Source organism: Pyxicephalus adspersus, chromosome 2 (assembly GCF_032062135.1).
Source record: "Pyxicephalus adspersus chromosome 2, UCB_Pads_2.0, whole genome shotgun sequence".
NCBI lineage: Eukaryota > Metazoa > Chordata > Amphibia > Anura > Pyxicephalidae > Pyxicephalus > Pyxicephalus adspersus.
The window spans coordinates 29,739,753-29,966,144 of record NC_092859.1 but is presented as its reverse complement, the minus strand read 5'-3'; the positions used below and the strand labels follow the sequence as shown (position 1 = coordinate 29,966,144).

Below are 226,392 nucleotides of genomic sequence, written 5' to 3'. Positions count from 1 at the left end.
CCACTTTATATAGTGGGCAGGACGAGGACGGTGACCTTTGCAGCGCTAGGTCCCAGGTTCGATACCCAGCCAGGATATTATCTGCATGGAGTTTGCAGGTTCTTCCCGTGTCTGCGTGAGTTTCCTCCAGGTACTCCGGTTTCCTCCCACATCCCAAAAACATGCAATGAGGTTGATTGGCTCCCCCCTAAAAATTGACCTTAGGCTACAATAATGACATATGACTATGATAGGGACATTAGATTGTGAGCTCCTTTGAGGGACAAAGTATGGACTTTGTACAGCGCTGTGTAATATGATGGCTCTATATAAATACTGTATAATAATATTATAGTTGGAGAATAGGAGAAGGGCCACTTTTTATGGGTAGACAGTAAGATAAGGGCCACTTTATTTAGGGGGTAGTATGAGAAGGGACAGGTTATATGGGTAGACAGTAGGATAAGAGCCACTTCATATAGGGGAACAGTAGAAGAAGGGACACTTTATATGGGTGGACAGTAGGAGAAAGACCACTTTATATAGGGGGGTAGTATGAGGAGGGACACTTTATATAGGGGGGGGGGGGATAGTATGAGAGGGGACACTTTATATAGGTGGACAATAGAAGGGCCATTGCTCCCCTTACAGACAGCTAAAGACATAATTGGTATCAATGATAACATATCTGGGAATCAGAAATTGCTGATTATTTAAGGAACCCCTGACAAACTCTTGAGGAACTTTAGGTTGCCACAGGATAAGAAAGGCTTCTCTATAACTTAGGCATAGCCTCAATGAAGGTATTGGAATTTAAAGCTTCCACTCCTAGTTTATAATGACTGTCATTTGACTTTGATCAACCGAAAACTAAAATATTGCTGTTGCACAAAAGTTATGGTCAGAGGGAAATAGTACTGTGCACTGTGTCTAATCAATTTGCAGCCACATAAAGAAAAATACAGTATCAGCTAAAACTTGATCCATAGCTCCTCAGTCACAAAGGCATATAGTACCCCTTGGTTATAACGGGGTTAATTTGAGGGGTACATATTGGTTATGGTCCATACAGGGCACACGCTGCACTCCCCTCCTTCTCTGTGCCCTTGTTAGGTAAGGGACACAGTGCCCCAGGACAGACCCCCCTCCTTCTCCAGCTGGTCTGTGGTTAATGATAACCTAAAGAATGCAGCACCTCCCATCCCACCCCCTGCCATGTGCCTTCCACCCACCAAGACTAAATTGGTAAGAAGTAAAACCTCGTGTGTGTCTCCATTCAGAGGTAAGACTAATACCAATATGACACATGATCATTATGAGCCCTCCATACCATTTATCCCAAACTTACAGAGAAGTTTTTTTTCAGCCATCTGCGGCAAAAAAAAAGAAAACACAGCTTAGTAAAGTTTACTGTGGGTTCAAAGGTCAGCTGACTATAACTGGGAAGTTGAGGATGCTAAGTAAGTGGATCTTTGTCACGCACATATCCAAAATAAGACAAAAAAAGTACAAAAATAAAGATAATATAAGTATATATGCAATGAGGTTCAAAAATTGACCTTAGACTGTAATAAAGACATATGACTATGATAGGGACATTAGATTGTGACCCCCTTTGAGGGACAGCTAGTCACATGACTATGGACTTTGTACAGCGCTGCGTAATATGATGGCGCTATGTAAACTGTGTAATAAACTATATATACAGGTAGTTGTCGTAATCTATTTTATGTCAGTTGTGGAAAGTGATCACCAGGACAAAACCAATTCCTATGCTTATGATACAGGTAATTCCTGCCAGACAGATGGGCCAGATAACAGATTTGGAAAATCTAGGCTAATTATGTGAAGCTCCTCCCGTCCAGGACATATTTAGCATTCTCTGTATATATTAAAAATAGGAAATTCATCTGTTGAGAAACTTTGTACATGCAAATAGATTCATTGTAAACACTGATTACATTTAACTGTCTTTATGCTTTATGCCCTCAGGTGAGAGACTATGCTGGCATCTGCCCTGAGAAGATGTTCTGCAGGAGTGTCCAGTGCTGTGGTCCGGGGAGGGGTTCCGGTGACTTCAGCACCGATGCATCGTCATAGTAAGAAAGTCCAATCAAATCTTAACTTTCAATAAACTAATTGTGATTGGCATAAGTATGCAGCTTGTATGTGGTCTTACTTGTAAAATATAATATGAAGGAGAGAGTAATACCCTATTATTCCCCTTGAGCACAGCAAAAGGTTCTGGGAATGGCCATGCAGCCTGGATCATTAAACATTAGTTGTGTTTTCACACACGACTCCTTAATATAAACATAGAACGGTTTTCATATTCTGAACAAGCTGATCTAGCTGATATTATTATGAAGTTACTGATTCCCAAAGATCATCTGATTACAACACAAACTCCATAGTCAGTTTCTAACAGCTTAAAAACACAGACTGGGAAGGCTGGCGGCCTGCCACTATCTGTTGCCATAGAAAAAGAAGCTAACAATTTTTAATGACTGTGTTGTGAATGTTGAACATTTATTTCTCCACAGTGTTTATAGATAGAGAGATAAATGATGACTTGGTATAGTCTTGTTCTGAATATATAAATTCTTTATCTTGTGCAATGATCGACCCTTCTAGATAGAGACTGGTTAAGGCAATATGGTGCCCCAAGCAAAGTAACAGCTTAAGTCGCTTCCATCTTTATAAATAACATTAATAAGAAATAAGAAACTAGCCCATCAGCATTGCCTGTACTGGTATAGCCCATTCTAAGTAAATACCAACTGCCTACAAGTTCATCAATACCTGTAAAGTGACAGGCAGCCGCACAACCTAAATCAACTCCATCTTATTTGCTGCAGGAGTATGACAAATATAGCTGGGCCCCTAAAAATACAAAAGTCCCTAAGTATCTGAGTTGCCTTGTAGATGATCCTGCTCTGACTTTTAGGAATAAGACATAAATGCTGTGATATTTCTGCATTTTCCCCACACATTCCACCAGTAAGATGTTAATGAACAAACCTTTCCTTTAATCTTCCTGTTTCTCTGTATGTCAACTAACCATTGGACTTTATCTCCGTATTTTGTCCTTGTCTGATGATAAACTAGTGAGAATGTGACGCTATACAAATAGATCTTCCCATGTTCTGTCAGTTATAAAACTGTTGGATTTCCACTAAGTTCTGTCTTGGAAATCTAACATTTTATGTTTATCATGAAAACTTTAATACAAGATCTTCCTGTAGTGATTTGTGACAAATGACTAGAACTGGGATTTCCACCCCTACTTTTTGCAGCTCCAGGACAGAAAGTGAGGGTAAATCTCCCCAGGGGAGCACAGAAAGAGAAAAATTTATTGACAAGGGTTTAAATTTACTCTATCCCAATTAAAAAAGAAATAGTATCATTTAGAATTATTATTTATGATTACAATTAGTAATATTTAAAGGAAATAATATGTTTTATTAGTAACAATATTGTGTACATGCAGGTTCTACATACAAAATACACCCCAGTGTGGAAGAAGCACTGGCAGAAGGAAGGCCTGTGGTAGCATTGGAGAGCACCATTATTACTCATGGAATGCCCTATCCACAAAATACCAGGTATTTCTTATAAATTGTACTTTAAAGTCAGGGCTGTACGCATGTACACTTTAAGCATTTTATATTGTTGGATGTGGCTTCTAATTCATGAAACAAAATGTGAAAATTATGAAGAATTAAAGTCAATGCTAAACTTGACCCAGGCTCTCTCCCAATACACCTTACAGAATGGCCAATGAAGTAGAAGAAATAGTTCGATCAAATGGATCAGTACCAGCGACAGTGGGTATTATAGAGGGTAAAGTCCATATCGGGCTCCATGAAGAAGAAATTCAGTTCTTGGCGACCAGTAAAGGCTGTGTGAAAGTGTCACGGAGAGACCTGCCATATGTCCTCAGCCAGGTACTGCAAAGTCACAACTTCACTGGGGGCTTCACAAATTCTGCTTTTTATTGGTTTGTTTTTTTAGTTCTAATTGATAAAAGAATGTGATAATCCTTTAAAAATTAATAATGTTACAAATTGAACTTATATACGTACATACTCATCCATTTAGGACATATAATAAGAGATAACATCTGTGCAAAGCCCACCCTCTGACTACTTTTTACCCTTTTCTACAGCGTTCCCTGGTGTTAGAGGATGCAGAGCCACCATATTTATCCTGCACCTGTTATTGCAGTACCACATTTCACCTGAGGGTAGTGCTGCAGGAAAACTTTTAAATCACCACTTCTGTGAGCAGCAGCTTGAGGGCAATTGTGAAGATTTGCTCTAGCAACTTATTTAAATATACTACTGAAACAAACATACACTTTAAAGGAGAATTGTACACTAATACACATACAGATTTCTCCTATCTTTTCTGTGCTATATGGCTGCAGCTGTCCTGCATCCTAATTACAATTTTTTATTACTATTCCCCCCAAGCCTTCAACTTTAAAGCAGACTTTTCAGCTTTCTAATGTAATCTGACATATTTTTATATAAATATATTTCAAACAGAGAATTATTTTTACTACAAATTTTTCAATAGGAACATCAGTAAGTAGTATGATTTGTTATATCTGTTTTCTTTTTATTAGGGTATATAAAGATACATTCTAGATAGTTAATGCTTGACTGTTCATCATTTCTTTTACCAGGGTCTATCAGGGGGAAGCACAGTATCTGGGACGATGATAGCGGCCCATCGTGCAGGAATCTCCGTGTTTGTGACTGGCGGGATAGGAGGAGTACACCATGATGGAGAAAACAGTAAATATTGTTTTTTCTATTTATGTCTATGTAAGGTTTCATACACATGGCCACCAAATACTGTGAGCCTAAAGGGTGTATTGAGGTAAATGGCCCAATAAGCATAGTTGATCAAAAACAATTATGTTATGAATCTAGACAACAAACTTTCTCAATGTGTGTGCATACTGTAAATGTGTGTTGTCTGGCTACTTTTCATATTTTTATAAATTACAGCGACACCTCAAGCTTTCATTTTCATCTTTTATAAGCTGCAAAATACATTAGGTCACTCTAAACTAATGTCAGTTCAATGTAAACTGAGTAAACTAATAAACTCATTTTCATCTGATGTCAGAGGACGTAATCACACCATCTCTTCCGTTATGTGACAGTGTGACAGTACCAGATTCCACCAGAGGGCAGTGCTGCAGGAAAACCCTTAAATCACCACTGCCTGATTGTTTGATGCAGTGTTATAAACTTGTTCAGCACTCCTAAAATACTGGAAGTCAAAAGGGTGTTCTGAGTTATTGGCCCAATACAAATGATTGTTCAAAAACAATTGCTTTGCTTTATGTCATGAATCTGGACAACAAACTCATCTCATCATTCTGTGTGCAGACAGCTGGGTTTACACCTTTATCCCCGACCCAGAGATCTAACTGCCAGCATAAACTATCTTGATTAGTTTTCTATAGACAGGGCAGCTCCAGATGTCACTTGGAGAGCAGCTCTTCCTATATGAATAAATGAGCCACACATGCATATGCAATATAAAGGGGATCTAGTCAGGGTTATGTCTACATTAATAAAGCTGAAAGTAAATATGAGCTTAGACTACCCAAAGCTGACGTTGTCCCTTAAGGGAGAATGGAAACAACATAATAATCTATTATTCCGCTCATTGCTTCAGCTTGTTTTGTCAGCATAATTATATTACAAATTATAACAGATTCATACATTTAAAATGTCTTGATTTGACATTACATATATTTACAGTATACTCATGTACTTTTTAGTATAAGTATTGTAATGTATTAAAATAATTCCCTTATGTTTTTAGCCATGGATATTAGTGCAGACTTGACTGAACTTGGGAGGACACCAGTAGCTGTGATATCTGCTGGAGTGAAATCTATACTGGACATAGGTCGCACCCTGGAATATCTGGTAAGTGAATGTCTGAAGTTTGCGTTACATTTTTAGATTTCTAGTTAAGGAAAAGGAATTTAGAGAATCATGATTATGTTTTGGTGGTGAGTGATTTTATGAGAATGGGGCTGCTGCTTCAAGTGTCCCGCAGAATATTATAAAATAGGTAGATAGAGCTATGTGCCTTGGCAGAACAAAGTGCCTTGTAACAGAAAAAAGATGATTTTAGAAATGAGAGATAAAAAAAGAGATAAAAAACTATTGCTCTTCCCTAAAATCCCATGTATTGTAAATTCTTATGCACTGCACTGTAATATCAAACAGTCCTATCATCCTTCCCAGTTATCTTCTGCAAACTTCTTGAAACCTCCTCTATATGTAAATCAAAACAAAGTACAACATTTTAATATTTTATTTTGGCTCCTTTTAAAATTAATTGCAGGAAACAGAGGGGGTCTGCGTTTCCACTTTTGGAGATTCCAGAGACTTTCCAGCTTTTTTCACCCCACGCAGCGGCTACCAGGCTCCCTGTAATGTTCACAATGAGGAAGAAGCTGCAAAACTTATTGGTAAGTCTAAACATTTACACTCATAGAAGTTTACGTTTTATCTGTTGAATGAGCAGATGTTTCTCCTGTCACCAGGTCATGATGAGATTGTGACATATCTAACAGTAATAGGAGACAATTCTGTTTCCCATCACTGTGTCTCACAGCAGTCACCAAATACAATATTAGGGTTTAAATAATTCTGGATGAATTTTCTGCAGCTAATGGTGTGATGGATTTTAAAAGGACAAAATGTGAATATTTTAGGAAACCAAACCAGCCACTTTGCTGAGGTCAGGGACTGTTATCTTGTTCCTTTAAGAAAACTGTAGTCAAAAGAAGTCACCAGTATTACCTGCATTTGGCACGTTTCCCTTTTACTAACCAATCATGTCTTGTGCTGCATTCTGTCTCTGTGTGGAGGTGACCATCTTAGCAGGGATGCAGGGCTTTGCTTCTTTATGTCAGAAAAGCCTTTTAATGGCTAATGGTGTAATGACTGCTGGAAGAACAATCAAGAAGTAGTGGAAGAACAGATCCAGATAATAAATGAAGCAAAAGCAGGGAAATGCTTCCATTGCCGATCCAGAGATACAGCTTCCTTTTCAGCAAACCAACGAAGCAGAGAAGCAGTAAGCAGCACATCATAAAATCTAATGAGAGGCAGCACTCTGCAGATATAAAACTGTAATACTACTGAATAGTACAAAAAGTTTCATACAAAAAGGTCCATATTTCTGTGTACTGCTTAACATTCCTGGATGTTCCAAACAAAGCTTCACTTTTAACTTTCAGGTTAATTTGTTTTGCTTTCTAGATCAAAACAATAGATGATTGTGAGATATTCATCCTTTTTTTTATTTTACAAGTTAAGCCATCTAAAAGATATAATTGAGAAAATGTTGTTGTTATTGTTAGCTTTAGATAGAGAGAAGAAAAAGACCACCTATTTTATCCTCTGCTGCAGGGAAAATCTCCCCTGTAAGGACAGAGGCTGAAATAAATATTGGGTAGGGGTTTGACCAAATATTTGGCATATGTTACCAGAGCATTTATACATACCATACATTATAACTCCATACCTTGTACTCACAGCTCGTTCCCTGGAGCTCAGACTGGGCAGCGGCATTCTCATCGCAGTTCCCATCCCTCCAGAACATGCTGCCTCTGGAGAGATAATAGAGGAAGCCATTCAGCAAGCATTGAATGAAGCCAGGTTTGTGTCGTGCTTTTTATTATTATTATTAATAAACATTATTTATATAGCACCAACATGTTTTGCAGCGCTGTACAATAAATAAGGGTTGCAAATGACAGACAGATACAAATAATGAAACAGGAGGAGAGGACCCTGCTCAGAAGAGCTTACACTCTAAGAGGGGGAAGTAGCACATATAGTAGATAAAATGTTACTACATCTAAAATAATAATGTGTTCACAGACTAATACTGATGAGTAAAATAGCCACTGGTGTGACTTCAAATCAGATATATTCACCCGAGTCGCTGACCCCATAGTTTTTTCGGTCTCACTCATCTTGCTAAATTTACTGTAAAATAAATGAGTTAATAATAAGAATGGGGCTACCCCTAACACTGGTGGCTGGAGCTGGGAACTTATGTACAGAGGTGTTGCTTTAGGAGGGATTCAGTCATTATTGACATAATTTCTGCATTATCTGTTAGGGATGTCTTTTTAAAAGTATTTTACCAGAACAAAAGTTAAAGTTTTGGATAGAGGAAGTAAATGTTCAGTAAGTATCTGTCAAATTGTTATTGCTGTCTATGCTTCCACTAGATAGATTCATCCCTTTTTTTGCGTTGGTGACCCAGAGAGTGATGGGAAATCTAAATCTTGACTATTCTCAGGAACAAGGGATTTGGGGAACTCTTCTATCGGTGACACTTGTTCCAGTAATGGTTTACTCGGAGGGCATTCCCTCTCACTTTCTTTTGTATCTCCAATAAATAGAAATCTACCCAACATGACAAAATGTTTTGGCTAGAGAAATGCTACAAATGTTTTTTTTTCTCTTATTTTAATATTTATATTATTATTATTAGACTGCAAGGCATCAGAGGAAAGGATGTGACACCTTTTATCCTTCAGAGAGTGAATGAGCTGACGAGTGGAAGATCTCTGGAATCAAGTATCCTTTGCTGGCTTAGAAAATTTACATTGGTCTAATAATCATTTTATATAATTTACATTAATATCATTGTGCTGATATTATGATTGTGGCTTCTTTATGAGTTGTATAGGTGCTCTCTCTATTAGCTATCTTGACATCTTTCAAACTTCTGAAGAAAAAACACTCACAGAACAGGATGTTGTATTGTGTTGTAGATAGGATGGGACCTGAAATGAAAGTGAGTAGCTGTGCTGAGATTGGAGAAGTGCATCTATAGCTTTTAGCACATAGTTCTTGACTCCTTAATTCATTCCTAATTTAAACCTCACAGTGTAACTCTGAACCTTACACAAACCATCTGTGATTTAAAGTCCCATGAACTTTCAATTTAAATCAGTTATTACATTACAGGTGATCCTAAACAAAATGCTTCATAATTTTCTGTCTTTAGAAAGCAGTCTCAGATTGAGCAGAAAAGCTGCATACTATAAAGTATTTTTTTCAGTGTGAAAGCAGTGGACTCTCTGCAGAGATCTGCCTTGTCCCCTGCTAAATCCATTTTGGAGCTCTCCATAATGCAGGAAGCATAGAACATGACTGCAGATCTATATATAGAGTAATGACATCTAGTGGTAGAATGGAAATACTACAAGAGCCAGTGCTGGAGAGCAGCCCCATGCACCCCGTCCATCAGCCATGATCACAGAGACCAACTGGGAACATCAGTAAAAAAAAATGTGTTATACAAACAGAAAGGTATTATTTTGAAAGCTGTTGTTGGAAGGGTTGCAACCAAGGAAGGCAAACCAGAACAAATTTGTTCTAAAACATATTAATATTATTATTATTAGTCCTACACAGTATTTATATAGCGCCGACATATTACACAGCACTGTACAAAGTCCATAGTCATATCACCATCTTTCCCTCAAAGGGGCTCACAATGTAATGTCCCTACCATAGTCATAGATTAATGTCTTTATGTATGTTAATCTTTATCACACTCTAAGCTCAATTTTGGGGGGAAGCCAATTAACCTAATTGCATTTTTTTGGTATGTGGGAGGAAACCCATGCAAACACGAGGAGAACCTGCACACTCCATGCAAATAGACTAATAAAATATATTTCCTTATCCCATATAAAGATATTGCTCTTGTAAAGAATAATGCCAAGGTTGGAAGTCGCATTGCTGCAGCCCTCAGCCAGATTCACAAACCTAAGGGGGGTCTAAGTAAAGAATCCGTCCAGCTGAAGAGACATGAGGATGGGAACCAGGATTCCAGGCCGGTAAGTCGTTATCAATGTACCTTCATTAAAGTATGTTGTGATATTATATGATTATATGACATCCTTACACTGAGGGTTGGAAGAACCACAGCAACAAAAGCTTTTCACTTTGGAAACTGTAATAAAAAAACTTCAGCTCTGTCCAGACCTGCAATAGAAAGAGCCAGCGTTTATTTCTTCTAACGGAATACTCTGCAGAGCCAGGCGACTGGGAAGGATTTGTGGCTACATCGCTGCCTGTCACAGACTATACAGGCTTCTGCAGAGGCTTAAACAGACGTTTGTGGGTGTTTTTAAAGGCTCGCTTTTTTAGAGCTTTATTTAAACTGGAAGTAGAGGTGGTGACAGTACAGTGAATGATATTACTGCTCTTTACTTCCTCTACTCATTCCCAGGGTGTTGGTGGGCAGACATCTTGGGACCCAATTATTAAAGGGGGATTCCAAATATCAAATAAGCCCCTCACAACCAGCTGCTAGTTACACACTTGCTAAGCGCAAGTGGAGGAAATCTGGCCTCAGCGCTGACTTCATGGACTACAAAGCTTTAACACTGAGTTCACCATCACCAAGCAAAATTATTTCTCTGCTGGCATTTCTTTTCAAGCTTACAACCCAAGCGACCGCTTCTCAACAATTGACTCCCTCCTAAACCCCACACCTGCTCCCCTCACAATATCCTTCTCTGCCCAAGACATTGTCACCTAATTTAGAGATAAAATAGACAAAATCAGACATGATGTCTCTGCCCACCGAGCCACTCCAACCATACCCACCCCTACCACCTGTAAATCATCACTGGCCTCCCTCAGCCCTGTTACTGTGGCTGAAGTCTTAACTCTTCTCTCATCTCCATCTTTTCTCTCATCTTCTCTTTTCTCTGTACATCTCCTCTCTCGGTAGTCTCATATCCTCCTTTGGCTTACAGTACCATCTGTATGCTGATGACACTCAGATTCCTGAAACTCAACCTGGATAAAACAGAACTCATCATCATCCCCCCCTCAAATTCCAAATCCCCCCTGACATATTCCTAATTGTTAACAACACTGTTATTCGGCCCTCCCCTCAGGCACGTTGTCTTGGTGTCACCTTTGACTCGGCCCTCTCATTTAACCCCCATATTCAGAACATTTCCAGGTCCTGTCACTTTCACCTACGCAACATCTCTAAAATCCGCCCCTACCTAATTAGCTTAGACAGAACTAACACTTATTTTCCTACTCCAATACACTAATATTGACATTTCTGATGACCAGCTATGCTATAATGTACCCCATATTCAGAACATTTCCATGTCCTGTCACTTTCACCTACGCAACATCTCCAAAATCCACCCCTACCTGTCCCCAGAGACCACCAAACTCCTTGTACAGGCTCTTATCATATCTCGTCTGGACTACTGTAACCTCCTCCTCTCTGGTATTCCACTAACCCGACTCTCTCCTCTACAATCTATTATGAATGCTGCAGCCAGACTCATCCATCCTTCCCTCCGCTCCTTTTCTGCATCATCTCTTTGGAGTTCTCTCCATTGGCTTCCATTTCACCTTAGAATCAAATTTAAGCTCCTGTGCTTTGCCTTCAAATCCCTACACAGCTCTTGTCCACTTACATTTCTGACTTGGTAAAAAAATACTCCCCCTGCCGCTCTCTTTGCTCCCCCAATGACCTACTAATGACTTCCTCACTTATAACCTCATCACACGCACGGATACAAGACTTCACTAGAGCTGCCCCATCTCTCTGGAATTGTCTCGCTTGTCCTATTCGGCTTGCTTCTACTTTCTGCTCATTTAAAAGAGCACTCAAAACCCATCTTTTCAAACTTGCCTACCCATCTTCTTCTGTCTCTTAAAACCATCATTACTTCCCACACTACATATCTCCCATCCTATTGTGTGTAAATTCCCCCACCTACTAGATTGTAAGCTCTTCGGGGCAGGGTCCTCTCCACCTGTGTCACTGTCTGTACTTGTCTGTCATTTGCAACCCCTATTTATTGTACAGCGCTGCGTAATATGTTGGCGCTATATAAATCCTGTTCCTAATCTGGGACCGCATCATATAAATTAACCAAATATGCTTTAAGGACCTGTAGATTGTTAAAAGGTTTCCTCAACCAAGTGTCAAGAAGAAGCCTTAGGTTTGAATTTTCACAGACCAAACTGTAAAAAGAAGCTACAGATTTTGTAACTAAGAAAGCAAGTTCTTGAAACGAGAAACACAGTGGAAAAGTGGAAAATGGCACTGGCATTTCTAACCACATCTGTGCTACCAATGTACCTGGCTGCCCTTTGCTCCACATCTGGCTTACCAATCACCTGGCTGCTCTTTGCCCCTCGTCCAGCCTACCAATGCACCTGGCTGGTCTTTTGTCCTCATTCCTCTTACCTTGCACCTGGCTGCTCTTTTGTCCTCATCTGGACTACCAATGCACCTGGCTACCTTTTTAACCTCATCTGGGTTAGCAATACACCTGGCTGCCCTTTGCTCTTCATCCAGTCTACCAATGCATCTGGCTGCTCTTTTGTCCACATTAGGCTTACCATGCACCTGGCTGCCCTTTGTCCATCATCTATACTTTCAATGACACTGGCTGTCTTTCTAACCACATTTTGGTATGACCAAATCAAAATGATCTACCAACAATAAAAACGTGTGCTTAAAGTGCGCGGTAGAGTTTATTTTTGAAAGTCAGGGCTCCGTGATTTACTTTGCTTTGCAATCTACCGGTAGAGCGGGATCCACCTCTGATTTTATCACAGGTCTAAACAAGCCCTGAAAAGCACAGCATAGAGAATATAAAATATTGTAACATTTCACAAAGCATTGAACCATTTTGTATAGTTGATATAATAATATTGTTTCAATTATTTCCAGGTGGTAATTGGTGGCATCAATGTCGACTTTATTGCGAAGGCAGCACAGGACAAAATGGAGGTTTGGATATGTTACTGTATATTCTATAACAAAGTTACAAGATTATGGGACAGCAGGAGTAAAACCATGTTCCAACAATTTTATAATTTAATGTGGATTTTATTGGTAATTATTATAGAGTCAGTTCACTCAAAGCTGAATTTTCTTACATATAGATGCAGGTCACCAGAATCACCCACCAGCTTTCTTTTTTGTTTTGCTTAAATTGATTAAGTATTTACAGTTATTACAATAAAAAACAAACACAGACACAAACCTATGGAGCGTTACATCAAGTTATACAATGTAACAAAACAAACAAACAAAATGAAATAAAAGAACATCAGTTAGAGATAAAAGATCCACAATTAAAACACTAATTTATGTAACCACTTGGTAGATGAACCCCTTTGTATATAGCACTAACTTTTGTATGTATAAACCATCTACTTTGTAGGTATTGAATGTCAAAGTATCTTTAAATAAGCCTCATATTCACAATTCTACAACCTATATTTGAGTGCAGCTTATTTAATAGGGACGTCTTTTGCGGTACCCCACTTCGGAAACATAAAATAAAAAGAGAAGAATGGGGAGAGAAGGAGATAAATGGAGAAGAACAAGATAGAGGATAAGAAGGATGAATAGGATGATGAGGGGGAGGGGGGGGGGGCAGGAGTTTACTTATCAATGACCCTTAGTGCAAAAAGAGTGCACATACACATATTGACCACCTTTATTGTATAGTACCCGCAGATACTGCTTGATCCCAAGGGGGCCATATCTCCTCAGATATCTCAAGGCAATTATAGAATCTTACAGATAATTGTTCCATCAGCCACACATGCTCTCAGTTCACCTACTACCTTTCTAAAGTGAATCTGTGATTTGCCTTTTCATTAAAAGGTAATGGTTCACTTACTCCTCACCCCACTCACCCCTCCACCCCACTACTGCTCACACACGCTAACCTTGGTCCTTCTCACCACCATATTCACCTGCCAAATACCCAAGAAAAGGGGCTACCAAAGTGATCAATATCTATCTATATCTATCTATCTATGGATAATAAGCTATCCAGAGCTACATTGTAGAATAAGGTTTTCGATGGTGGAAGAAGTAAATGATAAGTAAGGATCAGACTTTATTGCTGTGTGGGTTTTAACTGTTTTGGGAGTGCAGATGATTAAGTCAGCTTATAATTTTACACTGAATTGATGTTTCATTTAATTAGGGACATTGGCAGAGAGATGGTAATATGAGTATGCAAATCCACATGCCTGCAGTACACAATATCTACCATCTATGCACTTTATTTTGATTTAAAGCATACCTAAACTCACAATTTTCACCTTACCTAAAGGGGTAGACAACCCTTTTATATAAAGTAAAAATTTTGTTTGTTTGTTTTTTTAAGTTCAACACCCTTTTTTTTAAAAAAAAGGGTGCAGCACCGCCCCCTAATTCTTAATCGCTCAAAGCCTCCCAGGAAACCTACGTCATGCATCCCGGGAGGCTCTTGGGTGCTCCTTCTGTGCATGTCCGAACATCTCGCGCATGAGCAGAAGTAGCTTTTTTGTTAAAAGGAAAAAAATTTGCTGACCCCATGCATGCGCAGTGAGATTGGCAAGTTTTTTCCCATCCACATCACCCAATCTCGCACCTGGGCTGGGTGACATAGGAAGAAGAACCAGGAAGAAGAGGCAAAGATGCCGGCGGCCAGAGCGCCGGCACCAAGATGGATGTCGGGGCGACGCAGAACCGGATGGAAGAGACCCCCGGACTGATCAACTGCACTGCTGGATTAAAGGTAAGCAAATTTTTTTTTTGTTTTGGGGGACTTTTGAGTTTAGTTCCTCTTTATTTAAAAAAAAAACAGTAGGAGAATTGAGACTATAAGGTGAGGGCACAGTGGAGAACCTTAAGAGGGAATGGGTTACCAGAGTGCAAAAATATGGGGGAACTGAATAATACAAGAAGTCTTAATCTGCCAATACTTGGTGATGATCACAGTAGATTTCCTGCCAGCAACCTAATGCCAAAAATACAAAAATAAAATTTTATGTTCAGATGTTCTCAGGAAAACAACTAAAAAAACTAAATTCCCATACTCTTTAATGTAAAAATAGGACACTTAATAATGATGAGAAACATAAGAGAGAAGTCTAGAGGAAATGTAGTTTTTAGACAAAAACAGAGACTGCTTGCTTTATATAAACTCTTACAAATATCAATTCATAAAGTCATGTCATGATGAGAAGATAAAATGTGAATAATATCCTCTGGGATACTTTGTAACCTCATTATGAGAACCTGTGTTGCATTCAGGAATATGCAATGCTTTTCAAGGGTTGCTTCCAAGGAGCACACATCTTTTTCATCCCTTTCCTCCTCTCTGTATTATATAAATCCACATCCACAAGCCATGTGAACCCCCTAAATATACATTCATTTTACATATTTGTTCATTTTACATAATTGTACTGTGCTTGTGCATTTACTGCTTCCCTTTATCAGTGAAAGTCTTTGGGTCACCGTTGTATAAAAACAAAGTTTCTGTTGCTTTTGTTCTTTATTTAAGGCAAATATTTTTAGGCTAGGCTTCAAATTTAGCCATTATCATAAATAAGTATGGTTATTTATTGTGCCTACCCTTCCCTATGTCCAGCATTGCAGCACATTGTTTGCTATGGGATGTTTTTTTGTTCTAGTATCACTCATTATCTTAGGAATTTATTCTTGCAGTTTGGAGGACAAACTAATCCTGGACAAGTTCACCAGTCATTTGGTGGCGTAGGCAGAAACCTAGCAGGTGAGCAAACAGAGGAGGAAAACTGATCCATAGTAGTTATTTTAAGAAAATATATAGTTTTAAGATATAGGTGTATCAAAAGTGAAAACGTTTCTTACAAGGTACATCATTTGTAAAGCCACTGTTTTTTTATTGTTTTTTTAACTTTGTCCTATTGTTCTTAAATATCTTTACTTTCTATCCTTTGGACACAACAGGATTTGAGGGTAAATCTCTCCAAAAGAAGGGAATCCCACTCTTAGTCCCTGCTTAAAGATTTCCCATCTGTTCCTATTCAGTAATAATTTAACATTTTGGATTTTCTCTTTTTGAGCACCAGCGGCCATGGTGAATAAAGAGTGTGAACCTGACATTGACTGTAACCATTCCTCACTCTATTTACAACTAAAAACAGTTTTAGAATTGTGATATTCTTTAAGTTAAAATGATTCTCCCTGCCTGGCTTATAAAAGTAATAGGAGATAGCAGAAAGGCATTAAAAATAGGACAAGTCATATACTCTATGACAGGTGACTTTACCTACCTGGTTGTCTGCAGGATGCTGACTAGACTATGAGTTGCCATTAATGGACCAATGGAGTAAGCGTTGCTATCTGTATCCATGGCCTGTTTATATACAGTATTTATATTGTATATGGGAAAAACAATTTAATTTTTTTTCTTTGCCTTTCTAATGCCAGCCTCGATATTTCTTAAAAAAAAATCAATGCTAAACAGAAAACCTGATCACAACATATAGTAGGACTATTGTGTTCATTTTTGCAGCTTTGGCAAATTTTAGTGTAATATTTTAGGGATCTGATTTTGACATAGTAGATTCTGCAGTGGATTCCATACAAATATAAATGAATGAGTGAAGTAAAAGCCCAAGTAGCCCATTCATTTTGCCCCCTTTTATACTTTATATACATCTTTTTGTTTGGGTATAGACCTGTGTTTGTCCTCTACTTATTTAAATCAATTTACCTTTCACTGGCTCACTACCACTGCTAAAAGTCTGTTTGAAGTACTCCTTTGGTAAAAGAAAACTTTCTAAGGATTCTCTTCTCTGCAGATTGCCTGAGTCGGCTGGGGGTGAGACCTCTGTTCATCTCTGCTCTGGGACAAGACGACCTGTCTCGCTCTGTTCTTCAGTATTGTTGTCACATGGTGAGTTGGTACTGCAATATATTGTGTATAAAGATTAATCAACAGTAAGTATCCTTTGGTCAGCAAAGAACATAATCTGCTTCCATGCATCTTATAGTTGTATGTCAAGATGACAAAAAGGGGAAGAGATATGGATGCTTGTTAGACCCTGTATTACTGTTCATTTAAAGGGACTACAACAATCCTCCTTCTTTTGCAGGACATGCAAGGTGTGGCACACCTGAAAGGTCACAATACTGCCACCTACTGTGCAGTGATTACTGGCAGTGGAGAACTAAGCCTTGGAGTGGGTGACATGGAAATCCACCAGCAGATTACAGAGAAACACGTGAGCATTTTGAGACACTTTACATTTTTATGAATGTTTATATAAACAAGAAAACCAGGAATTATTTATTTATTTATTTTTTGCTTTTATTGGGTAAATATTTTCAATCCTGGACTAGATATATTCCAGGTTTGCTTGATCACCCAGGTTCTTCCATAATAGTTTTCTCCAGTCTTGGAGAGCCTTAAAAAATCAGGCCCATTGTGTCTAAGAAGTAATAGGAACTTTGCAACTGCCAAGTTTTTTATTTTCCCGTGAAATTTTGTCTTAACTCAAAGCGGAACATATGGAACATCTGGCCTATGATGTCCAAGTTTTGGATGTCACTTCTATGTCTTTTTTCCACAGCTTTATTTTAGGCTACTTCCCTGCTACTGTTTGGTCTTTCTACTCCTAATACGCTTAATGACAGTTAAAGCTCAACTCAAACCAAAATAAGTTTATTAAAACAAATCATTAAGTGTATTTCTAATGCAGCTAGTATAAATATCTGAATTCATCTTCAGTGTTTGTATAGACATGGCCCAAAGTTATTCCCAAATCTCATATTGACATTATCACCAGGCTTGTAAATGTTTTGTAGGATCAGCTCTTGGAAGCTTCATTCCTAATGACATTGGCATATAATGAGAAGAGTGGTGGGGAAATGTGCAGTTCTGTAGTTCAGCAGGCCAACATTATTTCTTGGGATTTCTGAGCAAAAATGACACTTGTGCCATGACAGTTGTGGAATGTGTTAGCTTCAAAAGTTATTAGCACACTAGATATACCAGGGGGTGCTGAGAAGTTCCTGGCTTTGCCCCCTTCCAGGTGAAATAGAAAAAGGAGTGTGGGGGCATATGACAGCCTACTATCTTAGTATGTAACTGTGCAACTATCAGGTCTTTGTGATTATTAAAACTGTTTTTTCTTTTAGTGAGAAGCTGTGATGGCAGAGGCACAAGCAAGTTTCAGGTTGTTGGAGTTACGGGCCGTCATGAGGTTTTTGTTTCTCCATGGAAAGGAAGGACTCTTCTCCCCCAGTGTTTGTGACATCTCAGTGTGAATGTCTTTTGCTGGAGAAACAAAAACTTCATGACGACCCATAACTCCAACGACGTGAAACTTGCTTGTGCCTCTTCCATCACAGCTTCTCACTAAAATAAAAAACAATCGCAAAGACCTGATATTTGCACAGTTACATACTAAGATATTAGGCTGTCATATGCCCTGCACTCATTTTTCTATTTCATCTGGAAGGGGGCAAAGCCAGGAACTTCTCAGGACCCCCTCGTAGTGCAGATTACCAGGTATTTTATTGCTCTGGATTCAGTTAGTGTACAATGCTGTCACGTATTGTTAGAGGAAGATTAAAACAGAACCTCAATAAATCTGGAAAGATTAAGCCATTTGTGGGTTCCAGAGAATGCAGACATCTCCACCCCCTACATGACACATGTTACTAAGACTTCGCTGAGCCCATTGATGACAGGGAGATTGGAGGGGATTGTAAGTGAGACAGAGAACATGGAAAGAGTGAGGTGAGAGATCACAGCAGGTCAGGAGATCAGAGAAGATCAAATCCTGGATTAAGATATTTTGTAAGGCAGGCTGATGTTCCTCTGTCACTCAGGCATGGATGACATTGTGCATTTTCTGGAATGTTAACATGAGCCCAGACACTGATATGCTATATGGAAACGGCCCGATACTGCTACTAACTCTCTACATTCGGAAGATATAAAAGACAAGCATTACTGCAGCTCCATAGCTTTGTGTCTTTTATATAGGGTGATGGAGTTTTGGCAGAGTTTGCTTTTAATTAAAATATTGCTTGGAATTTATTATCTTTTTAAATGATAAATCCTTCTCTCGTTTCCTAGGTATCTCAGTTTGTGGATAGTTTACGCCAGTCATGTCTGGTGTGCCTGGACGGGAATGTACCGGTATCTACTATACAGTATGTGTGTGAGATTGCGCGACAGAACAGAGTGCCAGGTCAGTGTACCAACAAAGTGTTTTAGCCTAATGCTGCAAGTCATGATGGACTATGCAAATATGAAGCTGTGTGGGTTGCATTGAGCCACATTATTTTCTTCATGAACTTATACTTTTCCAACACAAGGCTAAGCAACACCAATATCCCCCTCCCCACCATCCTTTCATTGCCTACCAAAACATTCATCTGCAAGTAGCAAGTAAAAAGAACTTTGTGTAAGATCAAGGCAACTGTACCATTGGAGCTCACATACGGCTGCCTGTCCCCGCACCATCATGTGGCAGCTATGGGCCATTCACTAAGCACTAGCCCTATGGACCACATTCTTTTTCATACCAAGAAGTTCTTCAATCCCACCAGCTGAATGCAGCAAATGTGTAATGCATGTTGAGAATAGGACACAAGCCTAGCTCCAGGCACATCAAAAACAATTACAATTGCCCTTACACTGATATGGAATGTATTGCTCATTTTTCTTCAAAGGGAATGGGTTAGCATACAGCAACACTTACCTTAAGGTTCTGGAGCTATTCAAATCCTAGGACTGGATATATGTACCTATACTATGTATATGGCTGTTTGCCTTGAGTTTCAATTTAATTGTTTCAGTGTGAATAAAACACAATTTTCTTGTTTACCTTATTATTTTTTTTTCTTTTGCAGTTTGCTATGAACCTACAGATATAGACAAGGCATCTAAACCTTTCACCTCTGACAGCTGGACGGCATTAACCTACATCTCACCAAACCTAAAGGAACTCATCTCCATCAACAGGACGTTGGGATACTCAGTGGACTTGGGTAAACGCATACATACTGTTGACACGTCAGGCTGATTCATCATAAAGGAAGCAGACAGAATTGCTCTTTATGAAGCTTTGCTGCCTTGTGCAATTCTGTAAATTAAATAATGAAAGTTTGCAGACAGGAGGAGAAAGAACAGTAATGACTTAATTGTGGTAATCCTTATCTCTTGTTCAGTTCAGTCATGCCTCCATTAGGAGTAATCAGAAAATGGTATGATAAAGTTTTGGTTGAAATGAATAGTCTGGTGACAGGTTCTCTTTAACGTATGAAACTTCCAATTACGAAATGTTTATGAGAGCGATGACTGTAATGAGGGGGAAAAGAGGCCATGCTGTCTCTTACTTTCCAGAGGATCTGTAATGTTATCATTGTGACCTTTTAGGTGATTGACACAATCCTATCTCTTTTCTCAGCATCTTTCAACACTTTACTATTCATAAAAGGATTCTCTATGAATAGACAGATGTAATGACATACAGCCCTCAATGTTTGTATCATCTTTGGATATTCTCAATAATACTTTGTCCTGGGTTGGTTTCCATTGCAGGTCAGCATTGAATACCTCTGTTGTTGTTTCCTTGTCTCAGATGTTCCAGGTGAATTGGATGATATCATAGACATGGCAATCACCCTGTCGTTGCCCCTTCTAGAGAACCTGCACTGCATCATTGTAACCCTGGGAGCTCACGGCGTCCTCCTGTGTGGCCACAGCTGTAATGGGGCATTGTCTCTACATCCTAAAGACAAGGTGGGTCCAAATCCAAGATAAGTCAACTAATATTTCCCACCTGTGTGGGCTATACTTAAAGGGTATGCAAACCATACATTTGTGTTATTTGCTCCTTTTTACCTCTTTGTATACCAATAAAAGTTTTCCAACAAAAGTAAATAGAATCATCTTGATTATGGCAGAAATACAGCAAGTTTGCAACTCCTTGATCATCCAAAGATTGATAGTAAAAACAGTTTTATTGTGCTTTGGGGTTTCCAAAAGGATAACACCAACATCTTACAATTAGAAGTTATATCCAGTTTTCTCATTTCATGAAGCTTTAACTAACTGGATAGGGATGCTTATAGTAATTTGACTGTAATTGCCCTGAGATCTCAGTCTGTTAAAAGTCCTAAATAGTATAAATGTGTTCTACTCTTCCTCACTGTTATAGTTGTGTAGTTTGGTTACAGTGAGCAACCTCCAGGTATTGTATACAAATAAATGGGTAGAGAAATAAGAAAGAGGTTTGAGGCTCAAGGGTTTTTCATGCAAAAGGTGAAGTGTATTGATTGGTTATTTCGTACATAAGCTATCAAATACACATGAACATAGAAAATTACTTCAGATTCTGTCCTGTTAATATTTCACAACACAGAATAATTGTACACACTATACATAGTGAATTTCATCAAGAAAATACAAAGGTAACTGTATAAACATTGAATAGACTGTACCGCGCAATGATCCGACGCGTTTCGCCAGGGCTTCCTCAGGGATAGATATTAATGCGTGCTTGACTGTATACTCATAGTTAGGAACATACCCCACAGGGGGAGTGTATATGTAGAATCACTATTGATGATAGTACTAGTATTTAGCGTTTTAGCAGGGTAAGGGTATGTTTACTAGGTAATATGGGAACTGATCCTTGCATCCATCAGCAAACGTTATTAGAAGTAGGTAGGATTGCAATAATATTCTTTAAGAATGTGTATTCAAAAGGTGAATTCCAGGGATTGGGATCGTTAGGTATGGATTGATATTCCTTTAACATGTGGGAATGCCAGGTCACTTGTTGATGTCACTGTGGGTAAGATAGGAAAAAGCCTTATCTTATGGATGTGGGTTGGTGAGTCACTTTTAAAAGTCCTACGCAATTCTTCTCTGTGAACTACAGAAGACTGAAAAGCAAGGAGAAGTGTTCCATAGTCCTAACACTTCCCATTAATTAAACTATTTGACCACTATATGACACCAAAGCTAGTTCTAATACGCTTTGTTCATGGAAGCTATACTTATCCAACATCTAAAACCCTTATTCTCCATATGCAAATTTCAGGTAGTTTTGATACATTGGACATCCACTGTGTCTGATCATGCTGCTATATTCAATGAGAATTTTGGCTGAATTCTTAATTTGCATATGCTGTCATTTGTACCCAGCACTACAAACTGTTAAAAGAATGCATGTGTACAGCCGGTGAATGCAGTCCAATCCTGACACATGAATGTACCCTAATTCATTCATTCTGTATAATTATAATTCTACATTTACATCTTGGTTTTCTTCCCTATCAGACATCACAGGGCGACCTGTGTGCCGTACATTATCCTGCAGCCCCCATCTCTGCTGAAGAAATTGTTAATGTGTCAGGAGCTGGAGACAGGTCTGTTGTACATTTTTTACTATTGTTTATTTATATAATGCTAACATATTCCTCAGAATGTTATAAGTTGAAGAAATTGCTTAAAAAAAATACATAGGCTATGGCAATTGTATCATATTGAGCAGCAGCATAGTGCCTTGGGGGTGGGAAAAGGGGGTTAAACCTAAAAAATAGTATTATATATTATTAGTGTTCCCTCCTCTGTCCTCCTTTGGACATTAGTGGCTAAGATTAACAAGAGAGCAGTAGTGGTGCATGGGATGTTGGGAAAAGTCAGTAGACTCTTTAAAGTTTAAAAACAATGAAGTAATTTCTTTGTTTTCTTCTTTGTTAGTCTATACAGTTTTGTGTGATTCAGTCATAATACTTTTTTTTTAATATTATTTATTTCTTTTCTTTCCTTTGTCCTGGCAGTCTTATGGCTGGTCTTCTCTCTGGAATCTTGGCAAAACTGGACACTGACACCTGCGTCCGAATGGGACTCCTGGCAGCTCGCCTGTCCCTCCGCTCCCGTGGGCCCATTTCTCAGGTAATTTCTCCCACAAGTGTCAGTGTGCGTCAAGTAGCAGAGGAGACGTGGCCTGAACCCCGAGTCTGGACCATCCCTCCATCCAATGGAAAGACCTTCCTCAGGACCAGCCATTAGGAGACATCAGAGAGGAGCCAGCCGTTGGACTAAATTCATTCTAACAGGGTAGATAATTTTATTGGCTTTACAGCACCGTGGTCCTTCCCACCAGAGACTATCGGTGTTTGTGTGGATTTCCTGTGGGTGCTTCTCCCTGTCATTTGTCATCTCAGTAGTCTGGAAAACGATTGTAGTTTAAAAAAAGGAATTAGAATGTTATATATCTAAAACAATACACAGCAACATTTTAATTACTTTTTAGAATGTGGTCAGACTCTATGACACTCACCTCAGTTTCCAAAAATGCTACCAAACAACAGGATCAAAATAAATAGCAAATTGAAAGAAAAAATAACAAAACCAGTCATCTTTAACCTAGAGATTTTCTCTGCTGTACTTTTTTTTCTGTCATTAGATGTCTGCAGTCTGATGGGCAGCATAATTACAAACACTACCTCTGAGCCCAGGTCATTATAGACATCTTTCTCTCCTAACAGTGAAAGGAGAAGCAGCACAGTGGTAACCCCTGCCAATCTACTTTCTTCTATCAGAATACTTCTTGGCAAAATATGAACTGATTCACTGCTGCTTCCTTTTTCACACTACAGCCCTGAAAAAAGTTGGTACCATGTCAAATTCAAGGAATGGCATTTAAATAATATACCTAATTATGTATTTACAGTTACAAATTAATTAGTTATGAGCTCAAATTTAAAGAATACCCATTTTTTATTGTAGATTTTTTATTGCTGTCTGTGACTTTTCCCTACTTTATCCAATACTTTAAAATATGTAAACTTTAAACCTGAAAAAATATGTAATTCTGGTTAAAAAAGGAAGCCATTCAGATAACAGAATGTATAATGTAGCAAGAACCTTTCTACCTTTAATAGAGCCAGCTGATGTTGTATCTCCCACCAGGTGGCGCTGCAACATACATTTCAGACTTGTTTGATGAGAGCATTTCAGTTCATAAAGACTTTCTATAACTACATGGAAAAAGTCTAATTTGTATTACAAATTGCAGAGTTTTCGCGAAAGGAGAGTTACAGTTTAAGAAATTCTTACATTGTTATAACAAAGTATATTTTTCCTCAAATGATGCAAATGCTGTCTATCAACATTTTATTCAATGTATTTGTTAAGTGTTAATAAAAATATTTTGATACAATTTATCATTCATGTTTACTGTGGCTCCTCTCTTAAATGTTGCTAAAGAATTGAAAATATGTCATAGGGAAAAGGTGTGATGAGCAGCTGAATAAAATATCAGAATGTGTTTAAAAGCAGTAAATAGGGTGCCAGCTGTACCAATAGTACATTGTACTATATATTTATATATAGTACATGTGTATATATATGTGTGTGTATGTATATATATATATATATATATATTAATAGTACATGTATATATATTTATTATATATTTCATCATTTTTTCATGCACGCACAAAGCTATCCAGCAAAAGTGTCTTTTCCATAGGTGGGGACACACCATATTACACTGGTCACGGTGCTTAATTTATTTGTATTCAGATAAAAAACAACTCTGCTGCATGATTTTACTCCAGAACAAACAGCGTTGTCTCCCTGCTTGAAAACGAACAGATCCACTGGCAGAAGCAACAGATAATTAGTGTCCGGTTGGAAAGTTGACATGAATGTGCATGTGTTACTGGAATAGGAAGTGTGGGAAAATTGCTCCATGGACAATAGAAAAAATCTTATGGATTGACTCACCCCCATTCTATCTAACACTGGAGAGTAAAATATTTTTGCAAAAGTTCTAGTTTACATTTTTAGAACTCTAGGTAGGACAATTAATTTCTTTAAGCATAGCCTTGTCTTGTGTTGTTAGAACAATGAAGATTTGCTCCTCCAGCTTTAATTTTGGTTATGTAAATGAAAGAGCATATTCTTCCAAAAAGGACTATTTACTAGTTTGCCCACTATGGGCTGAAAACTGCTGATAGGGTGGAGTCATGACCAATCATCTTGTACAAGTAATTGAGCTGTATTGACTGGTCTTTATTGCAGGACATTTCTGCAGAGACATACTTTCATGTTGAGTTACTGCACAGATCTGGCAGAAATGCACAAAGCACACTGAGATTCAAGAAAGAATATATATTCCTCTTGTATATAGACAGCATTTGATTCTCTTACAGTATAGCTTAAAAAAAAAATGGGCGACTTAGCTTGCCATCTTTTCTCCAAGTCCAATACATATATTTGATTGATGACCCTTTAATAATGTGGTCACTTTGCAGGACCTTCTGACCCCATAATAGAACTGTAATAACCTGCTGACCCCAAAGAGCCTCAATCCTTTTGACATGGAGTCCTTGCCTGGCTGTAGACATAAATAAGCACCAGGCTACAGTATCCTGAACAAATAAGATTTTAATAGGGGATGATTGCCGCCATGCTGTCATCCATGCTTTATTTACAGAAGTTGCATTGATGCATTGTTATCAAATGACTCTGAGTATTCCCTCCTTTATCTCACGGGAGGTGACTAACACAAATTGGTGTCCGCAAGGGAGGATTAGACCTCACCTCCTCTCTTATAGAACGCTGGAAAAAAGGCAAGTTCAGGGATGTATACATTGTGCTTTTGGAAAGATGATGTCATGTGAGTTTCCATTTAAGGGACACGTCCACAGGTGCGTCAAAGGTAAGTCAGGAACCTATTTAAGGGTGAAGGGAGATTATGAAGACAGTAGACCCTCAGCAGTGACATTTTGGAGGCATTAAAGACAGAAGAAGAAGATGACTTTCTTGACATTCATGTGGATAGTTTTAGCCATGGACCTCACGCTCTGTGGAAATGCCAATGAGTTGTGGTGGAAAAGCAAGAGGACATCCAGCCAATCAGAAATTGAAGACTTAAGATCAGCCAAAAATTATTTAGCCAAGAGGTCAGCTTTGGAAAGAGAGGTTCAACACAGAGAAAGACGCCAATATTTCCAAAGACCTGTCAGTGACCAGGGCCTTCCATTGGATAGCCATCTGAGTGATCATGGGATCTTCAACCAGGACACGGTAAGGAAACAATTCCAGGTGGCCATAATCTTAATTTAATATTTGGTCATGATATGTGTGAAAATTCGAGGTTGTAGTGAAAATACGCAGAATTTATTAAGAAGGGAGGATAATGTGATCTCTGATCTTTGTCCACCTATCAAAGCACCAAGTATAATAAAATACTTATGCCTAGAGTAAGAAAAGACTGTCAGAAAAGTAATAAAAATCATGAGTGAACTGAGGAGAGAGGAATTGTACTACGCATGCACAAATTGTTATGCATGTGCCTAGGAGTTCAAAAACCTTGATTACATAGCTGGTGCTTGGAATATGGATTTCATTGGCAAATCTCAGATAAATGCCCAAATTAGGTAAAATCTGGCCCAGTGTTTTTTATTCTGTATTATTATTCATCAGGAAGTAAAATGTAGATTACAATGCTCCTATTTAATGTGCAGTGCTGCGTAATATGTTGGCGCTATAAAAAATCCTGTTTATTATTAATAATAAAAATAATAATAATAACTTGATTAAGTGTAACTCAAGTCACAATTATTTTAAATATAGAAGGGAATGGTTAAAACTCCTGGATATCTATAGAACCCATGTTAGGTATCTGTTGCTGTTGTTTCCTTTCCCTTTGATAATGTTACAGAAATTGAGCATAAATCTCCAAAATAAAACAAATGGCCAGAAATTCAGTTCATTCCGCTTTTATAATTATGATTTGTCTCTGTTAGAGAGATCTCCCCTCCTTGTCCTGTTTTTAGTGGAGGTGAATCTACCCTACAGTGATGTAGGCACCCATAAATTCTTTTTTTTTTTCAGGTGAACACACTACAATTTTCTTCACCTGAAAATTCTGCAGGTCACGGGCCCTTCTGATTAAAGTTTGACAACATTAGGCCACTGTTTCCCTATTTAGCAGCAACATTGCCAGTGGCAGGATCTACAAATAGTATATATTGCAATATAGTCACCAAAATGTTTTTTTCTTCCACTTTGTAATTTTAAAATGCTATCTATATGAAATTTTAATTTTTTTTTTTTAATCCATTCAGGTCCCTCTAATGCAAACACAAACAAAATAAATCTATTTAAGCTCCATGCTGCACCAATGTCTAAAAATGTGAGTGTGTGCAGCCAATGGTGATTCTGTAAAAAAATATGTAAAAGAAAAGTCACAACTCCTGAATGAGGTCAAGTGAGAGTGCAAAATTATGCAAATCCCGGCTGTTCATTACCTTAAGAAAGGGACCTCTGTGTTTGTAAAATGTCAATGGGATATGGTTCATCATTTTTTAATTGTTTTCCCCGTTGGACAGGCTTGCACCTAACTTTATTTTTAAACATGCAGACTCCTCGTCCTGAACTCATCATAAAGAGAACCAGGAATAAGAAAGCCAGTCAAGGGCACTGCACCTTTACCAAGTTTGCAATAGTAGTGGTCATATTATTTCTGATTTAATAAAGCTCTGCAAGGCTGGAGAGGATACACTTTTATCAGTGAAGCTTGGTGATCCAGCTGACCTGGAATGGATCTGGTCCAGGATTGAAAATATTTGCTTGAAAATTACTTTTAAGAAATCCATTCCAGGTTGGCTGGATGACCCAGCTTCACTGATGAAAGTGTTCTCTCTCTCTCTCCAGCCTTGGAGAGTTTTAATAAATGTAATAAAACATCCTGTAGTAACAAATATAACAAACAAGGAAATACCAACAAGGGAACATTTTTACCTCTTAAAGATTTGTAGGTGACCCATGTCCTTATGTTTTTCAGTCACTCTGTGATGAGATTTTATCACGATCATGTTGGAGCCCCTCAGACTGTGAAGGATGCCTAGGCCTATTCACATGTAACTTGTCCAAGGGAACGTGCTACTTCAAAGGTGTTTCCAGCAATACAGGTAAGAGACAGGATCCGGCCAGCAAACATATTGTGGATCTCACAGGTTTTAGGACTTGCTGATTGTTCCTACCAGAAGATATAGGACACAGATATAACAGGACCCCTTTTTATTCTGTTTTGTAGGTAATTTCCACCAAAGCCTACAAGGAGAGCAGGAATATGATGTGGCTTCAAGATAGGACAACAAAGACTTCTGGGAAGGGTATAGAGGCAGACTGGACCAAGACTCCTAGCAATATTATTTTCCCAAAACGCCAATTTCAAGCGTGGGAAATATGTATAATGTGCAATAGTGATTGTGTATAATTAAAGTATTTGTAAAGTTGAAGCTTTTTTTCAGTTTTGGATATATTATGAAAAGTTTATGACCCTTCTGAATGTCTGATTTGGAGGCAACGCAGCTCCTTCACACACACGGCTGGCTATGAATTAAAATTTGGCTCCATTACTAATGACATTTCAGATGAATTTACCTGGCATCAGATGCACTACTGTTCTGTGTTGATGTTACATAGAAATTAAGTTTTGTCATTTGGAATTAAATTGCTGCTGTTTTGCTTTTTTTCTGTATGTGTAGAGCCTTAGCTTCAATTAGGTTTATGAATACAGATCGCAGAGGACATTTTTGGAGAATTTGTGCACAATTTCCAATGAGTGCCATAAAGGTCCCCTTTGTTTGTAATTTTTTTTTGCTTCAATATGTTGTTTTATATCTTTTTAAAAAAAATAGTTTATTTAGACAATCTATGACACAAGAGAGTCCCCCTGTATTTGGCCAGTTTTTCTACACATACTACCCCCATGCATAAATCCATGTGCTGAACAAATATTGTAATATGGTTGGTGTATGGATAATGGGATCATTAGTTTGTGTTTGGAAATAGGGAGGTATCTAGACAAATAACACCATATAACAATACCCTATTTCATGAACACACAAAAAATAATGGGTAATCCGACAAGTATTTAATAATTTTTTTACAACTACATTGAATTTACAATACTAATGGAATAATTTAGTGACTGTCTAAAAATGTGTGTTAATAACTAAATAGTACATTTTATAGAGGTGTATACCCCCCAAAAACAGGGATTTCTGATAAGGAAAGAAGGATATTAGGTCTTGGGTCTGACAGAAGGATGATCTTTCTTAGTCTGGTGTGGGATTATTGCATTTTAGATGCAATCCATCTAAAATGCAATAATTGCATTCACCTTACAAACTATGCGATCCCCATGCTGCTATACAAACATTACATATATATTAACACAAACTGGAATAACAGTGGCTAAAATGTAGATGGAGAGCTAAACAACTGCAACACAAGTTTAAAAAACAATAAAAAAATTAACTGTAATGGAAATATGTTCTCTCTTTGTGCTGTGTATGTAAATATAATGATATAATTTGACATTTTTACTGCTGAATTTCATTTTTTGTTGTTATTGTTGCAAAGAAGAAATATATATGTTTCTCCTTTACAACAACAATATGATGTTACACATTGTGATATAATATATATATATATATATATATATATATATATATATATACACACACACACTGAAATAATAATTGCTAACACTTTCCTTGTAGTTACATAATAGGAAGTGTATGTGACAGAATATGATAGCACAGAAAGGAAATGGAAAATAGTAACATTTGATGTTTTCAAAGCACCCAATATCACCCCCACCCCCCAAACAGGAAAGTTAAAATGATTTTCAAACATGCAATCCGGGCACATTGGTTGCAATGTTGTGCTTCTGTCCCTGATCTCCCTGTCCCCAGAGACCAGGGTTGCTTGGAATTGATGCAGGCCTGCTTGTCACAACATCCCAGGAAGTCAAAACAAATTGGAGGATCTAAGGCTACTGAGAGGAATGCTCTGATATTTTTAGGAAACTTGATAGAATACAGAGAGCGGCTCCAATGATCAATGCCTCTGGAAATGATAGTTTCCTGGTTGTCATTGTGATCTTCTTGCTTCAACCCTTTCTATGAAACTCAATTAATTATTACCAAGTTATTATGAGGCTGCAGGCTGTTATTACCTATTGATGGTAACTTTAATTTAACTTTTAATTTTATCTGATAAAGTTATTGACAAGTAGCTGTACATACCTCGCACACTTTGAGACAGCAATGAGGGGCACAGCATAGACAGGCAAAGGACACATGAGAATAATTAAACTAAACTTGTCACCATTGCCTTTACTATTAGCTTTCATTACAAATTACACATACAAGCTTACATTTACAAATACAATCATTTAGAAATTGGGTGGAAGTTTTAGTGCAGTATGAGTTAAAATGTGCATTTTTGTTTGCATAGGAGTTTATATCACTGCAAAAATAAAGAAAAGAGGGACATACAGATTAATTTCTAAAAGCGGGCCAGTCTCTCTGACAGTTGGGGGCTATGACTATACTTTTGGCTTAAATCGTATGTATAGAGTGAGTGGAAAACTTAGAACCTGTGACCTCATGATATCCAACATGGGAGAAGAACAGGAAGGTATCAGCTTATATTTCTGGCAGGAACAACACGTTTTTTTTTCTACTCATCTAAAAGATATAATCCAACCATTTCAATTGTATATTAACCAGACCAAATGGAAGCAAATAAAAAGGAGTTCGTTGTTAGGTTTATAGCAGTGTTTCCCAATCAGGGTTCTGTGGTCCCCTAGGCTTCCTCCAGAAGTTGTTAGGGATTCCCTGAGCAAAGAGCATTTTGTGCATCTCAGTTCAGTTTAGGTGACACCGATGATTTTTTGGCTTTCTGTAATAGTGACATTCTTCCCACTGGCGAGTAATGTAAGAGATATTCTTCCCACTGACCACTTCTTTAATGTACTGTGAGCTGTGAATATAGTAATTATAGCAGGGTTCCCTAAGATATGAAAACATTTTAAAGGGTTTGCCCATGTTAGAAAAAGGCTAGTTTACATAAACTTGAAATTACAAGATCGAAAAGAAAACACTCAATAAATCAAATAATTAACATAAAATTTATTTCTACAATAGGTAAAAATCTTCCAAAAACCATACAACAATCTTTATATAAACCACAGGCTCAATTTTATTGGTATTTATATATAGAATTATATTATACTTTAAACACATGTGCACAGCGTGGCCCACAGAGGGCCCTGTCTAGCTTGGGTTTAGGCAGCCAGCAAATTCACATTCAGCAGCTGGTGAACTACAAGTCTCAGCATTCCCTGCAAGAATGTGCGGAGACCTGTTTCCCTGCAAGCTGGAGCTTCGCTGGTGACCCAGCCCTGGCCAAACTGATCACAGGATTTTCCATTAGTGGTTTTAGTATTCTGCCAACTCACTGAGACAGACATGCATAGACTACCAATATTCCCAATAAAGGGCTGACTTGGTGTCAGGGATTCAGAGTTGACTGAGAAGATCAGTATGATAGCCAAGCATTTAGTATTCTCAGTAGCGGCGGTCCAAGTGGTTCTCTCATAAGGGTTCCTTTTAAGTCCTCCCTTTTTGCATCTGGATAAATCCTTTTTTTTTTTTTTTAATTCCACTTCAAATCTTGAAAACAGACCTTTTCCATCTTTGGTATATTCTCAGAGCAGACACACTCATTACAAACAGACGAAGAAAAACGCAGGCGGGGATGAACTGCTTGCAGTGGGCTGGGACCGACATGAACTATCCACCCCCCAATATGTACAAGACACATTACCGCTCCATTATCAGACAAAAACTGCATTACACCACTCATATGGTTACAATAAATGACAGCAGGGCTGGCAGTATCATTACAGGAAATGCAGCTTGATAGTTACATCTCCAAAACAAATTTTCCATGGAAACAGACACGTTTAAAAATACAGAAAATAAATCAGTGTTCAGCAGTAGCCTGTAGCAACCAGAAGTCAGGTTAAAGCATAACTATGGTCATATTTAAAGTTTTCCAAAATATTAGCCTATTAAAAGTTATAATAATAAAAGCAGCTTTTGCTGCAATACTATAATTCACAGCTGTCTCCTGCAGTACTTCTTTTCTGCCACTGGATGTCCTCAGTCTTTCAGGTTCAAATGACAGCCAGCATCCTACAATACTTCCTCTGAGCTCCAGCTGTCATGGATATCCCCCCTGCCTGTGATTGGATAAGAGAAGCAGCAGACTGATGAGTTAAATCCTTGATTGATTTTTATATATTGGCCTGCTGTTTGGATTAAATAATAAGGGAACCAATAAAATTTGAATCCTAAATGGTTGATACAGAAAACTGGAGAACACTGCTCTGGTAGTTCTGTTATCAGAAGATAGGTCTTTGTGTAAAGTTCAAATAGGTGCTGACTACTCAGATAACACATTGTCACAGTTACATGACGGCAGGTTTCTGCTTTATGAATGATTGCTATCTTAGCAAATGAACAATATAAAGGTCAGAGGAAATGGGCAGAATTCACCTTGGGCAATGTAGACTGTGCTGGTCGTACATAACCAAGTTCTAAGTTTACTCCTAATTATATTTGTTTTCCACCTCTACTCATGGCGCAGGATCAACAAACCTCAAGGTGACTTCCACAAAACCAATGAATAAAAGGTACACATTTCAGGTAACCATCCTCTCTTCAGCCAGCAATGAAAGACCTAACTGGGAATGTCAGTACAATATTAAATATCTTTAGTTTGGTCATAGAAGTACATTTTAGCAGATAGATCAAGATGTAAATAAAAGAGCCCTCCCATCAAATTGATATTTCATATCATGAAATCTTCACACCTCAGCTCTATCCACCTGCTGAAAACATTACATTGCCTGGTTAGATGTCTACATCTTCTTATATTAGCTGGGGAATAATTTACTTCCCCAATTCCCAGGTTTAACTGAAATATAAATTTTTAGATGGACTAGCCCCTCTAATAACTACTGTGTATTAAACATGCTACAATGTACAATGTAAATTTAGAGCTTATCTTTTTATTTCTGTCTATAAACAATGATTTTATTCCAGGCAAACTCTGCACTACGTAGTTCTTGGCCTAAATGTGTATGGTTAGCTTAAAGTCAAATACCAGACAAAACTTTCTTTTCTAGTTTTCTGTATTACGTGGAAGGGTTAGAACTTTTGTTGTAGGTTGTAAATCTGAACTTTTAGATAGACAATATAGTCTGAGTAGAAGAAGCATGTAAATTAATACATGACCTTGGTGTATTACTTACAGATATGTGCAATCCAGCATGAAAACGTTGCTGGATTTTGCACAGGTCCCTTGTGTTCTCTAACCTTGGGCATGGTAACTGGTTTTGTATTCACTTTTCTGCAGGCATCCTGTAGTAGAGGACTTTGCTAGATCATTCTCACAGCTCTGCTATGCACAGTGAAGATATTGCTCTTTGTTTCTTGGTTACACTTCTACCCTCTAGTTCTGGTGTTATAGCAATGAAAACATGAACTTTTATCTTCATTTCTTGTTCTGCTGAAAACCCTAAAATTTGGATTTCCCTTCGCTTTATATTTTAATATCCCAACAGAGGGTCTACCCCCTCCAAGCATAATTTAAAAAAAATATTGCTTTACATACACTTTAAGTGCTCCTTTATTTGATTGTCCTCCATTACTGATCACAAATGTAATGATTCTGTTACATATTTTGAATGGCCTGTGAGTGATTACAGTTAAATTAATGCTATTCCTTCAGATACAACAGATTCATTTTTTTTATCAAGTTGCACACAGATTCTGTGAGCCTCCTTGTAATAATCAGTACCACAGACATTGCACACCACGAAACATGGAAAAGCATTCATAAACAATCAATGTTATCAATAATTGACAGCACACAAGAACAGTTCGAAGAATGAGTAGATGCTTTGTTTTCGACGCACGTTTCACATTTTTATGACTTACTGCCAATGGAGAGGTCAGAAAAGAATGTTAAATCGTCATGTGATCTAATAGTAGAAAGTGACATCCCAGGTAGGAGGTCCCATGATGAACTGCTGCAAGTACATTTTGAAAGAGCCCATGAACTACTCCTTGCCATGCAACAGTTCCCATGGCCTGCAAACAGTTCACCTAGCCCAATAAAAGTGGAAGTTGAAATAAGTGTGGAATGAGAGCTGGAAAATAACCCATGCTATTCTTCTTTACATTTTCCAGCTGCTACGAATTAGCAGCCAGGTACACACGGTGTCAGGTAACCAATTCCAGCATTTTTATTTGTTCCATTTTGTGAAAAACACCTAATATCGATCCTCAGACAAAGTTTGCCTGTGCCAATAGGAAGTGAAATCACACTAGGCACTACCACGTACCAAGTAGTAGTGGAGCTCCTTACACTAATGACCAAATCACAATATAGTCTTCAGCTTTACACTTTAATAAAGATCATGTTATATTCTCCAAATATCTCCTTCAGATATGTTAGGCTCCAAGTACACCGATTTAATGAAAAGTTAAATATCCCCAATCATTAGAGGTGATAAAATCAGTCCGACTTCTTGCAAAGATTGTTTTTATCCTAATATAAATAAAGTTCTGACACGAAGGTTAAAAAGATCCCTAAGAAACAAAGTTAGTGGCCATTAATGTGGTATGAATGGTGAGCTTATCAGGTCTGTCCAGTGCATGAAACAGCAGAGGGACCCCAAACAAGTTCTGTGAGAAGGGTCAAGGAGGACGGTGGCTCTCAAAGGAAAGAGAGGAGCCCTTTGCTTCCTTAGTCGTTATCCCTCACATTTTCTTGGAGTCTCCCAACAGTAAGAAATCCGGTTAAAGTGGAGACAGCTTGTTAATAATTTAAAGTCCTCATCTCCGTCTTCTATTTTCTCTTTTCTATTTCTTATGTCGAAACCACATTTTACTTCCTGTGGAAATAAGGAAAATATTACTCAGCAATAAAAAAAAAAACAATTAGATCAACATTTTAGGATATAGAATTCCTGTGCTAAGCAAGAGGAAAACATTGGTTCACTTTATTCTGCTGAATCAATGTCCTAAAATATGACCAGCATAACCCTAATTAAAGCACTGAACCCCAGGTCCTAAAACATATTCCTAACCCCTAACTTTACTCTACTACAGACATGATCCAAAATCTGATTTTATTTGTAAAGAGAACCATTCATTTATGGGCATTTGTAATCTACATTGTCACACAAGCTTTTTATTAGTTCAGGGATTTCTTCTCAAAGATTACTTTTAGTGTATTTGATATTTCAGTGATTGGGCTTACTGCTGCTTTGAAATGTTAATTTCATTATGAAAGTTATTTGAATATTTTTTTTATATTTGCAGCTTTTATAAAAAAAGTACATGATGATCCTGCAATAATGTTAGGCACATATAGAATGACAATGCTCTGCATGTGTCTCTTAAATTGTTCTCCTGTGTTGTCATTCTGTCACACAGGCATCTAGCAGAGACTAGAAACAGATGTTCCAGCACACATTATGAAGATTTATATGGTCCACTGTTGATACCACCAGTAATCTTGCTCTGGGGATTGGCATGCTATTGCATGTTGAAGTGGCTGCTTAAAGACTGCACAAGCTCAGCCCTGAGACATAACAAAGGGTTAAAAAAAGGCTCACACAGTATGTACTTTAGAAAACTAAATGTAATTGTTGATCATTTTACAACATTTTTATCTAGGATTTAAAATGTCAGGCTGTAAAACTATCCTACATACTATCTGAACTGGTAACAATCACTCTCAGACAGAACTGTCAAATAACAATGGTGCGCTGATTACATAAAAGAAAACTTAAGGCTTTGTCAGTGAGACATTATTTTATACTCCTTAAGTAAAAGACAAAGTGTCAGTTATCAACCCCAAGCTAAGACAGGAGACTGATCAGCCAATATGGCATCCTAGATAGCCAGACAGGGAGAGAATAAAGATAAATAACAGAGCAATCCCGCATACACACATACAGCCTATGTAAAATGTTCTAGGAGTGAAACATTAAATACTTAAACAAATATTAAACACAAATTCCTCTTTGCTTGTTCTGTAATGCCCACCCACCAAAAATCAATTATGCTATAATATATCAGATAGCTCCAAGAACACCAAGTCACAATGGGCCTGATTTATTAAAGCTCTCCAAGGCGGATCCTCCAAGAGAGGATACACTTTCATCAGTGAAGCTGGGTGATCCAGCAAACCTAGAATGGATCTGGTCTAGGATTCAAAACATTTGCCAGGAAATGACTTTGAAGAAATCAATTTCAATTTACCAACTTCACTGATTAAAGTGTATCCTCCCCAGCCTTGGAGAGCTTTAATAAATAATCCCCAATATGTTAAGCACTAACAAATATGTGGAGTTTATCTGATCTGCTAAGTGCAGGGTATGTGCCGTGCAGCAAGTACTATTTATTTATAGGGGGCAGTTAAAAGTTTAAATATTTAAAACATAATGCATTTTTCAGCTCACCTATGCGATTGAAAAACTTATTAACTCCGCTCTGCTCCCCTCCCGGCAGTGTTTCCAGATATTCCTGTGCTCTGACCTCAAAGAGACCTGTAAACACAAACAAATAGCGGGTGAGTCCAGCATCTTCCTTACACACCCAGAATCCTTTGTGCTTGCAGCTGTGTTATATCTGTGGGGGCTGCAAAGCAAGATCCCTGAGGCTGAAATTTTAAGTCAGGAAAAACAAGGAGGATAGAAAAAGAGGAACTGACAATACTTCTGTGCAATAATGGACCCTGACCCATTTTAGTGCTTTTCACAGATTATCATTAGGTCAGGGCAGATTGACCAACTTAATCTTAAAAGAAATAACAGAAAGCATGATTATTGCAAATCACCTAAATTTGGGCTCACTGACCTTTGGTTCCCTGTTTCCTCATCTCACGCTCTTGGGTAAAGCCTCCAAACATTTGTGTTTCCATGAAGACCTCCAGGAATCGCCGGACACTCTTGGAGGAGACCGATTTGCGAAAGGCATCACGAAGGAATGTTCTCTCGTCCTGCTCCCCAGAAACCATGAATAGAGAATAATGTCCAACTATTTCTACAAAGAAGCGGACAAAGGCCTCTGATACCAAGTCATTGAGAGCACTGGAATCTGAAAGAAAACAAATTTATATTTTTTATGGAAAATTAGCTTAGTCAGAACCAACACTGATTGTCCCACTCCAATACACTAATATTGACATTTCTGATGACCAGCTATGCTATAATGTACCCCATATTCAGAACATTTCCAGATCCTGTCAGTTTCATCTACACAACATCTCGAAAATCCGCTCCTACCTGTCCCCTGAGACCACCAAACTCCTTACATGCTCTTATCTCTTGTCTGGACTACTGTAACCTCCTCCTCCCTGGTATTCCACTAACCCGACTCTCTCCTCTACAATCTATTATGAATGCTGCAGCCAGCCTATTGTGTGTAAATTCCCCCACCTACTAGATTGTAAGCTCTTCGGGGCAGGGTTCTCTCCTCCTGTATCACTGTCTGTATTTGTCTGTCATTTGCAACCCCTTTTTAATGTACAGCGCTGCGTAATATGTTGGCGCTATATAAATCCTGTTCCTAATCTGGGACCGCATCATATAAATTAACCAAATATGCTTTAAGGACCTGTAGATTGTTAAAAGGTTTCCTCAACCAAGTGTCAAGAAGAAGCCTTAGGTTTGAATTTTCACAGACCAAACTGTAAAAAGAAGCTACAGATTTTGTAACTAAGAAAGCAAGTTCTTGAAAGGAGAAACACAGTGGAAAAGTGGAAAATGTGCCACTTACCTTGCTGGCCATTAGCAGAAGTTTCGGTTTCACTAGCCAACTCATTCCTTTGCTCCAGGATCTGTTCCAGAGCAGCTTGCAGTTTTCGGGGGAGGATGGAGTCTTCGTCATCTATCTAAAACACATAGATGAATACAAGAATAAATTATTGCAGCTTTAAGAATACCCATACACCAGACAGTTTTATTATTTACATGTTGGAAGAAGGAGGGTGCAAACATCACCAAACTGGATTATGGAGAAGAGGAGTGGGCAGATCGATAGTACTTACTGCCAGACTTAGCAATGCATTTGGAAGAGAATGTACGATTAGGTAAATACATGGGTAAATGCTAAACTCCAGGCAAACAACTACAGTTCAAATATAATATAATAATTTATTATATATTTTAAGAACAGGTATAAAACCTGCACAACCTAAAAATTAGGCACTTCCTGTTAGCTGACAATATATGATTAGGTGACTATATATGATAAGGTGAAGTAGACCATTGCATGCAAGGTTCTTTTTATACAGAAAGTCTCACTCACCTGCCTCAGGAAGCGATCATTACCAAGGTCAACCAGGAGAACCTGCAGAGGACAAAACAAAAGGTCTTTAATTTCCGGTTTCTTGAGGGGCTTTCCAGTCCCCGCTTTTCTGCCTAGCATATTTTCAGCAGTAGCAGGCCATTCCTGCAGTGTACACATCCTCAGCTGTGGTTTGAGGTTTCCCTACCACTGACCAGAAATGACAAATCCCTTTAACGTTCTGGAGCTGCTCCAATCACTGCCCAGCTTTCCACTTATACTCAGCAACTGCGTTGATTAAAGGATAACTTAAAAAGAATCTCTTTAAAAAAAGATCTGAGTTCAAAATTTAAATATCAGAGAAGCTTTAAGGAAACTCAGTCGCCACTTAACATGTAAAATTACTGTAAATTAAGTATTTGAACCTTGCAGTAATTTTTCTTTGCATAAGCGTTTCCTTATTTATCTGCAATATCCCCTTGAACTTGCTAAAGAATTAACACTTCACAAATGTGTTTCACTTTCCTAGCACTGCCCTCTTGTTCCTTGCATGTCATAGCCCTCTTATTGGAGTGACTGATTACGGTCTGTGCTGGCTCAGCTGCTCCTTGTGTAGTGACAGGGTTTCTTTAAATTGTCTGTGTTTTCTATGTTTTGACAGAATGGGAAAGGATTGGAAGAGTTGAACTGCAAATAGGACACTGACAGAAATAAACACTGATAGATGATCTAGCATTTTGTTTTCAGTCTGCATTCCTGTTGCAGACTTCCTCCCTATTTTTTTTCAGGTAAAATGAAGTCAGCAGGACAGAAAGTGAGAGTAAACCTCTCCCAGAGCTTCAGATGGCAGTAAACACCAGACAAGGGTTCTTATACTTCTCTAAGCTATCCAAAAGTAAGAGCCCTTGCCTGGTGTACAAATTAAAGCATAAAATATTCACTCCCAGTGACTCTTCCTCTCCTTTGGACCTTTCCAAGGAATGACAGCTTATCATTTACAGCCATACACTGATCAGTGTTGATTTTGGCATTCAAGCATTCTCTTTTGCCTCCGGAAGCCATTAGCTAATTACGGTAATTATTTCTCTCTTGTGAAAACTGGGCTATGGACAGAGTGCCAGAATCAGCACAATACAATGTGTTCATCTGTCAGCGATGTCCACAGCTGAGCTGGAATACTGAGAAGCATCCTGATGGAAAAACTATTCTCATTGGTTGATGGAAATAAAGACAGATATGATGCATTACATATATATGTATTATTTATACTGTATACAAAGCAATTACCGTGTTATACCTTAAAAATATTACCATTTCTTTGAAACCAACTGACCACCCTTGTAATTAAAATAGAAGTATGAGCAAAATAAAAAATAGCAAAATGAATCAGGGATGTCCAACCTATTTTGTGGGCCATATTACATATTCCAGGGGCCAGATTACATATTTTCCAACACCCGAAGGGCTAATAAAGGGCATAGAAATGCTGTACTTTTATAGCGTGAAGGTATTTGTTAGAATTGCTTGATTCATTTACACATGCTACAGTATTTGTGTCAAGAAATACTAAGGTGTATGTAAGGGTAAATGTGGGGGCCAAGAGTTAATCCAAAGTACAGCCCAGTATACATTGAAGGGGGGGGCGTGTAGTGTTTAATTTACATTGTGTAAAGGTCAGGAGTATAGGAAACAACTACTCCCTTATCATCCATAGCACAGCAGTCACATATCACTATATACACATTTTTGTGCAGTTTAATTGTGTTAAGTGTACAATATGCAAAGGCATCAGACTTTGCATACAGATCAATGACCTGAAGTTCCCACTAAAGTATTGCATGCAATGTGTTCACGTAATGCACTGCTGCATGCATTTTTGTCCATTCCTGTGGGATGTACCAATTAATGTGGTCAGCATCCCAAGTGACAGCAGTGCATTAGATAACAGATCTACATGTCTATTGGTAGTACAATTATATTGTAGGGGAGATTCCAAAAGAAGTAATGCTGTGTTTATGCTGGTGAAAGTCATTGGCCAGCAGGTCTAAGGCAAGAAAAAGTAACTTCTTTCTTTCATAGAACAGGACATTTGTCATTTTATTTTATTGTATTTATGTACAGGTTTCCTGAGACATGCAGTATCTCCCCCCAGGGAAAATTTATTACTGTGTTCTGTAGTAGTGATATGGAGAGGTAATGAGAGTAATCACTTTGAAGGAAGGTACCATGAACTTGATATTCCCAGAATTGTCTTGTTTCTGCATAGACTTATTTGTTCTTTTTTTCTATGGTGAAACAGGTTTGGTAGCATTGCACAAAGCTCTGCCACTTGAAATTAGTGAAATGGTTGCATTAAATTAGGTGGTAGGGGTTACAAATGCCCTGGCATGGATATTCTGCTAATGCCTGACCTGTATGTAAATCAGGAATTGTGATTTTGGGTCTCAAAATACTCTAAAATGGAAAATAAGAGTATAAGTGAGTTGCTGCCTTTTGTGACCAGGTACAGTGCAGTTTTATTATCCCCATGAATAAAAGATGAAACATTGCCAATATAAGCAAAAAGTTTGTTCCCCATTTCTCTTCCCCGTTTTTTTATCTGGAATTATAATTTATAAAACTTTTTTTACTGAAGAAAAAGAACTAGAATGAAGGCCAGATCAGCCCACATATTTCTCTTACTGCTTTAGGCCACCAAATATTTAAACCATTTGGCTCAGACACAGGATTTCTAGTACTTTGTTCCAGGCGACAATAAAGCACTGTATTAATCAATGAAACTAAATTATAACTGTGAATTATTAACTTCATTGTGCAGATGTGTATTAAAGACCTCTTTGTAGTCAGTACTTTCCCACATCACTGGTCTCACTAAACTGAAGCTTTATCAGTTTTTATCAAACATAACAAAACCGTTTATGTCAGACTTGAATGTTTGAATAAAAAAAAACAGCCTGTACTATCACCAATGCATGGAAAAGCTGACTGCATGCTTATATTTGTTTTTTAGTTATCCTTACATAAGATGTGGTCCTTTAGCTGCTTGCTTTTAGGTTCAGCGTCACTTCACAAATATCTAAACCCCAAAACTAGTATGTTGAAGCTTACTAGTTCTTAGATGCGATGGCTGCATTCATTTTTCTTTTCAGGCTTTTTTGTTCTTATTTTCACCTGGTGATTCCACCAGTAACACAAATTCTGTCCTAGGGAGACTACGCTCCCTGCCTCTATCTTACTCTAACTATGAAAGATCTGCATTGGTCATGCTATGCTGCTTACCTAATTTAGACAACAAATAGCTCACCCGCACCTCCTCCTAGCTCCATAACATAAAGGGAGTGTTTTGAAGTTCAACAGAACAGTACAATTTTTTTTGTTTAATTCTGAGTATTTCAAACTTCCATTTTTATGGCCTGTGTTCCTCACTCTCTGTTTATCTGGGTGACTATTGTCACCATGGCTAATATGAAAAATGCTAAATGTGAACAACATTGAACAACTAAACATTCTGACATTTAGTTTCTGTCTGCCATAAAGGGTGAATTTGAATAACAATCTAAAACTTACTTCCTCCACTGGTAGCTCTTTCAGACGAGGCAGAGAACTGGAAAGCAGACCAATCAGGAATGGTGTGGGTGAACAGACAATGTCAATCATGGATGGTGGAAGCACAGGAATGTAGGTGTGTTGCCAGGCAAAAGGATATATTAGCGCTACCATCGCATGGCAGCATTTGGACAAAGTGCTAAAGAAAAACAAAGAATTAAAACTGTTAAAGTTTTCCAGTATCAAGAGTAATCAGAAACATTAATTAATTGTTGAACTTTTGAATATATGGGATAGAAATTTTTACAATTTTATTAAATCATTAACTAATAGACATGGGCTGATACCATTATTCTGCCGCAGGCAAGATGCAGCAAACAGCTAGCTTATGATTACAATCTTCTGACAGCAATGACTGGACAAAGCACTTGTCAGGACGCCTCCGTCAATGATTGGTACACACAGCACTATTCTGACCTATTGAGAGGGGACAAGGGAGAAAGTTCTTTTTCCTTCACTTGTATTGTAATTGTTCACCGTCGGTCTTTCATGGATTGGTCAGGACAGACCCATGAACGACGCTGTGCAACCTCTGTACACAGATTCTCACCAGACAGTTCATATCGGGTGATAATTATCAGATGTGTGCCTTAATCTGCATGCTGTTAACAGGCTTGGTCCATGTAAATATTAAGTAATCTAAATCGTATTATACAGAGAATGTATAGCATGTACTTAGTCTGTTTCTCCTTTCACTGATTTCAGTGATGGAATACTATTTCTCTTCCAGCTGAGAAGCATGATGGAGCTCCATTCCTCTTTCCACTAAAACCAACGATGGGGCACTAGTCCTCTTCCCACTAAAATGATGAGGACTATATGTTCTCCCATTGAAAGCAAAATAAAGGCACAATTGCATTTAAATAAATAAGGGGCAATGTTTCTTCTCCTACTGAAACCAACAATGGGGCACTATTGCTTCTATTACGACCCATGGGCATTAGGTAGGTTTTTCACTTCTGCTATTCACCAATCCAAAAGCATTTTTAATTTTTTTTCTTCCATTGATTAAGACCAGGGCATTGCTCCCCTTATTTCAAAAGTTTAAAGACCCATGTATATCCCCAACACCAAGAAACAAACCCAAGGCAGAAGTAAAAGGAAGTTTACAGAAATTTTGCTGGAAAGTATTAGAACCAAAAAGTTCAAACTGTCCCTTTGTTATGCAATGGAAAATTTCATTTATTTTGCAAAAGCGATCTCTCTCATTTACAGGGCTTTGCTCTTAGTCTTTGGGAAAAGTTTATCAAATCTGGGCAGTTTGTTTCTATTCCTCATGAGATTAAATAAACAGGCAAAGCGGAGTTCTACATATAAGCGCTAGTTGCCTAGAACAGGGACATTCCTGGAAAAATGCCCAGAATCCCACTCTGCACACACAACACTTTATAATTAAATGCTGGGTGACATCAGAGTTGAACGCTGTAATATTTACTCCAGTATCCACGACAACACAACAAAAAGAGAGCAGGAAAATATGTATGGAAATTAACCCTGCAGAAACCAGGAAGTTCATGGAGGGCAAAATGAGTTCACATGTGGAAACAGACTTATCTTTCAAACAGGAAGTTTCATGTTTATTACTAGCTAGGTTTACTAAAGTAGGAACAGTGGACATATTTAAGGTCTGGCAGAGATACCATAGCATATACAGCAGCAGAGCAGGTGTCAGGATGAATATGACATTGTAATTGGCTGCATATTCCTAGTGCTTTCACATTTTCTAAAAATCTATCAGGCTAAAGCAGGTAACACACATACCACAAAACATACACTTTCAAACAAAGATGCATAGCATTTGATTGGTAAACACTATCATTTTTTTTCATTCTTTCTACGCCTTGCGTTTCCTTTCTTTTACTTTTACCTTCCTTCCCTCGCTTTTTACTTGTTTTTTTTCTTTCTTCTCTTCCAACCCTCCTTGCTTATTTTTATACCTTTCCTCCTCTTTTTTCGCCTTACCTCCCCTTCTTTGCTTACTTACTTTGTTTCTCTACTCCCTCCTGTTATTTCTTCTTTCCTCACCTTATTCCTTCTCCTTCCCTGACTTTTTTGCTTCCTTTCTTCCTCCTCTTCTTTTATGAATCCTTCTTATACCCTTCCTCTCCTTATTTCTCCTTTCCTCCCTTCCCCCCTTCTTTTTTTCTTCTTTCCCTGCCTTATTTTTCTTCCTTTCCATATTGACTGGTACTCTTTTTTTCTTTCTTCTCTTCACCTTGTTTATTTTCTCCTCATCCTTTCCTGCACTTTCACTTCTACTCTGTGCATCTCTTCTTTGCCATCATTTTTACATTCATACTAATTTTACTATAATTTCCCAATATTTTATGATTTTTTTCAAATGTTTGCATTATATGAATGTTTTGTACGTGTTTTTTTCATTATGCATTATGTAGGAGAAACATTCAGAACAAAGGTTCCCATAGTGCAGATCTGCTTAAAACATTTTTATAAAAAAAAAAATCAAACAACCCATTAAAAAAATGCACTTAAATACAGCACATATATGTAAACAAACATAGCAAACTGCCTATTTATTACTAAAAATGTATTGTTTTAAACATATGAGAAATATTTTTTTTGTTTCAACTCTACCTGAGGGTATCCGCCATAAAAATGACTCTTCTTTCCAAAAGGAGAGAGGCAAAGACTTGTATGAGGTGCCGTACACTTAGGGTGGAAAAAAGTGCTTCAAAATCTACATGTTCCAGCCTTGAATCCAGAGGACGGCACAGTTCAATCACCTAAGAGAAGAGCAGAGGTAAGGCACACTCCTAGAAAATACAGGAATATATCATGTCAAACTATGACATGTTTGGGGATGTCTGACACCACTCACAACTTGGGAGAAGCCCCCAACCACCATTGACAGCTTAAGAGAGTCTTCCCCACCAATCATCACCACTTGGGTAAGTCTATTCTTCGGCTAGTCATACCTTGGGGGAATTTTATGCCAACCATGACTTAAGATCACTTTTATGTCAGTCTGTACAGCTCGAGTAAATTCTCCTGCCAACCACAGGCTGGGTTTTTGTCGTGTCAATCCCATCTTGGACGAAATGTCTTGCCAATTATAACTTGAGAAAATTCCCTCAAAGTTCTGTCTTACATTACAAACAGATGCTAGATTTTTGTCACCCGAGATAAACATTTATGATCACCTCATGTGGAAATGTCGTTATAGCTGTTCCCCAATGTTGCTCAGTGATCCATCCTGCAGGACCAACAGGACCAACATGTCTGCTTTGTTTCCTGTGGAGGAGGATGGAACACAGTGCCTTCCACTCACCCTGCCCACTCCCCTTTAAAGTGAATGAACACTGCTGTCTGTGGATCATTTGTTCATCCCATTTGTTGCTGGGAAAGATAACTAGTGATTAAATCCAGTCACAGTAATCCCAGCCCAACCACAAACCAAAAACTCCTAGAATGTACAGGCTGATGGATAGCTCAGTCAATTACAGGTTGGGCACTAATCACATTTCCCTTGTGTACAGCTTTCCATTCAGTCCACTCCCATACCTCATTCCCTGACCCAGGCAAAAAGTTCTTCACTGTAATCTTCTTTCCTAGAGCTGGAAAAGGGGCTTCCATGATGGCTCTCATAAATGGCTGTACCAGAGCTGGGGAGATACCCCTCCTTTTCTCCACTTCATCCAAGATCTGTAAGAATTAGTTCCAATGACATTTAAAAAAGTAGAATTAAAAAAGCTTAAAGTGTATCTAATGTCAAAACAGTTGTTGGCAAAGTTTTTGATGAATTGAGGAAAGACTGAAACCCTTGGCATTATTAAGGTTTGTGTCTCTGCTAGGGATAATCATTCTTTGTGTACCCTTGTTACCATTGTTAATAAAAATGACATTTTTACAGTTTTCACCAGAACACACGAAAATCTTTTCAAAGAGTCACCATGATGATGAAGAAGTGAATCTCTTTATTTTTTGAGAGACTTCCTCACACAAAAAGGACGAAATGTGAAGAGAAAATCTTTTAAATGCGGTATCATTTGTAAGAAAAAAAAAATAACAGGGTTTAACCCCATCATTGTCTCTTTATACTAAAATGTCCTGGCTTTTGCTATGCCATAAAGAAGAACAAAGCTACATGTAGTCCTCTTATAAAGTAAGCAAATATTGGCATCTTGCAACCCATAAACTATTTTCCCCATTCCTTTCCACCCATAATGTCTATTCCCCCAAGCCACTACTATGGTTTATTTTTCCTCCTCTGTACCTTTGAGAAGAGATTGAAGCACCCCAATCGGCTGACAATACAGTAAACTTCAGGAAGTCTCTTCCCCTTCCCGCTGGGCTGTGGGAACAAAATGGGAGGTTAGAGGCAATTCATGCTGGAAAAATCTACACTACACACATGCAGATCCAGGTTTGTCTTTGATAAATACTGTTTTTTTTACTTTTTTTCTCTTGAACAGTAAGTAAAGTACATGATGTAATCTGTATGTTGTTACCTGTCAGGAACATTAGGGTTTAAAGAAGGTTCAAAGGGCTGGCAAACATTTTCTGTCACAGTGCACTAACCATGACTTCTGTTGATTCAACCCTACAAAGGAAACATTGCCTACACCAAACAAAGAATGTTGGCAGGATAATTCCAAGGGCAAAGTACAAAATACACAGCCAGCATGACATAACCACCAAAGCATAACTAAAAGTCCAATTGAACTTTCAGTTTAAATCAGTGAAATACATTCCAGGTCCATGAAAACAAAGTTAGGTAAAAAGTATGCAAACACAGCTACAGTCTGAGTAGAAAAGCCTCTCCCATGCCAGTGTACTTCAGAGGAGGACCCTTGCCCTTTTGTGTAAAAGCAGAGATCTCTCTGAAGTCCAGCACATTCTTTCTAAATTAAAGCCCTAACTATCAATCAGCATAGAGTCTGACTCAGTAGAGAGCATATTAAGGCCCTTGCAGAGAGAAGATTGCCTGCTAGTAAAGAACAAGGGTCATTCTCTGCAGCAAGCTGGCAAGCAAAAGTATTTAACACAGGCTGTTGCTTCTTTTTAAAGAAAGTTAAATTGGGCTTTACATAATAAAAAAACAGTCAGCACTGTGGGATGTTAACAAGTTGTGAATCACGAGGACTAAAATAGGAAAGGTATTTACACATGCATGTTTTGTGAGGGGAAATCTTAGATTTTGTGTGCATATTTGTAGTCTGTATTGTCATGATGTGAGTGGACCTATTACTCTATCCTCTGTCACCATACGCTGCTGCAATAAAAGAGCAGGAAACAACATATTAACTATAGAAAAGCAAGTTTAAAAAAAAATTCCAATCAAAATACGATGGATCAACGTTTAGAGTTTAACATGTGCAGCTGAGGATATATAAACATTTTTTAACAACTAAAGCATTTGGGCGACCAGTTGCTCACAGAGAAAGGAGCCTACAGGAGCTAGAGATAGGTAGATAAAAGTACCGGAACAAAAAAAAAGTTTTTAACTTTTGCAGTATGGGGGGGGATACAACAGCAAGGGTAGTTTTGTCTATCTCATGAGTTCAGCTCTAAAGGTGCGTACACACTTCCAATTTTTATCGTTCCAATCGAACGACGAACGATCGATTGGGCAAAAAATCGTTCGTAAAAAAGTAACCAACGACGCCGACGAACGAGGAAACTCGTTGGAAACGAACGACCGGACCGGCGGATCGAATTGGACGACGATCGTTGAACATCGTTCGTGTGTACGGTCGTTCGTTGATCGTCCATGTTCAGAGCATGCGTAATGAACGAACGTTCGTTCACTTTCCTGTCGTGCACATAGTTCCTCTATCGCTCAAACGATCGTATCTATTGTGTGTACAATATCTACAAACGATCGTGTCGTTATCTCTATGTGCAGGATCGGTGCTATACGATCGTTCGTAGATATCGTGCAGGATCGTTCGTCGTTCGTTTTCCAACGATAATAATTGGAAGTGTGTACGTAGCTTAATTGTTGAATGTTGAGTTCAGGAAATTTAAGATCCCCAGTGCAGAGTCTCCTCTCTATTTATCACTAAAAGGTTGTCAGTAGTGGTGGTGGTGGTGTGGGGGGGGGGTTATATGTCAAAAAGTGCTTTAGTATTCAGGGCACTTAGGAACACTCAGTTATTAAGATTTCCTGAATTAAATAAATAGGGTTTTATTACATAGTCTGAATAATTCCTGCTTACCAGTAGCCGCCTACAGTAACCAAATCTTCGACTTCCATCTTCCCCGGTCAGCACAAATGAGAAAGTCTCACTAGAGGGAAAAAAAAAAGTTTTGTAGTAATAAATTCTTTTAGCTTTCATGTATTTGTTTACTAGTTTTAGGTTTTTGGTTTTATGTACTGAAATAACCACACAGTCAAAATAAAATAGGCTGTGCAGATTTAGGACAGACAGTTATGAGTGTTCATAATAATACCGCATTTTAGGGGCATAACTTTGGGCATCAAAGCCCTAAACTATCAGGTTATCTGTATGTGTGTGAATAACTTTATTAAATTGCACTGTTGCAGCAAATACATTCTTTTGAACTAGTTACATGTATGTTCCATAACGGATGTGCACTTTACCTGTCGAACTGAGTCACTGGTGTCCAGTCCTTTGCATCTGGGAAACAGAATTGTGGAATGGCTTTAAACTGATCACCAGCTTCCCGCATGAACTTGAACGGTCGTTCCAGCTAAAGTACAAACATTACATTTTAAATCCCGCAATGTGGAAGCGGCCTGTTCATATGAACACACCCATCTTCGCTGTCCTATAATGAACACCTAACCCTGGTTTTGCTGGCTTGATGACAAAAGTCCGTTGGTTATGCAATAGATAAAAAATTACAAATATGTTGTAGCTGTAAAGTTTAAGGCATATTTTTCCATCCTGTTGCATTCAAATTAACTTTTGTAACAAGTGGAAGCCGTTATAGGAGCATCTCTAAGCTGTGACTGAAGGTAGTCCCCCTACTCAGAGGGAGCCCGTACAGCCAATAACAAGACAGGAAAATGAACATGGAATCCTATCAGCTAATTCGTTTGCTAGAAAAGATTTGCACTGGTTAGAAGAGATAACTTTTTCAGATGAAGGATGGACACGTGCTTTTTACTAAACATAAACCTGTAATTTATTTTAACTATAAATTAACTATCATAAATACCAATTAATAGAAAGAGAACTATCCTCACAGCACCCCTCCAATTAGGTTTTACTTACAGACCTCACTTAAAGGCTATGACCTGTCAAAGGCTATGTCCTTAAAATGAGAATGTTCTCCTTGGTGATTAGCTGGATGACTTGTGGTGAAGTCAGTGAAACTCAGGTATAAAATTAAACTAAATCAGGGGGAAGCTAAGAAGAGGCTTTCCTTGCTAAAAATAATAAAAGCTAAAATGTGCTCCTATACAGGTAGACAAATAGAGTACTTGCTTCATATTCTAAAGTTCACAAAAATTTTTTTTTAGAAATATTACCTTAAGTGGGAACTGTTGGGTGATCTCTGGAACATATACAGTTCCAGAAGGTTTCTTTTGAAGTGACACCACCACAAAGTACTCGAACAGCTGCCGCTCTTGATACTCCATGAGATCTCGCTCCAATGTTTGGTACCGTGGGGTGAGGCTCATTCTGGACTTTACATGTACTAGTCGCTGGCTGTGTGCTAAAGCACAGAGAAATACAATAAAAACATTTTATTTCTCTTTTTTAAAAGATTTGGGATAGACTGAAACTGCTATTGAAAGTGACAGTAGAATTGAAGTGCCAAATACAATGATTGACAATGTGAGCATATCTGGCCTGATTTTTCACAAGCTAAAGATAAGATAAACTATTAGGGGGGAACCTGGGGGATCTAGCAAACTTTGAATGGCTCCCGTCCAGGACTGAATACATTTGTCATATTGTGTTTTTTAAAAAATCAATTTCAGGTTTACTAGACCACCCAGGTTCATCTATATTAGTTTACCTTCCCCAGTCTTTGAGAGCTTTAATAGATCAGGCCCACTGAGAGATAACATCAAATCTGTTTAGAATCCTACCTTTCAATTTCTCCTCTGTGTCACTATCTGATTCACTATTGTCATCTGTAACTAGAAAAGAGAGAAGACAATATATTAGGTCAACAGAGAGAAACTGGGGAAAAACATATTTCTTATTCTTTAATATTGAACGCAAACTGAGATAGTCCAGGAGATGAGCGAGAGGAGCAGATAGGTTAAAAAACTTCATTTTCTATTATCGGTATTGCAAAGGGCTATTTTTCTAGAAGAATTAGTAACGATTCTGTTAGTCCCTGTTGTGGAGATTTCACTTTGATGTCCAGCTAATACATTTTACACCAAGTAGTATAAATCTTAGTGTAGCCACAGAAAGCATTTGAAACCTAAAGAAAGAGGTAAGAACAGGATTGTCACATTGAGATACTGAAGTCCAAAGACTAAGGTGTTTTGTGTATGTTTATATACATTTTGTGCCAATTTATGCTCTGATAAAGGAGAGCATCTTTAAACTAAATGTGATGGGTATTTATACAGCCACCCTTTTAGCATTTGAAACCTGAGAGATATTCTGACCCTTTCCCACTCCATCTAAAGGCAATATAAAAATAGTCTGGAGTTAGGCTTTAAAGAACAATTGTATCTTTGTTAAAAGTTGTCAGTTAAGGCATAGCACACCCCCTGAATGCAGCACACTTGATCCAGGGGTTTTCATACTGTACGCTTGTTTGGAACAGTATAGCCTGGGTTTAAATTTAACGTCTTGTGCATGCACACCTTGCTCTATTCAATTCTACCAAAAGAGTTGTAGGCAGAACCAATGTTTACCATAATTATAGCTCTCCAAAGAAGTGACTTAATATTTCTGCAATAATGTGCAACTGCAGTGTTTTGCAGCTCCTGGCAGGGCCACAAAATGATGGCAGCCTGAACTGGGACAGAGGCAACTATCAAATGGGCTGCCCTCATAGGGGTAACAATGAGTTTGATGCTCCCGATTTCAAGCCATGCAAATACTGGGAACTGTCTCTAGAGGATGAGAATAAGGTCCTCACTGAGGTATTTGGTATCACATAGGGATCATTTCGGTTTGTGAGAAGGTCAGGTCTTGATCCTTCACTGTGCTATGGAGAAGTGTGAAGCATCAGAAATAACATGACAAGATGTCTGTTGATAGTTCTATCTAGCATATAAAGAAAAACAAGTGAACTCCATGCTTTTTGGAAAGCCAAACAGGTATTTAATTACCTCTTCCAGAGTTATTGTCTGTAGACTGCAACAATCTCTTCACCCTTTTTTTCCCACGGCGTGCTTCATAAATGGAATTAATCCGCATCACCAGCTATATGAAAATAGCATAACAAAAATAAAGAAACAGTTTACTTAGAAAGAAAACACTAAATGAAAAGAAATACATTAAAATGTAATCATTCACAGAGTTAGCTGTTAAAAGTAAACCAGTAATTTGCTTCTCCAAAGAAACCGGTTCACCTAAAGCTTAAGTCCAGTCCATTTTTTTATTATTTCTTGGTATTAACTCTTACAAAAATGCAGCTCAGGCTCATACTTGCCCTAAATCTGGAGCTGTCCGCCAAAGTACATTTTTTTGCCAGTCAGGGTTGATTGAAGCTCAGGGTCACTCAACCCTGAAAACTAAGAGCAATGCAGGCAATTTACAGTATATTATTGCAGTGGTACTGAGGTCATCATGTTAGCACCCATCTCTGCATCAGTCCAACACAGTGAAAGGAATGAAGAAGATTCATCATCCATTAAAGTATGTTTCTATTCTAGCCTGGCTTTCCCAACAATGAACCTATATTATTTGCTTCTACTGGTGCTGGAGCTCTTCTGTGTATTCTCTGCTCTTGCTGCATGCTTTTCACTGTACCTGTTGCTCTATTTGAACATTCAATACAGTTCCTTGTAACAATAATAATTACACTGTATACCTTTGGGATTTTCCTCCTTCGTCTACCATTCTGTTGATCTCCAGTACTGAAGAAATTGTCATCCGGGCTGCTTGGAGATGAAGGAGGGCTGAGTTTACTGGGAGAGGCCCCGCCATCTCTCCCCAGCTTCCTTAGGTCCAACAGTTTGAAGCTGCGCCGTTCTGAGTTTTGCCTGAAGAAAGGGGCCTTTTGCTGCATTTGTTAAAAAAAAAGGGAGAGAAAGAGAGCTAGAGATAAGTTATAAGTCATTTTAAACTCAGAGCTGCCCCACATTTGCTAACAATTCTTAACTTCTAAAGTCTACCCTTTATTTCAGTAGTGGGCAGCTTAATTTATACATAATAAATATATTGCTACAGTTGATTATTTGTAATGCTATCAAGCAAATATAAACAAAGAAAAAGAAACATGCAGTTCGGTTTAGGAGGGGCAGAAGCAGCAGATAGTTGTGCTACAGTACCCATGTGTTATCAAGTAGCATGCTAATAGGAGGAGAGAACAGAGTGAAAGGTGAAACTTAGTTCACCAGTCTGCAGCTTCATACTGTCCAGTCAAAAGATACAGTTGGGACATGACCCAGAAGTGTTACTTAACTTTAGAAGGAAAAAATCAGCTCTCCCAACCTGCCAGATAAGGCTGTGTAACTCTCAGGACAGAAATAAAAATTCCTTGGCAGGTGAACAACTCTCATAAATGTATTTCATTTGTGTTTTTAATGGTTTGCGTGGAGCTTAGTTTTAAGAAACTAATCTGACCATCCTCATAGATTTATTGTCTTACTTTGGTTTTATGTATTATTAAAAAGCTTTGAATGTTATAAACATTACCATCACCAGCCTGAGAAAGGCTAAATCCTCAAGCCATTTTATTTACCTTGCTTAACGTTCCAGGAACAGAGGCCACTGGTCCCGGAACACACTTGTTTCCTAGACACCTACTATCTGTCTCGATGTCTTCATAAGGATTTTCCTTTGATGGGTGATCTACAATGACAGCAACACGTAAAATGTATCACATCCAGTAAAAAAAAAAAATCGTACAAAAATTGCATGCACTTCTTAAAATGGCAGAGATTCTAATTAGTACTTAGTGCCCAACACCCATAATTTTTATTTCTGTGCCAGCGCCCCTCATATTAGGCATTATAGCAGGCTGATAGAATATCACATCCTGATAACATTTTTAACATTGCTGAGGGTGAATGAGGGGGGAGGGGAGGTTTTTGTAGTTGAAATCTGGAAAGCAGTCTTGAGTCACAACATCTGTCCTTCATAGCTACAGTGCATAAGTGAGCGTTGTCACCCAGGAAATATGTCGCATGCAGGATCCTCAGGGTAACGTATAGGTCAAAAAAACTGTAACCTGCATTTATAGTTACATAGTTAGCCACGGTAAAAAAAGACACAAGTCTATGAGGTTCAACCACTAGGGAAATAAACCTGAGACCTGCGTATTCCTGATTCCATGAAGCAATCGGATGTTCCCTGGATGATCATTCTCTATTGTCATTACTTTAAAGCCTTAATACCCAATTATATTCTGTGCTTCTAGAAAAGCATCCAGCTTTTTCCTAAGAAATCTATAGTAGTTGCTGAAACTACTTCCTGAGGGAGTCGATTACACATTTTCACAGACCTTACAGTGAAGAATCCCTTCCTTATCTGGAGATTAAACTTCTTTTCCTCCAGCAACAAAAAGTGCCCTCTTGTTCTTTGTAACGATCCTAAAGTGAATATTGGGGAAGAGAGTTCTCTATATGAACCATTTATATATTTATACAGGGTGATCATATCCCCCTTAAACGTCTCTTCTCAAGGGAGAATAGATTCAGGTCAGCTAATCTCTCCTCATAGCTGAGCTCCTCCATTCTTTTTATTAGTTTAGTTGCCCTTCTCTGCACTCTATTCAATTCCAAAATGTCCTTTTTGTGAACTGGTGACCAAAACTGGACTGTATATTCCAGATGTAGTTTGCACAGGGTCAGGTTCTATGAAATAGTAGACTACAACATATTGCATTTTTGGTTTTGGAAAGTCATTAAACTGAATTGGATTTATGTGCTGAATATGTCACTGTTTTATCTGATATAACATATTACGCATACAGTATATCCTAAGTCTCAAAAACTTATTTGAATTAGAAGTGAGAAATGATTAAATTGCAGACAATATACTAACAAGTTTCTTCCTGATTACTGGAACTAGGAACTCGCTTTTAAAGCAATTCCTCCATAAAACACAATTTGGGTATACCGACATCTCCTTTAAAATGTTAGTTTCCTGGTTGTCATACTGATCCAAGGCTTTAACTGCAAGTATGCAGAGGTGTTGTGAATTGCATTGGTTTAATTTGCTTACATGTTTTAGGACAGTGACACAGAGGTTCTGATTCATCAGGCTATAAGGTCACTTAAGGTTTGGGTAAAAAAGGATTTAGGGAATGTTGATGGCATACAATAATACTTAACAAAGATAGCTTAGTATGCCCTAAAAACAGATGTAAACGTCAATAATTCTCTCATGTGTGCTCTCTTTTTGGTCCTAAATATGCCACGGGGTAAAAATTTACTTAAAAAAAACAAAAACAAAATCACCATCACCTATGCCCCACTCATAACCATGCTTATAAATCGTATAACAAGTATAGCAATCATATGTTTTTGAAATGTGATTGCTGCAACCCAGAATTTAAATTTAACTCCTCGCAGCTTCCTAAAAATTACATCAGCTCTTATACTTCATTCTCTGACCATCGATAGTAAAACTGCGTTGTTCACAGTCAGTCACATTTTTTTAATGTTAAATAGGACAAATTTTTTGTTTCGCTTTGACTCAAACTTTCCAGGCTGGTGACTTTGTGAACTTTCGTTTTCTGGTTAATTTGCTGCAAGGAGAGTGACAAGTAGGGGTCACAGACAGGAAAAGAAACTTTAGTGAGAGGATAGAGGTTAAGGGACAAAAAGGCTCAGCAAGAGACTATAATGGAATTATGTAGCACCCATTTGTCTAGATTTAGAGCTCACCTTTTTTTCTCGCCATTTGTACTTCATGCAGAAACTTGCTGATGTGTCACATGATCAGGAAATGCAAATACAGGTAGGCATGTATGCTGACTTTAGTTGGGAGGGGCAAGGGTTAAAACAATTAGTTAAAGAGGAAAGGGGCGGCCCTGAGCTGTGGCCTGCAACCTGTTTCAACAAGGTGAGGCAACCTGAGGATTCCCAGTGGCTGCTTAAAGGGCCAGTGCACATATAGGTCTCTAAAGGAAAGCTGTATAAGTAGAATGTCTTTGCTGAACAGTTCTTTGAAAGTGCTAAATGTCTGGCTGTGTCTGTGTGTATCCAAATTGAATCACTTTCGTCAAAATGAAAACAGATCTTCTTACCTCCAGATTGTGTAAGTTTAGCAAAGCAGCCACACTGACTATTTTCTGACACCAATGGCTGCATACTTGTTTGGTAACTGATAAAAAAAATATCGGACAGCCAGGCAACTAGCATTTTCATTGATCCTTTATCAATTTAAACTGTCTCACAGTTATAGCAGACCATAGTAAGATTTCTGTTCTTTTTGCAGTAGACATAACTGTGTTGCTAAGAACCCAAATACAGATTAGAATTTTCTTGTAATTTTGGTTATAGAGCGTTAGCAGAGCCTCTGTCAAATTTTATATCTGCCCGTGTCTATATTTGAGAGGATTCTCCCTTTATTTTCTCTCCCAATAACACCATAATGCAAATCAACACAGTGTCACTGGGGCAGAAGTAAGGAGAACTCTCCAACAAGGACACCAGCAGTTACTTTACCCCTAGGAAGAGGACAGGAAGGAAAAACTTCCTAAAATAGAGACGCAGAAAGCTATTAAAAAGAAAAATGACTGTGAGTTTGACAAGACAATGAACTGGAATTGGGTTTCATTCTTGGATTTTTTAATCTTCCAAAAATAACGCATGGAAGTTACTCTAAACTCAAGGAAAACGTAGCCCCTGCACTGGGTAAATGCTTGTTTCTGTCCAGAGGAATGTAAAAAGGACCTTTGCTTTCCTTGTCCCTAGCTGCCCAGCAGCTGGCATTTTCCTTATTCTATCCATGTCAACACTCTGGGGGGTCCTTGAGGATCCTCACATGCAGGGGGTTGAAGAGGATGACATCTGAGCCTAGGACCACAATACAGAGCACCTTAGATAAGAAGCTGGAGACCAGTCAGAGGAACATTTAACCCTTGCATTGCTAGGGAACCCCACTTACATTTTAGGTACAGATGGAGTTCAGCTTTAAGAACTCAGATTAAAGGAAGTGATTTGCACAACTATTTTCAGTTTGACGTTTGTAAGAGAAAGCACTCAGTGGGTAAATGAAGCAACAATAAAAGTGGGTTTGCATGAAATATAACTAATGAGTAAGCTTGAGCCCATGACCTCCAGATTGTGTAAATTTAACTCAGCGTCTAACACATTGCACTGCACGATAAGCTGTGTTTAGCAGAGCTTCACTTATGATGGAGCTTTGTCATAACTTTGTCATAAAAACTGTATATGATCTTAACATATTGATTTAAATACAACAGTTGTTTTTAGTATTCATGTGTTGCAGCTTCCAGTAAAACAATAGTGGTGACCCTGCAATGAAGCTCCTTGTACAAGATTTCTGTTAAAGGGTGACACATTGTCTCCCAGCTATGCTCTTGTGTAGTTATCCTGTCATTCCCTCAGTGGAGGCTACAAGTGGCCATGAGAGCGCACATTGCACTCTGAAGAATACTTCACTTCTGTACTGAAAAGGTTAAATGCTTGTTCGCAAGCACACACTGTGCAAGTCCTCTATGCATGGTTCCACAGCAGTGTTTGGAGGATAGGTTGTGGGTGATTTAGCCTATGAATAGAGGTGGAGGGAATGTGGGGCTGAAGAAAGAACACTGAAAGCTCATACAAAAAGCGACATTACAGTTCAGATAACCTGTCTGCAATTTTTTTTTTACATTTATTCTTCAAAGATAAAATTACTTTAACCTTATTATCTGTTTTTCTTTTTTAATACATTGTATCTACTGCTAATTTACTAATTCTTTTACAGTTTAAGATCCCATTCCAGCAAAATTGTATTTTCACTTTTGAAAGCAGTTAGAGGATTGAAACATAGAAAAAAAAGGTAAAAATTCAATATTTTCTAAACCTGAAGCCAGTGTGAATTTTGTATCAACTTCATAAAGTGCATTATGTATTACAGAACAGAAAGCTCCAGCCTAACTAGACAAGAGATAAAGGTGCTCAGGAAAATGTAATGAGGAAGCAACCAAAAAATACCTTTCTACAAAAAGTTTTTCTAACCTGACAAATAAAACACAAACTCAGTTTCAGTCACCCAAATCCAGTTACTTTGGTTCTAACTTACCATCATCCAAAATTTAGAAACAACTTTAGTTGTATCCTCTTGCGAGCTGTATGATTAGAAATTGCCTTTATTTGGGCTACAATACAAGCTGGCCTTTTTCTTTACCACTGACGTCATACAGAGCTGAAACTTTTGGCAAGCCTTAAAAAATAGGTTTAATTTGTGTGTAAAAAGTTACATAGTTTTATGTTTTTTTTGTGTTATTGACACAATTGTAGCATGCAAGTATCTTATACTGTGGTAATGGAAAATTTGAGTCAGCTGTAATTAGTGCAAAACAGGATGTAGGGACACCAGTGCAAGGAATCACAATCATTTGACCTACTCATGTAAAATAGGACTTCCAATCTGCAGCAGGGGGAACTACAGATCCCAGCATGTTTCCACGGCTAAACCATGAATAAGTCATACAGACTGGAGTAGTGCACAGACCATTTCTCTTCAGTCCCAGTGTTCATTGAACTTTCCACTCCAATACCCCCACCAAGTTAATCTAAACACACATGCCACAGCTAGTTTCAGTAAGGCCAATTACTTACCCACAAGTCTCATCTTCTTTTTGAAGAAGGTCATTTGCAGACATCTGCCCAAAAGCATTGTCAAAAAACTTGCTATTTGTATTGCAACAAATATGGGTTCTGGGAAAAAACTGACCCACCACAAAGATCTCCAGAACTTAACACCAAGGGTACTAACACAGTACTGCCTGCTAATTTATTACTTTCAAGGCTTGCAAGTTTTAAAAGTCATTTGTTCTGCATCACCAATCACATTTCTGGATGTTTGACATTGTTCAATCTCTAATTATTGTGTGAATGTGCAAGTAAGGACTTTCTTGCTCATGCTAGTGGATAGAAGGGATGAATGAGTAGAAGAAAAAGCACACACTTCTCACATTACTTATAACTTGGAGTTAACCCCTTGAATTCTGCAACACAATACTTAAGCTGGCCAACTGTGTCAAAGTGAATCCTCTCTGACCATTTCATACTATACTGTGCATGCCAATTATTTGCTTACCTATATAGTACATTATTGGACATATAGTAACAATATGGTTTCAATAGATGCAGTTAGAAGAGAGCTACAGCAAAACAAAACTGAAGCATGCCAAGGTTTCCCTCACTACTCACCCAAAGTCACTTTAATGGAATTAGGGGAGATCAGGCCTTACACTGAAAATTTTAACTAACCCCCTGCACAATGCTATACCCACACAGACAAAAACCGTGATTCTTGGATTGCATAAATTGCAACACATGTTTAAGCTGGCCAACTATTCATTGTTAACATGTTGCTACACTCCTTTGGCATCTGATGCGAAGTATATAAAAAGGAAGGCAGGTTGATCCATGCACACGTAGCAGTTACAGTTCTGGGTGCTGGCTAATCAGAGCAAGTAACAAGTATGGATAGCACATTCATCGGAATTCCATAGGAAAGATGTGGATTGTTCTGTATTAGATATATATATATATATATATATATATATATATATACAAATACATATATATCACAGTAGAGTAAGGATTGGACAGAGTGGGGTTACTTTGAGATGGCTGGCTAGCTTAAAACTGTATGCAACTTTATGCAAAAGTCAGATAGAAATATGTAAAGGTGTATAGAATTGTGCAGAGGGTTAACTTAAAATTTTTATTTTTTATTCTAAGTGTTTTTATCCTTTAAGGGCTAAAGTTGTGTACAGACTTGCAATTATATTTGCTTAAAACAATCTGCTTGTTTCATTGAGAGGGAAGAATGACTTTTTCTCTGCTGCAGTTCAGTAATACTTACAAGTCCTCCCCCTATGTCTGTGACTACACAGTAAAAAGAGAAGCTCCCTGTCACTCTGATCTCTCCTTTTGTCAGCATGTTAGTTATATTAAAGCACAACTCATTGACTTGTATTGTTTCTCCCACTTCCAGTCTCAGCTCTGCTCTAAGGGACTAAAGGAGGCTGATAGCAGGTCACAGCCAGGTACATACAGTGATTAGGTTTTACAAATACATTTATTGCTGTAATAATGAATACAGCAAAGTATTAATTTATGTGTTTTGTATCTGCCTGGAGATCAGCCAACCTAACTGAACATTATTTAAAACTGAAAAATCATTTGGCTGGAGCTTTGGTCATCTCTAAAATAATGTTGACATTTTTTGTGGATTTGTTGATTTTCCTCATTCCCAGAGAGATGAGGTACAACCAAACAGGTAAAGGAATGAAAGATAATTATCCAGGTCATAACAGAGCATTCCTGTCATTCTCAGAACACTGCCACAGGCTGCCAGACCTCCACAGGGGTGAGGGGTTGAATGTAAATCTGCTGTCGGTGCCTGCTATCAGTGCCTCTCATCTGTGTCATGTAAATGTGGATAAAAATAAAAATTGTGTAGTTTTTGACATAAGTTGGCTATAACAAAGCTCTCCTTCTCTGTAAGGCTGCGAACAAAATGATTTCAAAGAAATGCTGATTTTATACTGGAGGAGCTGGGAATCTATTACCATCCTATAGTGACTGATGGACCCCAGGCTGCTTTTACTTCTAGAGCCCCTGGTCAGTGTATTAGATCTTGTATATGAATTACCGAACACAGACATTTATATTTTGCTTCCCACTTGGGTTTGTTAAACATTGCAAATATTATTCAATAGAAGAATTAAACTTTTTAAAAGACTATTTTTATTTGAATCAGTATTATACTCTAAAATCTACCACCATATTGTTGCTGGATAATATTGTCCCATGGAGAGCTGGTGTACGTATGTTTTGTACATGATTTCTTATGATCTCTCTATCGCTAAACCAGTAAATCAGCACTAACAACAAATGCTATAGATATTTATGTGCACGCTAGATGATTGTTGCTCAAGAGGTCATGCATATCTCAGATGAAAATCAAGTATACATCAGTCCCTCGATCAGTCCCTAAAAGACTGAGTGGGAACAACTGCTTCTCGAAGAAGCTTGTCCATTCTGGCACTATTCTATCACTGGAAATGACTGCGAAAGATTGCTTACAGCTATAAGATTTTTTTATGTATCTGATGACTGTACGGGAATTAGGAAGTAGCATATTAATACGATTGGCACTTACTTTGCTCCCAACTCCAATTAGCACTCCAAAAAAAAAAAAAAAAAAAAATGATTGGCTTCTTATACTGCTTATTTTTTTAAAATAAGTTAAAGAAGTACTTACAATGCCTACGTCTAAAACAATACCTTTCATGTGGTTATACAGATATGTATTGTTTTGTGTTTTTCAGCTTTAAGCACTCCCCCAGGACAAATCATCCACATTGAACCAGGCACTATCCTTTATCTTGGATGCTTCTTCGTCGCCTACTAATATAACCCTTTCCCCCACACCATGGTCTTAATATAGGTAAATCTATTGATGCAAACTCAGTTTCCACACGTACACCCAAGGATCTATATGCCCACAGAGAGACAGGAAGAGTAAATGTTTTTTGAAGGCAGGAGATTTAACAAAAGTCAGCCAACTGCTGGATACAATATATTTCTGTTTAGACAATATCCCTGGAGGACCAAGGTTTGGGTTTGATTCTGTTTACTTTGGTTTTGGAGTTGTAATGGGATGCTGTCTTTCTCTTTCTGTTTAAATTTCTCAGTGTACAAGGAAAAAAAAATACATAGTTTTCTACTGAAATGTAAATTTCAGCTCCTCAGCTGCTCATAAATTACATAGTCCACACATTACATAACAAATCAATTTTAGAAGGAGATCTGCACCGGCACAAAATGGCAGAGTTTACTATGGGAATAAGTCTTGGTTTTATAGGTCTCTATTTATAAAACAGGGAATCTGACATTCCCTGGTGGGAATCTTCTGGGTCCAGGTGTCTCAATGGCAGTAATTAATTCCCACCAGGGGATGTTTGAGGGAATGTCAGATTCCCTGTTTTATAAATAGAGCACATAAATTAAATCAAACTTAATTACACTTTTTTCAGGCATAAGGAAGTGGACACCGTCCATAAATGTATTTATTACCATAGAACCTGCACAAACTTCTTCCTCTCATACTTCATTCTGAAAAGCATAGCCTACACCGGAAACGTGTCAGCAGGAGGAGTCCTTGCAGACTGTGCAGTGCTAATGTACAAATATTTATGAGTAGGTATAATTCTCCATTCTACCAATCTTTAATACTATCCATGTCCCCCAAATTATAAGGTCCTATAAGATACATCTAAAGCTACAAATGTATGTACCATTTTACATATCTCTTTGCTTAATGTCTTCCTGACAGCGATCATCAAGTCATGTAAAGGAATCTCTCCAGTAAAAACAAGATGGGGGTTGTACTACGCCTTACCTAATCTATATAAACTGCATTGTTCCTGCATTGTTCACTTTAATGGCAGGTAAACTGGCTGACATTTTTAACCTTTTGCCGTAATACCTGGTACTTTCAGAATTGGGGTAGCTGTGACTATTGCATGTGCAACTGACCGTCAAACACACACTACTGGCACACAAGAGATGGGAGACAGCACCCAGCCCTCTGTTATTCCAAGTCAGGCACTACACAGGACAGAGAACATTTTCTGTCTCCCCATTTACCAGCACCAGACATGTGCAATCCTTTAAAGGAGGCATTTACCTAGGGTTGGGGCAGAATGGTAAAGGAAAGTGCAGATATCTTACTACTAAGTCACAACTATATTTGTTTATCCTAAGTACAGGGAATTATTTCACACTGAAAAGAAAAAGGTACTATATCTTACCCAAAATTTCCTCGTAGACGTTCTCCTCTGATAAAGTGCGTGTGATGGCTAATTTAGTCTGTGCGTACCAATCTACCCGTCCGTTCTCTGAAGACTGCAGTAGATCTTCAAATTCATAGGACTTTCTGTCATGCAGAACAAAGTACAGGACAAGGAAACAAAATGTTAGAAGCTGATAGAGGAGAACAGACACTTAAAATGAAAACGGTTTAGGATTTCTTTAGAAAAAAAAAAACTTGTTCTTCAGGAAGCGATAATGACACATAGCTGTTCCATGACACAGCGGGACTGTAATATTATAAGATACACAAACTGTATGACAAAAGGGAAAACAAATATTTGTGTAAAACAGTATAAAGCTCAGGCAGTATCAAGTTTCTCACAGAGATATTCTGCTTTTTATATAGGTCACCTGAAACTCACTTTTGGGTGGATGGTACTGGGTGGAATTATCTTCAGGATCCTTATAAATCCCAGATTTTTAGCAGAGCTTTGCTCTCAGCTCCCATTCAAAGACCATGGAAGAACCATATCCAGAAATTCTCAGCCATTGCTGAACGCACGTTAAAGAATGCTAATTGCCTTTATGTAAAGCTGAGCTTTCAGTATCAGTAGCCTCAGTCACACACCTGAAACATGCAGATAACTGTGTGGCAATTAGCTGCATAAGCTGCATTTACTTTCTGGATCAGTGATACAAATGGTACTAATGCCCGAAGATCAGAGCACCAACTAGGCAAGCGGCTTTTTTTTTTAACCAGAACAGAAATGGTAGCTTGCATATTCTCTCATTAAAAGGTCCACTTAAAGGTTGTCAAGCTCCATTCCTCCTGAATTTACCATGGAAAGAGAAGGGAGGGATGAGAACTTCATAGATTGCACAAGGCTGTAATGGATAAAATGAAATGCACTCAAACAAGACATCAAGTACATGTAAATGTAAACTAAGTGCCATTTATTGAACTAAAGCACTACATACCTTAAATCACTGGGTTTTTTCTTTGTATAAAATACTTGTTTTCACATTGTTTTCATTCTTTGTTTTATCTCAGTACTGCTAATCGTGTGCAGCATCTTTGTAATACTTCCTATCTACATGCACTCCAGTGATAGCTGCATGATATATTTCTGTGTGGGTTTCCTGATGGTGTCAACAGTTGATCAGGTCTGAGTAATATATGGTAATGCAGTTACTTGTGATCTCTGTCTGAAACCTATATGACAAAGCAATAATGTAGGAATGAACTGTGACACTCTTAACAAGGTCCTTCATGGCAGGGTGTGTAATAATTAAAAATTACCAATTTGCAAAATGGAGAGATGACCTAAAAAGAACCTGTGCTCACAGCATATGTGGTAAAACAACAGGTTCACTTAAATGCCTAACCCTCTTCCTGCATATATTATTGTTACACAGTATTTATATATTGCTGACATACTACAGAGTGCTTTACAAAGTCCATAGCCATGTCACCAGTTGTCCCTCAAAGGGGCTCACAATCTAATGTCCCTACCATAGTCATATGTCTTTAACACAGTCTAATGCATGTATTTTGGAATGTGGGAGGAAACTGGAGTACCTAGAGGAAACCCACGCAAACATGGGGAGAACCTGCAAACTCCTTGAAGATGGTGACCGGGCCAAGATTGGAACCTGGGACCTAGCGCTGAAAAGGTCAGAGTGCTAACCTCTGAGCCACTATGCCTTCCTTTTAGTCCACCACAAACAGATCACAAAAACAAAATTCAAATGCCTCTGACATTTAAGCATATGTAAAAGCATGGAGTAAAAAGTGTGTGTCACCATTCTTTCTGCTAAACATTTTTTTAACTGAGAAGAAGCAAGTCGACAAATAGTTTCTAATACCCAAAAAGTGGCTTCTTAAATATTGTCATGAGACACAGTCTTCACTGACTCTGAATGAACTCAAAGCAATATAGGTATAGATAACAAATTATTCCAGATGTATTGTTTAACTGAGTCACTTTTTCATCATAAGGTGGCTCAGTGGTTAGCAGTCTCCCAGCACTAGGCCTTGGTTTGATCCTCAGGCAGGACACTGTCTGCATGGAGTCTGTATGTTCTCCGTGTGCGGGGTTCCTCCTAAATTTTTTGGATGTCCCCAAACCCTATCCAAGATCACTGGAAGAAATGTATGTGTTATGATTTTAAAATTATAAAGGTGCTCTGGTAAGGTAGGGGGGCAGGAAGGGTGCTCTGAATTGGGCTTGAGCTTCTATGTATATTAATAAAGGCTAAACTAGAGCTAGGCTTTAATACGAACTGGCATGCAAAATTACATAACTGTTGTGTAAGCTATTTTAATAATGCATTCACAGTTGTTAATATAATCACCTTGGCCTCTCTTACATAAATAATGAGTCACTAAATGATGTGTCAAATAAAACTACAGCATATGTAATACAGTTTAGGTAAATTCCCCCCATAAAATATACAACTAATACTGTAGATTTGCAGGATAGCTGCAGAATAAATTGCCGTATTAGGGGCTTAGTTAGCTTCCTGCTCCAGGCTGAAGAGTCATCTCTTTGTCTTGCTTGAAATGTGCTTGGTGTGTTACTGACCAGTATTATTGTTATGACCCAGTATCAGTGTCTGAAAACACAAGCATTATCACACTTCACATCTTACAGAACCAACAGTTAAAGAATGTTTGGAAGGAAGGAACAAAGAAGTCAGACTATACATCTATCAACTATTATAATTCTATCACCTGTAAATCTTCCATGATAATTTATTCTTCTTGGACACCTACATTTATGGTGTGGTTCTCCTTTCTTTGAGTAACCAAATCCAGGTTAAATCTGGTGCTTTGTACCCACACTTTTCAAGCACTCAACACCTTAGCACCATCCTGGATAATGGGAATTCAGGTAATCAAAACCTTATTTTGTTGCCACAAAGTATACTTTGTTGTTCAAACTATGCCTCCATCATACATCAATTCTAACAATCCGTATGTGAAGGCTTTAATTTATACAGGTCATTGTATATCTATTAGTAGTTAGTTACATTTAACTAAAAACTTTTGTAATGTTCTAAAAAACTATCCAATCACCATAGATCATATTCATAAGAATATGAACAAGAGGAGGAAATTGTGTGTCATTTGTCTACATACTTTGTGCTAAATAAAAGTCACTTATTTCAGAAAGGTAGGAGATATGTGTTTTGGGATTAGGATAAACTTTAAAATAGGAATATAGATTTTAAAACTAGTCTTTTAATCCCTAAAGTTTTGTAAATTTTCTTATGTAGAATGACCTTTTCTTCATATTCTACTCTCCATGACCCCTAGTTAAATCTGAGTTTGCTGTGACAGTTCCAGACTGAATAAAAAAACCTTTCTTGGTCACAATATCTGAAAAATTACCCCAAAGTATAACAAGCATGTAAAGAGTTAACCAGTTTGGAACATGATTTATACAGTAGTTACTCTGAGGATAATATTCCTGAAGATTTTTAGCTTCTTATAGACAGGGAAACAAAAATAAACCTACAGACTTCCTTCCTGACTGGTGAATTGGTAGCTCATTGCTTTTAGAGGAACATGAAGTTGCATCTTTCTATAAATAAGCATGCGTTCCCTCCAAAAATACAACAGCCAGAAAGGAAGGGTACATTTCTTAGGGTGACCTGAGGTACAGGTGCTAGTTTATTTATCATTATTACATGTGTGTTATTGTTTCACTTTAAAGCTGTTCCTCATTTGGAACTCATCCCTAATTGATCAACACCCGCTTCTATACTAAATTCTACTAGGTAGATTACTTTGCAAAAAATGCCTATTAAGTGTATCTAAAGTCCAAACATTTTTTAGTTAGAATATCTGTCAGATATTATTCCTTTCCTACTAAGGAGATTCACTCCTTAGTAGGAAAGAAAATATTTGTCTGGATAAATGTTAACATATTAAGTGTTCCCCAAAACAGAAACAAAAGGGGATACTGAATAATGTCTAGGGCAGCAGTCACCAACCGGTGGTCTGCGGCTCTGGCCAGTACGCCCCCCAGCGGAGTCAGGAGAAGGACCCTTGCTATGGGAGAGTGGGCAGGTTCTGGCATCATGACGTCACTCTTGGGGAAGTTTCTTTCCCTTTGAGTGACACACAGCTCCCCGCGCATGCGTGGACCGAAGCCCGTAAGTTTAGTGGTTTGTAGGTCCGAAAAGGTAGGCAACCACTGGTCTAGGGGTTTATTTATAAAGCAGTTTATTTATAAAGATCTATTTATAAATTTATAATCTGAAATTTCCTACTCTATCCAACTGTTTTGAATAACATTTTTGTTTTAAATATACTTAAAAAGACCAATACCCTAAAGATAGCTAAACTGCAGGCAAGTTTACGTGTATTCATCCTCATGTCTGTATTTTTGTAAAACCTCTTTGAATTCTAGGCCCAAGCTGTACATAGATGCATGGCTTCTACCCAGGTTGAGATGAACCCTTCCCTTCCAGTATAGGAAATAGATGTTCTTCAGGTGGCTGCCAAAGCCCATCATTTACGGGGAACCAGGAAACTTATATCCTAGACCCCATGAATTACCATAGTTAAATTGTTTTGCATACCATCCCAAGCCCTGAAGAAGTTCCAAAACATTCTTATGGAAATCTTTAGACTCATGGAACCATGTGATTTCCCCTAATCTACAACAGCTGCCTTACCAGAGCTAATTTAATTTTGAATTATACATAACTTAAAGCTACATGATTTAAATTCTGGTCCATGGTAATGGAGTGAAAAAGCACAGGACCCAGAATCTCATATCCCATACATTTTGTAGTGTTCTTGATTGCAAGGCTTTGTATATGGAAAGAAGAATACAAATGCATTGAAATCATACAAAAACAACACTGTGTGATGTTTACCTTTGTTTGTGTTATTGATAAACTTGAAGAATACCCACTTCAGAGATGGTATTTACAACCATCAACCACTAAATGTTAGGTTATTGAAGCTCAAAAAATCATAAACTTCAAACACGAAAGGGGATAAAAAAAACAAATAGATCTTAAAGTGTATTTATAGACAAAATGTGCTCATTAAGATTTCACAGGAGGCTTCCTGGCCATACCCAAAAAAAAAAACAAATGGAGTATAGATACCTTAAAGATAGGCTATGGTTTCTGCAAACATAGTAAGGTTTCTCTCTGTTTTGATACAAAATCACAAAATAACATTAACTTACCTGTGGTCTCCGTTGTTTCTGTGCTTGCTATTCCAAAGTCTCCTGCTTACAGCTGATGGAGGGGGTGATGTTGGGAGTGGAGGGGGAAGTATACAAGGAAGTGGAGGTAAGTCTCTTTTCCGTAAACCTGTTCTAACTGGACCCAGGTCCCCCTCATGCCGAAAAGTTCTCCTAGGTTTTGGTAAAGGGTTGATAGGTACTGACTTCTCAGGGGCCCCGGGCTCTGTATATACATTTTCAGCATTGCTTGTCCTTCTAGATATTCTACCCTCTCCAACTGTCCCAAATATAGGTTCTGCATTCTCAGAGTCTGATCCCCGTTTTAACTTTGACCCCACTTTGTTCTCCTGGTTTTCTGAGTCTAGTAAACACTGCGGTGAGTAATAGGTCCCAGGTAGTTGTGGTAGGCCATCTGCAGTACTGTCCTTTAATGAACGTTCAAACTTTTTCACCTGGTTCAGTACAGTTGTTAGGTCCTTGTTAGTGTCTGTAACTTGCTCCTGAAGTCTTTCTGTGGTTAAGCTGGGTTCTTTTTCTGTTTTCTTTTCAACCTTTTGAGACTCTCTCTGTTCAATGTCCTTGTTTTCCATTTCCCAACTAAACATCCTTTTGATATTAACCTTCTGACGATTCCTTCCATTATCAACAATTGTATCTCCAAAAGTGGTACCAAACGAGTCCTGTCTTTTTACAGATATTGGCTCTTTCCTGCCAAGGTTTGGGGACAGTGTCTCCTTCTTACCTTCCCACTCAGAAATCTTATCCTTGATGCTTGATGTTTTTTTAAGAGTAATCTTTTGTGGAGATGGGGAAGACTTGGTGTTCCCCAGCTGTTTCTTAATAATAAGTCCCGGATCCTTGACATTAATTTCCATCACTGGGTCATTGATAATCATTTTGTTGCTGAGCATGTTCTGTCCCAAACCTTGTAAGTCTTTTTCACTTGGCCAGTTATCCAGGCCTTTAAATGGAGTCTTCTCTTGGTCAACTTCTTGCTTGTATAATACTGGGGCCAATGCACTTATAGTTTCAGTTGTGAAACTTGAGTGAAACTGAACAAGTTCAATTTTTTTCCAGGTCCCAGAGTTCTCTTTACCTGTGGAGCTCACCCTAGGGAAAAGAAAAGAATTATTGGTACCTGTGGCTGGGATTCTAGCATAGTATACTTATTTCAAAAATGCAACTTGTGAGATATTAGAGAAAATTTGGCTACTGATTTTGCAAAAGAGAAAAATATTCATACCACTACCTTTTTAAACAATTTAAGTTGGAAATATAGGTAAGAGTCCCTTTTGGTTTACAAAGTAATTCATGTTGTTATTTTCCATTACAAATTAATCAACAAGTGACAGCTAAAAATCACAAGGCTCCAAAAGCGACTATTGGAAATTTTGCTTCTTTGCAATATTGTGAGCCTTTTTCCATGATAGGTTTGATGATTAAAAAAATGCCTTGCAATCCATTCTCCACAGTTGTATTTCCACTCCCCTCCCTCGATCAAGTTGTTCCTTACAAAGCTCCAACATCTATTCAAAATGGAATGGGTTGAGGCCTCTTACTCCAAAGATACTAAAACTTCACAGTTTTTTGACACATGGGAGAGTTTCATTGAAACTCTGAACATAACCACTAAAACGCAGCTCTATAAGTGTTTCAATCAAACTACCTGGTACTCCATCAGAACCCTAGAAGGTGACCCTCCATAATGCTCCACACCCAAGGGGTCACAAATTAAATTTTCCACCAACCTCTAGGCCACCAGAATAGGAGCAAAATCTGTCTCTCCCCCATAGGATTTCCTGGACCACTTATATCCAAGGAAACTGCGCAATACTGGTGAACATTAGAACAACTCTGACATCACAACACCAATTTATTCTAATTGTTCCTTTATTTTTTTTATTTTTCTTGCTTTTTTGTTAACTAACTGTAATAATATAATGGACAATTACTCATTCTGTCGACTCAAACACATTGTTGACTTGTTTGTTTCAATGTGTAACATATATTTCAACTTCTCTTATTATTGTAACTGCATTATTTGTCCTCAACATTGGTGTAACTCATAAAATAAATAAATAAAAATAAGTTTAAAAAAATGCCTTGGAGAAGTCTCTATTAATTTGAACCTATAGAATCTGTTTGAGTTGTTATAGACATCAAACATCTAGACAAACATCCTACTAGTACAAAACACTCACTCTGTGGAATCATCATGCTTCTCATCTGACCTGGCTTTTCAAGTGAAACTATACTGGGAGATAATGAAAACTGCCATTATTGAATTAATTTAAACAATGCTATTTGTCTTGATGTAAAGCTAATTTTTGGCTTCAGTAGTTTAAGTCACAAGCCTGAAACAAACTTGGGGCAACATAAATTGTGCCACAATTAGCTGAACCCCTTACCTGCTTACTTATTCTGGGCCAGAGATTTAGATAGTTCTGAGAAGAAGATCAGAGCGCTAACTAGATGAGCTGTATTTTTCAAAACCAGTACCAGTATAGATGCACCAAGAATAGTGTCTATGGCAAACATTTTAGGCATTTTAAGACATGTGCAGTTTAAATTATCTTCTGCAACCCTTGTTTTTATCCCTCCAAAATAACAATTTGCCATCATTTCCAGATTTTTACTGAAATTTCAGAGGAATGAAAACTCTTGATCTTTTTATAAAGCATGTAGTGTGGAAGATTTTGTAACAGCACATGCATGCACATGCACATGCATTTTTAAATTAAAATTGTCATGGGTAAAGTCTTTAAAGGCTTTAGCTGTCTTTATAATGTCAAAGTTCCTACCTGAAGAAGGGGGTGGATCTCTCAAAAGCATCTCCATATTTTTAATATGTATAAATCTATTTGTTCAAAATTTCTTTTTATTACTAAGACTCTACAGTCCTGGCAGTTACCTGCCCATCTCAGATATACAGATATTTTTCTAATTTTAACTTCTAGGGGATTGATTTAGGTGGAAAAGCTCAAGAATGGACATGGGCTGATTGATGCAAGATGACATGTTCTATGCTCCCTTCCCATCCCTATCTGAAAGCACTGGCTGCTTGAGCAGCCAATCAAAAAAAAAAACAGAAGAGATTTGAGTTACATGGGAAGTTACCAGGAAGTACTGTAAGGTCACTTGGCTGCTTTGTGCAAACAAAGTAGCATTGGTCTGATGGAAAATTATACATACACAGCTGGCATTGCTGCTTTGCCCTGTATGAGCACAGGTTTGTTTTAAACTGCATTAAAATACTTTTAATAAAGAGCCTAAATATTTTCCTGATTTCTGTTGTGCTGCTGCAAGTAATTCTGAAATAAACATCTAATTCTAGGGAGGTAGGGTGTAAGGATTCTTTTGGGATCTTTTCTAAAGTCAGGAAACCAAAAAAGAATTGAAAAACAATTGTAGTGTATTTGGAAACTGCAAAAACTCCTCAATTGCAGTCCATATACAGAATACAATTTAGACTGGGATTTTTCTTTAAATAAACACTATTGTGTCCACAGTTCTACTGCTCAGTGTGTGAGTCAGCAATCTGATGAACCCAAGAAGCCGCACTAAACTTTCCTTCTCCTGGCTCCACACTTAAAAAGCAAAGTGGAAAAAAAGGCAAAACCCTGACTCGGTGAGGTCCAGAAACCACAAGCCACAACTGTGGTGGAGGACAGAGGAAGCACAGAATGATCGCGGGCAGAGATACACTGCTGGAAATCCATAATTCACAAGCAAAGCTTGCGTGGGACACATGGCTGCCCTTGGCTTAAAACAGACTGTTGTATGAATAGTATGGCAATGCAAAATGAATGAAGATACATGGCATGCACCAATTAATCAGAAACTTTTTAAGACACAATGCATTTAATATATTAAGGCTGAACTATATATTTAGGTTAAGCCCAAAGCAGTGGTTTGAAGCAGTCACGTACATAGAATATGCATGGGCTGACAGCACTAAACTCAAAACTGTCCTTTTTTATTGGTTGTAGATTCAAAGGATTCAATATTGTTAGGGTTTACCATTGTCAGAGTAGCTTAACCCTAAGGTCCCCCCCTTTCAGACACCTTGTGGCATGTGGCATTTCATATTAAATTTCCTTGGATGTTCCAATTGGAAGATTTCCTCTCACCTCCTGTTCTGATAACAGCTGATATTTTTGGATTTCCTATTGCTTATGGAACAGAAGAAGTAGTTGTTTTTTTACATTTTTAAGCTTTTTGTCCTAAACAAAGGTTGTGGATTTCTGCTCCTTCCCACGATGCAAGTCAACAAGTCACGCGACTCCATTAAATCTATGTACTACTTGTGTGGCTGATATTTTATATCAAAGGCTTAAAAGTCTCTATTCAAATACACATCTCCTCTGGTGATATATCTACAATGCTCTATATTTATTACAATAAGAAAAACATGGAAAGAGGAACATGTAAAAAATGTGAAAGTCACATCAGAGAATGTATGTGTTTTCTATGCTTTATATAACCATGTAAAAAAATTGATATGCCTGTGTAGATGTGTTTTTAAAAACCTTTCTATGTAAAATTACATTTGCAGGCTCTTCTTCCCGATCTTCTGAACTAGACAATTGTTGTCCTATGCTGCTCCTTCCCACCACACATGTCTATCAATATGCTGACAATGGTAGGCAGAGAGACAGAGTCCTTATAGTAGCCTATCTATCTCCCATCTAGTGGCTAAAGTAATAAATATTTGCAATAAAAATATACAGTGGGGAGCAACACACGTGTAAAAATGTATAGGCCTATGTACACATGTCAGATAATCATTGCCATTGCCATGGCGAACAGTGCTCCTCTCGGGCAAGAATTTAGCATACTGTACGTACGAAAGTCACCTAACACCTGCCATGGATACCTTATGGTGGATCCATGAACAATGATGGAGAACGACCAATATGTAAGTCAATGGAGGAAAGCAGAGTGAGGTGCTGCTTGCTTGTTTTCTCTCCTCCCCTCTCCATACAATAGAACGGGTGCTGTGTCTACAGAACTTGTTCCTTCATCTGTCACTAGAAACAATCATGAAAGATTGTATCCAGCATATGAAATTTAACATGTGTTTGAAGCCTAAGATACAACAAATTCACTTTAAAGCACAAGTCCAATACATAGCCCATTGAAAAAAAAAGGAACAAAATCAACTTTCCTGTAATATTAATCTTATTCCAGAGAGTTTCTATCCAAGTACTTTGTTCGCAGCCGCTAGATGTTCTATGATGGCCAGAAACAGTTAACCTTCTTACTCTAACCCCAGCTCTTTCTGAAACTGCCCCAGCCCATGAATAGACAGTGAAAGAAAAAGCATTCTTTTTGTAACTCTGCCCTCTTTTCCTATTAGCACCTTATCAGCACATGAATTGAATGGATTGCTTCTTACCCTCACATTCTGGCTTGACACCAGGTTAGATTCCATCAGCTACACTGCTTGTATTTATCAAAAATAATTCATGATCTATCATTCCACAGCAGCTTTTATTTGTGTGTAGGGTTCAGTTTAAGAAAAAAAAGTCAAAATGTGCATTCACTAAAATTAACATTATTTTCATTTAATAGATGGTATTTTTTTCTTACCTGCAGCTTGACTGGTGCAGAGAGGGATCCTTATTTCTGGTCACCTCAGCCGCCCGTCTCACAGTCATCGTGTCAGCATGTATTATCACGCCCGCTCCCCTAAAACATAACAAAAACTATTTTTATTTCTCAACCCTGATTACATATTCATAATGTTTAATAGGTGACACAAAGCTGTTACCAAATCCAAGTATATTGGAAGTAAACAGTGTCCACAGCAGACAAGGGAGGAACTGGGAAATTCTATTAATTGTAAGGCTAATATTGAAAGTATGCTTTTAGGGTTTTTTCATTATTAACCAGCCCAGCTTTGGTTGCAAATAATAAAATAAAAAACTGCATTTCCATACCATTTAAATACTTACCTTTACCCTTGCTCTGGAGTTTTTTGTTTTTTTGATGTGCAGCCCGGTGGAACACAGCCATTGCATCCAAAATATCCTGGTGTTAATCCTCTGCCTAATGTGCATGTACGCTGAGGAGCCATTTATGCTTATAGATGGCCCGAAAGTAAGGTGTCTTCAGGTTTCAGTTGTTACCTGAAGAGAAATGATGTTCCCCTGACAAGCAGTACTGCTGCTCTGATGATTTAGATAATATATTCTTTTTTTTTAAGTTTCCTGTAGGTAGGTAAAGAGAAAGGGGTGAATCTCACTATCCTTAACAACAAGTTTCAAACCCTTTAATATTGGTTATACAAAAAAGAGTTCTTGTACTCAGTCCAGGATATTACTGAGTGAGTATACAAGGAAAAGATGGATTTTGTGGCAAAACAACATACATTTCTTCATACAAGGGGATACTAAAACACAGAGTTATCTTACCATAAATTATTCCCTTATATGAAAACGGTATCTTGTAAGTCCATAGGTTATACCAAATAGGTTCAAAATGAAAGGTCTCTGGTCCCGCCACATTTCGTCCATGTAGGGCTTCCTCAGGGGATATTAAATATGGAGACATGTCATACAGGGGAGTCGCATTGGTGGTTCTTGTGGATGTTCAAACTTACAGGGTTTTCTTAAAAATTGGAAACGGGTTCAACATAGGTTTTTGGAAGATGGTGTCTAGTAAATTCCTTGCATGGTGGTTTGTGTTATATAAAGCCATTCAGCCCATTTGGGCTAAAGAATAGGGTTGGTATAGTTTAAAAGCCTCATGTTGCACAGTGTTGTGGCTAGAGGCTGTAATATTGAGGCAAAGACAGGGATTGTAACATTGCTTGGCAGAAGTTTAGGACATACGAATAAATGTATGTTGTTTTTCACAAAAACCCTCCTTTCCTTGTATACTTACCCAGTAATATCCTGGACTGAGTACAAGAACCTTTTTTTAAATACTTTTACATATGGGTTTGTCCCTTGATTATGAATAGCAAGGAAAACTTTTTCAAACAATTTGAATTTTTACCTTGAGCCAATTTACTTATTGATGGTCTACTTTAATTACTTGTGTGTAGTAGGTCATAAAGGACAGCCTCAATGTTTATAAAATAATGGAATAAATGTAACATTAGCATTGCTCATTCTTCCTGTGTTAGCTGCTATCTTACTCAAATAGGATGGGGCATTTTTATGACTGCCATACAGATATACACCTATCTATCTCAAGCCAAGAAACTCCCACGCCTTAATACAAAAACAATACAATACAAAACTGATACAAGATGTTTAGTTATAAAGAAAGAAATCTTTAGAGCACAAAGTGCATGCTGTACACATGGGAAACAATGAAATACAGATGCATGAGTGATGCAGATACATGACTGAGTGGTATATCTGCCAGATTTATGTCTACACAGGAAATCCATCAACTATATCTGCATTGTACATTCAGCAACACAAACAGAATACCTTCCACTACAGCTTCTGTCTGGGGCAAAGAAAGCTTGGTTTAATAGACAATTAGAAGTATCAAGACCAAAAACATAACATTAAGAGAATTACAATCTAAGGACACTTAGATATAAGTAAAGATATAACTGTGTAATCTGAAGCATAATTAAACTTTACGTGTTTTCAGCTAAATACATTTCAGACACATCACAATAAAATATATTTTTTTTTATATTTTTTTGTCTGTCCCCTGCCAGCATGCTGCAAAGAAGGGCCTTTACTCTATCTGGGAAAGCAGTGATATCTCTGCTCATGTCCACCACACCTCATCCCCCAAATGGGTTATAATTGAGCTCTTCAATCAACTAGAACAGGGGTCGGCAAAGTTTTATGGCCACTAGGCCATTTATGGGGTGGGCAGGAGCACACTAGGCCTGCCCTAATGACCTGCCCACCACCATGGAACGCCCCCTGAAGTTAAATTCCTCTACTCCGTATGCATTGCGGAGGAGAGGGATTTACGTTCAGGGAGCTTTCTCTATTTACCGCGGCGGCGGAAGTATCAACACCGCGGTAAATAGGGGAGCAACTGCAAGGGGACGGCAACGGAGCTCCAGCGTCTCTACGGCTCCGGTAGTTCTCAACGCCTCCTGGCCGATCCGCCGGCAACCCGTGGCTCCGGAGCCGCGTGTTGCCGACCGGCATTAGGGGGCGTTAGGCCGTTACAAACTACCGGCTAGGCCGTATCTGGCTTAAAGGCCAGAGTTTGCCGACCCCTGAACTAGAAGAACCTTAATATTAAATCTAATTGTTCCCTACCCTTAACCCTAACCTAACATAGTATCCATAATATTGAAACTAATAGTATAGTTGTGTTACTTCAATTTTCCAATCATTAATAATCAATGGATTTCTCTTGCATATGCCTGGGTATTTAGAGAGAATGCAGATTTACCTTTTAGTTAGCAAAATATAACTTTTTTGCTTTGTGGATACACTAAACCAATCATTCTCAACTTTTTGAATATGGGGGAACCCTTGAAAAAACTTTTAGGCCTCAGGGGAACCCCTGCCAGTATTTATGATATGCCCAGTTCATGGAACATTATCGTTGTGGTCAATGGGATGAATGCCTCTTACATTGCTGGCTATTGGTACCAATGTCACCCCTACAGATCATTGGTGTCAGTTAAACTGACCTGAGAGTCACAAATTATTCATTGTTCAACTCCTAGCAACCTCTGAAGGAATCCTGGCTGAGAAACATTGCTCTAAAACCTTTACTAAATCAATCTCATTGTGTCCAAACTAGGATTAAAAAAAAGAAGAGCAGCTGCTATAACCCATTTCAAGCAGTCAGATTTCAGCTACTGAAGTCAGATCAATGAAAAGAAAAAATCAGATTGGTTCATGCAGTTTATAGGTGAATATTGTCTACATGGAAAAAACTTGCGTGTATTTTTATGTACAGCTCTGGCCCCAGTGACTCAATACTACTACACCTATAAATGCCAGTCTTGGATTTACACATGCCATTGCTTTGATAGAAACAAAAAGTAATTAAACATATAACCTCTAATTACAGCCTTGAAGACTCAGTATTCTTAGTTTCCAGCTGACATCACCTCCCTGCCAAAAATCTCTCTTTGCTCCAATGCATTCTTCTGCCCTATTAAGTGGCCAAGCTGTACAAATAACCTTGCAACACCCCTCTAAAACCATTGTGCCACTTCATTGCCTTCTCACAGCTTGTGCCTGTTATATAACTGGCTGGATCAGACAATTATTTACCTTTTCTGATATATTCTCATGTACTATGCAAACCCAAAATCACAGAATAAAGGGATTCTGTATAGTGCCAGTTGAAAGTGCACTATACTCTGTTTAAAAGAAGATATACCTGAATGACATTTAGGACTCTTTTTCAAAAACAGGGAATCTGATTTCTACCACGGAATGTTTAAGGGAAAGTCAGATTCCCTATTTTATAAATACAGTACTTACTTTGCTAAAACACATTCAATTCTTATTTTAAATCCTTGCTTGCATTTCTACACGCTGTCCTGTAGTCTTTCTGCAGTCATTTTCTATCTCCATGTACTCCAGAAATGACTACATGACAAATGTGTATAGAAAAACCCCCTTGAAATATCCATAGGAAGTCTATCTGATAGGGTGACAAGACAGAGCATAATTACCTCATTAAAGTACCTGCTCAAGAACCTTCATAGAAAGATCACCAAGTAGCAGTTTATTGAATGCTGTAGATGTCCCATGGGGGAGATTTATCTTAGTTTTACTTCTTGTTTCAGAAACACCCGGCCTAAATTAATAAAGCTCTCCAAGGCTGGAGAGGATACTTTCATCAATGAAGCTGGGTGATGCAGCAAACCTGGAATGAATCTGGTCCAGGATTGAAAACATTTGCTAACAAATAGTAAATTACTTTTAGGAAATACATTCCAGGTTTGCTAGGTCACCCAGCTTCACAGATGAAAGTGTATCCTCTCCAGCCTGGGAGAGCTTTAATACATCAGCCACACAGCAGGAACTATGTAGAGATTCTTTCTATAAAGTGATAAAAAATCCACTCCAGCTGTCACCAAAACAGATGTCCTTATTAGAAGAATAATCTTTACATCCTGTCCCTGTGACAGCTCATACATTTTCGGATTTCCAATCACTTTCTATACCAGAGATGATGGTCCAGGAGAGAGAGGATTCTATTATATATGTAAGTTTCAAAAGCAACCTAAATAGTTTTAAATATGGAGCCTGCAAAAATAATATTTGTATATCCAATCATGAGGGTCCTTCAAGACCGACACTTCCTGTCTTATGGTGACAACACTCTGCTCCAGTCCTCCAAATTATTCCCTTGAGCACTATTGTACACTCTCCCAATGGAGATCACAAGCAGTGATGTAGTTCCACCTTGTATTGCCCACTATTGTCATACAGAAGTACCATACAGCCATTACTAATTAATCCTTGTTAGACAGATAAATTCATGTTTTTATAGGTTCATCCTAAATATAAGTAGTAAGCTAGTAACCCATAGCAACTGCTGAAATTTACCTACGCTGGCCTAGGCCCTAAAGCCTACTGAAAGAAAGGTGTTATTTGTAGCAATCAATGTAAATTTGTTTTAAGTGAATTTAAAATAAATGAAAGGAATGATGTTTATTCGGTAAAGATAACACATACATGTTCCTCTTTCATTGAAAAAAGGCTTTTAGCTTTCAGCGCTGATATAAAAGGCAAAGACCCATTCTAGTCAGCCATCATTATGCTATAGATTTGTTTTTCCGGCCAATGCCCCTGAACAGCAGCTGACAAACACATTTTTCCTGGTCTGTTCAGAATAGGGATACACAACATTTCGGCAGAAAGCTCCACCAGATTTCCCAAGAGAAAAGGCTCAGTCATGTTCCATGACGGCACTGAGCCCCTATTAACCCTCTCTGTGTCAGATGTGTTATGTAAGGCTATTGGGCCCCGTGCTGCAAATAGTCCGAGAAAAGAATCCGTCTTTCTTCTTAGCAACAAATAGCTGAAGTGTAAATGGTAATATTTGCACCCAGTGCACAAATATGATGATAGCATCTTCTTGCTACCAGAAAATTTTTATCACATCCATGGCCAAAACATTTTTTATTTATTTTGCATTGAAAAGGAAACTTTTAAAATCCATTAGAAGGTTTCTCCTTTACTCTCTGTGCTGTACCCAGAGTTCGGTTGTAATGCGGACACCATTATGGCCAATGTTGCATTCATTTTGATCATTTAAAGCCCATTTAAAGTCCTTAGTACACAATATAAATGTTGTTGAATATATACAGTGGGGGAAATATGTACCGGTATTTATCGCGTAATGACAGCTTCAAGATGCCACTTGTATGAAGAAACTAGTCACATGCATTGTTCAGATGTGATTTTGACCCATTTTTTCACACATCTTGAAGGTTTGGGGAGCCTCTTTTCTGAACTTTCATCTTCAGTTTTTCCATGGATTTTTAAAAAGATTCAAGTCAGGTAAATGACTGGGCCATTCTAGCAGCTTTATTTTCTTTCTCTGAAACCTCTGTTTGGGATACTTGTCTTGTTGCTGTATATTATTTGTATATAAAATTGGTATTGATCGCACATTGCAGCATCATCTGTGATCTTCCTTGTTCTCTTTCCATTTCCTCTGTGCTTTACACAAGTATAACTAACTGAGGAAAACATAACAGAGTGTGCTATAAGGGGAAACAATGGGGACACAATAATAGGGGGCACGTTGAGTATGTTTTTCCCTTGCTCATGTGGAATGACTATGGTTGGACTGCAAAGCCTGGAGGGGAATTAAAAATAGTGTGGAGAGGGCAGACAGAATTTCCTGCTGATCTGGGAGAAGAGATCTTACCGGGGAGCTGATGTTTTACTGGGATAACGTACGGAATATCAATGGATCGAATAAAAGGAAATGTCGAGCAGAGCTGGCCTGGTACAAGTGTAACCAGCTGTGTGGGTACAGGACATCTTTCCTTTATTACATACTAACGCTTTCATCGCTGCATTTAAAAGATCAAACAATAAAATGAAATTATTTGATTAAATCAAATCTAGAAAATAACATGATCCATTGTGTTCGGATTGAGCATGGGTTTTACTATGCTTCTGGGAGGACTTCAGTCTCTTGCTGGTCATTCTGGTTTGTATAGACTCCTACCTTGAGAATTACTTCTGAAACTTTTACTACTTTCTACTATCTACTACACATGGGCAAAGCACAGGTTCACTTGAAAGCAGAACTCCAGATACTGATCAGCATCAGTCCCAACCCAAACCCAGCCTGTCACTGACCTTTCCCTCTAGGGTGGCGGAAGTATTTTTCAAATTTATGATTTTACTCATTCATGGTTTTCATTCTTTCATGGGCAATGCACAGGTTCAGTTTAGTGACAAATGTGCAGTTTGATGTAAATTTATACTTTTGTCATGTATTATGAGCGAATTTCACACTACAATGAGCAGGTCAAGATTATAACACTTTGCCAGAGCATAGACCCTGTAAAATAAATAAATAAATAAATATCCTACTACAAGATCAAGATGTTTTGTTAACACTTTGCTGCTTTTTATAGACAGCTGATTACGTCACGGAATCCACTTATTTCCAAGTCATTATCTGCTAAGAGCCAAATTAAATTTTCCACTTTTTTAAAACGCTATCCTTCTAACTTAACAGTCAGCAGTTGTCCAATTTCCTGTCTCTGCCTCTATATGTTTCATTTCAAATGTGTATGTTCAGCTCTACACGTAAGCGGAAATAGATTTTGTTTTGAGGGCAAAACCTCATCTTTGAAGGGCCATCTTTGCTGAGAGGAGAGGTCAGTATGGGACAGGACAAATTATTTGTATAGTGCTGTGCTTGCAACGAGATGTCTTGTATCTCTGTTAACTTCCACCCCACTTTCTAAAACTTTCTCATACTGTAAACTGATCTCCCACTTTTTAAAATTCCTTTCCATTAAAAAAAAATGACTTTCCAAAGAGCTTTGCAATTTTTACTTGCACAAATGCTAGTATGAAATCTCACTCTTGCTAAAAATAAAAAAATGCCATTTGAAAAAAAAATGAATAAATATCATCCAGACACTTAACAGTATTTTGTACAGCATATATCCAACTGAAAAGCAAACTGAAAGCCCAAATAAAGCCAAAAAAAGACAATACATATTTTCAAAGCAATAATGTACATGTCATATACAAATCACATTTGGAACTGAACATTTATTATTCAAAATCCCTATTGTGTAGTTGTGCTGGGCAGTAGCTGTACATCAACACAGACCTCTTATGCCTTTTAGTTTTCTGTTAACAGACTATAAAATTACAATTTCTCACCATCTACTTCCTGTGACAAGACCTGCCTCCTAATGTGGACACTTGTTTACTATTGTGATGGAATTATGCTGGGATAAATAGTCTGACATCTATTCTTCTTTTTACTTTGGGTGTCACATGGTCACACATCATACCAGCTGAATTAATTGATTAGAGGTAATGAGATGTGGTGCAATGTGCAAGCACTTGTTCTGTCCGCCACTTTGCTTCTATACACTATTCCCTTACAAATCTGATCGCTATAAGAATTTGCCTTAATGCAATACAAGCCCCCCCCCCACAAAAAAAAAATCTTAGTGGCAAGAACAGAAGAGATAATATCATCTCTAGGCATGGGTTGTGACCCTTCTGGTAACAAGAGGAGATGAAGACATAGATACATTGAGGCAAACATCCACATTTATCTATGAATACCACAAACTAGAAGATGCAATGGGCCTGATTTTTTAAAGTTCTCCAAGACTGGAGAAAATACATCTTCATGGGCAAGCGTGGGTGATCCAGCAAACATGTAATGGATTTCTATTTACTATTTGTTAGCAAATGTTTTCAATCCTGGACCAGATCCATTTTAGGTTTGCTGGGTCTTTAGTAAATCAGCTTTAAGAGCTTTAATAAATCAGGCCCACTCTATATATACCACGTTTTGTGGATAGCTCTCACAACTCCCATAAAGCCAAAAGTATGTGGACACATATAAGTTCAGGAGTCTCTAGTTAAGGAAGCTAATATTGCTACAGCTTCCAATGCCAGTTTAGGCGATTGTGTGCTTCCACCAATGTAGTAAAAGGTTAACATAAGCAACCTAAACAAAAGGAAAATGTATGGCGAAATTTTTCTCATCGAAGAAACCTGAAGAAGATGCTGAATTTACAGTCAGGTGCAGTCAGGTGTACAGATAGACTGAAATGGCAAAGGGGTAGACTTCCCCTTTATAACAGTGGTCCCCAAGCTTTTAGATGTCACAGACCACAAAATGTACTGACTCCTGACTGTGCATGCGCGGGCAGCCGTGTGTCACTCAAAGTTAAAGAAACTTTCCACATAGTGACCTCATGATGCCAGAACCCACCCTCTCTCACATTGCGGGTCTGAGTCTGAGCAGTGCCCAGAGACACAACTTGCCCACTGCTCTGAGCCTGCAATCTGTACGGAAGACTTGGTCTGTGGCTCTTGCCGGTGCACCCCCCCAAACGGGGTCTTTATCCTGAGCCCGCTGGGGGGCGCACCAGCTAGAGACACGGACCACCAAAATATGCTTGCGGACCACCGGTTGGGGACCGCTGCTTTAAAGTGTAGTTTTTCACAAACTACATTATAAATAATCTAACAATGTAATCTGTAAACTCTAACAATGTTCTTCTTCAACTGAGGACAGGTAAAACCCACAAAAACAAGTGATCCTAACAAAAGATGTCATGTGTTGCACCTGGGGCTTAAAATATGGTAATATGCAGACTTATATTGGCGGGAGCATAGCCATTTTGTTTATAGGAAATGCAGAAGGCTCGTTCATGCTGATACTTTTGGAACTCTAGCTTTATCAATGCAGCCGTTCCACAGCATCTGTAAGGTTAATGAGATACATATGTCACGTAGCACACGGCAGCAGCCGGTTCTCATCAGTCCAGAGATGTCATGGAATCCCTAGTTAGAATGATGCTGAGATGTGTTGCATAGCGTTCTGGGCTTCCATTTTTATAACACCCCTTCTTTTCCTCCTTCCAATTTCTGTACTGTATGACAACATGCTTCCCAGGCTGGACCACTGCCAGGATGTCTGTAAGGACACAAGCATCTCCCAGAGAGACCATTCCTCAGATCCTGAACATTATATAAACAATCAATGTCCGCCTTCGAAGAAGCCTGTGAGAATACCAGGGTCTGCAGCTGCTTCTGAGAATCCAATTCATATAAATCTAGGATTATTTAATAAACTAGTTTAAATTGAAAGAATTTGTGGCAACAAACGGCATAACAACTAGACTAAAGGAAAAGAGCTAAAAAAGGAAAAAGCTGCAGGGTTTTCTGATGTTAGGCCCACCAGCCTTTTATGTTTGCATGCTGTTTGCCTATGCCTGTGGCCAGTCCTGACGTGAGCCAGGTTAGGGAACTTGCACTTACAAAGGAACATCAGGGATGCTTTTTTTACTAGGATCTTGTTTGTAAAAAGGCATCCTTATGAAGACAATTGTATTGGTAATGTGAAAAGTAATATGTATTTTATTTCTGATTTCACTTGGAACACTACATGGCATTCTGCATGATGCATTGCAGTGTCTTTTATTTAGGATACAATGCAGTAGATCCAAAGAGCTTATTTTGTGTCTTTCTTTGATGTAGTTTGCAATTGTTACTTGGGTCTAACTATCTGTAATGTAATAGAAAAGTCCTGCCAGGTGACATTCTGCTGTCAAGGAGAGCACCTTAGTGGTTAGTAAGAGCATTGTATTGGAGAGAGAGGTGACGATTGGTGGAGCCCCAGTATAAAGGTAAAGTCGGGCCCCAGTATAAAGGTAAAGCTTAAACAGAGAGGGAAAAGGATGTACCTTATGGAACCTGCTTTAAGGTTTCATTGTTATTACTGTGTATAAATGAAATCAATGAAAATAAAGTCCCAGGAAACTACTTTGTAATTTGGTTACTGTACTACATGCTTTAAATGACAGGGTCAAGGAAATTCTTATTTGGTTACAAACTACGGTATTATTTCAAACACTTGATCCAAGAAATACACATTGCTTACCCCACGTTACCCTAATTCTACACGAATTTACTAAACCACATTAGTAAACAGACTTGGGAGTACAACATTAAAACAGTTTTCCCTGCCTGGTCCTGGACCTCAGGGGTAATATTTGAAGCGATCAGTTCTAGGATTACCACATCAAAATCTCCAAAATACAAACCACCTGTGGAATTTCACAATCAGGGATAGGACCGAAATAAATGTACAACAGGACCTGAACAACTAAAGAGTTTAACTGTTTCTCACTTTTAGATTTTTTTTGATAAAAATGACCTGCATTAAAGATTCTTTTGATTAAAAAATGTCCCATAATTTGAAATCCAGTTTTTGTCAGTGGGTAAGGGTTACACAAATATTTTTTGTTTTTTTCACTTGCTTGGTGCCCTATTTGGGACATTTCTTACTTTTTGTCCTGGTAACCAGTGAGAAGGACCTGGTGAAAGAGATGGGAAGTCTAGCAAGACTTCAACTTCTAAGAATCTACAATCAAGCAGGTAACAATTGCAGAAAGGGACAGACAATACCCCTTCTGCAGTAATGCCTCCTACTTTCCTGATTGCAATTCGGCAAAAAGCTGAAATGCCTATGGATCCAAGGATCCCTGGCAATCCCCTGCACGTGCTGGGAATGAATGAGTTACATCATCATGGTCAGGCCAAAGATCATCTACAAGAAGAGAAGGAAGAAGAACCCTGCCAGGGAATGCAGAGAGAGGTAAGTATCCAATGTTTAGTTCCACTTTAACAATTGTCATCAGAACAGAAATAACTGTCACATCATCAAGAGAGGACTTCCTTTTGTCAGGGCATGTCCCCCACATAAGGACACAGATAACACTTTATCCAAATCTATATAAATAATATTTCTTGGAGTTAAAATTTAAAGCAAGAATAGAAAAAGATAGTAACACATTGGAATACTTTTATAACAGTCTTTCTTCATAACATGTTGTTGATTTTCTCATTTTTTAGGGGAGCATTTAAAAAAAAGAAATATGGCCATATTGCGACTATAACCCTTCTTTAAAAATCAACAACCCCCCCCCCCAGCCCACATTTATAATGTACAGTACATGTGTTTTACAAAGTGTTCATGCTATTAAAGGATAATTACACTTTCATACAGTGCAGTTATCCCATTTGGCCCATTATTTGCTTGCACCCAGAGCTGTCCTGGCCTCGCCTGCACATTACAGCACCACAGACTTACACGCTGTTGTGTCTTGAGATGAAACTATAGAATAGAAAACTTTTGGCAAAAAGGTGTTTAGCTTTGTATTTTCAAAAATAAAAAGTGTCCGACAAACAAACTAGCCAATGCTTTTGTTATCCAACAGCTTTTAATGTGAACCTCCAGTTATGGTCTGCAGAATCTTGCAAATAAATACATACTTTCTGGAGCAAATTCCATGCTTAATCCTTTACATTACGTTATTTGTAAGGATTTTTCCATATCCTACAATGACATCATCCCCCCTTCCCCCTGCTGGGACATTGCTACATCCAACTATAAGCATATACACAGCCGGTTTGATGCTCTGGCTCCTTGGCTGGGGTATACAGACAGATGGTCTCTCCCACATATACAGACACTGAACTTCAGTAAATACTCCTTGAATTTAAATTGGCCACAAAAATGGACCCCTATGTAATTTTAGAATAGCGAGAGACCGTTCTGTGAAGGACAACCAACAACATACTTATTAGATGTGGTCAACCAAAGCAATTGATCAGACTATCTTGCCCTGATTTGACCTCAGTGAAGCCTGGTTCTTATCGGTTACTAAACTTTGCACATTATTACAGTAATTTACACTGCTTTGGTAAATAAACAGAGGAATGTTTACAGGATAACTGGGAATCTAACAATCTTGTAAGCAAGAACTCTTAAGTAAAGCATTGCAGTGATGAAAACTGTGCTAGTACAAGTGCTCTGTGCTGGTCAGATTTTTGCTGAGTTCTGATGGCTGCAATTATTTACTTTGAACTAATTACTTTATTCCTAAAACTCTTTCCTGAAAAACCCTTATTATAACTTTTACGATTTTGGATAGTTAAAGAAGCCTAAGAGCCCCTGTCAGTTTTTTTGAGTGTCTTTGTCTGACTTGTTGGAAAAGTTTTGGAAATTACAAAATGTTTAATAGTCATTGGAACAGGAGGGGATATCTTCCAATGGTGATACCCATCGTCCAGTGACAAATGTCTAGGAAGGAGTTTTCCCTCGTTTAGGAAAGATATTTTTTCTGACTGTTGTGCCCCCAGGACAGGAAGACAAGGGAAGCTCCCAAAACAACAGCACAAATGCCTGAAAGGAAGTACTCTATATTTTCTACTGTAACAAAACTGTTAGCTGGAGAATCACTAGGTACTAGTCAATATAAAGAGAACCGTATTTCCAGAAACCTGAATCTGCACACATGTTATAGTCATGCAGCAACACTGCAAAGAAAAAAAAGCTATGTGTTGCTGTATTCTCTCCCTGCTGAAGCAGAACTGTGTCAGGAGGGTAATCTGTATTTTACCAGAACTCTAAGAAGTTTATTCAGCTGATATCCAGCTAAAAAAAATAATAAATGTGCCCCTTCGTGTCTTTAAAGTGTACGTAAACGCTAACTGGCCTAACAATATACATAACAATAAGTATCTATTTACAGCCTAACACTTCTTCTCTGACATGAAGAAAATACAAATTATACAAAGTAAAATAATAACTGTCAGGTAGTGAATTACCAAAATGATTCAACAGAGCTGTTTTAGATTACTGTGGTTGGACTGTAGGGATCAGTTCTCTGATAATATTTAAAACTATCTTTCCTCAAAGCAATGCAGCTCAGAAAACAAACAATTTCCATGAAAGCTTATGCAATAGCGAAGCATCATGGGAAACGCTGTGTAATAATTGTTCTCTGATGAGCTGGTTTACCAACTAATTGGTCCACTCAGTCATAAAAATCTCCAGCAGATGCCTCCTCCTCACCCGAGAAGCCATTCCTCACTTTTCCCAACAGAAAATACATCACTAACTCAAAACAGATGATTCACAAGACAGCTTGTGGTTGGTTGCTTGACCACACTTTGTGTCCTTGGTGTGCTTGATGTGTTGACACTAACCATACGGAAAGTTGAGGCTGGGAATTTTAAAAACGTGGTCAGTTCACCTGGATAGATACGATGACCTGACTATTCCCTGGTCTGCATTTAAAGTGCAACTCTGGGCCAAACGTTTTATGTTTTAGAGCAGATGTTAGAGTGAGGGGCATATTGAAAATATTTGAATTGGAAAACATTTCAGTCTCTATTCAAGTCAAGTTAAACATTGTTGTGCACTCCTGACTTCCACTAATGTTCATTAATCCTCTGACTACTTGCATAGTTGGTTAGGTTGAAAAAAGACCATCAAGTTCAACCACTAGGGAAATAAACATACTTCAAACCAGCATATCCTAGATAAAACCCTTTAGACATAATTAATTCAGTGGAAAGTAAAAAAAAAAAAAAACATAAACGTATATAGCATTTACCGCAAACAATATTACAGCACAAGTTCTACCTGATGTCCCTTTATTATATAATAAGCCGGTCATCCAATCATGGTATAAATTCATTAGAGCTGAATAATCAAATCAATATTTATTTCTGGAATATTTACAGTTAGTGATGTGTGCAGGAAAAGGTATTTAGGTTGATTATTTTTCTCTTTCAAAAGGCATATAGCCATATCTAATTACTCCTGGATCTAGCATTAATGATTCCCAGTGCGTGAACCACATCCTATAAATTGTGGAAGTGTCACCTGCTGTCTGATCTTGTCTCCTAATAGTTCACTAAGTGGTGTCCACAAGGATCATTACCTTTATTTGCTTGTGTTTAGTGGTGAGTTGCTAGTCTACCTCTTTATCATGCATTTCATGTCAGGTTCAGATCATTCTAAAGAATAACTCTACCTTGCAGAAAAAGACTAATCACCCGAAGAGCCACAACCGGCACATGAATTATTAACTGTCACCATTCAGCATGGTTTTTCTGGGTTTTAAATTTACATTTTAACAAGTTGTGCTGACAGAAGCAAGAATGAATTTTTGAGGCATCCTTGTACCTTTCCACTAAGGGCCATCTCTCAAAAGTGAACCTTGGACTGCCAAATTGTTTCAGTACAGTCACATTTGTTAGTCTCTCTTACTCCCTTACTCTTACTTTCAGAAGTAAAAACCTATTTTTATTTTCCAAAAAGCCCCTTCTTTTGCTTCTACATGTTGTAAAGTTAATCTGGGGCTGGCATCTGACGTTTAGTTTGAACTTTATTAGAGTATCTGAGCTTTAGTAATCCCTCTAATTGCTTCCTTGACATCCAGGAGTGAGGAAACATCATCAATGTTTTAGGCCAGCAAACAAATCTACATAGGTAAGTGGAAAGCTCTTCTGATGATTCTATTATTGGAAATGGGTTGCCAGCAGCAGACTTGCCCATTTGACATGACCCTGTACCTTATACCTTTCTCCTTACAAGTTTGGTTAGGGGGTTTATTCATATACATTGGAACAGTATTGTTACAACGTATCTTGTGTAGGGTTTATATGTAAAACAAAGACTTGACCTGTCTATCCAAAAGTGCTACAATGGAATAAAGTGGAGTCTAGTTAAGGATCCTTGAAATAATTCCCATCTACCTTTGGGTGTTCCACATCCTCCTGTTACATTCTCAATATAAAACAAATATAGATTCCAAAAAAACACATAAACGTGGGTTGAGTGACCCTTTAATTGATTCAAGTTGATGAAATGTAGGTATCATCTTTCAGGACAATGTTGGTTTTATTATCAATTTATATAAATTCTATAATACTACATGAAAAGTTCCTCCAGAGACAGTTTTGCCAGTAATAGTTATGATTCATAAAATATGGCATCTGTTATTTTGAACAAAAATATTAGTAACTACCTGTTTTCCTCATATAATTTTGTTTTGAATTTCTTGGATTCTGAAGTCCGGGTCCCCAGAATGCTCACTCAGCTCATAGCTTCATATTACAACCTTCCACCCGCAAAAAAAAAAAGACATATATTTTGGGTTTAATTTACGGTCCTCTCCTCTTTCTCTCCATTCCTGGAAAAGATTTGGCCGTTGTTGGCTTTTTCACTTGGGATTCTGATTCTTGGAAAACCTGCAAATCTTCAATCAGCCCTCCAAACAAATCCAGATTTTTCACCGGAGAAGGAGCGGGGGTGGGCAGGGTCTTTAACCACTTGAAAACCAGTATAATCGATCTAAACCGTCTGTTCTGCAGAACATTTATTCTTTGCATTTAATGCAAACTTGTGCTTGTGCTCGTTTAAGGCAAAGCAACAAGTTTTATTTAATCCATCCATCCCCAGAACTAATTCATTCTTCAGTGCCCCTCCAATCCATTCACCAACCGAGCACTTCTGGAATTGGAGAAGCATGTAACTAACTCCGTGTTAATATGCTGAACCTGTGTAAACTCTGACTCCGGTGATTTGTAGCTTACAAGAAGATTTGTTTCTAAAACCTATATGGAGTGTCAGGGGAGTATAGAAAGGTAAGTATATGTGTCTGTAGAAGCCTAAATAACCTTGCATGTTGTAAAGGAGGACCCCTGCTCTCTGTATGGAAGCAGAGGAACAAAATACGTCAGACCTATAATTCTGCAATTGGCACGGCTCATGCCAACTTCTTAGTTTTGACTTAAAAGGAAGCAAATGGCCCCTGCAATTAGACCACTGGTTCCACAAACAGAGCAAGGATCCTTTTCTACAGAATTCAGGCTGCAGACAAGATTTTCTAATTAGACTGTGGCAATTATCTAAAGAAAGTTAACTAAAAGGTTTTATGCAGACATCAGACTCTAAATACTTCATAATCATGAAACTATTTCTTCTTTTGTTTAGAGCTTTATACAAATATAAAACTGGCAAGCCAATGGTTGAAAATAGAAGGAAACCCAGGTCAGGATGGCACCTGCCATCCATGGGCAGTGCTATGAAGAAGAGTGCAGGTAAGTCTGACACATATGCATTTTGGATTTAGTTGAAAATCTAATAAAAAAGCTGACACTTTTTTTTCATAACAATAGACATTAAAGTCTTTCCTATGTCAAACATATTTCTACAGGCCTTGAAGAACCTTTTCTAATAGAGTAAACTGAACTGTGCATGTGCAGCCCAGCGTACAGCAGTTTTGTTTTTACAACCAGAGTTCCTCCAGAGGTTTGCCAGGGGTTCTGTGAGAAATAAGCAATGTGTGCCTCTTAGGTCAGTTTACCTGACACCAATGATCTTTTTGGCTATCTGTAAGGGTGACATTCTTCTCACTGACCAGGCATTTTTCCTACTGACCAACCAACACGATATTATACTGAGAGCTGTGAATTTAGTAAATATAGCATTATAGTAAATATAGTGGGCAGCATGGTGGCTCAGTGATTAGCTGCAGGTTATTCCTTTGTTTGTGTGAGTTTCCTCCAGTTACTCTGGTTTTCCTCTCACATTCCAAAACTGTGCAGTTAGGGTAATTGGCTTCCCCCTAAAAATTGACCTTAGACTGTGTTAAAGACATAGAACTATGGTAGGTAAATTAGATTGTGAGCCCCTTTGAGGGACAGCTAGTTATATAACTATGGACTTTTGTACAGCGCTGCATAATTTGTTGGCGCTATATAAATACTGTGTAGTGTATAGTAGTAGTATAGCAGGGTTTTTTTGTACAGTCTTGGCACGATTTTGTGCCAGGACAAACTAACTACTGTGCACATGGGCAGGAGTTACATCATGCCAGACACTAAACCAGGAAGATTTTAGGGTGACAGAGGATTTCTTGACCAAAGCAGTGCTGAAGAGGGATGCTTTCACAGCTATATCTTTTACATTTGGTTTAAAAATCAAGAAAAATGCTAGGAACAAGAAAAACACTCTACAAGCAAATCTTCACACTCGGGAATGGCTCTGGAGAAATACATAATTTTGCATAATACATAATTAAAGCATGACTCCCAAACCAATTAACAACATCTCTGAAAACTGCCCATACCTTCATATTCTTTACTGAATTAGGTCATCATTTGTTTTTTTTAAGAACAAGTTCACAGGGCAAGTGGCATAAAAGAAGTAACTGTGGGATCCTCTGCTCAATTATCCCTTCTGAGGCCAGTTTATATGTTTTTGTCATGATCGTTTCCTTCAAAATGTCCCTTCTTCCTGATCTCTTCCTGTCCTGATTGGGTTGAGAGTGCTTATCTCTCATCCAAACCATTTCCACAGCACATTTTACTGACTCCTGAAATTTATTTAACTGTTGCACATGAAAATGGGTGTAAAAATAGAAACAACATAACATATTCATTTTTTTTACTGTCAAGTGATGAGTTCTGTCTCTAAATAAAGGTAATTGCGTTTCTATTCTAATTGAAAGTTAGCAATACAATTTAGTTATTCCATATGGTTAAAGCAGCCAGACTTGGTTTACAGGGTGTGGATGTAAACAAATTGTTTCTGATATCAAATACTGATTTCATAGTTTGTGTCCACTATGGGCACACCATGCTGGGCACTGTGACAAGGTGGCAAGGCGAGCATAATCGAGAGACAGTTGTCGCTTCATATAACAGGAAGCACTTAGACATGGCAGAAAAACATGATCTTAAAGGATCAAAAGCTACTTTAAAATTAACAATAACATTTTAAAAATAGCTTTAAACCTGTGTACATTTCGGAACATATCTGTCTATTATTCCCAATCAGGATAAAAGGGACAGATTTCTTTTGACAATACTGAGGTCAAAAAGGCACAGAATACCCCTATCTACAAAAGCTTTGTTCACACTGGACATGAGGTTGTGGTGCACTTACTGCTTCCTCATGTGGTGTACTTTTGGGGAGACACTACATGCAGCTTTCCCCAGCAGCAGCCCCATACAGGATGAATTGGGGCAGCAGTGACCAGTACCAGCACTGCATCTTGAGTGACCGAGCATAGTGCCAGGCGCTGGGAGCCATGCAGTATCCCAAAGCAGATCTGAATCTGCCTTATACAAGGTTTTATAGTAGATGTTCCAGTAACTTTACTGATGATGTCCAAACAAAGATGAAGCCAACCTTTTGCAGAGAAAATCAGATGAAGGCATTGTCTGATAGCGGTAATGATTTCTGTGAGGTAGTATTACACTTACACATCAAGAACAACCATGAACAAAACACTACAATTCAATATAATAATGTACAATGGATTTTCTTATGGTAAAGCCAAGCGGATATTTATGAAAGGCAAATTCAAGGCAAACACAACTTCACCTTGCGTGACTTATCAGCTGAGTTGAAATTCAAAAGCAGAATTCTTGTCAGCTCCAGGAAATCAATGTATTTACTGTTCTTTCTATTCCAGCTGGCCAATAGGAAGTCACCTTTATGAACCTAGTGAAGTCACTGCGTTGGGCAGCTATGTTTGATTTTAATTAGTACGGAAAGTTTAGTAACATGAAAATCGCCTGTTACGGGCAATCAGATGTAGTTCTGCTTTTTATTATATGATGTGCTTCATTGTGGAAAGTGATTATTCAGAGAGGCAGGCATGCAGAGGGGAAGGGAGGAATTTAAAATGTTTGCTTTCATAACCACATATTAAAGAGTACCTGTCAGTTCTCCAAATGAATTAAAAAGCTGGGTTCTGCGGGTGAATAGGTAGCATACTTAACTCTCCGTGGCATATGACTTTTAATTCCCCTGTTCCAGTGCACCAATTTTTATAGGTCTCATTGGTGCCAGGTAGTGCTGGATGTTACTTGTTAGCCCTTTCTTTACCCCCTACGGCTATGTACACATGACAGATGATTCAGAATGAACGGTCAGGCTCAACAGTTGCCCAACGTTGTTCATGGACCTGTCCTGACGGATTCATAAATGAATGAGGGTTACTGCATGCAATGCTTGTTCTCCCCTTTTTCCTCCCCATTCATCTGACACTCTGTGATCACTGGAAATGATCAGGAAAGATTGTTTTCAGTGGCAATAATTGAACATGCTGAGACATCTAACATTTTCAGGCTTGTGGCTCTGCATTATTTGGATGCCCATTATCCCCGTTTATCAGGGCATGTATATAGACTGTTAGTGACTGTACACTGTGCTGACTAGAATGATCTCCGGAGGTTTTGAAAAAAATTGCTGCATCTCTGCTGTGCTCCCTAATCTGGGCATTTTATACAGAAAACCTTCAGAGATCACTTTTGTCAACACTGTTGGCATATTGCATTGCATAAATCTGAGTGCCAGACCTGGGGCAAGTATGCAGCAAGTGAAGCCAGAACTTCTGGACTGCAATCAAGTTACAAAATATTGATTCAGAACATGGTAAAATTGTTAGATTAGCATGACAGTCAGGCAAATAGCAGTTTTCAGGAAAGACTGGCAGTTGTAGTCTTCTCATATATTTATCAGTATAGAATATAAAGTATATTATTATAAGAGCCTTAAACAAATCACTTAGAAGAGTAGAGAAGGGTTGGTGCCAATAATGCTTCTACTGGGAAAATTTTTCCTCACTCCTTTTCTGGACAGGAAGCAATGGAAAATCTCTTTAACATCTGTCAATGTTTTAAATGTGGTTTATGCCATTGTGTCCTGGTGACAACTAAACCCCCATAGGGGCAGCGATTGAAGGCAAATTGTAATAGGGACAGAAATTGAAGGAACATTTTCTCAGGGGCAATATGATCAGAAACAAAACCTCAGCAGTTCTACAAGCACATAGCACTATACTATAGGGGGGATCTATATTGTAATAAACATCCCAATCATATATTTCATGGATCATATGATAAATTGTTACCTCCTGGTCGCAGCTCATGACAAAGTGCTCTGATTTTAAGCATAGAAAAAAGATAAAACACTATGGCCTCATGAAATACATGTAGCTATTTATTAGAATATAAACATAAATAAAAATGTAAACATATAAAAGTACTCGCAGATGAACAAGGGTATGTCTGCATATAAACAGAACAAACACACCTAAGAGATTGCAATTGCTTGACTGGCTGGCACATTTCTGGGGCCCACCACTTTATCTCAGGTTCTGAGCAAATGTGTATAGAGAAATGTGTATCGGCCAGTTGAGAAGTCTGACAATGACTGACTTCATTATAGGCAGGGTCCTTCGACAGGTATCCATATTTCAACCTGTGTGACATGGACACTTTTCTATTGACTCTCCCTCGGCGGGGTCATCTCTGAACGTCTTCTGGTAATGAGCCAAGTGGACTGGAGTATCGGCAGCACCGGATCAGAAGTCCCAAGCATCACTGTCAAGGGACCTAAATGATGGATAGGTAGTTTTTTTTTTTTTGCCTAAAGATTGGCTTTACATCTTTTCTTTCCAAAAAAAGCAAATAAGTATTTTGAGTTTTTTTAAATTAAGTATGTGATACTGAAGGCGTTCTGATGGCTACAAATGGATGATCCATCAACCTAGCACCTTCTAAAAAGAAGAAGAACGCTTGATACCAGGACCACACACAGAAAAAATTGCCCATTTGCTAAAAGAATAAAACCACCTTGTCACATGAAAAAATATAGCTGAGTGACAAAACCTAACAAGATGACTAACAATACTATAAAACAGGACTTCCTGTACATTGTTTTCCTCCTGTCAAAAACAGGAAGTCAAGAGTGTGCAGGAAAAAGACATCCCCCATTAAAGAAGACCATCATTCTATTTTCAAAGCAGGAAATGTGTTTTGAAGTAATTGATGTTCTGAATAAATGACTAGATACATTAGTTCACACATCTTCCTCCTTATCTTGCTATAGAAGAATTGCCATTATTCAAAAAACAAACATGCTGCTTATGCCAAAACTTTCTGCACGGCAATGTAACTCATGCAAAAGTCAAACAGGAAAAGTTCTCTTTGCACGCCTGAGACCTTGATGGAGCTGTTCACCTTAATGAAGGTCAGACATGGCTATGATGTCTGGCAGGTGTTCCCGATCCATAAGACTAATTGGACAAAATTACAAATCTTCTAGCAGCAAATCAGTTATTGTAAAAAAATTGCATCCGTGCATTCATCTAAAAGATACTAATAACACTAATACCAGAAGTTTTCTTTAGAGCGTATATACAATAAAGTGTTTTAAACCTTTTTGATATATTAGGAAATGGTTAAGGATTTTGTCAGATTTTCTTTCCCTGTCTGTGCCCTGTTGGGAAGATTTCCTTTCACTATTCTGGAACAAAAAGAGGGAATCTCATCAAAGAGAGATGTTGTCAACAAACAGGTGTCCCCTTGGAAGATTTTCTTTCTGGTGACAACTGTAAAAGTTTGAGTTACTTATCACTTTCTGTCCTAGAGACAATGATGCCATAGGAGATAAATACAAAACTGTGTCTTAGCTTTCCCTATTTTATCAAAAACTAGACCAAAAGTCATTTTTTTAGATCTTGTTTTGGATGATTCTAGTTTTGACAAGCTCTGATATTTGACAAGTTATTTATATTTGTATAGGACGCATATATAACCCATAATTAGGAGGACATGATGTGACAAGGACAGAAGCTTAAGTAACACCAAGTAAGTAAGGCGAAGGTTACAATGTGAGCCAAGTATGATGTTCATTTGTGACACAGAGCAGGAAATATCACAGCTGAGACCACAAAACAACAAACATGGCAACACACAGAGTCTGTCTGCCTGTGGATTATGCACCAGTCTACAAAAGCATGCAATACTCAGCACAATACTCTACATCACTTGCTGATTAATACACTGTACATGCACTGCATTGAAACATATCTAAAGCCATAGATGTGATGTATTGCAGCTTACCAGTCCTTAGATGTAGGAGCTGCATTTATCTTTTTTCAGGCTAATTAAAATTTTACCAAGTACAGAAAATACCTGTAAATCTTGGCAGAAATAAATTGTCACTTCCAAAGCAAAAACATCTTTACTTTAATATTTTTATTATAATTATATTTTCGTTGTACCAATTTATACACAGCACTATGTAACCAATAGGTGCAGATAAACCTGCAAAGCTTTTTGTGTAAACTACCAGTTCTATCAATCTGCTAAACCTCCAAAGTTTAGGATGAGAAAAAGGACACCTTAGTAAAACGAAACCCATGGTCCATAGAATGTGTTGCTCTAAAAAGGCATACTGCTAAATTGCACTATAGTAAGTATTTGTAAAGAATAATGGTTGAAAGGAGTATAAGGCTACAAACTGTGTACACTGCACATATTTTCCAGTACCCAAAAATTTATGATCAATGTTGTTACTAAGAGTCTGTATACCATAAATTTAAATGATAAAAACATATATACCCGAACTACATAGCAATGAGTATTGGAAAAGAAACTTTTCCAGTAAAATAATAATATTATTTTATTATTAATATTATTATTATTATTATTATTATTATTATTAATATTATTATTATTATTAATATTAATATTATTATTATTATTAAACAGTATTTATATAGCCCTATTATATTACGCAGCGCTGTACATTAAATAGTAATATACAACATAACAGGGGTCAGGTCTATGAAACTTACTACACAGCACACGGAGTGTAGGACATGGATTGTAGGACAATGCAATGTACAAGATAGTGTACAGAATACAGCAGTGAGAAGTATATATTATAGGGTTCTTACATTGCTGATCAGTGGGATGAAAAATGCCCTAATGTCTGTTGTGGGGAAAAAAGACCTGTGATCACTTCATGTGGGGTTGGGGGATTGATGTTTTTAATTCAGTGGTTCCTGGGAAGAAAAAAAAAACCCAGTGTCCAAGTTTAGGGAAATTGGAAATGTTTGGTGCAGTGGGTGGAAAAACACCAGTGTCAGTGGTCAAGAAGAGGAAGAAAATTCCCATTGTCGGTGGCCAGTGGGAGGAAAAAAATGCCAGTTTTAGGCATTCTCATCCTCATGATAGTTGCAAAATGAAGATGGGAAAAACAATAATGCCCAGCATGGGTAGGGGGAATAATAGTGCCTGGGAAGGTGTTGGGGGAACAATGATGCCAAGAGAGGAGTGGGGGAATCCTGTAGTACCTGGCAAGGGGTAGGAGGAAGAACAATAGTGGCCAATGTTGTAGGGACAAAAAAGCCAGTTAGGGGCGAGGGGAACAGTAGTGCCCATCAGATGCGAGAAGAAACAAAAGTGCTCAATATGGGGGTTAAGGAGCACAGGGAAAGGACAATAGTTCAAAGCACAGGACAGGAGAGAACAACAGTGCCAAGCAGAGACTGTTAAGAAAAATAGTGCCCAGCAAGTGTTGTGAAGAAATATTTCCCATGGTGAAAGGGGAGGAAAAATAGTTGAGAAAGGATGAAGGTGCCCAGATGAAGGAAAACAAGTGTCCAGCTGAGGTTGGGCAGAGATCCATAATGCTCAGCTTGGGGTAGTGGGGAATAATAGTGCCCAGTGAAGAAAGAGGACAACAAAGTGCCCAAAGGGATGGAGAAAAACAATAACACCCATCAGTGGGTGGAGGAGAACAATAGTGCCAAGCATGGGGATGTGGTGGAATAATAGTGCCCAGCTGAGGGTCAGCAAGAATAAAAACTACAACAGAAAATGGGGGAGAACAACAGTACACAACAGAAGATGAGGGAGAACAATAGTGACTGATGAAGGGCAACAGTGCCCAGTAGCGTGGAGGGGAAAGAGCAGTGCCCTGCATGGAATGTGCAGAAGAATATTGACCAGAAAGGGCTGCTCTATCTCTCCGACTCTTCCTCCCAATATTGGGTGAACGTTGTAGGACTCCGAGGTGAAAACACTAGGTGGAATCTTATAATCTATATAAAAGGAGTTGTGGCATGGAGTGTGTTCTTGATCCACATGCTTTATGTTTATGCTACTCAATGTCCCTGTTTTATATCTCAGAGTTTTGGTCTATATGTAAAGGTTCAAAGTGAGGTTGGCCACTAGTAAAAAAAAAATAACAAAACAATGCCAAACTATACCAGGTGTACAGGAAACTTTATAGGTTTGCCCTCTGGACAGGCAAGCAGGTTAATATCTAGCATGTTCTTTTACAAGTAGTAGTAGTTTACAATTTGCTATACTAGTGACAGGGTCTCTTTAAAACATGCAAAACATATAAAAGTTCCCTTTTTATGCTGCAAAAAGCAGCATAAAAACATGCTTTATATAGTTCATTTAAAAAGCAACTTTATCAAACTGATATGTTTGTATTGCAGGTTTTGGCAAGCTGGTGTACACAAAGGCTTCATATAGTTCTGTCTCACTCCAATGCTGAGGCCCGCCCAGCAGTATTTCCAGCATTGCACAAATGGCATACAGTACCAGGTGATGGTGTCATTCTCCCAGGTTGAGTTCTCCAACTTAGAGAAAGAATGATCACACAAGGGAAAGTCTCTGCAACCAATAGACAATTGTTCTTTTTTCAATGGAGAAAAGTTAAAGAAATATATTCACCAAGCATTCACCTATTAGCTGAAATGAGGAGAAATTTTATGGTGGGTCTGGAAGAGCATGACATGTTTATGAATGGATAGATGTTTTTAGAATCATATTCTGTAAACAAGTAATGCATATTAATAGTCAACAAATATCTTGTGTTTTTAAAAGAAGAATAAAAACATTTGAGATTTCTTTAAATCTTTTTGAGGCTCTATTGTTGAGGTCTCTGATTTTATGGGTCTGTATACTTGTTGTGCCCAATAAAGGAGCTACCAGTCCACCTCCCTCTCTAATATTTGTTTTATATTATAGAAATATACCAATAGGCGCTGGAAATACGCAAAGGTGGGCAAGAACCTTGATAAATGAATAGAAGAGCAGACTTGAGAACGGTGGAGAGATTTTGCAGTTGGAGCATCCAGGTTACATAGGAAACCAGTCGTTGACTCCATTCAACACAAATAATAAAATCACCTTTGGGTGGACTGGTCCTTTAAGAATGCATGCAACTTAGTCATTCACCACAAATATTTTCGGTATAAGTTTGTCCTGTACATATAAGTATAAATGATCAAAGTTGCCAACTGTCCATAATTTTGAAGGAAAATCCCAGCTTTTGAAATGTGACTGTGGAAATTCATGCTGTAAAAATGTTCCTATCCCAAGATTGCCCAATTTCCATAAAATGTCTTTTCTACATATGAGGTTCAATATCTGCTAACTTGTCGATTCAGTTCACATTCCATTTAATTAAACATCATTTGATCTGTACAGCGGAGTGGTCTCCCAGGACAAAACTGAGGGAAATAGCCGTAGATACTGTGGCTCAAAAGATAAGTAAATGATTGTATGGGTAGATCTTTTTGAATTTGCAATTCAAAAGATAAATTCCAACAATACAATTATAAGAAAGAATAATATGAAAATAGAGCAAATGTACATCCAATAAGGACCATAGTAAGAAACACATAGGATATAAAACAATAATAATACAGGGAGGGGGAGCTAGGGGTGGGCATGTAAATGATTGTAAAATGAAACTCCAGATGATCAAACTATCTATCTATCTATCTATCTATCTATCTATCTATCTATCTGTCTATCTATCTATCTGTCTATCTATCTAGCTATCTTTCTATCTATCTATGTATCTATCTATCCATCCAGAGGGTATCAATATTTCCTGTACAGAGCCTTAGTATCAGCTGTCTGTATATACACTATATATAATATCAACATATGCAGATACCTATAATCAGAACCTTCAGTAAATTTCTTTTACTGTCCTGACTTCAGCAGAGTTGCAATAGGTTGCTAAGGGTTACTACACAAAATGTTATGAACCCTTCTTCACAAAAACCAAAAGCAGAAATAAAGAATAGCCTGATTTCTTTGCTTTAATGTACACTCACCTCTACCTTATTTTAAAAAAAAACTGAATTCTTTCCTAAAGTTCCTAAACTTTTTTGCTAATGGTCACTCATCAAAGTTTTTTCATTTCACTGCATCCAAACTACACATTCCATTCTTCCACAAGCCAGCACATAATAATACATTTGTTAATTGACAAATACATATAGATAGATAGAAATATACCTCTTTTAAAACCCAGGGAGCAGCTTCCTTCTCTTCCTCCCTCATCTTGTGTAACTTGAGAACAGCGAAGGGAGAGGAATAAGCAGCATCTGGATCCATGCCCCCCTCCCTCCTCCCCTCTTTTGTTAAACTTCCAAATCCTCTTTGAAAAAAAAGGGAAAAAAGTATCTGATGCCTTCTTCTTGCTGCACTGTTTTCTTCTTATACTTAAATGCAACAAGTTGGCAGATGCTGTCCTTGCAGAGCTGGCTCCCCTCCTCCATACATCCTGTATAGTTTATTTCCCTGTTGATAATGAGTATTTTTTTTGTTTTTGTCAGTGTGATTGCTGGAAATGATTTTGCTCTGTCTCTCTTTGGAGTTGTGCTGCTTCCTCCTCTCTCCTCCTCCTCCTCCCTATTCCCACCAGTGGAGGCCTGACCCATTCTGACTTCTTCATCTGCAGCTGGCTGGGCTAAGGTTCTATCTCCATGGCAACCCATAGCCCTGAATACAGGATGGGCCTTACAGTGGGGGGATAGGGGTTAGGACAAACTCCTTTTAACTCTTCTGGCTCCAAAAGGAGGGGGCCAGATACAATACAATCTGGGTCAAAATGATCCTGGAAGAGCTAATTGCAATTATTTTAACCTTTGTGGAAGATGGAAAAAAGATGCAATGGGATTTACCAAACCTCAATGCAATTGTTACATGGGCAAAGATACTTACACAAAGTTTTGCAGAATTGTTTTACTTCTATGAACTCTTTGAACTCTACAGAAGTTGAAGCAGATGTTTTGCTTTGTTTTTTGCTATTACATACATAATTGGAACACAAAAGAAAAACATTTTTGACTACATTTTTTATTTCCGAGAGGTTTTGAATTTTTGGAATACTTTTTGTGATTTTAAAACTCTGTTGCACTTATAAAGATTTTAGTGCAGTTATATTGCACTGACTTATCATGCAGAGCTTTGCAGGGTCTATAGTTATGTCACCAACTTCCCCTCAGAGGACCTCACATCTAATCCAGTGTTTCTTTCACCAAGGAACCCCAGGGTTCCTCTAGAGGTTGCTAGGGGTTCCCTGAGCAATTTAAGCCACTGAAGTCAAGCTTAACTGACACCAATGATCTTTGGGTATTTGTAAAGGTGACATTCTTCCCACTGACCATCTTGCTAATATACTGGCATGTGGATATACTAATTATATAGTAGGGGTTCTCTGAGGACCTGGAGGCTTTATCAATGCCCCCCCCCCATTGTATAAAGAAGAAACCCTGATCTAATGCCCCTACCATAGTCTAAGAACTTTTTTTGGTGGGAAGCCAATTAACCTACCAGTATGTATTTAGGATGTGGGAAAAAAAACCCATTCAAATGAAGGAAGAACAAACAAACTCATGCTGGCCAAGATTTAAAGGTAGAACTGGTGCTGCAAGGCAGGAATGCTAACCACTGATTCACTATGATACTCCTGCAATGTAAACATTTGAATCAGTTGTCTTGCATAAAAATAAACACCTTACTGTGTCTAACTTAAGTCAGAAAAGCCACCTTCATGCCCATTACAGTTTCACCTTGTTAATAGAATCTGACTTTGATTTATTTCCTTGGTAAGACTTGCAAACTGATATCCCTGCTGTGTAATGAGAATGTCCATACTGGCCATCGAGGCTCTCTGCTAGGACATTTGGCAGAATTTAGTCATCATGTTGTTCCAACAAAGAGAGTGACGTTTAATTAGAATCTTCTTTGTTTGCTCTGATGGATGATGTTTACTTTTACTAGTGCAAAATGAGATAAAGGTTCACTTTAAACAGAAACATAACAATACATTTTAATGCTTTGTGCTTTCTCCACATTTATTTTTAAAAAGTCAGGTCAAAAACTTTTATTTCTAGTTATAGAATGATTGGCAAACTTTATAACTTATGCCACAATTTGCTGCTGTCCTGACCTCTTTTTCAATTCAAATAAATATCTGCATTTACTAAACACACACCAAATGCCTTGAACTCCATTGGTCATTTAAAGTAGAGATAAGCTCAGTAAATAAGAAACTTCTATGTTGACAAAACCATAGTATTGTAATTAGTGTATATCCCTCTCATTGCACGTAGTGAAAAAAAAAAAAAGCCATTAGGACTGTGACCACAGAAAATCAGCTTTAAAAAAACAAACAAAAAAAACACCCACACTCACTTTATATTTTTACATAACATATTTATTAAATATCTGTTATTGATAATCTAAACACATTCACTAAAATCTCAAATAATCTATAACATGTTCATGTAATGTCATTTTTAATATTTTAGGCTTTCATTAAATTAGTACCCAGTGATCCTGCCATGAAGGTTCTTGCTTAGACACTTCCTTGTATTAGGATATAACTCTCACCTTGTTACACAGGCTACCCATGGCAACTACAGGTGGCTTTTTAACGCATAATACCTGGGCATTGTGCACTGTGGTCACCAACAATAATACTGCTTTGAGAAATGCTATGCAATTATTGTGATCTTTGTTGGGGACTAGCAACAAAGTATAAAAAGTGGTAAGTACCCTTTATGATTACTTGTTTATGATACATGATCTTTTAAATTTCATTTTGTTAGGGTTTTTATCTTTACTTGAGTCATCTAAAACTAAAATATTACTTATTAGATGATGCATGGTTGGGTTTGGATTAGAAAGTTAGATTTTAAATTAGTAGTTTATTGTCTCCTGGGGATCCCAGTGGAGAGATTTCTGCCCACCGGTTCCCAGCTCCACCCACCTGCTCTCTCCTCTATAAGGAGATAGATATTTATTTGTAGGTGGACTTTACACTACATCCCAACACATGAGCTATACAAAAAAACTAAATCATCCATAAAAACAAATTAATAACTTTAATTTATAATGATAATTCAATCAATAAAAAAACACAAGTGAGTAGATATAACAAGGACTCCAGAACTGTCTCAACAACCAAAAAGATTTAGACTTTCCTTTAGAAACTTCTGTTCCAATCAATCACTGAAGGGGGGGGGGGGGGGGACTAATTATCATGGCACCACATCCCTTGTTCATACTTTGAAATCCAATTATTTAAATTATGGTGATTTTTCAGGTGCCTTACTAAAATAAATACAGAAATTATTTTAAAAAAACAACTATCATTTATTATGTTGACTTGTGTCCTTGACACGCTCACGTTCATCCCAAAGACTTTTATCCACAGAGTAGTGACCTATCCCCATGCTTAGAAACCACTGCTGGGTTGATTGTGGTTGGCTTGGGTTGCAGAAGTATTTAATTGCCAAGTATTTAGATCTAACAAAACTGAACCAAACAATAATTGTATAATTCTGAATACAAAAAAAGATTTCTCTTAGGACTGAAGTGACATTTAGGTAAAATCCATCACAAAATAAAACTAATATTAATTAAAATATCGAACAAAGCACAGTACTCTACCATATTTTATAATTGACTGAAAATATTGATTGAAAATACAATCTGTCAGTTTATAAATAAAAAAGATCCATAAAATCAATCAATACGGCTGTACGAATTGTGATCTATAATAATTATTTTATTATTGGTATTATTATTATAATTATATATGTGAGTTGAACTTCAAGAAAATGTTGCTTTACTTATAGTACTAATCCTTTTCTGAAACATAAATTAAAGTAATTAAAAAAAAAAACAACTAATAATTTTCCAATCACTTAGCAATGAAAGTGATGCGCCAGCTCAACAGGATGTCAAAAAAGTTCTACTGTCATAGTAAGAAGGCAGCATATGTACAAAAAACGTATTATCGGAATACGTATTGGACTTTTGTGTGATGGTGTGTGAACAACTGCACACTTCTACAAAGAAATTTGCATGCACAGTACGCTACTTCTCATGGTACTCTTGCTACAAATAAGAGCTTATCTATGGGCATAGCGCAGCAGTTAGACTTAGTACTATATGATTTGCTTGTTTCCATGCAATTAATGCATCAACATAAAAATCAGGCCAACTTTTTCTTGGAGGTTTGCAGTGGGAGCTGTATTCATCTTTCTGCTGAACACAGCTCACACAACATACAAAGTGCCCAGTACAAACAGAACTGAGCTTACTCTGCAGTGGGACCACTCCATATTGTCTGTCATAACATTCCACCATGAGAAAAATATCTGTGCACTTTTTGAAGAAATCCAGTCTGACAGAAACAGCCAACCCATCATTCCTCATCCCTGCAGGCCAACCTGGCCAACCTGGAGCCAACCATCCTTACTTACAGACTACTCTACTGTCCTCTAGTGGCCATTCTTAGTAGCACTGGCACTTCAGCTGCAGGAATTGCAAAATTGTTATTATTTCTTCTTGTTGTTTGTGAAACCACATCAACCCCAATCTATTACCAATTCAACAACAATGTACTTAAGGGAAGCTGAAGTTGGAAAGTAGGAAGTAGGGAAGCATTACAATTCAACAAACAGTCCAGTGCCAGATGGCCTGGTGATGTTGTTGTCTAGATTTGGACCAAATAAAAAATTGGTCTGAAAATTAATCCCTTAATATAAATCACTGCCCACTGTGGGCAAGTAGGCTCATAATTTGTTATTTAAAAACAATAGGAGTGGGGGTGAACTAGTAAGAATGTGTAAGAATGGCAGTAGCTGCCCGCTGTGTACATTTCAAGGCTCCCAAAGGTTGCTTACTTTGCCAACCAAACACTGAGCATGGTAAACTAAGTTCGGCTTGGGCTGAATCTTTGCCTCCCTTAAACTAAACAGAGGCATATTCGAGCAATGCTATTATTATAAAAATAGATGTAGTGGTTGTGTTGGTTTTGGTTTTGCAGGTTAGGAACTTTTACAGCAAGTACAGAATTTATCTGTTGATTCTGCCAGAAAATTAGTGTCCTTGTCACTTCCTGTGGGTTAGCCTGAAAGCAATGTTGTCTTCCTTCTGCTGCCTTCCAGTACCTTCTCCACCATGCAATAGTGATAAGGAGGAAGACGTGTTTACAGGCCAGCCATGGCTACAACCATGGATAGGAATTGTGAAACATCTGCAGAAAACAAATGAAAAAATGAAACCCAATGAAACCCTGCTAGAATGTAAGCTCTTCTGGACAGGGTTCTCTCCTCCTCCTGTGTCCCTGTCTGTATCTGTCTGTCATTTGCAACCCCTATTTATTGTACAGCGCTGCCTAATGTGTTGGCACTATATAAATACTTTATTATGAATATTATTATTATTATTATTAATAATAATAATGCAGCCATGTCCTATAAGGAGTGGAGGGCTGCAATAAAAATACATTTAAGGTTTTTGGACAGTGTATAACTTAGAATATTCATCAATATTAGTGATATTTAAATTGTATGAAACTTTTTATTTTTGTTTTGTGGGTTTAAAGCGCCTGTCAGTTTATATTTTAATGTATGCATATTATTGATTTTCCTTTTTTTTCTAGAGATGAATCAGAAAGTTGGAGAAAAACTTCCAAAGAGAAGGGAAAGTCATCATATCCCAAGTGTGAAGATTTTCCTTTACCTCTTGTTCTGTAAAGCTTCAAAGTATTGGATTTTCCCTCACTTCTTTTTTTAATGATATGCTCATTCCCCAACATATCCACCACCCTACTTTCTTTCATTTTGTTTAATTGAAGAAAAAAACGCCTTTTTTGATACCCTTCTCCAGCAGCAGTGGTGTGAAGGGGTATACTATCTTTTCAGAACAGCGTGGTGCCCACATACATCATTAATTCAGCACCATTTAGTCCTAAAAGAAAGCAGACCCCCCTCCACACCTGATGGATAAGTGTATGAAAAGAGCTGTTTTTTCCTAAATTAGGAAGAAGGAGGAAGGAGTGGGGTCCTCTGGTGTTGGAGTACTGTATGCCCAGCCTGAGTAACATGGTGCCCGCTTGGGACTGGGCACATAGGGCACAGCAGAGGGACTGTTCTTCTGAAGAGATCCGCTAGTGCTGGATGCTGGAGAAAGATGATGTCTCTGACAAAACATGGGGAAGAATATGTTAAAAAAATAACAAATGATACTTAACACTTGACTAAGGGTTGCTTAGGGTTTCTAAAAACTGTGGTTGGTGAATCTCCTATTTGGTGGTGCCCGCATACCTCTGGGGCCAATTCTGTGCCATCTGACAGGGCCAACAGCAAAAAGCCAATGATAATTTCGTTTTTTAGAACATTATGACCACCACTATCAGGGGGCATTTTGACCAGTCTAGCAAGATGGCATTCTGAGCAGCACTGTAAAGGGGGGCATTTTTGAGCAGCATTGCCAGGGGTGCATTATGAGCAGTCTGAGGGGCATTCTGGCCAGAACTCTAAGGGGCATTCTGAGTAGCACTATTAGGGTGGGGCAGGGGATGTATTTTTGCCATTGCCCACCAATATTAGGGAATATTTTTCCCACTGTGTGCCAATGAATTTATATTTGAGGGGAATGTATTTCAGCAGGGGTTCTCTGGGACCTAACACTGTGTCAAGGGTTCTTCTGAGGCAAAAATTTTAATGAATGCTAGACTAAAATACTACATAAAATATACACTATAAAGGATGTTTACACTGGTATTTGATTATATGTCAGTTTCTATCAGTCAGATAATAAATACGACGTATCTATATCAATATTCCATGACGCGATTTGTTGCACTGATTCCCGTCACCTGACATTCCCGCCCTTTTTTGATACCTGACTCAGCCTCCTCCCAGTCTGGCGTTTTGTGGTCACGTGAGAGTTAATACAAGTATGTGTCGTCACTGAAGGGGCGTGCCCGCCGTGCTGTCATTCGGATACAGCCAGTGTTGATGTTGGTGCGGGGGTTGCCATCACGTGACTTCTTGGGAGCAGAGAGAAGGCCATTGCAGGTCGCCTTGGTCTGGCATTGGGCCTTCTGTTTGGGATATTTGGGTTCATACAATGATGGCTGACTAGGCAGCACGTACAGCTTCCACTCCCTGCTTGTGACTTCTGCAATGTCTCAGGCTTTGCATGTAAGAACTGGCTTCTTGTATTGCAGCAGGATATGGTGTGTGAGGAGCCCCAGGAGGGTATCCAGGTGGAAGGAAATTAAAGCTGGGTATCAGGGAAATATATTCAATCACAGCAGGATAAAAAGCTTATCGAAGATCTCATTGATTTGTCTGGGCATCAAATATGTGCCAACAGAGTGCCATAGACTGTACCAGGGGGAAGTATCGGCGGAGGCTGCCATGGCAACTTCATCTTCACGGGATCATCAGAAATCCAAAGACAGCGTCCTGAAAAAGACCTTCTTCCTCGTCCGATTGGTTGTACGCTCCTGCGTCCTTTTTCTAAAATTTGGGCCGCTGTTACTTACGTATCCATTGACATTCCTCTCAGACAGATTTCATACCATTTGGCTTCACCTTCTACTGAAAGCCACGGAGTCATCAGGACCAGCTTGTATTAAACTTGGCCAGTGGGCTAGCACTCGAAGGGATCTTTTCTCTGAAAGGTTCTGTGCCAAATTTTCCAAACTTCATGTTAAGGTGGCACCCCATCCGTGGGGTTACACGGAGATTTGCCTGAAAAAAGCTTTTGGAGATAACTATGGACACGTTTTAAAGTTTCCAAGTAGGGAGCCGTGGCTGAGCCTGACCGAGATTGTGGAGGAGTTTGAGAAACTCATGACTCGGCAAGTGAGTTAAACTGTTAGCAGGGTTGTATTTATTAATATCCTAAAGCTTTAGGGACACCTAAAAGATGATATCTCTTTCACGATCCTTTCTAAAGACAAAAGACTGAATGAATGCTGTACATACTCGCCGTTCTGCTCTATGGAGAGGGGACGCACCCCTCTGCGCTCTCTGCTCTTGACTTGTATTATGATCGTTCATTGTACCTAGATCTGCCAGAACTGATCCATGAACGATGTCGAACAAGCGCTGTACACACGCCAGATTATTGTCCTATACTAGCCCTGTGGCGATTATCGGATGACAATTATCTGACCTGTGTACTTAGTCTTACACTCAAAGCCAATCTCCAAGCATAGTTTATAACACTTCCATTCATTCCACCCAGACAGTTATGTGAACACCTAACCCTATTCTTCTGCAACAGAAAAGTCAAACTTGTATTTTTTTTCTTTGATCATATTGGGAAGATTTTTCCTTTCTTCCACATCTACAAAAAATGGCAGAAGAGGTTGTCACCAGAACAGAAAGGCACTATCGAGAATAAAACATTGCCACACATATCCCCACTATGCTCTAAAGTTTTTGTCTTTATTTCTTTTGGGAGGATTCTCCACCATTTCCACTCTTAATCCTAAGAGAAAGAAATTAGAATTATGGGCTCCAAAATTTCCCTGCGCTAAAACAAAATCTAAAACAAAATAAAAGATTTTTGGCTGGAGGTTGTAGCTGATAAATATCAGAACTGTCCATAAATGCAACAATATTTCATCTTCTTTCTGCAGATAGATCTCAGATATGAAGCCAGAAACCTGGAGATGTTTCATCAAAAATTTGAAAAAATGGATTTTATAAAGTTTCCCATCCCACTACGACCTTTTGTCACAAGGAACATCTTGGTGGAGACCTTTGAGGTCAGTAATATGACAAACTACTGAAACTGAGAACTTGTAAATGAAGACTACCATTGCTTTTAGAGAACTAGCTTTTTTAAGACAGTTCTTTTGACAGTAACCATTAAGCTTTTACTCAACTATCTATTCTTACAGGAAGGTGAACCTTTAACCCTCTACCTACAAGAAGCAGAGTCTAACCAGATTAAGCAAAGAATAGCAGCAATGGGTGTTGATATGTTGCTTAAGATGGTAAGTGCGTGTTTTTTAAAGCTCAAGCAGCAGGAAGCATGAGTTTTAATGACTGTAAAGAGTGTCTATACACTATAGGCACTATTTATAAAACAGGGAATCTGACATTCCTTCACACATTTCCTGGTGGGATACAGTTACTGCCATTGAAACACATAGACCCAGAATATTCTCACAAGGGAATGTTTGAGGGAATGTCTGATTTCCTGTTTTAAAAATAGAGCCCTATGTGATATTTTCACTGCTTTCCTCAAATCAATCAAAATGGCCATAACTATGATTGTGAATAGGCAAGACTTTTTTTGCTCTTATATATTATATAGTGATCGGTTAAATATAGCATGGAATTCAAAAACATTTTTTTGTGTCAATACTTTGAATACTTCAAGTGGATCGCAAGAATCCATTTAAATTGACAGTAATGATTATTGTAATAAAATCCAAAGTAGCATTGAGAGAAGATTGCATGGTGTATGCCTAGCGCAAGACTTCATTTAACCATTAACTTTTGTTTTAATGCATTGCAATGGCCCTGATAAAGCTCTCCAAGGCTGGAGAGGATACACTTTCATCAGTGAAGCTGGGTGAACCAGCAAACCTGGAATGGATTCTTCAAAGTCATTTGTTACCAAATGTTTTAAATCCTGGATGAGGTCCTTTCCAGGTTTACTGGATCACTCAGCTTCATTGCTGAAAGTGTATCCTCTGCAGCCTTGGAGAGCTTTATTAAATCAGGGCCAATACATTTAGCTGATTTTTATTACTGTATTTACTGCAGTGGTCCTGGGGCAGGTGAGGGAGAGGGTGAAAGGTTATTTATCATATGTGATATTTTTATGTTTAAATTTTAGTATTTGAGCAAAACAAGATATTTGGTTTAATCACATGCTGGTCATGTATATCTCATTTCCTCAATGGTACTTTGTGTCTCTGGCCCTCCTACAGGGCCATAATAAAGCTGTCCATCCCCCTCGCAGTCAGTTACATCCTAATGAAAGAAAATTTCCCTATTGGACAGTTAGTGACTCAATTAAAGGTCTTCCTTCTGTAAAATTTTTGTCCCCTAATTTTTTTTACCAGTAACAATGGTCATCAGCACAAATTGAGATAGTAAATCTCCCCAGTGGGGACAGCAGTGAAACCATGACAGAAAGTTCCATCCCTTCACCCTTCTCTCCGAAACTAAATAAAAGAAAAGAGTTTTGTCATAGGCATACATTATTTGTTTTTTATTTTTTTTTTATAAATTGCAGACTATCAGCCTGTTTATTTATAAATATGTCTAACTAGAGGGTGATTGTTCGTCCTCTAATTTGGGGTTAATGGGCACTGTCATAAACTTCATAAAGTAGAAGAATAGTCATAAAACCCCAGGCAAACAGTAAATTATATCATTTGCTCATCATAATCCTTCCTGTGTTTAGCCAGCCTTGTGATTCAAAAAGCCTTGTCAGACAGCAGATATGGGTTGGTGCTCTCAGTATGTATTACCACAGCTAAGCAATTGAGCTTGGTCACCTATCTGCCTCCAGCCTAGACAATGCATACATATAATACATATATAAAATACCATTATACTGATGAGGTCACACACAGACTATTGACTAAAGCTCTGTGCAAACACATAAAGTCTCTATTGGCTCAAAGGTTTGCCCTGCAGGTTGAGTAAATTTTCATGTTAGTTTTATGTGAAAATACTTTTTGTTGCCCCCATAAGTTGAATGCATTTAATTGTTTTTTTAATTTTTTTTAAAGTTTTGTTTTTTTAATTGCTTTGTATGTGGAATTCATGTTTTTGGTGTGTGCATGAAGGTAAAACTGGAGTTATATTTCCAAAATACATCTGTGGCCTGTGTATGCTTTTGCAGGGAGAAACAGTGGCAGAACTGATCCTGTACCACGCTAGAGCTAACCAGTGTATAGACGTGGAAGCTTTTAAGTCTCAAATGGCTGAGCTGGTGAATGAGGCACGTAGGAGTAAAGTGTCTCTGGGGAAGGTAAGATTGGCAATAATGAGATGGAGTTTTTTCACTTTTTAGGGGGAAAGCTAGAACACCAGTGTTCCCCATGTAAGAATTTTGTAATTGGAAGTAAGCTGAAGTAACCCTGGTGTCCACAGGTTGAAAATTCAAGGATATATTTTTTTCTATTTAAATGGAAATAAAAAAATGGATAGCGTTATACTGTAATGATGACATTTCTTATTAATTATACTCTATTGCAGTGGTATAAAGCAAAGTATTACAATACCTGTAGTTATCATGTACTAGTACAGCTTCAATAAAGTAATCTGGGAATGCTTGCTGACTTCACTATATATTGAATTGTCATGATTGGTAACAGTTTAATTGTCCTTCATCAAAATCATATCCTTTTATATGTACAGCTGGATGTTGTAGACCAGGGGTCCTCAAACTTTTTAAACAGGGGGCCGGTTCACGGTCCCTCAGACTGTCGGGGGGCCGTACTATAGTTTGAAAAAAAACAGGAGAACATTCTTATGCACACTGCACAAAACGTATTTACCGGATGCAGTACTTTTGATTTATGCTGTATTTGTTCTTGCTGGAGAGCTGGGATATCCGATAGTTAAATCTTATATACAAGATACTTGCTGATAAACCTGAACCATGCCTGAATTAAATACAATTGAGGGTGAAGCTGAGCTTTGAGAACAAAAAGTAAAACATAATTTTAAAAATTCTGTTTTCTACACAAATTTTGTAGGTTACTCTTAATGAGAAATCAGTATAAAGCCAATAATGTGAGGATTGTGTTATATGTTTCTTTGTTTGGTTGTATTTCTTTATTCTGAAAATATTATGAGGGAATTTCCTCAACCAGATATTACTTATAAGAATAATACATTTTAGGGGGTTCTTCTATTTAACAGGTTACTGTACCTATTACTAATATTCCAGTTCTCTGTAGGTACTGTTATATCCATTCACTAACCAGCTTATTTTTCAGGCAAATTAAAGAACTGTACATGTAGAATGACAATATTCTGACCTTGTCCCCTCATGGTGCTCCTGTGTTGTCTCATCAGTTTGTGAAGCTACAAGTGGCCATTTTAACACACATTGCACTTGCTGGGGGTAATTGTTCAGGATTACCATTCTTAGCCCTGGTGCTTGTAGAAGGATATTGCTGGCCATAGCACTTACTGAGGTATCGCTGGCCGTGGCATTTACTGAAGGGGGGGTATCACTGTTCATCGGAACATTTGCTGGGGATTATTGTGTATCAAATGTACTAAATATCTAAATATCAAAATAGGGAACTTTAAATCTTATGTAATTGTCTTATGTAACGTCTTCTGAAGTGAACAATAATGCTTTGGGGTCTATTTATAAAACAGTGAATCTTACAGTCACTGAAACATTTCCTGATGGAGAATCATCCAGGTCTATGTGTTTTAGCGGCGGTAATTGATTCTCCACCAGGGAATTTTTTAGTGAATATCAGATTTACTTTTTCATAAATAGACCCCTGCCTTATGCCTATCATCATCTTCATCTGTTTGGTATGGGGTTTCTGTGTGTCAGAATTTCAATTTTCTTCCAATTGTCCTTGTCTGTCAGTAAGAAAAAAACTGCTGGACCAATTTATCTGTGCAATCTGAATGCACAGATCCCCCAAGACTGATATTTGGACACTACTTTTGTCCTGAATGGCAAGCAGACTTTCTGGAGAGTCATGTATTGGTAAGCAATAAAAAGCTGTTTTATTTAGCCATCACAGGATTGGAATCTTCTCTCTCCTCGTACTGTGTGGACTCTCATGTACTTGTTGTTAAATTACTTCTGCTGTATACATTTCTCTGTATGATAAAGACCACAAAGTCAAGAGCTGGAGATCAAAACAAACCTTAATAAACCCAACACTATCCACACTGAAGGTCCTGGGGTATTACCTCACTGTCCTGAGGTCTGTATATGCGTGTCCTTTAAGATGAATGGTAACACCAAAGACATGAGGTAGAGATGGAGAAAAAATTTGAGACTGAGAAATGTTGTGCAGCAACTGAATCACCAAGAGAGAGAAGACTGAGAATAGTCCACAGCTGCTGATTATCAAGAACAATGTATATGGAAGTTAGTGAATCAAATAAAGCAACATCTTGACATAAAGAATAGCAGACAGTTGGGAACCCAAAGGGTCCTGAGTGGGACCCCTAGGCTGGAAGAGAAGCTTTTTCCTTCTTTATGTTTCCTCATGCTTTGTAACATAACTGATCCACTAGCTGGCTCTGTACAAAATAAAAAAAAGCACAAAATACTCTGCATCTATCAGGTGACACAGAAACTGCTTTTCTTCTTGTTAGAAAAGCAATTTCAGTGTTGTTTTATTGTATTAAGTTGGCTAGAGCCTATTAGGTTGCATTAGTTTTTTTTTTTTTGGAGAAAGCTGAGTCAGATAGAACAGTGGTCCCCAACCCGAGCCACAGACTGGTGTCGGTCCTTACACTGCTCTATAGCTAGTGACAGTGTGACAGCAGGAGTAACCAGCAGGAGCGCGGGTGACTGTCTTCACACTGCTTACACAGTAGCTGCTGAGAATGGCAGAGCAATGTATGTAGGGCTTACACTTCTCTGCCATTCCCAGCAGCTCTGCCACCTGACAGCACACCGACTCTCTTACACTACTCTGCTATTCTCAGCTAGTGTGCTGACAGGAGGCCGAGCTGCTGAGAATAGCAGACTAGTGCAAGCTGTACATATAGCGGGCCTAGGCAAAATTTTATGCTATGTTACCAGGCCCTGGTGTCAGAAAGGTTAAGGACCACAGAGATAGAGGGTTTGGGCTCTATCTATACAGTTAAGTGAGATTTGTGGATAACCACATGTAACACACCTATCCATATTTTATTGAGATCCAAACTGGTGGTCCTTGTAGACTCAGGCAATATTTAGGACAGAGGTCGGCAGACTCCGGCCTTTAGGCCAGACCTCTGATTTAGGACAATAATTGCATGTCTGGACAAAATCAATGTTATAACTATATATACACATTATGAGTTTGATGAAACTACCAGACAGGTAGAATGAGGTGCCATTCACCAATGAGCAGTTATTTTGTTGTGCCAAATATAAAGATATGTAAATGATAAGAGATTAATTATTTGTGTTCTTGCTTGCTCATGTCTTTTATTTTCTATTTGCTCTATAGAATTCAAAATGTCAAAAACTTACCTAAATGTAACCACTAGATGGCGGTGTGAGACCTAGCATTACCTGCCTAGGCTTTCCTACACCATGAATAATAAAACTATTTCAAGGTAAAGCTACGTACACACGTCAACTTTTTCTCGCCCGATATTCAGCATCGGCCAGATATCGGGTGAGAATCAGCCCAGGTCGATCAACCCAGGACGGATCCACGGATGATGAACGATGAGCGATCCTAATGCAAGGGAAGGGGGAGAGCACGCAGCAGGGTGCCGCTCCGTCGCTCTCCCCCTCCCCTCTCCATAGAGCAGAACGGTGCTGTATGTACAGCACTCGTTCATGCATCTTGCGGTTCTTATAGTTGGAAAGGATCGTGAAAGATCCTTTCCAACGACAAGAATTGCACGTGTGTATGCAGCTTAACTCAATTTCTGACTCTTAAAATAAAAGCTTTCACTCTGGAGAGTTTGATGAAGTAAAATCCTGTTTTCCTAAACATCAGCTTCAAAGGAGAACAGACAAAGCATTTGTATAAAAAAACTTTATTTATTAGTAAATATAATTAGCAGCAATGCAATCATTTGAATAAACATATCTGTCATACATGTGGACAATTCAAAACGAAAAACCCTAATAAAACTCATTTAAACATCTAAATCTGTAAAGGTTACCCTTAGTGAAAACCAGATGCTAAAATAATCACTGAATCCAGAGACAAATGCATCTAAACTTAAAACACAAATCTTGACTTTTTCTGAAATAGTCGCAGTTAGCCCAACTCACTTTTGCCTTCAAAATCCGCTTTTGGTCTTTTAACTTTATCTTTCTTGCAACCTCTATATTATTGTTTCTAGAAATAATGCCTAGGGTCCAAGATCTGTTAATATGCATTCTTCCCTTTGAGAATCAGCAGCTAACATGCCTGCTAGCTCTGATAAAGGGAAATAATTTGAACTAATTTATCCTGATCATGTGATTACTATGTCACCCATAATATTTAGCCCTTTAGCCATACAGCTGTATATTTACCCAACACATGCTGACTCTACTAAGTTTGGTCAGAGTATCTAAGCGTTTATGTCATCTGGTTATAAAAGGGTAATAATGTTTGAGGTGAGCTCATTGGCCAACAGGAAAGCTTACAAATAGGGAAAGGGTAAGGCTAAGCTTGACCTTTGCTGAATGTCAAGTCAAGTAGTTTTAGCTGCCTGTATATCTAAATATAATACTCTGACCTCCAGTTCTCACTTTATTTAACCTCTGATTATTGATTTTTATCATATGCTCTTTTTAAATTGCTGAGGTTTGTGTAAGTGCATCATTTTCACACACTAGTGGAGTCAATATGAATACTGGCAGGATGAGGAGTGGGCAGCTTGCAGTGACAAACTCACATAAAGGGCCTAATGTGCATGATTTTCTAATGAACACAAGTGGTCTGTGAAGTTTGCATAAGACTTCCTCTGGTTATATATTTTGCAGGCTATAAAGTAAAGGAAGCTCCCACTCTAACTATTAAAGTAGTAAATTAAAATGTTGTAGAATGTTGGTGTAATGTAATCTATACACATGATTTAAAGTAGATATAAAATTGGGAAAGAATTAGAGCAGAGGTGTACTTTAGTCTCACCATCCACATTAGACCTGATTTATTAAAGCTCTCCAATGCTGGAGAGGATTCACTTTCATCAGTGAAGCTGGGTGATCCAGCAAACCTGGAATGGATCTCCTAAAAGCCATTTTCTATTTGTTAGCAAATGTTTTCAACCCTGGACAAAATCGATTCTAGGTTTGTGCTTCACTGATGAAAGTGTGTCCTCTCCTGCCTTGGAGAGCTTTAATTAATCAGGTCCATTACAATCTATTTGTACTGTGTTTGCCTAATCTATGGGTTAATATATATATATATATATATATATATATATATATATATATATATATATATATAAAAACCTACCTAAACAATTCAAATAATTTGGCCCTTGATCTACATGATTTTTGGGAGATCCAAAGTAGGGTGTATGATCAGATTGTAATGTCAGGTGATCATAATGCACAAGCTTTAGTCTGATGCTCACAGAACCATAGCTGAGCGCAGCATCTGGAGATTGTGGTCCTTCAAGTACTGCTGAAGGTCCTTGTCTTTCTGACTCTGCTGCTCTGCCTGCCGATAGAACTGCTCCAGCTTGTTGGAAATGCTGCGTTTGGCTCCTGATTGCAGCTGTTGATGTTTGTGCCAGTCTCGGAGATCTGCCTCCTGCTGACTCTGCAGTGCTGCTATCTTGGTACGAGTCATTTCCTGGAATAGAGAACCATTTTCCAAATATTATGTGTTTAATAGCTTAGAACAATCCTCTTCACTACCATGACTGATAAAAGAGAGCAAAAAAAGGTTAAAGAGACCCTCTCACCAACTTAAAAATTACAGGTAAAAAGCATAAGGACTAGTAATATTGTATTAAATGCTTACATTTAAATAGCTTTTTTTCATTTTAAATAACAATTTCATTGGCATTGTGAAATTAGCAAATTATTATAAAACATTATTAAAAAAAATTACTCTAATGGTGTTAAATGGGGGCGGAATTTGCAGACATGGCACATTCTGAATATTAGGCTGTTATTTGGGAAGAGGGAGGGATGTAGTTACAACTCACGCGTAGCATATAATAAAACCTTTTTACATCTCTTTGTCTTTCTAATCCATCAAGTAAAATGCTATGTAAGATTGACATGAAAAATGGCACCCTGATGTACCTGGAGTTCTTTTTCTGAATTGGTGTGTAGGGGCATTTATTGGCATAATAATGTGATAAAAATATCTCACCTTCTGCTTCTCTTCCTGTTCATAGAGCTTCTGGATCTTTTCCACCTCTGCCATCTCTCTCTGCTGTCGGAGCCCTCTCCAGTTCTTCATTCTGTCCTCCTCTTTCTTCCATTCCCTTTCCATATCTTCATCTTTCTTCCTGCTCCTCTCCTCAGCAACTGCCCAGCGAACTTCTGCCTGTTGCGCCTCTAAGCCCTCTTTATTCTGTCTCCTCTCCAGATCAAGAAGAATTCTTTGCTCTGAACGTAACCTAAAAATATAAAATGATCTTTATAGCAAAACTCTGGGTAAAAAAAGGTAAATACACACTTAAAGTTTAACATTTCCTCCCCATTTCCCCACTAACACCAGCACAACCCCCACAAAAAAATAATAGCTGTTGTTACTTTTGGCTGTAAGCTAAAAATAAGAACAGACGATTAACTGGCAACAATTATTTTTACCATCTGCTGTCTTGCAGTGCAACTTCTCTCTCTTCCATCTCCTTGAATTTCTCTTCCCTCCTCTTCTGTCTCTCTTCTTCCTGTATCCTCCAAAGTTTGTCCTTTTCTGCTTCCTTCCTCTCTCTCAGCTCCTGGTTGCTGTGAGCTTTTGCTTCATAATTCTAAAAGAATCAAAGCTAATTACTGTACTTTAGAGATTTTAGAGCAAAAAATAAAAATAACTTAAGATGTACAAAGAAAAACTTTCACCATCCAAATTAACAAAACACTATATAGGGTGGCTAATAACAGGGCCAGATAACATATTAACCACATAGGCAGTGAACTGTTTTCCGTAAGCTGGCCAACTCTTAAGCTACGTACACACGTCCAGCGGTTCTCGCCCGATAAGTGGCTCAGGGCCAATATTGGGCGAGAATCTAGCGTGTGTACAGCGCCAGTCGTCCATCATCCGAATGACCATCCTGGGGATCCATGGACGATGGACAACTAACGATCCTAATGCAAAGGAAGGGGGAGAGCCCGCAGCAGGGTGCCCCCTCTGTCACTCCCCCCCCCCCTGCATAGAGCAGAAGGGTACTCTGTATGTACAGCACTCGTTCATGCATTGTGCAGTGCTAGTCGTTGGAAAGGATCATGAAAGCCGTGTATGTGGCTTTAAGCTACACACGTCAGATAAATGTTTGCAGACAAATGTTGAGACAATTGGTGAAGCTTATTTTGGTCAACAATCTAATGTACTGTGTGTACAGTGGTCCCCTAATGTTGTTCATCAATCCACCCTGGTGGATCCAAAGAAATGGCCAAAATAGTACATTCAATTTTTTTTTACCCTTTAGTAAATTAAGTCATATATGTATTTAGACAAAAATCACATTTGTGTTTTTAACTCACCAATTTGAGAGGAGCAGAGCGAGGTCGGCCCTCAAGTAAAGCAGATTCCATAGCCTTCCGGTCCTCTTTCATTGCCTGATTGATACGTTCCAAGGTGGCCTGAAGATGTGTCATGTTGTTCTGTCTTGATGTTGAAGTATTGTACGAGGAAAGCATTCTATCATCTAATAAAGAAATAACTCTAACTTTTTAAAGATCTGGTTAAGGTTGGATGAAATAGAGAATCAACATGTGTTCTATCCATGGCTGGACTTATACAAAGAGAAAGTAATGTGTAGCTCTATTTCTAGCTCCGCAGATGGTATTCAGGTTTCTGTGCCCTGCACCTGCCTACCAGGCTTTGGTTAAACTCAAGGAACAGGTGTCTCACTGTATACACTGTATCTTAACCTAAAGGACTTAAAGTGGTTAAAGGAGATGTAACCCCAAAACAAAAATGTAACATATTGCAAGTTACCAGGCTTTACATGTGATGACTGCTATTGTTTTCTTATTTAAAGCTAAGAACATCAGCAAATACAGAAATGCATTGTCATTGTCACATTCTGTAAGATAAAGCAAATAATTTCTTCTTGTGTAAACTATGAATGCTATCATACACTATGCAATGGAGAAAAACATAGGCATTCATGTTTGAAGTACAGTCTGGGTGACAGCCATAGCTCCCCATGAGAAGAGAGAGACACAGACTCACCCAACTATAGGAAGCATGTTATTGGAAGGATTACCATATTAAGGATCACACCATAGCTAAGGTTTGGTATGCTGCAATATATGATAATTTTATGTTTGGGTAAGCTGTAAGCAATTAAAACCATTCTTCATCCAGAACTACTTCTGCAATATTTTGAATATGTGTTCACTTTATATTATACTTTTACGATTACACAATTATATTAATCTATTTTTTTGGAAATTTTAGATACACATAATTACCATCTGTTGTTTTAATGTCATATTTGATTGGTCTGCCCTCTGGTCCCATCACTACTTCTGTCTGGGTGTCTCTGTTACAGATTACTTGTTCCTTCTGAAAAAAAAACAGAAACATTTCTGTCTGAAAAGGTTCATTTTTATCCAGATCGTGGTACAGGTAATATTAAGTTACACCTATCTAGTTTTTGTTTTGTAATGTTGAAGATGTTTAATTTTTTATCCACTTAGCATCTTTATTTCTGCAGGTGGTCTACAATTTACTTTAAGTCGAGATTCCCTTTATAAAGAGAATTTGAGTATATTTCCTCTGTAATAAATTTAACTGCTTACCTGCTTAGGTTGCTGACATCCTCCCCTCTCTATTATGACTTTTCTCTGAGGTTTAACCTTCTCTTTGCTGTTGATTGTCTTTGATGAATCATCTTGTTTAAGGTTCTTCTTCTTGTCTACTTTTTTGGCCAATTTCTCTTTAGTTAAAGTCATATTGTGGATGTGATTCAGGGAGTTTCTCAGGGCAGCCCAAAGCTCCTCTGGTACATGGCACTTCTGACAAACATCTGGGCCAGAATGGCAATACAAACAATTGTGGGAGGCAGATTTAGTTGTTGTTTCTTTGGCCTGACATTGGGGATGTTTATAGCTGGACCCCATGAAAGGGAACCCAGGGCAGGATTCCATCAGCTTCTTCCGGGCTTCCAGTGGGATGTGGAGCTCCAGAGTGATCCGGTCACTTAATTCCTGTGGAATCCAGATAGAGAGGCCAGCTGGAACTTGTTTGGTTTTTCCATTCCAGAATGTTACAAGAACTCCATTGCTATCAAAAGCTAGAGATTATAAAGGTGTTACTATTATTATTATCATCAACACAGAAATCTGACATTGGTAAAAAATTATCTAGATTACAAGGAACTGGAAATGACCACTAACCACACCTGTAACCAGAGTTCCATTTTGAAACAGCAAAGTACATTCTTCAGCCTGAACAAACAGACTGTACACTATTCTCTTGCATTTAAAATACAAACCAATACCTAAGCCTCTTTCACGGTTCTCAGCACCCCTTAGAATGGTTCCAGGGCCATATTGTTCCATAACGGTATCTAGTGGAGCCAACACGTGATCTCCAGAAACTAAAGGCCTCCATCTTGCATCTTCGTAATGGATGATATCACAGACAGGTGTCTCCTGCATGCGGAATTGCGCTTTTCCCTTTAAAGCACGACATTTCTCAAACTCCACAAGAAAACTCTCTGGAGAGCCCTATGGAGCAGAAAATATTTTATAGATTGAATAGTTTTGAGATAACCAGCAAGTCAGGTTTAGCCTGGTAATTGAACATAGCCTAGTAACTCACCTCCACTTCACAAGCAATGTGCCCCATGTAATACAGTCCATCCCTGTCTCTGCGTGCCAGGACTCGGGCCCCCCTCAGAAGACTCAGAGCTGCTGGTGCCCTGGTGATTTGGGTTGAATTTGATGGACTGCATGCTGGAGTTTCTCTACAGGTCACACTGCAGGTAAATGGTGGCCTAAAAAAAAGTTTGCTATTAGCATTAGATGTTTACAAGAGGAAGGGACATGCTAAAACAGAACTTTCCTTTTGGTATGCAGTATAAATATATATATATATATATATATATATATATATATATATAGGGACTGGTATAACTGAAAAGAAATGCAAATTCTTTGGCAGGTAAAAGATTTACACAGTACAGCCCCATCTGAAGCCCTAATTTGAATTTAAGTATTTAACATATAAAAGTTGTAGACAACCAACAGCACAGTGATGAGCTAATTTCTCTGTCATGATACCTTATCAGGTATTCATAGGTTTCCTGTGTGCTGATGAGCTGCTGAACTGCTGAACAATTAATTGTCTCTTTGTGTTGCTTTTCCTAAGTCTTAGTGGTTCTGTGCAAGGGACCTAAACAGCCCAAGTCAAATTCAAGTGCATACACCGCTTGCATTTAAAAATACATTTACTTGTGTATAAAGTGTGGGTTTTTTTACTGTACACCTGCCTGTTGTTTATCTGTAACAATATAAATATATAAAGGTAGACATACCTAAGCTCAGAAGAGAGAACTGTAGAGGCAGTGCAGGGTGATGGGGCCCGATAGCAGTGACTCATATTCTCAGCGCTCCTTATCTAAAACCAAAAACACATAACTGTCAAGCATATAACCAAAATGTTATGTAAGCCATATTTTTTTAAATTTAAAAGTTTTTATTTTTCTATATAATATTGCGTAGAGTTTAGAACCATTCCCAAGTTTTTACCACTGTCTGTATCCCCATTGGAAGATTAACTCTTAACTTCTATCTGTCCTAGTCACTAGTGTCAGAGAAAAATAGGGAAACTTGTACTAGTGACAGCTATCCAAGAGGGAAAATAAATTGGTTGCTGCTGTGTCTTTGTTAAAATAAAAAGGGAATCTCTCTAATGGGGCGCAAACAGCCAAAAAGAGTACTGGGGATGTTAAGACTTGAAACCATTCTGCTAGAGACACACTAAAAAACAAAAAAAAAAAACAAAAACAAATCACACAGCAGTAGCATACATATTCTCTGTTTTTGCAAGGAAATTGTAAAATAATTTGTATTATCTGCCTTACACACCCTTTTCTGCATCAAATTACAGAGCACAATAGGTGATGATGGTGCAATGGTGGTGTGATTTTATGGAAGACTGATTGCAATCTTACCTCAGGTGAAACTGTTCTCACTATAACACTAATCAGAGGTTCAAAAATTATTTTAGGGTCACCATATACTTTACAATCTGCCTGAACAATCAACTTTTGATTTACCAAAACTATGTAATATAGGGACCTATCTAACCTATCCAATTTATGTATTTCCAGTCAAGAGGGACCCTGCACTAATTAGTTGTAGGTAGATCTAAAGAAGATTGTACAAAAAGACTATAATGTGTGTGATATTCTTAATACCTAGTATAGCAGACACCCATGATAAGAGTTCATATTCTTCCTCACACTATCCCAAACACATAAAAAAGGTTTTGACTTGACATACACTTTATTTGCAGCAAATTTACCAAAATGTAACCAAAATGTTTTAACTTACCATACTGGAAGGTCCTAGAGGCTTGAGATTTATCTCACGGAAAGACCCCTCAGTCTGGCTGTCACGGGGCTCCTCTATTAGGTACACCACATTGACTGCACAGACATTCTCATTCTGGGCTAGGAAACTGTAGATATCTGTCAGCACACTGGGCGGCAGGGCATCTATCACCAAATATACAGCTTTACACATTGGATCCTCTAATGCCTCAGCCAAAGCTCTGGTAGGGCTGGCTCCTGACCCACAAATCAGACCTTGTGTCCAGGAAACGGCTTGTGCCACAGCCTCCGGTCTCCATGTCACAGAGCTATCGCACCACTTGCTAATCTAGTAAATGGAAAAAAATATGAAAGTGAAATTTCAATGAAAGACACAATGTTTATTTATAAGTAAAGTTAGATCCACATCAAGAGGCGTTGTCATTACACTGACCATGATGCCCTGTGCTTACTGTATCTCTTTAGTCTAACACTGTCATTCTCAACCAGGGTTCCTCCAGAGATTGCCTGGGGTCCACTGATCTTTGATTAATTGACCTCCTATATGATGAAGATCTCATTTGTGGCCGATGCCACTTGGCAGAGTCAGTAGCATGACACCAAATATCTTTTTAGCTATCTATAATAGAGGCATTATTCCCTATAACCATCAAAGTAAGCTAATCTTTTTCCATTGATCTCCTATGGTTTTAGCGGGGGTTTCCCAAAACCTGAAAATATTTTAAGGGTTCCTCTGGGGTAAAAAGTTTGAGAAATAATGGTCCAACAAGTGAATGATGCTGGGCTGGAAGACTGAGACCATCTTGTGATGGAGAAAAAGAACTGCAGGGGAAAGTAGTGGAGGGGAGATTTAGTATAATTATTAATATTACACAGTATTTATATAGCACCAACATATTATGCAGCGCTGAACAAAGTCCATGCTCGTGTCACCAGCTGTCCCTCAAAGGGGCTCACAATGTCCCTACCTGAATCATATGTCATTACCACAATCTAAGGTACAATTTGCATGTTTTTGGAATGTGGGAGGAAACACAGGCACACAGAGAGAACCTACAAACTCCATGCAGATAGTGTCCTGGCTGAGATTTGAACCTGGATCCTAATGGTGCAAAGGCCAGAGTGCTAACCTGTGAGCCACAGTGCGGTCCATTTTATAGTTGAATATTTTTTTTTTTATCTTTACTGGGCAACATTTACAAAAAAAATTCAGTCTGAGGTTGAACCCGAAGCAGTTAGAAAAGTCGCTGTAGTAAGTAATGTGTGTGGTCCCTAGTTACCAACTTACAAAATGCTCCATTCACTAATCATTTTCAATCAGATAGCATAAATATATGAAAGTCACACAAACAATTACTTTTCAGTAGATGAGTACTATTTTTGAAACTTATTTATTTTGCCAAAGCGCTGTGTATCATAAACAATTGTCTTGTTTTTTTAATAAATACGGGTATCGCTTTTTTGACTTATTGTTCTGTTTTAATGAAGCTGTTTTTTTTTTTTTTTGCAGCCACTTCCTGTCTTGCCCAGCAGCAGCTGAACATTATTGTTCTGGTCCAGCTTCCACATTGACAACGATGGACTATGCATGACCCTCTGATGTATGAATGAAGAGAGGTGGGAGCACTTACCACATGGGAGAAATATATAATATTGAATGAGGTTGCTCTGAAGCCATGGACGAGACTGTACAGCGATTTACACACATAATCCTTCAAGAGATTTAACTTCACAGGATCTCCGTCCAGAGCGCCCAGCACAAAGGTGACTCCACCTAAAAAGCTGTCATGACATGGGGACCAGCAGCAGCTTGAGTGGTGTGGAGCGGACATGACTCCTGATAAAGAGAACCACAATCCATTGGTATGACAGCATGGTAAATATTGTCACTATGAAGACACTGAAAACACAACACAATATACATATCCTGCACAAATCTCTTTACCAAACAATACTCAAAACCCAAATAACAGTGATGTAGTCCGAGACTGATAGAGATATTATCATATAAATTATCATTATATTGTGCTATTGTATTATTATTATTATTATTGTACATTATTTGCTATGCAATTGCAAGTATTTTCTATATGGAATGTACTTGTGCATTCAGCATTTTATTTTGCAGTGATTATCCTCATCAGTAACATCAGTAAGTCTTGTAAGCTCCACAAGATAGCATAATGTGTATGTAATATTCAGAACTAATGACAGAAATGTCAATCATCCTCCTAGTTCATTATAGGTATTGCCATCCCAAGTTTGATACATACAGAATAAAGAATTGGAGAGAAAACAGGGTTATTTTGTTTGGCAGTAAACAGTATATTGTGTTTCATACAACAAAAACTATCAGTAATATGTACAGACAATAGTTACGAGTGGTCATCCCCATGGGCTAAGAAGACCCTAAACACATTGGATCCCTAGATATAAAGTATATATATATATTTAAATATATATTTTAAAGTAATATGATCATATTGTCCCAGGGCGTTTCGCCTACAGGCTTCTGGATAGATATGTGAACTTTCTTTGAAGAATACCTCGATGGAGCATATAGGTCACATACACTGTAACACAGTGTTTTAGGACTATTGGCATCCTCTATACCGCTCCACTCCAGGGACCCATGTGGAACCAATTGAACTTATAGTTGTCCAGACGTGGCAGGACCAGGTTTTAGTGAGTGCCCGAGACTCCAGGACATGGGGATAACATGGGGATGCTGTAAAACATTTCATATTTCAGGGAATTTTGTTTGTTTAGAAAGAACAGAAGCTGTAGCAGCTTTAAATTCATCCATATGTAGTACGCCTGGGATTATTTCCCCCAGGTTGTCAGGATCTTTTACTGTCCCTCATTAGAAAGCCCCGAAGAAGTAGGCCTCTTAGAACCCCGGAGGGTGTTGGCCTTTTACTGAACATAATGAATATGACATATCTATCCATAAGCCAAATATATTGACCCTTGTGTACCCACAAATGTCTGACACAGATGAGTCCCTGACACAGCCCTATTACAAAGTTCCATTGTTGCAGTCTGATGAGTGGGGGGAAAGGAGATTTCCTTGCATGTTATGGGTTTCTCCCAAAGGCCTTTATTTATTAAACTTGTAAAGATCCTGGTAGTAATTCTCTCATGTCATGTCCACTTTAAGCCAGATCTCCCATCTCAGCTTACTATGTTCTGATGCATTGAATACACAACTAACACTAATGTAACAAATGTCAGTGTTTTATAGCACGTTTAGCCCCAGCACCATTTACCTCAGACTTTGTTTTCTGCAATAACTACAATTTGTTGGAGATCTGCTCACTCACCTGCCACTGGAAAGGTCGCACCCGGCGCTAGGACCCACGTGTTCTCTGTATTGGGCACTGTGTACATAGAAACCATGGCAACCGGCGCTACTATCCAAATTACAGGGGTGCCAGGTGTTTATACAGACTTCTAGTTCTTGCTATTATTATTTAACAAATACGTATCTGTTTTATACACTAGATGGTAAATTCTATCCTTAAACAGATAAACATAACTGCTGCATTTATATTGTCGGTTTTCTTAACTATAAATCCAAGCAGTGTTCTAATCTCTAAATAAAAACACGTCTTAATGATTTTGCTTTTATTTCTTCTTTTAAATTAGTTCTGTATATAATGGTAAAACTGCGATAGACTTACGTCCCAAAGAAAACAAAATACCCCCCTACTGTTTGATGTAGTACAATCCTCACATGTACGTCGTGTACGAGTGCCTAGAAACCATAGTAACGGACCTTACCACCCAAACTAGAGGGTGATCGATTGACTTTTAGCGGGTCCTTAATATAATATCTGCTCCTAAATGAATTCAGTCATCTTTTAATTCAATGTTTTATTTTTTAAAAATCACAGTACGGTCGTTTTATTGATTCAAATAGCTTTTTCGGACGAGTTTCTTTTTTGAATAGTGTGTAAATAAAACGACCAGTTATTAAATACGTTTTAACATTATTTTGTTTTGAAGAGATTCTATGGCGGTAATAGATGTTTTACTGCGGTTATTGTGCGGTGAAAATGACATATTGCCCCCCCTAATGTGACAATGGAATCGCCTTCACGGAAGAGTCGACCAATCAGCGTGCTCAGACGGAAGGTGACATTGATCCGGTGTCATGGCGTCGCTGGGTCGGCTCGGCGGAGCTCTGAGGGCCGGGGGCCGCCTGTTCGGGTCTACGGTGAAGAGGCAGCAAGGAGTCCGCCAGTGAGTGACTGGAACTCCTAGTGAAGGGAGTGGGGCGGTCGTATTGCGTGTTTTCTAGGTCTGGAGGTTCTGGAGCTGATATAAGGCTTCCCAGTGTGATGTGACAGGGCCCAGTGTCAGGATATCTCCATAATGACATTCTATAATATAATAATATCCCTTCACTTCACATACACAGGATATATGGGGAGCGACTGGGGAGCTGGGCCAGCACTGTGTGTAATTGGATGATAGCTAGGATATGCCTGGCAGAAGTTCAAAGGTACATTGCTATTGAAATAAGAATTATCTATATAAAGAGGAAGAACAAGCTTGTAAAATACATGAGATGTCGGTGTTTGAACCTGATGCTTGGTGACAGGTTCTCTTTAAGGAGAGATCAGAAATTGCATCAGTGGTAAAAGTAATGGGTGAGGGGCCAGGATAATTCCCCCTAACCCAGGAATCTGTATATTAATAATATTACAGGTAGTCCCCGAGTTAAGACCTTTTGGGACGACTCCTAGATACAATCAGGACTTCCCTGCTTGCTGTGTGCAGGACAGAGGCTTGATGTGGGGGAGGGGCAGTTTGCATGACTTGCAGAGGAAATCTTTTGCTAAACACAGCTGAGGTTGTGGGTGATCTTAGGGGGTGAGCTCTTTCTGCAGCCTCTTGTAACTGTTTAATGACCAAGACAAACTCTGCAGTTGTTTCTTTTTTGCATATCAAAGCACAGCTTGCTCTAGAAGTTATTGAATGTCTAGGCTCCATAAAGATTTTTCTTGCTTTGTTTGTGAATCACTCACAGTGAGGATTTTATACAGTAACTGACACCACACTGTCTAATAATAATATATTGAGACAAACATCTGTCCTAACTGCATTTATTAAAATAATGTACCTGTTCCGACTTACATACAAATTCAACCTAAGAACAAACCTACAGTCCCTATCTCGTATGTAACCCGGGGACTCCCTGTATGATGATGATGAAACTTTCTATTCCAGGGCTGGAGGTGGAGTCCACATAGAACCTCACTACCGGCAGAGGGTTAAGCTGACCAAGTCCCAGGTTATAAAGGCCGAGTTCCTCAGCGGCTTCATGTGGTTTTGGATCCTGTGGCATTTTTGGCATTCTCCATCTGAAGTCCTGGTAAGTTTTTATCACAGCAGTCAATAAACTCCGGTAATCCAAGGTTGTAACCCCTTCCCATCCTGGTTTGTATTTATTGGTCAGCTAACCTAAAAAACTTGTATTCCATTTTTTTGAAGATGCAGAATAATTCACCATCACCTGAGTTCTTATGGCATTGCTGCGCTGCAGAACGTCATTTATAGGAAAGCAAAGCTAGGAACTTTGTTGTTTTCACGCCCCTTCCGCTCTCCTCAACCAATCACAAACGGGCTTATTTTCTGAGCATACATTACAGAATATATTGTGCTGTGATTGGCTGGGAAGAGAGAAGAGGCGGTGCAAACACTACCACATTTTTTTTATTTCTGCTTTACCTAAAGACACTAAAACAAGGGCAGCAGCCCTGCAACGAAGACTACTTTGTGTCATTCTGTCCCTTTTATATATAAATGTGTCTACTGTTTAAAAAAATGTATCTGTATCTGGATTTCTTTTATAAGGGTTTCCTTCTGCTCCATATTCCAAAAAAGAGAGAGCTCTGCTTCAAAACATCACATTTACATATGGAGGGCTATGCACTCGTCGCTGCTGCCTGCACTTTAATAAAGATTTATATAGATTGAATATTCGGTCATGGAATGTTTTGTGGACAGTTTTTATAGAATATTATTACACAGTATATATCACCGACATATTGCGCAGCACTGTACAAAGTCCATAATCATGTCATAAAGCTGTCCCCTAAAGGAGCTCACAATCTAATGTCCCTACCATAGTTATATGTCATTAATACACTCTAGGGTTAATTTTTTTGGGGAAGCCAATTAATCTGTCCACATTTTTTTTGGAATGTAATAAAATGTAATGGTGTCCACACACTTCAATTTGTGATCCATCAAGGTACAAACAAATGTTTTTTCTTATTAAAATCTGAAAGAGTCTAACTCATGATATTTATTAAAATAAAACTATCCTATAATTAATCTGTATGACAACTATTTATTCACATGTGGTCACCTCAAGCCCTGATCAGCTGCAATATACATGACACTTTTTAGGTTTTGACATCTTTAAAGCGGATTTTAGGGCTATGTACACACCTGCAATTGTTCTTGTCTGATAATCGGCTCAGGGCCGATATTGGACGAGAATCTTGCGTGTGTACAGTGCTTGTCATCCATCATCGGAATGACCGCCCTGGCAGATCCATGGGCGATGGATGACAAACGATCGTAATGCAAGTGAAGAGAAGGAGCGCAGCGGGGTGCCCCTCCATCGTTCTCCCCCTCTCTTCCCCCTCTATAGAGCAGAATGGTGCTGACTTTAGAGAACACCGCTATTGGATGATTGAATCAGAGCTTTGAATGGGCTGTGATATGTTTTTGCTTTATTTATTATTTTTTTGTTTGTTTTAGGGTCACTTTCCTTATCCTGATCCTTCTAAGTGGACAGATGAAGAGCTGGGTCTGCCCTCAGAAGATGAATAGATCTCTGTATTAGCAGTAAGCATATTCTGCTTCTTTTTAATGTTTGGTCATTAAATGCTTTTATGATACAGGTTTCTGGCTGCATGAGGCACATTTCTTTCCATCTAGAATACTATAATAAAACATTGTGATTACGAGTTACCATTGGGGGGGGGGGGGGGGAGCCTGTTGTGAGAGAATGGGCTCTTTTCTTGGGGAAATCTGCTTGGAGACAGAATGTTTATGAAATATGCTCTGTATGTATTTCACCTTTAGAATTGCCAGTGCTGAAATGTAGTATTCAGATAAACACTTCTATCCTGAATACTTATATGAACCCTTTCAGGAGCAGTGATCATTGCACCTTGATAGTCACGCCAACTTAATTAGGGTTCTTTTTTTTTCTAGGTTTAACTTTTTTACATTCTTAAAGTGGAACTAAACCTGCAATATTAACCCGTTCCCATTTTGTCACAGAGTGCTGCCGTCTTCTTCTAAGCTTCCCATACGCAGCTCAGCTTCTTTGATGAGAGTGATCAGGCAGGAGGGGGGATATTGCAGAGGGCACATCGCCTGTTTCTGCAATAATGACCTGCCTGATCGTGTGGGGAAAAAATAGTGGAACTTTAGTTTGGCTTTGAACATGCTTTGTGTTACATTGAACTGTGACAGATTCCAGTTTGCTTGTTCAAGCGGTCACATTGCTGGTGTCATAACTGGAACAGTGAACTTTGCATAGCGATGAAGGAGGGTTTAGTCCCCCTTTAAATCAGCTAAACCCACTCCAGTTGTATTTAAATACAAAATATGGAAAAATTTTTACAGTTCATTTTTCATAGGAAGCAGCCAAAGTTTAAGTAGAAAAGCCTGTCCACTGTCAGCATGATGTATTAAAAGAGACCCTTGGTTTCCTAATTGAAACAATAGTCCTTGCAGATGTATTCCATTTGGCTGACAGGGAAAGGCCCTGACTATTTTTACACTGACGTTTAGTCACACAGCTTTTGTCCCAGCCTGTGATGGCACAGTGAAAAGAGAGGCTGCAGACTGATGAATTTGTCTTTCACCATGTTCCTTGTTTGCACACTGCAGCAACTGATTGGCTCCTTCTGCTGCTTCTCCATCTTCCTGTCTGAGCTCTGCAGTATAGGAACTGAAAGAGGCTTTTGGCACTTACTCCACTGGCTTTTACAAATACATTTATTAATGTACTAATGATTACAGATTACTATTTGTCTAATATTTCTTCCTGGAGTTTAAAAGGGCAGTTACATCAAGATGATGTTTTACTTCTGTTTGACAGAGGAAAGGTTCTGTTTAATGTCTCAATGGTACAATTGCTTCAAAATAATGGAATCTGTGTTCTTGCAGTTTGTACATTTGTTTTTTTTGCTTTTTGTGCGAACTTGTATAAAATATTTGCACATTTGTCCATTATCTAATTTTTATTATTTTTTACAGGTGTAATCCCTCTCTGATGCGCGTCTCATGATACTTATTGTAAATAAATATATAGTAACTCTTCCAATGTTTCTGTTTTTATTTTTAAATACCATTCTCTCATTTGTTCCTCCTATCAAAAGATAAATTGTTGAGCCTGATGTATATCCATTTATGAAAATGTTAGGGGTTTCCTAAGTTTAAGATATTTAGTAATGTGATTTGGGTTGGCTTGCTCTAAGAATCACTGGCACTGGTGATGAGTGTTTTCCTCTGAATATAAAGCCCAAGAAAACCTAAAATTGAACAAGGCAAATTCTAATGACAAGCAGGCTGATTAGTCAATACAACCAGTGTGTAAAATCAAAGTGGTGGACAGAATATCTGTTTATTGGAGAAGTGTGCTTGTACACTGCATTACTTCCCATGTCTGAATTCAGATTGGGGAGGGGGGACATGGGAAAGATGGAAGAACAATAAATGCCAGGTACATTTCCCAGCAAGAGAAATTCATAGTGGAAGTGATTGACGAAATGTAAATTGTGGTCAGATGCTTTCTCAATACCTGGTAATGGAAAAACTAAAAGGCAGAAGAGTTCAGGCTGGAAAAGATACGTTTTGGCGGTAAAGCTGGGTAAACCAGCAAATCTGGAATTGATCTGGTCCAGGATCAAAAACATTTGCTAGCAAATGACTGAAGAAATCCATTCCAGGTTTGCTGAATTACCCAGATTATTATTATTATTATTATTATTATTATTAAACATTCACTGATGACAGTGCTCCCTCTCTCCTCTCTGTCTTCTCTCTCTCTCACCAGCCTTGGAGTACTTTAGTAAATCGGGCCGATTGCATAAACTTTTTGGTTACAGCCAAGCTATCTTCAGAGAGAAGTCAATACCACTTCTCAAGAGAATCCCACCACCACCCCTACTATGAAGCAGTGAGGTAGAGCTGTAATTTAGGGGTGTGTATGCTGCTCTGACTGGGGATTTAGTCAACCTATTATCAGCACTTTATTACAAAATTTGGGAAGCAAATCCAAAGTCAGGTTGGAAGATTTCAAACTTGTAGTTCATATTGGACAACCAAAGAGTTTTCAGGACATGGAGTCTTTACCAAGAAAAGTGGCCAGTTTGACCCCATTTACAATCGTCACAAAAGACTGCAAGCTTTCCGTAGGCTGAACTGGGCAACACATAATATGAAGATATGCATTAGCAGGGCTCCAAACTTTTTGCAAAGAGGGCCAGATTTGGTGAGGTGAAAATGTGTGAGGGCGGACCATTCAGCCTGACACTGTTTCAACCATTAACATTAAATGCAAATTACCTGTTTAATATAAATCAGTATATGGTACGCAGTACGTCATATAAAACTGATCTGATTACAGGAATATATAATTAAATATATAAAATATATTACAGCAATCATCCAATACAATAAAATCATGAACAGGTGCAGTGAATAACATTTATTTTCTCATTACAGGGGCACTTGTCAAACTGGAATATATTAATTGGCACGTTAACAGGAGCGTCATAAAGATAATGGGGATGATGTATTAAAACTCTCCAAGGCTGGAGAGGATACACTGTCATCAGTGATCAGCAACCTGGAATGGATTTCTTAAAAGTCATATACCATTTGTTAGCAAATGTTTTGAATCCTGGACCAGATCCATTCCAGGTTTGCTGGATCACCCAACTTCTCTGATGAAAACATATCCTTTAATAAATCAGGCCCAATGTGTTTGAAGCAGGAAATTGGGGAAAGGCCAAGGATTTGAGTGCTATTGACAGATTGTGATGGTTAGACAACTAGGTCAGAGCATGGCTGCTGTATGCATTGCACTGGTTAGTAACTACCAAAGGTGGAACTAAGGGAAGCTGTTAAATACCCTACAGGGTTATGGGGTGCCCAAGGCATTTTGATTTGTGTGGAGGAAGAGGGGAATTGCCCATATGCTCCTGCTCCACAGATGAACTACTTTAGCACAAATCACAGAAAAACATATACCTGTCAAGACAACTTATCTGTAGCCAGCCGCAGTCCAGTCAAAATGTCCATACCATCCCTTGCAATGAACACAAGTGACCGAACAGTGAGATTTTAAGAGCAGTGTGTGTAATCCCCCAGGTTTGTAGTTGGTGTGTGCTGTGCAGGACCCGCTCGGACCACGTCCACTCTGATTCAAAGAAAGATCTCTGCATGGAGTCCACACTGACACCAGACTCCATGCAGAGAACTTTCTTTAAATCAGAGTGAATGTGGTTCGTGCGGGTCCCGCACAGCACACGCCAACTACAAACGTAGGAGATTCCCTTTGCACACACATGGGCCGCATATTATTCTTTTGATGACAGGCTGCGGGCCAGTGAAAACCTGAACGCGGGACGGACTTTGGACATGCCTGGCATAAGGGGTCCATAAATAGGTGTGGATTTACATGTTTTCTAATTGAATCCAGTCTGATAATGTGGGAAAATCTCAACCTTTATAAATTGACCCCTAGAAGTGTAATTGGAATTCCATTAAAAATAATGGGAATATATTGGTTCTTAAAATAATTTTATGGCTTTGCAAATAAATGATCACAACTGTAATAATGAATTTACTTTAAGGCCATTATGGTGTTGTTTAGCAGAATTAAGCTTAAACTTTAAAAACTGAGAGCAGGTAGGTCTTTTATTGTAAAAAGGACTTTTTAATGTTAGAGATTTTAGCAGGAAAGTGGATTAAAGATATATAAATGAATATTCCTTGCATTGTTTACCACAAGGGTTATATCACTAAACATAAGAAGAAACTGTTGCACCTCCAAGAGGCCGCAGGTTGTATTTGAACTTTGATGAAGGCTCTGGTTTTCTGTATATTTCCAGCAGTATTTTCTAGGTCTCATGCGCTTTTCTCACAGGAATGGAAGTTCCAACGTCTGTCCCTAAAAACACAACACATGATGGATTTGTGTTATACATACGTTTCTAGCTCTTAATGGAGTATATGAGATTTTGTGTGTGGCAAAAAAAATGCAAATTGTATTAAAAGAAAAAGTTTTTTTAGTTGTAAGTAACGTTTATGTTTTTTTCAGAATCATAATTTTGGTGTCATAAATGTAATATATAATAAGTGAGTGAAGGTGGCATTGGGTCAGCCATCTCTCAGCATAGGTCAACTTAGGCCAAGTAATTTCTACTAAATTATATTGGAAGTTGAACCACAAAGAGAATTTTACACGCAATGACTGACAGGAGGTCATCATGGTAAGAAATGTATATGACAAGAAACTGAATGAAATACATACTCTCTGTAGTTATCATGGTAGCTGTGCACACCGGTCAGGTACTCATTAGGAGGTGCATCCCATCTCAAGTAGGTATCAAAGTCATTGACATATCCACTCCATTTACAGTTATGGGTAGCGGGCACCTCTCCTTGGCAGCAAAGAAATTTCCACCTAAAAAATGAAAGATCTTGCTATTGTCTTAGGACATGTAGGAATAATTTAGTGGTAGAGCTGAAGTTCAAGAAAGATTGTCACAAGCTAATCATGCTGAGTCCAACTGTCTTGATGATTTTGCCTTTGCAATTGAGATCATCGTAGACAGCAGTTTAGTGTTCGTATAACATTACTCACCTCCTGTCTTCCTTGTTGTTATCATGGTAGCTCTCCATGCCACTAATGACAGAACCGAATGGGCAGATGAAAGTGAACTCTTGGTCAAAGTCATTGACGTATCCTGTCCAGGAACAAGATGCAGCACTGAAAGTGTTCTGACAACTGAAGTCCCAAACTCGGTCTTCACGCTTATTGTCATGTATGCTGAGAGATGAGATAGAAGGAGGTCAATAAGTGGTTCTAACATACAAACACTAGTTAGATAAAAATATGATAAGAACTCTTTATTTGGTCTTTCTAAGAACATTTGCACTCCCTTGGAAAAAAGTTATAAGAAGAGTTTTTAGATTTTTTTACCTGATGACCATACTGATGCTCTGGTGGCTCAGACATTGAAAATGGAGAAGTTGGTCATAGTCATTAACCCATCGTTCTGAAAGAAAGAACCAAAACCCTCAATTATATCATCAAGCAAAAATGTGGCTGTATGTGTATAAAATGACTTTGTAATCCTTTTCTGAAAAGCATAAATGATACATTTGTTTATGTTGCTAGAAGTAACATCTTTTTGAAGTTTGTGTTTTTAAAAAGGAGGAGCTTCTATATCAGAGCAGAAAATATATGACTGACCTACAAAAAGTCTGTGTGAAGATTACTGGGCATGGCACACGCAGAGGGAGGAGCAATGCACAAATCACTGCATTATCTGGTCTACGGGTACCTTAAAACCCTATATTTAGTCTCCAAAAAACAAGGGGTCTCTGGCAGACAGCAAAAATGAAGACATACAGTACATTTTAACAACAAATCATGGCTCTGGGTTGACATATAATGTTAAATATACTTTGCAGCTTCCAAACCGCTTCATAATTTCTACTAGTGCAGCAAATATACAGAAAATGTATATCCACACAGCACAAACACCTTCATCCAATCACCATGGCATTGCATACGCTGATTGTCCAAGAGTAATCTTATCCCTATTGTCAGGAAATCTGTATAGATGTTAGGCTACATACACACATGCAATAATTATCCTTGGAAACGAAAGACAAGCGACCGATCGTTTGATAACTGTTAACAAAAAAAGTGAATGACGCCAACGAACGAGGAATGTCGCTGGAAATGAACGACGGTCTCAGCGGATCTGATTGGGCAAAGATCGTTCAATATCTATTGTGTGTACGGTTGTTCAGTGATCGTGGATGTACACTTTCTCCTGCACACGTCACTTCCTGCATCGTTCAAATGATCGTATCCAGTGTGTGTACATTATTGGTGGATTATATTTAAATGATCATATCCTTACAGCATGTACAGAATTGTGCACAATATGATAGTTCAAAATAATCTTTGATCAGTCGTTAATCATTCGTTTGCTAAAGACAATTACTGCACTTGTGTACGTAGCCTTGGACCATTGAACTACCGGGCTGAAGGTGGGAATTGTTAGTGAAATATCAGTGTAGAGGGGTTAAATGGCATTATAAGGGAAGATAGGTGGTGTCTTTCACATATAATTACTCTTCTATTGTTACAGTATGTTTTTTAGATGGCTCCTAAATTGTAAAGCTATTCTACTCAAATCCTTTTACATATAAATTTTGTGTTTGAATGCATTCCCTGTGTGATTTATCTGATATAAGCAGTTAGGCAGAGGTGGTATAGCAGCAAATCTACTCTACAAAGACATGTTATAGCAGGAAAAGCTAGAGTAGCTACTATTATACTACTATTCCTATACTAGTATGGGAAACATGAAAATGTGAAAAATCTTGGAATAAGACCTAAACCCAATAACAAAAGTATAACATATCGCCATATCGTTTTCTCTTTTACAGACAAGTAAGCCTGCCAGAAATACATTGTCTTTAGCACTCTGAGCATAGAAACACAACATTGTCTTGCCTCTGTAAAAAACTTATATGTAATGTAGATGAACTAAGGCTTGTATAGTTCAATTCCCACCTGGAAGGCAACTATGGCTCCCTCCTTAGATACAGTAAGGGAGTTAATGGCCCTAAAACAGGAATATGTCTAATAAAGTCTGAAAAAGAAAACAAATCAAGCTACAACATCTAAGGACTGGAAAGCTACAATCTATTACTGTTTTTTAGATTTCTGTTTTATTGTTATTAATAATAATAATAATAATAATAATAAACAGTATTTATATAGTGCCAACATATTGCGCAGTGCTGTTTTTGTCTTTTTATTGGCTTTAAAGGAACCACTGCAATAAGTCATTAAATACACACTGGCTGGAAATACCTGTCTATCCCTGTAATGTTACCTTGAGGTGCAGCCACTGCCACAGTGACACTCAGCAGGAGAACCAGGACCACCTTCATGACTTTATTATTGGAGATGTCCTGATCCTGATGTTATGATGAGATGTTGAAAATTTGGAGTAGCTGGTATTTTCAGGTTCAGCGGCTTTATAAATTGAGATGTTTTCTTATACATTAACTACCTGTCCCTCAGATATCGCCTCTAATATCAGCATTGGGTTAGGAGTGAAGGTCACAAATAACATGATTGACAGTACAGCTCTCAGTTTATACATTACGAAGCGTGTCACCAAGCTATTGAAGGGTTGCTGAAATTCTCAAGGTTAATTCACCGCACCCAGTCCCCAACAATGTGTTAATGCAGCGTGCATTGAATAGCAGGTGTCAATGGACCCCCTCTGCATGTTGGGGTGTTATGGTGTACTGCATTAAAAATAGTATTGGTCTGGGTTTTGGTCAGATTGCAGATTGTTATGACAAATTCAGCATCTTGTAGGGGACAGGTAAGATTCTTACACTTGTTATGAGAACTGATCATGATTAAACCATCATGTAAGTAGGGCTTTTTGGTGTTGAAGAAAAGTGGTTGTGAAACCAGCAAGCAGTTGTTAGTAGCATAGGGGAGGTGACCCATAGAAAAGGAACCCAGAATGAACTCAGAGACTCTTGGGAAACTATCTAGGCTCGAGGTTATAGCTGTGTTCTTGATATTAATCTAAATAGCAGGACATCAGATTACATATATGCATCTGATCAAGTCAAGTTCTATAGAAGAGTCATTCCAGTCAGCAGGTACAACCAACAGAGATAGTGCTGGGCTCACTGATTTGGAAATCCCTGGATTCTTTACTCATAATGGCACATGAATGTACACTTAAATTTTTGTAAAATAACAATCATGAATTTCCTGAGTCACTGGGCTGATTTATTAAAACTCTCCAAGACTGGAGAAGATACATTTTATCGATGAACCTGGGTGATCCAGCACATCTGGTGTGGATCTGGTCCAGGATTAAAAACATTTGCTATCAAATAGCAAATTACTTTTAAGAAATCCATCCAGGTTTGCTGTTTCACCCAGGTTTATAGTCTATCTTCTCCAGTCTTGGAGAATTTTAATAAATCAGTCCCACCGTGTTAGGCTACGTACACACACCCAATGGTTCTCGTTCGATATTCGTCTCAGGGCCAATATCGGACAAGAAACTGGCGTGTGTACAGCACCCGTCGTCCATCGTCCGTGTATGGTTGTCCGGACGATGGACAAACGATCTTAATGAAAGTGAAGAGGGAGCGCGCACAGCAGGGTGCCACTCCGTTATTCTCTCGCTTCTCTCTCCATAGAGCAGAACGGTGCTGTATGTATAGCATTCATTCATGCTGCGTGCAGTTGTTGGAGTTAGACAAATATTGCATGTGTGTATGCAGCCTTAGTGTTAAAACCAGAGGCATAAATTACTATTTTCAGAATATACCCAATTATGGCATCCTTAGAAGGACATTCCACCATGCTAGCTATTCTGCTTTCTAAACCCAGTAACTGTAAAAGAGGCTTACAAACTCTTTTTACAGAAAAAGTGCTTTGGATAATCTCTTGTGCCCTTCATCTGACCAAATGTTGTAGCGGTGGTCACAAAGTCTCTAAGATTCTATTTTAGACAAAGCTGCTGCTTGGCTTCTTCTTGGTTTGGACAGATTTGATATTGAATACGTGGTGTCTCATCACTAGTATTTAAGATTCCTTTGTATACTCCTGAAGAAGTGGTATTAACCCTGAAACGTGTTGAGCTTATCTGGAGGTACATGTGATTTATGCTGGAAATTTTATGTTTTGTGATGTTATTAGGCCGATTTACATCCCTGATTGTTATAATATAGCTATGTTGTTGTAATCAGAATAAAGTCTGTTTTTAATAGAATTATATGTGTTTACCAATTAATGCCCCAAAAACATCCCCTTTTTTACCTTTTACCTCTATTATATTAAGATTTTAAAGTTGACAGATGCATTTTAAAAAGTGGTTTAATGGACAAAATGTAAACATTTATAAATATGGTTTTTAATATAATTGTTACACCACTCCTCTACATTACCCCTAAACATTTCCAACCTGAATGACCACTGGTAAGTCAGTGACTTGAAAGTATGTACAGCAACATATCATGGGGCAATCTGTGGGGCAATTCAAAGTGTGGACGTAACTTTGGATAAAAGACTTCCTTTAACAAGATTATTGGGTGATTCTAGGAAGCCAGAGGCCAATGCTGGGTGCTAAAGGCCAAGTTTAAAGTTTGCTTTTTTTATTGGATTCACAAAATGTAATAGTTGGTTTGATATATATTTTCTTTAGCAAGGTGTATAAATATTGTATTTGTATGTACAGTAAACTTTATTAAAACTTAGCATTCCCAGTTCTGTATAGCTTTGGTAGCCACATTAACCACTTTTTTTATTTTTACATGTAAAGATGTTATAATGTATGTAAACCCAAACATGACATATATAGCAGTTAAACAGTCTATAGATGGGGTGGTTGCATTGGTTCTCTAACTTAAGGCTTTATTCCTTAGATTTCACCCGGTGATCCTGCCAGGAACATGGTAGAATGACAAGTGTTCTTTATATAAAGAGGAGCAATGTTGTCACCCTAGACCGCCCTCCTGGCCTCCCTACATATCTAATCTCTAATACATAAGAGTGGGGAGTTCTCTAGTTCACAAAAGATAGCCGAAATCTCAACATACCAGCTAAGTACACAGAAACAAGGTCACTGGATTTCTGCAAAGATCAACAGGCATTTCTGTCATGCAGAAAACGTACATAACAGCAGCCTTAAACTATATTGTTCAGGCATAGCATTGTATGATGTATGTGTGTGTATATACATAAAGCTTTTTTTATTATTATTACTATTACACAGTATTTATATAGCGCCATCATTTTACGCAGCGCTGTACAAAGTCAATAGTCGTGTCACTAACTGTCCCTCAAAGGGGCTCACAATCTAATGTCCCTACTATAGTCATATGTCATTATTGTAGTCTAAGGTAAATTTAGGGGGAAGCCAATTAACCTAACTGCATGTTTTTAGGATGTGGGAGGAAACCGGAGTACCCGGAGGAAACCCACGCAGACACGGGGAGAACCTGCAAACTCCATGCAGATAGTGCCCTGGCTGGGATTCGAACCTAGGACCTAGCGCTGCAAAGGCTGGAGTGCTAGGGGATTATTTTTTCCTGTGCATGGACCACATGTCCTCTATTCCCCAGCAGTGGGTGATGGTACGGCTCGTTCTTCCTTGTGTGTGTGTGGCATGTGCTGACCATTGCTTACCTTTAATGCCCTCTTCTTGTTCTTCACCTGCCAAGTGAACTAGCTCATAGGTGATGATACAAACTAATTCTTTTTTTTTAAATAAAGCTTTATTGAAATAGCAAATAACAGTGTACAGTATGTTACATTTGTTTTTTTTAAATAAAGCTTTATTGAAATAGCAAATAACAGTGTACAGTATGTTACATTTGCAAGAAATACGTACATATTGTCAAATACAATTACAATGGATAAACATACATGTCTTTTCATATTTATAATATATTTTCATGTTTCAACAGGCGTAATCATGTAAAAAAACAAAATAAACATGTAAAAAAACTGCAAGAACAGCCACCTTATAAAGGGTAAACAACAATAGTAAATTGGTTAAGATGTTGCGCTTTTCCGTTTGCCCTTGTGGCTTTAGGATAGAGAAAGACAGAAAGAATGACAGAAAAAAGGAGGGGATATTGTGCAGAAGCAAATATTTGTATCTTTCAGCAGAATGGACTCTCTATGAAGTATCATTGTACATATTTCTATATTCTTGGGAGTCATGAAAGTTCCACCATAAGGCCCAAGTGGTATAATATTTTGTTATAGCATCCTGGAAAGCATGAATCATTTCCTCCATTTCTGATATATGATCAATTTGACCAAACCATTCACGTAAGGTTGGTCTAGACATCGATTTCCATAGTCTCGGAATCAACAATTTGGCGGCATTCAAAACAAAGAATAGAAGTGTTTTTTATATTGTTGTGGTGTTTTGTGAGTGTGGTGTAGCAGAATTTGCGCTGGGGTTGTAATATCATGTTACCCTGTAATTTTCGGTAACAAAATGATAACTTTATCCCAAAAAGGTTGAATATTTGGGCAGCTCCACCACGTGTAGAAAAGAGCCTTCAGCAGATTTACATCTCCAGCATTTTGAGTCATTTTGACGGTGAAGTCTAGAGGCACTCTGTACCATCTTGTGAGTGATTTATCTTGTATGTTCACATTTTGTGAACCTTTGCTCGTAATTATGTTGATATTTTCCCATTCGCAAACTCCATCCCCAGATCTAACTCCAACTGCAAACGAAAACGATCCGCCGGGGTGTCCAGGGGGACTGAAATTAGGTTGTATATCATATAGATATGTATATAGATTGTGATATTGTATGCCTTATTGGTCCAGTGGATTGGCACAGCTTTTCAAACATAGTTGTTTGTCTGCAGCATAATCTATTCTTGTCTAAAGAATGGAGGAAATGTCTTAATTGGAAATAGGACCACCACGGTAATATTTTGCCTTCATTCTCGGCTTGCAGTGCTTGTTTGTCTTTGAACCTGCCCCCGATAAAAAAAATGGCCCGCCAGTAGTTTTCGATCCTCTCGCTATGATTTAGGAAACTCATTTGAGAGACCTGGTGGGAATGCAGGGCTGGACAACATTGGGGTGAGAGGACTTGGAGAAGACAATATATTATTAAATCTACGAGTCATCAGCATAAACACCCTTAACAAAGCTCCAATAAAAGGATGGGGCAAGAGCTCTGGGTCTAAATTCTTTCTCTGAATCCATGGGATAGAGTTCAGTGGTATTGTGGAGTATATCAGTTCTAAATTAACCCAGTTCTGAGATTGCAAACTAATTCTCACTAATCTGATGTGGGACAGGACCTGGAGAACAGGTAGGTAATGGGTCTCTGTATCTTTTGTCCATAACTAGAAGGTGTAGGCTGTCACTTGCGAGGTTTTTTTGCCAAGAAGAATGGGCATCTTTATTGCATGAAGAGAAATGACAATCACAAACAACTGCTATTCATTATTGATACTGAATATGAATGATATGAAGAACTTATAATATGCAAACTTTAAAGATGTCCATTTTATTCTTTTATTGCCTCACTTTGCTTTATATTTGTATATGAGCCAATTGTATGTGTAAATGGCAAGGCAAAGGTGTGAAATCTTTTTTTTTCCCTTCCTTGTACAAAAAAAAGAGGTAGAAGTACACCTCCGGTCTACTACTGGTTAACTCTTAGACAAACTTGCATTGCATAAACGAATGTACAGCCCAGAATTTTCATATTCTTTATAAGACATTTTAAAGGCATGAATGTGGGTTCAAGAAGTGTAAATTAGTAATCATCTTTCAAAACTTAGATTACATTTTACAAAACACTAGAATTACATCACAAAATACAAGAAGAAACTGTTACACCTCCACGAGGCTGGAGGAGGTATTTCATTTGTGATAAAGGCTCCAGTTTTGCCAGAATATTAGAGCAGGATTTCCTTTGCTCATGCCCTCTTCTCACAGGAGTGGAAGTTCCAGCGTCTGTCCCTAAAAACACAACGCATGAAGAATTTGTATGAAATGATAAAGAAACAACAAATGCAAACATTTTACATCTTGGTGCAGTATATGAGGAACCAGCACCTACTATGTACACAATTTACAGCGTTTGCATAATGGAACCCGTAAAAAAGGTATTTCCATTAATTCTTTTGTATTTTTTTAAACTTTTGGGGCAATGCAGTGTGGTAATAAAAAATTCAGTTCACAAACTACACATGAAACGACGCTGATAGCAGGGCTAATGCTGTATTTAGGCCAAGATGATATCCCATGTTGTCTTCAAAGTCCCATTTATATATTTTTTAATTAAATTATTACAGCATAGTTTGGGATTTGCAGATTTTCCCAGCAGGATTCCATAAGCCCCAAATGAACCAAACCAGGGCAGATTCACTCATAAATACTCAGGATTTCCAACCATAAGGCGGTAAATTGACTTTCTCAACCTTTTTACCTGCAAATAATTCTTGAAAATATTTTCAGGTATCAGGGAACCTCTGCAAAAATCTATCATGAAACTGTTCATGGAACATAGCATTGGTGATTGGTACGTGATTGGTATGCATGGAGTATGACACCCAGAACTGAGCAGTGTATAATACTTCTGTGATCTATATGGTACAAATTCATGACATTAAAAAAATATTAACTAGAAAAGGAACACAGACTGTGAAAATCTTAGGGTATTCCTACACCAGCTAACACAATGAACACTTACAATGCATGTTGGTGAGAAGTTCCTCTCTATCCTTTCCTCCCTCATGAAGGGGGGAAGGAAGGATAGACCCCTTAGCTTAAGGGACCCCTAGCTACTTCTAAAGATACCCTTTGGTTCCATAGAACCATTACTGAGAAAGTGGTGGTGGCTGTTCTCATAATGACTCTCTCTCTAACAAACAATTCTTATTGATAAGAAATGTATATGACTGGAAGAGTAAAATACATACTCTTTATAATTATCATGGTAGCTTTGCACACCGGTCAGGTACTTGTTAGGAGCTGCATCCCATCTCAAGTAGGCATCAAAGTCATTGACATATCCACTCCATTTGCAGTTACGGGTAGCGGGCACCTCTCCTTGGCAGCAAAGAAACTTCCACCTGTAAAAATTAAGATGTTACCAATGTCCTAGGTTCTGTAAGAAAAATTTTGTTTTGTTTAAAATGATCCAGCCTTTGCTAGTGAAATCATTACTGATATCTGTTCAGTGTTTTCATTACATTACTCACCTCCTGTCTTCCGTCTTGTCATCATGATAGCTCTCCATGCCACTAATGACAGAACCGAATGGGCAGATGAAAGTGAACTTTTGGTCAAAGTCATTGACGTATCCTGTCCAGGAACAAGATGCAGCACTGAAAGTGTTCTGACAGCTAAAGTCCCAAACTCGGTCTTCATACTTATTATCATGCATGCTAATAGATTATAAAGGAAAGAGGTCAATGAATAATTCTTCTATTTACACAAACACTAATAAATAAAAGAGTATAGAGAAGGTTAGGTAAGTGCCAGTTTTAGGGGAGTTACATTAGAAATGTTCACTGAAAGCAGCAGAAAATGATTCTTATCATCAAAAATTGGCACTCACATGGGGTATAATGAACCAAACTAATCTTAACCTCCATGACAATTCTTGCAAGTTGCAAAAAGGAATTTTACCTGATGACCATACTGATGCTCTGGTGGCTCGGACATTGATAATGGAGATATTGGTCATAGCCATTAATCCATCGGTCTGAGGGAAAGAACCAAAATCCTCAATTATTATCATGATCAAGCAAAGATGTGGCTGCACATGTATAAAATGCCATTGTATTGAACTTTTGAAGCACATGTATGAGATAAATAATTTTATTGTATGAAATAATTGTTGGGAATAGTAACATCTTGGTAAAATGGTCCTTTTAGAAAGTTGGAGTTTTTGTATCCAATGTATAAAAATGTATCTAATATAAAGTGGCGCTATAATAATACAAAGATTGTCCAACGCTTCTAACAGAATTCTCAATGTTCCAAAATAAACAAAAAATAAATCCAGAATCCAACATCCGATGATCTGTATATGTAGATGTATATCCTTCCTCGCTTCACTTTTTCAAATTTCAAAAAAACTTAATCAAATGAGCTTTTACACTCACCGACTCAGCAACAACGAGCTAATACCATCTCATCTCCTGGCCCAGAAACAACGTACACAGTTGGGTCAGGATCTCTTGTGCCTCTGTCACTTCTAAAGTTCTCATCACAAACAAATATAAAAAATAGATGTGCTCTTCCAAAAAAGGAGCCCCATGTCAGGAAACCTTCAGCTCCCTATGTCACCTGCTGGTGTCACTGGGGTTTAGCACACCTTGCAACTAGCAGGCGGCTTGCTGCAGTCACCTCCTGGTTTGGCAACACCCCTGGCTTTTTATTAGTAGAGCTATATATTTTGGCTTCACTAACTTCTCATTGCCTTAGCATTGCACCTGAAGATTTGTACTTGAAACCTTGCTGGTGCTCTGACCACTTGCTCTTTGAAATCCTCACCTTGCTCTGTTCTGTTTATTTCTTGCCTGATGCATATGTGATGTGTTATCACTATTGATTGCTATATCTTGTATGCATGCACTTTGAAATAAACACATTTAACGTATCTCTGTTTTCGTGGCTATTTAGTGTATGCTGCCAATGTTTGTCTCCCTTCAGTTCCTGCTGGATGAAGTCCTGACCCCCAAAAATGGTGCAGACTGTTAGTTATTTCAATAAAATACTAAAAATAATTAAAAAAAAACAAATGTCTGAACACAAAAAAACTATCTATGATAGCCGACATCAACATGTGCTACACATCAAATGAATACTGTGCTCTATTTTTGTCACGTCAATGCATTAAGCTCTTCACTACGCATTTCACCATAAGTGGCATTTTCAGGGGGTATTCCCTTCTTTTGGAGAGAGACACCTTTTTTTTTATTTCTATGCAGTGAGAACTTTGGAAGTGATTGGATTGAAACACAAGCACAGGAGATCCTGACCGAGCTGTGTGCAGGTGAATTATTTCCTGTTCTTGAGATGAGATGGTATTAGTTTGTTGTTTCTGGAATGAATGCAACTTTGACTGTTACTTACCTCTGATGATGCATGTAATTCAGTGAGTGTATATAGTAGATGTTACACAGCTAAGCAGTGTTCATCCTACCAACAAATCCTGATTCTAGACTGGCCAGTATCCTGTAATGTGCAAATAGGTCTTTATGGGTCCTAATACATGAAAATGCATTGTGTGCTGGAGGATTGCAAAACATCTATGCTATGTAACAAAACTCTGTATCTGTACAAAACCAGAACCATATTGTCAAACCCAACTACCATTCTTTATTTATATTCAGAACAATGCTGCCAGAACACGGACGGCTACCATCAGATGTTTTTTTCATAAGCACATACAAGTAATGTGTCATTTACAGCTCTGGGGAGGATGTTGCAAAATTTTTTCAGACATCATCCAACATTACCTTTTATTTTACTTCCTGAACTGTGTTGGTGGCTCAGTGGTGACTAGAATTAAGTTTCTATGTGTTCATTAAATCTTTGTTTCTGCTGCAAGAATTTTAACAAAAAAAGCTTTGGGGTTTTGTTTCAAGGAGTGGGAATTTGGCGTTTTCATTTGATTGCAGTGGGTTTCTTGCCTTTTATGATAGGGTTTTTTTGTTATACCCAGGTATAACACTTGTAACTTACCATTTTTTCTTTTGGTAATTTGTTTGCAGCAGCATACAGTATATTACATCATTTTACACTGCCTGGACAAAAAGTGACAATGTAATATTTATTAGGGAATGCATTCACTGTGGTACCTTTTCCATAAGCTTATGCAAAGTCACATTTATTTCCTTGTTCCTAGTTTTTCCCAAAGATCTTGTATTGATGATAGGAGAGTTGGACTGCCGTGTAAAGTCTTCTCCAGTACATCCTAAAGATTCTTAGTGGGGTTAAGGTCTGGATTGTGGTGGCCAATCCACATGTAAAAATGACGCCACTCTTTCACAATTTGACCCTAATGAATCCTGGCATTGTGATCTTGAAATATGCTCATACCACAGAGAAGTAAAATTCCATTGATATAAGAAACTGGGCATTCAGTATTTTAAGGTAGTCACAGTCATGTTAATGTTTAGGCACCTAATGTTGCTGAAGCAGATTTTAAAACTGCCCCCACATCTATGGTCAAAATAAATACCCCCCGTCTGTTCTGTTTCCCCCTAGTACATTTCAGGCAGGTATTGCTTCTGCTACTGGCCAATTTTATGCTTCTGTATCATCTTTATTCTCTCTTAATTTTTAATGAGCTTTTGAAAAAAACAAAATCAAACTTATTGTTTGTTTTTGTTTTATTGCCACGGCAGTAAAGACTGAATAGGAGTGCAGAGCCTCATGGGATACATATGTCACGTATCCACAGAGACTTCAGGCTGCTCCTTCTGCATATGTCCAAACTCAGGCATGTGCAAAAGGGGCTTTCTCCTGCTATGGGAAAAAGTGCCGATCTCATACATACGCAGTGATCCCATTTTCCTATTAATACTGGGTTACGTCACCTGACCTCGCAACCCCACACAGTTTAGCTTTGCTTTACCAGACTTCTGACCAATTTCCATCTGCCACTGTATCTGCTCAAACTACTTGATTTATATGTCAAGCTAATTGTAAAAAAAACTTTCATTCCACAGTCAAGCATGCCCTGCTAGAGTACATTGTTGCAGAAACAATCTATGATAACAGTAACACCGCGTCATTTAAAGGAAAGGTATATGTTATAAGTATAATATATTATGTAAGAGTTTAGCCTAATGTGAAAACTTTTAGCAATATGTGTGGAGGAAAATATTTTCATATTTGTGATTATTTGTACATGGGAACAGCTTTTTTTTTTTACTAATTATATACTCAGAATCTGCTTTCTGCTCTCCATTACCACACAATCGTTCTTCTTATCACACAATGGTTGTTCTTTACTGCTACTTCTTAGACCGCATACACACGCGCAATTTTTTTCGTTGGAAATGATCCTTCACAATCCTTTCCAACAACTAAGCACTGTATGATGCATGAACGAAGAAGTGAGTGGCCTGAGGACAGGGATTATGACATTTGCAGGATTTCCAGGTGGAAAAAAGTGAAAAAGTCTGAAAATGAAAACTATTGAAGCTACATCACACTGGTTAAATACAACTGTACTGTTACCTTGAGGTGCAGCCACTGCCACAGTGACACTCAGCAGAAGAACCAGGACCACCTTCATGACTTTAATATTGGAGATGGAGTTGAGATGTTGGAAATTCGGTGATTCTGGTGTTTCCAAGCTCGGCTGGTTTATAAACTGAGGTTTTTTTACACATTAACCACCTGTTTCTCAGATATCATCCTTAATGGCAGCATTAGGCCCGGAGTCAAGGTCACAAATGACTTGATTACCAGTACAGCCCTCTGTTCACACATTAAAAATGATGTATTTGGGCATTTGTGGGGTGGGGGTGGGGGGCTTGTGGAGGGACGGGGGTTGCCAAAACTTTTTGGCCAGCTCATACTACCCAGTCCGTTGTGATGTGTATTCGTTAGCACGTTGTACTGTACTAAAAAGGCATATTGGAGTGCCCCTTCATAATAAATGAATCCGTGCAGGAGTTATTACAGGTCACTGATGTGAATGGGTCCGTACATAGCACTTTCACCTGGGTCCACAGCCTTATGATTGTGGTAACACATGGTAGAACATCCAGTAATGCACACCACCAACCAATACAAGAAATGCCAATGGACTGCCACTGTGTTGTAGTGCAATGTATTAAAAATGTTATAGGTCTAGTTTTTGGTCAGATTATTCATAAATATTGTGCTGTAAAGACTGAAACACCATTTCTAGCTATAGGCAGTGTGGGGAAATGCATAATTAAATCTCACAACAGAGGAACAAACAGCTCCTCTTACCTTCTGTGGAGAACAGAAACTTAGCATCCTGCCAGCCATCCAATGTAAACAAACAGCAGGGCTTTAGCGCTTACTATGAGACAGTTGCTGCTTGTTTAGAACATGTAAATAGTTTCATGTCAATGGTCTAGGCTTAGGTGTCCTTGAAATAGGTTATACACAGGTTAAATGGAACTGCACACAGTCGATTACTCCATGACAAGGCCGAAAGGTATGTGAAAGGTATGTATGTTTTATACTTTTGTACATGCAGTTGAATAGGTCAAGTGATTGACTCTCCTAAAAGAGTCATTTTCAATCTGCAGTACAACCAACTGAGATAGTGCTGGTGCTGCTTTCTTGTTGGTAACCCCAGCATTCTCTTCTCACAATGGGTAATGTAAAAAACAAATGTTTGTAAAATACCAATTCTGAGTTTCCTGGGTCACTGAGGATCAGCAATAAATAACATTTTTGGAATAAGGTCTGTGATGCCATCTACAATAACAGGTTTTCCTTAAAAAGTACCTGTAATCTGAGCACAAAGGTGCACGATACCTTAATAAACCCAGCTAGAGTTCAAGAAAGAACTAGTGACATAAATAAACAGAACTGAATTCTACTTTCTACATATTCATCCTTCAGAAAAGGTGCTTTGGGTAATGGTTGGCTCAGTGATTAACACTTTGCCTTTGAGGCACCAGGGTCCCAGGTTCCAATCTGGGCCAGAACACTATGTGTATGGGGTATGGGTTTTCTTGCATGCTGTTTTTTTCCTACATCCCAAAAACAAAGCAGCAGTTAGGTTAATTGATTTCCATTGGCCTCAGACTGTGTTAATGACATAGGACTATGGTAGGGACAACAGATTATGAGCACATTTGAGGGACAGTTAGTGACATGACTATAAAAAGCGCTGCCTTTGTAACTACCTGATGTGTGTGACTTTGTAAATAGCTGCATAATATATTGGTGCTATATAACACAAGTAGATAATAACGATAATAACCTCTCGTGCTGCTTATGTGACCACATTTTCAAGTGGTGGTTACAAGGTCTCCACCCAAGCGTAAGATTCTAATTTGGGCAAAGTTGCTGATTGGTTTGCTCTTCCTGAAAGTCAGTCCCCCATACTCTTCCAGTATTTTGGAATGTGCTCACATAGCCAGCCCAAGGAGCCCCTATGTAGGAAGAAAAATTTTCAGCACCTACAGTCTTTTAATATATTAGAAAACAGACAAGAGAGGGGAACTGGAACAATGATGTCAGCCATAGGCCCAGCCTAAAAACAAACAAAACCATTTCTGACTGGTCCGATACTTCATGGCAGCTTCCATTCCTCTTAACTATATTATGATTCTGCTGATTCTGTTGAGCATAGTCTGGCTGGCGTTACAAAGCAAGTAAACCAAAATAGAGGGCAAATCCTTTACAATTAAAACATTTTCCGAATTCAAAGATTTTTGCAAGTCCTGTTGTGATCTTTTCCGTCACATTACAATGAAAGAGAAAAAAGTTACAGTAGAAAACAATTTTAACCAAAAAGAGGAATCATTTCTAAAACAAACATTATATTAAGAAAGATTTTAAAATTGACAGATGCATTTTAAAAGGTGGTTTAATGGACACAATGTAAACATTTATAAATATGGTCTTTATTATAATTTTTACACCACTTTTATACATTACCCCCAAACATTTCCAACCTGAATGATCACTGGTAAGTCAGTGACTTGAAAGTATGTACAGCAACATATCATGGGGCAATCTGTGAGCATTATTTAAAGTGTGGATGTACCTTCGGATAAAAGACTCGGTGCCGGAGACTTGTTAAACACAGGCAATAACAACAACTTTAAAAAAAGAATATTGGGTGATTCTAGGAAGCCACTGTGACCAATGCTGGGTAATAAAGGCTAGGTTTGCTTTTATTGGATTCACAAAATCAAAATGTTAGTTTGATGTATAGTTTTTTTAAAATAAAGTATATTAAAGAAGGTTTGAATTGTAAGCACGATAACGTGGGATAAAACTAAGTATTCCTAGCTCTGTATGGTGATTGTGGTCACATAATCCTATGTAATATTATATGATGTAAAGAAGTTAAAGTGTCATCAAAGCCACAAATGGAATGAATAGCAGTTTAACAGTCTATTGATGGGGTGGTCACATCGGTTCTCTATTATTCTTTTATATTCACCCAGAATATTTACAGGAGGAGAGTTGTCACCCTAGACCGCTCCCCTGAACCTCCTTCCTCGTTTCTAATCTCCATTACATGAGAGCAGGAAGCTCTTTACCTCACAAGAGATAGCTGCACAAGCTAATTACAATGGGATTTCAGTAAAGTACACTAAAACAAGGTCACTGAATTTCTGAAACAATCACCTGGTATTTCTGCCATGTAGAAAATGTACAAAGCAAACAACCTGATGCAGCCATCACATCCAATGACTTGAAAACTGCAATATATTTTACATTTATGCTCTTGGGGTTACACTTACACTTACTAACAAATACTTGTGAATCTGTTAAGGAAAAAAGTGATTTTATTAACACAAATTTTGATAACAAGAATATATTTCAACTTCTATATACCTGACAAACATCTGTATCTTGGGTCTGCATCAGTTGTAAAGGATGTCATATAATAGCGTATCTTGAATTGTGTTGTTCAGACATTTTCCCTAGCATTGTTCTCTGTACATTTATACAGCAGTGACTGAGTTTTTTTTACCTAAGCCATATTGAAGGATTTTAATGCATTACCTAGGTCTATATGTATAAAACAGGGAATCAGACATTCCCAGGTCTATGTGTTTCAATGGCAGTAATTGATTCCCACCAGGGAATGTTTGACAGAATGTCAGATTCTCTGTTTTATAAATAGAGCCCCTAATGTATGAATGGTTTCAATTATTTTTAGTGATGCTATGTAATTGACAGAATATCTCACCGTGCTTGCCAGGTGCAACTATTCTCACCTAACCTGCACTGATGTGATGTTTGCATACTTCCTTGCTAACAACTTTCTCCACCAAGTTTTTGATAATTAGTTGTAGTAGCATGCAGAGTAGTTTATTCATCTTAGCACTTGCCAAAATTGCACACGGAGCTGTATAGAGTATAGGTGGGAGTCCTTACAGCAGAAAAGAATTATTATGTTTCTACTGCAATAAAAACCAATGCCTATTGGTACAATTTAAGTCTATAGTTTTATTTTAATCCTTCCATAGACTCTTAGATTGCAAGCTCTTCTGGGCAGAGTCTTCTCCTGTGTCACTCTCTGTCATTTGCAAACCTATTTAATTTACAGAGCTGCATAATATGTTGGTGCTATATAAATACTGTTTAATAATAATAATAAAATCTTGGAGAAGACCTGCAGTTGGATGTATTTATGTGGGTATGGCTGCTTAAAGATTACTTAAAACTTATCTATCCCCTGTAAATGAAGCCCCAGGAGTCAGAGAACTGCATCTTCCAATGGTGGATCACACTCAGGTATTCTGCTTTGTGATGGGCTAATAAAAATGTATTCATTCAACTAATTACATTGTAAATGACTTCTGCTTGTTACTTTAATTTAGGTTTACTTGTATTGCTGAAAGTAAAAAAAATCATCTGGACAATTTCTGCCTTTAAAATCAACCACCAACAGAATTGGAAATCAGGGCTTCTCAGAATGACTCAATGAACAGAAAGCAAATATGTAGCTTTTTTCTCTTATTTTAAAGAAAAGTCCACTGAGGAGGTCCAGTGACCTGAAACACCTTCTGAATTTCTATATCAGCCAGGCATTCTGAGGCAGAGATTTCTGCAGGCCTGCAGCTCCACCTTTGGCCATCACAAAAAAGGAGTGGTAGGTAAAGCTGCTAATCCTGGTAAGGAATTCACATCCTGGCATCCCTGGAGGATATGAGAAAGTAGATAGCAATTCAGCTCACCAGTACTCACTCATTGGGGTGGACAAACCCTTTAAGGTGTACATGTCACCCATGCTCAGTGCTGGCAGCCATCTTGTCAATTTATCAGCTTTTATCTATTTAGCAGAAACTACCAACCTCACGATCTGCTAGGATGCATTCTCTAAGACCAAATGGCACCCCCACAATGGGCATACATGACAGGCGATCTTAAAATCAGATTTCAAAACAGCATGCTGATTCCTTTCATCCTCCATATACACTCCTGATGATATGTACAACTGCTAGAAGGTTCTGCAGGTGCCAGCAGATTACCGAAAGAGCACAGTGTCCTTAATGGCACCTGATAAAATATACAAAAGGTGAAAGCAGACAAGATTAAAACGAGAGAAGATTCACTGAATGTATCACCTGTTTCCGGCTTTCCACATCCATGCTTGCCGTAAGCAAAATAAATTAAATAAATAGCATGAAATAAAGTTTTGAATGTACAAAAAAAAAAAAATATGACCTCATTGTGCGCTACTGGTCTGGCTTTGGAGTTATAAATATTTAGTCTTATTGGTGAAACCAGTAGCTAGACATAAAATCGTGTACACACACACACACACATAAAAGACAGAATCTGGGCCATGGCGGTGATCATTGTTGTTGGTCCAGACAGCACTTGTACATTGTTGCAGTGTGGGGGAAATTTTTCTACAAAAATGTGAAAAAGGAAGAATATTGGTCCTTGTGGTAAAGTGTCTGAAAGAAAGATCTGTGTGAGGAAGGGTGCCTACAACGTCTGCTGAATAGATGATAGGCCAGTAACTAGAGCCAACACCATGAGGGCCTCTTTGTTCTTGACAATCAACTGCTACACCAAAGAATTAGTAAAATTTCAGTAACTTGCACCCTCTAAAACCTCACATATTGGACATTGTAAAATTCTATACCCAGGTATGAAGGAGCATGTGACTTCCTTCCAGGATGCAGTGCCCAGGTTTAGGCACCAATGACCAGGCCCAGACATGGTCATCAAAAGTCAACCCTGTGAAAGCTTCAACATCAGCAGACATAGGGGTTACATAGTGTTTTGATTTCTTATAAGAAACCTGGTCACTTTAACCCAAATGGCCAATATTATATTAATTCTACATATACAAAAAGAAACACTAGACAGCTTGTTGAAAGGGGGTTGGGGACAGATTTGTCAATTTCAAAGGGATTTGTCATCACTATATAAATGTATTAAAGGAAACAAAAGTTGAGAAAAGGTTAGAGTGTGAAATGGGTAATGAATTTTAGATTATATTACAATTAACACCTTCTCCTGTTACCTCAATGTCATGGCAGATGTAAAATGCTTTAATCTCATGGTATATACATAGAAAATATAGGAGCTGACAGTTGAATAGTCTGTTGCTAGGGCAGTTTGTACATCAGCCCTATTAAAAAACAGTTCTTCTTTCAGACACTTTTATGCAAGAATAAAACTATAAATTTGCAATATTAGGGCCATCTGTTATCTACAATGTAGTACCTGAACATCAAGTGCTGTGAGCATTTAATAACAAAAATGCCATTCTTTCCTTCAGATGGTCTGTAGGTGCAAAGCAGAAGTCTTGGTGCCGAATCAGAAACAAAGATTAATGCAATGAATGTGACTATCTAGCATGGAATGTAAACCATTTTTTTTTCTTTCCGGCAGCCAGCCATCCGTTCTCTATGATATGGAAATGCACTGTAAAGAGTTTTTTTTTTCTTTAAAGAGCTGAATCTGAAAACACAATAAGTCCATTTTAGTCCATGCAAGGCCTCATCAGAAGTAATTAAATGCTAGAGCAGATTGAAGGGATAGAAGGTCCACAACTGTATCCATTATAGGGGGAATAAAATTGAGCGAACAAAAAAGGGACAAGATGTAGGGAAGTAGTAAAAGTTGACAGTCCAAATCAGAAAAAAAATAGGGCTATAAAGTTTAAATAAAATGCAGAATCTCCCTTGAAAAACAATTCAGTTCCTGTTACATAGTTGGATCAAGAAAATATATTTCTTCTCAAATTCAAAAGAGTCCTATGGAAGCATTTCAATATTAAGTGCACCCAAGTAGAAAGGGAGGGAACACATGACAGGGGGGGGGGGGGGGTCAATTAAAATCCATGATGGAAAGGTAAATTAGAAGGGCAATTCTACTTCAGCTGTATCTATCCATATCACCAAATATCACCAATAATATGCCTTAACCTTAATATTATTGCTCTGCAGATGTCATTCCTATTAGTAAATCTCAGTTCTGATCTGGGTCCTGCCATTTCGTGCTAGAATAGGCACTGAAGTCAGAACCCTCCAACAACATATTCCCTTTCCCCAAGCCAATGTATACGATTGACCGCACAGAACCTTCTAAGTGATTTGCAAGGCTGTGTCATGTGACTATATCATGATACCAGCTTGAGCCTCTGCAAATTACCCTCCAATTACCCACTACATCTTAAAAAACCAGGAAGCAGACCAGCAGGTCGAGTTTTGTGCAAATTATAGTTTATAAAAATTCATAAAGCACATATAAGGTTTTTTCTGCTGTCTTTGCTCTGGTATCTTAGCTTCTGCCTTAAAGCCTATGGCACTATTTAACTATTATCATATATTTTCCCCATAAAATTTACATAAATAATCTATTAAAATGATATTTTACTGCAGATTTTGCTTTCACAAGGAACACGTTCGAGAGTAAATCTACTCCAGAAGTCTGTTCCAGTACTAAAAGTTTTATAACTATCCTTGATTTCTCCTTCCCTGGGAACACCAGGACCATAACCTAAGTATACTTTGTTCCTAACTACACCTACACCACTGAGCCCATTACAAGAGTTTCACCCAATAACCGTTTATGAATTATGGATATCAAATCATATTTTACTACTGCTAATTCACTGGAAGGAGTGCAGTGTCCTAAATGCTGTAATGTCATTTATAATTTAAGTGGACCTATAATGAAAGATTCTGAAAGCTGCCATTCCTGGAATTATTGTAAAGAATGCCAATTGTCCGGATGTAAAGCTGATATTTTAGTTTCAGCCCCATCTGAAACAACATGCAGATAACGGAGATACAAGTTGTGTCACAAGCAGCTGAATGCATGAGCCAAACCGATTGTGGGTCAGGATTTAGGTATGATAGGCAGATGAGCAGCACACCAACCAGGCCAACAATAGTACCTTACATGTTCTCTTTGCATCTTTTAAGAAAACACATTGAGGTGAGCTTACCAGGTTAGGTCCACTCAAAACAAAGATGATATGGGGTGCCTTTACTTGTGTGTTGGAGGTTAGACAAGACAAGCTGTATGCTATAGCCAGAACTTTAACAGGGGAAGCATGACACCATAACGGAGCAAAAGGAGAAGGAGAAATAGACACTCTTTCTCCTAGCATTTAAAATAGTTATTGGGTGACCCTTACCCATCCTCTCCACATGGGCTAAAAGGTACATTTTTGGGTAGCCTATACCCAATTTCTCTACATGGGTTTGAAATAAAAAAAAATTGAGCTTAACTCATCTATCTGGTAGACATGTCCTCTATAGTGAACCTGTACCCGATTAGGAGTTGCATTTTATATTGTGCCTGGTAAATATCCTAAGACTTCGAACATTTTTAGAGTCTTACTGTCTGCTAATAGATAAGTCATTCCCAAGTGAACAGCTCTGCTGTCCAACAATAGATATAAGCAGTCAGAAGGCGACAGCTCTGCTGCCCAAACAGATCCTCTCACCATTCACGTCCTTAGCCAATAAGATAAAAGAGTAAACTGCCACAACCCAAGGAAACAAGAGTTCTGCTTTTAGCGAACTAACAGAAAACAGATAGGGATGCTATACTCCAATCCCCAGGTTCTTGTGCTGATTTGCTCCTTAAATATTGAGGAAAACAGATGTGGAAGGGAGGAGTAAGGGTGGGGTGGAGTTGGGTGTGGGGCCAAGGAGATCCAGCATTTTATTTCCCAAAGTTCTTAGATGGGAGGAGGAAAAAGAAAAAAAAATTAAGCAGACAGTCCCATTATGATTGGAGCAGAATCCAAAGATCACGAAGGCCCCAGTGTTAGTATCAGAAAACAGTCTCTGCAGTGAAGATCCGCCTCCTCGTTCACATGGCCACGCCTCTCCTCTGCTGTGTACACTGGTAGGGGTGTACAGAAGTTTCTGCTGGGTCCCTCTCCAACCCTCTCCCCCTCTTTTCATTGAAGGTTCATGCTGCTCCCTTTTAATATGGGTGTGTTATCTGCTTATTTTTTTGTATGTAGTCCCAGTGCTAAGAAACTAGAGGAACACGAGACTTAAATTAGTAACAGAGGTGCTTGTGGTGACTGTGCAGTTACTTGAAGGCTGTAAATTCTCCTGCAGAGGGAGTATAAAAGAATTACAAGATTATTTCAAGCAGAAGTAAGTCGGAGCTAAGTACTGAAGAACAATTTATAGACAGGGTTAGTGGTAGGAGGAAGTATAACACAGAGACACAACAACACACAAACATGTATGCATTTTAGGATCTCCAAAAAGAGGATTATTTTTTTTTGAGGCAATTAGGCCATTTAAAAGAATCAAGTTTTATCCTTGCAATGGCAGAGCAGCCTAAAATCTTAAACTATCTGACCTTAAAATGTTTTAGGCTTTTTTCCCTGTACCCTATAAGCAGCCAGTGTTTAAAACTAAACCCCAGGCGTACAGAAAATGCACATTAATGAGCTCTGTATTCAATTCACAGACTGAAAGGAGGAACAAGAACTGTATGTGTTGCTTAACTGAAGCAGAGACTAATCAGTTCACCTGTTTAGGGCTATACCATCTTACAGAACAGTGTAAATCTTAGGACTAGATGGACATGAATACAAATCCTTTTGGCAGTAAAGCAGCTTCTGTATATTTCAAGTGTGTATTTAGTAGTTTGCCTGGACTTTCAGCTTTAGTTACACAACATGTTTGACCAAAATAAACCATTTTTATGCTTGATTGAGAAGGGCACTTTTTGTTAATTTTAATATTATTTCTAAAAAAAAAAAAGTTTCTGAAGCACCATTTTATTCAGCTATGAGCACCTCAAGCTACTTCTACATTATACAGATAATAAATGCAGCTGGAAGTCAGCACTTTGTGGCCCCAACTATTGGTTCATTGGTGCGATAGGCCATTTACTGACCAAAAATGAGGTGTAGAGAGAATGGAAGCATTGGATCTGGCTTTTGTAGTGTGTAAATACCAGAAGCAAATTCACAGCATTGCAAGGATTAAAAGGAAAACAAAACACCACTGTCAGGTGTTTATTCTTATCCATGTCTTCTTTAGGCAGATCTCTGCACTTTTCCATATAGTGGACTTTTCATTGAAAGAATATGCAAGCGGACATTTCTACCACAATGAGTATGTAGCTCTGGTGTTTAGAGGATTGCCATCCTGCTGCATATTGTTTTAGCATTGTGACTAGAGCTACGAAAACCGAAAAGATAAGCTTTACACCCAGGCAGTTACCAATGTTTAGAACTTGTTCAGCAATGGCCGCTTTAAACCTCACAATGGTAGGTCCACTTTAATAATAAAAAATAAGAGGAAATCCTCTGTTGGTCAATTCACACAGGAATAAGTGTCCTCATTATGACAGATGACATGCTGGGTTCTGGTGCCTTAAAAAAACAAGTGCTTTAAATTTATTTTGGAAAATAAAAATGTTATGACAAAATAGGACAAGATGCAATCAACCTAGCGTAGGCACAAGGTATTTCTATTTATTTCCAATACTTTTATTTATTACCATTAGACACCTGATAAATCTGAACACAATAAAATCTAAGGCAGCCAGCACTTCAAAGTGTATATACAAATAATTAACAGAATATTTACAAACATAGAATGTACAGCTATTGGTGTGTTGTGTGTGTACAATAAAGAGTCACACAGATATTTATAGACTCCTGCCAGCAGGGGCGCTAGTAAGTAGAATTGAGGGGGAGGGGACAGGGTGTTCAGCTCAGCTTATAGGCCATGACAGTTGAACCCACCATATCCACCACCCTGGATGGGCGTTTTTGGAGAAGCACAAGCATACAGACTGAAGTCTTCTGTCTGGAAGCCGGCTCGATTTAACGAAGGCTCAGATGCACTGCGGTGAATTTTTGGCAATGACCGGGCCAGGAGTTCAATGGAGGCAAGGATCTAGCAGAAAAAAAAAAGAAAGTTTAGTGATTATGAAAAATAATGAAGAGAAAAAGTTTATACCTATATGAGGCTGATCATGTTTATCCTGCTGTAATGTAGATGTAAACACTAACAGAATTAAGTTGTTAAAGTGTGGTATGAACAATTGCCATCACTCTACACAGGAAAGGGCCTATAAAAAAGGCTTCATTATCGGAGCTAAGATTTAGAAATAACCAGGACTTTTGAAAAGACATGAATATCTTAAAGCTTTTGCAGAATTCAGTGATTAAGTTTTGCCTTAAGTTACCCTCTTCATCAATGGCTTAGCAAAAAACGCAACCACAAGTCAGCATTCTTCCCAGCCTCTTTTAGCCAGAAGTTGGGGCGGTTACTGAAAAGTTGGGTCACAACACAGGGGCTGCCACCTGCCTACAGCTACTTCCCACACAGTTTTAAATAAAATTCTGGGTAAATATTGTAAGTGCTTAGTTTAGAAAATCAGAAGCTTGCCAGGCTTCAATAATCAAGACAAATGTGTAAACACCCTTTGCCACTAAAAATCAGTACATTCCATAGACTAGACTGTAGAACGTCTCTAGCCAAATACATAGCTGTATTTAGTCTGTAGACTAAAGAATAGGAAAAAAATTACTACAACTGGAAGTTGTCCAGTTGTAGGTTTCCATATCAATTCCATATCAAGTTGTTTTTACCTGTGGAAATAGAGGCCGTTCATCCCTCTTTTTCTTCAGACAGTCTGCCATCAACCTCTTCATCGCTTTGGGACAGTTACTACGAACTTTGCTGAGGTCCGGAGACAAGTAACCTCGACCAACCATAAATATGATCTGACAACATTAGAAAAAAGGAAAACTAAGAATTGCTGTATTCCTGCAATGTCACAATACCAGTTCTAATCAATTTTGGACAAAGCAATTCAAACTGAGTATATGATCAAAAAGGATAAACAACCAACAAACAGTAAAATCAGAGATTAAAGAAACTGAAGTTTTGTCCAAGTTAAAAATAAATAAATAAATCTGTTTCCCCACAGATATTGCCACTAATGGATCCAACACTAAGGTATTATAACCCCCTGCCCATACAAGGGAAAGCTCAACAGGGCAGCACCAAAACATGTGATGTCACCCTCTGCAGCTTTTAAAATCCACCAGCCCCGGAGAAAGAAGACCAAAAAAATTACGACAGGACACCTAGAAAAAAGCCTGGATTTGAGCTTCAAACTTCAATTTCTTTCTCTCTCCACCACTCCACTCCCAAAGTCAAACAAAGTAAGGAAGCTCTGGGTTAGCTCAAAGACAATAGGGTCAATTATTTATTGAGCGGAATACTTTCTTCCAAATTACACAGCACAAGGTCACCATTAAAAACACAACTCACCTGGTCCCTGTTGTTAATATTTTGATATGGTAGTTGGCTAGTCATTAATTCATATAGTACAATGCCGAATGCGTAGACATCTGACTGAAAGCTGTAGGGATTTTTATCCTGCATTCTGATGACCTCTGGAGCCTAAAAGGTATGATCATAAAAATGATTTTAATAAAAGCATAAATTGCTAGACGACATCAAACAAACTGGGTAATAAAAGTTGGACTGAATCCACCTGCTGAAGTAACGTGTTTTTTTCCTACTAATTAAAGCTCCGTGAAAGTTAAAAAAAATCAAGAAGATCAAATTAAGGCTTAAAAGTCTCTTACCATCCATAGAATAGAACCTGATAATTGCTCAAACTGATGTGAACCACTCCACCGTGATTTCACTGTAGCAAGACCAAAATCACCAATCTTTACTGTGAGGTCTTCATGAAGAAAAATATCTAGGGGGGAAAGCTATTAAGGATAGATAAATCATGTTCTTATGTTCAGTTGACCAAACAGCAGGCAAAAAGATTCCCCTCAAAAAGGATTGGTCCTCCCTGGCCAACTATAGTGGCTGCAGGAGGTTATACCCAGATTTTTACACCCATTGCGGTGGGTGTAAGGGGTGCTCCTGCCACTACAGAAACACAGAGTAAACTGGTATACCATAAAGCAATTTTGTATGTACCTAGGCTTCAGATTGGTACCGGACTTAACAGTGCAATGTTAAAAAAAGGATACTATTGCTTTTCAGATCTCTGTGGATGATTGACTTAGCGTGCAAATAGCTGGGGATAAAAGAACAGATAAAATTAGAGAAAAATATAAGCAGTAGATATGCTTTAAGCAAAGGCATAAATATAACCAGAGATAATTAGTAACATAAGCAGATGCATCTAATTATATGTTTACGCCTTGGGGTAACTGCTGTCCACTCTCCCTGTTATTACATAGCTCATCCTACTGTCAAACTGACACAGGCAACTCATTCTACCCAACAGAAGACAAGTACAGTAGTGTATAGTTTGTGAGCACGGAAGTGGTCATCTCCGATTTATGAATAGTGAAGCAAGGTGAAGGAATAAATTAAGTGCCAAAGCCTTTACAAATAGAGGTCCTCAATCAGTCACAGATAACACATACCTGTTGCAAAGTTCCGTATAAAAAAAAAAAAAACAAAAAAACAAAAAAACAAAAAAAACAAAAAAAACAAAAAAACAAACAAAAAAAAAAAAAGCCTACTTACTCCATGCCTTGTGCTGTCTGCCGTGCAATATCAATCAGCTTAATCATCTCAAATTTGGTCTCTATGATGTGTAAATGGTGGTAGAGGCTGGAACCCTCACACCACTGGGTTACTATTGCCAGCTGGGGTTTGGTAGAATAGCCCATGAAAAGCAGGATATTCACATGTCGAGTTTTCCTGCAACAGAGAGGTCAGTTGAACACATGAAAACACTATTGATTAACGTCCCCTAATAAAAGTACAAAAAAAAAAAAACAACTTTGCTGTATGGCAAGGGTGTTCAGATTGTGAAGAAACTTCCTTTCTACTCTGCTGCTTATTCTTACTGGGCAGTAATGAGGATGTAATGGGCCAGAGAATGTTTTGCGGTAGGGTGTATTAACACCAGAAAGTGTTAGACGTTCACCTGCTCTTAGCAAATAAATGCCTTTTTATTTAATATAGCTTTCTGAAAAAAGAAGCAGTAATAATACTCACAAGTAATGCTGAGCCCTTTGGGAGTGACAAAGTTAAAATCCAATGAATGTATTAAAAAAAAAAAAAAAAAAAAAAAAGAACACAATGATGTTGGTCGTTGTTCAGCCAGGTAATTATGTGGGATCGGATTTGTGCAGCTTCTAATTCACATTGTAAGGTTACAGTATGCTGGGATTGTAAAGTCCAGATATCTGGAAGCTGGCCTCCCCCTTTCCCCCTTCCTTATTTATTTTTTTTTGTTTCCCCCTATATGTGGGTCTTGTTGGGTTGTTAATGTTGTTTATGTGCTCCATATTAGGGTGCAGCTAACTTCTCCCGTTGACAGAACTGTATAATATTGGGCTCCTCAACACAACTAATGATAAGCATTTCCAATGCACAGTTTATATTATTTCATTGTCTGGGTCCTCCTATAGTTGCAGATACGCTCGCCTATGGTTATGCTGTACCATCTGTTATTAAGCTTTGTATGTTTATTGTTATTGGTTTTTGTCTGTGTACTGTCTTATAGTTTTATATGTTGGAAAATTAATAGATGTATTGGGAAAAGATTACAGTATGCAGTGAAAGAGTAAAATTTTGCTACACGGCCAAAGCCTATACAATTGTGCAAGATATAAGACTGTGGTTTATGTTTGATGTAGACCGGGGTCGGCAAAGTTTTATGGTCACTCTGCAATTTATGGGGTGGGCGGAGCACACTAGGCCAGACCCACCCTAATGGCCCCACCCACCTCCAGGGAACACCCCCTGAAGTGAAATCCCTCTCCTCAGTATGCATTTTGGAGGAGAGGGATTTACCTTTAGGGAGCTTTCCCTATTTACCGCGGGAGCGGGGGTATCAACGCCGGCCGCAGTAAATAGGTGAGCAACTGCAAGGGGACAGCACCGGAGCTCCAGCGGCTTCCGCAGTTCCTAACGCCCCCTGGCTGATCCGCCGGCCGGCACGAACTACTGGCTAGGCTGTATCTGGCCTAAAGGCCGGAGTTTGCTGACCCCTGATGTAGACAGCTACTATTCAGATTTTAAACATAGCCCTCTACAAATCATTTATCATAAATTAAATGCCTATATATAAAACAAAGATTATACACATTAAACAGGATAAAACAAAAAATATAAAAACTTTACAATGTAAACACAGAAAACAAACAAGCCCATTAGTGTTTTCCTTTAACCCCCCCTAGCGGTTTTCCCAAGTGGATTTTACATGCTAAAATCGGGAATCCTAAATGAAACGCGGGGTCGCTTTAAACTTAAAAAAGTTTGTGCTCTGTTGGTGTTCCCCAGCGTCCTTCTGGTCCCCACAAGTCCTGGGGACACGTCCTTCAGCCGCAGGTGGGGGGATTGGCGGGAAATTCAAATAATTTTGTATTGCATTCAATAGCTGTATTGAGTCCAATACAAGGAAATTTACATATATATATGCTACTGTACAGTTATAATACATGTTTCACTTTTTTTTTTAACACTTTTGTTTTTTTAAATAAAGTTTATTATTAAATGTATTAGATTTTAAAACACTTTTTGCGTGCAAATATGGACAGAATTAGAACACTAGGGGGGTTAAACAGACTAAGACTTACCTGAGCACGCCTACTTCATTTTTAAAGGCTTGTAGTTGCTGAGGAGTTGGTGCAGTTACATTCAACATTTTCACAGCTACATCTCCTAAAATATGCAGGCAGAAAAAAAAAATAATAATGAAAAAAAAAGTGATCAGGGCAATACTTTCAATTAATAACTGAACTACGAAAAAAACAAAACAAACAAAAAAACCTTAAAAAGAAAAATGTATAATTCCCCTCATATTATGTCAGTCTGACTTGATTTAATATGACATTTTGCCAAAAACTACTGACGAAGAACCTGGTTCTGCAATGGATCTGGCTGAAGTAATTCTGTGGTTTTTTGTAACAGGTTTAATTTGTATTTAGGCTCCAGAAATGCACCACAATGCCAGTCTGAAAGAAGCCAATCACCAGCAATGTCAACATAAACAAAACATAAGCCAGTACCGTGCCACTTTCCCTTATACACTGTCCCAAAGGATCCAGATCCTATTCTTTGTCCCACTGTGATTTGCCCATCTGGAATTTCCCAGTCATCACTGGAATCCCGACGCCCAAGTGTTTTCTGTAAGAACAAAAACATTGAAAATCTTTTACCTACTTAGCATGCAAATTAAGTTTTTAATTTACTCTATATCTCCTATAATTAGGATTAGTTTATAAAAAGCAAAATTTCCCCTTGCCTATCAACATGAATAGATGTCAAATATCAACCTACCCAAAAATCCACAATCTTTACAGCAACTAAACTGCAGTAAAGCTATGGGAAGGGTAAGATGACCACTGCTAAGGAGCAGGCTCTGCATTGAGGTCATCCTTTACCAGCACTCAGGTCATCTAGATTAGTTAGGAACAGCACATATATATTACATTACTGAAACGATTGGGGTATGGGGAGTTGATTGGAAATTGGCCTGGTTTTACTGTAGACTTGCTAAATTTCCAACTTTTAGGATAATTATAGGAAACCTGTGCAAATAATCAGGCTCCTGTCTTATAAATTGGTCTCAGTTTATTCATTACTACCTGATAAGCTTTTGATCAGCTAATTCTTTTTTGTTTTTAAACAAATCTTAATGGCCAAGACTAGTACGTGACCAAAAGTTCAGCAACACTTATTAGGCATCCCATTCCCAAACCATGGTCATGAAGAACTTTGTTCCCCTTTGTGAAAGTAACAGTCTTCCATTTTTATTGCAAGACTTTCAAAAGGATTTTGAAGTGTCTGTGGGTATTTGCGTTTATTCTGCATAAGGCATTTTTGGGGTTGGTTACGAAAACCTAGCTCAGAGTTGGCATTTTAATTTAGTCCAAAGGTGATCAGTATGGTGCGCTCAAGAAGTGCTGACCACTCAAGTTCCTCTGCACCAAATTTGTCAAAACAGGTCTATATTAAAACTTGCTTTATGCGCATGATCCCAATAATAAGGAAAGGGGTGTAAATACTTTTGTCAATATAGTGTATGTAAACACTTCACCCCATTTCAAAATTCCCTTTAACATCAGTCTTTTCTGCTGTAAAGTTGGCCATTACTTTTGAGGGACTGCTATTTGGAGTTTTGTAAAGTGCCATCAACAGTTCCTCTAATAAGACCACCAACTAAATATCCATCAAGAAAAAAAATGCAGGCGACAGGTGCACTAGAAACTCACCACTCGACTTCTGTCTTCTGTGGAGGATGAGGAAGATTTGCGCTCCCTCTGCTGACCTGGAGATTTCTGAAGAGCCTTCACATTGGTGAGGGATCCGGGAAGAGAAGCTGGAGGGGTTGCCGATAACCCTGGTGTGGAACCTGGCAAACCAAAAAACAAATATGAAGAAATATATTTTTTGGCTTAAATGCAGATTTAAAAGTGAATAAAGAACACCCAAACATAAGTCTGGGTTTTACAGAGAGCCAGAACAATGGGTTGAGATGAAAGCATTTGTTTTGATTAAATCTATACTCCATAAAAATAAAGAATATTACAATACTATGCACCCCACAAAATCATATAGCAGGCCAATAAATAAAGAGACGTGTGCCTGTGTTGCACCACCCCACTGACACATGAACAGTACTGTTTCAGCCTTCTAGGACTCAAGGTGGGTTTGCTAACTTTTAGCGTCTGCTCATCTAACACTAAAACAGATAACTAATTTTGGAGAAAGTAGCTATCCTCCCTGCCTAGCTTTCCTGCTTGAAAAACCTAAATCTAGCAGTCCCAGCCTACTACAATATTAACATTCCCACAATATTAACATCCCGCAACTAAAATCTCCATTTTTCTGGCCTTGCCCGCTCAGTTGATCCTTGGTGAATTCTCTAGAGGTGAGGATTGCAGCAGGCCATGGATTAAGGCAAATAAGCTTCTAGATTGGGTGTCCATTAACCAAAATGGAATATAGAAAGCAGAGAAACAAACTGATAGGAGTTTTAACACTTCCTTTACTCTATCCAAAACGGAAGAGTTGATTGGCTATACATACATGGTAAACCATTTCTAAGGCAGTAGATGTATTTACTCCATAAATGTTTTAAACCACACTTAACAAGTAACTTGGAATACTGAGATGTGTGTGCTGACCCACTTGTGATATTTAATCACATTCTTGTACATTATTGTATGTGGTTTGCTCCACTTTTTTATTGACAAACATGAACAAAATGACATATTAGGCTACTGCTCATCTTTATGGAAGACTAATGAAGGGTAAAGTACAAATTGTATGTTTAAAAGATGCACAAAAATGAAATTCATGTTTTACAATTTGATGCATATAATTTAAAGCAATTCTGTAGTCAACATTAACCTTCAAATTAAAGTGTTCCACAAAACAAAAAAAAAAAAAAAATTTAAACAAGCTCTGGCAAAATGATCACTATTTAGTGAATCACTAGCATGTGCATTCAGATGAATTTTGAGGGAAAAAAAATTACAGACATGACACAAAACTATTTTATTTAAAAGCTGAGCATTCTGTTCAGACCAAGTAAGGGAAATTTATGGAATCAACCCCCCAAAATTCTACTTCATACTTTTTTGCACCTCCACTATCTTGAACTCTTTCAGTCATGATCCTCACTAATGAAAAAACAATATTCTTCACCAACCAGGTTCCAACTTTCTTATAGCAGAGGGCAGACAACATTGCAGAATGGAACCTTGTCATGGACAAATTTTTTTATTTTCCACCATAAATCATCAAACCTGCTTTCCACCAATAGGAGTGTCCAAAGTTTTGATGTACACCTGTGCATCTACAGTAGGGATGATTATCATCTTCCCTGGTCCTGACACAACCCCATGTTATAAACGAGTATAGAAATTAGCTTTTTGATGTTCAGGCAGTCTTTATAGTTTTCATTGGAACTGCATGAAACAAAACATTCCAGAATCATTTCATTGGTCAATGGAGATTTGCAATTCTGAATATTTCTTTAATCAAACCATCCTGGGTTCATGACTGCTTCTCATTAGCCCACCATAACCTTGTTTTATTTAGGTGTAATTGGTTTATATTTGGCTATTCTGACTGTAAATCCCATGTCCTTCAGACGATTTCTCTGTGATATTTTTTCATGTGTCAGGAAATACGTAATTTATTGTTTTACAATGCAAAAAAGTTGTGTGTCATATCTGATCTTTTTCAAGTGTAGAAATGCCATAGTTTTTACCAGGGGTTGTAAATGTTGTCTGTGCTGCTAAATCCACAGTATTAAAGCTATCAGGATAATGTTTCTTCAGATATCAACAATTCCATGTGTAATAATCTCCTGGCTCCTCCACCGACCTTTTTTATCACATTTTGTGTCCTATGGAACATAAAGGTCAGCAGGGGACCAAGAGATTGACACTAGTGAAGTGCCAGTTTCAGTAGAAATTTCAGGCAGGATTTAAAGGGAACTACAGGCAAACCTTGTTCTTTTAGGTAACATTACCAGGTTTAGCCTGGCCAGTTGCCTTGATAATTCTGGCCATCCAAAACTAATATTTTAATTACTAGTTTGCTAGTTCAAGGTAAACCTGGCAATCTGTGGATATAAGAGGGAGGGAAAAAAATAGTTTCCATGCTCCTTTCTAGGTTTTTATTTAAGGCATGAAGGATAAAAAAAAAAAAAAAACAAAAACATATACACACACACATACATACATACATACACACACACCACAACACTACACAGCAAAAACACAAATTCTATAGGATACCCCTAAAAAAAGTTTTGCTAACATGCACAACAAAAACACATGCGAAGGTTCTATGAAAAGCTTAGTGATAGGAAAGATTTCAAATTTTTATCTAAAAGTTAGACTGGCTAGGTGTAAGCTTTCATGCACACACTGCTGAAGGTGCAAACTCCTAAAAGATTCATGTGTAATGAATTACAATTAGCACGCTAGAACTACATACCATACCGTGTTCAAGAAAAATTAATGTAAACAAATACTATGCAGTGTCTGTGTTGAACACCTGTACAAGAAGCAGTGAAAGCAGTGGCGAGACATTTCTATGGGATTCTGGAGGTCAGGAAATTTAACGTGAACTTGTGGCCAGGCTATGGACACACAGGTATTAAAATAATTTAACCAAATAGTAAAAAGAGCTTAAAATCATATCGGTACTTACCTGTGCAGCTGCAGGAACTATGGAGCATTTCATCTTTAAAGTAGAGCAGTTTAAATCTATTCATTTAGCAGCTCAGTTCACCCCCCCCCCTTCCCTTCTTTTGCCACTCGTTGATCAATTAACTCACCTTACTATTTCCCCATTATAGCAATACCTGTTCTATCCCTGCTACTCTCCTTCGCACAATTTTGCAGCCTGGTTGTTCCTGCTCCTCCTCCTCCCAGCAGTGACTGCAGCTCAGCTAGCTGTGCTGGGTAGAATAAGCAGAGGTGCACTTCAGTGCTTTTGGAGAAATAATTGCGCCAAAGTTCCTTCAGCTACAGAGGTTTATTAAGACCTTGCTTTAAAGCTCACATATGGCTTGCTAAGAACTCGTAAATACCCGAGTGTCTATAGCACAACCAAACAATCACTCCAAGGTGAGGGGGTTAGGTAAGATAAACAGCCCAACTACCTCTGCAAACGGGGTCAGACTCAAAATCAAAGACTATTTCACTGGGGAGTGTATGGAGGAGTGGGCTGGGGTTCCGATTGTGGTATTTCCGAAGGCAGCGGGTCGGCTGGACCTGGGGGGCTGCGGGAGAAACACAGGCATAAAGAAAGCAAAAGGGGGAAAAAAATAAATAAATAAAAGAATGGGGGATGAGAAAGGTAAAAAAAAGAGTAGAAAATGAATATTAAAATGTAGCAAAGGGGTTAAAAAAAAAAAAAAAAAAAAAAAAAAAGGAAGGGAAAAAAAGTTTGAGCAGGAGGGCAGAATTAAGACATAATTAGAAAAATGATTCCAGTATACAGACATTAAATTAACATTTTATTATGCAGAAGAGGGAGAACGTGTTAGGGCTAGACTAGGAGTTTCTGAGTAATGTAAGGGGAAAAAAAAAAAAAGTTTATAGAAAATGAATACTGGTTACAGAAGCAGGTGTTACATATATTAAAAAAAATTTAGAAAGGTGTACATATAGGTTAGAAAGTCCCCATAATATGAACCTATTAGTAATAAAAGCAAAAACTTAAGAAAAGTTTGCTAGTTTAAAAAAAAAAACAAAAAATAAAAAAAAAAAACCCAGGGCATGAGAAGTCCAAGCCACTGTTGGCCAAGCCCAAGCCACTAACTATTTGTTTGGCTTATTTTAAGTCTAATAAATATGTTTTCTACTGGCTCAACAAATGACAGTATCTAATAAAAACATTAGCTAGGGGTTCATAAAAGCAATTTCTACTTCCAGAGACCTTATGTGTGGTATTCAGGTAGTTTTATGTAATTTGTGTTGTGTCAAATACGTCTACTTTACAGATGCAATCTTACTTACCTCCTTCACTTCGCTGAAGACCTTGGTCCCGAATTAAATCCTACAAAAGACAACTTCATTTTATTACTTATACCTTCACCAAAAGAACCCTTCTCACAGAGTAAAAGCACCCATGGGTACACAACTATGTACACTTGACCAACACACCTTTTTGAGATTGTTGGACATTCTATTCTAAAACTATGGGTAGTACTATAGAGGTGGGTACAAGCACAAAATTGTCTATAATGTGTGAAATTAAATTAGACTTTAAGTTCACTATTCTGGAAATACCAAACACGTTTATTTGGAGGATATATGTTTGGCATTTTAGCATTCTAAATAATATTTGAAGAACCGCTATTTTTCATATATGGTTATCCAAAAATGTAACAAAAAAAATTTAATTGGAAAGTTTGCTCATGTGTGGTCAACACATTGCAATTTCTTTCCATTAGTGACCAAGATAAAAGACAGTCTGTGATTTTCTAGGGTCCCAATAAAGCTGAGCTCAAGGAAAAATTAAAATGGACACCCTTTATTCCAGTTATGAATTTATCATAATACAGCAGGATTATGTACCAGAATTTTACCTTTAAAAGTAGCTTCCAGTAATCCCATATATAGTAAGATTAATTCTCTTTTATTCCATTTAGAACTTTCAATAATGAATATGCCCAAAAAAAACACTGCACAGTGATAACCTTATCACAGTTTTGTATGCCCAACTCTTTAGTGAATTCTACTTTTCTCCAGAATATAGCTTCAAGCAAAGCCAGTTCACTGGCAGTCAGGGTTTTAAAAGCAAGCAGCACTATTTACTTACATCAATGTTTACTGGCTCAATGGTATTTATGTGAACATTTGGGGCAGACGACGAACGGTCTCGCTGGCCGAACTGGTTTCGGTGGTCTTCATCAGCAGGTCGAAACGGTTGGGGAATAGGGATTGATTTGGACGGAGAACTACTTGGGAGGCTTGGAGACCTGTAAGAAAGAAAATAATAGATTGTGAAAGCTTATAGTGGTAAATGAATAAATAATTAGGTGGGGAAATGTCCAATGGCACATCAACATCCCTTACCAATATGTCAGTTATACACAAGACAGTAAGCAGTGTTGTACAAGTTTGAGGAAAGTAAAAGAGGACATGATAATTTATAGAATGATTGCTGGAGCTATGTTATTGTGGACACCAATGGGACTTAAACCAAAACACTTTACTGCTTTTAAAAGGGTACACACACACACACACACACACACACACGACATTCCCTGCAAGGCTTCCAGTTTCCCCGCCTTTATACAAAAAGCTTAAAGTGCAGAAAAATACTTTATCTTCATGAAAATCGAATTAAGCCAAAATCCTGCTAGAAAATTCTGTGCAACAGAAGACATATTGTCAAAGCAAGACCTTAAGTTCTTGCAGCTTAAAGAAGAAACCTTGGGAATTTTGCATGTTTTGGAGAGGCTTATTGCATTTTTTCTGCACAGGCACACACTTTATTAAAAAGGTAAACAATATTGATTTGAGAAGCCAAGGACATTCCCTTTCTCCCAGGAAACATTAGTTTACAGACATGTCCAATAGTATAGCTCCCAGAAGTAAGAATACAACTGCTTACATGGGGGCTTTTTACAAAGCTAATCTGGTTTATGACAATAACTAAAGAAATGTCATGCAAATATGTCACAGTATGAAATGGCAATAGTATTTAATGTACAGCGCTGCGTAATATGTTGGCGCTATATAAATCCTGTTTATTAATAATAATAATAGAATGGAACAAAGGTTTAAAAAAAAAAAAAAAAAAAAAAATTATAGTGGAAAGACAGAATGGGGTGAGAAAATAAGGACGACATAAAACAAAAACGTGAGGATTCTTCTCTTTTGCCTTGGCGAACATACAGGTGTTCCACGGCAGCTACGATGAACAGCCCTACCTGTATACACCCAAGTCATTCAACTGCTTTGTGGAGGATGATCAGGGAGACAACTAATAGTTGGAAATTGTTTTAATTATCACTTTGGAATTTGCCTTAGAATTTTTACTGAAAAGGTTGCTGCATTCCAATTCCTAATAAGATCAAATAAATATACCTAAAATAAAATACATAATACAGTGAACAGTATTTCCATCACAATTACCACAATAATATAGCAATTATCATCCAGAGAAGTATATTATTAAAATGAAAGTGTATAAATACAATTTAGGCAAGCATGCACTTCCAACCCTGAAACAGTTTGGAGACAGGCCCCTCAAAAGTTCCATTCCATTATCAAGTCAATGGCCATTTGAAATTGCATGTTCACTGAGCTCAGACTTGTGTGATAGTTGGAGTTCCACACATTTGTCTAAATAACGTATATTTTGTTCAAAGTTGGCATTTTTACCAAATGACCACTAATGCTTTTTCTTGCATTCCACAAGAACACCTGGGAGGTAAAAATTAAATTACAACGTCAAAATTAAACAAATGGTAAGTTGTAAAACTGTAAAGGAACAGCTATTGGCACATTGAAATTTAATAGCAACAAGTTACCAAATGGCTTTTTCCACAACCATAGCATAGGCTTTTCACAACAAAAGCATTGGCTTGGACGAGTGTGCCAAAAGTCAATGACAGTGCTGACTTTAAGCAGCACAAGCTGTAACGATTTGCTTTAGGATCAGACTAGCCAATTCGGCCTTGCACACACTATGTGCCGTGAAGTGCTATCCATGGAGCATCACAGTGTGCAATATGTAGGAATATCAGACACTGCATTCTGTCCATTTTGAGAGCTGCCCTATTTGTTGCGATACTGGCCCTGTTACACTAGATAGGCATGCAGGTGGCTGTGCACTGTAATATAAAGCAAGGCAGAGCACTTGCTTATATTATAGTAGGAAAGAGGCTTTATTGTCTTCTACAGCACTGACTGACCATCCTTGCTCCTCTAACATTGAGAGTTCGGTGACCTTCTCATCCCAGGAACTTACTAGCTCTTAGCCTCTCACAGCCCTACCGGTTAAAAATCATTACATGTTTATCATCTTACACAGATGCCTAACATAAAACATTAATATGTGACCTGGCTTCAAAACACAAAAAAAAAAAACTATGGATTTTATGTGCCAAACAACATAGAACATTTCTATTACCATTTGTTTCTTTTTTCCTGAGGAACATGTGGAATAAAGGCTGATAAAGCCAAAACTCAAGAACAGAATTTGCATGTGATCTGCCAATTTCACTGTTTACTGCTTAGTGCAATATTGACACCTAAACAGTTCTTGTGATCAGTCAAAACAGGACAGAAATGTTCTGCTCCAAAACTTGGCTAGACAAAGCATTCTGAAATATACATACAAGAATTCTGTCTTAATACAGAATTAATTGAGCACATTTATGCTGGAAGAGTTCAAAGAAAATCAACCAGACATTCACATCCTTAGACAATACCACTAAAATGCTGTTACAACAAATAATAATTTTTCCAGTTACAAACATGGTAAACACTGACTGAAGATATAAGCACTTTCTTTAAGAGGACCTAAACTGTACAAAGTTATGCCGAAACCCTCAAATAACTAGCTAGAAAGTAGAGAGAGCAGGGATCCGCTGTATGAATAAGGCAGAAGCAGGGAGTTTCTTGCATGACAGGTCCTTGGGTACAGCTTCATCTTCAGAAAGAGTGACCTATTTGTCTCACTTCAAATTTCTTAAGCATAGTCAGAGGCAGCTGGATCTTACCCTGCAGATTTGCAACTAATAAGATACGGTATATTGCCATTTTTCACGAATTTAAAACAAGGCAACATTTTTCTGGGTAATGTTTAGGCCATTAATATTTCTGAACTCTTTCAAAATGAAAACAAAACTTCACTCTTTTAGCTTAGCTACATTTTAGGAATAAGCATAAGTAATGACTATGTAAAACAAACCCATTCAAATCTTGGACACCATAAATTATATGTGAGAAGTCATGAAACCAGAAACTAATTACAAATGATCCTCTTTGGTAGTTGCACTGGTAATGCACCCAACTGTGTAAATGCCTTTATGTATTGTATTCTATGCTTATGCGCCTTTATACAGAGATACTCCAATCGATGACACACTTCTGGCAAGTTACGACGATGCATTGCTTTTGCCAGCAAAGAACATCTATATATCCTAATAGAGTTGGCTTGAAATTTGCATACCCTAAGAATTTGTGTGACACAAACCAAAAGCTTCCAAACAGTAAGTGCAAACTACTACAACACAGAATCAAAAGGACTGAATAGCTAATGCTTGTTTAGAGAGATTGGTGTTTTTACTAATACAGGTCATGAATGATAAACTTTCCTATGTTGTCAGAAAAAGGAGTGTTTAACTAGCAAAATTCATCATTAACAGACTCGCACAGTTTTTGAGTGCCTGTCTGACTAAATGGAATGTCCAGGTGACATGGTATAGTTTGTAATCTTTATACAATCTATGCCCAGATTAACCAAGTATAACCATTAGGCAGTTTGTAAGTAATGGCACCAAAATAATGTTATATTTACACTATATACTGGCTGTTCTAGAGATACATCTGGCTTCTGAAGCATAGAAAATAACGATGTCTGTTATCCTACAATAAAGTAAAGAAAGGTATAATCAAACCAAAATAACAAAACACACTAACACCCAATTCCATGGTCACAAGACACATTGGGTCCTTAACTTTTATTTTTCCCTTGCAGAAGAGGGCCCTGCTTTAGGGTCCACAACACTAACTGGGTAGCACGGAAACTTCCTAGCTGCAGTAGGACTATAGTGTCATAAAAAGGCAAGATATGGGCTGGAACATACCTAAAACCTCAATCCAGCCACGTCCATGACAGATGGCTCAGTTAGGGAATTATATCATTTTTTTGTGATTTGTGATAATTATGATACACATATGGGAAATGCTATTCAGATTTCAGGACAGCGAGGATAATGATATAAAGCAGACAAAAGAAGGGAAATCAAAATTCATTCACTACCAGGATTACAGAAAATCCACCATTTAAAAAGCTCTATTAACAGATCAGAGCTCGGCTGAATGTTGGGGATAATCCAGAATTACACAACAACTGCCAACCCTCTGACAGATTAAACATAACAATATTTCCAGCTTGCTGTTCTCCCAGCCCTGTCTGGATATAAAAGAATTGTTTAAACCACAGGAGCTCATGCAGCTGTAGAGGGGATTGCACAAGCAATTCGTGGTGGTCTTCAGTGGAGACATTACACTTTCAAACAGAATAAAAGTGCCAAAATGAGCACTCAGCCAGAATATGGTGAATCAAACAGAGTTTGGAACTTTATTTAGAGCAGGTATTTTAAAGAAATACTAAAGGCAAAACCCTATTTTTAGCTTTAGGTAAATGGTGGGGCGTTGGAACCAATGTCATGATTTATTGCCGTCTATCCCTGTTTAGCAGATTCACTCCACCCAGTTGTCTTAAGCACTAATGTGACCAGAAAAAAAAAAAAAAAAAAAAAAATGTATACACTCTTTGATGTGTCTGCAACTAGCGTCTTGCTTTAGGTAAATGGTGGGGCGTTGGAACCAATGTCATGATTTATTGCCGTCTATCCCTGTTTAGCAGATTCACTCCACCCAGTTGTCTTAAGCANAGAGTGCCCTTCAGTTATTGTCTAGTAAGACACTGTCACCAGAAACGAGTGACAACAGTAAACCCATGACAACAGTAAAATCTACAAGGGGTTCTTAACCCATTCAAGCTATAAATACACTCGTTAGATTGTTATGTGTACGTCAGACCCCAAAGTCATTCATCAATCCGCCCTTGAAGACTGATAAATGACCAATCAGGAAGGACTGCTGTGTTTTTACCCCAAGCACTGTGTGTATGATCCCAAGCAATCATTCATCTGTCACTGGAAATGATCACAGAAGTCAGATTACTGTTGCAGGAAATTATATTCTATCTAAAGCCCGGGTTCTTTATTTTCATACAAATCTAAGCCATTCGATAACTAACATTTTCTAGAGTGTGTCAGGTAACTGAATCGTCCACTGCGGACACACTGCGCACACACAAATGTCAGATACTAAAGATTCTTTGACTCTGCAAAAGAACCCAGTGGAGGCTTGGGCAGTAAAGCAAATGAATATTACTATAAGCTTTTATTATTTTTTATAAGATTTTTTTTTTTATAAAAATATAAAATTAATTAAAGGAAAAAAAAAAAAAAAATTTAAATTGTAGAAAATGTTAAAACAGATGCATCTTACCCAGTGATATCGGGCGGAGGTGAGGGGGAGCAGGATTCTACAGCTGGAGTCACCTCTTCAAACTGTCCTTCATCCTGAGATATCGGGTGGTGTTCAAAGAACTTGGAGACAAACAGCAAACTGCAAAGTTAAACAAAAAAAATAGAATTTGAGACTTGCCCAATTGTACAGCATGCAGATGATGATTTTACAGCCTCACAAATTCAAGAAAAAAAAACAAAACTAGAAAACACTGGGTCCATCTCAAAATTCAGTAGGCAATTACACAGATATCCCAGGATTCAAGCCAGCTGCAGATGAACATGGCTACATGAAGGACTACTTACACTTGGCTTATTTCTGCCCTGCTCTCATAATAAAATGTGTTTCCTAAAAATAAAGTACAGCAGATTCTAAAATTTTTCCAGTTCATTACCCACTTAGTGACTTTTTCAAAAAGGTTTTCAAGGCACCTCTGGCCAAAACAAGTAGCCAACATATGAAACCCCCAAACACGAGTCCATATAAGACCAGATACAAGTCCATATACTTACTGATCCCTCATCCAGTGCACAGCCAAATTCAAGAGCATAAACATCCCACCATCCAGACCTCAGGGCAGCACAATCACATACAGATCACACCATGCCATCTTTTAGCTATGCAAAATTCAGGAGCAGCATTCAGATACTGGCCAACAATCATTTGCAGTCTGCCCCTATACTTAATGGAACACTAGGTGAATTAGTGGCGTCAACATTGCTAAGTATTAACCCCGAATAAAGCTTTCCCAAAAACTTGCGCAACTAGTCTGAAAACCACTGTATGACATTGGCAACACCTAAAGGGGCAATATGCAAACATTAAGAGTCTTGCTGGTGTATAAAACACTTTAATAAAAGAATAGAAGGGCTGAACATTTTTACTTTGTTAGAAGAGGAAAAAAAACAAAAAAAACATGCAGAATCCCACAAATTCTTGGTCCCCTGCTGCACTTCAAGGTTCAATTTGTCATGTCACTACTGTGTCCTGTTGTATTGTAGGGACTGACAAGAGCATTCACAGTGCACGTAAGGAGAACAGACATCTAATGCTCCTGAGAAGTCAGATTCAGCAGGATAGTTTGGTGGCTGTGTATTTTCACGTCTATAGTCTAATTGGGGCAGCAGGAGAGCATAATATTTCATGTTATATTTGCAAAGGGTGCTGTATTTTTACCATTCATTATTGTGAGCCCATTATTACTCTTGCATTGACAACCCTGACTCACTCCCTAATGTACAAAAGTTTTTGGGTAGTAGTGACTATTAACATACAACTGAAAAATAGTCCATATGATTTGCCCATGGCTGCTTACTCAAGTCTGTCGTAGTTGACACACATAAGGGGCACCTCGGTGCTGCACCGCTGGTGGAATTTATAGCCACAAGTCTGGCAGCGAAAACCCTGGAATAGAAGCTTTCGGCAAAAGTCACAGAATGCCAAGGTGAAAAACGTTTTTCTTACCTGGAAAGACAAATTAGAGGAACCATGTCAGTTTAAATAGATCCCTTTACATGGGAGGCATCAAGTCAATTAAACGAATTAAATGTTTTTGCAGGTTGCTGTAATACATACAAAATTATGTGTTGTGAGGGGCACATTCTCCAGAACCTCTACATGTAGTTCCTCCCCTGTAAGCCAGCTGATATCTGTGTCCCAGCCTATTGGCTTCTTCTCCCTGTCAAAAAAAAACATTTGAATTACCGGCAGAATTGTTCATTAAATAAAAAAATACACACACTGTAGAAAAGTTATGGTAAATCAGGGAAAACAAACATTTTTTAACATTTATGGTAATGAAAAATAATAGCACATAACTACAGAGTATCCAATATTATAGTCACTGGACAAAGGCATTGAACACAACGGGAAGTGGTGAAGGCTAAGAAGTCTGTACTGCTGGAAATGTGGAATTTAGGAACCATGAACATCAAGAGACAAGATTATACCACCTCCTATATTGTAGGGATGTTCCTTTAGGTTTTTTTTTTTTTTTTTTACTTTATAGATGAGATTTGGGGAAAATAGAAGCAACATCTTACCCATCTTGGACCCTGTAGACCGCACAGCATTCTGGAATAAGACCTCGCATCATTAGTGCTTTTTTTAGGCTGTCCCGAACGGTCACACCACACCTTGCTGGTACCTGGAAAACAATGGCAACCAATGTTTTTCACAGAGCTAGTATCTAAAAGGAGTGGCAATATACATGGCAAGAAGATGCAAGTCACCATTCATGAGGTGGTAGGTTTGAACAGATTTCAGGACTTTAATATTATGAGGTTTTGTTTATATAGTGCCATTTTGTTCCATGCCATTGTACAATATAAACAATACAGGGGTCATTTAAAAACATACTGTGAAATGTTTATGTACAGTACAATATGAACATCAGCAACACAAGATACGTACATTGTGCACTACAGTATGATAACATCTGCTAAATGGACATAATTAAGGGTAGACAAGTCTCAAGTCTATTCACTTGTGCATATACAAATTTGCTGGAGTTCAACCTCAGGGATTAGGATTTGGTTGGGTTGGTTGAAACAAATCAACACTTTCTAAGGGGGAACTGAAGAAAAAATGCACAAATAATACAGGGTCCGGATTAATAAAGTCTCACTGCAGGGTCCATGTAAAAATTGTTGGTTCGATACAAAGAGTTACAGCTAGAGGTGTCTTCTGGAATGCAGCCACTCCTATTAAAAAGGCTTTGCTGGGTGAACCCAAATCAATGACATCAACCCTAAAAGTAGTGACAGCCTAAAGCTGGGTCTACACGGAAGTTTTTAAAAACCCATATAAACATTCCTACTAAGTCTATATGCACTTTCTTTGCCTTTAAAATCCTGGAAAACATCCATGCAGCGTTTACGCTTATAATTGCATAAAAAAGGCGAAAAACGCAGGAGCCCACCTGCACTGAAATCAATGAAAGCGTTTACCCGTGTTTTTCAACGTTAACCCCGCGTTTTAATTTTTTAATCATTGCAAGCAGCATTATAGATAACGCTTATAAACGTGCCTGAAGGAAATGGTGTGGATTACCTCATTGGAATGCATGGGAATTTTCAAACATGGGCTTTTAAAGAATCAGGTTAAACGCTGGGGAAAATGTCCGTATAAACTAAGCCTAAAGTGGCCATTCTCTTATTGAAGTTGCAAAGTGCTCGATTAACTCTGGTAGTTCGACCTCCCATCTCATGGTGCCTGACGATTACCCTACGGGGATGATCCTTTCCACTGACCAATAATTTAGGAGGTATTTTTACGATGACCCCCCTTTAGTTGATTTAGGCAGGGGTTCCAGGAGACAAGAACATTTTTTAAGGGTCCCATTGGGTAAAATGTTTGAAAAAAGCTGGCCTAAAGTATACTACTAGTTGTGAGGCGAACGCACAGTGACATGGGACGTGCAACCGCTCACCAAACTACTACCAATGATTATTAATATTATATAGGCTTCCATATTAACCCGACAGCCATGGGTTTTAAAAACATGAATGCTTGTCCCTAACCACGAACATGAATATACCAAGCAAAGTCAAAAGTTCTGCATACATGGTGATCATATCTGCAACAAAGTAGTGAAAATAGTATAATAGGCAGTTGACCAACACTTTAGAAATAATAACCAATAATCAAATATGTATTTTTTTTTGCAGCAAAGGACCCCCCTAAGGTTGTCTTATCTTTGTGACTGTAGGCCCAAAAAAAGGTGTTAGAAAATTACAGTAAGAATAAAGTGTCCTTACAAGTTCATGAAGAGGGCTACAAATAAGTATTACCATCACCTTAGCACATCACAATTAGTTCAGATTCAACCAAAAAGTAAAAATCTGTTGCGAGTTGACTTTTTTCCTCCCATCTAGCCAGCAAAATCTGACAAACTGGACATACTCACCACTGTGCGTTGTTTGTTAGGTAGGAAGACTCTTACAATAGGTTTCTGAGGAGATTTGGGGTTACGGGAAAGGTCAGAAGGGTTCTGTAGGACGGACAAGGATGAGGGCGCTAAAGAAAGGGAGGAGGGTACAGTAGATAGTGCCATTTCTGAGGATAAGGATGACGACGAATCTGTTCCGTTCCCCATTGACTCCAGTAACTGCTGCTCCCTCTGCTGGAGGGCATCTAGTTTACTTGTGTATTCCTCATAAGCCTGAGGGTAAGAAAAAAAAACAAATCAATTAATAATGACGCTGTATACTTGTAAGCAGAGACAAGTAAAGAGCAAAACAGGGAGGAGAAAGAAAAGAGAAGTATACGATGTCAGAAAAATGAAGTAAACACCTAGAAACTAACAAACTGCCTTTCTCTACACAGAGACTACAAACTAGCCCCATACCTGAATGCTAGGGTTCAAATTCAGTGAGCTTACATGATTGAGCCAGTGAAGCTGGCATCCATCTAAATCTACAGAAGCAGACACAGTAAAGTTACTATTAGACTCTACATAAAATATTGCTGGTCAGTTGCATGAACTGGAACACAGGAAAAACCTATCAAATCTGTTACAACACATGGACACGGAATTAGCCCACAATTTGTACTGTTGGGCATGCAGAGGGAAATGCCTAAAATGTTGAATATAGACATTCTGCAACATGGACACTGCTCTATGACTTCTTAATCTCTTGTTCTTCACTGGAAGACAATGCATGCTGCAGTTACTTAAGGTCTAAACTAATCTTCGTGGTTTGTGGCTCAAGGCCAACAGTTGAAATGGGGCAATCACTCATTTCCTGGTGTGCAACACCAAACATTTATAAAGTTTAATTCCACATATACATGGCTAGAGGCATTGTAACTAAAGCATCCTATTCTCATTATGAAGATTTAAAAAAAAATTCAATTTAAATTCACCAACTATGTCCCAAATACATCTAAATAGAAGGTGCGTAGAAGGGGAATAGATTATATAGTCTAAATAAAGGGGGGGTAGAAAAACCCAATGCATTAGGCTATGTACACACGTCAGATGATTCTCGTCCGATAACAGTCTCAGGACTACTATGGGACAAGAATCTGAGGTGTGTACAACGTTTGTTCGACCACAATCATGGATTTGTCCTGGTGGATCCATGAACAACGAATAATGATAATGCAAGTGAAGGGAGCGCAGTGGGGTGCCGCTCCGTCTTCTCCCTTCTCCATAGACCAGAACGGCGCTGTATGTACATGAAAGATTCTTTATAGGAAAGGGATGGGATTTTCTAATCAGGTTGTGGTTGCTTTTTAAAGAATAACTGTATGACAGTGAACACTTTTTAAACAGCTTGCCATGAAAAAAAAGCCTGTCCAGTACATGCCCATATTAAGAAAATAGTAGCCCTTTGATCACCTCGCACTGTCCCTGTGAGGTAATTGCAGCAAGAACCCTTCCAAATTGGGTACAGTAAACATGCAGATAAATTAAATGCCCAGGAAGGGAAGAATAAAAGGATAGTGCAGCCAGTTCAGAAGCACATTATGTTTATGAAAACTGTCTGACTCGGTTTACACAACACAGGGCGGTAAAAGAGGAGGACATATTCTTTCTGGACTGGTGACAGCTTTTAAAAGTGGTTATGGGATAAACACATTTAAGGCAAGGAGTCAAAGAAAAAAAAAAAAAACAAGTTAAAAATCCAAGTCTTAGAAGTGTATGCCGTCTTCAACTTAGGCCACGTTCAGGATCCTTTCTAACGACAAAACACTGAACAAGCACTGTACATACAGCACTGTTCTGCTCTATGGAGAGGGTGAATGACTGCAGCACCCCGCTGCGCTATCTCGCCTTCACTTACATTACGATCGTTGGTCGTTAGTGGATCCATGAACAATGAGCGCTGTTACACATGCCAGATTCCCATGCCAGCTCTGAGGAGAATCATCTGGTGTGTGTACACAGCCATACTCTTACTTCTACAGGAAAGCAATGCTCACTTCAGAACGACAAAATTCTGTCATTGATGAGTGAAATAGTATTTTCAGAGCCAAAGTTCATCAATAGCAGCTTACATATTCCCAGGTTTGTTTGAAGCTCCTTCATGAAAAAAATGGCCTAAACCTATACATGAATTTTGTATAGCAATCAAATTTCCAGAACCTACCTCCACGTAAATTGAGGGAGGATTGTGCTCGCCTCCAAATTTATCTAAGAGGGCTTCAATATGCTCTTGAGTTAACTTAATCATCTGCTTGATGTTCCATATCTGAAAAAATAAAGAGGGAAAGAAAAATTTAGGTACACTGTAAAGATGAAATACTCACAAATCGGACCAGTATAACCAATAGTGAAATAAACAAATACACACACACACACCCCTTGGCACTGGGAAGGGTAAATTAATAGGACTTGCCTAGAGGTTACAATGGACCTAACCCAAAAAAAGTGAAGGTCTGATATCTTTAAAGGAACATCTAGAAATATTAATTGTAGTATCCTCAAAATATATCCCTTGTGCATCAAGAATATCTACAGTGCGAGTTCCATCTAAGGCACTACTGGTTTCATTAGAGAGGTCACTACTGTGCTGCTCAGTTATATTCTTGCTGAAGATTAAGCTGTGTCCAAGTACCTGCAGTTAAGTTCTGTCTACTTCCACTACATCCACGCTTTATATTTGTGCTTCCTCTACCTCTTCTGGTCGATTATTACTCCTCTATCAATATAATACTATCTACTGAGAAGGTGGAAGGGAGCTTTGACATAACAAAACCCAAGCCATTCCTCTACCACGATGACTACATGGACTCAGGAACACAGTGCTTGTGGTTGTTTGTACTTATTTGTCCTTCCACCCATTTGTGGAATCCTCCCCTCATCCCCGATACAGATATTTGATGCACTCCCGTGTTCCCCATAAAGCCAACATTTCCAGGTATAAGGGGGCAGGAGAGTTGCTCTTACTCCCAGAATGTAGTCAGGACTGAGTGGCCAATTGCTGCTAAGTGGAGAGGGTGACCTTTTGGTCAATGACTTGAACCACTTCATAAGCACTTTCGCTAGAAGCAACTTCTTGAGCAAATGAAAGGCAAATGAAAGCAATTTAGAAGCACCTGAAAGCAACTGTACTGATCTTGTTTCTAGAATTTACTTTACACAGAGGGAGGCTTTCATGGAAAATTCTATCAAACGTCATCAGAAGGAATATATTTACTGGTGGAACTGTGCCAGAATACAGCGCACTTTTGCAGCCTTGATGATAAAGATTTGTCCTTTCAAACACTCAAATATTTAGATGATCAAATTGTTAATAAAAAAGAGAATAAAGCTGTCAGTAGAATATTTGTGCAGGTGTTGCTGTTGATGCACACAGAAGTACTCTTGATCTTTGTTTTCTAAGACAGGAATTACTTATTGTTGAAAGGTTGGTATCAATAAAACTGGAGCCAAAAGAACAGCTTTGTTATGTTTAGATTTGCAGAGCAACTGGAATGCAAAATGATAAACACAGAGCTCCCATAGCAAACACTTGTTCTAGAGCAAAGCAGACCCAACAAGCGTATAATATTGTCAATACACTGTAAAGAGTTAAAGTTTTCAACTCATTAAAGCTGTATACACACGTTTAATATTTGTACATACAACACCATTCTGGTCCATGGAGAGAGGAGAATGACAGAGCGGCACCCCACTGTGCTCTCTCCCCTTCGCTTGCATTATGGTCGGACGAGTGCTATACACAAGCCAGATTCTCGTCCATTAACAGCCCTGAGGCGATAATTGGATGAGAATCATCTGACATATGTGCCTAGCCTAAGAAGCCTCACGTTTGCTATAAAATAAGAGTAATTTTGACATGCTAAACTGGTCAGGTCATGCATTCCTAAGAATACAAATACCATATGGAAAATAACCAGCTACACTAGTTGGGATCTGCGTGGACTATCCAAAGCTTTAGGTCTTACAGCACCATAAACATCACACAGAAAATTATCTGTACAAGAGGAGATCCATTTTGATCATACATTTAGGGGACTTTGTCTATACTTATACCATAAAGGGGGGTTGTGCATGCCTGAAACCTTGTGTCTTTTATTAGTTATAGAACTAATATTTATAGTATTAAAAATATAGTTCTGGGTAGGAAAAAAACAAGATTACCAGTTTGTTAGAGGGCAAATCAGAGGACTCTAGGTACAATACGGGAGCTAGCACATTTGTTTACAAGAGATTGTGTATATTAAAGAAGTGTAGGGCTAGTTCTCCCCTACTGACTTTTTTAAAATGCTAATTTTAATTAATCCTAATTTAAGTATTTGGCTCCTTCTACATCAATATGTCCTGTCTGGAATAAGAATAGACAGATAAAACCACAGCTTACAACCAAGCATCCAACATGCCCGGGTGTCCGTTTTGAAGCTTCTGCTGTAAAACTTCAACCGGAGATCTTGGGAAAATATATTTGTACACTGCAGACACAGACACTTTAAAGAACAGCAGTTTGCATGTAAAACTTTTTCCCATAGCAGGCTATTATTCTCTATTGCCAATACAGATGAATACTCGAGCAGTGCAGAGAATGCAACCTACAAGGACATAAATGCTGCTTCCCTTTGCTTAGGCCCAGGTATTGTGTCTAGGGATTTCTACAGGGAAAAAAATATTTAAACATAATTGTGCATATTGTGGGTTGTATTTACCAATATTTGTATGAGACAGTTGTGAGTCATGAGCATTGCAAGACGTCATAACAGAAATGAATACCAATTTTGGTATTTTTATTTGCCTATAAATTCACAACTCAGTAACCATTAAAAACTTCCATTCACCCAAAACTGACATTAATGTCTTGCTTGACTTAAAGTGGCTTGTGTCTTTTATAGGCAGGAAAAGCAATGTCTGTACAATATACTAGGCCCTCAGGGTCTGCTGTATGCATATGTGTGGAGAGGGATAGCAGAGCAAGCAGGGATGACTTTGGTGCACGGCTACTCCCCAACTGTCCCGTCATAAGGCTGTGGGTGTATGTTTTTTTTTTGACAAGCTGCGATAATGTTATCGGTCAAAGTCAAAGATCTGACTGTAATCTGGCCAAGGTGCCTGGACCTCAAACTTCAAGCATATCTAAATCTTTCCATATGCTCTGCATGGGGTTTGCAGGTTCTCCCTGTGTTTGCGCAGGTTTCCTTCCACAATCCAAAAACATGCAGTCAGGTCAGACAGTTAAGTCATTCACTCCAATACATTAAGACACTCACAAAAAACATGACTTTAGGAATTTGTTCCATGCTTAGAACTTTGCAGCATTGTTTAGACTTAGTAGAGCTCTAATTATTGCTTGAAAAAAACAAGCAGTTCCGTGATTGATTTTTTACTTCCCGCCTGAAGTGTTCCTTTAAGATTGTCAATTTTTGTGTGCAATCTGTGAGAGCTTAGTAAATATTTACTCTTCCAAATTCTACCTGTAAATAAATTCTGGGATGTAATTCAGCATAAATTATCTTGATCTGGATGCTCCCCTGAGGTGGGAAGAGTCTAATGGTAGACGATGCTGCATTAAGCATCTTCTCGTTTGCATCCATCCGTGCGCTCACACGATCAGTGGCAGATGTGCCGCATCTCACGGCCCGTTTAGTATTTGTTTTCAATCTTCACTTCACAACATGTAATATTAAACAAATTATTCTTATGTCACCAAGCTGCTGTCAGCTTCAAGAGAACCTGTAGCAGATGAACAGGTGTGTGTTGGGAAAAACTAAACAAAAATACAATGGTTAAATCAGCTGGTGATCTGCTAATGGTAAGAATCGTCTTCAACATCATTTCAAGCACATCATCAGATCTGACCAGTAAAACATGCCTCTGACCTCGCTTTATGCATTTAATGTAAATATATTCCCTCAATTATTTGACAAAGTCACAAATAAGAGCCTAGAGTCAGCTTGCAGTAGCTTTTTAACAACAATATAGGGTTTGCAGGCTGACAAGTGCAACACAAAATAGGAAGAGAAAAGATTTCAATGTCTGTGTGAATTTGAAGATTATTTTTTCTCATAATGCTTATAGATACATAGATGAATGAGAACTATTTGCTTGTTTAGCCTACGTAAATACTTCTGTGTGCATGATCGCAAGTTCACTTCAAAGCTAACCGATGGTTAGGAGCATCCAATAACGAGTCCTCTACGCCCCCGCAGGATAGTAGCTGTTCCAGATCACAGTACATCCCCAACAATACCTTTACAGGCTTTTTTTCACTATAGAAAGATTTAGCCATCTTTGTTTAGGCATCATCCATTATATTTTAATTAGCATAAGCAGACATAACTATAGCAAGTGACACCAGTTGATGGCAAATGAAGTTAGCGGTGTTCTATGCTGGTTGTACAGTTTGCAGCACATTTAGAATGGTTACAAAAAGAAGCTTATTCTGTGTATTCACTGCCTCATTACACCTGCCAGACCTTGTGTCAGCCATTTCTCCACCAAGTCTTCATTCAGCAGTATTGAATAGTAACTCTCAAGGGGCCATTAAAGAACACAGCCACTTTATTAGCAATCTCACTCCATTACCATTTTAAATGTTAAACCCATTCTACTCTCTGAACATATACCAGGCAACTGAAAGTGTGCTGGGCCTTTTTTATATTTCTCTAATGGATCTAAGGCTATGTACACACATTAGGCTTTTGTCATTGGAAAGGATCTTTGTATTGCAGATGTTTGTCATTCACAGATCTGCCAGGACGGACCCATGAACGACGTTGAATGGCCGTTGTACACGTCAGATACTCCTCCAATACAAGCCCTGAAGAGATAATCCGACGAGAATCATCTGACGTGTGTACGTAGCCTCACTGTACTGGAATCTTTCCCCAGGAAAATGAAAGTTCTGATCAACGAGACACTCTCTCCAAGCCCAAACTAACTGACAGTAACCTGTAACACACTATTATATACGGTAGCAAAAGCACTTTATTAGACTTAAGGAGGAAAAAAAAGCCATGAATATAAAGCTACGGTTTGAAAAATACACAGCTTACTATGGTTCCTCCTGTCAGCTGAATCATCAATAAAGGATATACAAGCTGGCAGAAGGCACCAAAGCAAGTCATGGGGGCAGTAGGTAGTCAACTCATTTGACAAGAAACACTTGCTGCAGCCAGGACCAAAGCAAAGTGGCAGCTTTTCATGAAGATAAACAACCAGAAAAGTAAATACATGAAACCTGCTTTTAGCAGGGATGTCATGCATACAAGTAAAAAGAAAAGAAAACCTGCTTCTAAAAAAATTCTAGAAATTGCACCCCTATCTCTGTAGATGTATATTGCCTAGATGTTGGGTTATGGCCAAGAAGCAAGGGTCATGCACATTAAAATAAAAAAAGGTATGCTGGGGATTCCTCTATTTTCATACAATGCCAGAACACTATTTCCTTACACATATATTTGAACAGTAAAATAAATGAAAAAAAAAACATTTTTTTTTTTTTTAAAGAAAAACATCCAATTGCATTTAATAAAATACCAACAAAAAGTGAAATCCAAGCAGATTCATCTCAAGGGTTTGCAACTTCTCCACACAGCCCCTGTTCATGGAGGGGCACACCATTGCTTTTGCTAGTATGTATACACACACCACATCTAAATTTAGTGACACAATAAGACACAGCTAAGGTCTAAATATAACTTTTTGCTTTCTACTTACAAAGGATAGGCGATAAAGGAGTTTATTCAAGCAGGCAAAAAGGAGCAGCTAAACAACAATTAGCACTATGTTCCTGAATTAGGGCACTAACTAAAGATAGCCTCAACTGCTGACTCCATAAATCAACAAGACTTTCTATAGCCTTAATTATTCACTAGAATATAGCCATCATTGTTGAATTTTTGTGATCAAGTATCCATTCAACAAAGAATATTGCCAGTGGCTAGACTGCTTTCCAGAGGGAGACACCATAAAGATCCACAGACAACCACAATCTGTACAGTGCGGACAGCTGCACTACCCCAGACAAGGCTTTGTGGTGTGAACCAAGAGTTTTAATTGTCACAGCAGGTACGAGATAATAGATATATCCCAGGGCTTGCTGGATGACCCAGGTTCTCCCACGATAGTCTTTTCCAGTCTTCTAGAGCTTTATTAAATAATGCCCATAACCTCATCGCATGCACAACTTTAAGACCGCCCTCGCTTTCTGGAATGCTCCTAATAGGCTTGCCCCAACTTTCTGTACATTTCAAAGAGCACTAAAAACCTATCTTTTCAAAATTGCCTTCTAGTCTTCTGTTTCTTACCACCCTGTATCCCCTCTCCTATTATGTGCTACAAACCCCCCCCCTTCTCTTAGATTGTAAGCTCTTTGGACAGGGTCCTCAACTCCTCATGTGTCATTGAAGCTGTCATCTGCAACCCCTATTTATTGTACAAATGTTGTAAAAAAGTTGGGTAACATCTGGTTAACATGTCCAAAAATCTTGCGAACTGGCATTTCCTGTGCTCTTTTTTGTTTTTAGGTTTCTGTGGACTACAAAACCAAACCTTTTATGTTCTAATAAAGAGAGGTCCTATTCAAGTTCTATTGTTTCCTGTTCCATACAGTAGGGTAAATGAGCATTGTCATCCAAGTATGTTGGAAGAAGTGACTGGTAAACATAAAGGTAAGAAAACTATGCAACCATTACATCTTAATGTAAACTAAAATTTACACTTTTGTTTTTAGCTTATTTATGCTTTAAATGCATATCAGAATCATTTAATTTTACAGTCTAATTTCCACACAAAGTCTTTGCTTGAAGGCTTTCTTTTTCTCAGGCAGTGTGCTGATTGAAGCCATAGCCCATTCCCCGGTGCCATATGATCGCAGTGGATATATCTGTGGAAGCTACATGTATACAAAAAGAAGTACAGACTGCTATCACAGCACCAGCTACCTGTAGAATATGGCTGGGTGGTGGTTTGTCATTATAGCTGCTTCCATAGGGTCACATTGCTATACTCAATAAGCCAGCTTGCCAGCTTGGAGCTAGGGAGACTATTCCAGCCCTTGTGTACACATCATACAAATGCTGCCGATAGATTGGCCACATCTAGTTTGTCCAGTTTGCTTATTAATAGTTTATTCTCTTAACAGGTCTGTGCTTGTCTTCAAACAGGTTTACATACCATAAATGTTTTCCAACAGGTATACTTGTAGGTGTCTAAGTTTTTACTTTCTGTATGTATCCATGTTAAGGATCATTTCCTTTACTTTCTGCCCAGTTGACAATCAAGTGGGGGAAAAATTTATGCTACGATAACAGCAATGAAAACCGCATGAGGTTCTAACATTTATATTTATTTACACAGTACACATTATGGCACAGGAAGTGGGTTATCCTCAGCATGACCTAGTGAACCTAAGGAGAAAAGTAATCTAGCTAGTAAGGACTAGTAACCTGCAATACATTACAACTTAAACTTTAAGAACACTAAAAGAAGACTCTTCTAGATTTGCAGGTTTTCCTCAATGACTAAACAGAATAATACAGACTTGGAAGAAAATGAGCATGATGCAGAAACTTGACCAGAGTAAAAAAAACTTAACATCGGATTGGCTGTTTGAGCTTACCAAAACAGCCCCAATACATTTCCCTGCCAATACAGATTTCCCAACAAATGCAAAGATTTTTGCTAAAGGATGCAGAAAGCAGCACATACCAAAGAGGAATAGAGTCATTAGACTAGGACCATTGTGGGAACAGATTGTAGATTGTGACTACAGACTCTATAAAGCACTCTGTAATAAATAGCAAAGCAAATAGTACTGAGGTGTCCCTGGATTATATGACACTAAATGTAGACACCCTCCAATGACAGCTGCGATTCACCACAATCAAAGCCACTTATCACTACCATGGCTAAAACTAATAATTTGGTATATTTTATTTACTGATAGACATGTACATCAGCAGTGATTAAAGAAGAATTCCAACTTGAATGATGAATATTAAAACAGGATTTATATAGTGCCACCATATTACGCAGCGCTGTACATTAAAAAGGGTCTGCAAATGACAGACAAACACAGACAGTGACCAAGGAGGAAGAGAGGACCCTGACCCAAAAAAACTTCAATCTACACACAATCTAGGAGACATTATTTACTCAACCAACATGAAATTAAAAAAAAAATATTTAGACTGTAAAGCCTAGTGAGACCCAGTAGGGTACGAGTATACCAAGAGGAAATTTTAAACACAATATTACAGCAAGAAGCATTCTAATGACATTCATTGGGTTAACATGAGTTTTTAGAACTGCACTTACATAAAAATAGACACATAGCTTAATTCAGCCATTCTGGAAGGAGGGTCAGAAACTCATCCCAGTAGTCACAGGAGAATCAGGTCAATTGACCCCCACACAGATCCTCCTCTATCCATCATAGTGAAACCCAACAAATACAAAAAAAGGTTGACTGCCACCACACTAGTCATCCTATTAAAGTGGAAATCTTCACATAGAGACTATAAGAGAATGGTTACTAAAGATACATAGGACAGCAGAAATGGAAGAACTATCCACCAATCTAAAGATGGTATGACCCATTTCTACTCAAAATGGGCTTGCTGGCTACATTTTCGAACCACACTCACATTCCTGTCCTTTCTCTGACATCGTAACAGGTTGAATAGGGATGATATAGACTATGAACTACCCTGGTAAGAGATGCACCCCTGCATTTTGCGATTTATTCAAAAGAACATTTACCCAGCACTTAACAAGCACTGCATTTAATGATTTATTTAAGAAAATTTAACCAGCACGGCTACAACTGCAATCTGCAATGACAATTCATCCCATCTGGTTTGCGCATCGTGTGATCAGATTTGTTTTTTTAACAGGACAATGACCCCAAACACCTCCAGGTTATGTGACCAAAAACGTGGGTAATGGGAGTGCTTAGATGTTCTGACCTCCACAATCGTCCAACCTAAACCCAGCTGAGATGGTTTGCAATGGGTTGGACTGACAAGGGCTCAGTACCTGGTTGGTAAACCATTCCATGTGAGAATGCAAAAAGATATGAAAATAACCATTCTATTGGTTAAACTTGAATTTGGATGTGTATATTCTACCCCCCAACCTCAATATTCTGACAGAATTGCACTGTACATAAACTACTAAATATTATACATGTGAACTATACTTTCATCTGCTAAAATATTTGCAATTCTGTTCTGCCAGTCCTAGGTCAGAATAATCCTTGCTTGGAAATCACCCTGGATTACCATTCACTTCTTGGACAGAGATACTAATTCTAAAGTCTGTACAATTCTTGGTTGTGCTCACGAATGCCTTGCGCAGGTTGTCTTCTGTTGTTACCTCCTATTTTCTATAAAATTTCTATGTTGTAGTCTGACAACTGGGAAAAAAGTTCCCCCTTGATCACCGTTTTAGTCCAGGCAACGTCAGGCCCTTTTCACATTTTGCAAATTGAACAGTAAGCAGCTCCCAGGTGCATAGAACTGCTTGCTGCTGCTGTGCACCCAAAAGCAGCAAACTGCACTGCAGGTCAATGTGTTTGTGGTGGTGTTGTGGTTCTTTCTGTAGTAGAGGAAAAGAAACTGAAAGGCCAGAATTGATATAGCACTTCTTCGAACCATGGCACAGTTCCACCACAACCACGTGCAAACACATGCGCTTCTATTTGCTTACAAAAGAACAGAATATTAAGCAGCGTTAACTGTGCATGGATGGCCTACCGGTCACCCTGCATTTGCTTCTTCAAATCTTGTCAATGGTAATGCACCCTAAAAGCATGGCAAGCATACAATATTCATTACAGTTTAAGGTCTTAAGGTTATGTCTGGGAAAAATTTGTACATCTCTGCAATACATGCACATTTCCACATGTTTTGTCGGTTTATAAAAAAAAAAAGCTGCAATTAAAGAAAAATACCTTTGGAACTTTACAAAAATAAAAGCTCCTAATTAGGCTGAAGTGGCCCATGCTACACTGAAATCTCAAACTCATTTAAGTCTCCTTCCCTGGACTAAAGAACATCTCCCCCTTACATTCCAGTGATAAGAAATTTTAAATATTACATTTTGTCAGTCATTTGCAACCCCTAATTATTGTACAGCGCAATATGTTGGCATTCCTGTTTATAAATATAATATTAACTTTGGAATTGAACAAGTTTATACTTATATTAAGTATGATACTAAGTATAATTCTAACTGTATGGCCATTTAGCAACCCCTAGCTTTTTACAGATGTCCACAATGGGATCAGAACAACAGACACTAAGTGAGTCCTAATGACCACAAAGTAGATCTAATGCCACATCTTTCCTTACAGCACAGTGCTCGTCCAAACACAAACTGCCAGGTATGAAGCAAACATGAACCATCTGTACCTAAACAAAGCACTTGGGGGATGGATGACCTTTTGACAAGCTATAGGTCCAGAGGAGCAAATTGTGTGCATGACCCTATAAAGCTGGGAGGGTGGGCAAGTGCTGATGTGGCATTGTGCTGTGCCTGGTACATTGTGTGTTACAGATACACTTAGAACAGTGCAGCAGGCTCACATATAATCCCGTGTTCGTGCCAGATTTCTATTTGACAATAACATAATAAATATAATATATCATTACCAAACACACAATTAGATGTTGCCACACAAGTTCTACCTGATAGGCAGCATAGATGAATAAAGAGTCATAAGTACACATTTATACTTTGCTTATTACTAACCGGTTCCTGCTCTGGAAGCAGCAAACAGGAACGGACAAGGCTAGCATCTCTCAACTTAAAAAAGAAGACTGAACATCAAAATGTTCCCAATTGTAAAGTGGACTTTTTAAAATTAGCATAACATGATTGGACTGCAACATGGTAACTTTCCAACAAGTATAAAGGTTAGAGACTGCGGACACAAGGATCCCAACATCCTCCCTTGCCTACTGGGGCAATATAGCATTGTGAGGGAGGGAGTACTGTAATCTGTGATCCCAGTGAGATGAAAGCATTTATATGGAAAAAATGTATCTGATGCTAGGTCTGCTTTCATTTTCCCAACACCAGGATAAAATGTTAGTAGAAAGTGAAATATTCTCCTACAAAAGGCTTATTTAGTGAAGTGTTACAGTGCCAATTCTTAGGTGACACCTATGAGGTCTCCTCAGTGATGGACCAGATTGTGCAGAAGCCACCCTATCTCTTGCACACATTGGGCCTGATTTATTAAAGCTCTCCAAGGCTGGAGAGGATACTCTTTTATCCAGCAAACCTGAAATGGATTTCATGGAAGTCATTTGCTATTGGATAGCAAATGTTTTGTATCAAGGACCAAATCCATTCCAGGTTTGCTGGATCACCCAGCTTCACTGATGAAAGTGTATTCTTCCAACCTTAGAGAGAGTGAAATCAGGCCCAATGTATGTTCATCATTACATTATAAGACCCAGATTAGGGCCAAGTCTATAGGCACAGGTATGGCCACACAAAGAGGAGCCGTCATATCACAAACATGGTCCTATATTATTGAATGAGAGCCCATCATTCCTTATCACAAAAAGAATGTGTTAATAAACAGAATAAAAGTCAATAATGATACAATCCAAATTCACTTATCACATAATGACGAACGATCATGACACCCAAGGAAAGCACTAAATATAAAGGAGAGAATCGTTTGCCCTTTTAAGATAAAGGTGCAAAAAATAAAAAGGAAGAAGAGGGGCATTTGAGTGTAACCCTGGGCAAAGAGGCAAGGGTGATGGGTGTTCTTTATACACCCAGAATACCTCATTACATAGTCTGCTATGGATTTAGCCAGAGCCTTGCTCAGTGTTCTCCAGCACCTTTTGGCCGGGCGCCCTACCCGGCACTTTTCGGTAACCATGCAGCTGTTTTTTGTTGGTTACTGTTGGGTCACTAAACAGGCTGCCATCCTCCTACAGCTTCTTCCCACCTAGCTAAAATTATTTCCTGGGGAGAAAACTGTTGCTGATCTTTTAAAATTGCTAAGGACTTTAATGACCAATATTACTGGCTGAACTAACCAAGTGACCAATTCTGTTGCACTGAAAGGCTATGTGGGTGCAGATAAAGTATTGTGGAGTCTGAAAGAGGAAAACATAATACTTTAACACTGCGCCAGCTATTTCTATTATTGCAGTGTGAGATATATATATACATTGTATATACAGTGAGGGAAAGAAGTATTTGATCCCCTGTTGATTTTGAATGTTTGCCCTCTGACAAAGAAATGACCAGTATATAATTTTATTGGTAGGTTTAATGTAGGTGTGAGAGACAGATTAACAAAAGAACTCTCAAAAACCCAGTGCTCCAAAGTCAGAGCTTGATGTGCATTGTAATGAGTGAAATAAGTATTTGATCCCCGATCAGCCAGTCTGGAAACCACTTCATGTGCTTCTTCTTGATCCACTCCTTTGTTGCCTTGGACGTGTGTTTTGAGTCATTGTCATGCTGGAATACCCATCCACGACCCATTTTCAATGCCCTGGCTGGGGGAGGGAGGTGCTCACCCAAGATTTGATGGTACATGGCCCTGTCCATTGTCCGATGCCGTGAAGGTGTCCTGTCCCCTTAGCAGAAAAACACTCTGCTCTGCAAGATTTCAGGCCTTTACGGCGCAGTGTGTTACCAATTGTTTTCTTGGTGAGTATGGTCCCAGCTGCCCTGAGATCATTGACAAGTTCCCCCCATGTAGTTCTGCGCTGCTTCATCACCGTTCTACTGATCATTGCAACTCCACGAGGGGAGATCTTGCATGCAGCCCCAGGCCGAGGGAGATTGTTATTTTGTGTTTCTTCCATTTGCGAATTATTGTGGCAACTGTTGTCACCTTCTCAGCAAGCTGGTTGGTCAATAGTCTTGTAGCCCAGTCCAGCCTTGTATAGGTCAACAATCTTGTCCCTGACATCCCTAGTCAGCCCTTTGGGTCTTTGCTATGGTGGCTAGTTTGGATACTGGTTGATTGCTTCTGTGTCTTTTATACAGCTACTGTAACAAGTCTGGATTAGGAGCACTCCCTTACAGAGGGTGCTCCTAATCTCAGCTCATTACCTGCATACAGGGAAGACACCAGGGAGCCTGAAATCTTGCTGGCTGATCAGGGATCAAATACTTATTTCACTCATTACAATGCACATCAAGCTCTGACTTTGGAGCACTGGGTTTTTAAGGGGTTCTTTTGTTGTTAATCTGTCTCTCACACCTACATTGAGCCTACCATTACAATTATAGACTGGTCATTTCTTTGTCAGAGGGAAAACGTACAAAATCATCAGGGGATCAAATACTTCTTTCCCTCACTGTAAAGGTCTATGTCACTGTATACACTAATTCACACCCCCAGTCATTATGCCGTCTAATCCTCCTTACAATGTGAGATACAAGTCTGCATGACTATACATATCAATAGATAGGGGCCCGCCAATGATTGTGCAGTGTTAGATGTTCTTTACACGGGGGTGAGATCTATACATAATAGATACGTATATAGTTCGAGGTGACTGTATATACCAATACATGGAGCCCCCCATTGATCAATGTTCTGTAGAATCCACCTTAGGAGGGATATGTCATATATATCCTATATAGAGGTCTGTATAACTTTATATATAATTTCTCCGGAATGTTAGACATTTACCTTCTATATACATGTCTGTCACTCATACACAGAGCACTTGTTATATAAAGAGGCCCTGTCATGTGACACAGCACGACTGTTCAACAATCCACCACATCCAGGGAATGGTGATCCAAAGGGTTGTGTTTGGATACATTGTAATGTAAACAAATATTGTGTCATATATGTGGATACAAAGAGTCCCTGACATAACAGCACTGGGAGCCGGTATGACCTCACAAACACACACAACACAATTCTCACTTCCAATCACCAATCTCATACAATGATTGGACTGCATAGGAAAGTGAATTCAATGGCAGACCAATCAGAAGTAAGCAATATTTTGATTTCTGATTGGATGTATAGGTAAATAGTGATGGCTCACCCCATCCACAGCCAATGATCATGGTATCAGAGGAGCGTGTTATATTTTGGGATTGGACACAAGAGCCATCACCTATCAGACTGCTCAGTCCAAAATTGGCAGATCTGTTTCTGCGTAATAGGACTTAGTAATACATTACACTACAATAATTGGGCTCTGACTCGCTACATTCAACAGATACAATGAGGACCTGTCATGTTACATATCACAGCACAATAGGTTACACCAACACCAGGTGTATGCAGACACATTTGAGGTGTGCACACATCACAATAAGAAGCATAATATATAATAAAGTGGACCTGTCATAGTACCCATCACAATAAGAAGCATAATATATAATAAAGTGGACCTGTCATAGTACCCATCACAATAAGAAGCATAATATGTAATAAAGTGGACCTGTCATAGTACCCATCACAATAAGAAGCATAATATATAATAAAGTGGACCTGGCATAGTACAAATCACAGTAAGAAGTTTATTATACAAATTAAAAAGTGGACCTGTCATAGTACAAATCACAATATAAAGCATAATAAAGTGGACCTGTCAGGATACACTTCAGGAGGCCCAGAATATGTGGCTATTAATAGGACCTGTCAAAGCATATATGACAAATGTACTCAGAATATAATAGTGGACCTGTTATAGAGAAATCATTCTGAGCCATATTCATAAAGCTACTGTCATATAGTTTATATGTTTTGGGTACAATTGTCTTTGTTTTAGGCTAATGTAGTGAAGTGGTGTTAATATTAGTCATGACAGGTGCTCTTTTATCATTAACAATTTGGGCCATATTACACTATGACAGGTACACTTTGTATTACCAGATTTTGGGTCTTATTATGCAAAGATACAAAGTGCACCTGTTGTGACAACAATGATATTACATCACCACACCCCCACCCACTAAAACACCAATCACAAGCAAGGCCCAGGATATAAAGTGGACCTGTCATAGCACAATGAGGACCTGCCCAGAGTCTGGGTATTATTGCGTATTATGATTGTAGTAGTTCCTGGTTGATGGAGGGTCCCTGTGTGTGTAGTGACCAGTGCAGAGAACACAAAACATGATGAGTATTAGTGACAGGTGCTCTTATTATCATATGTTGTGGCAATAATACAAAGTGCACCTGTCACCATTACCCAGACTGATGATATAAAGTGCACCAGTCACCAATACCATGATACAAAGTGGATCTGTCACCAATACCCAAAATGATGATATAAAGTGCACCTGTCATAGCACAATGAAGATTCACTATATGGCTATGGTTTTATAGCACAGAAGATGAGTGCGCCATACTGAGCCCAGGGGCACACATATATCATGGGGGTAATAAAGTGCACCTGTCATGCAGAATAATAATGGCACATCACCATATTACACAGAATAACAACCAATCCCCATAAAGCTCCAGGCACATATATGGCATAAAGAGGACCTGTCATGGCACACAGTGAATGGAAAGCTTCCATCCCCAAGACATGAAGCAATACGCTGGCCATGTCAGGTGCAGCCATGGCCTGGGGGCACAAAGAGGACCTATCCTACCCCATAGGGAGCTGGCTTAGAGGAAGTGACAGCACCATTGTATTACACTGAATCCTCACATCCATATCAGTGCCCAGTCATGTATCTCACACACAGCTATGGGGCTATGAAGAGGACCTGTCATGACACACACAGGTAAGCTGCTATGCAGGCAGTGATGTCAGGCCAGGCAGGGTGACAATGGCAGCTGACAGTCTGCAGTGCTTAGCTCAGAGTGTGGGGCTTTCTCTCACCTCCGCCTGGTAGCCCCCAGCAGCTGACATCTCCCCGGCTCCGCTCAGGCCCCCGGCCTCGGACTCCAGGTCCCCGTTGAGCAGTGAGGGCCCCTCGGCCGATCCCCCGCTTAGCGCCGCCATCTTGAAGTTATCCAAAGGCGCGGGAGCGAGCACGAGAGACAGGCGCGCTCGCCCCCGTGCAGCCGGCCTAGCGGCTTGTCCGGAGGGTCACGTGATTGAGGCGGAGTCGAGCAGGGAAGAGGAGAAGAGAGGTGCGTGCGCGATCAGAGACCAATCAGAACGCCGAATTATAAAGGGGGTGGGCAGGCTGGAGCCGGTTGACGTCAGAGAGGGGAACCCTCGCTTGCGATGTCCGCCTCCTCTTTCTCAGGCGCAGTGTGCGCGTGCACGCTACGGCCCCTGACGTCATTGGAGTCTGGGAGCGTGACGTCACATTGTTCCCCATCTTCCTCAGATGGTCAGAGTACAGCTGGTCAGACTATAGGAAAACAGAGCCTTCTATAGGCTTGGAAAGCCCAAGGTTGGCACTATTGATTGCTCAGCAAATCCCTTTATTTATAGTTGTTACCAGTTTCTAATATACAAGTTCCATGATATCCTTATATCCTTGCTCACTCCTACGCTGCCAAATACTGGTATGCAGAATCCTGAAAACAAGGCATGTGAATGGCAAGAAGAATGGATCACGTGATCTGTCATCAGCAAGAAGCAGTGACATGGGAAAAATCCATTATTTCTATAAAATGATGGGAAGAATAATACATTGCATAAAAAATTCAATGAAAAGACCTGCATATGGTAGATAGGGATAGACCTATCATGGTAACATGGTGCCTGGGAAGGTGATGGGCACGGTGCCATATAATGCCCCATTCACCAAGGATTTCTTTACCTTTTGGGTTTGGCAGAATATACACCAATATGGTGATTCTGCTCTGAGCCTCTGACACAGTCCAATATGTCAGGTGGTGTGGATTGAAGTTAGCGCTGGCACTGGACTGCTGTGATAAAATATCCACAAATGTGTCAGATCCTTGGAATGGGGGCAGCAAACTGAACATAGTGGGCATTGATGTAATACAGAGACAGGCACAGAAGGATGTGCCAGCTCCAGTAATCTTTTATCAGCAGCTGGTAATTCTGTTAAACTTGGTGGTGATTCCCCAATGCTGGGACCGACTGTCATATTGACAGCAGTTGTGTTATGGAGGTGGCAGGGTAGATCGCACACAACTGAACCTGGCTGTCAAAATCACAGCTGGTCCAAGCATTTGAGGTGCCCCTGCCAGAATGGTGCCAGATATCAGCTCTTTTTTGAGAGTGGCACAAGAATGACTGCTGTGCCAGCCAGGTTACAGAGCTTTTACCCATCTCAGCCCAATGCGTCTCCTAGAATATCAATCAGAGGAGAAGGGACTGACTCAGGAAACTTTAACATGTCGGTAGTTTTTCTATACCAATTAGTTACTTAAGAATGGAAATACTGGTCTGGCTGGTAAAATATGGGCTGGGTGTCAACCCTAGGGAAGTTATTTAAATATATTAATATAAGCAAGCTGCTGCCAAGCAAAGGTATGGGAAACTGGGTACTGTCATGGGAAATCCAATCTATATATTTTTATATTTAACCTGTTAGACTGTAAGCTCTTCTGGGCAGGGTCCTCTCCTCCTCCTGTGTCATTGTTTGTATGGCATTTAAAACCTCTGTTTAATGTACAGCACTGCGTAATATGTTGGTGCTATATGAATACAGTTTATTATTAAATCTTTACAGATACTTTTTGTTATGCTGCCTTTTGCTACAAAAGTTTAAATTCTTTTTTTCTACACTCAGTACCCTATAATGAATAAAGTAAAACTACTTTACTTTACTATTACAAACAACAATCTTAAATATCACATTGACACAAGTACTTTAAGACCTTTTGCAACAACAGTTGAAACCTAACTGTTCTCTTGATCACTGCTGAGATGTTTCTGCACCTTGATTGGAGTCCACTTAAGGTAAATGAAATTGATTGGACATGATTTGGAAAGGCGCACACATCTCTATAGAAGGCCTCATAGCTGACAATGCAAATCAGAGCAAATAACAAGCCATGAAGAAAAGGAACTTCCTGCAGAGATCAGAGCTGCTAGACAAAAGCTGGGTACACTGGGGTCATGAAGAGATGGACATGATCAGCAACAGTATGAGAGAAGGTATATAAGAAAACCTGTGGCATTTAAACCAACGGTCGCTAACTGGTGGTCCGCAAGAAAATTTTGGTGGTCTACGACTCTGGCCAGTGCGCCCCTTGGTATGGTCAGGAGAAGAATCTCCACAGGGCGGAGGGGCGCACTGGCCAGAGCCGGGGACCACGTCCCCCATACAGATCGCAGGCTCAGGGAAGTGGGCAGGTTGTGTCTCTGCACAGGTTCAGACCTGCAATGCGAGAGTGGATGGGTTCTGGCATCATGACGTCACTATGGCAGAAGTTTCTTCCCCTTTGAGTGACATCGACATGCGCAGTCCGGAGCCGGTAAATTTAGTGGTCCGTGGGTCCAAAAAAGGTTGGCGACCACTGATTTAAACAATTACACCACTATGTGCCTGATCCATTGATACAAGGAAGAATGGATCCTTGCTTTTATGACACCATATTCTGACCACCTGAACCTTACAGCAGCAAACTCATCAAACCAGGGCGCCTTTTTCCTGCTGTTCAATATTGGTGAGCCCATGCAAACTGAAGCTACGGGTGCCTGTAGCTGCCAGGAGTGGCCACAATGTTGTCTCTTGCTGTGAAAGTTCATCTTCTTCAATGTTCCACATGGTGTGCATTCAGGGAAGCTCTTCTGCAGACCTTGGTTGAAAATTACTGTTGGCTTACTAAAGAGTCTAGCCACTCCGTTCTGACCTCTGCCATCAACAAGGCATTTCCACTCAGAGAACAGCTTCATGCTGGATGCCTAGAGAAAATAGTTCATGAAAATTCCACCAGACCAGTCCACCTGGCCAAAAAAATGGTTTATTTGTCAAATCTTTAAAAATTTTTTGACACCAACAAGCATGCCTGGTTTAAAAGTCCCTTAAATCCCCTTTCTTCCCCATTCTGATGCTTGGTTTAAACTTCAGCAGATTGGTCCAGAAAAATTTGGACATTATTTTAAATTTTTATGTTTTAAAAATAATACAACAAAAATATTCTGAATGACAATTTTCGCCTTTATATTGCACTAAATTCAAAAACAGTACTAGAGAAAGAAAAACAAGGGCCGTGCAGCGTGACGTCAGTGTAGTATTAAGTTGTATGAGGCAACCGTTGCCGAGCCGTACGCTTCAGTATTGTTTCCACCATAACAATAGTCACCCCGCTCCGCAAATACCAATTCTCATCGGTTTTATTTTATTTGTTTATTTCTCAGATGCTCTTTTAGGTAAGTATGACCCTAACTGTGTATTTTCTCTGTTATTTTTAATGGCATCAAATAGTTTGATTTTGATAGCTATCATTTCTTGTTTTGGTCTTAGATTCGAATGAAAAAAACCCATAATAAGTGAGAAAAAGCAAACAAGTATTTTGCTTTTTTTTTAGTAATAAGATAATGCAACTAATGATAATAGTAACAATAAAAATACTTCACTTAACCGTGAGCTGATCAATGAATCAAGAGCCTCCATAACCCTTGTCAAGCACCATTAGGAAAATCATTATTTTACAAATGTATTTATCTTTTTTAAAAATTCATTGTAATGGTCCGCGGGATTTAAAATGATGAATTTAGTAGTCGGTGAGGTCCGAAAGGTTGGAGACCGCTGGTCTAAACCATGTGTATGAGTTGCTGCCATGTGATTGGCTAATTAGATATTTGTGTTAACAAAACAATAGAAAACACTGAGTATTGGTTATTGCTTATTTCTGATAGTGTATCTAAAATTTCAACCAAACTTTTGCTGTTCAATCCCAGGTACTTGACACAAAGTCAAACGTCATCCCCTACTGCAATAGTCACATAATTAACTAGAATGAAAACTCTGAACAATTTGGATCAGAGGAATAGAATAGAACCCCAGTTGTGGGCATTGTCATTTTTTTGTGGCAGGAGGGCAAAAAAGAAATCACTGACTAGGCATCCAGCACAGAATGTTCCCTTGTAGACTTTACTGCTTGAAAACAATGACATTTGGACGCAGTGACTACTGGGGAGGGTAATCTAGATTTTGGTATTCTCTAATGCAGTACAAATCCCTTTATCTTTTTTGGGAAGTGAGCAAAGGGAAACAGTGAACCTAACATTAAATATTATTTTTGCTTTTAGCTGGGTGGTCCCTAATATTTTGCTCTCCTGGGAATTAATGTGATTAGTGGCGTACAAGCTGCTAATCACATCCACAAAACCTTGGAACAGAAACTGCTACATTTATATGTGTATGTGATCAGGCAAGCAAATAGTTGGTGATCACAAACACACGTCTGCATCCAGTGTCTTTTCTCCAATTGTGGTGTCCCCTTTGTGCGCTCCCCATGCTCAGATGCCAGAGAGTAGAAAGTAAAACTGTTACTTTTGTATCTGGTATGTTTCAGTCACCTGCAAAATCAAAGAGATTTAATTGGCATATAAATGTCAGTTAAAGAAAACTGACCTAGGTTAAATATTTTTTTTCTCAATAAAATGTGTTTAATTGATCATTAATCCCCTAGTTTACTGAAACCAGCCTAAATTAACCCTTTCTTCCCCATTGACTTTTGATTTTTTTTTTAACATATATTTTTCTATCTATTGTGTATTTAAAGTTTTTGTTTTAATTGCAAAAAACAGGCTGTTGTTTGCCCAAATTTGGCAAGGAGCAGCCTGATGCCTCCTGGGACACGATGTAGGTATCCCAAGAGGCTCTCCCATTCAGTCTTTGCCCATCTGGTGGTAAAAACAGAAGGAAAAAGGCTTTCCTTTTTCTTTTAAAGGTTTTAGAAGAAAAAAGAAAGCAAATTTTCCCCTTATATAGGAGGTTATCTACCCTTCTGCAATAACACAAAATAAAAATGTAGATGTTACTGTTACACACAAGTGTAAGTGGACCCTTAGCATCCTAATAGTATAATGCCAAATACAGGAAGCATTAAGGATTCTCCATATATGTCCAGTGTAGTGTGCACACGTAAATATGTTGTCAGGGCAAAGCATGCAAAAAAAAAAAAAAATACTCCACCTCCTCCAATACTCAACTATCAATCAATTCCCTGCTGCTCATTCCTCTAACCTAAATGGTTCAATATACCCAGTATGTATAGGGTAAAATGTGACAATGCTAAGGTTTAACAATCAGTCACCACCCAAGCACTATCACATCATCTCAGAGGGGGCACTGTCACTGCTCTCTTTGGAGTCTGGCAATAACCAAACTGGGCTATTTTTTGTCCAGAAGTAATAAAAAGTGCAGAGAGATATTTTTGGAAAGGTATTAGTGGTTAGAAGGGCCTTTCATCAATGCTTTCACTTTCTGTGAATAAGCATGGCGATAGTGTCTCTTTAACATATGTTATTTCATGTGGAAAGGTGCACTGTGTTACAGATGATCACTCATTTATTGTGTGCAATTGACAGCACTGCAACTTACTGAACTACTTACTATAGAGTTAACACAACATGGGTGGAAACTACATGAAGGTTTTTAAAGGCTAGCATGATTCAATTTTACTAGCCCGTACTTTCACAAAAAAGATTTTGAGGTTTGTGAAGGGGATGGGGTACAAAAATAGCCTGGCCACCTGTAATGTAAAATGACAGTGGATGAAAGGGTTTAAAGAGGAAAAAACTCTCCCCATGACTTGTTAGTAAAAGTTTTAAAAATCATTATTTTCTTTTTCAATGTATATCTAAATTAATTGTAAAGTCCTACAAATATGAACACCTTTGACAGGTTAGGGCATTTTGAAGGGCATCGTGCTGGCTGTGACCCTACCAGCTGCTATTTTTCATTATGATCTTTTATAACATGATCAGCACTGCACAGATTTATGCTGTAAATTACAAGGACATATAGTACCAAACCTTATATCAATGGTAATTTTGTGGTTAGTATATAAGTTTAAAGTGTATGTAAACCTTAACACTTTGCTCTTCATTTGTCCAATAAGTGCAAAAAAAGCCTCTTTTCTCTCTGCATCACTTGGAATCAGTTACCATTATCTCTAGTTATCTCTGGACTATGGAACCCTCTATGTTATGGAAAAAAGGAAGAGGTGTTTTGTATTCCTATCTAGTATGTGTCCACCTGCTGCAAAACGGTAAGTGAGCATTGTCACCATAGTACAAGAAATATGTTACTGGCAAGATCGCTAGATGAAAATAAAAAGGGGAGAAGCCTAAAAAGAGAAAAACAACCATCAAATCTAAATAGGAAGTTGCAAAACTCATGAATATCATTAAAACATAGTTGCCTCAAGATGGTAAGTGAAGACTCTTTTCCTCTTAGGAGAAACTGTGTTTTATGACCCTTATACCCTTGACCATGAACAAATGGAAGTATAGTTAGCCAAACTGTAATTCTCAATTGCTAATATTGTAGCAGTAAGTGGGTTTGTAGTATAGATACAAGAATATTTATCTTTCAGAGTATATTACAATCATTTTATTTAAACAAAATACTTCCTGACTTATAAACTCCAGAAGTGCAGCAAACATCAGCAACCAAAGAGCATTCACTCATCACCAATCTTACTGGACTAAACAGAAACATGGTTGGCTATTATGTGCAAATGAATTCTATACATGACTTTCTCACTCATAACCTTATCACACACACTGCCCCAAGACTTTTCTAGAGCTGCCCTGACTCTCTGGAATGGTCTTCCTCGTCCTATTCGGCTTGTTCCTACTTTCTGCTCATTTAAAGGAGCACTCAAAACCCATTTTTTCAAAATTGCCTACCCCTCGTCTTCTGTCTTTAAAACCCCCACTTCCCACCACTACATATCTCCCCTCCTACTGTGTGTTAATTCCTCCACCTCCTAGATTGTAAACTCTTTGGGGCAGGGTCCTCCTCCTGTGTCACTGTCTGTATCTGCCTGTCAATTGCATCCCCTATTCAATGTACAGTGCCGCATAATATGTTGGCGCTCCTGTTTAACAATAATATACCTCATCATTGGTCTTTGCACTTTCTTTCTTCATAACCTTAATAATGTTCATACATTAATGATGTGACAGTCACTAGATTGAGAAAAAAGTGACAAGAGTCCCAGTCTATTCAAAGCCCTATGTGTAGCCACCCAGGTGACAGTGGGGTGAGGCTTGTGTAAGAGGTCTAAAATACCATTCTTCCTGGCTGGAGATGTTCAACAGCATTTAAGAGTAAGTAGCAAAAACCGAAAATACAACAATACAGGTGAGTTAAATCATGTATTATTTAATCTCTCCTAATTCACTAATGTATAAAAATATTTCAATGGCTCAATCCCACCCAACAATATATTTGCTTTGCCTGGAAGTCCAACACTTCCAGTTGCAAACTCTGTATTGGGGGTAGAAAAAAAAATAAATAGGAAGAGAGCACTGGCCGCAGGAGAGTGGCACCAAAGTCCAAACAGATAGAACAAAGTGATTTATCAGTTTTGGGTGAACTAATCCTTTAAAAGGAGATTATTTTTTCTTAGATGCTCTCTTGCCTTCACCCTTTTTGGGTGGTCCTTTGCCACGCAGTTTGCGCAGTCGTTTCATTTCTTCCTTGAAGTCTTCATGTTCATCTCTACAAAAAGATAAAAGTCAGATAAACCTGTCAATAAATCTTTTCAAATATTATGTACATAAACTTACTCCCAACACCATTAACATCAAAATTAAGGACTCTCATCAAGTACTGTCCATATTAAATACATTAATGTTTGATTAACACATGGTCAAAGGAAGGCCATTTCCAAACAATTTGAAGTCTATCATTCTACAGTGAGAACTTCAAATGGAACATTTTTAAAACAGATTCCATTCCTTAGGAGTGAACATCCTAATAAATTTTACCCGAAAGTCATACTGCACCAGGCCCATAAAAATTACAGGCCTCAGTGAGCATGGTAAAATTTATTCAGTTGACCATAAACGTCTCTCTTCCCAAAGTATTCTATAGTGTTGTAAAGGCCCAGATCCCAACCCAATGTAAATGCTGGGGCAGAACCTTAAGAAAGCTGTGCATAAATGAATCTCTGCAAACTTTAATGAACTAAAGCAAAAAAAAAAATGGGCCAAGACTTCTCCACAACAATGGACTTGATTTATTAAAGCCCTCCAAGACTGGAGAGAATACACTTTCATCAGTGAAGCTGGGTGATCCAACAAACCCGGAATGGATTTGGTCCAGGATTGAAAACATTTGCTAGCAAATAGCAAATGACTTTGAAGAAATACATTGCAGATTTTCTGGATCACCCAGCTTCACTGATGAAAGTGTATTCTCTCCAGCCTTGAAGAGCTTTAAGAAATCAGGCCCAATGTGAGAGACAAAGTAAATGATTACTTTAAGTTACTGCTACCAAAGGTGGTTCTGCAAACTACTGAATCATGTGGTATGCTTAGTTTTTTTCACCCATGGTTACATTTTTGTTAAATAATGACACTGTGAAATCTGGTGTGTTATAAACCTGAAAATAATTTTAAAACCTACCTAACATTAGATATGTAAAGCCTTGAAAGACTGTGTACATTCTTTATCTCGTGACTGTATATACTGGGGGGAAGGAGGACAGTTGGACGCTCTGCACATATGCCAAGACATATAGGTTGAGGACATATAGGTAAAGCCTCTGGTTTGCGGTTTTCTGGCTTTTACAGGTGTTAAGACATTTCAAGTGGGTCAAAAGCCTACTAATCCCACCACAAGCTGTAATTTCTTCCAGGGGCCTGAATATCCTGTAGCAATGTTCTGTCTTTTAAAACCCTCACTACTTCCCATTACTACATATTTCCCTTGAATGTGCCGAATGTTTGTTATTGCCGGGGTGCAGCAAAGCTGCATATGTTTGTTCAACTAAAAGTGATATAACACTTCCTCTTCTCCTCCTGTGTCATTGTTTGTATCTGTCGGTCTCCTGTGGTGTGTAATTTGTTGGCGCTTTATAAATTCAGTTTATAATAACACATTCAGTCCCACATTTACCAGAGAAGCTAAGACTCAGAAAGACAAATTGTAAGATATGGGTCTGAAGACATGTATGATTTATGAGTTTTACTTTTATTTTTTTAAACAATAAATGTAATAAAATAGATAGAAAGGCATGTAGTGAAATTACCTGTAGAGGCCCATAAATCTTAAATTGCGCATCAGAGGGGTATAGACATTATGTTGTGGGTACCAGTCACAGACCTCTTTCCTTTTGGCCATTGGCTGCTCGCTGAAGAGCTTCACTACTTTCATTGACTTGTTATCTGTTGGCCGCACAACCTCTCCAAATATCCTCGCACTCAGACATGACATGCGGAAAGCGTATTTCGTCATAGAGGACATGGTCAGGCAATTTTTCCCTATGGGAACAAAAGGCATTATCTATCGATACTGTTTAAGCACACATTTAAAGATGCAATTCACTTAGATCTACTCAGCACCGTACTGTAAGAACGCAAACCAGACTAATTAGACTGCTTGGTACAAAGGTATAAATATCGAACAAAAACACCACAGGTGCCATGTGTTTGGGGAACACAATAAGTCGACAGTCAGCATATGTCTTCTAGTGGATTACTTTTAGCCAATTTACCCTAAGGAATAGGTCTGAGACTGATGTTTATGAAGACTTTTTGTCTGAACTCCATGTATATCACAAACAAAAGACTATTGGAGCTTTGGTTTAAAAATGTTTGTTAACCCAAAGGGTTAAACTTGTGACAACAATGGTGCTTGGGGACTGGCCCAGTGTTGTCACATGAAGCAAGTCACTTCACTACCAACTGCTGAAAAAAATGGTGTTAGAATGAAGGAAAAATGAGTAGTGCTGCTGTGGTGGGGTCATTAAAAAACCCTGATCATCCATTTTACCAGCAACCTTCCTATAAGGTTTTATGTGCTATCAATATATTTCTGGAATGATATTTAAGTAAAAGTCTCCCTTGACTAGAAATCCAAAAGCCCTGAGACTAATGCTCAGGTTGCCATCTTGATTGTGATGGTAGCAACCCCAATAGACTCAAGTGACACTGTATAGTCAGGGTTATGTGGGAAGGAAATGGACCAGCACCAATTTTTTTAGTTTGGTGACAGGGCCTCTTTAAAGCTGTTGCTTTACCCTGCATGGCAAAAAACACAGCTATCCTAAAAATCTTACGGCATCAATAAACACATTTTGTTTTTTTAGAATTAGTAGATGGATGTGGAGCTGACCACTTTTGTCATATCTAAAGAAGATTTTTCAGAGGATGCATTTCTGTTTCAAGAAGGAGCAGCCTTGTCATTTTTATACCCTCAAGGTGACAGGTTTTTTAGAATCCTCCAATCTCTTGATGTGTGATACAGACACACATGGAAAAATAAGCATGGCATAAACCCTAATTAAATGCAGTTCCCTTTCCCATGTTATCCCGTACAAAACTCTCTTTAATTTAATGCATGAGCAATTAAACTCCGGGGCCTGCAATCAAGCCTGCAGACTATTACGAGAATCATTTGAAAAAATACACTGACTGTCTTTTCTTTTTCAGTTTGTCACTATTATGTCAACTTTTGTGCAGCGGCCGCGACTGACAAATGATGAGAACGCAGGTGGGGCCTCTAAAAGGCATTTAGGGTGATACCTGTCACTTCAATAAAATGCAGACAAGCATTTAGCTACATTTTCTTTCCATATGCAGTCATGGCATATTAAATTATATGGGTCAGATAGGCAGGGCAACATGATAAGCTAAATAAAAAAAATATGTATAACTGAAGGGTTATCCATAAACATAGCCAGACCAGGAATCACACAGTCCCTGCATAAACTGCATCAATATTAAAAGGGGATCTGCCACCAAAAAAAAAGAGCACATGGAAATGCAGGAGTTCCATTTTTTTTTAATGTTTTCCAGTGTGAGATTTTAGGCCGCTTTCCTCCTGTTCTTTTCTGCCTGCATTATTAATATAACAGTGGCACCCAATTTTATTCTGCACATGCACAAGATCTGGTATGGATTCATGTGCATACCTGTCAATCAAGGGTGTTGCTGCAAGAAAGGAAGAGACTAAAAAATAATATATGTAGTTACTGTGATAGGTAAACTTTAAGACTGGGTAAGTGATTATGAAGATGTGGGTTTTTCTTTAAATGTAATAAAGGAAGAAACAAGCTTAATGAGACAGGGGAGGCAAATCCAGAGATTTGAGACGCTACAGAGAAAATTTAATGAGGCAATAAATTCTGACAGAGGTTGTCAGGATCCACAAAAAAATTGAACGAAGGGTTATTAGCACAATTAAAATATATATAAGCGTAAAGTTTATTAAAGTCAGCCTGCAGTTGTCACTCCCATTGTTACCGCAAACTTGGGTGACCTTACTTGTTTCTGTTACATACATGTAACACATCTGCACCAGCATTGTCATCTCAGATTCCTAACTGAATTATGATCAAGCACACAATATTATGTGATCTGGCAGTGACATAGGTATTCACTACACTTATGGAGCATAGGATAATGTAGAGCAATGCAGGGCAGTCAGTGTTACAGGTCTACTGAACATCTCCAAATCTGGCAGTACTGTTCGGGTAGACCAGATGTTCTGGCAGTTTCACTTTGATGGGGAAATACTGTTTAATTAGAATAGAATTGTTTTTAGATGAGATAGATGTTACCCTTTAAAATTTGCAGGTTACACAAATCAGCATGAAATGTGAAGCGTTACCTTCAACTTTCAAAAAAAGTAACATTTACCACCCCGTCCCAAAAACAGTATTTTTCTGCTCCCTCATGTTGCATAGTCTCAAGCTACCAGGTTCATTGTGAGTGTTTTTTCACATCATTAGAGGATGTAGAGAGACTACAGTTTGTGATCAGAGAGACCTATACTGCTAGAATTGTGGTATAAGAATTGCAGCAAAATACAACTTTGTGCTTCATTACAGGAAGAGAAAGAAGCAATGATACTTTCCAGGTTCCATTTATTGGAGAATCAATACTTTTGGGTCTGAGTTGCAGATATAATCTGAACATTTCTGTGTAAGCAGAAGGTGGAAGGTCATGAAAGGGAAGTACACTATATGGCTAAACTTATGTGGAAAGGCCTCCTCTAGTTTTTTAGGCAATGCACACAAAGCGGGCTTATAAACTTATGGGGTGAGGGAACTTGGACAGCCTCAAATGCCAAATGGTCTATGGGTATATTTTATAAATACACATAAGGGAGCTGATTTATCTGTCAAATGCTGCAATTTTTTTCTGCAATTTTTATCCACATAGCAAAACCCTCTTTGACAGGGCAGAGGACATCTTTTTTTCTGATTGTATTTAAATAATACTTAAAGCAGAAGTAAACTCAAAATAACAAAAACATACTTACCTTTAATCCCGCCGATCCGTTGGTAGGTTTCTTCGTTTGGGTTCCACGTCATCCCAGTATCCATTTTCGTCTAGGCAGAGAGGAACCGCCAGACACCAACATCTTCTTTCCATGTCTCCGGATCTCGCACTGCGCAGGTGCGAGATCAGGGGAAGTAGATGGGGTGCATCTACGTCACCCAATGCTGCACTTGAAAAAAAAAAACATTACAACTTTTACTTTAAATAAAAGGGTTGTCTACCCTTTTCTCTAAAGTAAACATTTTCAGTGTAGGTCCATTTTAAAAGGTCTTATCAATCCTACAGCCTGTAAACGGACAGTGAAAAGAACAGCAGCAGATTGAGCTTATCTCTCTCTTCCCTCTCCTGCTATCAATACGTTCCTTGTTAGCACAAATATATTTTCATTGCTGGGCTCATTGGACTTGCCTTTGCAACGCTAGGTCCCAGTTCAAATCTCGGCCAGGACACTAGTTGCATGGAGTTTGTATATTTGCACCGTGTTTGCTTGGTTTCTTCCCACAAAATCAGTTAGGACTGTATTAACACATGACTATGGTAGGGACATTAGACTGTGAGCTCCTTTGAGGGACACCTAGTCACATGACTATAGACTTTGTGAAGCGCTGCGTAATATTTCACAGCTATATATATTATATAACTATATATATATATATATATATATATATATATATATGTACTGGATAGTAGTAATTGCTGGCTTGTATTGGAGATTCATGTTGCTGGGCTTCTTCCTTGGTATGTTTAATGAGTCGCTGCCCCACCAACAAGATTGTGCAGACTTTTCTTCCATCTCCACTTCTCCTATCAGCCACCTGGCTCAATACTCCTAACTTTACTCTGCTGGGTACAGAGCAGCATGAGACTCCATGGAACGACCCCTGCTATATATACTATATCCACAGATCACAGTACATTAGTGTGATGGTCAGTGGGAAGAATGTCACCCTTACAGATAGCCAAAAAAGATTATTGCTGTCAATCAAATGGCCTGAGAGGCACAAATTGCTCATTGCTCAGGGAACCCTCAGGAGGAAGTAATGCTGTGCGAGTGCTGATCAGCTCAGGAGCCCTGTGAAGGTAAAAGTCCATGGCAGCCTTGGCTCATAGGAACAGCATCGGATTATGTTGGCTTATATCAAACCCAGGCGACAAGAAAGAAAAACAAAGGTTATAGTGTAAGTAAACCCAAAACAACAAAATCACACGTACCTTAAAGAGGAAGTAAATTCTAAAGTGGCCAAAACAAAACAATCCACTTACCTTTAATCCCGCAGAGCAGTCTATCAGTCCAGAGGTCTCTTCCATCGGGTCCTGCATCATCTCGGCATCCGTCTTCGAGCCACCACTCAAGGTGCCACCATCTTCTCCCCTTCTCCTGAGTTCTTCTTTCTAGGTCACCTGACACCGGCGCGAGATCGGGTGACGTATATAGAGAAAACAATGTGTGCATGTGTGAAATCGGCTTTTTTTTTTTCCTTCTGATGAAAGGGCACCCAAGAGCCTCCTGGGATGCGTGATGTAGGTAGCCTAGATGATCAAGAATTAAGGGGGCACTTAAAAAAAACAAAAAAAAAAAAAACAAACAGAATTTTTACCCTACATAAAAGCGTTGTCTACACTTTTATGTAAAGTGAAAATACTGAGTTTAGGTACGCTTTAAATCCTGCAGATCAGTCTATCCATCAAAAGATCCTGCAGATCAGTTTCTTCCATCAGGTGCCAGTCTGTCTTCGGCCCAACGCAGAGTGAGCGCCAGGCGCCGCCATCTTCCCTGCTCTTCTCCTGGGTTGTTCTTCCTGCTTCACCCGATCCCGCATGGTGCATGTGCAAAATTGGGTGATGTAGACTGGGGAAAAAACTTGCCCCACTCGCTGCGCATGCGTGAGATCGGCAATTTTTTCCCCTATTGATGAAAGAGGTGCTCAGGCATGCGCAGAAGGAGCAGCCAAAAGCCTCCCTGGATGCATGACCTAGGTATCCCGGGAGGCTCTGCACTCCCATTCATTCTTGATTGCCTAGGCAATTTAGAACTAGGGGGGAGTGCTGCACCCTTTTTTTATTAATTTTTTTTTTAAAAGAAAAGAGTGTTAAACTTAAAAAAAACACAAACAGAATTTTCACTTTAAATAAAAATGTTGTCTACCCTTCTATGTAAAGTGAAAATACTGAGTTTAGCTACGCTTTAAAGCCCCGGCTGAAGGTCGGTATTGTACTGTTTTATTATTATAAATCTATGTCAGTATTTGAAATAAAACAATAGAGTTTGACTTTAAAGCTGAACCCGACAGATATAGAAGACACAAATATAGCAGATGTGTATACAATATCAGCTCATTACATTGTATTATACACATAACCAGCATTACCTGGGGACAATAAGAAAAGCACACAGTGCTGCCACACAGTCTGCATGATGGTGCCCATTGCTGTGTGTTCAGCTACAAATAAACACAATTAGTAGGCTGCTGTAATGAGGCCTCACTATGCCCTTTACCTCAATGATAGTTCAGAAATATTAGGAAATAAACGAATATACGCGACTTCCTTGCCCCACATAAAGGTGAATAATAAGTCTGCATCAATAATGATACATTTTCTCCATTACAGCACACAGAGCGCTGCACACCATGAGAGCCGAGTTACTTACTTGTCTGACCTCTGACAACCAGGAGGACTACTTCCGGTACACATGACACAAGGATTGATGGCCGTGATGAAAGCGGAAGTAGGCGGGGCAATTACGCGTCATGTGGTGACCCTAGAAACGCGTAGTGGGAGGGATTTAGGTTTGGTTATGGTTGTTAGGGGACAGATTTTGCATTGTCATGACTACGGGGTGAGGAAACCCCGGTGACTGGGTGGTATGAGGGCTGCTACAGTGTGAGGAGACCCCGGTGATGGCGTGACAGGAGATGAGTGAGGGGAATGAGATGACAACATGTGCAATGTCATCTCTACAGGGTGACAGTAGGATGCAGTGTTGCCCCCTTCAGGGTGACAGGAGGATGCAGTGTTGCCCCTTCAGGGTGACTAGAGGTGTCATGGCTGTGGGGTATTATGGAGGTGCAGGGTTGGGTAGCTGGGTGGCAGTGCCAGTGCTGGATGAAGCTGCATTTTGGGGGAAGCTGGCATGTACAGTGCCAGAATGGCAGGGAGGATGCATGGATGATGGGTAGGGAAATGTGTACAGATACAGATAGCAGGGTGAAAAAGAGATGAATAAATGGTGGGGGTGGGTGGTTCAGGCTTTAAATGTTATTGCCATGCTAAGTGACATGGGGGGGGGGGCAGGGATTGTTGTTGATAAGGAAGCAGCAATGTCTGTTACAAGGTGACATGGGGGTGCTGAGTAAGTCATAGCAATGTCATAGCAGGGGGGAGCCATGGAGGTTTGTTGAGCTGGGTGGCCGAGCATGTGGTGCCATTGAAGAATACAAGAACAAGAAAAATACGGGACTTTAACGGCAGTGGATTTATAAAAAGTTATCATATACCTTTTATTTCCTTCATTAAGAATAAACAATTAAAAAATATACATGCCTTTTCCCTTATACCATGTTTCGGAAAGAGTTAATCAACATTGTTGGCATACCTGGGCTAGATACATTGTTGTTGCAAAACTGGAATACACACCCAGCTGTACAGGAGAGTCTGGCACTCTCACAAGTAACCTTGCTGCCAGGGCCAAGTAGAAGGGCTCATCTCTTAATGTTGCAGCAGCAATGACAAGAAGCAAGGCCCACCAGTTGCTGCAATACTTGCAAGCAGCAATAGGTCATGCATAACACAGGAGTATGTTTCAGGACTATCAAACTTATCCTTGCTTGAATAGTGAGCTACTAAACCCGAACAAACATGTTTGTCATCTATTTTGGGGGTGATGCAGCACTGAGCTGTTCCATCTGCCTGCCAAACCCTGTAGATTATGTACTGTATTCGAGAGCTCTGCTTTCAGTGATATTCCCCTAATGTAATCAGTAGTGCTTTAGGAAACACCTCTCCCTATTCCCTTTGGTTGACCCTAGGCTACAAGGGGGAATGGCGGGGTTGGTGGTTGTCATTTCAGTATTCTGCATCAGCCCAGCATATTGCTAATGTGCAAGCTCCAACAATTTTGGTATCTGCTCGTACCAGGAAATCTTGGAGCTAAACTGTACATACATTCCAGTGCAATGTAAGTATAAGCAAGATAAGTATGAAAATCCTGGAGCATTCACCATCAAAAACATCTCAGCTTCCATATTTTGCTCTGACAAGTTTCTTTTACGGGTTGTTTTAAAAGCGCTCTTGTTCTTCAAACCTTTTCATGTCTTTATTTGAAAGACCTGAGTGTCATAGTTATCAACCCCTATCGCAGGAATTCCTTTCATTCACGTTAATTCAACAGCTTTGATCTCAATTTATGTTGGTATCTACGTAAATAGGAACATTTTCTTTCTTTAAAAAAATGAATAAATAAAATGAAACCTAAGTTAATTGAAATCTCTTGTTTTGTATGTCTTTTGTTATGTAAATGCAGGGTTTTGAATCATGGCAGTGGAATTAACATCTTTTAATAAAGGAAAAAAGAAAGTCTTTCTAAACTGTAAAAGGATGAGGCATCTGGGGCCCCAGTCTATCAATCTGATTTTTCCTGAGCTGGATTTCAAATACAATAACACAAACCATTTAAATTCTACCGTTTTATGGTCATCCCCAAACACTGGGGTTTAGTTATGGATGTATATTCCTATATAATGGATTCTATAGCACAGTCTCCTGTCAATTATTTTTTTATTGTTGCAGCTCAGCATATTTACCTGCCACTGCGGTTTTTACTGGGCATGTTAGGGTTACTATTATTATACAGTATTTATTTAGCGCCAACATATTATACAGCGCTGTACATTAAATAGGGGTTGCTAATGACAGACTGATACAGACAGTGACACAGGAAGAGGACAGGACCCTGCCCAGAAGTGCTTCAGAATACCAGAGCTCTTCTCACTCTCAACAGGTTATCACTTATCAGCCATCAGGGGCATGGGAAGTATGTTGCAGTCCTCACTTTTACATCACTGTAGTTTTGCAGAGTGCAGCAGAATAACAAAGCCCTCCTCGCTCCATGCCTGATGAATAAACAAACAGTGGGCAGGTATGATCATCCTAATAGCCCAGGTATAATTTGTTTTTAGGAGTCATTCTACTTTCCCTGCATTGTTTAAAGAAGTTAAATGCAGGTAGTCCCTTGGTTACATACGAGATAGAGACTGTAGGTTTGTTCTTAAGTTGAATTTGTTGGTTTGTTCTTAAGTTGGAACAGGTACATTCTTTTAAAAAAGGCAATTAGGACAGATGTTTGTCTCAACATATTATTAGGCAGCGTGGTGTCAGTTACTGTATAATGTTAATCACAAACAAAGCAAAAAAATTTTTTTTTAAAGACGTCGACATTTATTAAAGCGTACTTAAACTCAGATTTTTCACTTTACATAAAAGGATAGACAACCATTTTATGTAAGGTAAAAATTCTGTTTGTTTTTTTTGCCCCCTCATCCTTGATCACCTAGGCTACCTACATCACACATCCCAGGAGGCTCTTGGGTACCCTTTCATCAAAAGGGAATAAAAAGCTGACCTGTTGGGTGACCTAGAATGCAGAACCCAGAAGAAGGGCAGAAGATGGCGGCGCCTTGAGTGCCGGCCCGAAGACGGATGCCGGGATGATGCGGGACCCGATGGAAGAGACCTCTGGACCGATAAACTGCTCTGCGGGATTAAATGTAAGTGGATTTTTTTTTTGTTTTGGCCACTTTTGAGTTTACTTCCTCTTTAAGGTAGGTGTGATTTTATTGTTTTGGGTTTACTTCCGCTTTAACCTTTGTTTTTCTTTTTTGTCACCTGGGTTTGATAAAAGCCAGCATAATCCGATGCTGTTCCTGTGAGCTCAGGCTGCCATGGACTTTTAAGTGCAACACCATTTAAAAAAAAAAAGAGAGGTGAATAGGAATGAATGGGAGTGCAGAGCCTACGTCACACATCTCAGCAGGCTCTTGGCTGCTCCTTCTGCTCATGCCTGAGCATCTGGGGCATGCGTAGAATGAGCCATTTCGCCAAAAAAGAAAGAAATTGCTGATCCCACGCATGCACAGTAAGATCAGCAAGTTTTTTTATTCCAACGTACGTCACCCGATCTGCGTCAGGTGATGTAGGAAGAAGAACCAGGGAGAACAGAGGGAAGATGGCCACCCTAGCGCGCCGGCCCGAAGAGGGATGCCGGGACAACACGGGACGCGATGGAAGAAACTTCTGGACCAATTGACCGCTCTGCGGGATTGAAGGTAGGTGTATTTTTTTTGTTTTGGGTCGTTTTTGGGTTTACTTCTTCTTTAACTTCTGGAGCAAGCTGGGCTTTCCTAGCCTCTGTCGTGCTCCTCTAGGAGGCGGGTGTATGTTGGATGTCCTTAACCCAGGGACTACCTGTAGAGACTTTCTGCCTTTTTGCATTGACTGCAATAATAAAAAAGTTGTTGAGATCTGTATCCAGTCACATGAGTAGCATTTCCATATTGGCCATGTATTGTCTTCTAATGAAAAAGGTTTACACTTCAAATAGAGTCACTGACCTTCCCTGACATGTTAATGCTGTTAGATATGCATGATTGACAAGGTGAAGTGTGTCATGTATTTATAATCACATTACTAATTAAAATGAAGATGTAATGATGCAAACATTCAGCTTGTTGTTGGCAGATCACTGGGGAGTTTCGTTTTGATTAGCTGACACCACCAATGACCTTTGTGCTGCCTATAAACTAATATCAGATTTGTTACTGTTTTTGTAAAAGTCATAATTAAAAGTTAAAAATTCCAAAATAAATCCAGCTTTGATAAATTAACCCCAAGCTGTCTATTGGGACTAATGACCTACTCAAGAGCAATCAAGAAATAAGTATTAATATTTAATTACCTCACCATCCCGCCTTCCCCACACACACTAATAAACCTATGCATTCATCTTCATTTTATACTACACAAATTGTTTTCCAGCACATTTTATTAATAAATTAATGTATTAATCATGGTTTTCAGAACTGTAAACAAATACATAATTATACATTTCCCTTATAATTGATCTGACTTTAAAAAGTGAAGATTTACTATGTTATTAGGAACATCCAGAAATGTTAATTGTACTCTTTGTGAGAAAATGTATCCTTTGTCTTGAATTTCTCCTGAAATATAACAGAGCCAGCATTTCCAGCACCTTGCTAGCTGCATAGCTGTAAATCTGCGTCATAAGACTACAAACACTGCTGCCGCTAACTGCTGGTCCCTCCAGATTTGGAATGAGGTTTGGTGATGGCATTAATGTGTCACTCATTGTTCTCCTTACTGCTGAGGTTGCTGTACCCAAGGACCTGCAGTGCAAGAATCTCTGTGCTTGTGTTTTATTCATTCACTGGGTGTCCCTCCACCTCTTCTGCTGCTTCCCAAACCAGTTATCATCAGAGGGGTAACTATCTTTGGGAAGCAAAACCCTCATCCTCAAAGTTGAGCTTCACAATACTGCAAAAGGCTTCAGTCATGACCATGGGTAAAACTAAAAGTTAAGTCCTAGTTAGGTTGGCAAGATCAAGACAGTTTCTGCTGTGACATACCATAGGATATATTAAATGTAAGCAATATTTGGCAAATCCCTTGAACAGAACAGTACAATGAAGGCATGTTAAATCAGTCAATTCTGTTAACAAGTCCTTTGCATTCTACTTGCCTTTTATATAGCTTTCTTTTATATAGTATGGGTTCTCCCTGAGGGGAGACCTGTTAGAATGGAAACATGGTGACTGACTTTGCTGATGGCATCTTTGCTATGTGGATAAGAAGCACCAACTAACACACATGGTAAATAGTTAAAGGGGATGTAAACCCAAGCAATAAAATATACAGGCGTTAAATCGGAATTGGACATGTCAATGGTTCCTGAGCTTCTGCCATAATCAGCAAGTAAGCAAAACATACTAGCCTATTATGACACATACTTACCCCATCCTGGACCCGTCATCACTGCATCCTAGGATGCCAGCATCTTCACCGCCGGCTCCACAGCGACTTTCTTGGAGACAATAGGCCTAATGTATTAAAGCTCTGCAAGGCTGGAGAGGATACACTTTCATCAGTGAGCTGGGTGATCCAGCAAACCTGGAATGGATTTATTCAAAGTCATATGCTATTTGCTAGCAAATGTTTTGAACCCTGGACCAGATCCATTCCAGGTTTGCTGGATCACCCAGATTATCTGATGAAAGTGTATTCTTTCCAGCCTTGCAGAGCTATAGTAAATCAGGCCCAATGATTCTCCTCAGTGTTAGGATGATGTAACTTCTACGTGTGTGCAGCAGTTAGCAGTTAATTATCTCCAGCGTCATGCACAGTGTAGTTTAGAGCTGGAACAAAAAGCCACCAGGAGCCAGGTAGCACGTTATTTGACAAAAGAAACATTACATGGTCCATTGCTTTGGGGACAGAAAAGCTCTGAAGAGTTCTCATTTGATCACTACATCTAGTGCTCTGGCCACTGCTTCAGTGCTCAGGTGAAAGAATGCATGTTTTTGCATTTTCACAGCTTGTTGTACATTTGTGAATAGAGAATTTTATTCTAGATCTGAATGATGTGTTCTATAAAGCAATTTCTCCCATCCCCCCTAAACACCATAATGTACACCTTTGTGTGTGCTTATATTGTTCCAGTCAAATTGTACACTTGTGAATGGAAATCTTATCCTCATTTAGGTGATGTGTTTAAAAAAGTAATTTCTGTAACTATTGCTAAGTAAAAAAAAAATTACAGCTGTCCATTTTCTCATTTTGTGAACATGGAATTTTATTCATGAATTGGGTGATGTGCTTAAAAAGCAATTTATGTCGCTGTTGTTTATTACACCAAACATTAAGAGCAACATTGGCAAAGTTAAAGGAAAATGCAGTGGCACTAGGAATGTATGTGCACAGGTTGAATTGACTCATTCAGCTTTGGCAAAACAAAGGGTTTTTACAGACTACAAAAGTTAATGGATGACTATAATTTCTAAAAGCAGTGTTCATCCATTATCTCTGCAGCATGTAGGAGATGTCGGATGACCTGTCACAGGTCAACTCAAACCACCTGCACCTCATTCTTCAAATATTCAGTTCAGTCATTTGCTGGTATTTACAGCCATCCTATTTCCTGCCATGACAAGTCCCACACACTCTCCGAAACAGCCAACAATGAATAGTCTGAAAAAAGTAGAAGATGAAGATGTTTTATGTACTGATTGCCTCTTAGGTGGAACAGCATGAAAACCATCTAAGGAAGGAAGAGCAGGATGTGTCAGTATGTGTAGTTAGTCATTTTTATGCACCTCATTACTGATAAGTATACGTGGGCATGACAGGGGTTACATCCTCTTTATGGAACACTGAACAAATCTAGTGCTGGTTGGACAGCAAGCTGCCTGGAGTACACCTTCATTTCTAGTACCACATAGAGGTTTATGAGATATGCCCTATATTACTTGTGTGCTGCCTGGCAATCCCAGCACTTTTGGCTTGTCTTCCTTTTCCGCCATCAACTCCCCCCCCCCCCTTCTTCTTTACTCCTTGCCCTAAAAAAGTTAAACTAGAAGAGCTAAAGCTCTAACTTTTAGAAGCCCTCTTCAATACCTCCTGTCTCTGCTATGTGACATAATTATTGTTGGGAATCCAGTGCTTTCTGCCTCATATGTTGCATTTTTGTTATTGAGACCCCCTCCAAATGCATTCTGCCAGAATTTTCAGACTCCTGGTTACTGCTGTCCAAATGTGGTACCATATGATAATTGAAGAGCTGTGCCTATGTACTGTATACACAAGGCTTTTGCTACAGATAAAGCTATTTGTTGCAAATCAAATGTGGTACCATAGGGTACTTTTATATAGCGATTTTTTTTTTTTGGTAATACAGGTAGTCCCTGAGTTAAAGACATCCGACATATGGACGACTCCTGGATACGAACCAGGCTTCCCTGCTTGTTCCTGTGCATGACAGAGGCTGGATGGGTGGAGGGGGGCGGTTAGCATGACTTGCAGAAGAATTCTTTTGCTAAATACAGCTGAGGTGATTTTAAGGGATTGAGCTATTCTGAAACTTTCTGTATCTTTTTAATGACCAAGACAAACTCTGCATTTGTTTCTTTTTGTATATCAAAGCACAGCTTGCTCCAGAAGTTAATGAATGTCTAGGCTTCATAAAGATTTTTTTTTTTGCTTTGTTTGTGATTAACTCACAGTGAGGATTTCATACAGTAACTGACACCACGCTGCCTAATAATGTTGAGAAAAACATCTGTCTTAATTACATTTAAAATAATGTACGTGTTCCGACTTACATACATATTCAATTTAAGAACAAACCTACAGTCCCTATCTCGTATGTAACCCGAGGACTACCTGTAGTGCTTTCCTTGTTACAACTACCAGAAAACAAATTTACACACTGTCTGCTTATCCTGAAAAATTATTGTTTTGAAGAACAGATTCAGGTTACTCCCTTTGCTCAACTGACAGCAATGTAGGCTCATAGACAAAAGCTTTTTTTTTTTACTGACATTTTTTTAAAATGATTTCTTGGGATGCTGCTGCTGATGTAGGGTTTAAGACAAGGTATTAAAAAAAGTTGACATGCAGAGCAAATAAAGCTTAGCCAGCATACAGTGTCACAGTTTGGAGTTATTTTGTTTCCGTAGCACTGTGCTAGAGTTGTTTAAATCTCCCAAAGAATGAATAAAAATACAGATGTTTTGGCAGGTATAACAACTCCTATATATATATTACATCTGTGTATGTAGCTGTTTGCTTTGAGTTAGGCTTGAACATTTCTTTGAGATGACAGGTTCCCTTTAAAACATTGAACAAGCAGAATGCCTGATGCTACACAGATTAAAATGCAGGGTGTGGAGACATGACCATGACTACTCTGGGTGCTCTGCATATTATAATTGTGAATAATGAAGCTCAGAGAGCCACATTCAATGCAATCATGATGACACTTAAAACACAATCACAGACTGATTCTGTCTCTTTACAAGATGCATAAGTCTTTTATTTAAGGGGCTGGAAACATTTCGCAAAGAGGTCTAGCTGCTGTTTTGAATACTAAATCTATTTCATAGTTTGGTAAAAGGTTGGACGCAAGGCAGTCAAATCAACACGTGTTGGAAATCAGTAATTAAAGCATATTTTAGTAATAGTAATATTAACATTAAAATAAAAGCAAAATTGATAAAATTTGCTGTACATAGTTCAAGCTGATTGTGCAGTTCTTGTGCAACCTCCTTTGGATTGACCATGAACTAGGCATACCTAAAATATCAAATTTTTGCAGACAGGGACAGGTAAACCCTTTACTACACAGCAGTTGTTATTCTGAGGCTGGTTCCAAACTTGTGCATTGTTATATGGAACACTAAAACAGAAGTAAAACTGTTTGAATGAAGTAGAAAAGGAGAAATAAATTACCCTTCATTTCCCTTCAAGATGAAGGTAAATGTTCTTTTATAATGGTCCCCCAAAACAGGTTTCACCACTGTAGGATTTCCCTCATCTCTTGCTCTGGGTCAGTGCTAAAATGTTGGTTTTCTCGTTATTTTTACAGAAACTAAAAAGTCCCCCCGAGGGGTATCTATTTGTTCACCACTATAACCAAAACTCAAGGTCTTTGTATACAAATACAATTCAAAAATGTTTTTATAATCCATTGCTATTGATGTAAGAATGTGGATTACAGTTTTCACAAACACTCTTCTTCATTTATGTAACATTCACATACCTAAACTCAACATTTGTACTTTACATAGAAAGGTAGACAACCCTTCTATGTAAGGTAAAAATGTTGTTTTTTTTTTTTCAAGCCACAGTTGCTCCTGTTATAGGGCATGCGCAGAAGGGGCATTTTTCCTCCTAGGGAAAAGAGATGCTGATATCTCTTACGCAGTGAAACCGGCTCTCTTTTATTTCCCCTTCACAGAAGCTACGTCACCCGATCTCATACCTGTGCAATGCAAGATCGGGTGACGAAGAAAGAAGACTGAAAAAAATGATGGAAGTGAAGAACGAAGATGGCAAGCCCTCATTTAACCTCTAGCGCCCGGGGATCACGCACAGGATGATTCCCAGGGCTGCATTCATTCATGATAAGCACAGCGGCGGGACTCCTGTGTCCTTGGACAGAGAATCTCTATCCAAGAACATATTCCACAGGGCTGCAAGACCAATTGGGGGAGCGAAGCATGCTCTTGTAGGTCCCCAAAAAATTGATCTTGGCGGCCGAATTTACACAGGCTGTTCTTGCTTACATATTCGGTAAGCGAGAACGGCTCGATTCGCCGCAAGATCAAATTTTAAAATTTCGCTCGCTCATCCCTACGAGTGACCAAGTTGGGCGTCACGCAGGATCACTGGATACCAATGCAGGTCTGCGAGAGCGGGTGGAAGAAAATAAGATTCGTTTTTTAAAAAGGTATTCATGATATGTTTTTTTCCTGCATGATTTTTTTTCTCTCATTTTTTTTCCTTCTGGATCAAAATTGAAAATGTGAAAACTTTTTCCTTTTATGCTTTAGTTATATGATGTTTTCAGCAAAAAATAAATTATACAAAAAAAGGGGGAAAAACATATTTTGCACATTGTGTTTACATTTTTTTCCTTTTTATTATATACAGAAAAACAGCAACAAAAGAACCTAAGATAGAAATAAAAGCAGACACGACAAATATATATATTTTTTTATTTTGTTCTTTAAAGCTCTCCTCTGCTTAGATCACCCAAGGCATCCATCTCTTCTGCCTACCACATGACTATGATAGATCACAGAGGTGATTCATTTGGGCCATGATGTGGCAGGCCCAGCTACAAGAGGTCATTGGGGGGCCAAATGCTTAGGCCTGAAGAACATTGCATATACTGCATACTGAAATATGGGCAATAGGTGATGCTGTGATACAGCCATTACCAAATACCCAAAATGTAAACAATATTTTATTTTATGGATTGGAGGGCTTTAGTAAATTAAATGCTGTACAGCTTGGGTTTGGGTGGCTAACGCAAATCAAGTGAATACTACAACTTGAAATATAATATATAGTAATATATATAATAATTTTAGCATGCAGATATATACCACCCTAGAGTGTGATATTCATCACACCATTCAAATTAATGAGTCCTACATATTGCAGATCTGGGGATGACAGCACACCACCTGCCCCTGCCACAATCGACTAGTTTTTCTCTCTTCCTCTCTTATTCTCTTCATGTGATTATCTTCTGTCATCCTTTATGTTTTTCCATTTGTTTCTCAGGAATGAACTGGTGATCACTTCACTGCAGATTATTGCAGGTATTGGAATAATCTGAAGGTTTACTGCAGGTATTAGAATTTTGTCCAGCTGTTTTTGGGGGTGATAATCGACGTCTCTCTATTTCTCCAGCTTAGGTTCAGAAGGATTTCCATCGCCGATCATCAATTCCACCCTTGTCTTCTACCCACAGGCAGCTGTCCTCTTCCTCCACATTGCCCTTATGATTTTCTGATAACTTTCTGGCAGTATGCTTTCCTGAGGAGAGCTTCACAACCTGTTGGGTCTTGAAGATCTCACCATGAGGTAATATATTACTGAGAGATTAGAAAATAAAGTCTTCATCCACCGGTCTACATCTTTATGGAAAGAAAAATGAGACATTGCAGCTATGCCTTGACATTGAAGAAATAAACAAAGTTACCCTTAAAATCAAGAACTCTCTGCCATACATTGTTATTAAGTTCAGTCATAGGGCCCGAAACATAATCAAGTATGATCTTGCCCTATTCAAGTTGATAAATCCTACATATTAAAATATAAAATCTCTTCAACAACTCCACCAACAACCACCTCCACCACCACCAAAAAAGTCAAATACTCACTTGATATTGATTGAGATTTGACTTTTTTTTACCTCAAAAGGAGATACTTTTTATGTTGATGTTTAATGTTCATTCCGCTATATGATGTTTCAGTTAGCAAAACCATCTCACCACCACTCTCCTCCACCACCGCCAGTAAAAATGTCAAATTCTGTGATATTACTTGACATTTGATTTGATGTTACCCAAAAGAGAATGTTTTTATGTTGATGAATGATTTGATGTTCATTTCTCTTTTTTGGAAAGAACATCACAAAAAAAAAAGGAATGAATCAATTTTTGCTTTGCCAAATTAAGTTTAAATTGGCAAAGCCACCAATAAATGTGCTCCACCACAACCATCAAAAAATGAAGTTCTGTGATATAATTCGAACTTTTATGTTTCGCCAGAAACGAGAATGTTTCTTTGTTGATTATTGATTATGATGTGCATTTTCTTTTTTTGGAATAAACAAAGAAGAACAAAGTCATCACCACCACAACTACCACCAAAAAGTCAAATGCTGTCATATTACCTGACATTTGACTTTATAAAGGAAATGTTTCATGTTGATTGATGTCGATAGTTATTCCTCTTTATGATGTTACATTTTAGTAAAACCACCGAATTTGCCACCCCACTATCAGTCTCCTCCACTGCCACCACCACCAAAAATGCTGTTTTGATACTTCACATTTGACTTTTTTACCTAAAGAAGAGATGTTTCTATTTTAAGGAATTTGATGGTTATTCCTTTTTATGATGTTTCATATTGGCAAATCCACCTGCTCGACCCCCCCCCCCACCACCACCACCAAAAAAGTCAAATGCTGTGATTGTACTTGACATTTGACATTTATTACCTTTATGTCAAACCTATTCATGTATGCAATGCAATGTAATTTTGTGGGTACAATGACAGTGGCAAATGTACTTAGTGTACATATACCTAATATATAAAACTTTATTTACAAAACCTGACCCAACCATGCCCAATATGCAGCATTTTGGCAGCCACGCCCAGTTTTTGTCTCCCTTTACATATTGTGCCTATGTTATCAGCTTGGAATTGGCTTATCAGCTTGGAATTGGCTACATGAAGCACAAGCAAGTTTTATGTCGTTGGAGTTACGGGCCGTCATGAAGTTTTCGTTTCTCCAGTGAAAGGAAGGACACCTCTCCCCCAAGTCAAGGGTCAATTTGGGGGAAGCCAAAATGCATGTTTTTAAAATGTAGGGGGAATCCCACAAAAACATAGGGAGAACATGCAAACTCCGTGCTCTGGCCAAGATTCAAACCTGGGACGTAGCGCTGTAAAGGCCAGAGTGCTAACCTCTGAGCCATCATACTGCTCCACTTGTGCTTTCTTAATGATGGATGAAACTGATTAGCCCTACATGTAAATAAAAGCCCTTGGATTTAGGAACTCACAGCCAGGTATTAGACCCCAGTACAATTGGTTCTGATGTGTTTCTCTTGGTTGTAACAGAAAATCCTGATACGATAGTCCAGTATTCACTATTGCATCCTGCATGGTTTTGCCCTCTTCACATATCATTAGATAAGTCCACACATGTTTATTCTCTCTTTTCTCTTTATATTTGTCTTTATATGACAAGCTTCAATGTCGACAGGTCATGAATGGGTCTTGTTATTCTGAGACACATAATATATTCGAGGCACATTAAGCTGTGGGCACAGCACTTATTAAATAGGTCAGAAATGAAATGTCAATATAAAAGCCCTTTTATTACAGCATTTACATCTCATTACCACTGACATCCATTAAGATTAGCCACATGATTCATCAACTTGTGGATTTCAAGGCAGATGCATTCATAAAAAGTTTTTGGAGTTTAGATGGGTTATCAAAATGCTGGAACTGACCTGACAACCCTGCAGACATGCTAATGTCACTCTTTAGTCTGAGACTGTATATCTGTATATGGTCTGTATATCAAGCACCATTTTTAGACTCTGGCAGGGGATATAGCCAGTTCAATATTAGTTTATGCTGGGCATACTCTCAGAAATAAGAATAATAACCCCCAAAGCACACTGCATCCAGGTCTCTGCAGTTAGACGTTGGTTGATTGTTCCTGGAAATCACATAACTGTATTACAATAAAAATACAGATGAGGGCTCCCTGTATGTAAATACACCATTAGTATGTAATATACTTACCTCTCCAACTGCCTATATCTCTGTCCACTCCTTTATTTGGGAATTGCTCTTGTGTCTCCACCATTTCTTTGGCAGTGTCTGATGCTCATGTCCCGCTTTTTACTGTGGTTCCTATATTTGACCTCTACATTACTAAGGAATGTAGCAAGTAATTAGAAGCATGTTTCATCTCATTTAAGTGTTGTATGTTTAGCACCGGGTATTTCTTTTAAAACTCTTCTTAACACAAAAAAAAAAAAAAAAAGTTTTTATCTGCATCCTCATTGAAGTGATTTTCCATAAGTTTTGACAGGAAATGGGGAAAACTCTCCTACAAAGGAAAAAATGACAAATAGAATCCGACTCTAAGTTTTCTCCGTTTTGTCCTAACTCCAGTGAATGAACAGCATTTCTCATTTCAGCACCTTGGTCAGCACCATCCAAATACCCAAAGCAGCTCCTAAGGAAATAGTAACTGCACATTCATTATCACAGGGGTGCCCACACTTTTTTGGTTTGAAAGCTACTTTTAAAATGACCAAGTAAAAATGATCTACCAACAATAAAAACTTGGACTTAATAACTCCTGTGCCAGGTAAAGCTTATTTTGAAAGGCAGGGCTGCGCAATCTACTCCCGTTGCCTTTGCGATCTACCGGTAGATTGTGATCCACCTGTTGGGCACGCCTGCATTATCATCTTTTAAAATGGAGAAGTAAACATACCCTATATAGATTAGTAGATGTAATTTTAGTGATTTTCTCTTTTGTTTCAGGAAACTGGATTACAATGAAATCTAAAAGATCAGACTGGTTCCATGTTTAGGAAAAGCGGACCATGCCTTCATTCATATGGATCATTTTACTAACTGAACTGGTAATGTGGTCCCTGAACCTGCAATTTATGGGATTAGGTTGTGATATTCCCAAAGGACCGCCACTGGTAGCCAGACGATTTAAAAGCAGGGTGACCTGGTGGACTTGTCAATGACAATGTCAAGCTTAAAATGCAAAAGAGAGAGTGATCAGTCCACTGTTTGTATTTTATAATGTAGTTATAATCTTCTAACAGATAACTACTTCTTCGTTTTCCCCCTCTTTAAAATCTGATTGCCACTTTTATAACACCAGATTTATAAGTATTTATAAGTAAAATCAGATAGGTGCTTTGATGACTGTACTGTAATTACCCTAAAGTGGGGGTTTGCAGCTCCATTCATTGATCCTATACTTGGAAGTAGCATAAGTATTCTATTTACTTTAATTGCAGCCATGTACACTGTGTTTGGAAACAGGTGATCATGGCAAAAGTGGCCTTGGGGTATTTAAACAAAAACATCCTTGATTTTCCTATAGAGATGGACACATCTAAACAGCGCTGATCACCACTTTACAAATATGCCAACAATAGTTAAAATGCTGGCAAATAGTATGAACTGGTAATCATTATTAGAGATGATGATAATGTCAGCTGATTGACACTTTTATGAATAGCACCCATTTTTTTTAGTAAAAATGGCACCAATTTACTGGCAATGCAATGGATTCCCTTTTTATGAATGTTCCTCTAAAATCTTAATTTGTTGTTATCCTTTAAATTATATCTAAACCCTTATTCAGAACCCTAATTTATGTCCTACCATACCATCAAGGATGCTGGTTACCAGTTTGTGATGGAGTTCACGTAAATAGGAAGTGCCTGGTGGAGGTCAGAATAAGTGAGAAGCTGAAAATGAAAGCAGTCTGAATAACATAGTTAAGATCATTGTATATACACAGTAGAATAACAAACTGATAATCATCTAGATTAGATCTAAACCGTGAACCTTAAGGGCATTCGCACACTAGCATTTTTTTTCCAAGTGGTATCGTGTGGTTTTAGAACTACTTGTCAACCACATTTGCAAGAATTTTTAAAAACTGTTTCATTTAAAAAAAGAGAAAAATATGCTTATCTAAGCTTTAGAACTCTTTGCAAACACCTGCACAAGCATTTGTA

At 38.5% G+C, this 226,392-nt stretch overlaps 8 protein-coding genes and 1 long non-coding RNA gene across 14 annotated transcripts; 4 read left to right on the top strand and 5 right to left on the bottom strand.

Moving 5' to 3' along the window:
• The first annotated feature begins 1,209 nt into the window (after nucleotides 1-1,209).
• On the top strand, nucleotides 1,210-23,248 carry LOC140323285 (uncharacterized). Its single transcript, XM_072400216.1, has 19 exons — nucleotides 1,210-1,261; nucleotides 1,972-2,078; nucleotides 3,470-3,584; nucleotides 3,752-3,926; nucleotides 4,670-4,781; nucleotides 5,827-5,933; nucleotides 6,358-6,484; nucleotides 7,559-7,679; nucleotides 8,527-8,612; nucleotides 9,741-9,883; nucleotides 12,766-12,825; nucleotides 15,550-15,616; nucleotides 16,671-16,765; nucleotides 16,965-17,093; nucleotides 18,956-19,070; nucleotides 19,735-19,872; nucleotides 20,466-20,626; nucleotides 22,172-22,260; nucleotides 22,675-23,248. The coding sequence occupies exons 2-19, from the start codon at nucleotides 1,982-1,984 to the stop codon at nucleotides 22,904-22,906; spliced, it is 2,169 nt and encodes a 722-aa protein (XP_072256317.1). The 5' UTR covers nucleotides 1,210-1,261; nucleotides 1,972-1,981; the 3' UTR covers nucleotides 22,907-23,248.
• A 10,137-nt stretch (nucleotides 23,249-33,385) lies between these two features.
• On the bottom strand, nucleotides 33,386-99,308 carry DENND2A (DENN domain containing 2A). The gene is made up of 20 exons (XM_072400215.1): nucleotides 99,084-99,308; nucleotides 72,562-72,660; nucleotides 66,970-68,079; nucleotides 61,759-61,883; nucleotides 52,492-52,601; nucleotides 51,619-51,810; nucleotides 50,915-51,008; nucleotides 49,709-49,759; nucleotides 49,142-49,329; nucleotides 48,248-48,357; nucleotides 47,862-47,931; nucleotides 45,917-45,994; nucleotides 45,205-45,345; nucleotides 44,278-44,426; nucleotides 41,644-41,821; nucleotides 38,098-38,139; nucleotides 37,567-37,681; nucleotides 36,646-36,885; nucleotides 36,249-36,335; nucleotides 33,386-34,673 (listed from the first exon to the last, which is right to left on the bottom strand). Exons 2-20 carry the CDS (start codon nucleotides 72,627-72,629, stop codon nucleotides 34,642-34,644), a joined length of 3,180 nt encoding a protein of 1,059 aa, XP_072256316.1. The 5' UTR covers nucleotides 72,630-72,660; nucleotides 99,084-99,308; the 3' UTR covers nucleotides 33,386-34,641.
• Nucleotides 54,197-57,417, top strand: LOC140323284 (uncharacterized). Its single transcript, XR_011919328.1, has 3 exons — nucleotides 54,197-54,713; nucleotides 56,691-56,765; nucleotides 56,844-57,417. It is a non-coding gene; the product is annotated as an uncharacterized lncRNA (long non-coding RNA).
• Nucleotides 99,309-106,294: 6,986 nt separating the features above from the next.
• ADCK2 (aarF domain containing kinase 2) lies at nucleotides 106,295-109,952 on the top strand. Its single transcript, XM_072398966.1, has 4 exons — nucleotides 106,295-106,744; nucleotides 107,527-107,655; nucleotides 107,791-107,886; nucleotides 109,755-109,952. The coding sequence occupies exons 1-4, from the start codon at nucleotides 106,295-106,297 to the stop codon at nucleotides 109,923-109,925; spliced, it is 846 nt and encodes a 281-aa protein (XP_072255067.1). The 3' UTR covers nucleotides 109,926-109,952.
• A 3,600-nt stretch (nucleotides 109,953-113,552) lies between these two features.
• LOC140323282 (uncharacterized) lies at nucleotides 113,553-123,141 on the bottom strand. Its single transcript, XM_072400214.1, has 11 exons — nucleotides 122,878-123,141; nucleotides 121,248-121,574; nucleotides 120,227-120,309; nucleotides 119,512-119,686; nucleotides 119,189-119,417; nucleotides 118,488-118,981; nucleotides 118,158-118,251; nucleotides 117,222-117,385; nucleotides 116,328-116,488; nucleotides 115,885-116,134; nucleotides 113,553-115,356 (listed from the first exon to the last, which is right to left on the bottom strand). Exons 1-11 carry the CDS (start codon nucleotides 123,076-123,078, stop codon nucleotides 115,132-115,134), a joined length of 2,403 nt encoding a protein of 800 aa, XP_072256315.1. The 5' UTR covers nucleotides 123,079-123,141; the 3' UTR covers nucleotides 113,553-115,131.
• Nucleotides 123,142-125,342: 2,201 nt separating this feature from the next.
• On the top strand, nucleotides 125,343-129,598 carry NDUFB2 (NADH:ubiquinone oxidoreductase subunit B2). Its single transcript, XM_072400213.1, has 4 exons — nucleotides 125,343-125,491; nucleotides 126,482-126,626; nucleotides 128,024-128,110; nucleotides 129,536-129,598. Exons 1-3 carry the CDS (start codon nucleotides 125,403-125,405, stop codon nucleotides 128,093-128,095), a joined length of 306 nt encoding a protein of 101 aa, XP_072256314.1. The 5' UTR covers nucleotides 125,343-125,402; the 3' UTR covers nucleotides 128,096-128,110; nucleotides 129,536-129,598.
• Nucleotides 129,599-132,205: 2,607 nt separating this feature from the next.
• Nucleotides 132,206-135,484, bottom strand: LOC140324983 (hemagglutinin/amebocyte aggregation factor-like). The gene is made up of 5 exons (XM_072403089.1): nucleotides 135,427-135,484; nucleotides 133,491-133,566; nucleotides 133,152-133,337; nucleotides 132,819-132,971; nucleotides 132,206-132,455 (listed from the first exon to the last, which is right to left on the bottom strand). The coding sequence occupies exons 1-5, from the start codon at nucleotides 135,482-135,484 to the stop codon at nucleotides 132,413-132,415; spliced, it is 516 nt and encodes a 171-aa protein (XP_072259190.1). The 3' UTR covers nucleotides 132,206-132,412.
• Nucleotides 135,485-140,807: 5,323 nt separating this feature from the next.
• BRAF (B-Raf proto-oncogene, serine/threonine kinase) lies at nucleotides 140,808-195,932 on the bottom strand. 4 transcript variants are annotated; one of them, XM_072400210.1, is made up of 24 exons: nucleotides 195,766-195,924; nucleotides 180,096-180,197; nucleotides 177,908-178,162; nucleotides 176,043-176,146; nucleotides 175,576-175,678; nucleotides 175,316-175,464; nucleotides 173,980-174,099; nucleotides 168,542-168,701; nucleotides 167,737-167,776; nucleotides 166,878-166,997; nucleotides 163,468-163,607; nucleotides 162,262-162,379; nucleotides 161,830-161,914; nucleotides 159,767-159,943; nucleotides 159,262-159,308; nucleotides 158,860-158,978; nucleotides 158,540-158,671; nucleotides 157,852-157,986; nucleotides 157,000-157,153; nucleotides 156,763-156,771; nucleotides 142,749-142,824; nucleotides 142,319-142,504; nucleotides 142,037-142,189; nucleotides 140,808-141,074 (listed from the first exon to the last, which is right to left on the bottom strand). In XM_072400210.1, the coding sequence occupies exons 1-24, from the start codon at nucleotides 195,886-195,888 to the stop codon at nucleotides 141,032-141,034; spliced, it is 2,850 nt and encodes a 949-aa protein (XP_072256311.1). In that variant the 5' UTR covers nucleotides 195,889-195,924; the 3' UTR covers nucleotides 140,808-141,031. The 4 variants fall into 4 exon arrangements, with proteins under 4 accessions (XP_072256311.1, XP_072256308.1, XP_072256310.1 ...); XM_072400207.1 differs by lacking the exons at nucleotides 140,808-141,074; nucleotides 142,037-142,189; nucleotides 142,319-142,504; nucleotides 142,749-142,824; nucleotides 156,763-156,771 and adding an exon at nucleotides 148,639-155,344 and having other exon boundaries at nucleotides 195,766-195,932; XM_072400209.1 differs by lacking the exons at nucleotides 140,808-141,074; nucleotides 142,037-142,189; nucleotides 142,319-142,504; ... (1 more) ...; nucleotides 156,763-156,771; nucleotides 166,878-166,997 and adding an exon at nucleotides 148,639-155,344 and having other exon boundaries at nucleotides 195,766-195,932.
• A 7,206-nt stretch (nucleotides 195,933-203,138) lies between these two features.
• Nucleotides 203,139-211,059, bottom strand: MRPS33 (mitochondrial ribosomal protein S33). Of its 3 annotated transcripts, none has more exons than XM_072400205.1 (3): nucleotides 210,938-211,059; nucleotides 205,032-205,263; nucleotides 203,139-203,497 (listed from the first exon to the last, which is right to left on the bottom strand). In XM_072400205.1, the coding sequence occupies exons 2-3, from the start codon at nucleotides 205,244-205,246 to the stop codon at nucleotides 203,392-203,394; spliced, it is 321 nt and encodes a 106-aa protein (XP_072256306.1). In that variant the 5' UTR covers nucleotides 205,247-205,263; nucleotides 210,938-211,059; the 3' UTR covers nucleotides 203,139-203,391. The 3 variants fall into 3 exon arrangements, with proteins under 3 accessions (XP_072256306.1, XP_072256307.1, XP_072256305.1); XM_072400206.1 differs by lacking the exon at nucleotides 210,938-211,059 and adding an exon at nucleotides 210,785-210,903; XM_072400204.1 differs by lacking the exon at nucleotides 210,938-211,059 and adding an exon at nucleotides 210,657-210,675.
• Between the last annotated feature and the right edge of the window lie 15,333 nt (nucleotides 211,060-226,392).

Bases quoted from the DNA above. Each gene is read 5' to 3' on its own strand.
- LOC140323285 (XM_072400216.1), top strand. From the start codon at position 1,982: ATGCTGGCATCTGCCCTGAGAAGATGTTCTGCAGGAGTGTCCAGTGCT. The intron at 3,927-4,669 runs GTACTGCAAAGT...TTCTTTTACCAG, and splicing joins TGCCATATGTCCTCAGCCAG to GGTCTATCAGGGGGAAGCAC. The intron at 7,680-8,526 runs GTTTGTGTCGTG...TATTATTATTAG, and splicing joins CAAGCATTGAATGAAGCCAG to ACTGCAAGGCATCAGAGGAA.
- DENND2A (XM_072400215.1), bottom strand. From the start codon at position 72,629: ATGACTGTGAGACGGGCGGCTGAGGTGACCAGAAATAAGGATCCCTCT. The intron at 38,140-41,643 runs GTAAGTTTTAGA...TGTCCTCTGCAG, and splicing joins AAGAGCTACCAGTGGAGGAA to GTTCTCCTGGTTGACCTTGG. The intron at 34,674-36,248 runs GTGAGCTGAAAA...TTATTTCCACAG, and splicing joins TAAGTTTTTCAATCGCATAG to GAAGTAAAATGTGGTTTCGA.
- ADCK2 (XM_072398966.1), top strand. From the start codon at position 106,295: ATGGCAACTTCATCTTCACGGGATCATCAGAAATCCAAAGACAGCGTC. The intron at 106,745-107,526 runs GTGAGTTAAACT...TTCTTTCTGCAG, and splicing joins AGAAACTCATGACTCGGCAA to ATAGATCTCAGATATGAAGC. The intron at 107,656-107,790 runs GTCAGTAATATG...CTATTCTTACAG, and splicing joins TCTTGGTGGAGACCTTTGAG to GAAGGTGAACCTTTAACCCT.
- LOC140323282 (XM_072400214.1), bottom strand. From the start codon at position 123,078: ATGTCCGCTCCACACCACTCAAGCTGCTGCTGGTCCCCATGTCATGAC. The intron at 120,310-121,247 runs GTAAGTTAAAAC...TTTTGGTTTTAG, and splicing joins CTCTAGGACCTTCCAGTATG to ATAAGGAGCGCTGAGAATAT. The intron at 115,357-115,884 runs GTGAGATATTTT...TCTCTATTCCAG, and splicing joins AACAGGAAGAGAAGCAGAAG to GAAATGACTCGTACCAAGAT.
- NDUFB2 (XM_072400213.1), top strand. From the start codon at position 125,403: ATGGCGTCGCTGGGTCGGCTCGGCGGAGCTCTGAGGGCCGGGGGCCGC. The intron at 125,492-126,481 runs GTGAGTGACTGG...TTTCTATTCCAG, and splicing joins AGGCAGCAAGGAGTCCGCCA to GGCTGGAGGTGGAGTCCACA. The intron at 126,627-128,023 runs GTAAGTTTTTAT...TGTTTGTTTTAG, and splicing joins ATTCTCCATCTGAAGTCCTG to GGTCACTTTCCTTATCCTGA.
- LOC140324983 (XM_072403089.1), bottom strand. From the start codon at position 135,484: ATGAAGGTGGTCCTGGTTCTCCTGCTGAGTGTCACTGTGGCAGTGGCT. The intron at 133,567-135,426 runs GTAACATTACAG...TCTTTCTTTCAG, and splicing joins GGCAGTGGCTGCACCTCAAG to AACGATGGGTTAATGACTAT. The intron at 133,338-133,490 runs GTAAAAAAATCT...CTCATCTCTCAG, and splicing joins AGCATCAGTATGGTCATCAG to CATACATGACAATAAGCGTG.
- BRAF (XM_072400210.1), bottom strand. From the start codon at position 195,888: ATGGCGGCGCTAAGCGGGGGATCGGCCGAGGGGCCCTCACTGCTCAAC. The intron at 159,944-161,829 runs GTAAGTCTTAGT...TCTCTGTTGCAG, and splicing joins AATGAAGTAGGCGTGCTCAG to GAAAACTCGACATGTGAATA. The intron at 158,672-158,859 runs GTAAGAGACTTT...CATACCTTTTAG, and splicing joins CAGGTTCTATTCTATGGATG to GCTCCAGAGGTCATCAGAAT.
- MRPS33 (XM_072400205.1), bottom strand. From the start codon at position 205,246: ATGTCCTCTATGACGAAATACGCTTTCCGCATGTCATGTCTGAGTGCG. The intron at 203,498-205,031 runs GTAATTTCACTA...ATCTTTTTGTAG, and splicing joins AGATTTATGGGCCTCTACAG to AGATGAACATGAAGACTTCA.